Source organism: Prionailurus bengalensis, chromosome C2, assembly GCF_016509475.1.
Source record: "Prionailurus bengalensis isolate Pbe53 chromosome C2, Fcat_Pben_1.1_paternal_pri, whole genome shotgun sequence".
NCBI classification, from domain to species: Eukaryota; Metazoa; Chordata; class Mammalia; order Carnivora; family Felidae; genus Prionailurus; species Prionailurus bengalensis.
Window position 1 is genome coordinate 1,684,688 of NC_057350.1, and position 239,855 is coordinate 1,924,542.

A 239,855-nucleotide genomic window follows, 5' to 3' on the forward strand; every position below is an offset into this window, starting at 1 on the left:
CCCAGGTCTCGCAGGCCGATGCCCCTGCCCGGGTCGCCCACAGGACGTGTCCCTGGTCAGTAGCAGCAGCATCTCCTGGGTGGAAAGAGGTGTCCCAGTCCTGCCTGGGGTCCAAATCTGAACTCGCCTCCCCCCACCCCAGGGGAACACTGAGGAGTTTGGGGCACATGGCCCTGCAGCAGGGTCAGGGCCGTCAGGTCAGCACCGTGACTGCCCCTCAGCCCCAGCCAACGTCACCCACCAGTCAGGACCCTTGTCCGAGCAGGGCCAGAACCGCAGGGTCCTCCGACAGCTTCTGGCCCACACGCAGGAAGACAGCAGTGCCCTGACATCTAAAGCGGGAGCCTTGTAGCTGGGCGGTCCCCTAAGCAGCCCCCTGCTGGGGTCCTCCCCAGGCAGCCCTACTCTCTTCCAGAAAAGGGGATCCCACGTGCTCCCAGGGTTAGGCCTGCCCAATATGTGAGGCCCTAGCCCAGCCCTGTGTCCCAAGAGAAGCCCCCACCCAGGCCTGTGCTGTCAGGAAGGACAGCCACCTCCAGGTTCCAGCCAGGTCCAGGAAGGGACAGGGGTGTGGAGAGAGGGGCTTGAGAGGACTGGACAGCTGGCCAACCACTCCTCCGGGCACTTACAACCATCCAGGGACGAGGTCTGACTGGTCCCGGCCTCCACTCCCCCCTTTCAATAGAAGTCCTCAAGTGTCCCAGGCCCGTCCCACCACCGCAGCCCAGGCCTTGGGACAGGTGAGGCAAGTGTCCCCAGGGCACAGGAGCTCCGCTCAGTGCCCAGCCCGGGTCACGGCACTTAGGAGGGCTCAGCCTCTGGCTGGTGCTGCCCTGCAGTGGCCTCGTGGGTCTAGGGGCACAGGGGGACCTGGATCTTTGGGGACAGAGGGCAGACTGTAGCAAATTCTAGAACCTCAAGACAACCAACCCCTCCCAAACATATCCCTCCCCTGCACACCCCTCCCCTTCCCTACACGCCTCTCCCCAAGGCACTCACACAGGAGGAAGACTCCCCCCTCCTGTCACCCTCGAGCAGAGGGGCCACCAAGCTAGTGGGCCCGGCACCTGTATCTTGACAGAGTGTCAGGAGGGTGTCAGCTCCCGCCAGCTGAATTCACATCCCCTCCTCACTCACACTTGCCACCGTCCCCTCCCCAAGTGTTCCCACTGCTTGGAAGGCAGCCAGCCCCTCCCCTGGAGACCTCCGGTGGCCCCAGGGACCCCACGGAGCTTACAGCGGACCGTGCCCGTCCCCAGCAGACTAAGCTTCCTGTGTGCCGGTGTGTGGAACTGCCCACAGACTCGGGCAGAAGGGCTGGCGGGGTGAATGAGAGCTGGGGGTGAACCCCGCCAGGTGGCAGGCCAGAGGACACAGGGCTCATCAGTATGTTGGGTGGCACTTGGGTCAGCAGGCCAGGGCCCGGGAGGCGTCTGCAGAAGGCAGTGGAAAGGCTGTTCACGCAGGAGCCCAGAGCCCGAGAGCTGACCAGGGCAGATTCTCTAATCAAACACCGTTATGTAATTAGAGTCCGCTCCCAACCTAGGAGACCGGAGGTGGGACCAGAGGTGGGACCAGAGGTGGGAATAATTACCGCTGCGTAAGAAACCCAGACACCAGAGCAGGGAGCAGGGCGCTGTCCCTCCCAGGGCACCCGAGCCCTGCGCTTGGGAACTGAACCCGAACTGAGGGCAGAGGTCAGAGGCAGGGGCGGGGTCCCGGGGTGGCAGGAGCTCTGCATTCTGAGGACATCTGCCTCAGCAGGACAAGCAGCAGATACCCCAGCTCCAGCCGCAGCCCCAACCACAGCGTCACTGCCCTCTCTGGGCCTCAGTTTCCCTCTGCAGAGGAGGTCCCGGGTCAGGGCTCAGCTCGCCTGTGACCAGAGGAACAAGAAGGGACAAGGCCTGGCAAGAGGCCCTGCAGACTCTTGGCCCAGGAGCAACCAGAAGACACATCTGAATTCAAAGACGCCAGTAATCTCTGATGTTCTCCCAAGGACCCGGCAAATGACATTTCCCGATCTCAGCAGAGCCTTGAGAAACACAAGCCAACGTCAGGAACACGTGTCTAATTACCACTTTACCCTACGTTATTTTAGTGCTTTAGGAGAAAATGCAGTTGATGGAGTCTGACTTCAAAACAAGGACGCTGTTCACGTAGGCCGAGGGCCTGCGGTCCAGAAGCAGGAGACTCGCTGCCCCGGGGAACGCGACATCAGAGAAAGGGCCGGAAGGCTGGCGTCTTGCTATCTCCACAAGCCAGCCAGCTCTCCCGATAGCCTGGAGACACGCGGCGACGGCAGCACCCTGGAAAGCCCGGGTCACGGGGTGGCGGCCACCAACCCACTGGGGCCAAGCAGGGGCTGAGCCCCCACATCGCGGCACAGTGACATCAGCCCAGGCGGCCGTCACGGGTGCCATGGCTGCGCCAAGAACGTTCCACAAGCAGTTTGCTAAACACCTGACTTCCAGGCAACACAGGACCCTGACAGGCACGGCTGCCGGCGCCTGACTCACCACCCCGGCAGAGGCTGCCAGCACCGACGCCCTTCCGTGCCCAAGACAAAGGCCCCGAAGCACCACCGAGGCCTGCAACTGCACGCAAGCTGGCAGAGAGGCTTTGGGGCCGGCGTCAGGCTCATGCGTCACCGTCTGCCCAGGACCAGACCCGGGCCCATCCTGGCAAGCTCCCTGTAGACAGGGCCCAGCAATCTGCAGTCCAGCGATCCATACCCGAGAATGACCCGAGTAGGAGCCGGCCCTGGCGGCCTGCCGGCTTGCGACGGTCTCACAGACCCTGGGGGCCACGCATTCACACCGACCCCTTCCTCCTCACCGCCCCCCGCCCCGGAGCAGGCCAGCAGGGTGGCAAAGAAGGCACAGTGAGGGACATGGAGGGGATGTGCTGCGGGCACTTGTGAGTCGGGGTCCCGAGGAACCCCCCCCCCCAGCTGGACACCACATGGAGACCCTGGGCTTAGTCACCTGGGCCCACACAGGCCCACCGCGTCCTGCCCCTCACACATCCACTCAGACATTCATTCATGCGATGTGCTGCCACCAGGCTGCGCAGCCCCGGGTGCCGCCGACCCAAGCGGTCAGAGCAAACGCTGCCCTGGAGTTTCGATCCCCGGGAAAGAAAGCACAGAGAACACGAGGGGGAAACACGGGGCAGGGCACATGCAGGAAGGGAGAACGCGGGGTGGCGTGGGTTGGCGTTGGCGTGGCGTGGAGGGGGACCCTCTCCACCACATAAGGAAGCCCAGTCCGCACACAGCTCCTGCTCAGAGCTCTGCTGTCCCCTCTCCTGTGTCAACACCCCGCCCCAGTCTCCCCACACCCAGCGCTCCCCCGCCCCACCTCACGAGTGGTGTTGGACTCTGGACGTGCACCCTCTATTCAGCTGGGGGTTCTGAGAACCCTGGTGCCCAGACCAGCCTCCTGGCCGAGTGCTCCTCCACAGATTCACGTCTTCCTGGGGCCTCAGAACGTAACTGTATTTGGAAATGGAATCTGTGCAATGAATTAATTAAGCTGAGATCATTCTGGAGGAGGGTGGGCCCCGACCCACGGGTGCATGTGAAGGCAGAGACAAGGAGAGTCCCTGGGCGGCCACCAGCCTAGAGACGCCAGAGTCACTGGCAAACCGCAGATACTGGAAAAGGCAAAGACGTCCCCCCACGTGGAGGTCTCTGGAGCAGCATGGCCCTGCCAGCACCAACGGGACTTCCAGCCTCCCAGGAGAGAATAGGCTTCTGGAGCTTGAAGTCACGTGTCTGGTAATCTGTTACCTAGGAAACAAATTCAGCGGGTGCCTCAGGCAAGAGTCCAGCCTGGCCCAGACTTGTGGGGAAAACACCCGGCTGTATGTGTTTGGGGAATGTTCGTTATTCGGCGATGGCAGCAGTTGGTAACTGATACACATGTCCACGAAAAGAATGGGACAGCAACTGTAGCTACAAGAAGGGAAGAGAAAGAGGGGGGTGTTTAATGGGGAAGGAAGATCCAGGTGGGTCATGGGAGTGCAAAAGGGGCTCTTGAAGATTTCTGGCTGGGGGCCAGGGGAGGTAACGGTCCCTTGGCCTCCTCACCAGGGAAAGCTTCAGAGGTGAGCCTGGGGACAGGGCAGGCAGGGCCCATCAGGGAAAAGGGACAGTCAGGGGCTTGGAGAGGAGCCCTTGGACTCAGAGGGACAAGGCCTACAACGGGCTCACTGCTCCAGCCTGGCACTGTGCTTCGGCGGCATGTTCTCTGTCCCCTCCCCCACTGGTTCTGGTGCTGTGCACCTGGACAATAGGCACGGGGGGTAGGGACACCGGCCGGCTCTGTGGGGCCCACGGTGCGCCTAGTTAAGGACACAGTCCCCAGCCAGCGCTCTGCGAGGGCCCTGAAGGCAGGTCCCAGAGCCGTCGGCCCACGCGCCTGAAGCGCACAGGGTTTTAAAATGCACAAACAGTACTGGTCTATTCCGTGTCTCCACCTAAACTCACCACCCAGTAACTCACGCCCATTGCAACACACCGCAGAGCGGTGGCTGGAAGCTTCCCGTCCCGCTCAGGCCAGGCGTCCGGCCACACCCGGGGGGCCACACCCAGGGGGGGGCGCCTGCAGGACTGGAGCTCCCGTTTCCAACCCCACGAGCCCCAGATCATCTGAGCAGCAGCCGTCACTGGGGTCCGGTAGTCTGCTCGGGAGGGGGGGTTGTCCCCACACGTTTGAGGTTTCTCAGCCCATTTCCTTGGGGTGAGTCCTGAGGTCGGCGGAAGGGGCAGCGTACGGACCTCACCTCCTCGCGGGGAGCCCACCCAGCCTCCCTCCGGCCTCTCCCTTACCCACAGCTCGTGCTCTCAGAGCGGCCGAGGGGGAGGGCCTGATAAGGGCACGAGGGGGCGAGCAGGCCCAGCCGTGGTCAGACGGGACTTGCTGCGGGACCAGGAAGGAGATTTTCTCCTCAGACAACACGTAAGATGAGCCTTGCGACCACTGTCACCAAACGCAGACAACACAGAAAGGCGTGATGGGGAAACGCCCAGGCATCCGCGCCGCCTCCCGGGCGGCCAGTGCCCCACTCTTTTTCCCAGCAGTGATTTTATTGCAGAAACGAGTTTGTCACAAATACCGCTTTGTAAACAGCTTGTCTCACTTATGGAGAACTGGTTTCTGTGCTGAGAACAAGACCGTACCGTCCCTTAGGGCCTGGCGGTCCTGGCGACATGGCCACGCTGACCTCTGGCTGAGGGGACTCGGCTGCCACCTGCAGCCTCTGTGGTCTTATCTGTCCCTTCTGTGTCCCGTCCCTGTGATGTGTCCACACCGTGTGCTCTTGTGCAGAGAAGGGGTCCAGGATCCGATTCCATTCAGCCATCCGTTCCTGGACAGGCTCGGCGGACACTGCTGAGGTGTCTGTGTGTCGTGAGCACGGCGGCCACGCCACTAGAGGTCAGGGACAGATCAGCCACAGGGCCCAGACTGGCCTGGCGCCCAGACGCAGAGGCAGCACGCCCAGGCTGTCGCCCGCCTGTGAGGGGCGCTGGTACCCAGGCCCCGTCCTGGGCCCAGAGCCGCCGCCGCGGGGGCCCAGGCCTCTGAGCCGCACATCCACGAGCTCGGGGCCTCTGGCCAGAAAAGCAGCCCCCTCCACATCCTCGAATCAAGGGTTTAAGTCTGATTTCCCACAGTCCGGCCTCCAAACCCCAGGCTTCTCACAATAAATACCCATCCTGCCCTCGGGTCAGCCGCCGCAGGGCGGGACCAGGCCTGTGCCCCGCGTCCAGGCTGACGGACAGCGGCGGCCCTGCTCCCCTTAACCACAAGAGCAGGTGGAGGGGAGCAACCTGGGCTCGGGGCCACGGCAGGGAGAGGGCCGGGGGAGCGGCACAGAGACAAAACGGGAGAAGCAGACAGGAGATGTTCCATCTGAGCCCCCGGGAACCAGGAGGGCGCCAAGTGCCCCCGAAGCACGGAACAACGTGGCCGCGTCTCGGGATCCTGACGCCTGCCGGGCGGTAGGTCGTGCCATCCCGGTCGGCCAGCCCAGAAAAGCCCAAGAGCAGCCTGGAAGGAAGCCCGCAGGCCCACTGCCCGAGGTCACGCCACAGCTCATCCTCACGGTGGGCACTGCCGCCGGGTTCAAGGCGATGACGGCAGGGGCGGGTCCTCGGGGCTCACGGCACGCCTCCGGACCGGGTCAGAGCTGGCCGCCGCCGTGCAGCTGCATCTGCTGGGCCAGCTGCTGCCCGATGGCCAGCAGGGGGCTGGCCCTGTAGGACGGACTGGCCAGCAGCTCCTGAAACCGGGCCCTTTCTTCCTCGCTGAAAGAACAGAGATCAGAGCGGGTCAGCGAACCCCCACACACCTCGGTGTGGGGTGCTAGGGACGGGCGTCGGCACCGCCTCCCGTCAGCCACCCCATACTCAGGCACCTCGGGCGGGGCTGGACACTGGAGCGGGCGGGCCAGGCCAGGGGTTACCCCGGGACAGAGCACCTGGGGCCTAAGGGTCACCACAGGGAGGTGGCGGGGGGGGGGGGGGGGGCGGCACTAGGAGGGACTGTATGTGCCCATGGGTCTGGGACACCGGCCCCTCCTCCAGGGAGTGGGCTCTGGGCCCCCATCCCAGCCTTCGTGGGGAGCTGCGACTCAAAGCAGCAGGAAGCTGACAAACGTGGGGAGGCAGAGCCTGCCCGCGGCCTGCACAGGCGGCCTTACATAAGAGGCGCCCTCCCCCTCCCCGCAGCTCTGCTGACTCCGCAGTCACGGAGGGGCGGGAGCTCCGCACCCGCCAGCCCAAGACCGGCCCTTCTCACAGAGGGTACCGTGGCGACAGAGGTGCGATGGGAGACGGGACGGCTTCCTCCGGGGGTGGGGTCCGGGGCCCCCCGAGTCCAGATGGTGGCTGCCGCTCTCCCCCCCCGCCGGTCTCTGAGCCCAGCCAGCCCCTCTCAGATGCGCCAGGGCCAGCTCGAGTCTGGTGGGCACCCCTGGGGGACGTCACCTCCGCACGGAAACTGAGGGGACCCGGTCCGAAACCTCAGGATGGCAGTTCCAGAAGCAGTCTGGGCAGGGGGGGATGTGTCGCAGCAGGGGCCGCCCGGCCTAGGGCAGGTGGGGGCAGGACAGGCAAGGCCAAACCTCAAGGTGCCTTCCTGGCTGTCGTCAGGGAGACCGCCCCCTCTGGACCGACTGCCCAAGCCAGGTGTCCGCTCCCAATGCCCGGGATGGCCGGGGGCCCTGGGCTCCAACGGGGACCCCCTAAGGGCTGGCAGCGCTGGTTCTGGTAGCTTCCGCTCCCTTTGCTGCCCACGGAAGGGGCTCCCAGCCCAGCTGGAAATGCTGCTGCACGCCAAGCGGTCCGTGGTGCCCGAGCGGACCCGGGCCGGACACCGGACACGCACGGGGGGCATGACGGGAGGAGAGGGGTGGAAGCGGCGGAGCCCCATTTGGGGGTGGGCCCTACTCACAGGAGCTGGAGCCTCTGCGCGGCACTCATGCGGCTCAACTCGGCGGGCCGGGGCCTCCTGCTCACCCTCACCCTGTTGGGGACACAGAGAAGCAGGTCAGCGCGGGGACCCTGGACCCCTTCTCCCCGTGGGACTCCCCACAAGACCCGGCGCAGCCCATCTCCCTGGGGAGCCGGTACCAAGAGACACGTCTACGTGGCGGGCGGCAAGAAGGGCGAGAAAACCAGAGCCCGGAGCCAACACCTAAATTTAGCCTCTAGACCAGAAGGCCTCATTCTTTATTCATGTTTTCTGATAAAATATGAATGAAAGACCTGTCTCCTGAGCCTAAGAGAGCACCTGCACCCGCCTCTCCTCTCACTCACGCTGACTCGAGTGCCCGCTCTCAGGCAGGGCCGCCAAGACGGCCACGTGCATCCCCAAGGGCCCGTCCCAGACTCCGAGTCTACGGCCAGGCTTTCCCGAGTCCCCCTCTGCCCCAGGCCACCTCGGCTCTGCTCCTCTGGCTGCTGACCCTGCATTCACCCGGGAGCAGACCCCTCGCAGAACGGGCTGGCATCCCAGGCCTTGGGCCACCCCCCCCCCCCCATCTGTAAATCCACTGATGCTTCCCACAGCCCTCCAGCTCTGCCAGCAGAGACACATCTGGGAGTCCCCTCGGTGCCCGTGGGCCAGGTGACCCCCCCTAGCAAGGTGGGAGGCCAAGATGGTCACCGAGCCTCAGGGCACGGCTAGGACCCCGGTAAGCAGCTCCCGGGGGGAGGCTCCCGTCCTGCGGACAAAGGCAGACAGGGTGAATCCCCAAGGCCATCGGGGTGAGCAGAGCCAACACCCCAGCACAAACCCAGCCAACCCCTCAGTCCTGTCCCCTGTGTCCAGACAGGTCCGGGCCTTGGTCTGCTTTGAAATGGCCAAGGCAGAGAGCTCGTAGAAGAGCAGATACTCACTCGTGGCCTCCGAGCTTGGTTCTGGCTGCAGACCGAGCACGGCAGATGGTGGCTGGACTGAGACCACCCCCCACCCCCGGCGGGAATGCTGTGCGGCTCAGAGCGCACAGCCTGGCTCGCTGCTCAGGTACCCGCACAGGTGACCCCAGCCTCACCAGCACTGGAGGCAGTGGCTCTGGACATCGGCTGACCCAGCACAAACCTTGGGAAAACCACTGTAGCCCTGAAGCCTCAGTTTCCCTGTCAAACAGGCAAATGCTTTCCTGGCAAACTCTGGGTAGCCAGGCCCGCAGTCCCAAGGCGGGTGACCCCCGGCACGTCCACCCTCACCGCTGTCACTCCCCTGTCACGGGTGAGCCCACAGGGCCCGCCCGGCCCCCAGGGGCCTCGGAAACCAAGTGTGTGGAAAAAACACCAAACGACGCCGGTGGGAACACGCAGACTCCTGTGTAAACCCACAGCCCGGCGAGCGAACCCGAGTCCACCCAGCGGGGGGGTGGGGGGGGGCGGCGGCCAGTGGAGCCATGCTGCCACCTCTAGCCAGCTCTCCAGCAGCAGCCACCAGCCGGGGCCGCTCTGGGGTAGCGGCGGCAGCAGCCTCAAGACGTAGCCAAGGCCACCCGGACCCGACGGAGTCCCGCGGATAGGCGGCCTCGCCCCTGTGCCCGCTGGCCCGGTGGCTCGGCTGCATGGGGCTCCCCACCTGGTTCGTCAGGATGGAAAAGACGACCTTCACCTGACACTCTCTTGCCCAGAGGACTGATTTCTAGAGAAGCTAACCTTCCCAAGGAGCAGCAGGACTGTCGACCGTCCGCGTGCTGGCTCGTGTCAGGAGTCCTCTGTGGCGCCCACGCGGATGGAGGCTGGGACATGGCTAGGGGCAGGCATGCTCCAAAAGCCCCGAGCCCCGGGCTCCCTGCCGCCATCGCCCCGGGAGGCCACATCACAGATGTGGAACAAGCTTGGAGTGGCCCAGGGCCTCGGTCAGGGTGTCCCAGTGGGTGCCTGGGGACCCCTGCGTTCAGGTCTGGGTGTCCAGGGTGCCAAGGCCATCCCCACACCACGTCCTGTCCGACCAGGACTCTGGGACTTGCCCAGAGGGTGGGGACAAGAGCAGTCACGGAGCCATCTGTGCCGTCCACACCCTCTGAAGTCACCCACCGGGGGTACCTAACCCCAGCAGCACGGCCTCCTCCCGGGCTCCGAGGAATCTGGCCACGGAAGGCCAGGAAGAGGCCCAGACACTTCCTGTGATGAATGCTGATGGGCTGGGCCTGCTCTTGGCGAGATGGGGCTGGGGGCTCCCGGCCAGGCACAACCAGGCGGGAGGGAGTACAGGGACCCAAGGCAAAGCTTGCGGCTGCGGGGGTGATGGCCACCCGACTCCTTGCCGGACCGAATGCTCTAGGTGCTTCCATCCCAGGAGGTGGCCTGGGAGCTTCCGGCTCTGCAGCCGAGCGGCCCTGAGCACACGGCCTGACGCCCCCCGCCCTCAAGCCTGTGAGCGGGGAGGGGACGGCAGAGGGACCAGCTTCTCTAGAGCACGCACAGCAGGGCGGCAGGAAGCGCTACCGGGACGTGTGCGTCTCGGACGGGGTACCAGAGGCAGGGGGCACGGTGCCAGGCTGCGTCTCTGGGGAGCGAAGCAGAGGGCACACGGGGAATAGAGCCCAGCAGCGGTACAGGAGGGACACCCCCACCCCATGCAGCAGCCCTCCCGGCAAAGCCGTTCTGAGGCCCAAACGGCCAGCAGGCGCCCCTCCTCGACGTGCTGGCCAAGGGAGGCCCCACCACCTGCTGACCTCGCGGCTGGGTCCGTGGAAGCAAGCGTTTCTGCATCAACAACCGGGCCAGGCCCCTCTGGGGCCTTTGCCTGCCTACCCCTCCCCTCCTCCATTTCTTCTCCCGCTCTGGCCCCCGGCCCGGCCTCGCAGCCTCAAGTTCCCGAGGCAGCCGCACACAGACGCTCACCCTGCAGAACGCGGCCGCCGGCCACCGGCCTCCAGCTCCAGCAGCTCAGGGAGGGCGTCCTTCAGGGGCTGCAGGTCCCCCACCACCACCGTGGCCCTCCGTCTCCGCTCTGCCTTGCGCTTCTGCTCGGCCAGCTTTATGGCTTCGATCTCTGGGGAAGAGGAGACGTGAGGTCAGTGAGAGAAGCAGAGAATGAAGGACGGGCAGCTTCGTTCCTGCCGGCACCCCGGGAGCCCGGGGGCAGGCCGGCACCCCATCACAGAGGCACAATTCCTAATGGCAGAATGACGAGACTGAGCTGCAGGCACGGAGGCCTTCTCCTGCTGAAAAGGGACACTAGCACGGTGGCCTGCGCCTTTTGGGGACAGGAGCAGGGATGTGCGGTCAGAAGTGGGCAAACGGACAAGGATTTAAACAGTGAATCACCTACGGCAGGGCCACATCTCCTGTGCTCTCCAAGTGCCTCCTGGGACCGGGAGGGAGGAAGTGCGTCCCCACGTAGGGGAGTTGATATTGTGGGGCCCCAGGAAGCCTCTGCACAGAAGTCGTTTCTAGAAACTGCAAGCACCCACCTACCAGGGACAAGCACTAAGGGAGGCTCCATCCACAGACACAGGAGCCGGCCCCCTCCGAGCCACGGCACCAGGGCAGCGCCTCGCACCCCAAAGTCCCTCGGCTGTCCGGGGCCAGCTCTGAAGAGCTCACCCCGCCTGCTCCAAAGTCAGAGACACGCAAGCTGCCCCCAACCAGGGTCCCAGAGAGCCCAGGGGGCCCCGGGGAGTGAGGCTACTCTCCCTGCCCCGAAGAGCTGGGCTCCGGGGGACAAGGATGGCCGCCCCTCAACGCTCCGGACCATCAGGATCACAAGGGGACAGGTCGGTACTTCCCATCCTGCCAGGGAGAGGATAAACAATTTACTGAGGTCCCATCAAACCAGGCGCCGCTTCTCCGGGAGGCAAACATCCTAGGACGGCTGCAAAGGCCAGGGCGGGCGTGCTGACAGACCGGCGCCGGGACCGAGGGCAGCAAAGCACAGGCCCGAGGCTCCGGGGAAGACACCCACACACGGCTGCACAGACGTTAGCAAATCCAAGTGGAAGTGCTTTAAATTAGTAACACATGTTAACTAGCTGGAGCGTGTCCGAGGCGCACAAGGGTGATTCGACGCAGGGACGTCTGCCAGGGGGTCTGCAGCGGTCTGCCTCAACAGAAAGGCCACCATCGCTATAAGAAATGCCAAAAGGAAGATGCAAGAATTTACTATCCTGGGGACACCTGGGCGGCTCAGTCGGTTAAGCGTCCAACTTCAGCTCAGGTCACGATCTCGCAGTGTGTGGGTTCAAGCCCCGCGTCGGGCTCTGCGCGGGCAGCTCGGAGCCTGGAGCCCGCTTCCGATTCTGTGTCTCCCTCTCTCTCTCTGCCCCTCCTCCGCTCACTCTCTCCCTTTTTCTCAAAAATAAACATTAAAAAGTTTTTTTAAATTAAACAAAAAAGAACTCACTATCCACTCACCGTAAAAGTTATAATAGAGCCATGAACGGAAGGACATTCTCTAATTTGGCAGGAGATTATCTACCAGAAACCTCGTATTCTCTGGCAAAGCATCAGAAGCCCCACACCAATCCGTCATGGGCAGTTCAGCACCTAGGGAGGGTGGGCGGCAGTGAGAACCCATAGGGCAGAGCTCGGCCGGCCCAATCAAGCCACCACAAAGCTGACAACAGACTCAAACTTCAACAGCATTTTTAACTGAACCTATGAAACTAATTCCAAATCTTACTTTTTTAAAAAAAAATTTTTTTAATGTTTATTTATTTTTGAGACAGACAGAGACAGAATGCAAGTGGGTTGGGGCAGAGAGAGAGGGAGACACAGAATCCAAAGCAGGCTCCAGGCCCCGAGCTGTCAGCACAGAGCCCGACAACGCGGGGCTCGAACTCACCAGCTGTGAGATCATGACCTGAGCTGAAGTCAGACGCCCAACCGACTGAGCCACTCAGGCGCCCCCTAGAATTTTTTTTTTTTTTTTTTTTTTAATTTTAAGAGAGACAGAGAGCAGGTGTGCACACTCACACAAACAGTTAAGGGGCAGAGAGAGAGAGACTGAAAATCCCAAGCAGGCTCAGCGTGGAGCCCAATGCAGGGCTTGATCTCAACCAGGAGATCATGACCTGAGCCAAAATCAGGAGTCGGATGCTCAACCAACTGAGCAACCCAGGCAACCCCAAATCTCATTTTTAAAAGAACTGAATGGTAAGAGTAGCCAAAACGTTTTTTAGAAGAACAAGCAACAAGACAGTGGGCCTCCTGGACACTGAAGCAAACTGTGAAGTGACAGAAATCCCAACAGTGTGGCGTCACCGGGCAGGTGTGAAGGCAGCCTTCCACCTGCTGTCCCAAAAACTAGGCAACAATGAAACACGACAAATAAGACAAACAGAAACGTGAAGCCAGAAAACACAGGCGCCAGGCACTGATGTGCACGCGTGCACGCACATACACACGCACGAACACACACACACCCCAGGTAAATACAAAAAGCTGTGCGACTTTAATCTTGCACCACCAGCCGGCGGTTACCCCCGTATGGAACTTGGCGGTGAATGCGGTCTTCGGCTTTGCCCGTGTTACCTCAACAGCTCTGTAACTTTTTCACATGGGGCTGAAACATTACCTTATCCTCAGATTTGGGTGCCCTTTCATTCCAGCCCGGGGGCTCAGGGAGTGAGAACAGTGAATTTAAGGGGGTGTCAGTTCCGTGCCAACCGGCTCAGCACAGGCGCTCCAGGCCGGCAGCTCTCGGCAGGGGTGACCTCGCCGCCGTCCCCACGGTCCCCGCCCAGCCGGCTCTCCCCTGCTTCTGCACTGAGCCCCAGGGTCGCTCCCGTCTCCCAGCCAGAGACGGGGCCGCACAGGGAGGGAGGCAGAGGTGCCCCCCTGGAGTGTCCTCCGAGGCCTGGACCCTGCCATGCCCTCTTCTGGCGTCGAAGCCACCCTTCTTCCTTCCAGGCAGGCGGGTCGGGGCCTCCCCTCCCCTCACGGGCTCCGCCATCTTTGTACCTAGGCTGGAGATAGCCCCCTTGGCGGACTTCTCTCCAAGTAAACCCTTGTGGGGGTGCTGGACCTGACAGACCACACGCTGATGCCTGTCCCCCAGGAACAATCTCACGGCCGGCCCACTCATAAGCAAAGACGGACAGGGAAAGGTCCATCCTACCAACTATGTGATCTAGAGCAGCAAGTTCTGAGTGTTTTGGGGGTAGGTAGGAGGCTCCTCCTGCCCCTACCGCTCCCCCCCGGCTGGCTCTGGAAGGTTCCCAGAGACTGTCACTCCTTTATCCTAAATGGTTTAATTTAAAACTAGCCTGATGGGGCACCTGCGTGGCTCAGTCGGTTGAGCATCTGACTCTTGGTTTTGGCTCAGATCACTCAGGGTCATGGGATGGAGCTCCGCACTGGGCTCCGCGCCGAGTGGAGCCTGCTTGAGATTCCCTCTCTCTCTGCCCCTCGCATGCACGCTCTCTCTCTCTAAGATAAAAATTTTTAAATCATTGGGGCGCCTGGGTGGCTCAGTCGGTTAAGCGTCCGACTCGGTTTTGGCTCAGGTCACGACCTCACTGTTTGGTGGGGTCGAGTAACGTGGAGCCTGCGTGGGATTCATTCTCTCTCTCTCTCTCTCTCTCTCTCTCTCTCTCTGCCCCTCCCCCACTGGCGCGGTCTGTCTCTCAAAGCAATAAACTTGTCAGGAGAATGAACAGGAAAGTCACAGTCTGGAAGAAAATCTGCAACACGTGTACATGACCCAGGGCTGGCCTCCCGGACGTAAGAACAATTCTTGGAGCTCAGGAACAGAAGGCAAAGAGCCTCACGAAACCACACACGACCGGACATGCCGTGCAAGCGGGCGCGGCGGGTGAAACGCCCGGTGGCGGTAAGAAGCGCCACCGCCACGAGGAGCGGCTGACACCCTGCCTGGCACTCGGACGCTGCCGCGCCCTGGCAGAGCCGTGGCGCAGGCAGAACGCGCCTCCGCAGCCGGTGGGAGCGTAAGTGTACAACCACCCTAGGAAACGTCTGGCAGCTGCTTATTAAACTAAACATACACCTGCCCTATGACCCCGTGTTCCATTCCCAACTACTCATCCCAGAGAAAGGAAAACATATTCCACAAAAAGACCTGTGAAGAACGTTCACAGCCTTTTTCACGGTAGCTAAAAAGAGAAAAAGACCAGGTGTCCGTCCGTAGGAAAGTGGGTAGCAAAGAGTACATCCAGATAAAGAAATCCTTCTCGGCGACAGAAGGGCACGGGCCATAGCTGCGCTCAGCAGAGAGGACTCTCAAAAACACCACGTGAAGCAAAGAAATCCAGACACGAAAAGAGTGCGTCCTACGAGATTCCACGTACGCGACGCCTAGAGCAGTAAAATCTAGTGAGACTCCAAAGAAATGAGACAGGGGTCACCTGCAGGGTAGTCGAGAATGCGGAGCGAGGGGCCTGCGTGGGAAGGCGCACGGGGACTCGCCGGTGACGGTGGCCTTCTGTGTCTCAAAGGGACTCTGGTTGCACACGTGTGCGCACTGGTCACAAATCGCTGCCTGGCACTTCACTGCACCCAATTTCACCTCAAAATAAAAATGAAAAACCATCAACAGACGTAGAACTATTTGGGAGAAAGTGTGCTGACGTCTGCCACTCAGGAATGTGCACAGAATGCGGGTGGTGGTGGACAGACGGACAGAAACGGACAGACAAGCAGACGTGGGAAAGAAGAAGTGTCCACGTAAAACCGAGGTGGTGGTTTCAGGTTTCCCCGTAACATTCCCCCTGCTCTTGCGTGACATTTTTCATGACAGAATACTAGGTAAGACCGAGTGGGGTGACGTGGGCACCACCACAGCCCGCCGTTCCTGAACAAAACTGTAAGACAAACGAGCTAAGTAACTCAAACTCAAAGAAAGAAAGAACAGCGTGTTAAAACAACAGAAACTGAGAATTCAGACCCAGAGAAAGTAGAAGTAACAAGCGAATACAGGAACTGACCCCCGGGACGGAAGAGATCGAAGGCGGGTGCAAACACAGGACCGCGAACAGGGGCTCTGATGACGAGGGGCCCGCAGCCCTTTGCTAGTGAGGGCAGAGATCGGATTAGAGAAGATGTTTTACGGGAAACTACAGGTGGCCAAGACTGACCCAAAAGCAGTGAGACAAAGACACCGACCAGCACGGGAAGAAAATTTTAAACATCAGCTCAACGCTGCAGCCCAGACACGTGCAGGGTCCCAGTGGCCACCGTCTATCAGTTTTCCAAATCTAGTACACAGAGGATATTCTGTACGTCTCCGTGCCAGGAACCGTGACAAAGAAAATCAATGAATGAATCACTTCCTTAAGGAACTTCCCCAAAGTGACCAAAAAGTAAAATAATTGTGGGAGAAACAGGCAAATTTCTCTAGGAAATTTAAGAAGTATATTTTCTTTAAAACCTTCAAGGAGGGGCGTCTGCGTGGCTCAGGCTGTTAAGCATCCAACTCTTGATTTCGGCTCAAGCGCTGATCCCAGGGTCAAGGGTCCAAGCCCCACTTCAGGGTCCGAGGTGACAGCACAGAGCCTGCTCCGCCCTGCTCTGCTTCTCTCTCTCTGCCCCTCCCCCGCGCACGTGTGTGTCCAGACACGTGCGCGCTCTCTCTCTCAAAATAAACAAAACATACTTCCAACGAAAACTAACTTTAACCACGAGAGAATACACAGGGTATCACAAATTATTTTCAAAAGTCAACAGAATCATACTCAAAAGGTCCGATAAGAAACAAACTGCAAAGCAATCCTCACAAGAAAACCTTCAGAAGAGCATCAGTGAGCACTCGGCATCACGAAAAATAACCCCGTCTTCCAAAAGGTGACCGGTGGGCAGAGAGGCACCGGGTGCGGCGAGGCGGCCGCTGGAGGCCCTCAGAGAGAAGGACCGCGCAGCCGCGGCCCGCAGAAAAGTCCGGAAGGTCACCACTGGCAGGAAGGTGACCTCACAGACACCCTGAGTGGCTCTGAGGTGACACACTCACGACACGCAGGATCGCTTGCGTGCTGACGAGCCGACGCCGCGAGGAGCCCAGAGCGGCAGGTGCGGGGAGGACGGGGACCGTCTGGGGGGTGGCGTCAAGCCGGGAGGCGAGGGAGGTACTTACTCTGCAGCCACCTCTCACGCCTCAGCTTCAGTTTCTCCTTCTTGGGCAAAATGGCCCGGGCGTCCGCACCTGGGGACAGAGCACAGGGGGTGAGTGGAGCGCGTGTCGGGAGGGAGCCCTGCAGCGGCGGGCCTCACCAGCGAACCCTCCCGCCCTGACTCCGGGACGGCCTCCAGGACGGGCCACCATGTGGCCGTGAGGCCCAGAGATGCCACACAGCTCACGAGCAGACACGCACTTTCTGGCCAGGCAGAAGCCTGTGCCCCCGAGCCGCACGGGCCCCACTGTCTGGAATTTCTCTGCACAGGCGCTGCTCAAAGCCAAGGGGTCTCGGGGGAGTCCAGTCTAGGCAAGAGGTGGTCCCACATCTCGTCACCAAATCCAGCCACCGCAGTGAGAAAAACCCGCTTCTCTTCACACGGCGCCGCCTCTGGGGGCCAGCCGTCCCCTCCCCTGCACTCGCTCCTGCTCCCCCAGCTCCGGGCCTGCCGGCTGTCCCACCGCATGAAGACTTCGCCCAGCCTGGCCTCCCCTCCCTCGTCCCCCAGGAGGGCCTGCACATCCCCTTTCTGTGGGCTACGCTGTGTCCCCCAAATTCACGTGTTCAAGTCTTAATCCCCAGGACCTCAGAATGCACCTGTATTTGAAGACACATCTTTAATGAGGCGACTGAGGGAGAAGGTAGGGTGACCCCAGTCTAACGTGCCTGGTGTCCTCCTAGGAGATCAGGACACAGACAAGCACGGGGACGATGACGAGAAGACTCGAGAAAGATGGCCGTCTGTGCGCCCAGGACAGGGGTCCCGGGGGGAGCCGGCCCTCCCAGCATCTCAACCTCCACACCGCCAAGGAGCAGATGCTCGGCGTCTGGGCGGCCTGGGTGCGGTGTCTGCTCCAGCCGTCGGAGCCACCCGCGCGGCCTCCTCCTCGGGAACAGCGTGAAGCGCCGCGTTGCCACCACCAGCCGGGCGGGAGGCCCGCCTGCCCACACCCCCCAGGAGCTGCGGAGCCAGCCCTGGAGTTGCCAGGCGCCGAGGCGGTGGCAGGACGGCCCACGAGGGAAGGGGGCAGAGCTGGGACACTCCTTCACTAATTGCCTGAAGAAACCTGCTGCCCTTTAGGGCACATCTCTGGCAGCAACCCTACGAACTGGCCCCGTTTCACAGGACAGAAAACCCAGGCTCAGAGGAACGCTCACAGAACTATGAGTGCGACCGGAAGGGAGCGTGACAGCTGAGCCCATCGGGCCAGCACCCTGGGGACCACAGTCCTGGAGGGTCCCGGAGACACAAGACTGGAATAAACCCTGAGCCACATGGGCACAGGTGAAGCTTCCCAGAGAGCTCAGAAATCACACACGGCCCGGGCTGCAGGACACGAGGCTTCCCGGGTCCGTCTTGCTGACCCCAGGGAGGCCCTCTCCTCCTCGGCAGGTGGACGGGATGGGGGCAAGACAGAGGAGCCCCTGCCCCCAAAGCTACATGCGGCGGGGGGGGGGGGGGGGCGGCGGGCGGGTGGTGGCAGAGCTGACGCCACTGGGGCCTGTGCCACGCTGACCAGACGTGGACTCCCAGCTAGACAAAGATGGCCAGCCCGTGTCGGCAGAAGCCACGTGTAGCCCCGAGGATGTGCCTGCTGGCGCGTCAGGCGGGGCTGGGACTCCCCTTCTCCAGGCCCTTCCTTCTCTAAGGGCAGGAAATGGGCGGGGCCGGGACTTCACCCGGGCCACAAGACCCCCCCCAGAGGAGGGACCTCTCACTGGGTACAGAGCCCCTCAGCCTCCGCATCCTCGAGTGAATGGTGGGGCGGAGAGCAGGTAACTCTCGGCACGATCCGTAGATTTATGACACAAAGCCCGAGAGATCGTTGTCGCCCTTTTGAAACTCTTCCGACCAGGGAGGGGAGGGCTGCCTGACCTGGGGGCAGCAGCAAAGCGCCACTGCCAGGCTCCGGGAGCAGAGAGGACGCGGTCTGCCGGCTCTCTGCCCCACGGCAGGGCTGCGGCGTGTGGGAACGTGGGCTGGAGGGCGCCGGGCCAGGCAACGCCCCACGCTGCAGCCAGGGTCTCTGCCTCGGGCCTGCTCTAAACACAGAGCGGCCTCCAGGCTGGCTCCACTGCCTTGGCCTCAACAGGCCTCCCCAGGGACAACGCGGCGGAGCCCGGGGCCTGTTCCACACGGGGCCGGTGCTGTGGGACGCGCACATCTCCCAATTTATCTCCACTCCCCGCAGATTTTCCTGCTATGACAGCAGATCCCTGATGCCACTGCCACAACAGTCCAGAAACAAGCTCCGTCTGGAGGAAGGAGGTGCACCTGTCAGACAGACTTGTCACCTCAGGAACGTGCACAAACCCTGTAGCCCGAGACTCCCGGGAGAATTTAATCCCGTCTCCAAGACTAAGACCCTGCACGCCGTGGCCTTGTGTTGAAACTCCCGGACGTGCTGGAGCTGACCTACTTTTCTCTTCACCGCCCTGACCCCTTACTCCCCTGGGGAGCAGAGGCCCTGTGACTTGTCAGTCACCCTCAGCAGCTCAGAATGGGGTGGGTGTGAGAGGGTGAACAGAGGGGCTGCACGGTGTGGATGCCCAGGACCAACGCTGCTCCAACCAGCAGCCCCCACCCGTGTTGCGCCCGGCACCGTACCCACCATGGGGTCCGGCCGCCAGGCGCGAGCCTGATGCGAGGCAGGGAGGGCATCTGTGCAGCCTCGTGCAGGCGTCAGGGGCCTCTGGGGGTGGGGGGTGAGAGGTCCACACGTCCCACCGCCACGTCAAGCCACAAACGGGGTAATGACGGTGCCCACTGTGGGGTCAGGGGGCATCTGTTTGGGGCAGGAGCCTGGGCAGCGGAGGCCAAGTGACCCGCACATCCCACAGGCGAAGGCAAGAGGGCGGCCTCCCGGGGAAGCATCTGACGGCGGGGCATGTAGGCAGCTCGCCCTCAAAGGCTCAGGGAGACACCTTCCCCACGCTCCTACAACTTGCTATAATTTGAAATAACTTGGAAGAAAAAACAAGTCTACGACCAGGGAGGACTGACTGACTCGTGGCCACGCTGCATCGGGGCCCCCACCCTGCTCCGCCCCGGGAGCCTCCGCCCGGCAGCCCGTCCCCACGCACCGGGGAAACGGGAACCAGACGCACGGGCCCTGTGAGATGGCCGAGCGCGTGGGCAGTGAGGTCCCACAGAAGCCACCCGGAAGCACTGGCAGAGGGCCCCACGCGCCCAGGAGGGACACAGGTGCTGCCACACTGGGCACGGGCGGCAGGCACCGGGACAGGCGCCACAAGCCCCGCTCACCTCAGTGTCCCCGCCGGGCCCCCCCACCCAGGGCACCCGGAGGGTTCCAGAAGCCCAAACCCCCAAGGACCGGGCAAAGTCCGCGTTCTGCACTGCGGCTACAGCCTGGAAAGAGACCGATAAGCGGGCGGGCGCAGGGGCCGGTGGGCCAGGCGGACGGGCCCCGAGGAGAAGCCGCGAAAGCACAGGCTTCAGAGAGAAGGTGGGATCTGGGGCGTCAGGGCTGCCTGCGCAGCCAGAGCCCGAGACCGGGCGAGGCAAGACGGCTGCCCAGGTGCACCTCGGGGTCCCTGGACGCGGTCGGAGCTGGAGCGGAGGCCACCTTGGAGGGTGTCTCTCGGGACTGTAGGAAGAGAGACAGGTCCTGGCAGGGGCGGGGGACCTGGCTCCGTGCCAGCCTTGTCAACGGAGACTCTCACACACACGCAGGGGAGGGACACTGCGGAGAACCAGGAGCGCTCCAGCTGCCCCCACTCCCACCCACCTCGGTCGCTTACGGCAAACCCCAGACACACCCTCTCCGGCACCGGCTCTGACCCCCGCGCCCAGGTCCCTGCGGTTGGTGTCTGCCCATCAGAGTGTCCCCGGGGCCTGAGCCAACAGCTGTGAAAGGGGACGCCCCTGAACGCTGGCACCACGGTCCGTGGGGGACACACCCCAGGAGAACGGGCTGAGATGGGTCAGAGGATGCCCAGGGGGACACAGAGGTGGCCTGTCCGGTCCACTAACCCCCGAAGCCCTCACCTCTCCCCAGTCCTAGCACCAAGCCCCTGCCACGGCCCCACACCGGGATCCCCTGGGCTCAACGCTGGACAGGCCGTCCTCACCCCTCTGGGTAAGGACACCTCTTCCAGGCGGACGGGAATCCCAGTCAGGCCAACGGTGGCCCCACGGCATTGCCGAACTGGGTTCCCCTTAAGGACACACTGACAAGGCCTCTGCCACAGGGGCCAGCGACCCGGGGCACCAGTTCACACCCCCTAGGAACTCCTGCTCCAGATAGAGCCCCAGAGAGCCCCCCGAGGTCTGCTCTGCTCTGGCTCACGGTTACCCCCACCTCACCTCTGTCAGCCTCACTCCTGTGCCGGCGGAGGTTAGAGGGTGAGGCCCTACGGCTGTGCCGTTTCACTGAGGGAGACGCTGAGGCCCAGGGGCAGGGCCTGCCCTGAACCACGCGAAGAGAGGCCAACGAGCACGTGCCGTACCAAGGCCAACAGGCCCGAGTGCGGCGTGGGCATGGGTGGCCCCGGTTCTGATCCTCGTGACGGATTAAGCAGACCAAACCTCCAGTCGCCTTCTCCGTGCAGAAGCTGTGTGTGACCCACGACGGCAGAAACACCAGCCTCGGGAAAATGGGGCTGGGTGCGATCACGCCGGCCTCTCTGGTGTCCAGTAGGGGGGTTAAAAGTACCGTATGCAAACCTGGGCCCCAGTCCCTTCCAGAGCCACGATCCTGGGTGTGCCCTGACCTCCAGAACCACCCCCGCCAGAGTCAATGCTACAGCTGCCTCTCCGAGGGGGAGGGGTGTCCAGCAGCATTTCTGACGCGTGACAAAGGGACAGCAACCGCACACTCTGGGGCACGTCGCCCCAGCCCGAGTGCCCACCCGAGCTCACTCTGGCAGGTGCCGGGAACACCAAGGCTTGGGAGGCCTGGCTGGCCCAGGGTGTCCCCGGGACCCAGTGAGCAGTTCACACCCATCCCAAGGCTCGGAGCAATTCTCCGGAACCTAAAAACCAACCCACCGGCCATGCTGAGCACACAGGAGGCCTCCTGGCCAGGGGGGTCGCCTCCCCAGCCTCAAGGCAGCAACCTCAGGTACAGACACCATGACTGCGGGAGTCCCGGAGAGAAAGCGCGGGCATAAACACAGGGACGGGCTGCTCTGACGGGAAAGGCTGACGGTAAGACGCACCCTCCTCTGGCGAGACACGGCTCCTCGGGGGAGCGACACAGCAGTCTCCTCGTCTGTAAGAGGGAACCCCCTCTGCGGCACACCGGCCTCGTGGGCGCCAAGTACAAAGTCAACAGAGCTCAGCGAGGAACCCGTGTGGCCGGCCCAGCCACGCCCACACGCCCGCACCCCAGTGGCCCGCCTCCGACACAGCCTGCGGAAGACGTGCGGGACGTGCGGAAGACGGGCCCCGGGCTCCTGCTGTTGAGTCCGGGGAGGACACGGTTGATGCGTTATCACAGGGCTTCTGCTCTCGTGGAATTGGGAGGAGAGTCAATACGTAATTAGTTTTCCTGTGAATGACATCAAGAAGCTATTCTCGCGGCGCCAATGAACGTGCGCAAACGCTCGGGCGCAGGCAGCTGCAGGTGTCAGAACCGCTTCCGAGGCAGGTCGGTGAGACTAACCCCGTGGACAAGGCCATCTCGGGACACCGACACTCCCACCACACCTAAGACACAGATTTGGGGGAAATAAAGTGGGAATCAGTCCCGTCCTTCCGTACATCAAAATAAGGTCCTAACTGACTAGATATATAAATAAAAAACAAAACCATAAAAGTACTGCAAAAAACACAGATGAGTACAAAACACAAAGAAAACACCGATTTGACTACGTACAAATTAAAAACTTCTGCAACAAGTTACGTGAACAAACTCAAAAAGCATGACTGACAGGGGACACCTGTACATAACAAAACAGGCCTCTTCCTTCCTATGTAAATAGCTCTCCTGAATCAATAACAAAAACAAACAGCCTAAAAAATAAGGTGCAGGAAAAGTCTGCTTATACGGAAACAAGGTCAATGGGACTTCCAAGGAAGCGCACGGTTTACAAACCTGCCCCCACTGCTCCCCCTTCACGTGAGCAGAGACTTAGGTCAGCACCAGCCGGCTCCAACCGGAGGCAGAGGCCCACTCAGGTGCCAAGCGGGAGCTCCCACGGGGCAGCGTCTTGAGAAAGCCATGAGGCGACGTCTATTGACGTTCATTGTTTTATAGGCTCCTTGTGTCCGATCCCCCGTCACCCCAGTCACCCCAGTCCGAGGCAGCACCAACACCTGGGGCCACACGCAGGGCCTTGGGATGCCGACCCGGGAGCAAAGGGGCCATCTAGCTCCCAAAACTGTTCACTGGTTTTTTAAATGTCTGTGCATCTGACTCGGCAATTCCACTGCTACATTTTTGTCTACAAAGACATTCACCGGCATCCACAAAGATGGGGGACCCGACATCCCCTCACATGACAACCCCAACAGCCTTGCAGAGGAACGAGGTCGCCTCGTGCTGACGGGCAACCATGCCCGGCACTCAGGGAAGTGAGGGGCCAGGGCCGGCCATGCGCGCACACGGGGTGGGAACAAAGCCTGCGGTGGGGACGGCTGAGGGGAGTCCCCGCACTGAGTCTCCACACTAGCGTGTGCCACGCTCCCAACCCACTAGGGAGGGCAGTGGCGTGACACCTACTCTAGGAAGGGACCCACTGGTGGGCGAGCGCCGTGGGCTCTCCCAGAGGGAGGGGACTGGCCCAGCACCAGGCGGCCAGAGATGCAGCCACGCAGGGAAGGCCCGTGCTCCGCACCACGGCAAGGCTGGGGCAGGTGGTCACCTATGGATGGTGCAGCTAGATTTCCTCCCCCTCCTTTCTCTCTCTTCTTCGTGACTTACACTGCACCCCCATAAGGAGACAGACTTTAAAAAAAAAAAAAAACAGCAAAGATACCAAAAAAAAATTTGGGGACAAATTGCTCTAATCAGAGACGACGTGTGGGGAGAAGAGTGGCAAGATTATTAACCAAAGAGGCCGCGTCAACATATTTACAAAAACACACCCACCAAGTTTTACTGCTAAAGCACCCTTTTTGTTAATGAAAAACCTCTCCAGTGATGAACTCCCAGAGGCCACAAACCGTTGTGTGCGTCAAAAGGGCAGATTCAACACCCTTAGGACCAACTTCTAACATGAAGACACACGATAACCTGGCTGTCCCTGCTTTCAGAACTGAAGACCGATGGGCAGCCGCTGGTTTCGGTTCTGCAGCCGCAAAGGGGGCCCCGCCAGCCCGCCGGGTGGGACCGGGACCCAGACGCAGAGGGGCTGGGGCTGTCTTGCCGTGCTCTCCTCGGGGCAGACTGTCCCACCCCCGGCATGACCAGAGTACCTCCTGGCTGCTCTCCCGCAACCCCTCACCTCTGCCAAGCTGGCCCATGTCCATCACGAACTCCAAGCCACTGGCAGGAGGAACCAGGTGGGGGAAACCCTCCAGATAACAAGGCGCCAGAGGGACAGTGAGCAGGACGGCTGGATTCCAAGTATGGAGGCAAACAGCTCACAGCCACGGGCCCCTTTCTCTCAGGGAAGGAGGCCTACAGACAGCACCCCTACAGTCCAACCTGCGCCAGGCGGTGCCTCCGCCCTGGGACGCTCAGGCCGAGGTCAGTCTCCCTCGGGCAGAGGCTGAAGAAAGGGGACATCGGGCGAGCTGCCCCGAGGGCCACCCAAGCAGCGTGCACACAACATGCTCTGGCCTCCCCTCCACGGTGTACCAGGCACCGGCATGATCCTGAAGTGGGGCAAGGACAGGCCCTGCTGGGGGCTCCCCGCCAGAGACCGCACGCGCCCTCCCTGACCGCGGCCACCACCGAGCCCGCACAGCGGTCGGGGGGAAAGTCACGGGCAGACAGACCAGCGCAGGTCACACTCAGGTTCAGCCGTCCCACGTTTATGTGACAGGGCCTCCCTCTGAGCGGTAGGGACGTGAGGACCCATCAACTGGGAAGAGGCCAGGAGGCCCCACCTCACAGATTTTGCCGAGCACCCTGCGGCGGGCCACGGAAAACCACAGACAGGGTGCAGGTGCCCAAAGGGAGGCGGCTGCCGGGCCCACGGGCACTGAGCCCCGATAGCGCAGGACCATGTGAAGGAATGGCCTCCTCGCAGCCACCAAGGACACGAGTGACAGCACACAGCCATGGCGGGGGCTGCTGTCGGGCCCCACGTGCAGCAGAAAGGCGCCGAGAACCTTAATAGCTCCCTGCCACCGCGTCCAGAGGGCCAGGGTTAGAAACAGCAGCCACGTGCTCAGCAGCATCTCCCAACCCGTCCTCTCCAGCCCCTGACACAGCTGTACCCCAGGGGGAGCGGCACCCTTCGTGACCCAATGACCCCCACACGGCCATACAACCCCACGCGCCCAATCGGGTCCAAAGACCACCGCTGGTGGACAGCACTGTAAAGACAGCGGCCCTCCTCGGAAGGAAGGTTCTGGAGTGGCGGGAGAGGAGTGAAGGCTCTCAGGAGCACCCAAGGACCTGCCTGCAACTGGGCCCAACTCTACTGACAAAGAGCCCCAGGACACAATTCCAGAAATCCCCACGCCCACGGCAGACAGCCCTGAGGGGCACCATCCCTCCACACAGGCTGGCCGCCTCTCTGCATGGCCAGGAAGGCCTCCCGCTTGTGTGCGGACAACCGGACAAAGGCATCCCGCCAACCTCACAGGGGGCACCCAGGACCATCCCCAGATGGACACTCCCCCAGGAAGCCTGCCCCGCGAGGTGGGGACCCTGTCCGGACAAAGAGCAGCGAGGCAAGCTCGGCCGAGGGGCCCGCTGGCCCCTTCCTGAAACGGGCCAGGCAACATCAGCTCTAACCAAGTCAGTCTGTGTGCATGGGGAGGTCACTCAGGGAGGTCACAAATGCAACACCCCACACGGGGACAGAGGGACAGCAGTCCCTGGCGGCAGATGTAGACTTGAGTCTTTCCTGTAACACACAATACTTTTCCGATCACGAAGCGCTACCTTTCACAAAAGCAGTTTCAGGGGGAAGCCAGCCCCTACCTTCCAACCCTCGGCCAGGGCTCGGCACGGACGCTCGGTGTGGACTCGGGGCGTCCGTTCACGCGTCGGCCCGGCTTCTGTGGAGCCAACGGCTCGGAGAACAGGACGAAGGAGCGCCATCCACAGCCCGGCCCCTCCTGCTCCCCTCAGATCCCAGAGCAGGCCCAGATCTGCTTTCTCCCCCCACCTCTCGTCGCCCCCGCCTCCGGTGCGTGGAGAGGTCCGCTGCAGCAAGACGCTGGCCCCCGAAACGGCTGCACCCCACCACCCGCCCCCACGTCTAAGAAGTCCTAAGAAGGTTCAATCCAACAAGCTACTTCGGTCTGATGAACACTCAGCCCGCCATGCTGCCAACGGGCGCCACTACCACAGGCTCCAGGAGAGAGGAGGCGGGGTCGCCAGGAGCCTCCTTGTCACCTGCGGGGGCCACGCTCTGCCATCAGAGCTCTGCAAGGATGAACTCACAGGGTCCCCCGGCAGCCCCTCTTGCAGACGAGGGAGCCAGTCACAGACGGCCTCCGGCCGCCAGCGAGAAAGCGGCAGGCAGGATGCGACCTGGCAGACTGGCTCCTGACCACCTGCCAAGACAGCAGAGGGAGTTTCTGAAGCACGTGCTGCCCGGGACAAACGCTCCGGCGCTACAGACGGCTCACTAGACGGAGAAAACCGCCAACTCCGACCGGAGGCCGTGCGGAAACGCTCCCGGGCAGGGCCGGCCGTGGGCCACAGCAGGCCAACCCCGCGGCACGCCCACCGCACGCCCACCCACGAGAACGCCAGGCTAAGAGGACAGCAATCCACAGCTCCCCGACTGGAAGAGCTCAGCCCCCAGATCCGCCAGGACGACAAAGAGCATCCGACACGGGCGGGTCCTCGCGCCAGCACTGCTCCTTCCACAGGAAGCAGCGACGAGTACAGAGCTATCGAGGGTCCCAGGCAAGTGCAGGCACCGCCCCTCACCAGTGCCGCGTGCAAGTGCCCCCGGGGCTTGCGGCTGACCCGGACTAGACCTGGGCCCTCAGCCAGCAGGCACAGCAAGGCCCTGCAGCGTGGCTCCTCGTGGCCTGGCTGTGGAGTGGGGTGTGGCCCCTCGGTCCTGGTCCTCTTTCCCTCGGACAGGCGGGACCTCGGACCTCAGTCCTGCAGGGTGGCTGCCCGGTTCACTGCAACGGTCCCCCTTCGTTGTGCTGGGGGTGGACACAGCTGCGCGCTGACTTACCTGAGTCTACCCCGAGCCAAGCCAGAGACCGCTCACGAGAGGGTGGAGGGGCTCCTTGCTCAGAGGGGCTGTGACCACCCTGGGGGCCCTGGACCCGGTGAGAGTCGTGACCGGCGGGGCCTATACCCTGCCGCGGCTCACACTGACCCGTGGAGCCCAGGCATGCCGGGGGTGTCCCACGTGGGCTGGGCAGCCCTGCTGGCATTTGGATCACCAGTGCTGGGCAACGTCGGGAGGAAGGGCTCGGGCTGAGGCTCTGAGAGAGGGACCCCAAGAGACGGCCTGGAGCTGGGCAGGGAGAACCCTGGCAGGAGGGACGCTCCAGCCTCCCAGGGTCTGGCCGGGGCCTGCCCGCTGCTCACTGAGCCCGTGCCTGGCGGGCTTCGGCGTTCAGCAGACGCTCACCACACTACGCCTACCCTGCTCTGGCCCAGCAGAGACACCTCCAAGCACCAGGCCCCCCACCTGCACGGATCTCAGCCCCCACGGTGCTCAGGGTGGGTGGGACGGGCACGGAGGCTCTCGCTGCTCGGCCTGACACAGCCGCGTTCCCCAAGCACAGGAGCTGGATGGGCGGAGGACGAGCTGCGGCCACCCTGGGGTGCTGCTGTGCCCCCCGCTCCTTGGCACCTCATCCCTCTCAGCACACACTGCGCACACAAGTACTCGCACGGCCAGGCCACGCCGCCCACGGGCATCGGCCACGTCCTCCCGTGGCTGGCCTCCCACGAAGAGCCCGTCCAGAGACGGGAAGAAGTTACCAGAAATGAAGCGGCCTTGGCTTGTCCCTAAGTGGGGAGGAAGGACAAAGTACACCCACACTCCTCCTCCCAAATCCCTGATGACAGAGGGAGCAGGAAGCAGGCCCCATGCCCCAAGGCCTCGCACCCGGGCCCTCTCAAGACCATCCGGGGAGGGCCCTTCCAGGCCACCTCCTTGACCTCGCCCTTCCCTGCTTCCTGTTGTTAAAAAGAACAGGCTGGAGGCAGACGGAGGCGAGAACAGCCGACAGGGGGCCCCTTCCTGCCCCACCACGTGAGACTGCGGGCCAGCCACCCTCCAGCAGCCAGCAGGCCCAGAGCAGAAGACCGTGCCTCCCAGTCGTCCGCCTGCTCCGTGCACAGACCTTCGGGCCCTGCAGGTCAGGACGCCCCTGAAGGCAGTGGGCGCACTCCCTGGGGTGGGTGCAGGCGCTCCCGCCCAGGGCCTACACCCCCAACAAGGCACCAAAGAAAGGCCTAGGCGACAGCAAAGGGGCTCACAGCCAGCAGCCTGCAGCCACCTCCAACGGGCGGACAGCATGCACCGCCTACTGAAGAGCTCCGGGGTGCCTCCACTGTGAGCTTCAAGACGGCACGAAGGCCACGGGGGAACCAGACACCCCCTCAGCCAAAGCAGTCCCCAGGCGGCCACCAGCAAGGCCCCGCGTTCCTGGCCTGGGCCCAGGCCCAGAGAGCAAGAACCCCCTCTCCTTGCACGTTTCACATTCAAGGTGGCGCGGGGAGAAGCGATGAAACTTTCTGGGTGGGTTTTGTCACACCCTCCCTCACACTAGAGAAGGAGGGAAAAGTCTTCGGAGGGGGAGCTTTACAAACTCCCTGAAGACGGCGCCTGGAAAGCCCTGGGAATCCGTGCTGGGAGCTCCTCGCCCCGCGGCAGGACCGGCCTCTCGGAATCGGGGCTTGGCCTGAAAAGAGACGCAGCTCTGCCGCCCTCTGGTGAACAGGCTTCACGCCTGCACCTGCTCCCAACTGAAAGCCAAGGTCACAGCACTGCAGCCACGGAGCCGGAAGATGAAGAGGACGGGCACGCGTGCTCCGTGTGGGCTTCCCCTGCTCCGGGGGTCCCCGCAGCCACGTCCCTCCACCGCAGCCCGGGGCCGGCCTGGTCCCAGCGCCACCTCCCTACCCTCTCCCGCCACAGCCTCGTCAGCCCCCAGAGTGCCTCCTGGCAGCCTGCGCGCCGGCCCAGCGTGTCCACCGTGCTCGGCAGTGATGCTGACATTCTCCCCTCCCACAGCCCTGGCCAGGCCCATCCTCCTCCAGGCCTGCCCCAGCCTGCCTGCCTCGCTGGGCTTGAGTCCCGGGGCCGGCACTGCCCGGCTCAGGCCCCGGACCGAGTACTGGGCCGACACCCTGGGTGCTTGTGTGAGAACACACTGCACCTGACTCCTGCGACTTTGCAGCACAGAGAACGACACAGCTAGAAACAGGAAGGGCACAGGGTGTCCCGTGCCAGGGAAGGACGCAGGAGCTGGACGCTCACCCCAGACCTGCCCTGGGCCCTCAAAGATGGATGCAGAGGAGCTTCGAAGCCACTTCACACCCAGACCCACGAGCCCACAGACCCCGACCCCCAGGGCAGAGCCGAGTTCCCCCGGGGATGGGGGATGGGAGGGGCTGTCTGCAGCAGGAACTAGGGGTGGCCTGTGGCTCTACACCACATCCTCCTGCCCCCACGGGGCGCCACAGGGGCCACAGGCCACCACACAGAGCCCAGGGGATCCCCCACAGGGAGCTCAGCACCCCTGCCTGGAATGGAAGGTGGGCCCAAGGAGGGACAGACTCGGCTCCCTGGCCAGCAGGGCTCCCAAAGGCTCTACGTACAAACAGGAAAGACGCCACCAGCAAAGCACCCACGGGGCCAAACAGGCCCCTTGTGTGTGAGCACAAGTCCGCACAAGGGGAGGAGGAGCATGGGTGTGCATGTGGGGCAAGGGGGGGCCACAGGCGTGCATGTGGTGGGGACGTACAACAGGCATCTGTCCGCGCCAGGGGACGGACCTACAAGCAGGCCAGGGCTCCTCCCCGAGCAGGCTCGGCCGCCTCCGGACCACACACCCATGCACGGGGTGGCCTCATGGCCAGAGGCAGACAGCAGTTCTATTTGTGACTCAGCTCAGGGTGAGGACTCATGGGAGAGACGCGTCCGCGCTAATCCAGGCCGACAGACACCCTCGGCCTCACGACCCAGCAGGTGACTGAGCCGCAGCTGAGTCCTCAGATGCCACCTTCCACAGGACCTGCACCTGCCCCGGGCCAGCAGCCCCAGCTCACACCAGGGGAGCCACACGGCCCATCGTCTCCCCGTGGGACCCAGGGCACCGGCCGGTGGGGAGGCGAGGTGACCCAGGCCAAGATGGAAGAGCCGCTGGCAAAGAGGGAGGCGCGGTGGGGAGAGGCTGGAACACTGCCACCTGTCACCAGAGGCGGCCGGACACCGCGGGCCAGCAGGGAGGAGCTGTGCCTTCTGCAGCGTCGAGCCGGGCACGGACTAAAACCAAGCAGGGTGTCCGGGCTGCTAACACCTCCCGCCTGCTAACCCACCTTCACCAAAACAGGCCAAACAGGACAAAAACAGTACTACGTGTCCCGTCTGCAGATAAGCAACCGAGGCCCAGAGCATACCCAGTGCCCCCGCGGAGAGCTGCCAGCTCTCCAGGCTCCGGAGCCCACGCTCGGAACCCTCAGCAGCCCCGCCCCCGGCTACCTGCCCATCTCAGGGTCCCCAGGACCCCTGCCTCCCCCTGAGGCCCTCACGGCTCTGCCCAACACACCCCATGCTCTGAGCTGCACACCCACAGTCCAGGGCCTCTCCTTCTGCAAATGTTTAATTTTCTGTATATTTTTAGGACATTTTGATATCCTAAAAAAACACCTTTCCGGCTGGGGGCTGGCCAATTCCCATCTTCAGCCTCCTAACCACACTGGCGCGTCTGCCCACGTGGCCCTGGGTGCTGTGTCCCCGTCTCCAGGACCTGAGAGTACAGCACAATCTTTCCTGAGCTGCTCTTGTCTCTTCTTGTGACCACAACTGGCTGCCCAGTTCATAAAGAAAACAAAGTACCTTCCTTCCTTCTCTCCTCCCCTCCTGCTGGCCACCTCCCTTATGGTTTTCAGGTCCCCATCACCCAGACTTCTAGCGTTCCCTTTGCTGAAAGTGACATCTTGCTCTTTCTGGGTGGCCATGCTCCCTGAGCAGCCAATGCCACCTACGGTGGTCCGGAATGTTCTAAAAAGCCCTCAGACTCAGTGCAAAGGCAAGAGGTAACCGAGTTCTGTCTGCCGAGCGGAAGACTTGCTTAGTGAGTGCAAGGTCCCAGATCTGCCGGCAGGTCAGCTAACACACCAAGGTGCTGCCGCGGCAGGGGCTCCCACGGAGGCCCCCACAGGACTGCAGTGGCTGCTAGGACCCAATCAGGAGATGGCAGGGACTTGGCCATACATAGCCAGTAACCGGGAGGACCAGTCTGGGATCCAGGATCTTCAAGAGGAGACCAGAAAAGATGGGAGGGGCTTCTGAGCTCCTATAAAGGCCAAGCGGGAGCCACTAGGCTACTGGCTGGAATGCACTGGAGAGTGATGAAAACCAGGTTCAACAGGGCTGGGTGGGGTCCCAGGGCCGCTGGTGCTGGCTGCGGATGCCCCTAAGGTGGGAACTCAGCCTCAGCCGGTCTCCCTGTGCAGGAGAGGCGGAGAGGGGAGGGAGGAGAGAAGGGGGGAGAGAGGGGAGCAGACCGTGCCCTGCAGGGAACCGGGCCAGCAGTGCCAGAGGGAGGCCCTGCCGTCACCCCACTCCCAGGTGGGGCCACATCATCTGAGCTCAGCAAAGGGAGAGTCCAGCCCCTACACTGTCACACCCCCCCCACCCTGCACCATCCGTGAAGGGGACAAGGTGCGCCGGCCCCTCAGACACGGGAGCGCTGCCTGGCCAGCACGGCTAACGGAGCCCCACGCGACTCCTAGGCAGACCGCGGGGCACACCTGCCCGGCAAATGCCATGCTCACCTGACAGACCAAGTGAACAGATGCTCCAAAATCCAGCAGCCAACGATGCGGATCATCAGGGTCCCATGCCGGTCTACACCTGCACTAACGCTCCGTCCCCACTACTCCCTCTGAACCTTCAGGGCACAGGCGTACAGACGGCTTCTCCCGCTCTCTGCCCTGGGTCTCCACCTGGGGCCGGCCCCTCACAGAGACCCCGCTACAGGCAGGCCGGGAGCAGGCGTAGGACTCGGGGTCCCCGTGCCCACAGACAGCCCGGCTGACCTCTCCCCTGCAGCGCCCACCTCTCAGGGAAGTAGGAATCTGTGTGCCCTGCGCTTCAGTGGACACGGCTCCCGCCGAGATGTCGGTCAGCCGCCACAGGAACAAAAGCCACACATTCCACGGCTACTTTTCGCCACGCCTCTGGGTGGAGGGGAGACGTCAAAGGGCCACGGCAAGTGGCAAGAGCCTGGCGCTCATCATCAGACAACAGATCTGTCCGGGCTCGGTCACTCCAGGCTGAGCCTCCGCTGCCTTGGGCTGCACACAGCCACAGCTATGCAGCCACAAACACGACACTCACTCACAAGGACCACCGGGTGGAGCAAACGAGAAGGTGAGAGCGTGGGCCAAGCAGCCCCGTCCCCCGCCTGGCCGCCCGCCCACTCGGCAGAGCGCTCGGCCTGTGCGGGGAGAGACCCAGTGCTCCAAGAGGCAGGCGGCATGCCGGCCGAGACCAATACGACCAAACAGGCAGGTCCCATCCCAGGGCAGAAGGCCAACAGCTTCACAACCACTGGGGGAGGTGGGACAGGCTGGAGGAGAGGCCACAGGGTGGCATGCGGGGGAAGACATCTGTCAGCTCTGGAAGAGTAACTTCAATTTAAAAAAAACTCCTGAAGACGGGGCACCTGGATGGCTCAGCCAGTTAAGCATCCGACGCCTGACCTTGGCTCGAATCATGATTTCACGGTTCCGGAGTTCGAGCTCCACGATGACAGTGTGGAGCCTGCGTGGGATCCTCTCTCTCTCCCTCTCTTTCTGCCCCTTCCCTGCTCGCGCTCTCTCTCTCAAAAGTAAACAAACATTAAAAAAAAATTTTAGGGGTGCCTGGGTGGCTCAGTCGGTTGAGCGTCCGACTTCAGCTGGGGTCATGATTTCGCAGCTAGTGAGTTCGAGTCCCACGTCGGGCTCTGTGATGACAGCTCAGAGCCTGGAGCATGTTTCGGATTCTGTGTCTCCCTCTCTCTCTGTCCCAACCCACTCGCATTCTGTCTCTGTCTCTCTCAAAAATAAACATTAAAAAAAATAAAAGTTTAAAAATAAAAAAAATAAAAAAACTTTTCATAAAAAATAATAAATATATAAATAAAAAACAAGCAACGTATAGGTTAACCTGAAATTTGCCCCAGCCCACACGTGAGCACATTAAACCCAGCCTGGCACGGTGCTACAAACACCCAGACCTTAGCCGCACATTCTCACCTCTCCTGATGGAAGCAACGCTCCTTGTGTCTGGGTCCAGCTTCTGCACCAAGGCACTGGGGTCTATCTTGGTCCCGGCAAAAACATCAGTGTTCACGAAAGCCCATTCCTAAGAAGGAAAGAAGACGTGAGACTTCCCTGTGGCTCCAGAATGCAAACGTAAGGCCGGACACAAAGCAGGGGGAGCCCTCGGGGGGCCTTCGGAAGAGCAAGGCTGGGCCAGCTCCTGCTCAGAGGGCCTAGGGGAGGTAACCCTTGCCCCCCCCCCCCCCCGCCGAAGCTGAGCCCGGGGGCCAGTGGGAGCTCAGACCCTGGGGACCTAAGGCAGCACGTCTTCCCGCCCCCCTCAAACCACCAAATGGGCTTGGCTCTTGGCGTGCAGACCGTCTCAGACTCGGGACTGGCAGCGACTAGAAACACGAGCTCCACGTTCAGAAGCACTGGGACAGGAAGCAGATTCCCTTCCGAACCTGCGCCACCTCATTCTTCCATAGCACTCTCCCCCATTTCCCCGCATAGCCACTGCTCCCCCTCAATCGTCTCCCCCCAGGTCAGCTTCCGACACAAGATCAGCCCCACACGGAGACTTCAAAACCCTCCCAGTCACTGCCAGTCACACTCTGCTGAGCCCACCTCCCAGGCCCACCTGACTCATTTCGGGTCCAGCTCCAGGACAGGGACCCCAGAGGGACTGGAGCGCTGACCCCCAGGGGAGCCACAGACCAAGACAGGACTGGGGTGAGGCAGAAACTGGCCCAAGGTGCGGGCTTGGCCTGCAGCCCGGAGCTCGCACAGAACACCTGCGAGAGCGGCCCAGACTCGCTCCTCGGGAGTTCTCAGGGTGGGAGGGAAAGTCAGTAAATAAGAGACAGAAAACTCACAGGGGCAACGCTGGAGCCCAGGAGCGGCCGGGAGCACCAAGCAGGGAAGGCCAGCGCGGCAGGGTCCTCCCGCCAAGGAGGAGCCACAGGAGACTAGGGGCAGGGTGCACACGGCCAATCCCCGCTTCTTTCTGCACAGCCATTCAGACCCCGTTCGCAGGGGTACTCCCCATCCAACTGCTTCAAGGTTTCGGAACTCCACACGCCAGGTGTCGATGCCGCGTTGTCAACCGTCTTCGGAGGACCACAGTGTCGTTACGTGGCCAGGAACTAGCAGCCCACCTACTCCGTGTCAGGGCTCGACAGCTACACCCTTCGTCCTACAGGTTCCATCTGTTGCTCCTTTCTTCTCGTCTGCCTGGTCTCAGCGTTTTCTTTCCTCACTCCTCTTACTTCTACGCTTGGAACGTACTTGTTTCACAGTCTCCATCTGATAATTCCATTTTCTGCCCTCACGGCGTCTAATTCTGATGCCGACTCTCACCCACGGTGGGCCGTTTCCCTTGAACTTTGGCTGCGTCCTGAGCTCAGGAGGATTTTGCCCCCCGTCAGAATCCCACCTGGCCTGGCCGGCACAGGGACTAAGAGCCAGGGCTATATGGAACCTCTGCCAGACGGGCAGCGAGAGGGGTGTGGCAGACTGTCTCCCAACAACCATTTAACTGAAGAAAACTAAAAATCTCATCAAGGACAGAAAGAATTTATTGGGGCGCCCGGGTGGCCCAGTGACTTAGGCATCCAGCTCTTGATTTTGGCTCAGGTCATGATCTCAGGGTCGTGGGATCGAGCCCCATGTCAGGCTCTGTGCTGAGCATGGAGTCTGCCTGTGATTCTCTCTCCCTCTCTCTACCCCGCCTCCCCCCATACCCCCCATCCTGCTCTCTCTCAAAATAAACAAACAACAAAAAAAAAAGAACAGAATCTACGGCTTAAGAGCTATGCCCTCTTATCCACCCCCACCTTACAGAAACTCCCTTGGGAGCTCTACTCCTGGCTCCCCAGCTCCCAGCTGCCAACGATCCCCCCACCTTGTGCCACAGGCACTAGTCCAAGAAGGTGAGCCAGACGGTGGGGATCCCTTCTCCCGCCCCGCCCCCACCTGTCGGACAGAAGCACCACCTGAGGCAGGGAAGGCTAAGAACAGTGAGAATTCTCACCCCTCATCCCAGCTTCTCTAGGCCACAGGTACTAACAAGCCAAGAAGATGACGAGGGACCACCCCCCGGCGCCCACTTGTAGAGAGGGGTGTCAACAGGGAGAAGCTGAGGCTGTCCCTGCCCCCCTCCTCATGTGGGCACAGAGGTCCTGCCAGAGGCGGGACTTTATCTGGAATGGACTGTGGGGACTCACAAGTCTAGGGCGTCGTTGAAAACACTGGAGATCCAGGCAGACGGTGGGGGTGCTCCGTAGCTCCAAAACACCAGCAGCAACAAGGTAAGCACACAGCAGAGCAAGCGGAAGTTTAGCAGAGGCCACATCAGAAAGAGAGGCAAGTGCCCTGTGGGTAACGCTCAACGCTGGAGGTCTAGGCTGCCCCTCAAGGGCAATCAGAACTGTATGGGGCACACGAGAAAGTGTTCCCCAAACCAAACACAACACGGGGCAGAGGCCGACCGGCACAGGGGCCTAGGCGCAGCCTCCGAGCAGACACTGGCTCGGCAACAAGCCGCTGTGGCCCAGGGGCAGCTCCCAGCGGCAGCAGCTGGAGGCTGCATGAAGAAGCTCAAGGCTGTGCGGGGCCAGGAGTATCACAGCGAGTCTCCAAGCTGCTAGTCCCTGCTGGGAAGCGGATCAAAAATGTAAACTCCCTGAACTGTGACCACAGCCCGGAGCCACACACGTACATCCAGTGGTAAGAAGCAAACACCTAATGGGACACGGGGGCTCAAGCACGATCTTGGACCAGTAAGTGGCTCAGACAAACCCACCTGGTCAGGCTAAAAGATACAAACAAAAGAGCATAAGCAGGGAGATGAGAGGCTGCACGCAGACCTCACATAGTTCAGAGCCAGGCCAATAAACAAGTGAAACGACCAGGCAACACCCCCTCCCCCCGCCCAGTGCTACCATATATCACTACGAAGATTAACAAAGGGAGTCAGGGGACCAGCAGGGGGAGCTGCAGCCCTACTCAAGGTCAACTTGCAGGCCCAATGGGAAGAGACAGACTTGACCTTAGACCTTGCAGGTGGATAGCCTCTCCTATCCCAGCCGGAGGAAGAAAGGCTTTCCGTACCCCCACCGCGCCCCCACCACAACTCAGCCAACAAGAAGCGGAAGGAAACAGAGAAAGAGAACAGAGCCCTACGAAAGGAAATACGAAAGAAGAGGCCTTACAGAAAAATGAAGAGAAACAGCCTCGCAGGAAAACGAATGGTCTTGGAGCACCATACTCATGCCTACGGGTGTCCCCGGTAAGTACCAGAGAGACAGAGAGGCAGAAAAATATCCAAAGAAATGATAGCTGAAAACTTGCTGAATTTGAGGAAAACACTAACTGATACGTGCAAGAAGCTCAAAGACTCCAAGTAGGATAAAGAAAGTCCACACAGAGTAAGGACAAAGAGAACTACACTGAGACGCGACAGAGTCATGTTCACAGGCAACGAGAACCACCGGAAAGGAGTAAGATGCACAAGGACCCCCGACCTACAGGGAACCCCAATACGACGGACAGCTGACCTCACACACAAGGGAGACCAGAACATGTGGGATCACATTTCAACGTGCGGAAAGACGAAAGTCGGCCAAGAATCTTACATCCAGCAAAACCATCTTTCAAAAATGAACGTAAAGTAAAGAGAATCCCGCATAAACTGAAGCCGAGACCATCTGTCGCTAGCGGACCTGCCTTCTGAGAAACGTTAAGGAAGTGTTTTGGGCTGAAAAGGAATGTTACCAGACAACAATCCAAAACAAAACAAGAAGCCTGTTACGGGTAAACATATAGCTAGTTACAAAAGATAACTGTAAGAACCTAAGGTCGGGTTGTAACACGTACAGACACAGCCTGCAGAACAGGAACAGCACAGCAAGGGGATGAGAGGGAGGGAGGAACACAGCATGAAGGTCCCACCTCTCTCTGCACCGAAGAGACAGAAACACCTATATCATAGCCCCACATCAATTGCTAAAGGACACGAAGTGACAAAGGTTCTCTTCGTGACCAAACTCTGCCTAACCTCCCCCAGTCCCCATGCAGTCTTGTCTGCCGCGCTCCGCGAGCCCCTCGGTTGACTTTTCACAATACCAAAAGCACGAGCGACAAAAGAAAAGAGGCTGGACCTTATAAAAAATGAAAACTTGTGCTTCCAAGGATATCAAAAAAGAAAATAAAAAAAGACACCACCTCACAGAACTAGAAAAAAAAAATATGCAAACCACGTATATCTGGTAGGTGTTTAGCATCCAGGATATAGAAAGAACTCTCACAACTCAACAACAAAACACACAATTTCAAAATGGGCAAAGGACTTGAACAGACATTTCTCCAAAAAAAGATCTACAAATAGACAACACGCTCATGAAAAGATGATCCACATTATTGGCCCTCAGGGAAATGCAAGTCAAAGCCATGAAATACCACCTCGCGTCCATCAGAATGGCCGTAATCAAAAACATGGCCAACGACAAGTATTGGTAAGGATTCAGAGAAAGTGAATCCCTCATGTTACTGAAGAGAATGTAAAACGGCCCAGCCACCGTGTTAAACACAAAGTTCCATACGACCCAGCAATTCCACTCCCAATGTCCACAGCAGTATCGTCCACGACGGCCCAAAATTAGAAACCACCTTTCCACCAACTTGGGAACGATGAAGATAACGTGGTGTGGCAGAGTAGCAACCATACAATGGAGTGTTTTCACCCATAAGAAAAATGAAACATAAACACACTGCTCTAGAAATAAGGATGAGCCTCAGAAAAAACTACGTGAAAGAAGCCAGACACACAAGGCCACGGCCGGTACTGCACCATATCCGGAAAGTCAGCGCGGTCAAACCTGCACACAACGGATGCCACCCGCAGCGGCCGCTCAGGAGTCCAGACTCAGCCAGGGCAGCGGCCACATTCTCCTCCCCGACACCGGCCCTGGGCGCCAGCATTTGCGTGTCAACCCCGCCCAGGAGCCCCGTGGACACCCACGCACACAAAACGGATTCTGGACACAAACAGCTAGCCGCAGGCAAACAGGAAGTGGACTCCTCGTGGCCTGAATGATTGATAGTAAGTAAGGGTTTCTAGGGGCGCCTGGGGGGCTCCGTCGGTCCAGCCTGAGACTTCGGCGCAGGTCTCGAGGTCACGGTTCCAGCTGGAGCCCCGCATGGGGCTCTGTGCTGACAATGCAGGGCCTGCTTGAGAGTCTCTCTCTGCCCCTCCCCCACTTGCGCTTTTTCTCTCTCTCTCTCAAAAATAAACTTAAATACACAAACATTAAAAAAATAAGTACAGGGTTTCTTTTTGGGGTGATGAAAATCTTCTGAAATGCGTAGGGACCACCGAACTACGTTGTGAACCTAACACTAAAGAACGCCCACTGAACGGGACACTTCACAGGAGCGAGTTTTGGGACCCGTGAATGACACGGTGTTATTCCAACACGGTGTTCGTAAGGGCCAGACCGCGTGTTAAAACGGCAGCTCCGTCCTCAGCAGCTGAGCGTCCCTGGTCGGAACGGAGGTCAGGGCCGTAGGGAAGAGCAAACCAGGCTGTTCGCGCTCGCATTCCGCTCCCTGGGGCCCCGCCAGCCCCCCACTTCCAGGCGGCGGGCTAAGCGCGTGCAAGCGCCCGCGGGCCCGCCCACGTTACAACACGTGGTCGGCCGGCCCACCACCACCGGCAGGAGGAAGCGCCGAGGCGAGCGGGCTAGAACCCGGACGAACCCCGAAAAACATCACTGAGCGAGGGAGGGGGCCGCGCAGGGCCGGGTGCCATGGGCGTGCCCGCCGCAGGGTCCCCTCGGACCTCGGTGCTCAGCCACACCGCCCCGGGGTCCGCGGAGGCCACTCACCTTCGCCCCGACTCCGCCGGCCGAAGCCTGCGCGGGGGCCGCCTCCCGGGCCGGGGGCGCCGGGCCGGGCGCCGCCGGCCCCGCGGGCCTCACCGCCGCCTGGTGCACCCGGGCCCGCAGCCCCCTCACTTTCCCCATGCTCCCGCGACACCCCCGGCCGGCCGGAAACCGTCTGCGCGCGCCGCACCGCCGGCCGGAAGCTGGTCCCGCGCGCCCCCGACCGGGCGGAAACCGGAGCCGGGAGGCGGAGATCCGCGCTCTCCCCGCCGGCGCCGCGCATGCGCCCGGGGCAGGTGTGGGCATTCGCGGGAATCCCGGCGGCCTCGCTAGCACCTGGGAGAATGACGGGTACCGCCGGGTCGGGGACCAAGCACGTTGAAAACACACCAGTGTGTTGGGGTGCCTGACTCAGTCTCTTCAGTGTGGGGCTCTTGCTTTCTGCTCAGGTCATGATCTCCCGGTTTGTGGGATCGAGCCCCAGGCTTTGTACTGACAGCTTCTTGGGATTCTCTCTCGCTCTCTCTGCCCACGCACTCTCTCAAAAATAAGGAAATAAACATTAAAAAAAAAAAATACATGAGCGTGTTTGCTACACAGCCCTTGTGCCCTCCAAAAGCACCGTGGGAGCAAAACGAGAGTCAGGACAGGGCGAGGGGAGGGAGGGGGGACTAAAGTCGGGAACTGAGAGGGAATATGGTTGAATCTAAGGGCACCCCAACAACCCTTGATTGAGCTAGTCCATTTGTCTTAATTAACTTTGATTAACTTAATTAAGTTAATAAACTCTAATTGAACATTTATTTCGTGTTCACCTTTTTCTACATGGTTTCATTTACTCCCCAGAACGATTCCTTGAGACTGGTGTGACTCGACCATTTAAATGCAAAGCGATGCCAGATCGCAGGCCGGGAAGCTCCGGGACCAGGACCTGAGTGAGTCCTGCCCTTCTGACAGGCGCCATCTGCTTTCTGAGCTCAGGGGCTCCCACGTATCCAACCCGGACGGTGCATTCAGGAAAACAACCTCTGGGTGGGTGTGACGCCCATCCTCAAGGAGCCCACTGTGCTGTTGGAGACACAAAGCCGACGAATCTAGAGCAAAGTATAGCACAGACCAGGCTATGGATGGGGCCACACAGGAGTCCAGACTCAGGCAGAGCAGCGGCCACACTCTGTCTCCCCCCCACTTCCCCCCCAACACTGAGAAGGTCCTGGGTGCTCACACTCACCACTCAACCCTGTCCAGGAGCCCGGTGGAAATCCACCCACACGAAATGGATTTCGGAGAGGATTCTGCTGTAGGCAAAGCCAGGTGCCATTTCTCAGGAAGGACACAGAGGTACTCACCCAGCGAGGGTTGGACACATGACCACATGGGCCGCTTAAGGCCAAGATGACAGGATCTGTGATTTACTCAAGGCCACATAACCAGCTGGAATTCATATCCACTTATATATTCCAGGCTTTACTGAGGATATGATACTCTAGAAAACGCAAAACCATGGCAAGTGGACACGTCCTACTTGGGTTGATAGCAGGTCCCGTTCAGGGTGGTCTCTGGCCACGCCATGCGGGAGCCAACCTATCCAGTTCCAGAACGTTCCAACAGTGAATGAGGCCATTTGTAGATGAAGAAGGCACCTCAGAGACATCAGACCAGAACACACAGGGGTGACTTCACAGCACGGACCCAGTCTGAAGCCACAGAGAAATGTGTCACTGGAAGAAACCCCAGAAGCCCTTCTCAGGCTTGGCGTTCCCCACTCTGTAAAAGCCATCCTGCTATTACCTGCCCGGTGGCCAGCGTGGATGTCTGACCAGCATCTGCCAGACCAGGCTGGTCTAAAGGAGAACCCAGCTTCCTTTAGCTAGAACCTCTTGCCCGGCTGTGAACAGCACTGGTTGTACTTCTGGATGCAGTGGGTGTCAGTCAGCCCCGCAGATGGCTTTCTAGAATGTGGAGAAGGTGGCACCCACAACCCAGTCCATACCCATCCAGCAGCACCTACGACTTCTTTCAGAGGGGGTCACGAGAGAAGCCTTGTTCTCTGGTGCCGTGCCACAGTGCAGGTCCACAGCTGTGCCATGACATAATACGAGAGTGCAGAGGTGATTACTGAGGTCATGCGAATGCAAAGATGAGCTCATTGATAAGAGTGCATCGGCCCACATGAAACTCAGCGGGCACCCGGAGGATCGTGCCGCTTGGCAGTCCGTGCAGGGAGGGAGGGAACGTTGCAGCAGGAGCTCCCTTCTAAGGGTTCCGGCATTGATGACCTAATCGCTAACCCACCGGTATCCTCTACATCCAACCCGCCTCCTCTCCTGAGCCGTTGGGAGGCAGGGAGGCCAAGGTTTGGCTCCCGGCTCCAGGGACACAGTCCCTTGTCTAACCCAGTGGTGATCTTAGCACCCGGCCAGCTCAAGGCCTGAGGGACAGCTTCAATTTTAGGGTTTGCTTTTTGCCTCTTCTGTGCAATGCAAGCTTTCTCGATAAAGGGAAAACAAAGTCCAACAAAATGAACCAGTTGGGAGTCTTTGAAAGTCCCGGGGCCCCTTCTCTCTCCATCTGTCCCATGGTCCCTCTGGATGCCCTCGTCCTATTCGAGCTTTCCACACCCTATCCTGCTATCCTGACATTGCCATCTGCAGCTGGATCTCTCCATCTCCACCTGAAAATGTAGTGAAACTCTCAAAACCGAATTCTTGCTTCTGATCCCAATCTGTCCCTGCCCCAGCAGTATGTCTGCCTTCCAACGAACGCTACCCACGCAGCTGCCCGAGCCAAAAAGCGAGGTGTCATCTTCTCTGGCTCCCCCTCTCCCTGCCACATTCAACCCAACAGCCCCCTTCTCTCTACCCCAAGTCCTCCACCCCCACCCCGGGGCTCCTGCCTCTAGCCCTGCTCTCCGTCTCTGCTTGCAGCACCCCTACCTCCCCAGAGGGGCCCCCAGGCCGCGACCTCCGCTCAAAGGCCACCCTGGCCGGCCCGCCCTCCCCGCCGCTCCGCCCTTCCCACGGCTCAGCCGCGTCTCCGCCCGCCCCCTCCCTGCGGGACCCGGAGTCTCTGCTTTCTCGCCGACTCATTCTTTCGTCGCCTGAGGGCGCTCGCGGGGCGTCGGGGTTTCCGGGCGGAGCTGGGCTGGCCGCCGGGCGCAGACGCGGGGCTGCGGGGACGCGCTTCCCCAGGACCCGCCCTTGGGCAGCGGCCTCAAGACCTCGGGGCGCCGGGGCCGGTGGGGGGGGCCCTCGGGAGGTGCAGGCGGCCCCGCCGCTCCTCGGTGTCCCCCGGGCCCTCGCGGAGGGACTTCCTGGCGAAGCAGCCGGTTTCCCAGACCCCCGGAAGCTGCGCTGAGAGCGGCCCCTTGCAGCTTGGCGCGCGCAGTCACGGCCCCGGGACGTGGACTCCTAACCCTGCCCTCGCCACGTGCCCAGGGTCAGGACGTCCTTCCTGGGGTGGTCACGGGGGTGGCCACCAGCCTCCCGGCGGCAGCGCCCGCCCCACGACCAGGTCCTCCAGCTCCTCTCCCCGTGCACTCGTCTCCCTTCAGCCCTGCCTGGCTCGATTGGGGAGGGGGGTGTCTCAGGATGCTGGGGCCTCGCTCAGGAAAGGAAGATCCGGGTCGCACGCACCCAGGGAGGTGGCCAGGCATCGGAGTGACTTAGGCAAGGTAGGCACTGATGTGGAGAACAAAGGCTAAAGAAGAAAATTAAACTTCCTTATAACTTCGAGCCATTGACAAGTACTTGGGACGGGCAGAGTGACCTCCCTCTGGGAGCTTAGATGCCTCTATGTTAATTCTTTGCTGGGGTAAAAGGCAACCTTAGTTTGACATTAGCCCAACCTCCAGGACCCTGTAAAAACCCCTTGGAAACTTCCTTTATCTCTAACACACACACACACACACACACACACACACACACACACACGCACACACCTGCCAAAGGTATAGGTTAGCCATCTTCCTCCAAGCATATGGCCCCTGGTGTACATCTGAAGGGTCTCCTGAGTAAGGTTTTACTAGACAGTAAATGACCTTTTCCTAACAGCAGCAAGCCCCTCAAGGTCCTGAAACCTTGCTTCCAAATCCGTAGAGACTACCCTGTCCCTGACCCCCTCCCACCTTGAAAGTATATGACCAGTTACCCCTCACAGCCCCAGTGCAGCTCTTCCTGCCCACGGGTCCTGTCCCCGTGCTTTAAAAAAACGACCTTTTTTTGCACCGAAGACACCTCAAGAATTCTTCCTTGACCCCAACATTTTCTTTTTTTTTTAATGTTTTATTTCTTTTTGAGAGACAGTGCGCATGAGTGGGGGAGGGGCAGAGAGAAGGGGACAGAGGATCTGAAGCGGGCTCTGCGCTGACAGCAGGGGGCCCAATGTGGGGCTTGAACTCACCACCCATGAGATCATGACCTGCGCCGAAGTCAGACACTCAACAACTGAGCCACCCAGGCGACCCCCCGACAGTTTCGCATCAGGAACGTCTGAGCCTGCTTACCCATCTCTACAATGGGGCTGCCAGCGTAGGGTTCTTGAGGAGACCGGCAGAGCCCCAGGAAGCACCTGTCCGCAGCGCACAGTGGCCCATAGAAGATAGGCGGCAAACGCGTCCTGGTTCTCAGCTCAGGTTGGGGCGTGGGGACTCTTGGTGTCCGGGGTGGGCTTGGCAGGGGCAAAACCCTGCGTCTGACCCCAGCCCTTCCTGCCCGACCTGGGTGCTTGGGGTGACGGGCTGAGAGGGCAGCTCCCTTTCCCCCTCCTCCATCTTCGGGACCCTTCCTAGCATCGGGGACTAGCATGGGACACCCTGCTACAGGGCGGGCGGCTGAGACGTACCCCGCTCTGCGCACGGTGGGCTGGATCTACCGGCTACAAATTGGAAGACTAAGGCAGGCTCCGAGTCCCGCCGTCCTCTGCCCGGCCTGGTTCCCCGAGAGGCCCTTCCTGGAGACCCAGGGGGCACGGCCGGAGGGTGGCTGTGTCAGGGCGATGGGGGTCACGTCGGCACTCGTGCACAGCTGCCCCTCGGTCGTACTGCCCGACAGAGGTGACTCGGTCCTGGCGACCCTGGCCCCAGGCGGGTGGGCACCTGACACGCTGGGCGGAGAGCAGAGAGCTGGGTTCCTGGTGGCCTCCCCCCGTGACCTTTGGCTTTGCTTCAGGGACCTCTGGAGTTAAAATGGCCGGTTTGAATCTCTGCGGGGCCCTTTGTCGTCTGAGCATCTCCATAACCAGACGAATTTCCGGGAGTGGGGCACTGGCGCCTCCTCTTGGCTCCTGGACGGCGCGGCAGGTCCCCGACCTGGGCGCCTGTGGGCGCGGCTTCCCGGGGTGGGAACCGCGCCCAGGAACGCCACAGGAAGCTCAAACAGGCTGGGGCCGTGGAGTTCCCGAATTTGGAAACTCTTTGGGCAAAAATGTGTCCGACTCACTGCGTGATGCCGGGTCGAGTGCAGGAAGTGGTGACGGAGGGGGCGGGAGGAAGAGGCCCAGGGAAGGCGCGATTTCCAGGCCTGCTCTGCTCTGCTCTGCCCCGAGGGGAAGCAGTGCCGCCCAGGCCCTCCGGGGGCGGCCCCAGGGCCCCGCGCCCCAAACCCTCCAGCTCGGGTCCTGGCTTCTCCTTGCACCCTCTCACCTTCCCCCTCCCCGGCCTAGGCGGCCGCTAGGTTCTCTGCCTTTGTTTCATGGTCTGAGTAACGTAATTTACACTTAATAGTCTTTTCTGGTTGTAAAATTAATACGTGGCTGTTGTAAACAATTTAGAAAATAGAGAAAACTATTTTAAACAGTTAAAATCCCTTTGATCCCCTTGCCCAGAGGTGCCTCCTGCCGCCTTTTCCGGCGGCTCTCTGGGTCTTGCCTTTTTTGACTTGGAATTTTCTTTTTTTTTATTTTTTTTTAACGTTTTATTTATTTTTTTTGAGACAGAGAGAGACAGAGCATGAATGGGGGAGGGTCAGAGAGAGGGAAACACAGACTCCGAAACAGGCTCCAGGCTCTGAGCTGTCAGCACAGAGCCCGACGCGGGGCTCGAACTCATGGACCGCGAGATCATGACCTGAGCCCAAGTCAGCCGCCCAACCGACTGAGCCACCCAGGCGCCCCTGACTTGGAATTTTCATTGTTGCTCAAGTGCGGAAAGGGTTAGGTCTCTCTGGTGCCATGCAGCACACAGCCTAGGGGCTCCGCCCGGCCGGCCTGCAGCCCATGTGACCTTCAGCGGGCTATTCCCCTCGGGGATGGGGTCACACCTGGGTCAGGGCCAGTGTTCCCTCCCCCTGCTCCACCTCACTGCCACCCCACTCAGCCAGCTCCTGGGTGCCTTGCCAGAATGAGATCTCCCTCTCTCCTACTGTCTGTCATTCATCAGCCCCCAGTGGGCTGGGCACCTGGCCCTGACACCTGCCCTGCCCCCATCTTTCCAGGCTCTTCTGAGAGCTTCAGGTACTTCATCTCAGCGTCCTGAGAGGCGGAACCTTCACCCCCACTGTACAGATAGAAAAGACACCTTTCAGGAACTGGGCGACGGCCATGCAGCCACCAGCCCCGCGGGGACCCGGGACCGCAGCCCAGGCTTCCCAGAGCCCAGACATGTGGGCCACCACTGCTCCCCTGCCCGGCGGCCTCCAGAAGCAAGACTGACCCGGGGGCCCCACGAGGGAGAGGTGCCGCTATTCCCTTGAGGGACAGAACAGGAAGGAGGAAGAAGACTGCTCCCCGGCCTGCAAGGTCTCCCCAGGTGAAGAAGGGTGAGATCTTTCCGGACAGGTCCTTCTGGGCTCTCGACTGGGGCCCACAACCAAAGGGGAGGGACGGGAAGCAGGTGGACAGAAATGGAGCACTTCATTGGAGTGCTCCCAATGGAGACTGGGAAAGAGGCTCCCGGCCCCAGCCGGATGCCCGCAAGGGTGATGTGGACCCAGGTGGGGCAGGCACACGATGGATCACCACCTCTGGGGTGTGGGGGGAGTTGGGGAGCCACTTGAGATGCCTCATTCTCCCCTGTGGAAGAGGAGGAAACTGGAAACCGGTGGGAGAGGCCAGGGGAGAAGCTTTCTTCGGAGAGAAAAAAGGCCCCTAGGGTTCACTTCAGCTTCAGGTGCTCCCGGTTCTGTCCCCCACCCCCAGCTCTGATGTTCTCGTCAGCCTCCTCCCCAGCACCAAGTGCCTTCTGGGTGCAGGGCTGGTGGGGGCCTGAGTCTCAGAGTCCGGTCTGGGCTATGTCCTCTGCTGATGATCAGACCACCACAGTGTGTGTTAGTGGGACACGCAGGCCCCACCCCAGGCCAGGATCTGGATCCAGCAGGCTGGGTGTGGACCAGTGGGTCTGCATTCCTGACAGGCACCCAGCTGAGCACCTAGGCCTGGATTTCCAGGTCCTGGGTGTAGTCCCTCCTCTCCCACCCACTGTTCTCTGTCCCCAGAGAGTCACTGGTCTAGAGCAGGGTTCTGCCTGTTTTTGGGTGCAGCTAAGCTCGTTTACATACAGATGGTCTGTGGCTGCTCGGATGCCACAGGGGTCGAGCTTCTGCTGCAGCCGTGCGACCAGCAAAGCCAAAGTCATGCAGGACCTGCTCCTCAGTCACCTTCTCGGGGCCAGGCGCTGTTCTGTGTCCTCACTGGCCTGGAACTCACCCAGGGATGTAAGGCCAGTGATCACCGTCCCCACTGGCCAGCAAGGGGCCTAGGGCCAGAAGGGGCCACTTGTCACCCAGCCACACAGCTAGGCAGCCACCGGGTCCTTGTCCCTCACCTCTACACGACTGACACTACACATTTGTGGGGGAGACGGCATTCGGGTTGGACCCTTTAGGATGGGAAATGCAGGGGCAGGTAGGGAGGGCTTCAGAACTGACCATTCAGGAGAGATAACCAGGTGAGTTCAGGGATGAGACAGGTCATTACATTTGGCTAACGCATGAAGTCCTGGTGGCGGAGGGAAATGGAAGCTTTCTGGTGTGCCGTGCCCGGGTGGCTCAGTCAGTTGAGCCTTCGTGGTTCATGAGTTCAAGCCCCGCGTTGAGTTCTGCACTGACAGTGCGGAGCCTGCTTGGGATTCTCTCTCTCTCTCTCTCTCTCTCTCTCTCTCTCTCTCTCCCCCCAAAATAAATAAATTAGCTTTTAGAAAAAAATAAAAGAAAGTGAGCCTGCTAGAAACCTTCCCAGGGAGTCTGGCTGGAAAGAGGTGTGAGAAAGTTTCTCACATGTTCCTCCAAAATCTCAGCCTGCCCTGAAAGTCACCTTCTGGGGCAGGGCAGGGACAGGTGCTGCCATGCCCAGTGGCCCTGGAGGCCTCGGTGGCCATGCCTTCCTCTGTATTCTTCCTTCGTGCTCTCAACATTCAGGGAAGGCAGGTTCTCATTTGCACTGCATTTCCAGGAGGAAATGGAGGAAAGAATTTAAATCTTCTCTATTACATGCAAAGAAACCAATGCAGAAAAAGCAAATTGTTTCCCCCCAGGTTCAAAAGTTAAAAGGTAGAAGCAGAAAATTCAACAAGAAAAAATTTCAGATATAGACACTCCCCTCAAAAAAAAACCACCAAAAACCAAAACAAAAAAAACAAAAAACAAAAAAAACCCTGCTATAATTGTATTGGAAGCTCCATATCGCTGGGAACTTGTCTCTGTCATCTTTTTATGATTTGCTACTTTACATTTATCGGGCACCTGCTGTGTTTGCCTGGCCCTTTGTGGGATGCTTTCACATGTCTTCATTTGTCCTCACAATGAAGGGAAGGGGTAAGGGAAACTGAGACCCAGAGAAGGAAAGGGATTGAGTGTCGAGAGACTACTACCACTCCCAGTGGCTTGTCTGTTGGACCCCAAGTGAAAACTGCTCTCTTAGCTCAGCATCCATGCCCGCAAACTAGGCCCCTGGGGCAAGAGGAGCTTAGAAGGCAATCATGAAAACTGAGTCAATTAACATAGGGTCAGAAGGTGCAAAGTTGCTTTGACAAAGGCAGCACAGACTTTCGGTGGGCACACGCTACTAAAGATGTCCACAACTGGCTATACTTGGCATTGGTAGAAACCATAAACTGAACAGGAAATGGCAATTTGATAAACATCATAAGGAGAGGAATGACCCTGTGACCTGGGTTAGGGTTTGGTGGCCCCTTTGACCTACTAGAGCCCCATAGGTCAGCCTGGTATTTATAGTGAAAGGAGAAATTAGATTCTAGGGGCCTGGGAAGGCATTATGGCTTGTTGTAGTGATGAGGATGTTAGCTCCTCACACCCCTGCCCATCCCTCACATCTCTGTAGAACAATAAACAGTTTCATTTTTCATCCAGGCTCAGTACTTTTATTATTCTAACCACGTAAATGTGTACTGCTGAGCCAAGTGGACATTCTGTAATTACATCTTCTTTATGCAACTTTCTGGTTTTCCCCCAGAGTTGATCATTGCTTAACTTTTTCTGGCTCAATTTCCTTTGAATATAGAGCCAAACTCTTCTGCCCTCCAACAGGTTCTCGGCATCAAGCCTGTTGGTTAATCTTTCTGTTCTGATGAGTGTTGAGCAGCCCCCTCAAGCTGTCCTTCCTTTAGGTGAGTTAGGAAACCAGGAATGCTTCCCCATGGAGGGAAGCTTGACATGAAGGTAGTAGTTGGGTGGTAAGTGGGGATGAGGGTACCTAGGCCAGCATTCAGGACAGTAGGTGGCTAGAAATGACTCTAACCTCTCAAATACCTTCCCTACTTTCTATGCTCACCTGGCTGCCCCAGCACCTATGTGGCCTGGATTACAGTAAGCATCTCCATTGCCCTGGCAGAGTGACTTTTTGCCCGTTTGTAAGGATCTGTGGGAGATCCAGTGAGAGAACTATCTGGAGCACTTACAAGGGCAAACACTGTTTTCCGCTCTGTTCTGCCCACCCCCACTGGAGCGTGCTTGCCTCCAGCCTCTGCAGCTGTCTCTGCTGGCTCCTCCACCCCCTGCCTCCCCCACAAAAGGAGCAACAGCTGAATCAACATTGCAGAAGGAAGTTACTGGTGGGAAGAAATTAAAAAGAAAACAAAAGCAAGGATGGGGGAAAGGTCAGGAAAAGGCAAGAGCTGGGCCAGAAGGAAGTTGGCAAAGGAGTGCAAGATAGGGGGGTGTGAGCTGGGAAAGAGTCATCACAATCATGCTGTTGACCCGAGTGCCATCATGACACCCTCCGAGGGCCAAGCTTGCTTTCTGCCTTTTGAGTGCTGGGCGGTTCTTTCTCTGGTGCCTCCTCTGATGGGTGGGCCCCAGTTCTCACATCTTGCTCATCACACCCACACAGCATCGTAGGCTGTGGTGCCTGAGCCTCCAACCTTCTCCCAGCATCAGCTAAAATGCTGCAGCCCTGCCTGGGATTCACCATAAAAGGAGCCCGGAACCCTTTGCCTCACATTCTCCATCAACAAAACGTTTCTTAATCTTCAAACTCTCAAAAAGGAGCCCCCTCTGGTCCTCTTGGTGCTGTGTATCGTGGGGATGCTGCTGGGTGGGAAGTAGGGCTGGGGGTGCCCAGGCCAGTAAGAGGATGGAAACATCCTTCCTCTCATCTCTCCCTCCTTTCTACATCACTTGATTGTCCCCTGTCCCCAACCCCATGCCAGGACCACTTTGGCAGATCCCTACTCGTTCTGCCTTATACCACTGTGACGTGCTTGTCCCTGAACTGGACCGTGTCATTCTGGAGGGCACGGGCTGTGTGCTCAGTGTTAGGCCAGCCACCACGTCCTCAAAGAGCACCTGAGGAGATAAAGTTGACTTACTGGAAGGTTTGGTGAAAGTGACTGCAAATGGAATGTATTGGCTGACTTAGGGGAGAAGATTATTCCCAGAATTCTGTTGTCTCATCCCTGGCTTCAGCTTTCTCCGAAATACAAAGCCTCGTCTCCTCTCTTGTGCTCGTGCCCTGCAAAGGCCTCCAGGGTTTAGGTCATCAAGTCCTTGGTTTCACACTGTTATTCTTTTTTTTTTTTTTTTAATGTTTATTGCTGAAAGAGAGAGAGACAGAGGGCAAGTGGGGGAGGGGCAGAGAGAGGGAGACACAGAATCCAAAACAGGCTCCGGGCTGTCGGCACAGAGCCCGATGCGGGACTTGAACTCACGACCCGAGCTGAAGTCAGACGCTTAACCGACCGAGCCACCCGGGCGCCCCTTACACTGTGATTCCTGAATGGAGAAACTCCTTCACACGAACCCCAGGGCTCCCCGTCTGCCGCTTTCCTGCCGGAGTCGCTGGCACCAGGCCCTGCTCTCAAATGCACTGCGGTGCTGGAGACTGGACGCGCCATGGTTTATGTAGCCACTTCCCCGTCACCAGATGTAATTCAATTACATTTTATACTGATCGTGTCCCCATAAAGACACGAACACCTTGTAGTCCCGGTTGTGGCTGTCAGGAAAGGGTGCTTCTGAGACGAGCACGTTACATGTACGTTATACATGCAAATACGTCGTGCCATTGCCTCTCATTACCTCACCATCTTTCATCAGTCTTTGCAAATTTGCCCTTGTGGGAAACAGTATCTCGTTATCTTCGCAGTGCCCGCGGAGTCTCTGTTTTGCTGGCTTTCTGTACCTCCCCCTGGCTTTCTTCGCCTGGCGAAATGCTTGGGATTCGTTCATGTCGTTGCATTTCTTTTTTTTTTTTTTTTTTTTTAATTTGAAAGAGACAGAGAGAGCATGAATGGGGGAGAGGAGCAAAGAGAGAGGAAGAGAGAGAATCTTAAGCAGGCTCCACACCCAGTGCAGAGCCCAACGCAGGGCCCCATCTCACAATGCTGGGATCATGACCTGACCCAAAATCAAGGATTGGTTGCTCAGCCGACTGAGCCACCCAGGCGCCCCATGTCGTTGAATTTCTAACATGTGCATCGAATACCATAAATTTCCCTCGAGGCACTGCTGTACCTACATTCTGTGGATATGGTATGTGGTATTTCATTTGATTCCATTCAAAATATTTTCTAATTTTTTTTGAAAAAAAAAATTTTAACGTTTATTTATTATTGAGAGACAGAGAGAGACAGAGCATGACTGGGGGAGGGGCAGAGAGAGAGGGAGACACAGAATCCGAAGCAGGCTCCAGGCTCCGAGCTGTCAGCACAGAGCCCGACGTGGGGCTCGAACTCACAAACTGCGAGACCGTGACCTGAGCCGAAGTCGGATGCTTAACCGACTGAGCCACCCGGGTGCCCCAAAATATTTTCTAATTTACCTTGAGGCTTCCATTTCACCCACAGATTACTCAGGAGTCTGTTGTTTCTGGGCACCTGGGTGGCTCAGTCGGTAAGCATCCGACTCTTGATTTCAGCTCAGGTCATGATCACAGGGTCATGGGATTGACCCCATGTTGGGCTCCATGCTGAGCGTGGAACCTGCTTGGGATTCTCTCTCTCTCCCTTTGCCCCTCTCCCCAACTTGTGTTCTCTCTCTTAAAAAGAAAAGAAAAAGAAGTGTGTTATTTCTTTGGAGATTTTTCTAAATCTTTCTCTTGCTTATTTTCTGGTTTAATTCCAGTACAGCTAGAGAACATACTGGGCACGATTTCACTTCTCTTCAATGTGTTCACATCTATCTTATGGCCCAGGAGACAGTTCTCCTGGGTGAATATGACACACATACATCCGGGGCTGCTGGCTGGAATGTCTTCGGTCCTGGCTGATGGTGTTCTCAGATCTGTGTGCTCGCTGCACTTATCTGCCTTTTTTTTTTTTTTTTGTAGGCTTCACACCCATCATGGAGCCCAATGCAGGGCTTGAACTCGCAACCCTAAGATCAAGACCTGAGCTGAGGTCAAATGCTGGATGCTTCACTGACTGAGCCACCCAGGCGCCCCTGTCTGCTTTTTATAACTGAACGCCGAGAGGGGCATTGAAAGCTCCAGCTGTAAGTGGGCGTTCACCCCTTTCCTCTCAGCTCTCTAACGTTTCTTTGTGTATTGTGAGCCCTGGTGTTAGGTGTGTGCCTGTTTACGATCCTTACATCTCACTGGGTTGACCCTTTATCGTTAAGTAAAGCCCCACCGCACAACTGGTGGTTTTCACTGCTGTGACGTCTACTTTGCTTGACAGGCACATCGTCCTTCCCGTTTTCTTCCGATTCGCATTTCCATGGTACAGCTCCCCCTCCCTTCTTCTCTCCCCACCCACATCATCACACTCAGAGTGCGTTTCTTACAGCCGGCAGAGCTGGGACGTGTTTCAGAAACCCTATCTGCTGCTGTTGGCCTTGCCATCATTATATTTAGGCCATTTACGCTTAATGTAATTATTGGAATGGTTGGATTTGGATCTATTGTTTACATTTTTGTTTTCTGTTTGTTCTCTTTGTTTTCCACTTTCCTTTCCTTCTCCTGCTTTCTTTTGGATCGTAGGAGTGTTTCTAGCTTTGCATTTTAATTTATCAGCTGGCTTCCTGACTAAGTGTTCCACTGGCTGCTCTAGAACGTATAATATGTGCCTTATACACTGCATTATCTACTCAAAAATTAGTATTTTACCACATCTGGGGGAATGTGATAGAACTTAAAAACCATGTGGATTCCTTTACTGCCCTCCTTTTGCTGATGTGTCACATATTTTGTATCTTACATGCATGGAACCCTCACGAGACAATGTTATACAGCTGGCCACTGAATAACACAAATGTGAATGGTGTGAGTCCATCTACGTGCAGATTTTAAGAATAAATACAGTATAGCACTGTAAATGCATTTCCTCTTCCTGATGATTTTCTTAATAACATTTTCTTTTCTCTGGCTTACTTTATTGTAAGAATACAGTATATGAAACATATAACCTACAAATATGTGTTAATCGACTTGATCGACTTAAGTCAAAAGTCATACATGGATTTTTACTTTTGGGGTGGCAGTCAGCACCCCAAACCCCTGCATTTTTCAGGAGTCAACTGTAATTTTTTTCTTTCTTTCTTTCTTTCTTTCTTTCTTTCTTTCTTTCTTTCTTTCTTTCTTTCTTTCTTTCTTTCTTTTTTTAGAGAGAGAGGGAGACCCAGAATCCAAAGCAGGCACCAGGCTCTGAGCTATCAGCACAGAGCCTGACGTGAACCTCGAACCCATGAACTGCGAGTCAGATGCTCAACCAACTGAGCCACCCAGGCGCCCCGAGGAGTCAACTGTAATTTTTATCAACATATTTTAAAGACCTTAAGAAGAGAAAAGTAGCCTCCAAATACAAAAATTGTATTTACGCAGGTATTTCCCATTTCTGTTGCTCTGCCTTTATTCCTAAATGTCCACATTTCTGGTATCATTTCCCTCTGAAGTCTTAAGATTGCTTTTAGAGCTTACCTGCGGGGGACTAATTTTCTTGCTTTGCCTCTGTATGACAATGTCCTTACCTCTCCCTCTTTCGTGGGGAATGTGCTGCCGTGGAATCCAAGGCTAACAGCCCTCTCCTTTGAGCTCTGTGCCACTGTCTTCTGCCTCTGTGGTTTCTGGTGAGAAATTTACGGCTACTCAATACTTGTTCCCCTGCGTGTAATGTGTCATTTTTCTCTGCATGATTTTGAGAGTTTTCTCTTTATCTTTGGTTTTCCGCAGTTTGAGTGTGATGTGTTTAGGCTTGGTTTTCTTTGAGTTTATCCTGTTTGAGGTTTACTGGACTTCTTGAATCTGTAAACTTATATTTTTCAGCAAATTTGGGAGGTTTTCAGCCATTATTTCCTCAAATGCTCTTTCTGTCAACCTTTCACTCCTGTCCCTCTGGGACCCCAACAATGCAGATGTTGGAACTCTCGATGGCATCCTGCAGGCATCCGGTCTCTGTCTTTGCCGATCTCTTTTTTCCTCTTTGTCATTCATACTGGTCTTCAAGTTCACTCTCCTTCTGTCTGGTACCATTTTCCTAGCAAGCTCATTCGGTGAATTTTTTATATCTGTTATTGTGTTTCTAAACGTAAATACCCATTTTACTCTTTTTCGTAGTTTTTAAATCTCTGCTGAAAAATTTTCACCTTTGTTTTTGTTTCCAGAGTGCTTTCCTTACTTAATGGAGCATATTTATGGCAGTTGACTTCAATGCTTTATTTGATCATTTCAACATGGTGGTCATCTCAGAGTTGGCATTGTTTACTGTCTTTTACCTTACAAGTTCTTGCAGTTTTCTTTGGTATTATAGTTGTTTGAGTACTTTCGGATTGTATTTTACACATTTTCAATACTGCTTAATTCTGGATCCTATGACAATCTTCTCCAACATTGCTCATTTTGCTTTTGCTGGCAGGTCAGCTTGATTAGGGCAGAGCACAAATTCAGACCCACTTCCTGTGGGCTCTGCTTCCCGCATGAGTTTAGTTCTCAGGCTTTGTAGTGCTATTTGGACCCATCTCACACTTGCATGCCCCTGGGTCCAGTCTTCGACCTTGGGAGTGGTCTGCACCATGACTCAATTCTCAAAGCCTTTCCACACATGTCCAACCGAGGGGTGAGTCTGGAACTTGATACAAAGCTTTATGGGATCTCTTTCTTGACCTCCTTCTTATCGCCCATGTGCTCTGGCCTCCAGAGGCCTCCTTCCCTGCTCCTCTGGCCGTCAAGCAGGAGTTGTGACCCTCACCCCCTGCCGCGTATGTCCTGTGCCTGCATCCCTCTGGGCCACAGTGAGGACAGCAGTAGCTTCTGCTGTTATAGCTGATGCTCCCACCTTCCTGGGAGCCCAGGTTTGGGGCAGGAGTTTGCCTCTGGGGCGAGACCGAGATGAAGAAAATGAAGCAGGACATCTTCCCCTCCTCTCTGCACCCATCAAGGCACTGCTCTCCCAGTCCAGGGGCCAGAGAGGAGGGCTTCTCTTGGCCACGCGCACCGTGTTGTTCTGGGGTGAGGAACACCTTGAGCTAAGCCAGGGGTCCTGGGCGGGGGGCAGGACATTCCCCTCCTATCAGCCTTTCATCAGGTTTTGATTTCTCACCCCAATCTGTTGGAAAATTGCTCTATTTTACCCTGTGTGATAGCGTTAGCTGCGATGAGTGGTCGAGACGGGGTGGAGCGTGCCTGCTTTGTCTCAGCCGGGGCTGGAAGCCGCTGGTGGCTCTTTTCCCCTAAATATTCTCCATTTTGTTTTATTTCCTACAGCTTCATTAGGGTAGAATTTACATACCAATATTCACTAATCGTAAGTGTATACTGTGATGATTTTAGCAACTTTACAGGGTTGTGAAATCATCACCACAGCTCAATTTTAGCACATTTCCATTACCCCACAGGCTCCTCTAGCTCATGGGTAACCACTCCCTGTCAGTTCCTTTTTAGGAAAATGAAATATCTCAAGACTACAGAAAAGCGTGAAGACCGGCATCACCAACACCCACGTACCCACCATCTGAGTCTGTCAGATCTTAACATTTGGCCTTACTTTGCCCAGTAGTTTTTCTTCTCGAATATATAAAACTGGGGCACCTGGGTGGCTGAGTCGGTGAAGCGTCTGACTTTGGCTTGGGTCATGATCTTGCGGTCTGTGGGTTCGAGCCCCGCATTGGGCTCCGTGCTGCCAGGTCGGAGCCTGGAGCCTGTTTCTGATTCTGTCTGTCTGTCTCTCTCTCTTTCTCTCTGCCCCTCCCCCCACTTGCACTCCGTCTCTCTTTCTCTCTCAAAAATAAATAAACATTAAACAATTAAAAGCAAAAAAAAAAAAAACTATATAAAACTGAAAGCCTCCGCACTCCGTTCCAGGACCACTGCGCCCTGGGCCCTCAGAGGGGCTGGTGAGCAGGTGTATTGCATCCCACCACACACATCCTTCTGCAACTCGTGCGTTAAAGAACCTCAGTGTCAAGGTTTTGAATGGCGTCCTGTGGATACATACAGCTCCAGATTAATAGTTACCTCGCTGCTTATTCTCTCCCTGCGTGAGCCCGCCACAGCGTGCTGCCGATTCCACACCAGATTTGCCTCCAGTTTCTCAGGGGGCGGCGTTTTCCATCGATGCTGTCCTCTGGTTAGCATCTTCTTATACTGTGTCCCTGAACTTGGCCCCTGTGACTTCTGTGCTTTAGAACATGTTGAGATTTGGGGCGCCTGGGTGGCTCGTCGGTTAAGCATCCAACTCTTGGTTTCAGTTCAGGTCATGATCTCAAGGTTCATGGGTTCGAGCCCCACCTCTGGCTCTGCGCTGCTGGTGTGGAGCCCGCTTGGGCTTCTCTCCTTCTCTGCCTCTCTCTCTGCCCCTCCCCTGCTATCTCTCTCTCTCTCTCAAAATTAAAAAGAAAATGTTGAGATTTCCTTTGTGGCTTAATACACGATGTGTTTGTCAATTAGGGAGAAGGGCTTCCATTCCCCAAATCCTCCGTAGGCCTGACTTGCATTTCTGTTTCACGTGTGCATTTCTGAGACAGGTGTGTTCAAGATGTTCGCTGCGTCTGCTCATGTATCTGTCAGTTTCGTTCTATGTATTTCGCAGCTATTTTGTTCAGCACAGGAAGACCGGTGACTGCTTTCTGCGTGCACTACAAACTCCGTGCCCCCATCGTTCCTTAAGCACTAAATGCTTTTGGCCTTGAGTTGTATCTTTTGAGACCATTAAAAAAGATTTTTTTTGACACTTTTTTAGTTTTGAGAGACAGAGAGAGACAGAACGTGAGCAGAGGAGGGGCAGAGAGAGAGGGAGACACAGAATCGGAAGCAGTTCCAGGGCTCAAAGTCACCGAGCGTGAGATCACGACCTGAGCCGAAGTTGGACACGCAGACTGAGCCTCCCCAGTGCCCCTTAAGAAGGCTTTTGGATGGCTCTCAGATATGACATGAAATATTTCTTATCAAACTGTCCACTGACGAGTGTGAGAAGCGGCAGTGGCCCCCCGATCTCCCGTTCCGGTCCCGTAGGATTTTTGTTTCAGATCGTCGATACTTTCACCGCTGTTTATAAAACCAATAGTTACGTAGGCTTCATCATTTCTGCGAATTTCCTTGCTCACTTCTGTGGGCTCACCACGTACCCCTGCCGGGTTTATTCGACGGAGAGCGTCTTCTGCGCAGAGCGTAGGGAGCTAGGTGTCGGAGTCCTGGCTCATCTGAACGTGCCTGGTTTCGTTTCTTTGGGGACCTAATCCGTTCGTGTCTCCTCTCCTCCCCGCCGTCCCCCCTCCCAGCCCCCCACCTCGTGGCATTTTCTTGCCCTCTGTTCTGTCCTTCGAGGGCATCAGAAGCCTCCTAGGGCACGCAGCGGCCTCTCGCCCGGCCAGTCGGGACCCGGAGCCCCTGTCGCTGGCACGTGCCCCTCTCTGTCCACGGGCCGCCGCTCCTGGGCTCTGGGGCTCCGATGGGTGTGGGCATCGGCACCGCGTGTCTCCGTCTTCCAGCCTCCGTGCCGACGCTGGTCCTGCACTGCCCACCGGCTCACTCTCACCCCGTCATTCTGCTCCTCGGTCCCTGTCCTGCTTTTTATTTCCACGACCGAGGTCTGGGTCCCCGGCACCTCTCCCTCTCGCCTCTCCTGTGAGTGCAGTCTGCGGGCCGGGCCCCTGCCCCCGGGTGCGAGTCCGAGGTCCTCCGTCCCTGCAGGGCACGGCCACGGCCTCGCCCAGGGGCGGACCCTCGGGGCCACCACACTGGTCCGCGGCGTGTTCCCCCCTCTCGCTGCCCCTCGCCGGTGGTGCGTGCGCAGGGCAGGGCGAGTGGGCTTGGGCCGACTTCCTGGGACACCCCCACAGGGAGCCCGTGCAGAGCTCGAGGGCTGGGGTCTGATGGGCCACCTGTGGTGCAATCAGCCACTTGCAACTACTTCCTCCAAAGCAGTGGGAACAGGAAGCACTGTGCCCTCACCGCCGTCGGGGCTCGCGGGCTGTCTTCGCCGCGTGACAGCCCAGCCCGGTAAAGAGCGGAGCCCCCTCCCTGCCCAGCCGGGACACCCCACCGAGATCGCCAGGGCATCAGCGAGGTGAGGGGACGGGGGACAGGGGTCGCTTTCCTAAAGGGGGACCGGTTGGGCCCCGCGGCTCTTCCCCGGGGAGCGGCCCAGCCCTGCGGGGAGGCCCTGGTCCCCGCCACCCACCCTGGGCTCGTCCACTCCAGCCAGGGGGAGTGCTGTGCCCCCCGTGGTCAGAGCCACAGAGAGGCGGGGACGGCTGTAACTGGGGACAGGACCCAGGCGGGAGGACAGGGCACAGCTCCGGGCCTCGGTCGCTGGGTCTAGGGGCTCTCGACAAACCACACGCACTTCCTGAGCCCCCGACACGGGGGCTGCGAGGCCGTGGAGCGTGGAGGAGGCTGGGGGGCAGGCGAGACCCGCCCTGGAGGGGCCTCCGCTCGCCTCCCTTTGCCTGCCCGAGACCCTCCTCTCCACGCCTCTGAGGCTGGCTGTGGTGGTCTCTCCTCCTGTGGCGTGTGCGGTGAGTGTGGGCGAGAGCGGGGTGCCTGTGGAAGGGTGAGAGGGTGCACACGTGTGTGCGTGTGTGAGAGCATTGTGTGAGCAAATGTGTTTATATAAGTATTTGAGTGTGAGGCGTGTATGTGTTGCACGTGAGGTATGTGAGAGTGTGTTGTGTGTCAGGTGTGTGGAGGTGTGGGGGATGTGGGTGTGCGTTGTGTGTATACTTGTGTGTGAGTGCATATGTGTACGGGCATGTGTAGGTATGTGGGTGTGTGCAGGTGTGCGTTGTGTGTGTACTTGTGTGTGAGTGTGCGTGTGTGTATGAGGGTGTGTATGGGTGTGGGGGTGCCTGTAGGTGTGCGTTGTGTGTACTTGTGTGTGAGTGTGCGTGTGTGTCTGGGCATGTGTAGGTGTGCATGGTGTGTACTTATGTGTGAGTGTGCAATGTGTATAGGGGTGTGTAGGTGGTGGGTGGGTGTGTAGGTGTGCATTACGTGTGTACTTGTGTGTGTGTGCACGTGTATGAGTGTGGGGTGCCTGTAGGTGTGCATTGTGTGTGTGCTTGTGTGTGAGTGTGCATGTGTATATGGGCGTGTGTGGGTGTATAGGTGTGCATTGTGTGTGTGCTTGCGCGTGAGTGTGCATGTGTGTATGAGTGTGTAGGTGTGTGTGGACGTGGGGGTGCGTGGGGGTGTGCACCGTGTGTGTGCTTGTAAGCGTGCATGTGTGTAGGTGTGCATGGGTGTGGGGGGGTGTAGGTGTGTGTAGGTGTGCATGTGGTACGTGTGCATTTTCCTGCTGAGGGGTCCACCGCTTCTCTCGGACCGTCAGAGGTCTACGAGCTCGGGCCGAATGCTGTGAAGGTGTCGTGTGACAGCTGAGTCTTGGGGGACAGACATAGGTGTGTGACTAAACCTCCCACAGCCAGGCTCCTGGGGGCCTTTCCGGAGGCCTCCTGGGAGTGGGGGGCCTGGAGCCGCGTCTGGACCCCGGGGTCCCCCTGGATCCCGGCCGACACCGCCCTTCGGTCCCCTGGTCTCACCTCGTCCTGGCTCCCGTCCTCTTCCCCCAACCCAGGGCTGGGGTCCTGCTCTGCCATCCCCGGCTGGGCTCCCCTCCTTGGGGGGCACCTGGGACCCCGAGTGGGCGAGGAGGAGGGGCAGCCAGGGGCGGGGTGGGAGGCGGGGGGACCCCAGGTTCTGGTGGCAGCAGCCGAGCCCACACCTCAGTGCTACATCCCAGGCAGGCACAGGGTCTCCCTCTGTGGGCACCTGATGTCCAGGTGACTGAGGGTTGTGCTGACTCCAGTGGCCCATGTGGGGTTTCTGTGAGGTTAGGGATCAGCTCCACCGGGGAGAGGACCGGGTGGGAGGGCTGGGGGGGGACGGCTCAGGATGCGAGGCGGTAGAGTAAAGCATTTCCCGAAGGCTCAGCCTCTGGCCTCTGTAGAAACCTGGGTGGGGCTCCCTGCCCTACAGTCGTGGCCGTGGCCGTGGCGGTGGCCGTGGCCGGCCTGCCCTGTGCGGCAGCAGGAGGCCCAGGGCAAATTACGGTCATCACCTGGGGGTTTCACGAGAGACGGGAACACTGACCACGGGCCTTGCGGACTGTTCCGAGGATGCCGCCTGCTCTCCGGGGATGGGAGGGACCTGTGTGCACCCCGGAGGAGGCCCCCCACCCGTGACAAGGGCCACCGGTGGTTCAGACTCCAACTGACTCCACGATCGAATGTATAATTCAAACCCCACTTCCCGGGGGGGGGGGGGTCAGGGAGCCAGCAGAGCCCGGCTTCTGCGTGAGCCCCCGGCCCGGGTCCCCGGCGCGGCACAGACGGACAGAAACGTGGCCCGTTGGGATATACCCACTTTTTCTCTTTTCCACGAACCTTGAGTTGCCCTGAGCAGGCGCTTGTCCACTTTCGCCGCTGTGCGGGGCCCACAGGGTGGCCTTCACGGGCCGCTGTCCAGCTGCACAGGTGGACAGGAAGCCCGGCTCCTTGGGTTGGCTACTTGGCTGCTGGCCGGCCGCACGTTGTCAAATGTTTGTCAGCCGGCTGTGACGACTGCCCACCACCTTTCTTGGGACATTTGCCTCTTTATCACCGACTTTTTAAGTTTATTTATCTTGAGAGAGAGAGGGAGAGAGAGAAAATCCCACGTGGGCTCCACATGGTCAGTTCAGAACCCGACGCGGGGCCTGATCTCATGAACCGTGAGATCCTGACCCGTTTTGAGTCTGTCTTCTTGGTATTTCCTTCCTTAGTTTTATGCTCAGAAGGTTTCCTGACTCAGAGATACACTCTTCTGGTTCGGTTACCATTTTATGTCCCCAAATTCCACGGAGTTTACACAGCCTCTGGTGTGAAGGAGGCCCCTTCCTGGGGAACCCCCACTTCTGCTCATCCCCTTTGAAGGCTGGGGTGCAACCCACTCCCTGTCTCTGACTCAGCCCCGGGCCACGGGCCAGGGTCGCCCCGCCCCCCAGCAGCACCGCTGCCATCTTGACCCTTCTTCCCCAAGCTGCTTGGCGATCATCATTCCGAGGTCGTTGCCTTCTCCCAGGAAGCAGGTCCGACCTGTCGATTTTCGCTTTTTTGTTCGCTTTTCCCATTCATGACTTCTGCCCTCGTCTGTGTATTTCCTGCCTCCCTTACCAAAGCTTTCCTGCTCTTTCCCCCACCTCTGCGTTTCCGTCCCCGTACGTGCACCTGTCCTCACCTGCAACCAAAGCACATCGGGCAACTGTTTTCACGTCCCATCCTGCACAGAGGTGGAATTGCACAGAGGATGTTGTCTGCAAATATCATTTTGACTTCCTCCCTGACCTGAGAGGTGTTTAGCACATTGTTTTAAAATTTCTTTTTTTAATGTCTTTTTATTTATTTATTTTCGATGTTTATTTATTTTTGAGAGAGAGAGAGAGAGAGAGAGCAAGAGCAGGGGAGGGGCAGAGAGAGAGGGAGACACAGAATCTGAAGCAGGCTCCAGGCTCCGAGCTGTCCGCACAGAGCTTGATGCGGGGCTCGAACCCACGAACCGTGAGATCGCGTCCTGAGCCGGAGTCGGACGCTCAACCGACAGCCATCCAGGTGCCCAAAGTTTTATTTATTTAAGTAATCTCTGCAGCCAGCGTGGGGCTGGAACTCACGACCCTGAGGTCAAGAGTCGCATGCTCTCCTGACTGAGCCAGCCAGGCGCCCCTGAACTCTTTAGAATGTCTAGTTGACACGCGGGAGGGTGTCTCGTCTCCTTCCACAGGCTGAGAAACTGGCCCCTGCAATGTGTGCCGCCAGACTCCGCGGGGTGAGGTGGGCAACGGTCAACGCGCCTCGCGGGCGCTTCTGTAGGGCTGGGGGTCCAGGGAGCATACGGGCCCTGCGTCCTCTGGCCTCACTGCCCTTTCTGTGCCCTGGGTCTGTCCGGAGCCTCCGTGCTCAGCAGGTGGTGGCTCCAGCCGCCCCCGCGGAAGCCAGCTTCTGTCCATTCTGTGTTTTTATAGAACGCAGAAGCGACTCCATATCCATACTCTGCCTTTTGGTTTAAAAGGGCTGGTGCCTGTTTCAGATCCCTGGTAGACATGGGCTTTTTCACCATGAAACAGCTTTGAGTCCACAGGCTCTGGGGGTGAGTACCGCGTGAGGGCGGGGGGGGGGGGGCTGCCTCCCATCTTTGAACTTCCTCGCCAGAGCCTTCCCCCTCGCCCGCCCTCCATCATCTGATTCGGGCCCGTAAACCCAGGTCAGTGGATTTTGTGACCCCACGGGCCTGAGCCATTCTGATGGCCAGTGAGCCCTGGGGACCTGGAGTGGCCTAACGTGAGGGTTTGCACTTTTGCAAAACCTCCATCTTTTGATGTGATGTGGGCCGGGAGGGAACGGTCAAGAAAGAATTCTTAAGACGTTTTCTGTGCAAGAAGGTGGTTTTATTAAAGCACGGGCACAGGGGCGCCTGGGTGGCGCAGTCGGTTAAGCGTCCGACTTCAGCCAGGTCACGATCTCGCGGTCCATGAGTTCGAGCCCCGCGTCGGGCTCTGGGCTGACGGCTCGGAGCCTGGAGCCTGTTTCCGATTCTGTGTCTCCCTCTCTCTCTGCTCCTCCCCCGTTCATGCTCTGTCTCTCTCTGTCCCAAAAATAAATAAACGTTGAAAAAAGAAAAAAAAAAAAGCACAGGCACAGGACCGTGGGCAGAAAGAGGGGTACTGGGGGCGTCAGGAACAATCAGTTATATACTTTTAAGTTGGGTGGGTAGAGATAGAGGAAGTTTCCGAAGGGATTTTCTTCTTCATTTTTTAAGTGCTTATTTATTCTTGAGAGAGAAACAGGGTGCCAGTAGGAGACGGGCAGGGAGGGAGGGAGGCGCAGCATCCGAAGCAGGCTCCAGGCTCCGGGCTCCAGGCTCCAGGCTGTCAGCACAGAGCCCGACAGGGGGCTCGAACCCACGGACCGTGAGACCACGACCCGAGCCGAAGTCCGACGCTCAACCGACCGAGCCACACAGGCACCCCCACACTTTTTTTGCCTCGTTTTCCGCCTCCTCTTTGACGGGAAACCTGATCTGACAGCAGCTTACTGTCCTGAGTCAGACACCGTGCACTCCCTCGGCATGCTGCCCGAAGTTTTTTTCTTTCTGATGTTTCCGCTTTTTCTTGTCTTTTACCAAATATGGGTTATGTTTGTGTGTGAGAGATTGGGGAGGAATGTATCGTGTTGTTCTTCTGATGCTCCCTGCCCTCTCACCTGGCGGTTAAGGGCTTTACTCTTGCCAAAGGAGACCCTGGTCAGCGGCGTCCACTGGGTGCCTCGGGGCCCGGGTCTCTGGGTCTGGGGGGGGGGGGCCGACCCTGCCCGTGACTCGGGAGTCACCACTTCCTGCAGTTTGGACCCAGGCTGTGCCAGCAGCCTCCTCGAGGGCAGAGTCCTCACAGCCGTGGAGGGCCTGGGGTAGCTCAAGCTGCCTAGACTTCGGGTTTTGCACCGGAGGGGCCGCGCTCGGGTCCGGGTCCAGGGAGGTGAGGCCTGGGGGCTGCTGGAGCAGGGTGCCCGCGCCTCAGGACTCCTGGCTGGGCCCTGGAGCCTGGCGTCCCCCTCCTTGCCCTGCTCAGCCGGGGCCTCCCACTCGCCCTCCAGCTCCCCAGCCAGGGTCCTTACGAGTCGGGTGCCCGTGGGTGCCGGGTGCTGGGGTGCACTGGAGTGCTCTCCAAGCCTGCCCCCACCCAGAGCTGCGGTCTCACAGGAAGCCGAGGCAGTGTGCCAGGGCGGCCATCGGGGCTCGGGCACCCACACCCTGTGCTGTAGCGGGAGCCGGGCTGCAGGACTGCGCTCAGAGGGGGCCCGGTCTGTGTGGCTCCAGGATGCTGGTCTCAGGCGAGGCCTGGCCTCCGAGGGCCAGTCCTGCCTGCCGGGCAGGTGCACCGCAGCCCCGCCCCCTGAAGCCCAGGGAGGAGGGGGCTCCACCCGCCGCCACCGGCCCCCACCTGCCCGAGGCTGAGAGGAGGGCTGGCTGCAGTCCAGAGCCACCCTGTGTCGGGGCACCCCGCCCCCACCCCACCAGGCTGGGGGACACGCGGGTCCTCCGTGGCCGCCCCCATCTCCTGCAGGCCAGGATCGCGTGGAGAGAGGGCAGCCACGGCCCCCACCCGGCTTCCTGTGGTCAATGTCAGGACCTCACCGCCTGTGGGCCGTCTTACCGTAATCAAGGCTCCCTCCCTCTCTGTGGGAGGAGGGTGTCGGGAAAACGGGAACCCAGGTTTACATCCTGCCGCTGCTCGGCTCTCCGTTTCCCATGAGAGGACCCCAGGAGCTCTCGTGCTGGTTGTTGTGAATGTTTGGGGTCCAGTCTGTGGCCACAGGGGAGCACGTGCCCCTTCCCCGGGGCTGTGGCACAGGCTTGCCCTGCGGGAGCGCAGACATGGTTGGGCACTTGGGGAGGGCCTCCACCCTCCGCTTGGAGCCGCCTCTTTAGGGGGCCGCTGCCCACAGGCCGAATGTGCCTGCGGCGGTGGCCAGGTCAGCCCCAGGCTGGTCTGCACCGGCGGTCAGCTGTGGAATTTTGGAGGGGCCAGATGGAAACTGGGACCGGCCTCGCCTGAGCCCCACGCACCCACAGTGGGAGACAAGGGGCTTTCTTTCGTGAACGGGCTTGGCCGGAGTGAACTGAAAACTGCCGCCCGGGCCCATGTGGCCACTGCTATGACCCAGGAAGCCACAGTGCCACGTGGCTTCTGCAATTTGACCCTGAACAGGAAGGATGGAGTGTTCTGTTTTGACATTTCTGGGTCCTGATCATAATATTGGTGGGGACCAGGAGCAGGGGCACCTCCAAAAAGATGGGAACTTGAGACTGGACAGGGCTAATACGCACAGGAACCCGCCACGGGAGCAGGGGAGCCCCGGCTGGTTCTCCTTCACCCGGAGCCTCTGGGTGCAGAGACACGGGTTACAGGGGTGCAAACGGGGGCCCACCTACAGGCCGCATCTGAGCCCAGCAGGCAAGGCAGGGACCATGGGCCCTGGGTCAGGGCCTCTGCTGGCCCCGAGGTCGCCCTCCTGGCCGGCCACCACCAGGCAGTGTCAGGGGGCAGGGAGCCCCAGGGCCTCAGAGGCCTGCCCTCGGGAGACGAGCTGGCCTTCACGTGACGTTCTGGGGGGGAGTATTGATCTTTTAATGTTTATTCATTTTTGCGAGACAGAGCGTGAGCCGGGGAGGGGCAGAGAGAGAAGGAGACACAGAAACCGAGGCAGACTCTAGGCACTGAACCGTCAGCACAGAGCCCGACGCGGGGCTCGAACTCACTCACAGACTGTGAGATCATGACGTGAGCCGAAGTCGGACGCCCGACCAACTGAGCCATCCAGGCGGCCCTGGATATTTGCTTCTGGTAGAATGCGACCCCCTTCCTGCCTGCTACCTCCTGATTCCTGGCTCCCCTACACCTTGTTTGCCTTCTTGGTCTGATGGAAAGACCACAGCCAGCTGAGGATTTCTGAGACCTGGGGGCATCGGTGCTTTGGGCCCAGCCGGGATCCGGCGGCCCCCAACCCGGGGCGCCTTCAGGGGAGGGTGGCATCCTGGCGAGGGAGCTGTTGCCCAGCGGGCGGTGGGTTAGAAGGCACCGGGTCCGCCTTGAGGAACCAGAACGAGAACCTGAACACCCGTCCTCAGCCTCGCCCCAACGACCTTGCATCTGGGAACGTCAGGACCAGGCAGTGTCGGGGTCCCGTCCACGCCGAACGTCAGGTGCTGGGTGTTTAAGGACAGCAGGTGTGCGTCAGGAAACACGGAATGCTGGCGGCCTAGGGCTGTGGCCTCGGACAAGGCAGCAGTGGGCTCCGTAGCACCCACTTCCCCTCCCGCAGGGGCGTCTGAGCAGGGCAGCTGGCTAGGCTGGCTCCCGGCAGGTGCTCCCATCATACTGGTTCTGCAGCTGCCAGGAGGCCCCGGGCCAGCCCAGGCTCTGCTCTGAGATCGGCACTCAGTTCACTGAGGACTCGGGCACACGATGGCCGCAGCCCCCATCCACGGGTGCAGCCTCACACATGCAGTGTGCAGAGTGTGTGTGTATGTGTGATGTGTGCAGCGGGGGGGGGGGGGGGGGGGTCCCGGGTGTGCGCCTGCGTGCACCCATGTCCCTGGAGGGAGGCCCACTCCCTGCTCCTCCCTGGAGGCTGGTGGGCTCAGCAGTGAGCCCCACGCCACTCAGGCCTCCTTTCCTGCTGCCAGCACAGCCCACCTCAGGCACTCAGCAGGCGCGGCCCGCGTCAGCCTCTCCCGGGGGCTGGCCACCCCGGGGCAGCAGGCACAGGGCCCTCGGGTGCCGCGTCTGTGGGCCAGCCAGCCGGAGAGTCTGGAGAGTCTGGGGTCCGAGGCCCCGTCACTGAGACCCCTTCCCTCCCCAGGACATGCTGCCCCAGCACTTCCCACTCCTCACCCTGGTGGGTCTGCTCGCCCTCTGGTCCGGTGAGTTCCGCACAGGCAGGGCCATGCGGTCCGTGCTGGGGGAGGGGGGGGGGAGAAAGGGCTCCCCCCCCCCCCGCATCCTCCAGGGCCCAGTTCCAGCCTTGGAGGGGCGGCGCCCCTGAGAACAAGTCCCAGGAACGGGCCTCAGTCTCCCCGCACTCCCCCTCCCGTGAAGCCTGGTTTCCTCCCACCCCTCCTGGTGCTCCGGCTGCCCCTCCTCCCCCACCCACCCCCTGACCCGCACCCATCTCTGCCGCCCCGAGTGCCCGTGGCTCCGTGTGGGGTTGGCCAGCGCAGGCCGCCACCGCTCACAGAGCCACCTCATCTTGCCCCCAGCCCTCGGCCAGAAGTGTACCAAGTTCAAGGTCAGCAACTGCCGGGACTGCGTGGAGTCGGGCCCCGGCTGTGCCTGGTGCCAGAAGCTGGTAAGAGCCGCCTGAGGCTGCGCCCGCCGAGGGCCCCCACGCCTGGCCTGCCCTTCCCGCCTTCCCACCCCCCCACCGGGCGCCCTCTCTCTGCCTCTGGAGCTGCTGGCATCCAGGGGTGCCCACCCCTCTGTTTCCTGGGGGACATGGAGGGGGGGCAGGCACAGCCCAGGGGCACGGGACTGTCAGAGGGACGGGCAGACTTGGCCCCACCCCGGGGCAGCCCCAGGGGAGGCGGACCCCTGCTCTGTGCCCCCTGCCCGGCCACGAGCCCTGACCACAGACCACAGACCACGAGGAGATACACAGGGAAGTGGACACAGCTTTCAGGGGAGAAGTTGTGGGCGGTTCTGTGTCAGGACCTTAACTCCTCCTCTGTGTTTTTTCGTTTTTATGTTTTACCCATAACAAGACCTCCAGGGCACAGTCCCTAAATTGACAGTTCCTGTCCCAGGCCCACCCTCCTCCTAGAGAGAACCTCTCCCTTGAGGGACCCTCAGCTGCTGACCACATCCTCCTCCCCTGGGACGCCCCCAGCTCCTGACCATGCCCTCCCGCCCTGGGGGACCCTTAATTCTTCATACTTCAAGGGTCCTTAACCACGATGCACCCCCCTAGAGAACCACAAAACACTTTTCCAAGGCTCCACACTGCCCGTGGCACCTCATCACCCCTGCACACTCTACACAGTTTGCCAGTTGTTCCAATAATGCCTTCGATGGCATCTCCCTCTGTCTGTGTGGTGACCCAGGGTCACACTCTGCACGTAGGTGTTCTGTCCCCCTAGTCGCCTCCAATCCAGGGCCCCCCTCGCTCTGTGTCATCACGTCATTGACATTTCTCCGGAGTTCAGGGGAGCAGGTGTGTGCAAGCCCTCAGCGTGGGCTTGCCCGGCCTCCCCTCCGATCGGGCCCAGAGCGTGCATTTTGGCCGGAGCCCTGCCCGGGACTCGTGCTGTAACCGCGTCCCAACACTGGTGATGCCAGTGTGGACCGCCCAGCCGAGGGGGCGACTGCCTGGCGTCTCTGCCATCATGTCATTATTCACTCCTTGCGGTTAGTAAGTAATTGTGGGGAGATGCGCCGAGGCCAGGAAACATTCCGCTCCCCGTCAGGCTTACACCAGCTCAGGTTGGCACCCGTAGGTGATTCGGGCACGAATCACTTATCACTTGGAGGGCTGCCAGGTGGTGGCATCCACTTCACGGACTCCCGCAACGGCTCCTACAGTCTCTTCTCTCTCATCAGTGTGGACCCCATAGATTTTTATTTTATTCAATAGCTTTACAATCTATCGCCGTCATTCTGAGGCTCAAATGGTTTCACATTTGGCCACTGGGACCCTCCCCCTCCCCCCCCCCCCCCCCCCCCCCCGCCTTGGCCTGTGCCCTCATCACTTTTTTTGAGCGCTTTCTTACTCCAGAACAACCAGACGCTCCAGGCCCCGCCGCACTCTCCTGGCCCCAAGGGTGGGATCGGACATTGCTCTGAAGGTTCTGGTTCCCTTTCTCGAGAAGCCTGCCTCCGGCTAGCTGCAGTACATGTCCTCCTTTTCTCAACCCTTCGAGGCGGGGGCAGCGGCTTCAGAGTTGCCAGCCCGCACCCCGGGCACCAGCAGCCTACAGAGAAGTGGGGTGTGGTGGGGTCTCTCTGCTCGGATGCGGCACGGCCACAGCCCGGGGGTGAAACCTCTGCCAGCCAGTTGGATTTCTCCCTTCCCTTTCGTGGGCTCGTTCCGTTCCTTGGGGATACAGCTGGCCTCGCTTCCTTCCACGGGGACCACGTTTGGGACTCTGTTCCTGTGGATTTCGCTTTATGTCTCGAGTACTTCACACACCGACAGAGCTCCAAAGGGACAGACGGGCAGCCCAGGAAGCGCCAGCCCTCGTGGCCCCTCGGTGGCCCTGGCTGTACCGGGCCGGCCTCCCGCGTGGCCGCCTTACCCTTCCTGAGCCTCCTTCTGTGAAAGGAGCAAAGAGCCGCACACGTGTCTTTAGCGTGTCCTCCTTGGTGCCACCGAACGCGGGCCCTTCTCCTGCCCCGTGCTGTCAGAACCCAGGGGTCTTCGTGGGGTCATGAGGACACTGCCCTGGACCCAGGGCTCCCCGGGTGCCACGTGCCTTTTCTCAGGGCAGAGCCTCCGATGAAGGCTGCTGAAGGGCGTGGACACCCCTGGCCGGGTGCTCCCGGCTCTGGGGCTGCTGAGGGACCCCGCCATGGGCCAGCCTGGGGCTGGAGACATCGGTCCTTCCGTCATCTCTGCTGCCGGAGGCAGTGGAGGGCAGACGGCTGGTTCCCAGACCGGGGGGATGTAGGAGCCCCACGGAGAGGCCACTGGGAGGCAGGTGTCTTCCCGGCTGCCCAGCCTCCCGCCCACCCCACCCCCACAAGGACACCTGTCTTGAATCCCAGGTGGGAATAAGGCAGGTCAGCCTCCTCCAGTGACCCCGAGGGCCAGTCTCATGCAGCACCCACAGTGTGGCCCCCACATTTTCTCCACCCTCCTCCTGACTCCTAACCCCCGGTCCCACCCCCAGAACTTCACCGGGCTGGGGGAGCCAGACTCCGTTCGCTGCGACACCCGGGAGCAGCTGCTATTGAAGGGATGTGCAGCTGACGACATCATAGACCCCAGGAGCCTGGCCGAGACCCACGACGACCAGGAGGGCGTCCAGAAGCAGCTGTCCCCACAGAAAGTGACACTCTACCTGAGACCAGGTAGGCGTGGCCTCGGCCACAGACGAGTAACATGTGTGTCGGTTGCTCTGGGTGCCAGGGCCGACCGATGGCACAAGTGTCCATGTGCCAGGTCGGACAGCAAGGTGGGCAGGAATCCAAGGACGGTTGGAAACCCCAAGGATGGAGTCTGAGCACCCCCGTGGCCCCATTCCCTCTGCCTGCAGGAGGGCGCCCCCACACCCACCACCTGTGGCTATGTGCCTCTGCTCTGCGTCCTTTCCAAAAGGGAGAAGCAACCATCTGGGAAACACTCTTCTGTCCCACTCTCAGAACGCCAGGTGCTCTTGGCAGAGCAAAGGCTCTGATAAGTCCTGTAGCCAAGGAACTCGAATGACTGTTTAAATCAGTGTTGCTCAAACTGACTTGACCGCAGAACCCTGTCAGTGCCCTTTGGGAAGGTGGCTGTGGTGGAAAGAGCAGGACCATGCAGTGGACAGGCCAGGGCAGGACGGGGTGGAGTCTGTCCCTCAGCCTCACCTCTGTGATGGCAGTCCTGCAGGGAGCTGGGGGCTGGAAGCGGGACAGAGAGACAACTCAGTCACGCCGTCCCTGATCTCTGGTGATTTATTGAGCATCTGCTATGTGACGGGGCGCCCTAGGTCTGGGACAAATAAGCCAGCAATCACATGAGAACGTGTTGTGACTCAGACAGGGGCCAGAGGGGACGTAATCGGGAAGGGGGCCTGCACCGGGATGGCTGGGTTTGCCCCACGCTGGGGGCGCAGAGCGTGGCTTGCAGGGACAGCCAGGTGGACGTGCATCTCGACAGCGCCTGATGAACGAGCACTCAGCGGTGTGCGTGTGTCCGAATGCTCCATCTAGCTGGGCGCCCTGTGACTCGTCCACGGGCCACGGAGAAGGGGGCAAAGTGAACATTTCGGGACCTGTGGGGGGCAGGTCAGTGCCCCTGAGATGCCTTCTCTCTGCCCCGTCCCTGCCGACAGGTCAGGCGGCTGCCTTCAACGTGACCTTCCGGCGGGCCAAGGGCTACCCCATCGACCTGTACTACCTGATGGACCTCTCCTACTCCATGCTGGACGACCTCATCAACGTCAAGAAGCTGGGGGGTGATCTGCTCCGGGCTCTCAACGAAATCACCGAGTCGGGCCGCATCGGTGAGGCTCCCCCCCTCAGTCCTGGCCGGCCCTCGCTGCCCCGGGCCTCTGCCAGGCAGGGCACTGGGGGGGCTTGCCAGGGCCCCACGCAGCCCCCCCCCCCGGGGGCCACCCCCCGGGCGCTGTCAACGCCGTCCGGCCCTCCACCTCCTCTCCTTCCTTCTCCTTTGTTTTCTGATATGTTCAAAAAACAAAACCCCTACCATTAAAAAAACGAAAAGTCAGCAGAGTAGGCCGGCCGCACAGCAGTCATGCCGGCAAAGACAGAAGCCGGCAAACCGGCAGCGTCCTGACCTGCACCGACTCACTTGCCCCGTGCGAGTCTCGGGCACACACGTGCGTCAGGCAAAGGAGAAGCCTGACTCCCCCGTCTGCCTCCTCCCGAGCCGCGTGCAGGGACGCACGGGCACACCCTCCATCCGTGCACATGCGTGCACGTGCTCACACTCGTACACGATCACACTCGTGCACACGTGCCGTGCTGCGCAGCAGGAACATAGAGGCTCCAGGGCGGGCTTCCTGCCCACCCCACTCGTCCCGCCCACCCCTCAGGCTTCGGGTCCTTCGTGGACAAGACGGTGCTCCCCTTCGTGAACACGCACCCCGAGAAGCTGAAGAACCCGTGCCCCAACAAAGAGAAGGAGTGCCAGGCGCCGTTCGCCTTCAGGCACGTGCTGAAGCTCACCAACAACTCCCACCAGTTCCAGACCGAGGTGGGGAAGCAGCTCATTTCCGGAAACCTGGACGCCCCCGAGGGCGGTCTGGACGCCATGATGCAGGTCGCCGCTTGCCCGGTGAGGCCCCGCCCAGCCCGGGTCCCCACACCCCTCCCAGGGGAGGCCCCTTCCAGCCCGGGTCCCCAGACCAACCCCAAAGGGAGGCCCCGCCCAGCCCCGGTCCCCAGACCCACCAAGGTGAGGCCCCGCCCAGCCCCGTTCCCAGACTCCACCCAAGGGGAGGCCCCGCCCAGATCCCCAGACCCCACCCAAAGGGAGGCCCCGCCCAGACCGGGTCCCCAGACCTCCCAGGGGGAGGCCCCGCCCAGCCCTGGTTCCCAGACTCCACCCAAGGGGAAGCCCCGCCCCGGTCCCCAGACCCCACCCAAGGGGAGGCCCCGACCAGCCTTGCTCCCCAGAACGCCCCCAAACCCAGGGAGAGGGAGCATCCCCTGCCAGGCGTCCCCAGGCATGTGCGCTAAGTGGCCGTGTCTGCCGCCCCTGGCCCCAGCAGGCCTCCCCCTGCCCCCTGCTGACCCCGGCCTTCCCGCCTGCTGGTCATGATGTAAATGCACGACTCGACTCGGAGGATTCCAATCTCCCAGTGTCTCCTGCTGCACCCCAGAAGCACATTTCCATTTCCGCGTGCTGTCCTGTGGACGACACGGGCCGCTAACGTCCCCGGGCTTGCCCTGTCCCTTTGCGTGTCCTCAGGTTCTGTCATCTTTTGTGTCTGCCACGTTTTTACATGGTAGTAAACATTTCCGTGAGTGTTTTCTTTCCTTCTGTGGGGTATTTCCCAGTCCCTGGTCTGAACCGCCACCGCATCCTGTGCGTGGGCGCGGCCATCGGGAGGTTGTCCCGCAGACACCTCAGGAGCAGGCCACGGTGCTAGAATCCGGCCTGGACACGGGGACCCCGAGCCCCGCAGCCGGTCCCGGCGGAGGTGCTGTGTGAGAGGGGCCGCCTGGCTCCAGCCCCCACGCTGCGCTCTGCCCACTGGGGAAACCGAGGACGCTAACTCTGCTGTGTTCTCAGGAGGAAATCGGCTGGCGCAATGTCACTCGGCTGCTGGTGTTCGCCACGGACGACGGCTTCCACTTTGCGGGTGACGGGAAGCTGGGCGCCATCCTGACCCCCAATGACGGCCGCTGTCACCTGGAGGACAATATGTACAAAAGGAGCAATGAATTTGTACGTGGCCTTCTGGTCCTGGGAGGGAGTGGGCAGCATGGGGGGGGGGGTTGGGAGGGAAGGCCCACCTGGGCTCCGCCCCAGGGGAGCAGGGAGGCAGCGCTAGGGGTCCAGGGGGCTGGCGCAAGGGGGCCACACCTCAGGCGGGGACAGCTCCTCGTGGGGCACGCCGCCCCTCAGCACGGAGAAGCTGGGCATCCTCTGGTCTGGAAAGGTCAGCACCTGTCACGGGAACTTGCCCTCACCTGCAGTGGATCGAACTGCGCCATGGAATCGTCCGGGGGTGGGAGGCTGGGCCTCTGGGCCCCAGGTGGGAGCTGCCGGATGGCCTGGTGGTGTGTCCCTGACCCCCGGGACCGGCTGACCAGGCGTCTGTCTCCCCACCAGGACTACCCGTCGGTGGGCCAGCTGGCTCACAAACTGGCTGAAAGTAACATCCAGCCCATCTTCGCCGTGACCAAGAGAATGGTGAAAACCTATGAGGTCGGTGGCATCGGGTCCTGAGCAGCAGGGCGGGCACGGGCATGTCAGTGGTGCTGGCACCCTGCGTCTCTACGGGCTGAGCTGCGCTTGGGCGGGCGACAGGCGACGGCAGGCGGGGGTGCCCACTCTGGGCTCTGTGCGGTTGGAGGAAGGAAGAAGGATGTTCTCTGTTGGTGAAATCCAGTCACCATGTTTCCATTTTTGCTACAACATAGAAAGTCTTTCTGCAGATCAGAGGCTTCCTTCTTGTTTTATGTCCCAATACTCTTGAGCGTGAGCGGTTCACGCGTTTATCAGGCACATATGGGCAAGTGCAGGACCTCAGGCCGGCGGGATTTCACCAGGAAGCACCCCCGAATACTCTGCAGAGCCCTGGGCCCCCCGCCAGAGCTGCCCCGCCACTCAGAAGCCAACTCTCTCGCACACTGACACTTCCTTCTCTGCTTTGGGAACCCTGGGTCTGTCCTGATTTCACGGAATTACTGTTCTTGTTCCATTCTTCTAGAACATGGGGAACTTTCTGTTCCTGGGGCAGTTTCTCTTCCGTCCTTCCTGCCCTCGGTCCGGCACCGTGTTTGTTTTGCATGTGCACACAGCCGGCTTGAGCCGGGTTGGCCTCCTCTCAGCTCTGCGGGGCTGGGAGAGCACCTGCCAGCCCCTCCCCCTCCGTGGGAGGCGTGGGGCGCTGGGGAGGGGGCGGCGCAGAGTCAGCAGCTCCTGCTGTCAGTTCTCCAGACTCCAAAGGAGGACAGGACCCTGCAGGGGACACAGAGGAGGGGGACGGGCAGGTGTCTAGGAGCCGTCCTGGGGCAGGCGGGCAGTGGAAGCCTGCCCGACCACAGGGACAGTGGCTCAGCGCAGGGCCGATGGCCGGGGGCTTCGTAACAGAAGATTGCCCACGTGTGCTGGCTGCGTGAGCATGGGCACGTCGGGACCTGGAGGCCGTCCTGCCAGACGCAGCAGGTCCCAGTAATTTGCTTTTGGGGCAGGACAGTGTGGTGATGGAGTAGAAGCTGAAGCAGGAGATTTGAATCCCAAACCCACTAGCACGAACAGTGCCCTGGCAGATCTGAGCCTGTTTCCTGACCCCGACTCATGGGGCTCTGGGTGAGGGACATCGAGGTGACCCAGAGCCTGTGAGGAGAGCATTTGTGGCACTGTCCTTGGTACACCCGCACCAGAGTGGAGGCAGGTCAGAGGACAGGAGCCCGGCTTCCCGGAGTCACGGTGGGGTCCCGCCCCGGGGGTGAAGGGGAGAGGGCAGCAGAGGCCAGAGGGCGTTGGTGGCCAGGCTGTGACAGTTCTTGTGGGCTCCGTGGAGGTGACTGGGGTCTCTCCGGGGAGTTACGGGAGGGCGTTGGGTCAGAGAAGTGACTCAACCATCAGTTCTGTGAGTGAGCCATGACGCAATCTTCCGGGACAGGTAGCGTGAGGAGAAGGAGGGGACACAGAGCTGTCCGGGCGGTCCAGGTGCGCCACGCTGCCCACCTGCAGGTGCCACGGGACCAGCTGACCCGGGTCCTACTGGAGCCGATTATTATAGTCCTGCTTAACAGTCTTTTTTTTTTTTTTTAATGTTTAAGTTCATTTATGTATTTTGAGAGAGAGAGAGAGAGCATGAGTAGGGAAGGGGCAGCGAGGGAGAGGATCCCAAGCAGGCTCCACGCTGTCAGTGCAGAGCCTAAAAAGGGGCCCGAACTCACGAACCGCGAGATCATGACCTGAGCCGAAGTCGGACACGTAACCGACTGTGCCACCCAGGCGCCCCCACACAGTCGTCATTAAAATTAAATTATATCAACACATTAAAATGCTCAGAACCGATCCCTTCCTGGTGGTTTTGGCACGTCCTACGACTCTGTGCCCTTGGTTGTTTGCACTTGATACAGCCGCATGGTGGGGACACTCTCACGGCGGCGAGGCGCGCTCTTCCCAGCTCTGTGTTCAGTGACGTCACGAGCTTGAACTCGGCCGAGGAGGCGTGTTTACAGCGAGGAAATCGGCAAGTGCTCAGCTTCTGAGCCACTGACCACACGCTGTCTTAACTGAACGCGATAAGATATCTGGTGGGGGACTCTCTGGGCCATTTTATGAGCAAGAAGGAAACTGGGGTGTTACGGAACCATGGGCTTCCGTGGCCCCAGGGCTGCCGCTGTGACCGTGTGGTCTGTTTACCTAACAGAAACTCACCGAGGTCATCCCCAAGTCAGCGGTGGGGGAGCTGTCAGAGGATTCCAGCAACGTGGTGCAGCTCATTAAGAACGCCTACAATGTGAGTCCCCCTGGCACTCAGCCGGGGTCCCTGGGGCTGTCGCAGGCACCCCGCCCTCCCTGCTGCAGGTCAGCAGAAGGGTGGGCCCGACAGAAGTGCCCTGCCCCCTGGGGCCACCGTCAGGCCTCCTGGGCAACGGGCAACGGGCAAGAGCCTGGCTCTTCCCGAAGGGCAGCCATGCCCTCCCTGGGGATGGAGCGGCTCGTCCCATGCCCGAACCTCGCCTCCCGGGTACGGAGCCCCCTTGTAGGCCAAAGTTCCTGGTGGCGAGAGCACCCGATGAGGGTGTCGAGTTACAGCCCTGTCGAGGGGGTTCTGTGTGCTCCATGGACCCTTGCAGAGCCCCCAACCCCCCCCAGAGCAGGACCTCTTGAGCACCAGCCGCTGCCCAGTGTTTCTGTCTACACACCGATGGCACGGTCACCTGTCCCCGCTCACTCACTCTGACTCTGTTCCTCTCTCTCCCTCTCTGTCTCCCACTCCCTTAAATGGGTTTTCCAGCTCCTACCCTGTGCCAGGCACTGGGCACTCAGTGGTGGGCGGGACTGTCAAGTCCCCGTTCTCATGGCTGCGTCTGTCCCCATCTGTGCCCTCCTGGCCTCTCGCGGGGGCCATGGCGTTGGTAACCTCCTTCGCACCTGCACGGGGCACAGGACCTAGCGCCTCCCCAGCTCTCAGCGGGCATGTGGGGGGAGGAGGGAGGGGCGAGAAATGGAGAGGCCTCAGAGCCATTGGCCAGGAAGGGCCCTGGGACCGCGGGAGGAAGCTCCCTAATCTGTAGCCGTTTTTTGCCGGCAGAAACTCTCCTCCAGGGTCTTTCTGGACCACAACACTGTCCCCAACACCCTGAAAGTCACCTATGACTCCTTCTGCAGTAATGGAGTATCACAGGTGGACCAGCCCAGAGGGGACTGTGACGGAGTCCAGATCAACGTCCCGGTGAGGCCCCATTCCGACTGTCGGGAAGGTTCTCTCCCAGGGACAGCTAGGAGTGCACCCAGGCACACAGGGCAAGCACAGGGACAAGCAGGGGGTATCACCCTCAGCACACTGCTCAACACAGGGCTCCCGGGTGCAGGAGGACAGAGGGGATGGCAGCGCCCCCTGGGGCAAGATGCTGGGCAGTGCGTCCAGCAAGGAGCAAAGTTCCTTTCCACACACCTCAAGTCTGGTCCGGTTTCCTGATTTGTGTGTGTGTGTGTGTGTGTGTGTGTGTGTGTGTGTGTGCGTGTGTGTGCTGTGTGTATATGTGTGTGGTGTGTGTATGTATGTGCACTGTGTGCTGTGTGTTTTCCAAAGATACTAAAGCATGGGCAACACAGATGATTAAAGACATTGATATTTAAGTTATTTCCATAATATTTTGAATTTATTATGACCATGAGAATTAAATTTTCCCTTTTTCTGGCTGTGAACTAATATTCAGCAAAATACTGCTTTTATTGCAGTTTTAAATGTGACATTAGAATTCCTTCAGATATGTTACTCGCTAAATGTCGCACATAAATTTTTGCTGAAGTATCTCCCCTCACACTGGGTGGACCCACACAGGGATTTATTCAATCTTATGATTGGTGATTGCTTCTTATATATTTTTCCTGATATTTCTGCTCTACCTTCGTGGCCCCGGTGGCAATTCATTTAAGTTGGTCTGGGCCGTGCCTTGCTTTTGACAAGCCGGTGCCCCCCTGAGCTCTGTGCTGGCTGCCCGCGCAGGGAGGGTGGTGGGGCTTTGTGCTGTCACACCCGGTTCCTGCCGGGCCTGTATTCGGGGTCAGAGCACAAGTCCATACCCAGGATCTAGGGCCTCCTGTGGGATTCTGGCATCCTGGCATACCAGACAGAAGGAGAAAATATACGTCCTTTTAAGTCATGTAATCTCCTTATTAACACGTGTGTGATAAAAAAATTCTAGAGAGCCCCCGCCCCCCGCCCCAGCCCGAGTCCAAGCGGGAAGGGATGGGGGAGTCAGGGCAGGCTGGGCGGGGCTAGGGTGAGGGGATGGGCGGGGCTAGGGTGAAGGGCTGCGAGGAGGAGCTCGGGTTAAGGGATGGGCGCGGGGCGGGGGGGGGGGGGGGGGGTGGAGTCAGGGCAGGCTGGGCGGGGCTCGGGTGAAGGAATGGGCGGGGCTAGGGTGAAGGGATGCCAGGAGGAGCTCGGGCTAAGGGATGGGCGCGGGGATCGGGACGGGCTGGCGGGGCTCTGGTGGGCCTGCTGCCCCCACGTTCTGGCACCGCGGACGCCGGCTCTCCCGACGCCCTCTCTCTTTTCTCATGTCAAGTCCCAAGTCTTGGAGAATCGCAAGGTGTCTCGTGTTCTTCTCTCTTCCGTCCTCTGGCTCCGGGGCCCCTGCAAGGGCCCCTACAAGGGCTGGTACTCTCCAGGCCTGGGACCAAGCACACACCCCTTGCCTACTCGGGCCTGGCCCCGGGACAAACCCCTACGTCCAGGCGAGGGCGAGGACACGGGAGCGGGGTGGGAGCCTGCTGTCCCGGCCTTGCCTGAGCCCTGCTCTTCTCCACCGCAGATCACCTTCCAGGTGAAGGTCACGGCCACAGAGTGCATCCATGAGCAGTCCTTTGTCATCCGGGCCCTGGGCTTCACGGACACGGTGACCGTTCACGTCCTTCCCCAGTGCGAGTGCCAGTGCAGGGACATGAGCCAGAACCGCGGCCTCTGTGGTGGCAGGGGCTCCATGGAGTGCGGCATCTGCAGGTGAAGTGGTGCGGGCAGGTGCGGGGCAGGTGTGGCCCAGGGCCGCAGCTCTGGGAGAAGGGGGCCTGACCCGGGGCCCCTCCCGCCGCAGGTGCGACGCCGGCTACATCGGGAAGAACTGTGAATGCCAGACGCAGGGCCGGAGCAGTCAGGAGCTGGAGGGCAGCTGCCGGAGGGACAACAACTCCCTCATCTGCTCGGGGCTGGGGGACTGCCTGTGCGGGCAGTGCGTGTGCCACCAGAGCGACATCCCCAACAAGAGTATCTTCGGGCGCTTCTGCGAGTGCGACAACGTCAACTGCGAGCGCTATGATGGCCTGGTCTGCGGGGGCAAGGGTGAGCAGGGGTGAGGGGGGGCGGGGACGCGGACGGAGGGACGGGTGGACCCGGGGAGAGCCAGGTGAGCGGGGCCGAGAATGGGAGGGGGGGAAGGGGGAGGGGCGGGCCCGGGTGAGCGGGGGGCGTGGACGGGAGGACCCAGTGAGCCCCATGCAGCCGCCTGGGGCGAAGCAGGTACGGACAAACAGGTGGGCGGATGGACGGGTGCGGGCCGGATGGGCGGGGCCGAGTCTCGGCTGCTGTCCTGCAGAGCGGGGCACCTGTTCCTGCGGCAAGTGCTCCTGCAACCCGGGCTTCGAGGGCTCCGCGTGCCAGTGTGACAGGTCCACCCGGGGCTGCCTGAACCCCGACGGCTTTGAGTGCAACGGGCGCGGCCGCTGTGTCTGCAACGTGTGTGAGTGTGACACCGGCTACCAGCCGCCCCTGTGCCTGGAGTGCCTGGGCTGCCCGTCGCCCTGCGGCCGCTACTTGTGAGTGCCCCGCCCCGCCCCGCCTGCACCCATGCTGCTCTCCGGCTCCCGGGTCCCCGCAGCTCTGCCCCCGGACTCCTCCGGGAGCCCCTTCCTCCTCCCCGAAGCCTTCGCCCGTGTCCCCCCACCCGGGGGCCCTCCTGGCGCCTGAGTCCTCGTGCACCTGCGCTCAGCCCCACGCTCCTCTCCTCCGCAGGTTGTGCGCCCAGTGCCTGAAATTTGACCCGAGCCACTCGGGGAGTAACTGTACCTCGGTGTGCGGGAACGTGGGCCCGCTGAACAAGCCCCCGGAAAAGGGGCGCACGTGCAAGGAGCGAGACGTGGACGGCTGCTGGATCACCTACACGCTGCGGCAGCGGGTTGGCAGGGACAGCTATGACATTTACGTGGATGACAGCCGAGGTGAGACTTCCGGGGTGGCCACAATGTCTCCCCACTTAGAAGGCCGGCCTGGGGGGGGGGGGGTTGGCGAGTGTCCACAGCTGTGGTCCTCCTGGACCGGCCCCTCCCTGCCTCACCGGTGACACCTGAGAGGCGGTGCTCCGAGCCAGGGGACGGTTCTCAGGCCGGTTACCTCCTACTTGACAGCTGACTGGGGCTTGGAGCCGTGGGTCCCGAGAACTGGGCGAGGGACAGCTGTGTGATGACCCCTGCGGGCTTTTGGAGATCCCCGCGCTGAGATCTCAGCCCTGGAAGGGGCCAGCTTTCTAAATGCTGCCCGCAGTCTGTCGCTGCAGCCCAGGGCCGTCCCTGGCCCAGTAATGGCTAAGGACACGAGGACGCCAATCCTGTTCTTGTGGGGTCTCACCTTCCAAGGGGATGGAGACACGCTGGGCCAACACCTGAAATGCCAGTACCCGAGACAGCGCAGGACTGTGGTCAGGGTCAAGAGGTGCAAAGACGGGAGGGGGGCGGTGCCCCAGAGGTCAGAGGTCAGAAGGTCTCTGGGAAGAGGACTCTTGCAGCTGAGACCTCAGGATGAGGGCAGCCACACAAAGCAAAGTGAAGGCTGGGGGACCAGAGGCCCTTGGCTCTGGGTCTTTACGGGCCCCGGTGAGTCCCAGGAGGCATTTGGGTCTCTCTCCAAACATACCAAGAGGCTGTGGGCAGTTTTCAGAAGAGTGAGGGACAACTCTGAGCTGCATTTTCAGACGCAGACCCACAAAGGGCCTCTGCGTGACGCCGGCACCGAGGCGCTGACAAGGATAGGGGTGGAGGTGGCGGGGGCGTGGGGACAGAGCCTGCGCTTGAGTGGAGCATGGGGACGGGGTCGGGAGCAGCGGATGGTGTGTGGGGGTCGGGTCAGGTTTTAGGGGGCACATTGGGTGACGGTGACAAAGCACGTGTGGGTGTTGGGACTTAGGGACACCGATGCCCCTTGGGGTACGTTCTGGGGTGGCCCCCAGGGGCATTCAGGGCACACAGACGCTCAGCACCCCTCTCCTTTCCTGCTCAGAGAGGTTGAGGGGACAGACAGAGGCCGGGGGGCCAAGGCGCTCAGGCGAATGCAGCAGGTGTGGGCAAGCCATCCGCCAGTGCCCAGGTGGGACTGAGACCCGCACCCAGCTCCCCTCCCCGCGGTGGGAACCCCAGAGGGGCAGGTGGGGCTCAGGCCCTCTGTGTGGCCCGGAGCTCACAGCCTGAGTCTGGGGCTGCGGGTTCCGGCCTGCCAGGGTGGACACCTCTCGCCAGGTTTCTTTGATGGGCAGATTTGGGTCACGTGGTGTTGTGCACCCTTGGCCAAGTTGTTTAACCTCTGTAGGACGCCGAGGCCCGCTAGAAAGGTCAGGATGATGGAGCACATGAAAACACGGGCACCCAGGGTCAGGCAAATAAGGGCCCTGTTCCCCGGGTCAGGGGCTGAGGCCTGACACACTGCAGCCCAGAGCCCTGGAGGAGGAGGGTGGGGGCCCCAGGACGCCGCCATTGGTTTCCTCAGGAATGCTTTCACTAGGCGAGTCCTCATCCCTAACCTCTGCTACCGGGTGTGTCGGGGGCCTCAGGCACCGCACCTGCCTGAGTACTGACTCAGTCTCAGTAGGTTCTGGTGACGGGGCCACCGGCTGTCCATGGTGGCAGCTGGTTCAGGAGGCTGGTGTCCTGTCCAGGCTGCCCTGGCTACTGGCGTCCTGGCCCCACTTTCTTCCCGTGTAAACGAGGGGCCTTTAAGTTTCGTCCGGAACCGCAGGGCCTGGTCTGTGCCCTGCCCTGCCCCTTCCCTGGCCGGGGCCTGGGGCTGCGGTTCACTCCCCCACCTGTTGCCTTGATGGTGAGCCCAGGGGTGGGAAAGCTGTGTCCCCCTAAGCACTGGACCGTGTCCTGGGGCAGGGCACACGTGGGGCCTGAGACACTCATGAGCGTGTACTTCTCCCTTGCCTCAGAGTGTGCGACGGGCCCCCAAGTTGCCCCCATCGTGGGGGGCATCGTGGCGGGGGTCGTACTCATCGGCATCCTCCTGCTGGGCATCTGGAAGGTTCTGACCCACGTGAGTGACCTCAGGGAGTACAGGCGATTTGAGAAGGAGAAGCTCAAGTCCCAGTGGAACAATGTGAGTGGCTGTCCTGGGGGTCAGGCCCCCCCCCGCCCCTGTGACGTCTGCCCACCTGTCCCCGAAGCTCATCCTTAGAGCTGGGACTGTGGGAAGGCCACCCCCACTCCTGGCTCCTCCTTCCCCTGCACTGACGAGTCGCGTCGCTTTTCCCGCCAGGACAACCCCCTTTTCAAGAGCGCCACCACGACAGTCATGAACCCAAAGTTTGCTGAGAGTTAAGAGCACTTGGTGAAGACAATGGTGTCTGAACCGACCAGATGGGACCACCCCCGAATCACATCTCCTCCTTCGGGTCCTCCACGGACACAGCTTACGATGCTTGAACATTTCACCCATTAACCAAAAATCCACTGTTTTTTTCTGCTCTCAGAACAATAGATATGGCCAGGTGACAACAGGGACCCATCAGAAGGAACAACCTCCCCCTTCTGATGTGTCTGACCTTTTCGGTAGAGACTGGAAGAAGGAATTGCTTGGGTCTTTCAAGGTTAGATACGTTTTCCCGCATAAAAGAGTGGTGGGCTCATTAAAGGCAGCACAAAACTTATTTATACTTGAACTTCTCAGGGTATAAGGTTCCATCCCATTGAGTATACTGTTTTTCAGTCACGTGTGTAGAAACAATTAATAAAACTTCAGAAGAGACTATCTGTGGGCTCTGTGCACACTTGGAGGATACGAGTCGACTGTGGGTCGTGCTGTGGCCGTCTGTTCTCTTTCCTCCTTCCTCACCTGCTGGCCTGTGTCCATGGCCTTCTCTGCCCCTGTCCCTGCCCCACCTCCTAAGCCTTCAGGGGCCGTGTGGGGAGCTGGGAGATGAGCGTCTCACACCCCCCCCCCCCCGCAGCTGTCTGCACCTGCTCCTGGGGGCGGGGCAGCGGAAGGCAAGCCGAGAGGAGCGTTTGTGTCTCGCGGGCTGGGCAGGGCTGACCTGGAAGTCCTGCCCGCCCAGCGCCACACGACCGAGTGAAACGGCCCGGTGTCGCGGGATCACTGTGCGTGTCGGTACCCAGCGGTGGTGCCCTGGACGCGCGAGTTCCCACCAGTCGGCACAGGTCGGCAGGCTGGGTGTGGGCCAGGGTCGGAGCAGCGTAGGACACAGAGCTTAGAGCAAGGTTTAAAGACGTGAAGCCGAGCCCCTCGCACGCTGACCTTCGGCTGCTGGTGGTTCCTTCTGCCCCTCCCCCTCTCCCGCCAGGGCGTGGACGCCACACCGGGCCGCTCCAGCATCTCCTGCCCGTTTGTGCCTCCGGGCCTCATGCCAGCCCCGGCGACAGCCGTCTTCCTCCTCCGGGGCGCACGCCTCCCCTTCCCCAGGCCGCGCCTGACGGCCCACCCCATCCAGGTCCCCTAGAAATCGGCCAGAATCGCGTGTCCCACTCCAGACCGGCCCTATTCACACGGCGCGTTTGAAACAGAATAGCAAAGGGGCGCCACATCCTTCCGGGCCTAGGAAAAAAGAGCCAGGCTTTATTCTGCTCCTCCGAAGTGTTAAAAATCCAGTTGAGCAAAATGGAATTGTGGTCACCCCCGGGCTCCCCGCCCTATGAATGTTGGTGGCCCTGCCTGCCCAGTCGCTGTGACCTCAGCGGCGCCCCTGTGTGAGTCGAGCCCATCTCACACGTGGCCTGCCTGCCCGAGGTCCTTCCTCTCAAGCCCGGTCACCTCCGAGGGACGTCGGGCATCTTTCTACCAAACTGCTCTCCTTCCTCGGGCCCCTTCCCTGTGCACCGTGTCTACACACACTGGGTGACAATCTCCCTTCCCCTTCTTACAGCCAGGGCTGGAATTCTCTCCTGGTGCCCTGTGTCCCCTCCATCCCCAGACCTCCGGTCGGGGTTCCCACTCACTCTAAAGGTACACACCTGTCTATGGGCAAAATTGTCGAGAACTAACTCCCAGGGGTGCCCGGGTGGCTCAGTCAGTTAAGCATCTGACTTTGGCTCAGGTCGTGATCTCGTGGCTTTCGAGTTCGAGACCTGCATCGGGCTCTCTGCTGTCAGCACAGAACCCCCTTCAGATCCTCTGTCCCGCCCGTCTCTGCCCTTCCCCTGCTTGTGCTCACTCTCAAAACTAAATAAACTTTTTTTCTTTTAAAGAAAGAGCTTCCAGGGGCGCGTGGGTGGCGCAGTCAGTTGAGGTCCGACTTTGGCTCAGGTCATGATCTCGTGGTTCGTGAGTTTGAGCCCCGCGTCAGGCTCTGTGCTGACAGCTCAGAGCCTGGAGCCTCTTCGGATTCTGTCTCTCTCTTTCTCTCTCCCCCTCCCCTGCTCATGCTCTGCCTCTCTCTGTCTCTCCAAAACAAATAAATGTTAAAAAAAAAACTAAAAAAAAAAAAGAGCTTCCAGTTTTGGGACTGTTCTCTTTCACCTTCCTATTTATAGACGGCTTTGAGACTCAAGACCAAAACCATACATCATTTATCTAAGCAACTTGATGTCTGTTTCTAGAATATGCATGCACTTCAATGAGCTGACATCTAGGGGTTTTGTTTTATCCCTTTTCAGTGGAAGGGATACCGTGAGAGTGTACCGTGGGTGTGTTTCGGCCGTTTCTCCTTCACCAGATCAGTCTTGGCATCCACGCGACCTGTCTCAAAACTAGGACGCTGCTAACCCCACAGGTCAGGTAGGGCCTAGCTCTCCCCCAACCACCTTCCGGGGGCGGCTCAGAGCAGGGAGTGAGCCCGGCTTCCAGCTTTTGGGGGTCTGTGTGGTAAACAGTGCAGAACTGTGCAAAGCAAGTACACGAGCCCAGATCCAGAGTTTGGGGCTCCCGGACACGGGCCGGTGGCTGATCCAGAATTCGGGGCCCCTGGACACAAGTCGGTGGCTGGTCCAGAGCAGCAAGTGGCAAACACTGGGTGAGAAGAGAGGGAAGGTGTCAGAATGACCTGGGTACAAGCCCACGGCTTCTCTAAGGGCCTGATTTATGGGGGGGGGGGGGGGCAGTTTAGATTTCTTTCTCAGTCAGCACGACTGGAGGGAAAGTCTGTTGGGACCCAGAGCCTGATCTACAGCCCGCCGCCCCTGCACCGGGTGCCTGCTCTGGGAATGACTCCGCTAGAGGAAGACCATCTCGTCCTTGACGCACCGATCGACTTTCCTGCTCCCCGCGTTCCTTTGTGACAAAACCCGTGACTCCTGCCTACACGCTGCTCTACGATCTCCCGAGCCCTCACAGGATGTCAAAAAGGATACAAATGTGGGGGCGCCTGGGGGGCTCCATCGGTTAAGCCTCCAACTCTTGATTTCGGCCCAGATCGCGATCCCACAGTTTGTGAGATCGAGCCCCACATCAGGCTCTGTGCTGACGGTGAACAGCCTGCTTGGGATTCTCTCTCTCTCTCTCTCTCTGTCTCTCTCCCTCTCCCTCTCTGCCCTACCCTCCCTCAGGTGTTCTCGCTCTCTCAGGATAAACATTTTAAAAAAGCATATAATTCTGGTAAAAACTGTTCATTCTCCGGAGCACTTCCTTCCCTGTGAAGACCGTGTTTCCCGGACAGCTGTCCTGACCTGGGCTCAAAGAAAACTTTCTTTCTTTTAGAGATTCTCAAGTTTTGTTCACTTTTGTTGACACCAAGTATCCCGGTGGGCCTGGGATGTCCCGGCCTTAACCCTGAAAGTCCTCCCTCCCAGGTAATCATGCAGTCCAGGCAAACCTGGACGGTCGGCCACCTCTGACATGGGTGTTTCTTCCACACCATCGAGCGAGTGACTCAGTTCTCTGAGGACACTGCATGTCCCACAAATCGAACTTGATTCTGATACCAGATACCTGGACGTGGCACCAGATACCACAGGTGAGGGGCTCAGTCCCACGGAACTGTTTCCCGGCCTTCAGATGCAATGCCAGGTTGTCACCTGTGCTTCAGGTAATTGGCTACAGATCAGAGATCCATTTAATTTGCTGGGGTGGTTCACAGAACTCACAACAGCTTCCCCTCTGGGTTACCGGCTTATTGCAAAGGATGTGAATGAACAGCCAGATGGAGAGACGTGTACCAGGAACGGGGGAGGGGTGTGGGGCTTCTGCATCCTGGGGGCCACTCTCCCCACACCTCCACACGGTCCCGGACCCAGAAGTTCCCCAAACCCCAGTCCTTTGGGGTTTTTATGGAGGCTTCATTACACAGGCATGAGTAACTTGTTGGCCACTGGTGACTATCCAACCTCCAGCCCCTCCCCGCTCCTCTCTCCTCCATCAGTGGGGTGGGATTGAAAATTCCAGCCTCTGCTCACAAGGTTGGTCCCCAGGCTTTGGTGCTTTCCAAAAGTCCCCTCTTTAACAGAAACTCAGATGCACTTGAAAGGATTGTTATAAGTAACAAAAGATACCTTCATCACTCTTGCTATCCAGGAAATTCCAAGGGTTTTAGGAGCTCTGTGCCAGGAACATTAAGACCAAATGTCAATTTTTGATCCTATCCTATATCCCCACGACCCTAGCACCCCCCACCCTGCCACAGACCTGCACCCGTGGGGGGCACCTGGCTTTGGGTTCCTGACTTCTATTGTAAATGCTGACTGTGTGAGGGCCTCTTGCTGTATATGACCTGGGACCCTTTACTTGGGCAGGTGGGGGAACTAGAAAGGTCCATGCTGGCAGCACTGGCAGCTCAGGGGGCTCAGCCTGGCCTGCACCTGCGGAGCGTGAAACGTCAGTGTCCCTCTCAGGCTCGGGCTTCATTGCTGGCGGGGGAGACCGCCTGCAGCACGGCCTGTAAGTGCGCCCCGGCCGTGTCAGTGCGCAGCGGGCCGGGTGGAGACTCGGTGACCCAGAGCCCCGCTTCTCAAAGGCTGTTTCCTCACCGCAGGCCCAACTTCACCTGCGCATTTGTTAGAGACGCAGACTCTCGGCCTGGCTGTAGACCTGCTGAGTCAGGGACTCTGCGGTGAGCTTAACAGTCTGGCTTTGTCATGTTCTGCATGTGCTTCTGATGCATGATTGAGAAGCGCTGGGCGAAACCGGAGGACGAGTCTAATCATGGACATAACGGTGGGGTGTGTGGGCGAGGAATACAGGTGTGTGCAGCGGGGAGGCCCCCTCGGGAGGGGTCGGCCCTGCTTGGGCGCCTTCTCTGGCTGGGCCGGCTGAAGCCAGGCCTGAGTTGATACCCCGAGGCAGTTTCTGGAAACACGGACTGTAGAATTGGTTGCCCTCAGGCCCTGTCCTGGTTGTGACCTATTCCCGATAGTTTTCCAACGATCCTCTTGAGAACTTCGCACCTTGTGCCCGTGGGATGGAGAGGAGTTGGAGGGGACTCGGTTTGAAGCCCCGCCTCCAAGTCTAGCCCTGCCTCTGGCTGGCTGCGTGGCCTTGAAAAAGTTGTTTCCTGTCTTGTCAAATTATGGGTGGAGGGTCACTAGAGCCCCCGCTGCCCGCTTCTGAGGACTCTGAGAGGCTGACACAGAAAAACACTTTAAGAATCGAGACCGCTCACAGGGGATGGCTGACCAGAGTGTTCCGGGTCTCACGCCTCAGTCCAGGCCCCACACGGCAGGAACCAGGACCAGCTCCAAAACCCAAGCAGGTAAGAGCCCCTTGTAGTTCTCTCTGGAGTCGCCGTGCGTCCAGGTAACATCCCTTGATCCAGCCATGGAAAATGGGCTCTGTCCATCCCTCCCTCCGCCCCAGAGGTCCTCGGAGCCCCCGCCTACCCAAGAGCTCCTAAGATCCCTCCAAGGCCATCCAAAGTCCCAGGCCCTCAAGTGCTCCCTGTGTCCTCAGCTGATCACAGAGATCTAATGTGTTACCTGCTTCAGGTAGTAGCTTTGCTCTTTTTTTACAGGGCCTTTTGGAAGTAATTCCTTAACTTACTAAGAGGAATGTACTCTTTTTTTTAATGTTTATTAATTTTTGAGAGAGAGAGAGAGAGAGAGAGAGAGAGAGAATGTGCATGTGCACCAGCACCAGCTGGGGAGAGGCAGAGAGAGAGGGAGAAAGGGAATCCCAAGCAGGCTCTGCACTGTCAGCACGGAGCCCAACACACAGCTCAGTCTTAGGAACCATGAGATCTTGACCTGAGCCAAAACCAGGAGTCAAATGTCCAACCCACCAAGCTACCTAGGTGCCCCAAGAGGAATGTACTCTTGATGACAAATAAAATCAGATGGTAGGCACACTGACCACAAATAAAAACAACTCTGGTGAAAATGCCCAGCAAGCCACTTCCATATGCACAACTCCAGGGTGGGGACCCTGGAAATGTGGCATCACCACGGCTCTGGATTCCACCCAATGACCAGTCTGGTGTTGGAGGACAGCCTTTCCCATCGTGCAGGATTTGACCATCACTTCCCCTAAATTGATGCCGTTGTGACTGTGCGGTCTGATTCTTTGGCTATCTTTCTTGGAAAAATCATACGCTCTTTTTAAAAATTTTTTTTAAGTTTATTTATTTGTTTTGAGAGCGCGTGCACACGAGCCAGGGAGGGGCAGAGAGAAGGCGAGACAGAATCCCAAGCAGGCTCCACGCCATCAGCACAGAGCCCGATGTGGGGCTGGAATCCATGAGCTGTGAGATCATGACCTGAGCTGAGATCAAGAGTCGCAGACTCAACCGACTGTGCCACCCGGGCGCCCCAGTCATACGCTTTTAATCGCACGTGGCCAAGAGGAGTCATTCCGTTTCTCTGAAAAGTTATCGCGGGTGTGCTCCTGATGCTGCTTGAGTCTCTCCTGGAAGCTTAAAGGTCTTTGACAACTGAATGCAATTGAAGTAACGCTGCCACTTCCTCCCCGCTTTCAAAACAGGAAATGGACTCTAGATGCCAAGTATTTTTTGAACATCCATGTTGTTGAAATGTTGCAGAACACAGTTGGGTTTTAAAATGCTACTGCTGGGTATTAAAAAAAAAAATGCTATTGCTGGGGCGCCTGGGTCGTTCAGTTGTTGGTTGAGCACTCAACGCTTGATCTCAGCTCAGCTCTTGATCTCAGGGTCATGAGCTCAAGCCCCACGTTGGGCTCCACGCTGGGTGGGACGCCTCCTTAAAAAACATGCCAGTGCTGATGGCGCCGTTTCAAATGCAGCAGTGTCCACGGAGTCTTGGTTTACAAACGTCCAATGTCCTTCGACCATCATTAAATTGTTTGTTGTGTGTTTGCGTTGTTAGGACGAAAACGTGTTGGGTTTTTGGGGCCATATATCTAAACCCAGGTAGGTGTTTATTCCATTTCCAGTGGAAATGGAGCTTTTAAACGTCTGTTTACCTAAACAGCAGATCCCACGTGGAGATATTTGGAGGTATTTGCAGTAGGAGAAGTGGGTCATTTACTACAGTTAAGGGGCCTTTGCTGCCTTACCCGTACAGGAATCCTTGTCACTTCATGAAAAGTCTGAACAAATTAAAACATTAAACGCTGGCATCGACACGATGTCACGGGCCCGTGGTCTTCATCCTTTCATCCTCTGCGTGGCAGACCAAGACCAGCACCATGGGCACCCAGGCTAACTTGGGTCTGCCCTGAAGTGGAAGATGGGAAGAGCTAACGCTGAGGCTGTGGGTCCCCCCCGTGTGTGATCTTGTGATCTCATGATGGTCAGTACTGCTGTGAGCTCATAGAGACTGAGTACCTGGGTGGGTGGGTGGGGGGGGTCATAGAGGTAGAACCTGGCCAGGTTCATTGCTAGCCCTTGATGCACCCCTTTCTTCTAGCCCTGACACCTTGGCCAGTTATCCACCCCCTCTGGGTGCTTTTCCATGACGGAATGACGGGACAGAGATGATGGGGTGCTGCCTTCGGTCCTTGCACACAGAAGGAGGCACAAATACACAATTACCAACTACTCTTTTGATTGAGAACAGTGCTTGCACCCCGGCCCTGGAGGTTAAGGGCAAGCTAAACTCTAAGGGCTGTGGGCCCCCCATTCCGGGGGGGGAGGCATGGAAGCTTCCAGGCCACACGTTGGTCTTGATCCTCACGTTAGACTGCGGAGCTCGCCGGAGTTGCCGCCGAGGCAGGTGTGGGGCAGCAGTGCCACATGCCTGAGAACAGCGTGGGGGCCGGGAACAGCAGGCTGGCGGGTGGCCCACCGTGGGCCCCGCCCCGAGCCCCCCCCCCCCCCCCGGGGCCTGGGGGAGCCGGCGGTGCGTGGCCAGCTTCCCCGGACACCAGCCACGTCCTCCTCCACTTTGGTCACGGAAACAGTCTGCAGAGCGAGCGGCCTCCTGCAGTACGCATCCCTCCTCGAGCAGGCTCCCGAGAAGGCACCACGAGGGCCAAGGCTCTGTCGGGGTGTGGAGACGGGAGCGCGGGCCCAGATGCGTCTCCGCGACCACACCGGGCGAAGCCCGAGGCTTCTCTCAGGTGACAGCTTCACTGCGAGCTGTTCTCCGTGAGCACAGGTCCCGTCCAGTGCAGCCCGGGCGCGGGGACCAGCCTGGCACCGACGGCGGCACTACCGGGCCCCGAGGCCACCGCACCGGACTTCCGCACGGCTTTAGGGTCCAGCCCACCGCGCCCCCGACGCCCCTGAACGCCCCTTGAGGCCGCGCACGCGCACTGAACCACAGCGAGCCCGGCCCAGACTGCCGCCTTTCAGCCGCGCACGCGCACGCGCACGGAGTCCCGCCCCCGCCGCTCCGGAAGGCGGGGAACACAAGCCGCGGGGGGCAGGCCGGAGGGCTGGGGGCGGGGCGAACAGGGAATCGCGGCTGCGCACTCGCCCCTGCCGCTCGCCCCGCCCACTTCCGGCGTGCTGCTCTTTCAGGGGGGGACTGACTAGCCCGTCCGCGGAGGTGGAGCGCGTAAGGCTGACGTCTGACGGACCGACGACCGACGAAAGGGGCCGCAGCCACCATGGCGTTCGGCGGCACTCGCGGGCTCGTGCCCCGCTGGGAGCTGCCTGTTGGCGTGGCCGCGCTGCTCCTGCTGCTCTTTTCGGTGACCGCCGCTCAGGAGCCGTCCGTAGCGGGTGAGGGGCTCGGGGCGGCTGAGAGTTTCTGGGCGGGGCTGGGAGGTGGAGAGGGCGGGGGGGGGGTGCTTCCCGGGGCGGGGGAGGAGGTGGAGGGGGCGCTGCGTCCCCGGGCGGGGCGGAGAAGAAGTGGAGGGGGCGGGGGTCCCGGGGCTGAGGAGGAAGTGGAGGTGGAGGGGGCCCCGTGGCGGGGAGGTGGAGGGGTGGGGGGTCCTGCGGCGTGGCGGGGAGGTGGAGGGGGCGGGGAGTCCCGGGGCAGGGCGGGGGAAGAAGTGGAGGGGGCGGGGTCCATGGGCGAGGCTGGGGAGGCGGGGGAGGGGGCACGGGGTCCCGGGGTCCCAGGGTCCCGGGACAGGGAGGTGGAGGGGGCCCGGGGTCTCTGCCGTGCCCAGTCGCTGCCCCAGGCTGCTGCGGCCTTCCCGTTGGTCTAGCTGCAGCGGGGGCGCCGGGAGGGGGGCAGACCGGCCTTTTGTCTTGGTTCGGTCGCGGGGCGGTGTCAGCGGGACCCGCAGGATCATCCTGAGTACTTCGCCCTCCCTCTTAGTCTCACTCGACCCTCTCTGACCGAGCTGGCGGTTAGTTTCTGAGTCAGGAAGTGGAGCTTAACCTGCTGGAGCCCCAGCGCTGGTCGGTAGCCGGTGTCCAGGGGCCAGGCCCCTTGAGGCGTGGGTGCCGGGCACTGGTGTGGCGCCTGGGGCCCCACTCCCCTCGGGAAGGAGTACTCGAGTTACTGCATGGCTCAGTGGAGTCAGGAGAGCTGTAGTACCGGCCGCTTTGAAGGGGCTGACTCTGCTTCTGCACTCAACAGACCTGGGGTGGGGGTCCTTCCTTGGTTTATCTCCTGTTCTTATCAGCCGCCCTGCCAGGTGCTGGGACAGCGGTGGTGACCAAGAAACCCTGAGTGCTGGGTGGGTGGGTCGGAGGCTGCTAGGGAAGGAAATGTATGGCCTAGGGCCAAGCTGAGGTCTCAGAAGATTCCAGAAATGGAGTAGTGCCGGAGGCTGTCCTCCTGCCGGCCAGTGGAGGGGGGCCGGTCCTCCGACTCAGCCTCCCGGCCTGGTGGCAGGTCAGGGAAACATTTAAGCTGGGGTGTGTCTGAAGTGTTGCGCTGGCTGCTGTGTGGGGGGTACCCGTGTGATCACTGGTGGTGGTGGTGGGGTCACCGGTAGGCCTCTGGACCTGTTTCCAGGGCTCCACAAGCAGGACTGACTTGGGGCCAGTATTATCCCGGCTTGTTGAGTTTTGCCGTGATTCCAGTACAGGACTCGTTTTCTTCTGATGTACTTCCAAATGTGTGTGTGCCTGTGACACTTGGGACGTAGCTCTCTGGACGTTCGTAAGGAGGCAGTGGAAACGCGGTGCACAGAGCTCTTCTGGTCGGGATTGGGTTCCAAGCGCAGACGTGGAGTGGGTACCTGTTACCGCACCGGAATGGATAAGCTGCCGGAGATGGGTCTTTCTCAGGGGCTGGCGGGTGTGTGTCCGCGTAATTGGAGGGGGCGGGTCAGGGGTGCCCCGAAGTGACGAGTTTGACCACTCTGCTTTTTAACTGCCCTGGCGTGCTGGGATGAGTGGCGGTGTCCTTTGGTGACTTTCATTGGTTTTTTAATTAGGGAATTAGATCAGAACGGTTGCCACGTGGCACTGCACTTACTGTCGGTTCAGCCGCCCCTCCGCCCTTGAGCTCACGGTGGTTACTCGTCCCGTGGACTCGCCCCGGGTCCTCCGGTCCTCGGGTCCTCGGGGGAAGGTGGCGGACTGTTGTTTCTCCTGCAGCAACTCCTTCACGCGGGAGGAGCGGTGTGCCGGGAGGGTTTCCCACTCAGGTACCCTCGGGTCTCGTTTGCCTTTCCTCGGACGGGGGCACTGTTGGGGCGCTGAGGTCCCCCCTTCCCCAGAGCACGCGCTGCTTACCGCCCGTCGCCCTGTAGGGTGTGACTGTGGCGTTCACATCACTGGTCCCCCTGCGAGGCTATCAGGGCGCTACGGAGAAACAGCCGGCAGGGGGTCTGCAGCTGTGGGGAAGGATGTGTCGTGAGGGGTGGGCTCGCGTGGCTGTGGAGGCTGGGAGGTCCCGGGACCTGTGTCTGCAAGTCGGAGCCCCGGGGAGGCTGCCCGGGTTCCTCCATGTAGGAGGGCCCGGGAACCGGGAGCCCCGGTGTCTGAGGGCAGGAGAAAGTGGTCGTCCCAGCTTCGGCAGAAAGAGTAAATTCACGGTGGCTCTGCTTTTGTTCTGTGGGGGCCCCTCTGTGGGCTGGGTGCTGCCCACTGGCCACGGTGAGGCCGGTCTTCACTATTGAGCCAGCCGATTCGAATGCCGATCTCCTCTGAAACAGCCGCCCAGACACACCCAGAAATGTCTGCCAGCCGTCTGGGCACCTGAGCCCCGTCAAGGTGACACGTAAGTCAACCACGACAGGCGTGCAGATTCAACGAATGCGTCACAGCGGTCCCACGCTGACGGTTCCTAACGTCCCACTGTGTGTTTGGCGGCATGGAGACGTTAGGGACCCAGGATGCTCTGAAGGTCTTTAGAGCGAAACTCCTAAATTTACAGAACCCTCCGTGGCCCTGTGGAGCCCACCTCGTGTGGGGGGTGAGACTCCATCCCCGCGACTCCTCCGTACCTCGGAGCCGCTTGAAAGATACAGAGGAGCTCAGCCGTGGCCTGTGCAGGTCGGGAGTGGGAGCCCGCCCCGACTGCTCCTAGCGAACGGCACAGGACTGGGGGGGACGCGCTTCCTCACCCGCCTGTCTCTCGCCGAGAACCACGGCGTTTGAAACCAGTCGTAAGGGCCTTCCAGTGTGTATACAGGTGGTGCATGTCATTTGTATGTTCAGACGGTGCCCAACTGACAAGGGTTCGGCTTAGGATTTTCGACCGTAAGCGGTGCCAAAGGATGTGCGTTCAGTAAACACGGTGCCTGGAGTTTCCCCACGCCGTGTCACCCCGGGGCTGGGCGGCCACGCGGTCCCCGCACACCGACGACCGTTCTGGGCCCACACGGTCTACCTGTCACTTCGGTATGGTATTCGGTCAACTACTCGAGACGTCCACCCTCCTTGTAAAACAGGCTGTGGGCCAGGCGGCTGTGCCCGTCCGCAGGCCAACGGAAGTGTTGTAGGGTTTCGAGAGAGACCAGGGAATTACACGGAGTTTTGATAGGATATTTCCCCCTTTGAATGGGTTTCTGGGGACGAAACCCCATCATAAGTTGAGGAAGACGTGTACCATGCCGCTCAGCTCTTCTCTGTTGGGACAGGAAGGTGACCAGGACTTTCGTCTAAATGACTTTTCCACCCCTGATTCTCAAGTGACACGGATGGCGTAGGTGCTCTCTGTCGCCGTGCAGAGGGGGCACAGTGTCCGATGAGGGGATTGTTGTGCCGGGGGCCGGCCAGGTGCCGCCCTCCTGCCTGTGTGTGACGCGGGCTCTGTAAATGCGTACTTGCTCCTCCGTAAATGCGTACTTGCTCGTTTTTTTATGTTTACAGGACAGATCTCGTCACACCCCTGCTAGTGTGTGCCTTGGTGGCCTCACCCGGAACTTTAGGGAAGTACGTGAAACCGGGCCATGGGTTAGCGTATCCTGACAGAAAGACCTTTTTATCAGAGTGAGTGACGCCCGAAGGTTTCTAATCGTTGGTAAACAGACTCTCAGTGGGGGACTTGTGGAACGGGCGTGTTCACACACAGCGCTGGACTCCGGAAGCAGGAGGCCGTGGTGCTGGTCTGCGGCCATCAGGACGTGGTCTGTGTCCCGTGACCGAGAAGTTCAACCCCCGCCGTCCACGGCGGCAGCAAGTGGGGTATTTTCCTTGCCAGCCATGCAAGACGGTGAGGTGTTTTGTAAGGGAGAGAACAGAACAACCTTTTCCCGGTGCCGGCTCTTTTCGGGAAGACTGTCCAGTGTAGGTGTCTCTGCTTGTGTTGAACGTCTGCCCGGTTGGTGGTCGTGGCGGGGCCAGGCGGAGGGCTGGTCTCCGTTGACTCCTACGGGTCTGTGGTCTCAACACCGTGGGATGGGTGAGGTTTACGGTGTGTATCTCGGGGTGTAGTTGACATGAGTCCAGCTCTCAAAAAGACGTTACAAACGAAAACAGAAAAAAAATTCCCGTGAAAAAGTTCCCGTACCCGACCCCCCTGCTCCCTGTGGCCACTCGATTAAGATTGACGAGAGGTATGTCTTTTCTCATAAAATTTTTCGACAAGGACTTGGGCGCCTGGGTGGCTCGGTCCGTTGAGCGTCCTACTTGATTTCTGCTCGGGTCGTGATCCCAGGGTCGTGAGTTGGGGAGCCCCGCATGGGGCTCCCCGCCGAGCACGGAGCCTGCGTGGAATTCTCTCTCTCCCTCTCTGCCCCTCCCCTGCACGCGTGCTTTGCTCTCGCTAAAGGAAAGAAAAAAGGACTTGAGTGGGCGTGACAGGCAGTCGTGCAGATTTTCACGGTGGCTCCCTGCCTGCCTGTTTAGAAAAGATCGAAGCTGCCGAAACCTTGAAGGAATAAATCGCACAGCAAACTCCGCATGCCTTTCTGTTATCAGCATTTCCATGCTTGCCTTGTGCTCGCTCCGAGTCTGCTTGTTCTCCCCCCTCCAGACCGCCCGAGGGTCCGTCAGGGTCCGTCGTCCTGCGGCCCTGCCCCTTCCCCCCTCGCCCCTCATTCTCTGCGGCGGGCCTCCTGTGCGTCATGGGACTATGAGGGTCAAAATCAGACAGTTGGCATCGACAGGACTCGTGAGTACTTGGAGATGTAACGTAGGGCGTGTGTGTACCCGGTGTACCCGTCATCCCGGTAGTGTCATTCCGTCCCCTGCCCGCGTCCAGGACCGTGCGGGGCTTCTGGCCAGCATGTCTCCCCACCCACCCAGCACCGCTCCCCAGTCTGTTCCCAGAAAACGACTCTGTAGAAGGAGCCCCAGTTGGCCTTGCCTGGTGTCCTCTACTTGGATTCCAGCGCCTTTGACAGACTCCAGCACACGTGGCCGTGTGCTTCCCCCTGCACCCCCGGGGGCGCCTGCTGCCACTGTGTCCCGTCGTCCTGTCATCGTACTGCCGATACTCTGGGCGCTTGTAAGGTGCACTTTGTCTTCATAAGCGATGAAACTGGGGAGGCGCTCTGAGACCGCAAGTGTCTTGTCACCTCACAAGCGCGCGCGGTGGTCTTGGCGTCCAGGTTTCCCCGATGATGGCAGAACCGCAGGCGTTCAAACCCCTGCTTCTGCTTCTGCTAGTTGGCCTTCTCCGTACTTACTCCACGTCCGGGTGAAATCCTGGAGTGTTCAAGAGGCTGGAGTCCGTGGCTGTCAATCCCTTTGATTTTAAATTGTCCCTGTTTGGCAAGGAGGACTCCCGCCCCCCCCCCCCCCCCCCCCCCCACCGGTCTTCAAGCCGGCCTTTGGGTCCTTGAGTTATTTTGTTATCCGCTCCTAAGTTGGTGCCACTTTGTGATGCCGCAGTCTGTCCGGGGCTGATTCTGTCCTCTCTGTGCCCCACTTCTGGGATCAGCTGCTTCTCCGAGGAGCCCTGGCCCCCTTCCTGGGGAACTGTGTCTAGACACTGAGGCCCCCCCCGCTGCCTGGCCCTTTGGCGGACGGACAGAGGGAGTGCTTGGATGTGGCGGCCGAGTCCCCGGCCCTGGCACAGCCGGCCCGCCTCCCGGCTCCAGGGCACGGGGCTTCTGAGACAGGCGGTGCTGTTCCTTTCCCTGTCCTGGCGCCTCTGCGACCCCGCCTCTGAGTGGTGCTGGCAGAGATCGAGGTGTTCTGTGACTTGTCTGTTTCTTTACCTCCGTGGAGCTAAGTTATGTCTGTTCTTTTTCTTTTTTAATGTTTAAATTATTTTGTATTTGATAGCACACGAGAGAGACGAGGAGAGACAGAGAGAGAGAGAGAATCCCAAGCAGGTTCCACACGCAGCACGCCCAACGTGAGGCTCGATCCCGCGGCCCTGGGATCGTGACCTGAGCAAAAATCGCGAGTCAGGTGCTCGGTCGATTGAGCCACCCGGGCGCCCTGAGTCTGTCGTTCTGAGGACAGTAGTTGGAAGTCAGCTTTAGGGTAAAGCCAGTGGCGTGCCAGCGGAAAGACGGCCGTGGGATGGCCCGTGACAAGCGGGCTTTCGTTTTAAACAAAGTGGGATCGTGCTTAGCACGTGGAAGGTAGAAGGGTTAGGCTTCACGCGCCTGAGAGTTAGTCCCGCTTCACGGACGTCATGAGCACGCGTGGGACTGAAACGGGAGCTCCTCCCCTGGGCGGACGGGGTCATGCGTCACAAGCGCGTTCACACGTGCGGGAGAGTGGGAAGACCCGACGGCGAGCGCTCCCTCGCACGCCCGCCACGTGGGTGTCGGCTGTTCACGTCTGGCTGGGTCTCCTCCGTCGTGGGGCCCGTCCCGGACCCTCCGGTAAGCTCGGCGAAGTCCGCGGCAGACATCCTGCGCTCGTCCCGGTACCTCCCCGCGCGCGTCGTGACCCGGAGCTTCACGTTTGTCTTTTCCTTTGGAGACAAATCTTCCGTGCGGTGAAACACGGGAGTCTTACGTGTGCCGTTGGGTAAGTGACGCCCACGTGACCCCCGTCACGCTCCAGCACGTGCCCATCTCTCCGGAGGGTTCAGGCCGCCGCCGTCCCTTTCCCGGTGCAGATGAGTTCGCCGGCTTCAGAACCGCACGCCCGTGGAATCCGGCGGGTGGTCGTCCGTGTCCGGTGTCCGTCGGTCCACGTGACGTGGCGCACTCCTCGTGGCCGAGCGCCGTTCCGTCGCCACCGGTGTGCCCACCTTCTGTACGCGCGCATCTGGCTGTCGTCGGCTTCCCTGGCACCGTAAAGTGGGCACGTGTTCCCAGCGTCTTGAGCGAAGCGCTTGGGTGCGTGGCTGAGGTTGAGCCACCTCGCCTCCCGCCGCCGCGGCCGACAGTCCCCTGGGGCTCTGCCTCCGCGGACTTGGCCCCGTCAGCCCCTCTAATCTCAGTTTCCCCGGCGCCTGCAAAGTGGTCGCTCCTTACGACTGTGGGGTGCGGTTCTGGCGGCTCACGGGGTGGCACAGACCCCTCTTCGGAGTAAGCGTGTGCGCTCAGCTGTGGGTGCGGAAGACGGCAGCTGCTTGAGAGGGTTTGGACGTCGTCCCCCCCCCCCCCCCCCCCCCCCCCGGCTGCGAGTTAGTTCCGGGGCTGTTGGCTGGGTGGGGTGTGACCCCTCCCTGCCGTGAAGAGCGGCTGGAGCCGGCAGATTCAGGAGGGGGGGGCTTCTCCCTCAGGCCTGGGCGGGACTGGCGGGGGCCGAGGCCTGGCTTTAGTCCCACGGGCCTGGCATTGCCGTGGCCTTTGGTTCCAGAGACTGTGCCGATGAGCCAGCGGGCCTGGGCCAGTTGGGTGCGTGCTATGCACCCACTTCCGCTCCTCTTCCCCGAAGGTACGGCCGTTGTGCCCCGAGGCCCCTTTCTCCGCACGACCCCTTGCAGATGGGACCCTGGGGCTGCGTGTGCACGCTCCCTGGTGGCCGGCCTGCAGCCAGGCTGGAAACTCCCGCTGCTGCACCTGGGAGGCTGGCTGCTCGTCTCCGTGGTTCAGAGCGCAGGCTGCGTGCCTCCCTGGCCGCCTGGGCCGGTGTTTCCAGTGAGCGGTTCTCAGTAACCTGTTTGTCCTTTCCCCGCAGCTTGTTCTCAGAACACAAACAGGACCTGTGAGGAGTGCCTGAAAAACGTCTCTGTAAGTAGACACCCCCACTCTCCACGACGGGGTGGGGGGGGGGTCTTGTGGGTGTTAAAGGTTCTGCCGTCTGGGGTTTGTGGAGATAGTTTCTGTAATGGGTGTCGAATGCCATTTTAGTCTTTCTCAGGAGTAGTGAACCTTCTCGTGAGAACTGCAGATATCACCTGAGCGTCATTAACATACATGCTTACCTTGTGACCAGGTGCCTGGGCTTATAAACTGGGTTGGGCCCCACGGCTGGGAACACGTGTGAGTGGGCAGGAGGCCTCATTGAGGCTGGTGGGCTTGGGGGGGGGGCGGTGTTCAGAAGCAGGATGGGGGAGTGGAGGGCAAGGGGAACGGAGAAGGGTGGGCACTGGGCTGGGCGTCATTTAGCGTCTAATCTGCAACTGTGAACCCGTGGCCCGTGCTTTCGTGTCGATGCCACTAGAGCATAGAGGCCTGTTGGGAATGGGGACTGTGACTCTGTTTTGCACATGGAACCCCAAGATGGGGCCGGGAGCGTCCTGCGAGTTCCCAGAGGCCCCGCCTGCCGTGGTGCTCAGCCAGGGCTGGGGAGTCTGCTTCCCCAACCGGCCTGCCCACAGGAATGAGGGCCGTCCACGCATCGTGGGCCCCCCAGTCCTCGCAGTGTGTCCCGCATTCTCCATCAGTTGTCCTGGGTTGGGGTGGATGCTCCTCTCTGGGCTTTTCACCTGGGAACGGGGAAGGGTGAGGGCAAGGAGAGATGTGGGCCCTCGGCCCGGAGGGCCTGGTGTCCTGGGCTCAGACTGACCAGCTCACCAGAATTACCGGGAAGACTGGGAGCCAGGATGCTCCCGTGCTGACCCTGTGTGACCTCGAGCAGGAGGGCAGCCGCCCTGTAGCAGGCCCGGTGCTCTTGGCGGTCTCCTCCAGGTGGACCATCCTGGGATCTGACACACAGGCACGTGTGCGGCTGGCCATCGGGGACCAGCAGAAAGGCACGCCGGAGAAAGTTCGCCACCGTGTGGGGCCCGTCAGTGTCCCTCTGCCCCATCCCGTGTGGCTCCCCGAGCAGTCCCTGGGCTTTGACGCCTTTGTCTGGGACCGTAGGGGAAGCTCCCTCCAGTCGGGTTTTACGAGGATAGTTTAGAGCCACGCAGCCTGTCCTCCCTTTCCTGGCAGCGGGGAACCCTGCGAGGCAGGTCAGGACAGACGGCCCGGGTGGTTTCTGCCCTAGGATGCTGGTCACGCTTTTATTTTATTTTTTTTTATTTTTAATTTTTTTAATTTTTTTTTTTAACGTTTGTTTATTTTTGGGACAGAGAGAGACAGAGCATGAACGGGGGAGGGGCAGAGAGAGAGGGAGACACAGAATCGGAAACAGGCTCCAGGCTCTGAGCCATCAGCCCAGAGCCCGACGAGGGGCTTGAACTCACGGACCGCGAGATCGTGACCTGGCTGAAGTCGGACGCTTAACCGACTGCGCCACCCAGGCGCCCCATGGTCACGCTTTTAGAAGAGAACTTGCTGACCACCTGGCAGCGTGTCGGGTCATAGGGTCTGAGTGGACCCTTGTGTTTGCTGGTTAAAGACTGAAGGCTGTTGCTACTGCAGCCTCAGACCTTACTGTTGGTAACCCTGAACTTGCTCACCTGTCTGCGTGTTTTCCTGGTGGCGTGGCTTTTTAGCGGCAGATGTCACTGTCGAAGGCCTCCCGGCTGCAAAGGAGCCTGGTGTCCTGCCTCGCTCTGGCTTCAGGAGTACGCACTTCACGGCATCGTCCGGTCCAGCCCGCCCTTCTGTGGGAGGACGTTGTGGGGGCACACGCACCCCCATCTTAGCAGGCGGGCGGGCAGTAAGTCTCAAGGTGTGGGCCCGCTCTGGACGCAGACGGGTCCGGTCAGAAATGCAGGGTGCAGGGGCTGCGGGAGGCCTGCCCACACGGGTCCTCGGGCGCACGCGGGTTTCTGGAAGGACAGGTAGGGGCCTGGGAGGCCAGAGGGGAGGCTGAGGGCACACTGTGTGCGTGCCCTGTCAGTGCCACCTGGATGGCTCACCGCGGGCATGTCACTGCAGTAATCTCAGGTCCTGGGAGGGACGCTTTGAGCCTTAGTTGCGTTGTCTTTAACGGCCGGTGCGGTCGGAGAGACCACAGGTAGGATCTTTGTACGGCGATTGCCAAGGTTGCAAAAGTCCACCAGCAAACGTGTAATGAGTGTGGTCCCGCCTGTCCTCCTGCAGACGATCCGAGACGGTGTGTCGGGAAGGGAAGGAAGTAGGGGGGTGGGGCAGGTAGGCCCTGTGGAGGAGGTTGAGGGGCGTGTGTTTGGAGAAGAAGGTTCCGGGCACAGGGAGGAGGCCGTGCAAAGACCCCGGGCGGGAAGCCACCTGGCGGCTTCCAGGACTGCACGGAGGCCGAGAGGCTGGGTGGGGTGCCTGAAGGAAGAGGGTTTGAGTAACATCGGCCCTGGTGGGCAAGGCGGGGTGGAGCTGCTGTGGCGGGGTGAGGACCACGGCCTTCCGGTCCGCCACTGAGGGGGAGCAGACGGTGTGGCTGGGCTTGTATCCTGGACCGTCTGGTTCTTTGGTGTTTGCGCTGCGTTTCTGGGGTTTGGCAAACATTCGTCTCTTTCAGTGCCTTTGGTGCAACACCAATAAGGCGTGCTTGGACTACCCCGTGACCAGGATCCTGCCGCCCAGCTCCCTTTGTACGCTGAGCTCTGCACGCTGGGGCGTTTGCTGGGGTAAGTGTTCGTGTTCATGGAACTCTTGCAGAGTCAGTACTGTCGGGGGGAGTCTGGGTGTGCTCAGTTAGCATAAGCTGCCAGAACACGTGCTCCCTGCAGGAAGTCAGGAAGCCAGTGAGAATGCGTGCTTTCTGGGAGGGCAGCCAGGGGTCCCCGGGGTGCCGGAGGCCCGCTTGCGAGGCGGAGGGAAGAGGGTCAGCTTGGGGACTGTGTCTTGCTGGCGTCTGTGTGCCTGGAGTCCTGCTAGGTCAGCACGGTCAGGTTCCTACGTTTCTCTGTCCCTTTCTGCCTGCGAGTGGCGGATTCTGTAGGCGCTCTCTCGTGGGGGACGTTAACCCTTTTTGAGACCCCACAGAGACCAGTCCTGGACCAGGGAGCCCTTGGCATTTTGAGCACGAACTGTTGAGGTGCTTTTATTTCTATTTTCTTTAGAAGGTGATTTGTTTAACGTTTATGCGTTTATTTAAAAAAACCTTTTTAACGTTTATTTTTTGAGAGCACACGCATGCGCACATATGAGTTGAGGAGGGGTGGAAAGAGAGGGAGACAGAGAATCTGAAGCAGGCTCCAGGCTCCCGAGCAATCAGCACGGAGCCCGACGCGGGGCTCGAACTCATGGACTGCGAGATCATGACCTGAGCTGAAATCAACCGTTGACGCTTAACTGACTGAGCCACCCGGGTGCCCCCAAGGTGTTTTAAAGTTGAAGCATAACTTCTAATGATGCGCACACATGTTAAGTCTCCCTTCCTGTTCTCGTGTAACGTAAACACATACGTGTACGCACACACACGTACGTTCAGTGAATTTTCACACGAGCCCACAGATGATCTGCACTCAGCAAAGCGTGTAGACCATTCCCAGCGCTCACAGCCTGTCCCTGTTGGGACCGTGGGCAGCCAGTGCACTGACCTGCCACCCCAGGGAGTGCTGCCCGCCCCGCCCTTCACTTAAAGTAAGCGTGCTGGTGTGTCCGACTCCCCGTTCGGGGGCATGTCTGAGACTCGTGCACCACGCGTACCGGCTGCCTGTCTCGCTGCCGCTTGGCGCCCTGTGCCCACTCGGCTGCCGGGGACGCCCGGGGTCCCCATGCTGCTGCAGACGTGCTCGGCCCCCCACTCACTCCCGCTGGGCACATGCTGAGCGGCGGGATGGCGGACTCATCGCCTTTCAAGAAGGGCTCCTTCAGGCGACCGGGGCTCCTGCTTGTCCCACATCCCTGCCAGGGCCTGGGGTAATCTGTCACCTTCATTTTCGTCCGTCTGGCGGGTTTGAAGTGGCATCTCGTTGTGGCTTTGATTTGCTCTTCCCGCATGACCGATGATATTGAACACCTTTCAGGTGGGGGCATTTTTGATCACTGGCCTGTGAAATGAAATTCCCACCTTAGGGCTGTGGGGCTGGCCGTACCCCTCACTCGGGACAGACAGAGCCACAGCGGGCCACAGCAGTTTGCGGTTCGTGGTGACTCAGCCTGGGGGAGGGGGACAGGAACTAGCCAGGGGTGGTGGGGGGCAGGCTCTGCCGCGCCCCTGGTTCCCGAGAGAGCACGTGCTTGGTTTAATTGACCCCGAGGGCCAGGGGGGCACGGGAGCCTGCTACTTACCCATCGGGGATAAGTGGGAACCGCCGTGGGTCCCCGCGTGCACTGCAGAGGAGTGGGTAGGGTTATTTGGCCGAGGACCTTCTCTGTGGGAATGGAGTGGGGGTGGGGTGGGGCTCGTGCCATCTGGGGAGACTGGGGGCCCCCACACGTCAGGGAGCACCAGATCTAGACCTTGTGCTGTGGGTGCTTTACAGTTCTTTCACCCACGTCTCGGCAGACTTCTTCTGGGGTTTTACCTGTGATGACTTTAAATCTGTGTCCGTTTGGGGGAAAATAAGATCTTTGCCATGTTAAACCGTCGTGCAGAAGCAGGGTTGGTGTTCATGCACGGAGGCCGTCTTTCTGTCCTCGAGTAGCACGCCACAGCCTTGCCGCGTAGGCCTGTGGGGACAGGGGCCCTTGGTACTTTCCTCCGTCATGACCAGATGTCTGTTTTTATTTTGTAACTGGTTTTAGCTGCTCGTCAGAAATGCTGTCTTGGAGGTGGGGGGGAGGGGGTAGATATATTTCAGAGCCAGCTGTCTTACTGATCAGATTGGCTCTTAAAGTTCATTATTTTGAAGTTCTCTGGTCAGAAGATGATGCCATCTGCCAGCAAAGGTCTTTTTTTTTTACACCTGTTCTTGCTAATTTTTGTGATGCCGGCACTTCCAGAACAGGTCAAAGGAGGGAAGAAAACACACGATCTAAAGCCCAGAAGGCATTTCAGATGTAACACCTGTTTCTGTTTAAAGTAGTTGAACAGAGACGCCCGGGTGGCCCCATCGGTCAAGCCTGTGACTCTTGGTTTCTGCTCAAGGCACGATCTCGCAGCTCGTGGGTTCGAGCCCTGTGTCCGGCTCTCTGCTGGTGGTATGGAACCTCCTTGGGATTCTGTCTCCCCTGCTCTCTGCCCCTCCCCTGCTCACGCTTTCTGTCTCAAAAGTAAATAAACATAAAAAAGAAAAGAACGTAGTTGAACAAAGCACAGAGAGTGTGTGAGGCCAGCGGCCGGCCTGCATTGAACGTGAGGGTCTGTGCGGGCCTGAGTGGGGTCTGAAGGGCGCCGGGCACTGGGGGTCGGCCTCCCTCTCCCACCTGGCAAGCCCCACCCAGCCACCAACGGGAAACCGGGAAACGGGGGAGACTCGAGGGGACCAGCTCTGTGTGGCGGCCAGACTTTCTAACTTCAGTGCCGGGAACGCGCCACCATCCACGGGGGGAGTTCGCTCTTGAAGCCTCTTCCAGGGCTGACTTAAGTGGATGAGTGAAAACTCGAGTTCTCTGGTTTGAATTAAGTAGAAAAATAGGGACTGGTTTGGGTTTGTAAATCCTTAAAAGAAGTTGAAAGAATCGAGAACCTTGTTTTAACTACTTGTTTGCCTCGGAAGTTGGGTCTTGACAGGAAATGACAAAATCCTCGAGCAGCCTGTCCTCAAGCCCCAGGTGGGGCAGGGGCTGGGCCCGCGGGGCTCACAGGGTCTCCCCGGGGGCAGTCAGGGCACTTGACCCTTGAACAACGTACACGTGAGGGGCACTGACCACCCCCCCCCCCCCCCCCCCCCGCCCACACACACACGTCCTCGAAAATCCGCGCACAACTTTCGATTCCCTGAAAACGTAATGCATCATCTGTTGACGGAAGCCTTATGATCACGCAGGCAGCCGACGAGCACCTGTGTTGTGTGTTGTGTTCTTCCGCACTGTGTCCTTGCAGCAACGTGGGGGAGGTGTTCGTAAGGAGATCTCAGGGAGAGGAGGTGCGCTTGAGTTCTGCCCCGTAGGTCTCGAAGATGCACGTGTTAGGAGACCCACGCAGTGTGAACCGTGTTCAAGGGCCAGCCGTGTAGGGCCGCGGACTTGGATGTAAATAATCAGCTGAGCTGCACGGGGCTCCCCTTCCGTCTGGAGGAGTCCCTCGGGGCGGGCCCGCTTTGTTACCGTCTGTCAGGCTCGAAGCGTCTTCGGACCCTGTGGCCTGGGTCTGTGTGGTTGGCCGGTAAACTGTTCTTAAGTCGCACGAACATGCCGAGAGACCTAGGAGGGGCCCCTGCGCGGGCTGCGGCCTGCCTGTGGGGGAGGGGGTGGTCCCGCTCCCGTCCTGACCCCCGGCTCCCTCCCGCTGGGATTTGCAGTGAACTTCGAGGCGCTGATCATCACCCTGTCGGTGGTGGGGGGGGCCGTGCTGCTGGCCTTGGCCGCGTGCTGCTGCGCCTGCTGCTGCCGCAGGAAGAGGAGCCGGAAGCCCGATAAGGAAGAGGAGAAGGCCGCGCGGGAGCGCGAGGAGCGCAGGGTCCGGCAGGAGGAGAGGTGAGGTCCCCGTTGGCTCGGGAACTGGCCCGCGCGGCCCTGGGAAACGACCCCCGCCGTGGGGTGCGCCCCTATGGGTGGTGGGACAGGGCGAGGGAGGCGGGTCTCCTGTCCCTGCCCGTGGAACGCGATGGTGGCCCGGAGAGGCGCTGCCGCGTCAGGTCAGCTGCCGGCGGGGGCTGAGGCCCGGCGGGTTTCTGCGCTGTCCCCGCAACGTCGTGTGCCCCTAAGTAAAAACTAACGTTTGCGTGTTCCCAACCTTCCTCAGAATCTGACGTCAGGTTTTTCTCTACGTGAAAAATATTTTTAAAAAATACAGTCTTGGATATTTGAATTTCTTTTGTTGAAACTCAGAATCAAAGGACGTGATGCTGAAACAGCCTCACGCTGCCTGGCCTGGCGGCCGGGCTTGTCCCCACCCTGGTCCCCGGTCTCTTCCCGGGAAAAGAGGACAGACCCCCACTCTCTCTGCTGAAGGTACATCATTTAACATCGTGTTATATTTTGGTGCTAAGTGAGATTTCTTTGTCTTTTTAGGAGAGCAGAAATGAAATCCAGACATGACGAAATCAGAAAAAAATATGGTAAGGATCGACTGACTGCATCTTTTGTTTGGCTGGGAGTGGGTTCCGGGCCGTGAGATGTGACTGCAGGGTCTGGGCTGAGGCTTCCGGGAGGAGCCGTTGGTTCTAGACTGCGCGGTCCGGAAGGCGATAACTCCAGGGAATGTCTGGAAAGGTGAAGCCGTAGGGTGTTTACTCTCAGCCGGATTCCTGAGCGCCATTGGCTGATGAGGGGGCGGAACTTGGCCGGTCGTGTGGCCTCCCCTGCGCCTGGTGCTCCTGGTGCTCCCGCTGCTCCCGCACCTGACTGCGGGCCGCGCGCCTTTTAAAGGAGTTAGCCAGAGGTCTCCATGCCACCAAGTGATTCATCTGGTTTTGGTTTTTGTTTGGAGGGATTTTGGGGGGATACTAATGTTTTAGTCCGCGAGAACATTAAATCTGCTCCCGGGTTGAGTTGGTTCTCTGCTGATTCCCACATCCGCGGCCATGCTGTTGTTTGGGGCTGTTGGGATTGCTAGAAGTGGCCGCACTGCGCTCTCGCCGATGACTGCTGTGGGGCCTCCAGCTCTGGGCCGCAGTGCTTTCGTGGACCTCATGGCCTGAGCAGTATTTGCTGTGTGTCGGGTGCACCTGGCAGCTGGGCTCTGGGCTGAATCTGATTAGGAAAATTGCAAAATCTTTTCTTTCCTTTTTTTTTTTTTTTTTTTTTAATTGGAAAGTTTGTTTTGAGAGAGAGAGAAAATCCCAGGCAGGTTCTGCACTGTCCGGAGAGTCCAATGTGGGGCTCGATCCCACAGCCCTGAGATCACGACCTGAGCTGAAATCAACAGTTGGATGCTGAACCGTCCAAGCCACTGTGGCCCTCAAAATCTTTTCTAACTAACGCCCTCATTTTGGAGTTCTGTGTCTGTACAGGGAACACCCTGTTCTCGTGGTGTTTTCAGGTCCTGTGCACTAAAGCAGTGGGTCCTGGAGCCTCGGCTCCCTCTGGTGGGCTGCTGGCCGTGCGGTTGACTCGGCACCCCCACCCAGCACCGGCTGGCCCCTCCGTCCACGCAGGCCTCCTCTGACTGTCACGCCCTTGTGCGTGTCACCTCAGGCTCGGGTCGACCCTGCCAGCCGCCAGGTGTGGGTTCTGGGGCCCGAGGCTGCCCTGACCGCCTCTCCCCCTGCCGTTGGGTCTCCTTGGTTGCAGGTGAGATGTTCAGCAGCTGCTAGAGCCTTCCCTCGTGTGCTCCCGCCCCTCGGCTTCCTCTGCCAGCTGGCCCATCAGGTCCCCGGTGCCCACAGCACTCACCCGGTGTCAGGTCCCCAGCCTAGGTGAGGGCGGACTCCCGCGTGGGTGACGTCGTGTCAGTGGTCGTGTCGGCACGGTGCCGTCTGTCCCCGGTGCCTCTTCCAGGCGCACGTTCGTGCCCGGTGAACGCCAGCTGTCCTTGGCACGGGCACCTTGCTTCACGATACTGAAGTGTTGAAAGGAGCTTGTTGGCACCTGACAGACGTTACCGTGAACGGCGAGAGAGACGTGTCTGCGTGCACTCACACACAGACTCCACCACGGTGCCTTTATCGCCAAGCACAAGTAGCATCTGAAGCCTGACCCCTCTGCAGTGTCCCACTTGCCCCGTGTGTGCGAGGCCAGGTGGCGCCTCGGGCCGGGGCTCCTGGCGCGGGGCGTTCTCCGTGACCTTCACCGAGGCCCTTCACGCCTCCGTTTTGGTGGTGCGCCAGGCCCTGAACTGCCCTGAGGAAGCCAGCTTGTGCCTGTTGACATAAAGCCCACCTGATGGACTGGACTTTGCAAAGACCCAGCCGCGTGGAAGAATTCCCGGGGGGCCGCCAGGGGGGAGACGGGCCAGGCACGCGCACTTGCACGGGGGAAACCCTTCTCTTGGTTTCAGGAGGCGTCTGGTTTCCTAATCACAACACAGTCTCCCCCCTTTAAACCAGAAGTAGAGCTGGGAGCTGTTCCGTTCGTCCTGCTCCAGCACGACTGTGTTCGGCATCTGGCACACGGGCTCCCTTTACCAGAACCGCCGTGGGCTTCCTCCCAAGGCCGAGGCGGCGGTCCTTCTCAGACGGGCCACCCTCCCGCCTCCGCACTGGCTGCCCTCCCGCCCCGTGCCCCCCCCCCCCGTAGCACATACACTTGGTGCAGCGGCTCCAGAGAAGTGTGGGCGATACAGGTTTTTAAAGAGAGGGAGAGGCTGTGTGTTCAGAACTGCAAAGAGAAGACTCCTAGGCCTGAGCGTTTAGCACCAGAGATTTATTTTTACAACTGCGTTATATTAGCCACGTCAGAGCACTTGGTGGTGGTGAAGTGGACAGTCACCTCATTGTTTCGTAGCCTTAATTCTAAGGACATTTAGGGTGCTTTGTTAATTTCTGTATACTAGCCAATTGCTGTGGGGAGAAATAATGGCTGTTTCTTAATTCCTCTTAGAGAGAATTAGCCAATAAGTTTTTATTTCTTTAGGTTTGCTTTTCTTAGGATGACTGCTTCTGGTAAATTTTATTTCAATTTTAAAGTCACCTGTGGTTTGACTTTCAAAAAGGTTAAGTGTAGGGGCGCCCGGGTGGCTCAGTCGGTTAAACATCTGGCTCTTGATCTCAGGTCATGATCTCACGGTTTGTGGGATCGAGCCCCTCCTTGGGATTCTCTCTCTCTCGCAAAATAGATAAATAAGTAGAAATAGTTACAAAAAAAAAAAGGTGATGCGTGGTGCTTGAACCTGCTCGGAACACCCTTTTTCTTAGAGCCACAGTGTTCACGAAACACTGAATTGTGTTGTGTCCTTGGACTTCGTTTCCTGCCGTGTGAGCACATTTATAACCAGGTCTGTTTTGTTCCAGGTCTGTTTAAAGAGGAAAACCCGTATGCCAGGTTTGAGAACAACTGAGCCACGTGCCCAGCAGTCCCCGCACGGCTCCAGGGAGCACGGCGCCGCCGCCCTGCAGACCCGCGGGCTTCTGTTCCCTCTTCTGTATCTGTATTTAGTCACTGCAGACACGAAGCTTTTCAGGGGGGTCGGTCGGTTGTGTTGTTTCTTCCAGGAGGCAAAGCCCACATCCTGCTACCCTTTTCCGCTGGTGAAGCCAACCGCGGACGGGGCAGCCGGCCTCCGTCCCGCCTTCTGTCCTCGCGTCCCTGTGCCCGACGGCGCGCTGTGCGCGCACGGCGGGGGAGGAAGGGCCCCTGTCACCCCGCCGCCCTCCATCACCTGGCCGGCGGCTGTGCGCCCTGCGTGGCAGCCCCCCGGGGAGCCGGGCGCCCAGACGCAGTCTGCCGGGCCGTGCCTTCTGACCCCAGCCGCTCTGAGCAGCGTCCGGGAGAACTTAGATTCACCTTAAATCTGTGTTTTGTTCCGTTCCGTTTCATTCCGTTTCAAATAAGTCTTGGATTTCATTCCTCCACCAAAGGTGTTTCACCAAGAAATTTTTCTGTCAAAATTCAGACTGCTTACTGGACAATTTTTAAATTTTAATTTGTATTTTTACCGGAACACCAAGATTTTTTTCCAGTGAAAACTTGAATAACAGATGAAGCATTAGAGCCCCCTGCAGGGGCAGCAGCAGGTGCTCTGGGCCGTGGGCCTGGAGGGGCCATCACTGCCCCACTCCCTTTTCAGCCCTGGTGACGGCCAGCGCCGGGTCCTGTGTGTAGCCACACCAGGCTCTCCCTAGTCAGGCTGTCAGCAACATGGTCACACAGGGACCACGGGGTCCCCAGGCTGTCCCCGAGGAGGAAGGGACCATGCCCCGTGGGCCCCTCTGCGGGGCTCTGCCCACTGGGGGGTCGGGCAGGGTGTCCAGGGCCGGCCAGAGGGATTTCCACGTGCTACACGGAGACACTGCTGACTGTCCTGCTTGTCACACGACCCCTAGCTTGGAACCGCACTCTTCTGGCTGGGACGCTGTCCGTGGCCTCCGGGTACACCCTGCGGTGCCTTCCGTTGGCCCCAGGCCTTTCAGAGCAAGATCTGTGGCTTCAGTAAATGACCACATCCTTCCTATCGGGGATGCAGACTGTGGAGCAGCTGTGTGAACTGCCTCTCTTCGCTCTGAAAATAGTCCCGGTGGCCACCGCCACATTGCTTTGGATTAGGAAGACGTTTAGCTTCGGGGAGGTGGGTCAACAGGTGCAAAGACAAATGATGTGTTCCGCTTTCGCACTCGTGACTGTGCCGTCGGGGACTGCTCTCCAACGTGTCACGGGAAGTTCTCAATACAGGTCAGTGGGATCCAACACCCCACACCACTCGACACCCCCCCCCCCCCCAGCCACGTCGGCCTGTGCCGTGAGGTGACCGCGCTGTCCTGCAATGTCCATAAGCTGAGACACTAACTGTACAAACTCTTGACTATCTCTTTCTGACTTCTTGGGCATTTGATAGCAATTTGAAGTATTACGAAACATTCCTAAGTATTTTATAGCAGCCTGCAGATTTTGACTTTCTACTTTTATTCATAAGAAAAACTCTGTAGCAGACTCCAGCAGCCTTTGTGTTAATACAGTAATGTATGTGAGGTCACGCTGTGTCGTGAACGGTGTGGGGCTGTGCCCTGTTCATACAGCGCATTTAGTCCCTTCGGGGTACCGAGGCCACACCAGTGCGTCTGGGAGGCTGTCCTGGTCCCCGCATTTTATAAGTAGTCCTAAGAGCACCACGTGTTGTAACCTCAAGGAGACCGTCAAGTTCAGAGTGCCTTAATCTTAACCAGTTTCCAATAAGTGGTTTAATACACGCTTTGTTGAATCCACTGTGTCCTTGTGTCTCATTTCTCTGTGGCGTTAGCATGATCACCTGGAGGGCGGCAGGTAGACTACAGAGAGATTCTGGCCCGCCCCGGGATCTGTGAGCAATCCCGGCTTCGGTGCCATGGCCCAGGGGGTGGCCGTGCTGTGTCCCCGGGTTGTCCTCCCCCTCCCCTGCCGGCCACCCCCAGCTGTCTGCTGTCCACGAGGCAGGTTTTCTGCCCCGCCCCACCAGCACCTTCCTTCTGCTCTGCTGGAATCAGATGCAAAGAACTCTGGGAGAAAGCAGTTCTGGCTTTGAGCTTCGTGTACTTGGCTCGGCTTTCGATAGAATCCCTCCCTCCTTCCCTTCCCTGGGGTGGGGGTTCCTCACTGCCCGGCTACTGGGGAGCACCCACCCCCCTTCTGAGTTGCTGCTGGGCTGGCTGAGCCTCTGGGACTTCCTCTGTGCTGCGAAGTCAATGTTGTGCAGGTGACGTGTCCACCAGGGCCATGGTCCCTGTGGGAAGTGTGAGCCCACCCATGTTGCTGTGCCGCAGCCACGCTCAGCCACAGGGCAACTCCAGGCTCTTCTGGGAAGTCTAGAACGGGGGAGTGTGAGGTCTAGATGTAGTCCTGGAGTGTCCCCGTGCCTGGCACGTCCCTAGGTGTCCAGTCTGCTTGGGAAACTCACTGGTCTTGCACTCGTCAAAAACATTTGAGGAGGCGCTTGGGTGGCTCAGTCGGTTTAGCATCTGACTTCGGCTCAGGTCGTGATCTCACATTTCGTGAGTTCGAGCCACTCATCGGGCTCTGTGCTGACAGCTCAGAGCCTGGAGCCTGCTTCGGACTCTGCGTCTGTCTCTTTCTGCCGCTTCCCCACTCGTGCTCTTTCTTTCTCTCTCTCTCAAAAATAAACGTTAATTTTTTTTTAATAAATAAACACCACGATTGGATGGGTGATCGGTGGCCACGTCCCACCAACTGGCTCTCGGTGTCCTTCCAGAGCCAGTCTGCGTCACGGGGCTCCTGGTCTGCTCCGTCAGCACGTGGATCCGGGCACGTGGCCGCCACCTCCCCAGGGGCCTCGGAGCGCCTCGTCCCACCGTCTGCTTGGCAGGTGCTGGCTGTTTCCGTTCCTGTCTGTCCGTGCTGCTTTGTGTGAGCTGTGGGTCAGTTTCCAGGAGCAGAATTCCGGATCACGGCGTCCGTGATGCTTCCGAAAGTGTTGGCAGGGTCTGCCCATTACCCTCCAGACAGAGGACAGCCCCCTCGAGGAACCTGTGCCGTTTCGCAGGCTGGAGGTAAGCGGCCCCGTGTGACTTTGCCCAGTCCTCACCTGAAAGTAGGTTACTTTGAGCAGTTGTCAGGCTGCGTGCCTGTGCGTGTGGTGCGGTCGGGGACGGACAGGCTGAGCCCAGGCCACGCTGGGGTGCTGGCGTCGACGTGGCGGCTGGGTCGGGTCCGCTGCTACAGGAGGTCTGGGGCTCCCTGCCCCCTCCGCCCATCCGCACCCCCCTTTCTGCCACACTGCCGCCCCAGTGCCCTCCTGACTGCCCTGCTGTGCAGGCCACTGACCCCGGCGACCGCGTCCCGGTCAGGCCGTGGCTGATTCAGTGGCAGTTCTTGGCGTCTGCCCCACCGGGACCAGCAGGCGCCGGCGAGGCCCGGGACTCGTAGACAAACTCACGGTGGCCGGCACTTAGCAGATACCTGCATGTCTCACGGTCATCGCTGCCACCGGAGAGCCGTCTCTGGCCACGTGTTCGCTTCAAGGAGCCAAGGGATCTGGCGGCAGCCATAACTTTGGGGCTTACGGGGCCCCTGGTACAAAGGTGTCTGGCCGAGCCTGCTGGGGGCAGGGGGCACTGACTCCCCGCGTGGGTTGCTGGGAGCGGGTGAGGGCACAGTCTTGCCATGCCCCTCATCCCCAGTCCCACGCACTCTGCTGGGGACCCAGCCCCCAAAATGGTCTTGGAGTCCAGAGGACCTGCCCAAGTGTAAAACGGCTCGAGCTGCGTGGACTCGTGGCCCCAGCTGCTACGTTGGGTGGATGGCAGTGCGTCTGGTGCCTCCAAGTCCGGAGACGTGTCCCCGCTGGCAGGGCTCTCCCTGTGCCTCCGGCCCCGGTGGGCAGGAGCAGGGCAGCCAGCCTGACGGGGACGTGACACCGTCACCTCTCCTCGATGCCACTGCCGGGAGTCGGTCAGTGCGCAGGGCCTGGGCGTGCCCCTCCCCTCCCTGGGGCCACATCTGGCACGTCCGGGGTCAGGAGCTGCGATCCCCCGAGCGATTCCATCCCGCCATCTCTGCCGCTTCTCCTGGGAGCCGAGAGGAGGCTCCAGTGTGGATCCCTCCCGCGCGCAGAGCAGATGCCGACCCCACGGAGGAGCCTGGGGGCGCCAGCGCGGCCTCGCATACTTGATGGGTTTTCTGCTCGCAGAGCTAAAGGATGATGCTTAATTTGGTTTCGGACCAGCTGTCTCCTTTTAAGCCCTCAAACCTAAGAATAATCCCTCCCTATGGGTAAGTGACTAAACGCAGTCCGTATGACATTCTTTTTTGTTTATTTGTTTTATTTATTTTTGAGAAAGCACGAGCAGGGTGGGGCAGAGATGGGGGGACAGAGGATCTGAAGTGGGCTCTGCGCGGACAGCAGTGAGCCCGATGTGGGGCTGGAACTCAGGAACCGCGAGATGGTGACCCGAGCCGAAGTCGCGCACACGGCCGACCGAGCCCCCCAGGCGTCCCTGCCCTTGTAACATCAAGTCCTTTCACAGATTCTCGCTCCCCGGAAGTGTGAGGAGTTTTCTCGGAGAGTGCACACCGGGATGGGGTTTTGCAGGCATTTGGGGTGAGGTTGGGATGCTGGCCAGGCTGGACGCATCACAATAATTGACTTTTTCTAAGAGGACGTTGTTTCCCGGCTGCCTCGCGTGCTCAGGATCGGCGAGCGCTGTCCCTGCCGCAGCTGCTGGCCGCTTGGCTGACCGCCTTCATGTTTCCTTTGGTCAGAGCCCTCTCTGGGGTCTCCAGTCTCCGGCCTCCTCCCCTCTCTTGGAACTTGATCTTATGCTTTCGAGGTTTTATAGGTATCCGTTCCTCTCATTCTGCTCACAAGTGACCCACGATTGGCGGAGTTAAGTCACTGAGTATCTCAGACAGGGCAGAGCACTGGAAATTTCTGTATCCCTAATAACAGCTTTGCCATTTTTCTTGTTTTCAGCATTTTTACAAAATCATGAGGGTCACCTCTGGCTACTCAGAGGGTCTCAGACCCTCACGTGTAGAGGGCAAGGGGGGGTGGGGGAGGGGTGCTGCCAGCCGGGATCCCAGTGGCAACTGGGACACAGGACAAAATCTGAAGATCAGTTAACTCAGCATAAAGCAGAGTTGACTCGGTCAGGGTAAAGGGTACTCCACTCGGCTTAAAAAATTATTAACCAGGCATAAGGTACGGCTAACTTGGTGTGAACAATAGTTAACCCAGTATAAAGAACTGTTCACGAGGCATAAAGAGTAGTAGCATAGTTGACCTAGAATAAAGAATTGTTAATTTGGTATAAAGAATAGAGGAGTTACCGCAGCGTGAGGGATGCCGTGTGCGCCACGGACTGCTGCGCGGCACCAGCGGGGGAGCTTGCCCCTCAGGGCTGGCACCTTACCCCTTGATGATGGGATCTTAGGAACCCAGAGTTCAGGGTGGGAGTGTAAGGTTGGGTGACTTCCTCAGGAGACCTGTGCCCGTCCCCAAGGAGGTTCCCACGGTGCTGCTCTCCCGGTTGACTGCCTCCCGGACACAGGCCCAGGGAGGAGGGGCAGGCAGGGGAGGGGACCCAGCCCTCGAGAAGCCTGCATGCTCAGCCCTGGGCTGGGATGGGGCAGCTCTGAACTCCAGGGGCCCAGGTGACATCCTGAGGACAAGCTGTTTCAGAGGGCCCGAGGGGAGCCTTGTCCTGGGCTCAGAAGATGCAGTGCCCTTGGGTCAGGATCAGAGCGGGGCAGGCCAGGCACTGTGGTGGGGGCGGCTGGTGGCTGGTGCCCTCCTTCCCCTGGACAGTCTCTCCCAGGCCAGCAGTGACCCCGACTCCGCATTCCTCCTCTTCTGCGCCACTGCCTGACCCCATGTCCCGTGGCCTCTCACCACAGCCGGCCCAAGCCAGACCCTGTCCCCCACCCCGCCCCACGGTGTGCAGAGCACTGTGGAGTCCGTCTCTGGTCTAGCCTGCACCTCCTCCTCTGCTGCTACTCTTGCCCTGCGGCCTCTCATCCACCCTGGCCTGAAGGGCACCTTCAGGCTGCAAACCTGACGGGGGGACCACTCAAACCTCCCACAGCTCCCTCCACACTGAGAATAAGACTCGAGGTCTTAGGGTGGCCGAGAAAGACTCCTGGGTCTCCCCGTCTGCATCTCCCCACTCCTCCAGACACCGACGCCCTTGGTGCCTGGAACATACCAAGCTCATTCCGTCTCAGCCTCTGCTCCCTGGAGCACCTAAAGCACCTTCCCAGGCATCCTGGCAGCTCCCACCCACATTCCCTCCCTCCATTCCGTACACTTTCTCTGGACGCCTACCTGAAGAACTGTCCTGTGCTACATATGATCTGTCCCCCGACTCAGGTCTACTCTTTTGTCCTTTTGGCCACCTAATGTAGCAGGGTTTAACTAGAGCAGTGGGACCAGTAGGATATCTGTCTGTCTACGCACCCATCCATCCATCCATCCATCCATCCACCCACCCACACACCCATCCACCATCCACCCACTATCTACCTATCTACCCCCTGCTACTTCTCATCCATTCATTCATCAATCCACCCACCCACCCATACATCCACCAATCTAGTCCACTCATCTACCCATCCACTCATCCATCCATCCTCCCACACATCCATCCATCCACCCACTCATCCATCCATCTGTCCACTCATTCATCCCTCCATCCACTCACCCATCCACCCACCCACTCATTCATCCACCCATCCACCCACTCATCCATCCACGCATCCATCCATCCCTCCATCTACTCATCCATCCATCCATCCATCTATTCATCCATCCATCCACCCACTCATCCACCCATCCACTCATCCATCCCTCCACCCACTCATCCATCCATCCCTCCATCCACTCATCCATCCATCCATCCATCTATTCATCCATCCATCCACCCACTCATCCATCCATCCACTCATTCATCCCTCCACCTACTCATCCATCCATCCACCCACTCATTCACCCCTCCACCCACTCATCCATCCATCCCTCCATCCACTCATCCATCCCTCCACCCACTCATCCATCCATCCTTCCATCCACTCCATCCATCCACCCACTCACCCATCCATCCATCCACTCATCCATCCACCCACCTACCCATTATCTACCTTTCTACCCCCTACTACCTCCCATCCATTCATTCATCAACCAATCCATCCACCAACCCAGTCCACTCATCTACCCATCCACTCACCCATCCACCCACCCACTCGTTTGTCCATCCATCCATCCATCCATCCATCCATCCATCCATCCCTCCATTCATCCATCCCTCCACCCACTCATCCATCCATCCTTCCGTCCACTCATCCATCCATCCACCCACTCACCCATCCATCCATCCACCCACCCACTCATTCATCCATCCATCCATCCATCCATCCATCCATCCATCCACCCACTCATCCATCCACTCATTCATCCCTCCACCCACTCATCCATCCACCCCTCCATCCACTCACCCATCCATCCATCCACCCACCCACCCACCTACCCACTATCTACCTATCTACCCCCTACTACCTCCCATCCATTCATTCATCAACCCATCCATCCACCAACCCAGTCCACTCATCCACCCATCCACTCACCCATCCATCCACCCACTCACTATTCACCCACCCATGCATCCATCAACCCACCTTCACCCATCCATCCATTCATTTCACAAATGCTTTTGTCATGAAGGAATTTTGGATTCTTATGTAGTCAAACATCAGACTTTTCCTTTATGGCTTTTGGGTGGCTCTATTTGGCCTTTCTTCATTCCAAAATTATGAAGCTACATTGCCTATGTTTTTTCGAGAGACTTTTTAATTTGGATTCTACATCTAAGTTTTTCATCTCTCTGGAATTTTCATTGGTGTAGGTGTACAGTATGAATCCAATCGTATGTTTTTCCAAGTGGCTCCCCAGTGTCTCAGCATAACTCAGTCTGGGTCTGGAAAGAAGCCCCTCTTGGACTTGCTTCCTCTGGGGATGTGCACCCTCCTTCAGGCGCGTCAAAAACCCCAGGAGAGGGGAGAGGGATGTGTACTACTGCAGGTGTGGGGGCCGGGCATGGACATGAGCGTTCCTCCGTTGTGGGGCCTGCCACCATCTGCCCACAGAGCCTGGCGGGAGAGAACAGCTCTGCCTGTGACCTTCACCCCCGAGTCACCCCGATGGAATCTGCTCGGGTTAGTCCCAAGTCCCCAGTGCAGCCGGGGCCCATGGGACGGTGCTTGTGTTGGGCACTGCATGGACACATCTCCAGAACCTTCTAGGCCTGGTCAGGAACAGAGACAAAGAGTCTGGCTGGGGAATGCCAGGCGTCCAGGCAAGTTGGGACATACTGGGAGGGAGCAGGCCAGGGCAAGAAGGCAAGGGTTGTTCCAGAAGAGGCCTGTCAGAGGATGGCCACCTGCGTCTTCTCTAGGTATGACCACAGTCATCTGTGAGGCTTCCTGGAGGACCGTGGTGGCTGCCCTCTCTCCCGGCCCCTTTCAAAGGTGATAGAGCAGAGAAGACGAGGTCTGGAGGGCGGCTGGGTCAGAGGCTGCGACCAGGTGACCTGGGTGTGGGTGTCCAGGTGGGTGGCCGTCCTGAGGCGCTTACCCTGGCACATCATGGCCGGCTGGGCATTGAGAGACAGCGGGCGGCACTCAAGGGTAGACACTTGGGGCCCCGTGGCCCAGCTGATGGTTTGAGGACTGGCCACTCCAGTGAGAATCGTTGGGCTCTGGGCAAATGACCTGACCACTTGGCTGTTGAGTCCCAGCTCTCTGGAACGACGCCAGCACCGGCTGGATGCCCACACGACGTCACCTGCTTGCGGCTTCTGGCCCAGTCTCTCCAGGGAGGTCTGTGAGTGATGTGGGCTGCGGCCAGTACACCTGCCTGTCCTTTTCCCCAAGGCCACCCCAGCATGGCTTCTCTGAGGGTGTCACAGTGGCCAGGAGCTGCGGTACAGCCGGACCCAGAGGTGCAGCCAGACCGGCAGGTAGCGCTGGCCGTGCCCCAGGCCCAGGGCAGCCCCTCCCTTGCTGTCCCGTGGGCCACGCCACACGGCCGGGTGGGCTTTGTTATCCCCGCGTGTTAGCACCACATCAAACACCCAGTCCCTCAGTTTGCTTTGGCGAGGCTGGTTGGGAGAGGAAAGGGCTCCCCCGTGAAATCTCAGAGCAGCGGGAGGGGGTCCTCTTGGGGGTCTGTGGTCCCGCACTCCACGCCAGGACCGTGTTTCCTTTGGGTGAGCTGCAGAGTGACACGGGGACAGAACGGTTAGGGTTCCTTTTCAGCACACTGAGCGTGCTGCCCCAGGCCTCTGACAGCTAGAAGGACGTGACCCCTGCCTGGTGGGGGTGACGCTGGTGCCCCTGGGCCTGGAGGGCAGAGCATCCGACCAGTGGGAGGTTCGAGCCTCAAGGGCTAAGGGAATCTGCCTTGCTGGGTCTGGACGTGCTCGGGACCTGCTGTCCCATTCTTCCTGGCCCCGAGGCATGTGTGCTTGGTGACCGGCCGATCAGGTAATACACGATCCATGACGGGCAGTTGAGGCAGGGACCCCTGTGACAGATCAGGCAAGGAGCCGCTTTCCAAGTAGAGAATCGTCCACGGAGGGCGCAGCCTTCCTCCCAAGGACTAGACAGGGGCTGCGTGTGGTTCTTCTCTTGGGGCCCGCCAGAAGGCTCACAGGCTTCCTGTACCACGGGCTCTGCTGGGTCACCAGGCCCTGGGCGGGCAGCCCCAGCCTCTCCGTGCTTCAGGTGCTCCAGGCCCCACTCGGTAGTGGTGGCCTTAAGGACGATCCCACACGTGGGTCTGAGCAGCACATCCACACGTGGACCACGTCACCTCTAAAACCCTAAAAGGCCCAGGTGTGCAGCACGCCCTTCACGGGGCCCAGCACGTCGTGCGGTGACCGTCCTCTCTGGAGGGACAGTCTGATGTGTTCCCCGCAGCCCCCTCCCCAGGAAGGCCCCCAGGCGGCATGACCCCGAGCGGGGCGGGGTTCAGCCCCCACCCTGGGGCACACAGGTACTAAGCTTCCAGCCTTCTCCCTATCCCCATCGGGCCTAATGAGCTTAGTGTGAGGTCACGGTCACCTCGGCCTGAGGACAGTGACAAAGTGGACCCGCCCTGAGGTCAAAGTGAAGGCATTCTGCTCCGCAGCCGCGCGAAGGCAAAGGCAGGATCTGGAGACACGGAAGCAGCCTGTGTCGGGCCAGCGGGTACAGCCCAGGGGCCGGGAACTCTGCGCCCTGGCTGCATCACCTCCACATAAGGGTTTGGTTCCTGCAGCCTGCCTGGCTTCAGCGGGTTGGGGGAGCACCGGCCTGCTTTGGCCACCACGACAAAGTGCCACAGCGGGGCGATTTGGACAGCGGGCGCTCATCTCTCATGGTGCCGGACGCAGGACGCCCCCGATGCAGGTGTGGGCAGGCCGGGTTCCTCCCGAGGCCGGTACACGGCCGTCTTCTCCCGTGTCCTCACACGGCCCCTCCTCTGTGCCCACATCCCTCCCATCTCTGTGTCCCAATGTCCTCTCGTTAGAAGAGCCCAGCCACCTGGGGTTAGGGCCCACCCCACGGGCTCTTTTAACCTAACCACCTCGTTAAGGGCCCCGTCTCCAAATAAGGCCACATTCCCAGGTGCTGGTGTGAGGGCTTCCGCATTCAAGTTCCGGGGGTCACGCTTGAGCTCCTAGTGTCGGGGAACACCGGGTCTCCCAAGCCTTGGATGGTGCCTCCCGGCGCCGCCCGCTCCCGGCAGCAGGTTCGCCAGGTCGTTAGTGGGGCGGGTGTGCAGGTCCCCGGGCCTCACTCTGCCCGCCTCCAGCCACAGATGTCCTTCCTGCAGCCCGTGGGGACACGGTCTGCGGCCCCTGGCTCCCACCTGGCCCAATGTGAGCTGGATTCGGGGCAAGACCCTTTCTCCTCTGCCTCCGTAAGCCCGCTCCAAGAAGCGGGCCTCCGTGGCCGAATGGGGCCTCTTCAGAGCCTGTATGGAATACCCCGGAAGGTCCAGGAACTCCCTCTGCTCCAGGACGCAGCAACCCTTGAAAATGGCCACAGGCGCCTCTGGAGAAGGTTTCAGGGCCAGTTCATGGTCTACACCTGTGTCCAAATTGCAGGGCCCTTCCTTACCAGCCCCAGGGACTGGGGGAGAGGTCAGGAGGCCCCATTATGGCGGCTAGAATTGTCCTACTGTAGCTTAGCTGTGTGCTGATGTCCTTCCTAGGCTCCCTGTGATCACTTAGCCCGCACGATCCCCGTGGCTCAAAGAATTCTGATTCCCTCTCCCCCTGGGTGACTTGCGGTGTGCTCTTTGCTCCCTCTCTGCGTCCAGCGTTAGGTGCTGACATCGGTACCTGGCACATGGGGTCACCTTCACCTGTGCACTTCTTAGCCGCTCGGTGCACAGTGTCCTCACTGTGGCTCGGGAGAGGTGGGCAGGGTGCACGTGATAGACCCGCTCCAGCTCTCAGCCCCGGGGCCTCAGGCTTTTCCTCCACACCTACACTGGTGATCCTCCATTGTCTCTGCACCTTAGGAATCATGCTTGTTTAGAGAGGAGCAGAGAGAGAGAGAGAGAATCTTTTTCTTAAGTTTGAGAGAGAGCGAGCGAGCAGGTGAGCGCACACACGTGAGCAGGGGAGGGGCAGAGAGAGGGGGAGAGAGAATCCCAATCCACTCACAGCGCGGAGCCTGATGCAGGGCTTAGTCCCACAAACCCGGAGATGGTGACCCGAGCTGCAATCAAGAGTTGGATGCTTAACTGAGCCCCTCAGGCGCCCTGAGACATTTTTAAGCCCATCGATGCCATGGGTGCAAGAGGGTAGCTTCCGAAATGCGCCTGGTGACTCAGGCACCGCCGAAGCAGGAGGGAGGGCGGCGTGGCCCAAGATCTAGCAGATTGTCCTCACCAGGGGGCTGGAAGAGAACGCAGAATGTCAGCCCCTCCCCCTCCGGCCGCACCGGCACCTGGGGCTTGACCAGATTGCTGACGATTCGTCCGGGCAGCTTTGCCTGTCCAGCTCCCAAACGCGAGCAGCACCGGAATCACCCGGCGGGCTTGTGAAGACAGGTTGCCGGGCCCCGCCAGTTTCTGATCCAGCAGGTCTGGAAGGGGCCCAAGAAAGTGTATTTGTAACACGCTCCCAGGTGACGTGGATGCCGCTGGTCCAGGGACCAAATTTTGAGAACCACCGCTCTACAGAACGCAGAGGACGTTTGTCATTTCAAGCTAACCGACCACGGTAAAGTTCAAGATTCTGTGAGCGGGGGCGCCTGGTCAGTGAGCGACCGATTTCGGCTCAGGTCATGATCTCACGGTTCATGGGATTGAGCCCCACGTCAGGCTCTGTGCTGACAGCACAGAGCCTGCTTGGGATTCTCTCTCTCCCTCTCTGAGGGAGAGGGGGACAGAAGATCTGCACTGACAGCAGAGACCCATGCAGGGCTTGAACTCACAAACCACAAGATCATGACCCGAGTGGAAAGCGGACGCTCGCCGACTGAGCCACCCAGGCGCCCCTTCTTTTTTTAAACGTTCACTTATTTATGTTGGGAGAGAGAAGAGAGAGAGAGAAAGAGAGCACAAGTGAGGGAGGGGCAGAGAGAGGGAGGGAGGGAAAGAATCCTAAGCAGGCTGCACACTCAGTGTGGAGCTGACACACGGCTGCATCTTGCGAACCGTGAGCTCCTGATCTGAGCCGTAACCAAGAGTCAGACACTTACGCGACTGAGCCACCCAGGCGCCCCAGGATGTTTTCTTTATGTTTGGTTTTTGCCAGCTTGGACAGGGCTCCCAGTGTGCCTGGTACACGTATAAATCCCAGGTGAGTTTTCTGAATCTGGATCTGTGCCATGATGTCTTAATTTTTAGAAAACCTGAGCCACTATTATTTTTTAAAGTTTCTTTAGAGAGAAACAGAGGGTGTGAGTGAAGGAGGGGCAGAGAAGGGGACAGAGCACCCGAAGTGGGCTCTGAGCCCAACAGCAGAGGTTCGGGACAGAGCCCGACAGCAGAGAGCCTGATGCGGGGCTCGAACTCCCGAAGTGTGCCATCATGACCTGAGCCAAGTCAGATGCTCAACTGACTGAGCCACCCAGGCGCCCCCAGCCCTTATTTCTACAAATATTTCTTCTGCCCCTTTTCTCTTCTTCTGTTACTCCAGTGACACACATTAGACCGTGTGAAATGACTCATTCCAGGGCTTCTGTTTGCTGCGTTCTCTTGGGTTCTCAGGGGTTCCCACCTGTTTCCCTCTGTTTAGTTCGGGTGATTTCCACGCACTTATCTGGAAGTTCACGGCATCTGTGTTGACTGCGTTCGTGAGCTGCTCTGTTTCCAGCATTTCCGTTGGACTCCCTCACAGCCTCTATCTTTGTGCTGGCATTCCCCACCTTTTCCTTCACGTCACTTACCTTTTGTGCCAGAGCCTTCACACAAATCCTGTTGGACAATCCTAGCTTCTAGGTCGTATCTGGATCTGGTTCTGCTGATTGCCGTGTCTTGATTGTGGGTGTTCTCCTTTGTGTGTGCGTCTTGTAGAACACCGATATTGCCCGCCGGACAACAGAGACTGAGGTTACTGGTATTTCTATCTGCAAATGGGCATCCCTCCTCTGTTCGGCTGCCTCCGTAGGGGGTGAGTGAAGCAGGTGGGAGTCGAGTGAGTCTGGGCTCGGTGGCCGTTACGATTTCTTTAGTGTTCACCGACCTCAGATTTCTTTGGCATCCCCTGTGCTGCAGGATGAACTCAAGCTTGCTTCTTGGTGCTGTCCTGGCACAGGGTGTGTGTATGCGGTGGGCAATGGGGAGACTCTATTGCCGAGGTCCGGCCCCATGTCCTTGGATCTTGGCTGGGACTTCTGTGGGGACCCCGTTTCCTTTCCAGGGACAGGAGACCTCCAGAGGGCCGAGCCCAGGATGTATTCTGACAATGTGGATAATGAAGGGACACCTTCAAAGACTTTAAGCTCAGATTTCTAGACCTAGAAAAATATCTTCCCAAACTGAAGGAGAGACGTGAGGTGCAGGCAGAGTGGGCGGCCGTCCAAGGACTCTGAGAGTCCCCGAGAGCAGGCAGATCAGAGGGGCCCGGACTCAAAGACGGGGAAGCTGCAATCCCAGCTCGCCGATAGTTTAAGGAAAGCTATGGTTTTATAGGTTTTCCAGCTTCTCGTTTTCAGACTGGGATAATTATTGTTCCAGCTTTCTGCGTCCTCAGCGGAACCCTCCCCCTGTATGATTTCTTACAACTTAATGACCTTCTCTTAGAGACCTAATATGTAATTAATCGTGCTGGTCAGATTCTCTACGCACTCGGTTTCTGCTATGTAGCGTGCATTCCACAAACCTCAGGAAAGCGGTCACAAGACAGCCTCCTGCACCCACCCCACCAGCGCCCCCAGGGGCTGGGCCTCCACTCACCAGACTCGGAAGGCAGTGATGGGGACTGGTAAGGGGAGAAGGGGGACGCAGCTAGGGGTGAAACCTGGCTCCACCAGGAGATAAGTGGCCATAGGAGAAGGCCTTCCACATGCCTCTGTCCATCCTCTGTCCCGATGAAGGGCGCAGGCTCTGGGGTACGTGGGGGCTTGCTGAATGAACGCCTGCAAGCGGTCTCTAGCGGTGGCGCAGAGAGGCGGCTCAGCCTTGGGTCTCCTTCCTTCCCCTGCGGCTCCTCTCAACTGGACGCGTGGCTCCTCACCTTATCCAGGAGTGGGGCTGCCTTGTGAGGCAACACTCACTCACCAGGTCCCCTGTGGTCACCAGAGATGGTTCACCAGACTGGCCTTTGCTTCCTTTTCCTCTGAAAAACCGTGCTGCACTAGCGAAACGAGTGGGCGTGCCTGGGCCTGGCCGGCTGAGCGCAAGCAGGCCAAGGACCAGGTCGATGGACGAGGGCACCGAGGAGGCGGAGAGGCCCTTCTCAGGCGCTAAGACAACGTGTCCATCCTGGTCCCTGACCCCTGCCTGTGGGCGTTCCCCTGGGCGCCCCCGCGCTCCCGTGTGTGCCCTCTGAGCCCCTCGGTGCCTTGTGCTCGCCCCTCCCTTTCCTGTGCGCCCGGGGCCCCTGCGTGTCCTGGGCGTCCCTCTTCCCTGTGCGCCCCCGGAGCCTCCCCCCCAGCCCCCCGGTCTTGCGCTCGCCCTCCCCTTCCTGTGCGCCCCAGGGCCCCTCAGTATCCTGGGCGCGCCCGCCTTTCCCGTGCGCCCCCGGGCCCCTCGGTGCCCCGTGCGGTCCCGCTGTCGGAACGGCCGGATGGCGCGGGGCCGCTCCGTGACGCATTTCCAACCACCAGGAACCTCGGCCCGGCCGAGCGCGCGCCCGACGCCGCGGGGCACGCGCCTCGTGCACGCGCGCCTCCACGTGACCCCCGCGCCGGCCAACCGGCACGCAGGGATTTGGGGGGCAAAGCGCGGCCCCGCGAGCAGTTGCGGCGGGAGAGCGGCGGGCCGAGAGCGTGACTCGCCCGCTCCGGCGCTGCCTGCTTCCCCGCCGCCGCCTCCCGCCGCCGCGCGCAGCCATGTCCGAGGAAAAGCCCAAGGTAAGGGCCGGCGGGCGCGGGGCCGGGGCCCCTGGGTCGGCCCCGCGCTCGCGCCGTCCCCGCCGCCCCCCGCCCCGGTCCGCGCCCGGCACCCTCCGCGCCACCTCGGGATGGAGGGGGAAGGGGAGGCGGTGTCTGCGGGGTTTCCCCGCGCCCTGGGCCTCCTGCCCCTCCCCCCGCACGCCGCGCCGCTCCCCTCCCCCTCCTACCCGGCTCCGCCCCGCCCAGGCCCCGCCCAGGCCCCGCCCTGCTGCTGCTCCGCCCCATCCAGGCTCCGCCCCGGCCCCGCCCCGAGGCGCTCCTCGCCCCACCCAGGGTCCGCCCTGACGGTCCGGGTCCCGCCCCTCGGCTCGTGGGCGCCTTGCCGTTTCCGGAACCTCGCTCGCGCGGACCTTGGACACAGCGGCGGGGGGCGCGGCCCCTGACCGGACCCTCCCAGCCGGGACCCCTGAGCCACCTCCGGATTCACCCCCCCTCTTCTCCCATCCGCGACCCTATCCGGGACCTACCCCTAGCCTTGACCTTTGCCCCACTACCCGTTTCTCTCCGGGGCCGTGCTTTCCCAGGACCTTTCTCGCTGAGACCTTTCCCGGCTGCTGCCCTTTCGGCCCCCCGCGGTCCGCGCCTCCGCCCTGCGGGGTCTGGACGATCCCCCTTATGTCTTCGTAGGGCGCGGAGAGGGCGCACGCTGGGTACCCGCGGCGAGCCCGCCCCAGCCGCGTCCTGCTGCGCCCTCCAGTGTGTGCCCTCCCTTATTCATCGACGTCCTCGGAGTGTGTGCCCGCCCACCTCTCCATCACCTCCTCCGGTGTGCGCTCGGCCCTCCCCGTCGCGTTCTCTACTGTGCACCTCCCCCTTACCTACCGCGTCGGGGTCGCTGACCTGTCTTCTTCCCCATCACACCCTCTGACGTGTGCTCGCCCCTTCCCGTCGCGCCCTCTGGCTCCCTGGTGTTGGCCCCTCACTTCGGTGCGTTGGCAGTCAGTTCTTAGGGGGATCCGACGTTATGTTACCTGCTCTTATTGTGTGTGTGTGTGTATTTTTTGTCTGCATTGTTGGGGTCTATTTTTTTTTTTGCCCAAGTGGAAGATCAGCTGAGCTGAATGCTTTGCATATAGGTGGCCTCCGACATCAGCCTGTTTGGTACTGGAGATGGCACCCCCTCTGCACAGAGACCGGAGCCCAGCCTCCGTACACACAGGAGGCAGAGCTGGGGTTGGGTGGACCCTCCCAGAGCCCCCCGTCAGGCCTTGGTGGAAGCTTGCACCATCCTCGCTGTGACTTGAGAAGAGGTCACACTCCCGCACAGCCTCCTCTTTCCAGATGTGGTCGGAGCCTTTGCTTTTTACCAGCTCAGCCTTTATACCGGTTTCCCATCTTGGGCGGATTGTCTTCAGTGAGGCAAATATAAACGCCTTTACGGTTCTCTGGGGCTTCCTCTGACTGACGCGTAAATACGTGCGGCACTCGGTGTCTTTGCTGTACTTAAACTTTACTGTTAGGTGGTCGCCTTCTATGTTCCAGTTCAGTTGAGTGAACTTGGTTTAGCTACTACTTTAAAGAAAAGATGTTTACTTATTTATTTTGAGAGAGAGCATGCAGGGGAGGGGCAGAGAGAGAGGGAGAGAGAGAACCCCAAGCCGGCTCCGCACTGTCAGCACAGAGCCGGACATGGGGCTCAAACCCGTGAACCATGAGATCGTGACCTGAGCCGAAATCAAGAGTCGGATGCTCAGCTGACTGAGTCCGCCAGGTGCCCCTGTTTTCACTGCTTCTGAACTGAGGCGGGGCTGTGCCCTGTGAGCCTGGAGAGGGCAGGAGGCACGCTCCCAAGCCATCATGGTGCTGGGATAAAACCTTGTGGGTCAGTTGGGAAAACAGCCCCCTCTGGTTGAGGCAGAGGGTTGACCTTAGTGATTTGAGGTCATTGTTTCTTTTCTTTCACTCCTGTTTACTAGGAACTCGCTAGGGGTCCGGGACAGGCCATTGGTTTAGTGTTCCTTCACTAGCAGGGAGAGGGGCTGGTCACCTTCCCTGCCCCCACAGCCCCCGAGGGAGCTGGTGCCCCCAGCACCCTCCCTGAGCCCCTCCTGCCATGTTCCTCCACCTGGACTTGTAGCCACCGCCTGGCTTGTTTGCGTCCTGGGCGCTGTGTCTGTTTGTTTTGATACGTCGGTATCTTTTCGTTAAAAAAGCAAATGCGTTCTCTATCCACATGCAGAAGAATGAAGTTGGACTCTTACCTCACACCATGCACAAAAAAGCAACTTGAAATAGATCGAGAACCCAAATGTAAGACCTGAAACAAAACTCTCAGGAGAAGACCTAGGACAAAAGCTTCCTGACTTTGGACTTGGCAACGACTTCTGGATGTGACAGCACAGGCACAGCAACAGAAGAAAAAAATAGGCAAATCGCACTATTTGAAAATTAAAAATTGTGTGCATCAAGAGACACCATCCGTAGAGTCCGAAGCACCCCACAGAGTGGGAGAAAATATTTGCGAATCATCTGATAATGGGTTAATATCCAGAATATGTAGATCACCCTTAAAAACAGAGCCAAAAAAGAACCTTATTCAAAAATGGACCAAACTCTTGAATAGACATTCCCCCAAAGAAGATCCGCAAATGGCCAAGAAGCACATGACGTATGCTCAGCGTTGCTAACAGGGAAACGCAAATCAAAACCCCAGTGAGACACGCCTCACACCCGCGGGGTGGCCGCTATAAGAAAACAGAAACACGCGTCACTGGTGAGACCGTGCGGCTGTTGGGACGCTTGTGCCCTGATGGTGGGAATGTAAATCGGGGTGGTCACTGGAGAAGCACTACGGGTGTTTCTAAAAAAATTAAAAATAGAATTACCGCATGCCCCTGCGATCCCACTTCGGGGCGTGGGCCCCAAAACCCTGAAAGCAGGGACTCCGAGTCTTCCTTGTTCACCCACGTTCACCGCAGCGTCCTTTGTAATAGCTACAATGTGGAAGCAACCCAAGGGTCCTCAGTTCCACAGGACGAAAAGGGTTCAGGAGATGGATGCGGTGAAGGTTGAAGGGCATCAGGAGTGTATTTCATACCAACCTAAAGTGGTTAAGCAGTAGATTTTATGTGACGTGTATTCTAACACAAGACAAATGGAAAAAAAAAACCCTCTCTCTAAGCGGGTATGAGTGCGGCACCCCGGACTGGATCCCAGACCAGGAAAGGACCTTAGTGGGGACATTGGGAAAATGCCAGGAAAGCTTGGCGTCCCGTTCCTAGAGACGCACGCCAGTGCTGGCTTCTCAGGGGCCAGATGGGTGTGGCGTGTGGGGTGCTGAGGTGAGGGGGAGCCGGCGAGGGGGGTGTGCGGCTGGAGCCCAGTTCTGCACCTTTTCTGTAAATTCCAAAATAAAAGCTTTATTTGAAAAAAAAAAAAAAAAAGCACTCAACAAATGCATCCTTCGTCTCTGGGGAGAGGGGGATGCTCACGGGAGCGCCCCAGCTCCCACCTTGGACACCCCGCTTGCGCTGCCCGCTTGCCCACAGTGGAGTCCATATTCTGGAGAAGGAGGCCACCAGCCGGTCCACCTGTGTCCTGGGGCTGCTGCTCTCCCGGAGCCCTCCGTGTCCCCAGCAACCCGCGTGCCTGGGCACCGAGGGAGGGATAGGAACGGCCGTGGCGGCAGAGGCAGTACAGATGAGCCCTGCCCCCGGCCCGCAGCCCTCGTGGGTCGGATCCGCCCCACAGGACGTGCCGGAGAAAGGCGGGGGTGTGTGACAGTTGACATTAAACTTTATTTCTGAAAGGGCTCAGGCCAGCTTCGTCATTTTGTTCAAAATAAACGACTCCTGTCTTCCCCGGCAGTACCAGATAAGTGAGGTGGCCCTGTGCCCACAGCACCTGCCGTGGCCGCCCTCCATGGCTCTGGGCAGTGGCTCGGGGACCCAGGCACCCCCAAGAGCCTGCTGCTCAGGGTTCTCCTTAATCGTGACCCTTCGTTGTCTTGTCTTCCCAGTCTGTATAAGTCTGTACAACCTGTGAGTATGTGGTTTAAGAGTAATCTTATAACAAAGATGGAATTTTTTTTCTAGACTTACTAAGATTTTTTCCTTTGAATTTAGAATCTGAAAATTTTTTAGATTTGCACTGTTTCCTCTCAGATGCTTAACAAATACAAAAGTGAATTGTGTGTAAAAATGAAACAGTAATAGGAGTGATTCTAGATCGTGGATCTTTAAGAGTTCAGTTTCATTTATTTGTTAAAAAACTTTTTTTTAACATTTACTTATTATTTTTTTTTTCAACGTTTATTTATTTTTGGGACAGAGAGAGACAGAGCATGAACGGGGGAGGGGCAGAGAGAGAGAGGGAGACACAGAATCGGAACCAGGCTCCAGGCTCTGAGCCATCAGCCCAGAGCCCGACGCGGGGCTCGAACTCCCGGACCGCGAGATCGTGACCTGGCTGAAGTCGGACGGTTAACCGACTGCGCCACCCAGGCGCCCCTAACATTTACTTATTTTTGAGAGACGGAGCGTGAGCAGGGGAGGGGCAGAGCGACAGGGGGCGACACCTGAAGCAGGCTCCAGGCTCCGAGCTGTCAGCACAGAGCCTGACTCAGGGCTCGAGCTCACAATCCGCGAGATCGTGACCTGAGCTGAAGTCGGACGATTAACCGACTGAGCCACCCAGGCGCCCCTAGAATTCTGTTCTTTTTAAAGACTTACACCCCAGCAGTTACCCCCAGACTCGCGGGTGAAAACGGCGGCTATTTGGAGATGTGGTCCTGAGACCCGGTTTTGCGTGTCTTTGCAGGAGGGGGTGAAGACCGAGAACGACCACATCAACCTGAAAGTGGCCGGGCAGGATGGCTCCGTCGTCCAGTTCAAAATCAAGAGACACACGCCGCTGAGCAAGCTGATGAAGGCGTACTGCGAGAGGCAGGTGCGTGCAGCCCTGCCGGGGGCCAGGCCGTGTATGTGTGTGCAGTGCGTGTGTCCTGTGTGTGCGCGCGGGTGTGTGCAGTGCGTGTGCATCGCGTGTGCGTGCCCTGCGTGTGTGCATGCGCGTGGTCTTGCTCGGCGGCAGTTATCCGGTGCCCCTGTCGGTCACCGCCATCGGCTCTTCCTCGTGCGCACCTGTCACACCGCCTGTCCTTCCTCCGGAGTCTGGCGGGTCCTCCTGATGCAGCTGGGGTCACGTTCAGCTGCAGAGCAGTGAGTGCGCGCGCGGTTCTCCGGCAGCCAGAACACGTGTGTGTGCACGCCGCCCTCGTCACTGTGGTTTGCAGAAAGTGCTTGATTCCCTCCCTTTGCTCGGCCGTGTGCGCAGTGGAGCGATTGGCCGGCACCCGCCCCCCCCACCCCCCCCACCCCGCGGTGGCAGGCCGGCCGCTGTAGCTGTCCTCCGGGTCAGCAGCGTCTCTATAGACTTGGGGCTCACACAACGCTTGTGCTTCCCGCCGCCGTGTCCCGTGTCCTCGTTCTCGCTCGGGGACTGCCTTCGCCCCGGGGCTCTGCGCCACCCGAGGACCTACGTGGCGGCATCGCTGTGGCATCGCCGTGGCGGGTGGCCCGCCCGGCCTCTGCTCCCTTTGGTGGGAGGCGGTCTTGCTCCGCATGCTTTGCAAATGCTGGTGGTTGGTTGGTTCCCGTCTTGGCTCTGATGATGCCTTGGGCTTGTTCTAAAAAACACTATAAAAATCCTACGTGCCGTCCTCTTTTTCTCCCTTCTTTTCAGACTTGCTCCTCGGAGGCGGTCACTCCCAGCCCCTTCAACTGTTTCTTTCGCTCTTTCTTGGTAAATGGGTTTCTGTTTCTGTTTCTTCATGTTTTTGGCCTTAGAGATTATTTTCCCCCAAGAAGGGTGGAAAGTCCTAGCTCTCTGACCCTGCTGTCTGTCCACGTCCCTGCCCCTGTCCTTCCAGTAGATTGCCCTGGAATGTGCCGGGTTCTGCCGAGGCCCAGGAGGTGCTGCCCCGGAGCCCGGCTCCTGTCCACGTCGGGTTTCTGTTGGTCAGGTGGTGGTCGTGTGTGATTTTCTGGGTGTCCGTCAGTAACGTGTCAGCCACGGTCTCCACAAGTGCCGTACCTCCACAGTACCTGGCCTCGGGCACTGCGGGTGCATCTTTGGCGTCCGGCCGCCCTCCTGCCCCTTCCTGCCCGGGCCACACCGGTGGCACAGCTGTCATCGTGGAGCCCCCCTGGAATCCATCTGGAGGCTTCTTTTGCCTGCATCCTGTGTGTCTTCTGGATGAATCTTCATCCCGTCTCCCAGCATCTTACTCGAAAGGGTTAGCAAGGGCGGCGTCTTTGAGACTCTGTTCTGAAAATGATTTGCTTTTCATGAACCTTCACACTTCACTATTTGGCTGCACGTAGATTTCTAGGTTGAATTTCTAGAAAAGTCATTTTTTTTGGAGTTATCACATCGAGTTCTTCTAATGTTGGTGCAGCGAGTTTGGGGACATTCTGATCCTCTGTCCTTTGAATGCACTTTGCTTTTCTCTGAGAGCTTTTGGGACCTTCTTCTCCTGTCCAGACACCTCGCCCTCATGTGCTTTGAGAGCATGATCGTCCCCTTCACTCTCTTGGTACTTTCTACTTTGTCTTTTCTAAACTAATTTCTACACCCAACGTGGGGCTTGAACTCACGACCCTGAGATCAGGGGTCACATGCTCCACCGCGCCACCGACTGAGCCAGCCAGGCGCCCCTCCGGTACTTTCCATGTAGAAACTTTTCAGTTCAGGAAACACGACTTACGTTGGTTCTTCCGTGACTGGCCTCTCCCGTCCTGTCCCCCGTGTTCGGAACGCCCACGCATGTTGGAGTCACCTCTTCTGGAGCTGTCCCTCGAGATCATTGCTGCCCACCTGGCACTGACCGGGCTTTAGCGTTCCTGACGGTTTTCTTTCCAGAAGATCCTCTCAACTTTCTGCTCCCACCTTATGCGGACAGACCTGCTTCTGTCATGACATCTAATTTCCAAATGGTCTTCATTCCTCCCTGTTCTCTGAGGGTTTCTTTCCCCAGTAGTCGGTATTGCTCGTTTTCTGTGTCCCAGAGGATTTCTAGTGTGTGTGACCTCTGGCCCCTCCCTTCCCCTGGGTCTGGTGCTTTCCTTCCTTGCTGGCTGCATGTCTCACGTGCCTGAGCCTGTCTTCACACGGCCCCCCAGGTCCTGGTGAACTGCTCATATTTAAGAATGCAGCCCAGACAGCTGCTGACCCACTCGCCACCACGGGGTGACCTGCCAGGACTGGTGGTTTTGTGGGGGGGCTCCCAGGCGTCGCAACCTGTGAGGCAGCAGATCTCCCAGAAGGGCCCCCCCCCCCCGGGCTCCTGCCTGTGCCCTGGGGGTGCAGCCGGATGGGCGAAATGGGGCTGCCGTCACTCGTCCCTCCTATCCTGAGTCCAGGGCTCGGCGTTAACCTCTCCAGGAAGTAGACCTTTTGCCCTTGGGAGGTGCCAGCTGCTTGGGGCTTGGGGGGCCCCGATATGGGGGTCCAATAGGAACTTTGAGGCAGTCATCCAAAATCAGCTGCGTGCTACATCTCTGCCTCCGGGTGCCCGTGTGCAGGTCCCTAGGCCTCCAGGGGCTCCCTGTCTTGCCCCCACCGCCACCCTGACCTTGGGGTCTCGTGTCCACAGCCCCGCAGCCCCCAGCCAGCAGCCATGTCGTCTGCCTGCTGGCCCGTCTCCTCTCCTGTTTTCTTTGTCCTTCGTTGTTTTATGTCTTCCCAGGACGTTCAGGGGGAGCAGAGATGCATGTTTTCATGCTGCCTGTTGTGTTCAAGCGAAGTCAGAATTGCTTTTTAAGAGGAGGTGCTTTTTCTCCTCGACCATGTTTGCCGTGCCCTGGGGATGCAAAAGTCTGCCTGTGCTGCTCCCTGGACAGAAACGCTCTGCCGCAGCCCCCTCGGGCCCGGGGGTCAGGACTGCTTCCCACCCGCACGCGGCCCTTGACCACAGGCCTCGTCCTTACCTGACGGCTTCTCTTGGAGGAGTTTAAAAAAACATTTTGTTTTAAACGTTTATTCGTTTTTGAGAGACAGAGAGCATGAGCAGGGGAGGGGCAGAACAGAGAGAGAGGGAGACACAGAATCCGAAGCAGGCTCCAGGCTCCGAGCTGTGAGCACAGAGCCCGACGCGGGGCTCGAACCCACGAGCTTCGAGATCATGACCTGAGCCGAAGTCGGGGGCTCAGCTGACAGAGCCCCCCCAGGCGCCCCTCTCCAACAGTGAAGGATTGTGCTGGCTCCTCGGGGGAAATGAGGGGGTGGGTGGGGCCGGGCACTTGCAGCAGCTGGAGAGTGTCAGAGCAGTGGTTTCTGGAATCATCCCTGCTGGGGCATCACGTGAAAGAGATTGTAGGCCCACTGGCAAGCTTTTATAATCAAGTGGATCAAAAACCTCTATGTTCAGAATTCAGGTGTTTTGAGATAAATGTCTTATTTTTTGGAATTAATGTGTTATCTGGAAATATCTAATGATAATTGGTTTTTCTTTTCAGGGCTTGTCAATGAGACAGATTAGATTCAGGTTTGACGGGCAGCCGATTAATGAAACAGACACCCCTGCGCAGGTACGAAAGCTCCGTGTGTGTGCGCTTTCTGGCTCCTTCCCGCTGCGCTCGACCCGCTCCTGTTGGGAAGGGCTTGAAAGCTGCTGATGGGTGCTCATGCAGAATACTCTTCATTTCTTAATGGTTTTAATTATTAGGTTATTTAACTTTTTTGGTAACGTACATTTCTGAGGGAGAGCGAGAGAGAGACCGAGTGTGAGTGGGGGAGGGGCAGAGAGAGGGAGACACAGAATCCGAAGCAGGCTCCAGGCTTCGAGCTGTCAGCACAGAGCCCTACCTGGGGCTCGAACCTACAAACCGTGAGATCATGACCTCAGCTGAAGTCGGATGCTTAACTGAGCCACCCAGGCGCCCCTAGGTTATTTCATTTTTAAATTCTGAATGTTCTGAAGTTTTTGAAATGAGAAACGTGCACTTGGTCACATAGCATCCTCCACACCGGGGCATGGGGCAGGAGGACCGGGTGCTGAGCGGCTGCGTCTGGGTCATGGACGAGGGTCACGCAGACCCTCCTGGCACCTCTCCCGGATGTGGTTTCCACCCACCCCCCGTCTGGACGCTGAACTTGCAGCTCAGTTACTGTCCTGATTCTCGTGCCCTTTCCATATTTATGCACGCGGGGCATGGGTGCCGAGGACAGGCACAGCCGTCATTATCAGCCACACGGTTTCTCCTCTGCGTAGCCCCCACACCCCCGTCCCGTCACGGTGCATCATGCTGCGGTGAGGAGGGCTTCGGCCTTGAGGTCGGCAGGACAGCCTTGGGCTCGAGAGCCACTGACCCTCACGGAGTCCCCACCTTCTGAGTCTGTAAAGTGGCGAGGGTGCCCGTTTTCTCCCCTTTGCGGAGTTGTGGGAATCGTGGGACTGGTTCGCGTGCGGGGACCGCGCAGCGAGAGGCTGTGTCTCTGCCCGCCCCCGGGTGTCACGCGGCTGGCACTGGGGTCAGGGCCGGAGGCGCTCCCCGCCGGCCCCAGCGCGCCTTCTCTGTGTTTCTGGGAAACGTTACTGCTTCCAGCCAAACAGCCTGTTTCAATTGGCAGAGGCTTCCTTGTGTTCAGAGAAGGGCGGACGAGGCGAGGTGGTCGTGTGCCCTCTGTGGGGGAAAGCAGCAGCAGGCGGGAAACGTTTGTGGCTTCCCTGCCCTGGTCTAGAGGGAGAGGGAAGGGGCAGAGTGGGGCAGCCAGCGGTGCTCCCACGTGTGTGCGGTTTAGATTCAGCCTGCTTTGGAGCTCACGGGCATGACCCCGCTGCGCCTGTCATGAGGTATGTGGTCCTGCTGGTCCCCAGGACTCCGCACCGCTCATTAGAGGCGTCTGATGGGAAAATGATTTTGCGTCATGTTCAGTAAAAGTTGTGTTTATTTCATTTTTTGTCAGAGAGGGGAGAGAGAATCTTAAGCAGGCTCCACGCTCTTGGCACGGAGCCTGACACGGGGCTCGGTCCCGTGACCCTGGGATCACGACCTGAGCTGAAACCAAGAGTCGGACGTTCAACTGACTGAGCTGCCCAGGCGCCCCTCAGTAAAAATTTTAGACACTTGTTTATGTTTAAATGAGACTCAGTTTTTCTTTCTTTCAAAGGTTTTATTTATTTTTTTAAGTAACCTGGGCACCCAACATGGGGCTCGAACTTACAGCTGAGATAGAGTCTCCTGCTGTATGGACTGAGCCAGCCAGGTGCCCCAGAGTCTGACTTTTTCCATCAGCGTCCTTAGCTTTGCATGTTCTTTTGTAAGTTCCGTCAGGGGAGGCTTGGGGGTGGACAGGGCTTCTTGGAGATCCCAAACCAGCATCTTTTCCCTGCACGGTACACACGAGGACGGGTTTGGGGACGGCGTCCTCCAGGGTGAGGAAGACAGGTTCGTTCTGTGACAGTGAGGAAAGTAACCGCTGTCGCTCTCTCCCCGTGCCCGTCACGCCGCCCCCCGCCAGCTGGAGATGGAGGACGAGGACACCATCGACGTGTTCCAGCAGCAGACGGGAGGCTCGCGGGACAGCCGCTGTCGCTAAGGGCGCCACCTCTACAAGGACCGTCCCCACCGTGTCTTCGGCCTTGCGTCTGCTGTTGAATAGTGAACAAGTGGCCATGCCAGTCACAAAGGAGTCTGCAGAGACCCGAGGACAGTCACCAAAATTACTTTCCTCTCTGACATTTTGCGAGGGCAATTCAGAACTCTGTCTGCAGGGGGCCACCGCTGACACCCGGCCAGTCACACTTGTCTTTGTGTAAGATGAGTTGCGAGGTTTCTTTTGGTTTGTTTTTGCTTTCATTTTCGTCCCCCCCCCCCCGCCCCGCCCCAGAACATTGGCCCAAACTGTGGTCTGCAGGTTCAGTTTTCGTCTAGATGGGGATTTTACCCCAGGTATTGAGCGCCCCCCCCCCCCCGCCCCCGCATATTCCAGCTGAGAACTCCCAGCACCACAGTGGGGATGCTTCCGTTGGACAGGTTTTGGGGGCAATTTGGCGATGGAGACAAACTTTCACTATTTCGTATAGGCACAGGTTTTTAAAATGCTAAGTGTTGCATTTTAGAATATGGTAAAGTTGAAGGGAAAATACTGGAATGTGTTTTTGAAAGGTAAAATGAAGGATAACCAGGTCCTTCAGTAACAGGAGCTGGGTGCCCCGCTCCTCGAGTGGCCCTGTGGTCGGGGTCTGGGGTCCAGGAGCCATTGGCACCCACGGCCTGGTGCCCGGTGCCACGGCACGGGCAAAGGTCAACGCAGCAAAAACCCTTCTCCCCTGAATAGAGACGAAAGTAACCCCCACATTTCTCACTTGGTAATAGTGCCGTGGCCTCAGATTTCTCCTCGCATTTGCTTCGGACGAATAATTATGGTCTATATATTAAAAAGCAAGATTCAGTATTGCACTTAACGTTTTTGTGTAAAAGACCTGCTTCCAAGTGTGTTACCAGTGAAGCCCATGGAAGGTTGACCCCGCGTTGCCCTCCTGGACTTGGGCTGTGCTGCTTCGCAAACAGCTACGGGGTTTACGCTTTAGTACGTGATTGCAGTTCTGTGAGATGTTTTGGGATCTGTACCAATTAAGCCCTGATAGTTTTCCTCCTGTCGTTCTGTATGGACCCACTGCTGCCTTGTTCTAGTCCCGGAGTGTGACCATGACCGTCCTCTCTTGCTTGCCTGAAATCTTGCTGAAGATGTTCGCATTTCCTTTGTGTTTTGCTGTTTGGGCATGGGTGGGACGTCTGCTGGCTCTGTTGTGTTTATTCCCCAATTTGTACATTATTTGTTGTCCTTTGCTACTGTAAACAGTAAATATAGTTTGGTATTCTGTCTCTCGGCTTGTCTTCAATACTGCGTTTGGCCATTGGGGCCTAGGTCACAATTCCGTATCTGTACGGACCGTGCAGCGAGGCATGTACGCTTGAAGGCCGGTTATCCAAAAGTAAGTATTCACCTGATGGCTGCCAACCGCATCCTTGCAGCTAAACCCACGCCGGTCCCGGCATTCTCCTGCCGAGGGGGGCACCCCCTCACTCCTCATGAGCTCTCCCAGTCTGCAGCTGAACCAGCGGCATGACACTTTTCCTCTCTGGGGTGTCGTGTGTAAAGACAGGGTAGATTTTGGGGGCAGGTGAATAGGGACGTTGGTCTGGGCTTCTCAAGTTTTTGGTGTTCGAATACAAGGCTACTTTCCCTTGTGCGGTGAACAGCCTACTTACCTACGATATTTTGTATACCCTTACTCTAAAATGTGCGTACTTGGGAGGTTTGTTTGCATTGTTTAATTTCATTCAATTCAGTAAATACTGCCATGCCCAGGTACCGAAGTTGCATCCGTGAACAAATCAGACAGAAACTCCTTGTCCTCATGGAACATGTAAACTCTCTATTTACAGGAGACAGATAACAACAATAAATAAATTTTATATTATGCTAATGGATTATATAGGGCATTATATGGCAAATTCTACAGAATAATAGGTAGGATGTAAATGTGGAGATGAAAACTTGTTTTTTAAAAGGTGTACATGTCTTTGCATGGGAGAGCCATAAAGGAGTAAATGTGTTTACTTTCTTTGAAGCCAGGCAGTGGGGTTCTAAGAAACATAGGTAGATTGCCAAATCACAGTGGGTCATCTGGGAATAGAACCACCATGACATGAAAAAAAGGGCTGTTTATCCCCATGTTACACAATGGTGCAGAAGCCTGAGAAGCAAGGAGCTGGAAGGGGTGACTGGAGAAAGCCACTCCTAGCCTATCCCAGCTAGGGCGCCGCTGCCTCAGGGCCACGCTGGTTGGCAGGTTGGCAGGTGGGCAGGTGGGCAGGGCAGGAGTTGCTACTTTTCCCTCTCGGGCCTTCCTGGAGCTCCTCTCTTCGCGGAGGGGTTCCTGTGGGGCCACGCTGATGCAGAAGAAAACCACCCTGGCGCCAGTCGTCTTCCAACCTAAGGCCTGTCTGAAGGAAGTCAGGGGGGCATCAAATGCCTTCTTCGTGGATCTTCTTGCTTTCACTGCATTGGGCCTGAAAGTCACTCTGAAACGGTCCTGTGCCACAGATGTATTTTTTTTTAAGTTTATTTTGCGAGAGAGGGAGAGTGCGAGCAGGGGAGGAGCAGAGTATCCTAAGCAGGATCTGCGCTATCAGCGCAGATTCTGGATGCCGAGGTGGAGTTTGAACTCATGCACCATGAGATCGTGATCTGAGCCGAACTCGAGTCCCACTCTTAACCAACTGAGCCACCCCGGCGCCCCCCACAATGTGTACTTTAACGGATGGGTAGGATCTTCAATTTTTATCTCCGTTCTCTTTAAAGAATATACACCTGGAATGAAATCTGCTCAGGCAGCAGTCTACCTGCCCTGCCCTCGGTTCCCACCGAGTGATGGAGGCAGGATGGAGGCTGCCACCCTCCGTCTCCATACTTTGTCCCCGTCCTGTCCCCCAGGCGCCACCCTCCGTCTCCATGGACGTCCTGTCCCCGTGCTGTCCCCGGCCACGTCCCCCAGGCTGCCGTCCTCCGTCTCCATGGACGTCCTGTCCCCGTGCTGTCCCCGGCCACGTCCCCCAGGCTCCACCCTCCATTTTCATGGACGTCCTGTCCCCGTGCTGTCCCCCGCCACGTCCCCCAGGCTGCCGTCCTCCGTCTCCATGGACGTCCTGTCCCCGTGCTGTCCCCGTCTTGTCCCCCAGGCTCCACCCTCCATTTTCATGGACGTCCTGTCCCCGTGCTGTCCCCCGCCACGTCCCCCAGGCTGCCGTCCTCCGTCTCCATGGACGTCCTGTCCCCGTGCTGTCCCTCGTCAAGTCCCCCAGGCCGCCGTCCTCCGTCTACCCCTCCCTCATTCCAGTTCTCCATCTCCATCCCTGGTCCCGATCCTTTAATCAGACCTTCCTGGGGCACCACCGGTAGGATGTAACCCGCTCTGGGCGCCCGCGGCTCCGGGATCTCCCGGAAGACCCAGGCCCTCCAGGAATCTGGATTGCCGGGAGCGACGTTAACCCACAGAGGGGCCGAGGCCCTGGCGTTGCGTAGGAACCTTGGAACCCTGCGATCAGACCGTCCCGGCCGCCGCGCCTGCGCCGCTCCCCGTGGCGGCGGCGCCACCGCGCACGCGCACGCCGCGTCCCGGAAGGGTTTCCGGGTCCCGGCGTCGACCCGGAAGCAGCCCTGCGGTGGGCGGGAGAGGCCGGCGCTTGGGAGGGGAGGTCGCGCAGCACAGCTGTTGCCGGGACGATGGCGGGGACGGCGCTCAAGAGGCTGATGGCCGAGTACAAACGTGAGTGCGGGGTCCGCGCCTCCAGTCTGGGGACCCGCTCCTCTCCGCCCCCCCCGTCCGTCCGCCCCGGGTCCCGCGCGTCCCTCGAGCCCGCGCCCCCCCTCTGCCGACCCCGGGCCCTGCGCCCCCCTCCTCCCGTCCCCGGGCTCCCACCCGGCGGTAGAGTCCCTGCTCGGGGAGGCCCAGGGCGCGCACGGCCGTGTGTGGCGGCCTGAGTTGGTGGAGATGTGGGAGCCGTGGACGCCGAAAGCACTGAGTCATGCCCGCTTGTTCCCGCGGAGGCGCGGGGACGGGAGTTTGGTCCTGGGAAACCGCGAGCCCTAACAGTCTGCAGTCCCCTTCCTCCGCTGCGCCCACTGCCTGCTCTTGACTTCATACGCGAACTCGTAAAGGGAACGCTTGAAAAAGGACAGTCAGCATCACTACTCCACGAGTTTAGAAATGCGTAAACAGTTCCACGCAGCCTTTGTTTTTGTCTTTGGCTCCTGTAGTAATTTAGAGGACTCCCTCATTCCAGCCTTGCAGCAAAACCGGAATTGCCTACTGAGAAGCTGAAACCAAAAGCGTATCGAGAAAAAGCGCATTGTGATGCATTTGGGGTGAAAGGTCAGATTTGGCTTTCTCTTGAATAACGGAACAGTTTTTGAGTAGTGCCACCTGTCACGCTCCCTAGGTGGTGCCCAGAGAGCCTCCTTGGTGCTTTCCTCGCCAGGGAAAGGTTCTAATGTTTGGGGAAAGCAAAGGGAGAAACGAAAGACGAAGAACATTCCGCGTTCTGCCTTTTTACAGCCCTGTTGGGAGAGTTGCCAGGAGAGGTCATGGGTGAAACGGATGTGTGGCAGGTGTCGTGAGCTGCTGGTGGAGACAGGGTGGTCGCCCGCTTGTGGGTAAGAGAGGGTCTCTGCAGCCGCAGTCCCGGTTCAGCTGCTGCTTATTAGCTCTCCGGCCCAGGCCTTGACCTCTGCACTTTGGTCCTCTGGGAAGGTTAATGCTTTTCAGGATACTTGATAGATGACTCTGATTTTGGTAGCTGGTATTGTTAGGGTGACATTGAGAGTACTTTATTTATTTATTTATTTATTTATTTTCAACGTTTATTTTATTTTTGGGACAGAGAGAGACAGAGCATGAACGGGGGAGGGGCAGAGAGAGAGGGAGACACAGAATCGGAAACAGGCTCCAGGCTCCGAGCCATCAGCCCAGAGCCTGACGCGGGGCTCGAACTCACGGACCACGAGATCGTGACCTGGCTGAAGTCGGACGCTTCACCGACTGCGCCACCCAGGAGCCCCGGGAGTACTTTACAAGAAAGTTGGAAGTAAACCGAAATAATGACTGTGATAAAAATAATTGGTAAAAATGCACGGAGCTCAGTCCCGTAACCGGGTTGGTGGCCCTGCACGCGGAGGGTCCGTGTTCGGCGGGAGCACACCAGGGTGATTCACGTGTGGGTTCATTAAAGAAATGTTTAAACAGTGCTCGCTGCCAGTGTCCCCTACAGTGGGAGTGTCTTTGAGAGACTTGGGGGCAGAGTATGAACGGAGGGTTGGGTGGGAGTGGGGCACTGTTGCCTGTGTCCTCACGGGAGACCTGGCCGGGGGTCATAATGTGTGGGAACACCTGTCATTCCTGCCTTCCCCGTCCGTGCTTCGGTGTCTGTCTTAGGCTGTTTAGCCCTGTTTCTAGACTTCGAGAAAAGGTTATTTTCTTGTGTCTTTAGGGAAGGAATCTGTTAAGCCTGCAAGGGGAATTAAGTTCAGGCTGCTGCTTCAGTCCAGTCTCTGCATTGTTGAACTTGTATTTCCTGAGGATACTGGCGGTAGCAAAGGTTACTCTTCCCTTTACTGTACTTGCAGGAACTTCATCCGTTATTTCAACCATGTTGTCATTTTGCACTAATAAAACACAAATAACCCTTGACTTCCAAAGCCGTATCACAGAAGGGTATCGTATGCATTTTTATGTGTTGATGTGACTTCTCGGAGTCCGTGGGAAGGCAGAGCCCTGAGGAGGTCTCCTGAGCTTGCCGGCCCCTGGTGATCCTGTCGGACGCTAGTCTGGGCGCTGCTGTGAAGGCCCCCCCGCAGGCGTCGCAGGTGACTAGCCGTCGTGCAGGTAGGGAGATCATCCTGGGCTACTGGGGTACAACCCGTTAACCACACGAGGCCCCAGAACAGAAGAGGCGGGAGAGGAGAGGCAGGAGGGGGCGTCTGAGACGTGCAGAGCACGAGAAGGACTCCACCTGCCGTGGCTGGCCCTGGAGTGGCCAGGAACGGAGGGGCGTGGGTGGCCCGAGAACGTGAGACCCGTCGCTGGCCGACAGCAGTGAGGACCGGGAGCCTCCGTCCCACGGCTGCGGGGAACTGGATTCTGCCGCCAACCTGAGTGGATCTGGGCAGTGCCCTGCCTTGACCGCTGCCCTGTGAGAGTGGAACCACCTGCCCCTTCTGACACACGGAAACCGTGAGGCCATCGGTGGGTGTCGCTTTAAGCCGTTGGGTTTGTGGCGATTTGTCCCATCAGCGATAGAAGATGAATACGGTATGTTACTGAGGGGCTTCTGTGGTTGCTGTATCTTGGAAGCATCGTAAATTCCATTTAGTGATTCTCATCTTGTGTGAATTAGCATCCGGTTTGTCTTACCATATCGTAAGGTGACTCATTCATTGTAAAGGTGGACTTTACAGGAACGACCTTTCTGTGAAATGGGCTTTCAGTGGATTGGGATAGGGTTCAGGCATACTTTATCGTATTTGGGAATAGTCACAGGCCTGCAGAAATTTCGAGGGGGCGGAACCTTAGATATGATTCTGTACAGCCCCTGGTTTTCCAAATTGTGTAGGCAGTTGAGTAACAGAGGCAAAACGATTGGCCTAGCTCCTTACAGCCGGGAAAAAGGAGAACCAGAAAAAGAACCCAGATATTTTAAACGGGTGTCTTTGCTTGACGTTCTGTCGTCACCCATCACCCAGCCTTCCCGAGAAGGTTCAAAAACAGACAGGTATTGGGTTCTGGGGGTTTCCTTAAGAAGGCTAAGTGGCCAACAGAAGTCTGCTCTGTCGCTGTTCCGGAGGCCTGGCGTCCCGACTCAGTGTTGGCCGGGCCACGCTCTGCAAGCTCTAGGGAGGAGTCCCTCTTGGCCTCCTGGAGCTTCCGGTAGTTGCCGGCAGTTTTGGCTGTTCCTTGGCTTGTGGCAGCGGAACTCACATCTCTGCCCGTCGTCCCTCTTCTGGAGGTGCCCGTCATAGCTTTAGGACCCACCCCTATCCCATGTGACCCATTTTAACTGCAGTCCATCTGCAAAGCCCCCATTTCCAAACAGAGTCACATTTGGAGATTCTGGGGGACATTATTCAGCCTAGTTCAGTGTTGAATAAGAACCTCAAACTTGCTCGTGTAAAACTGACCTGCTCCTCCTGCACCATTGCTGCTCCCACAGTCCCCGTGTCTCTGTTGGTGGCAGTCGTGTTCTTCCAAGTTTTTGGGCTCAAACCTTAGATTCACCCTTGATGATTCACTTTTTTTTTTTTTTTTAAGTGTATTTGTTTTGAGAGAGAGCGAGAGCACAAACTAGGGAAGAGGCAGGGAGAGAGAGGGAGAGAGAGGGTCTCAAGCAGGCTCTACAGCACAGACCCCTCCATCTCAGGAACCGTGACACCACAACGTGAGCTGAAATTGAGAGCTGGACGCTTAACCGACTGAGCCACCCAGGCGCCCCTGTGTTTAACTTTTTTAAAAAATTTTTTTAAATGTTTGTTTATTTCTGAGACAGAGAGAGAGCATGAGTGGGGGAGGGGCAGAGAGAGACAGAGAGAGAGAGAGAGAGAGAGAGAGAGAGAGAGAGAGAGACAGAATGCGAGGCAGGCTCCAGGCTCTGAGCTGTCAGTACAGAGCCTGATGCAGGGCTCGAACTCATGGACTGTGAGATCATGACCTGAACTGAAGTCGGACGCTCAGCGGACTGAGCCACCCAGGCACCCCTGTGTTTAACTTTTAAAGGAGCAGCCAAGCTATTTTCTGACTGGTTGTGCCACTTTACATTTCTGCTAGCAGTGTATTAAGGAGTTCCACTGATTCTCCTTCCCTGTCCACACTTCGTATGCTGGGTGTTTACATATTTAGCTGTTCTAGAGTGGTATGGTATCTCATTGTAGTTTCTATTTTAAAACATCTTAATTCTGCCATTTTCTGTCCTTGTTTTTCAAATTCAGTTTTTACCTTAAGTTTATTTACACTAAAAAACAAACCATCACAGTTCACTCCTTTCTCCCACCCTCCCACTGCCTTGCCTCTGGCAACCATCAGCCTGTTCTTTGTATCCGTGAGCTTATTTTTTTTAACGTGTATATATTTTAGGTATGTATAATACATATATTTTGATATATATATATTTTCTTATCGTATATAACCGATTTTTTTCGGTTTTCCAGTACACATATAAAAGTATGTTTACACTGTACTGTAATCCGTTAAATGTGCAATAGCATTACGTCTGAAAAGAACCAATGTACCTAGCTGTGTTTGCCCCATCGCATATCAGCTGCTTTGTTGTAAGTTGATTTGACCGTATATGTGTGGGTTTATTTCTGGGCTGTTTTATTTCTGTAATCCATGTGTCTGTTTCTAGGCCATTTCCACACTGTTTCAACTACTACAGCATTGTATTATAGTTTGAAATCAATGAGCCTGATTCTCCAGCTTTGTTCTTTCTCACATTTGGCTACCCTGGGTATTTAATGGTTCCATGCAAATTTTCGGAGTGTTCAATTTTTGAAAAATGTCATTGGAATTTTGATACGGATCGTATTGAATCTATATATTGCTTTGTGTAGTATGGACTTTTTAATAGTATTAATTCTTCCGTTCCATGAGCATGGAGTATCTTTCCATTTGTGTCTTCAGTCTTTCATTAATGTCTTGTCATTTTCAACAAACAGGTCAGTCACACTCCTTGGTTAAATATATTCCTAGGTGTTCTATCTTTTTAATGCAATTATAAAAAGGATTTTTTTTTAAAAATTTACTATCTCTTTCTGATAGTTCACTATTAGTGTATAGAAATGCAACAGATTTTGGGGCACCTGGGTGGCTCACTCGGTTAAGCATCAGACTTCGGCTCAGGTCATGATCTCGCGGTCTGTGAGTTTGAGCCCCGCGTTGGGCTCTGTGCTGACAACTCGGAGCCTGGAACCCGTTTCAGATTCTGTGTCTCCCTCTTTCTCTCTCCTCCCCCACTCATGCTCTGTCTCTCTCTTCTCAAAAATAAATAAACGTTAAAAAAAAATTTTTAGAGATGCACCAGATTTTTACATATTGGTTTTGTACCGCTCAACTTTATTGAATTTATTTTAATGATTTTCTGATGCCGTCTTTAGGGTTTTTTAATGGATAATATCTTGTCGGCCTCAGATAGTGACAGTTTTGCTTCTTTTCTTTCCAATTCGGATACTTTTTATTTCTTTTTTTTTTTTTTTTTGCCTAAGTGTTCAGGCAAGGGTTTCAAATACAATGTGGAATAACAGTGGTGAGGATGGGTTTTCTTGTCTTGTTCCTGGTCTTAGAGGAAAGCCTTTCAGCGTTTCACTATCGAGTATGGTGTTGGCTGTTGGTTTTTCATCTATGGCCTTTATTATGTTGAAGTATGTTCTGTCTGTACTTACTTTGTGGAGAGTTTTTATCATACGTGGACATTGAATTTTGTCAAATGCCTTTCTGCATCGATTGAGATGATCATATGGTTTTTATCCTTCATTTTGTTAATGTGGTGGATTACATTGATTTGCAGATACTGAACTGTTCTTGAATTCCTGGAATAAATCCCACTTAACTGTTCTTGAATTCCTGGAATAAATCCCCCTTGACCGTGGTGTAGGATCCATTTAATATATTGTTAAATTCAGTTGCTAATATTTTGCTGAGGATTTTCACATCTGTGTTTACCAGGGATATTGGCCTGTGACTTTCTTGTGGCCGTCTTGTGGTTTTGGTATTGTGGTGATCCTAGTTTCATAAAATGTTCCCTTCCTCCCCTCCCGTTTTCTTTCTTTCTTCTTTTCCTTTCCTTTCTTTTCTCTCTCTCTTTTTTGGAAGAGTTTGAAAAGAACTGGTATTAGTTAATTCTGTTTTGAACATTTGGTAGAATTCACCAGTGAAGCCATCTGGTCTTGGACTTTTGTTTCTTGGGAGGTTTCCGATTATTGATTCAATCTCCTTACTAGTAATCAGTTCAGATTTTCTATTTCATCATGATTCACTCTTGGTAGGTTATGTGTTTGTTTATCCATTTCTTCTAGGTTGTCCAATTTGTTGGCACACAATGGTCCACGGTAGTTTCTTACGGTCCTTTGTGTTTCTGTGGTGTCAGTTGTAACATCTCTTTTGTCGTTTCTTTCTTTCTTTCCTTTTTTTTAAAGTATGCTCCATGCTAGGCATGGCGCCCAATGCAGGGCTTGAACTCATGACCCTGAGATCAAGACCTGAGCGGGTGTCAAGAGTTGGCCACGTAACTGACTGAGCCATCCAGGCACCCCATCATTTCTGATGTTTCTCTTCTTGTATCTGTCTTGGCGAGTCTGGCTAAACGTTTAGCACCATTATCTTTTCAGAGAACAGCCTTTAGCTTCACTGATCGTTTCTATTGTCTTTTTAGTCTGTTTCATTTCTTTCTGCTCTCACGTCTGTTATCTCTTTCCTTCTACTAACTCTGGGCTTTGTTTTTTCTTTTTTCTAGTTTCTTGAGTTGTAAAATAAGGTTTAGTTGAGATTTTTCCTGCTTCTGGACAGAGGCATTTATCACTATGAACCTCTCCCAGAACTGCTTTTGCTGCATCTACAAATTTTGGTACGTTACATTTCCTTTCTTGGGGGGGGATCATAAGGTATTTTTTTATTTCTCTTGATGTCTTCTTTGACTTATTGGTTATTCAGTAGCATGTTGTTTAATCTCCACGTATTTGTGAATATTCCAGTTTTCTTCATGTAAGTAATTTCTAGTTTCATACCGTTATCAGAAAAGATGCTTTATATGATTTCAGTCCTTTTAAATTTGTTAAGACTTATTTTGTGTCCTAACAGGTGATTTGTCTTGGAGAACATTCCACTTGCACTTGTGAAGAATGTGTATTCTGCTTTTGTATGGAATGTTCTGGTTCATCTGGTCTACTGTGTCATTTAAGGCCAGTGCTTTCTTATATTTTTGTATGTAAGTGGGATATTAATGTCCTCTACGGTTGAGTTGCTGTTTCTCCCTTTAGGTCTGTTAACATTTGCTTTGCGTATTTAGGCGCTCCTGTGTTGGGTGTGTAAATATTTACAAATGTATCTTACTGTTGGAAAGGCTCCTTTAGCATTGTGTAATGCCTTTCTTTTGTCTCTTTGTTTGAAGTCTGTTTTCTCTGATATAAGTATAGCTGCTCCAGATTCCTTTTGGTTTCCATTTGCATGGAACAGCTTTTTTTCTTTTCTTTCTTTCTTTTTTTCAATCCCTTCACTTTCAGTGTGTGTCCTTAAATTTGAAGTGAGTTTCTTATAGGCAACATACAGATGGGTCCTATATTTTAATCTGTTCAGCACTCTGTCTTTTGATTGGAGAACTGAGTGCATTTACACTTAAAGTAATTACTGACAGGCACGTGCCTGTTGCCATTTTTGTTGTTTTCTGACTGTTTTTGTAGTTTCTCTCTGTTCCTTTCTTCTTTTCTCTTTGTGGTGTGATGACTTTGGTGGTATGCTTATGTTCCTTTTCTTTATTTTTTGTGTATTTGCTACAGGTTTTTGCTTTGTGGCTACCACGTGGCTTACATATGACAAACAACTTCTGTACAGTCTATTTGCAGTTGATAATAAGTTTGATCCCATTCTAAAGCCCAATACTGTTATTCTCCCTTCACCCCATATTTGATGTTTTTGATTCACACTTTACATTAAAAAAATTTTTTTTAATGTTTTATTTATTTTTGACAGAGAGAGAGAGAGACAGAGCATGAGTGGGGGAGGGGCAGAGAGAGAGGGAGACACAGAATCTGAAGCAGGCTCCAGGCTCTGAGCTGTCAGCACAGAGCCCAACGTGGGGCTGAAACTCGAGCTGTGAGATCATGACCTGAGCCGAGGTCAGACCATTAACCGACTGAGCCACCCAGGCGCCCTGACACTTTACATTTTTTTAATGTGTGTGTCCTTTAACTAGTTTTTGTACTTATAGTTATTTTTACTACTTACTTTTTTTTAACCTTCATGCTAACTTTGTAAGTGATTAACCCAGTACTTTTACTATATACTTACCTTTCCAGTGAGATTTATTCTTGCACATGTGTTCTCGTGAACACCCTTTCTTTTCAGCTTAAAGAATTCCCTGTAACAAGGCCGGGTTAGTGGTGATGAACCCCTTTAGCTTTTGTTTCTCTGGAGAGCCCTTTACCTCTCCTTCACTTCTGAGTCGTAACTTTGCCGGGGAGAGCATTCTTGGTTGGAGATTTTCCTTTCAGTGCTTTGAATGTATCGTGCCCCTGCCTCTGGCCTGAAAAGTTTCTGCCGAAAAGTCTGCCGATAGACTTAGCATCACGTACGTGTACATAACAAGTGGTTTTCATCTTGCTGCTTTTAAGATTCTCTCCTGGCTTTTACTTTTTGGTAGGTAATTATAAGGTGTCTTCATGTGGGTCTCTCTGGGTTCTTCTTCCTTGAAACTCTCTGGGCTTCTTGGATCTAGATGCCTGTTTCCTTCCCCAGATTAGGGAAGTTTTCAGCCATTACTTCTTCAAGGAGATTTCTGACCCTTTCTCTCTCCTCCTCTGGAAGCCCCATGATCCAAATATTAGTCTACTTGATGTCTTATGAGCTCCTAACTGTCTTCACTTTTTGTCATTCTTTTTGCTGCTCTCATTGACTGAGTTCCACTGACCGCGAGTGGCTGATCCTTTCTTCTGCTTCATCTGGTCTGTATTTCAGTTCAGCCGTTCTGTTGTTCACTCTGCGATTTCTCTTTGGTACCTTCTTGTATTTCCCATCTCTTTGTTGAGGTTTGGTGTCCATCGGTTTTTCTCCTGTTTGGTGAGCGTCTTCGTGACCATCGCTTTGAACTCCTTATCGGTAAACTGTCTCCGTTTCACTGAGATGCTTTTTCCTGAGGTTTTATCTTGTTCTTTCCTGGGTACATATTCCTGTTTGTCCATTTCGCTGGACTCTCCGAGTTGGTCCCTGTACCAACTGGGAACACCCGCCTCTCCCAGTCTGGAAGGAGCGGCCTCGTGTAGGAGATGAACCTCGTCATTCAGTCCCGTCCCAGCTTTCGGTTGTCACTCAAACCTTCGTGCTGTCCCAGCACCCGTTGTGTCTTTGATACCTCCCGCAGTGGAGGGTGTGCCAAGACTTGTCATCGTCCCAGAGCGGAGGGTCTCAGCACGCAGATTCAGGGTGACTGGAAGCCAGGCCCACCGGCAGCAGCTTCTTAAGGTGTGCAAATACGTACAGTCCTGTGGGGCCTTAAGCATAAGCCCCACTGGTCACCAGAGCTAGGCACTCTGCAGGTGTCCCCAGTATGGCTGTCACAAAAATCGGGACTCCGGATGAGTGTGTAAGTTCTTTTCTGGGCGATGCCAGTGAGCTGAGCTGGTGCAGGGCAGAGGGAGAGTGCCAAGGAGGTGCCATAGCCGTATTTTCGTAGAGAGCAGCTCTGTGGACCGTGGAATGTGTGCCAGACCTGAAGACTACCTCTCAGCTCCAGGACACGCAGAGAGGCCTCCTTCACGGAAGGATGGGGGAGTGTGCCTCAGCCTGCCCTCTGTGCAGTGCCCTGGGGATGGCAGCCTGCCAAAAACCGTTTCTCCGACTGTGGTAGACCCATCAGACCCAGGGATGCAAGGTCCCCTGGCCACCAGCACCAGACGATCAAGGGCCATCTCCCCCCGGTGGCAGCTGTAAAAAGCAGGGTGCCGGCTGTGTGTAAAACTCCCTTCTGGGAGACATCACACTCTGGATTTCGGCAGAAGGTGAACGCGAAGACAGCGGCTGCCCGCTGAGGTCTCTGGAAGGGATCAGGTTGGTCCCAAGATGCACACCTAATCAGAAGCACACGCCGCAGGCTGCAGTCCTCATGGTCAGCTGATAGCCCTCCTGCACAGAAAGACCGGCCTCTTGCTTTCCCCGGGGGTGGTAGCTGTTTAAGAACTGCTTCTCTATTAGTTAGAGTCCTGTGGGACCCACAGCACGAGTCCGGTGGCCGCCAGAGCCAGGCGATGTAGAGATGTCCCCTGGAAGCCGTCGCAAAATTTGGGGCACCAGATCGGTTTGAGCTCCTCCCTGTGTGACTCTGATTGTTACAGGTTCATGAGACCAGCAGCTCCGGTTTCCCTGGCCTCCAGAGCCAAGCGATCAAGAGGTGTCCCCTAGGTGACAGCCACGGAAATCAGGGCACTAGATATGCGTAAAGGCTGCCTTCAGGTGGTTGCTGGTGCCCGGGAGCACAGCGGAGGGAGAGGCAAAGATGACCCCCCAGTCTCTGTCCACAGAAACAGTGTTCCGCCAGCCTCCTGATGAGTGTGAAAAATCAGACGCCTGCGCCCCGGTGGCCACTCAGATGCCAGCAGGTGCACCTCTGTGAGTCTGGGCGTGGTCCACGGGCTGCCTCAGAGCTGGGCCCTGGGGAGGGCCCGTCCCCGCCCCAAGCCCTTGAAGGGAGGTTTCTCACATGGCTCCCGTCTTGGGGGTCTTGGGATGCGAGTCCCATAGGATTTCAAAGCTAGATGATTTAGAGGCTCGTTTATGCAAGCGTCCGTCTTAAAAGTTGGGGTGCTGCTGTTCAAACCCTTTACTCCTCAAGAAGCAGCTGTGGGTTTTGCGTTTCCTCCTGGTTGTGAGATACTGTGCGGGGGGTCATGATGAGATTGCGTCCCAGCTTCTGTTGGCCACCTCAGTGTGGTTTTCTTCTCATTTGCTTGATGTGCAGTTACGACCCAGCCAGCCTTAGTGTGTTTTGGGGAGCAGATTGTTCCGTTTGTAGCTGTAGACTCCATGTTCGTGGGAGGAGGGGCGCCGAGGGTCTCCCTGCATCGCCATGTTCTCCTTGTGGCTTTGATTTGCGTCTCCCTTGTGACCGATGACATTGAGTGTCGTTTTGTGTGTTTATGTGCCATCGTAAGTGTCTTGAGTCTTTTGCTGATTTTTAATCACGTGTATTGTTTTCTTATTAAGTTGTAGGAGTTCTTCATATACTGTAGCTACAAGTCTTTTGTTGGATATTTTGTAAATATTTTCCCTTAAACCATGGCTTGCCTTGTTTTAAAAATTGTGGAAGAAAAACGTGATTGTATCTTACCAGTTTTCTTTTTAAGTTTATTTACTTAGTTTGAGAGAGACAGAGACAGCGCGAGGGGGGGAAGGGCAGAGAGAGAGGGACAGGGACAGGGACAGGGAGAGAATCCCAAGCAGGCTCCGCACTGTCAGTCCAGAGCCTGTGGCGGCTACTGTTTAAGCCACTATTAAAAATATGTTTTTAACGAATTAATATTCTCAAGGGGTCAGTGGCATCGTTTTTGCACATTTCTCCGATACTAGGATTTTGTTTTTCTTTTTGAAGCTGTTTTTGTCAGTAGACACCAAACTGTCTGTGCAGGTGTGTATTTTGGAAATAAAACGAGTGTCGCAGAAACGTCCCCCGTGTTACTGTAACTTCCCTGACCACTAGGTGCCGCTGTCGCGTAAGGATGCGGCTGGGACTGCAGCCCGCCGGCTGCCCCTCCCCGGCAGGCCCTGGAAGGAGGGCGCGGGAGGGAGGCTCCAGGGGTGGGTCCACAGGTGAAGAATGAAGCAGCCCTTTTTGGAGTGAGCCCCCCCGCCAGATCCCTGGAGGATGAGTCCCCCACCCCCAGCAGTTTATCACTCCTCTGTTTTAATTTGTCCGATGTTATGCGAAGGTGATTGGCCTGGATTTCAGATGACTGGGTGTGTAGCTCCTGGTGAGCTGGGTTCTGGGCTTCCCTCTCCCGGTCGGCTGTCACGCAGACGCCCGAAGGGGGACTGAGACGGTCAGAGTGTGTATTACTGCGCCCGAGGGGCTCAGCCTTCCTGGCACTCGACCTCAGTTGCACTTGACTCCTGCCTCCTCGCAGTGCTGGCTGCCTCGCCGTTTGTCCCGCGGCACTGGCCTCGCGTTGGGGCCCTCGCTGCCCCTTCCTCTTCCTCCCGCGTGCCGGGCTCTGGTGCCCTTGGCAACAGACGGGGCTCTCCCTGTGCCCGTTCTTGTTTCCTGCTCAGGGTTTCTTAGCAGGTGTTAACTGGTGCTTCGAATGAAATAGTTGTCCTCGTGTGCACTTTCTTTATGGCCCCTTCCCCCTAAATGGCAGTAGCATTCCCCAGTCACTGTGGACACCCGACGGCGGCACCCGAATTTCCCAGTGTCCCCTGGGAAAACTCCAGCAACTGCCACCAGGTCCCCGCGGCTCCACCTGTCCCTGTGCACACAGCCCCCAAGTTTCTCCTGCTGGTGTCCACTCTCCCTTGAGCTTCAGACTCGTCTGAGATCTCTCCGCTGGTCTGTTTTCTAGTCTCCACCTTAATGTGTTTAAATGAGAATTCTTGCTTTCCCCTCAGACCTGCTCCTTCCCCTTCCGTCCCGGTAATAGTGCTGTTCGCGTAGTTGTTTGGGCCGGGGACCTGGGACCAGTCCTCACATGTCACACCCATTTCGTCCCTGTCTGCGGGACAGACCCCCAGAGTCGCTACTCTGACTCAAGCTGTCACCTTCCCTGCCTGGACGGTCACAGTAATGGCTTAAAACTGTTTATTAGCCTGAAATACAGCCGGCCTAGGGTTCAGGTTCAGCTCGGTGAGCTTCTCAGAGAAAGCATCACCACCCAGATGAGCAGGAAGGCTACCAGCCCGCCAGAACCCCACTGTGCGGGGCCCCCACTCCACCAGAGCAGCTCTGTCTTCATGGGGTAGTCACTGCTTTGCTCTGTGTTTCCACCGAAGCATGCATTCTTAAACATTGTCGTTTAGAGTGCCTGTTTTTTAATGGATGTAATCCTTCTATAAATGTAGTTACATGTTGTCTATTCTCTTTTTTTTCTTTTTAAAAATTTATTCATTTATTGTTGACAGTGTGAGAGCAGGGGAGGAGCAGAGAGAGAGAGAGAGAGAGAGAGAGAGAGAGAGGGAGAACGAGAGAGAACTTTAAGCAGGCTCCGTGCTGTCAGCACAGAGCCCGCTGCGGGGCTTGATCTCAAGAGCTGTGAGATCATGACCTGAGCTGAAACCAGGAGTTGGGCACTTAACTGACTCAGCCACCCAAGCACCCTGTGTTGTGTATATATATCTGGCTGTGTATGCATACGTATAGTGTATTATGTGTCGTGTGTGGTACGGGCCTGGTTTCTTTTGCATGACTGTGTCGCGTGTAGCTGTGTGTCATTTATTTTCACTTTTGTTCCATTGTATGAATCACCACAGTTTCTTGACCTCTTCTATTGCTAGATATTTGGGTGTTTTCATTTTTTTTGGCTGTTACGAGTGATGCTGCTGTAAATATACAGCAAAGACACAATGGAATATTTCTCAGCCATAAAAATGAAATCCTGTCATTTGTGACAACATGGATGGACCTTGGGAGCATTACGCTAAGTGGGATAAGACAGAGAAAGACCGATACCAAATGATCTCAACGCATGTGTGGAATCTTAAAAACAACTCACAGAAGGAGAGTACAGGTCGGTGTAGCCATGGGGGGTTAGCAGGTGGACGACATGGGTGAAGGGGTCAGAATACAGACTTCCAGTTATAAACTAAGTCCAGGGGATGTCACGTACGGCCTGGCGGTGAGAGTTAACAGTGCCATGTTGTGTATTTGAAAGTCGCTAAGGGGCTAGATGTTAAAAGGTCTCATCAAAAGAGAAATTTGCGATTGTGTGTGGATGGCTGTTAACTTGCCGGACTTTGCTCGTTGCAGAATATATACGAATATCGGCCCCCTGTGTTGCACACCTGAGACTAGTATGACAGTGTAAGTCAATTCTGTCTCAGTTGGAAAGAAAGGAGCCCCCCTCCGGCATCACCTTCACCCTGAGGCCTTTCTTGCCTCAGGTGGGCGTGTGTCTTTGTATCACTTTACCACCTCCCTCACTGCATTCTTCAGTATGTCTTTTCATGTGTGTTTCCTCACCTACTGGCTGTCTTCCTTCACTGGAACGGAAGGGAAGCCCGTGGAAGGAGGGGCCTTGTCTCTCCTTCACCACTGCGTCTGCGCTGGCCGGAGGAGTGGGGCCTGGCAGCCGCGTGGGTAGCGGCTGGCCCCTTCTAGTCCAGCTGGCCGAGGGGAGTGTGGACACCACTGCCCCGGGGCTTCGTGCAGCCCCTCAAAGCTTCAGATAGGACCAGAGGGCAAATGTAAGTAAATACCATTTGGATGAGCGATTCCGCGATTAGAATTGTAACTGGGCACTTTTCAGGACATCAAATTACGTGGCAAAACAGAGACGTGACACGCTTCCAGGCCAGCGGTTAGAGCAATATTTTGATGACACCGGTGAAGTATTTAGTTAGAGTGTCCTGTGTTTGCAAGGTGTAGATTCACCGTGGCCCTTCTCTCGGCCTCTCTCGCTTAAGCTGTTACCCACGGGGGGAAGTGTGGTCTCTGTCTCTTTAGGGAGAGTGTGAGCTGTTACAGCGTCAGACCCTTACTTCCATCCAGTGACATTTCGTCCCCGTCTTCCTCCGGAGACTGATCCATAGGGCGGTGGCAGGGGGCTAGAGGCTGCTGCGCATGTGGCCAGGTGGTTGGTACCTGGGTCTGCAGCACTTGTGGTCAGGTGGCAGGTTAACTCCCGGTGCACACGTGCGCGCGTTTCTGTGTGCTTGTCCTCCGGAGGGGGTCGCGGGCTCCCGGCGACTCCCGGCGGCCTCCTTTCCCACCTGGTGGTCCCAGTTTACATTCGTGCCCGCAGGGTGTGTCTGTGGCTCCTCGGCTGGGGGGAGGCGGCCTTCTGTCCCATCTGGACGCTCGGGCTCCTGGGCTGCTCCGCTGGGGGCACTGTCATCCCGTTGTGGCCTTAGTTTCCCCACAGTTAATGAGTTGAGCACCTTGTGACATGTTCCTTCATTTTGTGACGTGTCTTCAAGTCTTGTGCTTGATTTTCTTTTGGGTGGTTTATATATTTTTATTGATTCTGAGAAGTTTCAATGCTAGCTCTTTGCTGGTTATGTCTGTAGCAAATACCGTCCTCTCTGGGGCTTCCCTTTTCGTTCTCTTAAAGGTCTCTTGATAGCAGAGGCTCTTAGTTTCAGCGTTCTTTTTAAAAAAAATTTTTTTTTCAACGTTTACTTATTTTTGGGACAGAGAGAGACAGAGCATGAACGGGGGAGGGGCAGAGAGAGAGGGAGACACAGAATCGGAAACAGGCTCCAGGCTCTGAGCCCTCAGCCCAGAGCCCGACGCGGGGCTCGAACTCACGGACCGCGAGATCGTGACCTGGCTGAAGTCGGATGCTTAACCGACTGCGCCACCCAGGCGCCCCTTTTTTTTTTTTTTTTAATTTTTTTTTTTCAACGTTTATTTATTTTTGGGACAGAGAGAGACAGAGCATGAACGGGGGAGGGGCAGAGAGAGAGGGGGACACAGAATCGGAAACAGAGTTTCAGCGTTCTTAATTTCACCCATCTTTTCCTTTGATGGTTGGTGCTCTTTGGCTTTACCTCTGTAGTTGGTCTAAATTATTTATTGTTTTATATTTCATAAAACAACTGAAATTAATTTTGGGGGGAGTCAGCTTTATTGAGATAAAATTTGCACACAATTAAGTGTGCTACTTAAAATATATTTTTTTTAATGTTTATTTTTGAGAGAGAGAGCGAGAGAGAGCGAGACAGACAGAATGGGAGTGGGGGAGGGGCAGAGAGAGAGGGAGACACAGAATCCGAACAGGATCCAGGCTCTGAGCCGTCAGCACAGAGCCCGACGTGGGGCTCGAACCCACGGACTCTGAGATCATGACCTGAGCCGCAGTCGGACGCTCAACTGACTGAGCCACCCAGGCGCCCCTCAACTTAACTCTTTTTCAAGAAGTCTGGGCTGTTCTCAGTTGTTTGCATGTTTGTGTATCTTTTAGAGTTATCTTGTTTGCATTCAGGCAAGAAGACCTGTTGGGATGTTGGCTGAGGCTGCACGGAATCTGTAGGTGCAGTTGGAGGAGGATTGAGAACTGTAATTTTGAGGCTTCCATCCATGAACTTGCTCGAGTCTCTGCTTGGGAAGGCCTTCAGAGCCGTGGCGGTTCTCGCATGCTACAGGTCTGCACAGCTTTTAAAAACTTACCTGTGTGTGTTTCCTAGTAGAGTTGACGTCTTTTTAAGATTGTTCTAGTTTGCTCATACATAGAAACACATTCAGTCACATGTCTGGACCTCGTAGTCAGCAGTGTTGGCAAACTCACTTCTTCTAGTGATTCTTTTGGACTTAGGGCGTATGTGACGTGGCATCTGTGAGTAACGATGGTTTTACTTCCACTTTTCGGAACCTTACGGCTTGTAGTTATTTGGCACGGGTTTGGCAATTTTATGGCCCTTCAGAGAACCAGTTTTTGGTTTTGTCTGTCTGTTTCTTGCCACATCAGCGATGTCTTGGGCGCCTGGGCCCGACAGGAAGTGCATCTCTGGCCCGATTCCCTACTCCCGGGTGGCCACCCTTCTTGCCCAGGACTGTTCTTCTCTCGTCACTCGTCCGCGTCTGTGTGCGGGTTTGGGTTCACTCTGGAGCCTTCCACATAGAAGACGAGGAGGCCAGGACTTGGGACGGCGTTTCTCGGTGGCGGGGCTGGGCCTCAGTCTCTCGGCGACCACTGGTCTTCGGCAGTTGCCGAAGTGCCGCCTGCTTGCTTCTTCCTACTTTCGTTCTCGGTGCTCGGGCCTGACGCTCCGTGGGGTGCCACGTCGGGGGCTCACAGATTGAGTAGAGTGGCGCCGGGGACCGACAGCTGTGCCGTGTGTGCTCCGAGTCCTGGTTCACGAGCGCCGGTCGGTCCCTCGTTGCTCACGCTCAGAAGGGCCCGTGCCGCCGCTCACAGCGCCAGGAAGCACCATCCGGTCGGAAAACTGGACGCTGTGCTTGACGTGTGAAGTTGAATCGAAACAACCGGCAGGGGTATTTTTGAAAGATAATTGACCCCTTCGGTTTCTTCATTTGTCAGACCAAAGGGTTTATAGCTCCAAAAATTCTACGTTTTGCTGCCGTAAAGAGCCGCGTACATAGTCGTTGTCGGAAACGTAATGGGAATAGGTGTTCACTTTGGACAAACGGGGTTTTAACCTGTTAACGTATGTACTCCACAGTTGTCGTTTGGTTAGAATGCCAGCCTGATGCTCATTCTGTTTCATAATGCTTTTGCTTTTTCATTTTGTAGAACTGACGCTGAATCCTCCGGAAGGAATTGTGGCGGGTAAGGCACTAAAGTTAGCTTCTTTGTAATTTACTTCTAATTGCCAAAGTGGCCTTCTAAGTTAATTGTGGAAAATTTTTTTTGTTTTTTGCAGGTCCCATGAACGAAGAGAATTTCTTTGAGTGGGAGGCGCTGATCATGTAAGTTAGTTATATGTGCTGTTAGTTTCCAAGACGTTATTGGACATCAGACCCCGGAATCCAGCTAGCAGCAGGGCTGTGCTCAGAAGTCTCCGTTTGAAGAAAAGGCTTCACACACCTGTTAAATTGAGCTCTTTTTTAATCTGCTGGTCTGAGTAGAAAACAGAGACGTATATCCCGAGAAATGAAAATATTTCCTGAGAGTCAATAAAAAAGTTTTGTCATACTTTATATTTGCAGAGTTTTAAAATAATAAGTTTTGAATGTTGAGTGGCAGTGCTGGGTTAGCCTCAAACGGTATCGGTGGCTTTGACTTCGGGAAGTCCCTAGGAGCCCACGGGGTTTTTTTTGTTTGTTTTTTTTTAAACATGTATTCATTTTTTGAGAGAGCGAGAGAGAGACAGAGCACCAGCTGGGGAGGAGCAGAGAGACAGAGACAGAGACAGAATCCGAAGCAGGCTCCAGGTCCGAGCTATCAGCACAGAGCCCGACGCGGGGCTCGAACCCACGAATTGTGAGATCATAACCTGAGCTGAAGTCAGATGCTTAGCTGAGCCACGCAGGTGCCCCAAAGCCTGCGGCTTTGAAGGGGGAAAGGCCCCTGGGGTGGGGAGGGGAAGGTCCCTTGGGTGCAGGTGAGCCTCCAGCCCTGCCCCCCGTGCACCTGCGCTTTCCTCTTCCTCCTGCTCTGTCTCCATTCAGCCCCTCCTCTGCTGCTGCTTTCTTCCTGTGCGTTGCATGGCCTTCCATTGTCCCTGACCCCAAGACGTGGCTTTGTTCTAAGGAGAGCAGTGTGACTCCTGGCCCTGTTCTAGAAAGATCCTGACCGGATCTCGTGATCTTTCACCTGGTGATGTTGCTTAGAGCCGCAAATGGACCCCCTCTTCTAGCGTGTTCCAGGGCCCTGTGAGCCAGGCCCTTCGATTGCGTTCTGTCCACTTCAGATGTACATTTTTGACCATTCTTAGACTTACTGTATTTTCAAATAAATGTGGTTAAGTAAAAGTTAGGAAGTTGGGATTTATCCTCAGTCTCTCAGGTTTCTCTTCGGTACAGTGAGACCTCTCAGGTGGCCAGCACGTGTCGAGGCTGGGTTCTGGGGGGCTGAGACGTGCTCTCAGGGGAGGGACAGGGGCTGTGGCCGCACACGCCCTCGCTCTGTCTGCGCGTGCCCGTTGCGTCCGCCACGCGAGTTCTTACTGCTTCCCGTGTTCGAGAACCACATTGCTGGCAAGTGTTGTCTGTGGAGGTGAGATGATATGGAAATGGATGAGAAAAGGAGGCTTTTCTGATAAGCAAGATATTTAAAAATCATCAGTAAACATTGTCCAGAGGAAATACAGCAACGCCTAACATTCCCTGATAATTTGTAATACCCTGATCGCTTGGGCCTGTGGTACCCAGTTTTTCCTGTGTTTAAATGTTTCTGGCACGGGGACGTCTTTACAGCCTATCTGGGTACGTAAAAGGGTGTTGTAGCTTTTGTCCCCTAAAGCAATTCTAAACGGGACGGGGCGTCTCCTGGTCGGCAGCGTCCCGCGTCTAATGGGACATGGCATTATCTGCTGTGTCGGCTGTAGGTCCTTTGATTTTTAAGGAGACAGGAGATTACATCATAGGAACGTGATTTGTCACCGCCATTTTTCACGTACCGTGTCATGTGTGTCGTCTCTGTGCTAACGTGGACACAGGTGCACGGGTTCCTGTCAGTGGGCCCCCCGTCTTACACGACACTGGCCTCTGCACATCAGCAGACTCCTTTAGAAGCCCTTCAAGGGACACGTCAGGCCCTCGGAATGGTTTCTGAAAAGGTGTTTGTTAAAACCTGTTAGCATAACCGTTACTAACTTTAGATCAACACTGTAAAACGAATATTTTGAAAACCCATGTTAGCAGTTAGATGCAAAGGCAGCAAAAGCAAAAAGTAAGCAAGTAGGATTGTGTCAAACGAGGAAGCTTCTGCTCGGCAAAGGAAACCACCAACAGAAGGAAGAGGGAGCCTATTTGCAAATCACCTGTCTGATTAGGGCTAATACGCAAACTATAGAAGCGCCTCGTACACCTCAAAAGCAAAAAGAGAAACGGTCTGATTAAACGGTGGGCAGAGGATCTGAACAGACATTTTTCTAAGCAAGGCCTCCGGACGGCCGACGGGTCCATGGAAAGATGCTCAACGCCACTCATCACCAGGGGAAAGCAAACCAAAACCTCAGCGAGATTCCGCCTCACGCCGGTCAGAATAGAAGGGCCGTCACCAAAAAGACAAGAAATCCGAAGTGTCGGTGAGGGTGTGGAGGAGGAGGAGCCCTCGTGCGCTGCTGATGGGAACGCACACCGGGCCGGCCGCCGCGGAGGACCGAACGGGGGTTCCTCAGAAAGTGAAAACGAGAGCCGCCCTTCCGCCCGGCAGTTCCGCTTCTGGGGCTTCATCCAAGAGAAGGAAACCACCATTCGAAAGGACGTCTGTACCCCCGTGTGTACCGCAGCGTTACGCGCGACACCCGAGACGCGGAAGCGGCCTGAGTTGGTGTCCATCGGTGGATGAATGGACGGAGGAGATTGGGGTGCGTGAGATGGGCAGAGGCGGACAGAAGGTACCGCGTCCCGGCTACAGGCGTGTCCCGGACGTGCTGCCGTCACCGACCTCGTGGTGCGTGTTGGAGAGTCTCCAAGACGGTAACTCTTGCGAGTTGCCGCAAGAAAGAGATGGGTGGCTTTGTGTGGCGACGGATGTTCCCTGGCCTCACTGGGGTGACCGCGTTGCAGCGTCTGCGGATCTGGAGTCCTCGCGCCCCACGCCTGGAACAGAACGCTCCCTGTCAGGCCTCGGTTTAAAAGGAGGTGATGAAGCTTTCTCAGCTGGAGCGCTTCTGTGTTCGAATGGGGCTTTTGCCTTCGTGTGGGATTCCCCTGCTCCAGGGTCTGCTGAGCCTGTGGGTCTTGGTCCCGTTCCAGACCCTTTTACAAACAAGAGGCCGTTTACAAATGTACTTAAAACATCTATTAAGGAATTAACTGTCCTCCCGGCGACTGGTCTCACCCTGCTTTTTGGCAGACAGCTGGCTGGATTCCACTCCTCAGTGATAGCTCTGCTCTGCTTTCTTTTTATTCTTTGATTGTCTGCAGTTTCTTTGTGCGCCGGCGTTTCTAAACCCGTACCTGCCCCGTTTTCTGGGAGGCAGGGTGCCTCCGGCTTTGCCGCCCTGCTCCTCTGCCGGGCCTCCGTCTCTTGCCAGTTGTGCGGTGGGGAAAACCGCTTTTCAGGGGCTCGGGCCACAAGCACGGGGTGCCCGTTCTATTAGGGTTCCCGTCTGAGGACGCGGGTGCATCCTGGGTGACCCCAGATCTCCCCCCGAGAGAACGGGAGGGACGGAGGGTGTAGGATGGGAGCGGGAGAGCTAAACGGTGAAGTTGCCCCCGCCGCTTCTTTGATTGAAAGTAAAAGGCAACCCCGATGGCTTTTGGCTGAGCCGAACGGCCAAGAAGGGGGCTGGGGCTGCTGTCCTCAGATGAACAGACGTGGGGGACACTGCTCGTAATACGTGTCGCGAGCGGTCTGACCCGGCAGCCCCAGCCTTGGGGGTCTCTTCCGCAGACGGTGTTCTGAAGATCTCTGCGTGAGGTTCATTTCTGCATGCACTGCAGTAATTAGAAAATGGAAACAACATTGGCCAACATAGTTTATGAAACATCCGCACTGCCCAGCGTCGGATGCCGTGTAACACCGACAAGGTTCGGGCAGAATCTCCATGCTGGCCCAGAAAGGCATCCATCGTGTGTCATTGGGTGGACAGAGCAGATTAGGGAACAGCGGGCCTAGACCAGTGCCGTCCGTGGGGATGACTTCCTGCCCCCGGGACACTCAGTGGCATCTGGAGATAGTTGTGGTTGTCACAGCTGGGGGACTAGGGGAGTCCACTGCCAGTGTCTGGGGGGAGCCGCGGAGCACCTCGCCGCGCAGACAGCACAGGCCCGTCGGGCCCAAGATGCCGGTGCTGAGGTCAAGAAACAAGTTTTGCCCGTATTAGGTGTACAAGTTGAAGATTCTGGTAATTTTATAGTTTTGAGGCCACTCCCACAACAGTTTTACAGCATTTCCTGAAAGGTCTTCGTGCCCCCGGTCAGTCCCCATTCCCACCCTGAGCCGTAGGCAGCCTCTCTTCTTTTTGACCCTCGAGATTGGCCGTCCCGGACCTCTCCTGCAGATGGAATTATAAAGCAGCCAGTCTTGTGTGTCCGGCTTCTTTCACCCTCCTGTGCATTTGCGATTCTGTCCCCTTGCTGGGGGTGTCACGCCTTCGTCTTTGCCACTGACCCCAGCCTCTGGGGGGATGGGCCGCACCTTCTTCCCCACCCGCCAGGCGAGGGGCCTTTGGCCGCTGTGACCAGTGCTGCTGCGGTCCCTCGCGTACCGCGTGGACCCCGTTGTCGCTCTCTGAGCATCGCTGGGTCCACGGGAGTGGGGGTGCTGTGACACAGAGGAAGCTGATGTTTTAATGTCTCCAGAAACTGCCAGGCCGTCTTCCAGAGTAGGTCAGAGTTTTACGTTGCCACCAGCACGGATGAGGACTCCCTCACCCACACCTGCCGTGTGGCTGTAGCTGCCCTGGGCGTGAGGCCACACCTCACCCTGGACTTGACCTGTGTTTTCTAAGGACTGATGGTATTGAGCATCTCTTCATGGGCTTATTAGCCATTCATGTATCTTTGGTGAACTTGAGAAGTTTTGCCAATTTTTAATTGGCTTGTTTTCTTTTTCTTAATTTAATTTTATCATTATAAAAATATTTATTTTTGAGAGAGAGAACAAGCAGGGGCAGAGAGAGAGGGAGACAGAATCTGAAGCAGGCTCTGAGCTGTCAGTGCAGATCCTCATGTGGGGCTCGAACCCACAAACCGTGAGATCATGTGGATTGCCGTCTTTTTGAGTCCTAAGAGTTCTTTATATATTTTGGATGCAAGGCCTTTATCAGACCCATGATTTTCACGTTTTCTTCCAGTCTGCAGTTTTCCTGGTCGTCGTCTTAATGGAGCTTCTTGAAACTCAAAGGTTTTAATTTTGATGAGGTGCAACCTCAGTGTTTTTGTCTTGTGGGTCGTGCTTTTGGTGTTGCATTACCCAAGGTTAAAAGGGTTTCCGTTTTGTATTTGTGGTTCTTCTATTGACCTTTTAAATTTTGATCCATCTTGGGCTGATTTTTTTTTCAATATATGAAATTTATTGTCAAATTGGTTTCCATACAACACCCAGTGCTCATCCCAGAAGGTGCCGTCCTCACTACCCATCACCCACCCTCCCCTCCCTCCCACCCCCCATCAACCCTCAGTTTGTTTTCAGTTTTTAAGAGTCTCTTATGCTTTGGCTCTCTCCTACTCTAACCTCTTTTTTTTTCCTTCCCCTCCCCCATGGGTTTCTGTTAAGTTTCTCAGGATCCACATAAGAGTGAAAACATATGGTATCTGTCTTTCTCTGTATGGCTTATTTCACTTAGCATTACACTCTCCAGTTCCATCCATGTTGCTACAAAGGGCCATATTTCATTCTTTCTCATTGCCACGTAGTACTCCATTGTGTATGTAAACCACAGTTTCTTTATCCATTCATCAGTTGATGGACATTTAGGCTCTTTCCATAATTTGGCTATTGTTGAGAGTGCTGCTATAAACATTGGGGTACAAGTGCCCCTATGCATCAGTACTCCTGTATCCCTTGGGTAAATTCCTAGCAGTGCTATTGCTGGGTCATAGGGTAGGTCTATTTTTAATTTTTTGAGGAACCTCCACACTGTTTTCCAGAGTGGCTGCACCAGTTTGCATTCCCACCAACAGTGCAAGAGGGTTCCCGTTTCTCCGCATCCTCTCCAGCATCTATAGTCTCCTGATTTGTTCATTTTGGCCACTCTGACTGGCGTGAGGTGTGGTATCTGAGTGTGGTTTTGATTTGTATTTCCCTGAGGAGGAGCAACGTTGAGCATCTTTTCATGTGCCTGTTGGCCATCCGGATGTCTTCTTTAGAGAAGTGTCTATTCATGCTTTCTGCCCATTTCTTCACTGGGTTATTTGTTTTTCGGGTGTGGAGTTTGGTGAGCTCTTTATAGATTTTGGATACTAGTCCTTTGTCCGATATGTCATTTGCAAATATCTTTTCCCATTCCGTTGGTTGCCTTTTAGTTTTGTTGGTTGTTTCCTTTGCTGTGCAGAAGCTTTTTATCTTCATAAGGTCCCAGTAGTTCATTTTTGCTTTTAATTCCCTTGCCTTTGGGGATGTGTCAAGTAAGAGATTGCTACGGCTGAGGTCAGAGAGGTCTTTTCCTGCTTTCTCCTCTAGGGTTTTGATGGTTTCCTGTCTCACATTCAGGTCCTTTATCCATTTTGAGTTTATTTTTGTGAATGGTGTGAGAAAGTGGTCTAGTTTCAACCTTCTGCATGTTGCTGTCCAGTTCTCCCAGCACCATTTGTTAAAGAGACTGTCTTTTTTCCATTGGATGTTCTTTCCTGCTTTGTCAAAGATGAGTTGGCCATACGTTTGTGGGTCTAGTTCTGGGGTTTCTATTCTATTCCACTGGTTTATGTGTCTGTTTTTGTGCCAATACCATGCTGTCTTGACGATTACAGCTTTGGAGTAGAGGCTAAAGTCTGGGATTGTGATGCCTCCTGCTTTGGTCTTCTTCTTCAAAATTACTTTGGCTATTCGGGGCCTTTTGTGGTTCCATATGAATTTTAGGATTGCTTGTTCTAGTTTCGAGAAGAATGCTGGTGCAATTTTGATTGGGATTGCATTGAATGTGTAGATAGCTTTGGGTAGTATTGACATTTTGACAATATTTTTATTCTTCCAATCCATGAGCACGGAATGTTTTTCCATTTCTTTATATCTTCTTCAATTTCCTTCATAAGCTTTCTATAGTTTTCAGCATACAGATCTTTTACATCTTTGGTTAGATTGATTCCTAGGTATTTTATGCTTCTTGGTGCAATTGTGAATGGGATCAGTTTCTTTATTTGTCTTTCTGTTGCTTCACTGTTAGTGTATAAGAATGCAACTGATTTCTGTACATTGATTTTGTATCCTGCAACTTTGCTGAATTCATGTATCAGTTCTAGCAGACTTTTGGTGGAGTCTCGGATTTTCCATGTATAATATCATGTCATCTGCAAAAAGTGAAAGCTTGACTTCATCTTTGCCAATTTTGATGCCTTTGATTTCCTTTTGTTGTCTGATTGCTGATGCTAGAACTTCCCACACTATGTTAAACAACAGCGGTGAGAGTGGACATCCCTGTCGTGTTCCTGATCTCAGGGAAAAAACTCTGTTTTTCCTCATTGAGGCTGATGTTAGCTGTGGGCTTTTCATAAATGGCTTTTATGATCTTTAAGTATGTTCCTTCGATCCCGACTTTCTCGAGGGTTTTTATTAAGAAAGGTTGCTGAATTTCGTCAAATGCCTTTTCTGCATCGATTGACAGGATCATATGGTTCTTATCTTTTCTTTTATTAATGTGATGTATCACGTTGATTGATTTGCAAATGTTGAACTAGCCCTGCATCCCAGGAATGAATCCCACTTGATCATGGTGAATAATTCTCTTTATATGCTGTAGAATTCGATTTGCTAGTATCTTATTGAGAATTTTTGCATCCATATTCATCAGGGTATTGGCCTGTAGTTCTCTTTTTTTAATGGGTCTCTGTCTGGTTTAGGAATCTAAGTAATACTGGCTTCATAGAATGAGTCTGGAAGTTTTCCTTCCCTTTCTATTTTTTGGAATAGCTTGAGAAGGATAGGTATTAACTCTGCTTTAAACGTCTGGTAGAACTCCCCTGGCAAGCCATCTGGTCCTGGACTCTTATTTGTTGGGAGATTTTTGATAACTGATTCAATTTCTTCGCTGGTTATGGGTCTGTTCAAGCTTTCTATTTCCTCCTGATTGAGTTTTGGAAGCGTGTGGGTGTTTAGGAATTTGTCCATTTCTTCCAGGTTGTCCAGTTTGTTGGCATATAATTTTTCATAGTATTCCCTGATAATTGCTTGTATCTCTGAGGGATTGGTTGTAATGATTCCATTTTCATTCATGATTTTATCTATTTGTGTCATCTCCCTTTTCTTTTTGAGAAGCCTGGCTAGAGGTTTATCAATTTTGTTTACTTTTTCAAAAAACCAACTCTTGGTTTCATTGATCTGCTCTATAGTTTTTTTAGATTCTATATTGTTTATTTCTGCTCTGATCTTTATTATTTCTCTTCTTCTGCTGGGTTTAGGCTGTCTTTGCTGTTCTGCTTCTATTTCCTTTAGGTGTGCTGTTAGATTTTGTATTTGGGATTTGTCTTGTTTCTTGAGATAGGCCTGGATTGCAACGTATTTTCCTCTCAGGACTGCCTTCGCTGCATCCCAAAGCGTTTGGATTGTTGTATTTTCATTTTTGTTTGTTTCCATATATTTTTTAATTTCTTCTCTAATTGCCTGGTTGGCCCACTCATTCTTTAGTAGGGTGTTCTTTAACCTCCATGCTTTTGGAGGTTTTCCAGAGTTTTTCCTGTGGTTGATTTCAAGCTTCATCGCATTGTGGTCTGAAAGTATGCATGGTATGATTTCAATTCTTGTATACTTATGAAGGGCTGTTTTGTGACCCAGTATGTGATCTGTCTTGGAGAATGTTCCATGGGCACTCGAGCAGAAAGTATATTCTGTTGCTTTGGGATGCAGAGTTCTAAATATATCTGTCAAGTCCATCTGATCCAATGTATCATTCAGGGCCCTTGTTTCTGTATTGACCGTGTGTCTAGATGATCTATCCATTTCTGTAAGTGGAGTGTTAAAGTCCCCTGCAATTACCACATTCTTATCAATAAGGTTGCTTATGTTTATGAGTAATTGTTTTATATATTTGGGGGCTCCCGTATTCGGCGCATAGACATTTATAATTGTTAGCTCTTCCTGATGGATAGACCCTGTAATTATTATATGATGCCCTTCTTCATCTCTTGTTACACATCTTGGGCTGATTTTGGATATGGCGTCAGGTAGGAGTCCAAAGTCATTCATTTGCGTTCGGCTCTCCGATTGCCTTGATGCCGTTTGTTGAAAAGGAAACCCTTTCTGCATTGAATTGCCACGGCGCCTAGGTCAAACATGACCGTAAATGGAGGGGTGTATGTTTCGGCTCTGAGTTCTGTTCCCTTGAGCTGGGCCCATCCTTGGACCGTTACCGCGCAGTCTCTGTTCTTGTAGCTTCCCGGTAAGTTTGGGGATTGGAAAGTGCAAGTCCTCTGATTTTGTTCTTCTTTTACAAGATTGTTTTGCCTGTTCCCGGGTCCCTTGCAATTCCATCTGAATTTGAAGATCGGCTTCTCAATTTCTGCAGGGAAGCCAGCTGGCATTTTGATAGGGATTGTGTGGATGAGGACTTTGACAGTCTTGAGCGTTCTCATCCGGGCATGTGGCATGTCTCTCCATTTAGTGAGGTCTTTGAGAATTCCTCTCAGCAGTGCAATGATACATTTTTAATTTGAAAAACCCAACTTTGTGGATGAAGGTATGTGGGTTTATGCACATGGAGACAGGCTTGGAGAACCCACACTTACCTGTGTCTGCCTTGGGGAGGCGACTCCGGAGGGAGCGGAGTTTTCTATACTTCACGTATTTGACTGTTTTCCAAAATATGTTTCTCTAGTTAAAGTCCGTTCATGTTGTAAAAGTTGTGTGTCAAAATTGACTATGAGGGGCGCCTGGGTGGTGCAGTCGGTTGAGCGTCTGACTTCAGCCAGGTCACGATCTCGCGGTCCGTGAGTTCGAGCCCCGCATCAGGCTCTGGGCTGATGGCTCAGAGCCTGGAGCCTGTTTCGGATTCTGTGTCTCCCTCTCTCTCTGCCCCTCCCCCGTTCATGCTCTGTCTCTCTCTGTCCCAAAAATAAATAAACGTTGAAAAAAAAAAATCTTTAAAAAAAAAAATTGACTATGAAATTCTTGTAATGATGGACTTATTTAGTGTGCTTTTAATATAGTTCAAGCATATCTGATTGCAAGTTTTCAGAGACGTCCATGTCGCAAAACAGAACAAAATACACCAAACCCAGGGTATGACTGCAGCCTCCTTCTGGACAGATTGAATCCGAGAAGACTATATGGGAGAGAACCCGAGTTTGCTACTGCCATGGTTTCCCAAGGCGGAGGCCACCTGTCCTGTCCCCGTCCTTCCTGCGCTTCTCACCGTTGGTTTTGTACCTGGGAATTAGTGGGCAGCACAGAGCACAAGAAAAAAAAAAAAACAAAAACGCAACAAACCCGCCATCTGGGTCGATCCCAGAGACCCCCCTGGGTGCCTGCTTCTGGGCGGCCGAGCCCACCTGCTCCTTTCCCCGGGGCGCTCCCTGCAGGTTGCGCTCCCTAGGGCACCTGCTGTCTGTCCTGCTGGCGGCCCGCGACCGGGTCCCTCCCTGCTCACTTTGCCGCGGCGAGGGGCCTTTCTGTGGCTGGCGCTCCTCCCGCACTTGCCTGGCTTGAAGCCCAGTGGCCGGAACTACAGGCCAGGAGCTTGGCCTTCAAGAGCGCCCCGCACGGGTCTGTGGCCAGCCTCCTGCCCGGGTGAGCGGGGGGCGCCGACTGCGGAGCGTGAGGGCAGGAGGGACATGGTGCCCCTCCTGGCCCGCCTGCTGGGTGCCCTGTGCACGTTCAGCAGCCTGAGGGCCACAGGGACCCATCCCTTGCCAGTGGAGGGTGTCTCTGAAGCAGTATACCTTTTCCTCTTAGGCCTCAGGTGGTCGTGACTTTGGGGAATAATCGTCCCGTAGTAATCCAGTTCAAGTCCAAGTGCTAACGAGTGGTTTACAGTCTCCATTACTTAGAGCCTTGTCATACGTGTGTCGTATGTATTGTCCTTGTGCCGTGACGGACTTGGAAAGGAGAACGGGCAGCTTCTTCAGCACCTGCCACAGCCGAGTGACGTGCAGGCCGCCGTCCTAGAACACGCCCTGTGGGCACACGGCTCTCTCACACCCGGACACACCTGGGTTGCACTTCAGCGTGCTGGTCTCCCTGTGCCTTCAGCGTGCTGCCCGCAGCATGTGTTGTTATCCGGACACGCTTTGAAGTGGAAAGTAAGGAACGACGGTTTTCGTTTTAATTTAGTGTCCGAGACTAAAGGAGCATCTCTCCGATTTTCACGGACTCTGCAAGTAACAGCGTTTTCGACGGTGCGTGATCGCTGGTGCCACGTGGCCCTGGGCGCGGGGCGGGTCAGGCAGTTGCCCCCTCGGTACTTGCTGGGTATGTGATTCACCCAGGCCAGCAAATCAGAGCGAGCTGTCGGACGTGCGGTGTCCTTTCCGGAGCAGAGCGCATGCGTCACGCTCTGCTCTGATTCTGGTCTCAGAAAGTGAAAGTACTTCCTTCAGGAACGGCGTAGCCATTATTTTAATTGGTGGACAGCAGTTGGCAGCCTTTGAAGAGTTCCGTTTGCTTTAGATAAATCTGTTTCCTTTCGTCTTGTACTTTCCTTTTTCTCACCTGAGGATTTGTGAGACGAGGCCTTCGGCGAGAGAGAGGGGGGCCGTCTGGAGCGGGGGCGCCAGGATTTGTCCAGAGAGCGCACCGGCTCTGTCTGGGTGTCGTTTCGGGAGTCAGCCCGGTGGCGTTTTCCGGAGTCGGCAGGCACGCCCCTGCACACGCGGGCCCCCTGCCTGCTTGGCCCAGGCAGTGGGGCGGCCTGGAGGAGGAAGCCCTGGTTTCGAACCAGTAGCCGACCGGGGACATTTGAAAACCGCTTTGATGCTGGAGATGTGGGAGTGCTTCAGGAAGTGTTTGGTCGCGCTCCTGAGGCCACGGATGACCCAGTGGGCTCTTTTAATGTTGAAGAAAGCCCTATCGTGAGAAACGCAGCCCCGAGCGAATTCTGTTCGGTTCATTCCAAAACGCCACCCAGACGTCGTTCCCTCTTCTGACTCGGACGTGCCAGAAGTACCGAGGCACGTGGGCAGGTGTTCCCGACGAGGACGGGGTTCCTTTCTAGGGGAGCGTCCGCCCAGCCTCCCGGGTTAGCCGTTCAAACTGCCTTCTACCCCGGACCTCAGCTCTGCCATCCGCTCGTCGAGCCTCCCAGCTTTGCCTCCTGGGCGGGGGGGCGTGAGCGCCGCGCTTCCGGGCACCTTCCGTCGGGGGCCTGGGGACGATGAAAGGGGGTGCTCATCGGCTGCCTGGGGCTCCTCTACCAGAAGACGCGCGTGGTGGTCTCCTCGGTCTGTGCCAGGCCCGTGTGCAGAGGAAGGGACCTCCAGGGCGTCTGTTCAGGGCGCGCGGGGCGGCCTGGGACCACCTCGTCCGGCAGCCAGGCGGTGGCGGTGCTGGCTCTCCGTGCCGCCTGCAGGCCCTGCCCTGGACGGACACCATCCCGGCACCGGAGCCGGCCCGGCCCCACGCTCGACCCTCTTCACGTGGCTTCGCCTGTCCTGCTTGACGCCAGGGCTCTGGGCGCTCTCGTGACCCCCTCCCCCCGTTTCACTACGGTTTCTCCAAAAAGTAGCAAGGACGCAGTTTTCAGAATCATGGTCGGTCTCTTAAGTTGAAAAAAATGGACTCCAAAAAACACTTTTTACCGTGTTCTTTTTTTTTTAAGTTTTACTTATTTTGAGATAGAGCATGTGTGTGCATGCCGTTGGGTGAAGAGCAGAGAGAGAGAGAGAGAGAGAGAGAGAGAGAGAGAGAGAATGCCAAGCAGGCTCTGCACTCACAGTGCAGAGCCTGATGTGGGGCTTGAACTCACAAACCGTGAGATCGTGTCCTGAGCTGAGATCAGACACTTCACCCACTGCACCACCCAGTTGCCCCCCTCCCCCCTTTAACAGGTCAAACCTTGTTCTTGTTTTGACTGTTTTGCCGCAGCCCGGCCCTCCTTCCCCTGGGACGCAATCCTGGCATCCACTGCGGTGGTGCCAGCGGAAGCTCTGAGTGTCCTCACCAAATGGTGGAGAAGCGCCCTGTGCGGCTTCTTCGGGGATTCTTTGTCTTTTCCCGTCAATCGTGGAGAGAAATATCGTTCACGATATTTGCAAGTTTATTTTACTGAATCAAAATAGTATTATTGACTTAAAATTTGTGCTTTGAAAAAACGATTTTAAAAAAATGAAGGTTGTCTTGGAACAAGTGTATGTCAGTTATCGTCTCCCGCGCCACGTCTCGCATTCATCTTGAAAGGCAGCGTGTCTGCCGTGTCGCGCCTCCTGCAGCGACCAGGGCCCGGTCTCCACGCCGTGTTGGCGTCGTAGAGCTCGTATTACAGGTCGTGGCTTAGACAGGCACTCAGTCGGGCCCAGCAGCTCACGCGCGGCCGGCTGTCGCCACACATGTTCGGTGTCTTATTTTCGAGGCTTAGGTAACCTGTCAGCCGCCCTAACGCGTGTTCCCTAGGGGCGGTTTGTAAGGGGGAGTCTTTCTGTCTTGAGCTGGGGCTCTGCCTCTCCGCTGCCCTGTCGTGCACACGGGCCAGGAAATAGTGTTAATTTACACCTACGGCTTTAAAATCTGACGGGGCTTAGAAGTGGTTTATTCCATTTCTGCCATTTTCCACGTGACGAGGCCGTAAAGCCAGGCAGACAGGCGTGCCGGTGACCGTGTGGCGCGGGCCGCGTGACAGGCACCCAGTGCAGGCCCGCGGGGCAGGGCTGGCCGTGCGCGTGCACACGCCTGGCTGTGCGCGTGGGCCTGTCGGGGATCACCTGTGTGCTTTTCATCTGGTCCTTGAAGGTTACAGAAACCCCGCTTCTAAGGCACACTTGAGGGCGCCTGGGGGGCTCAGTCGGTTAAGCGTCCGACTCTTGGTTTTGGCTCAGGTCATGATCTCACCGTCGTGGGTTCGAGCCCCACGTCGGGCTCTGTGCTGACGGCATAGAGCCTGCTTGGGATTCTCTCTCTCTCTCTGCTCCTCCCCCGCTCATGTGCTCTGTTTCTGTCTCAAATAAATAAACTTAAAAAAAATAAGAACAGTAAAAATAGCCTTCGAAGTAAAAAAAAACTCTTAACCCCTACCATTTAATATGATGGTCTTTCTCTAACGGGCATAATCCATATCCTTGCTTGAAGGTGAAATGACGGCGAACATACAGGAAGTTTACAAGGTCCTTGGGTTTTGCAGCTTTGCCCGGAGCCCTCCCCTCCGATCCCGGCTCTAGAGAGGCTCTGTCTGCTGCCCCGCCCTTCCCTTCGTGAGCGCAGAACCTGTGCCTGCAGCGTGGTCTCTGTGCTGGTACCTGGGACTCCAGCCAGGTTGGGGCGGGACAGTGAGCGTCATTTTCCACTCAGGAAAACATATCGGCGGGGCGCCTGGGTGGCTCAGTCGGTTGAGCGTCCGACTTCGGCTCAGGTCATGGTCTCGTGGTCTGCGAGTTCGAGCCCCACGGGGGGCTCTTTGCTGACGGCTCGGAGCCTGGAGCCTGCTTCGGATTCTGTGTCTCCCTCTCTGTCTCTGCCCCTCCCCTGCTCACACTCTGTTTCTCTCTGTCTCAAAAATAAATAAAGATTAAAAAAAAAAAAAAAGTATTGGTTCATCACTGTCATGTATTTATCCATTCATTTACTTGTTTTTAACGTAGAGGAAGAAACTTTCAATATAATTTATTGTCAAGTTGACTGACCTACCGTGTATCCAGTGTGCTCTTGGTTTTGGGAGTAGACACCCGTGGTTCGTCGCTCACTTGCTCATCGCTGTTACTTACCCTTTCCACGCGTGTTTGTGAAACACTAGGAACTTCCTCAGCTGGCCGCTGCAGTGAGACACTGAGAAAACTACTTGCACTTGTGTTTCTGTCTTCTAGGGGCCCAGAAGACACCTGTTTTGAGTTTGGTGTATTTCCTGCCATCCTGAGTTTCCCACTGGATTACCCATTAAGTCCCCCAAAGATGAGATTTACCTGCGAGATGTTTCATCCCAACAGTAAGTGCTCTGGGGAGTGGCTTTGATGGCACCGGGCGAGGCACGGGGTTGTGTGCGTGTGACAGGTGCCCTCAGCGATGGTGCCACATGGAAGATGCTGTGTATGTTTTGAACTTCCGTCACTTAGTCATGGTGGGATTGACATCAACCGAAAAGCAGGGTAAGGGAGATAAAACAAAATGGTGGACCTAACACTGGGTGCCATTTGACCCGCCCGCTCCTTCCGGTGGGCCGATGAGAGCACGTGAGCGCGGGCGTGCGCAGAGCGCTTTGCGGGCCTCCAGCACGGTGTGGTGTTCGACGGTGGGGGCTGGTCAGAGCAGACTAGGTTTGCAACAACAGATGCCTGGTTAGTCCGTATGTTAGAGCGCTATAGAGAGATTTTAGATGCTCTAGAATAATATTTAATGATATGGAATGGTATCTGGTCTATACCGAACGAGAAAAGCAGGTCACTAATCAGGCTTATTACAGTTTACTTGGTTTTTTTTTTTTTTAATTTTTTTTTAACGTTCATTTATTTTTGAGACAGAGGGAGACGGAGCATGAGCAGGGGAGGGGCAGAGAGAGAGGGAGACACAGAATCCAAGTCAGGTTCCAGGCTCTGAGCTGTCAGCACAGAGCCCGATGCAGGGCTTGAACTCACGGATGGTGAGATCGTGACCTGAGCCGAAGTCGGACGCTTAACCGACTGAGCCACCCGGGCGCCCCTACAGTTTACTTTTTTGAAAAAAAATTCACATGTAGATATGTGTAACTGGAAGTGTAACACGAAAATGTTGAAAGTGATTCTCTTTCCAAAATGGGATCTCTTTTTTATTTGTTTTTGGTTAATCTTTTTTCTAAAATAAACGCATATTTTAAGAAGAGGGGAAAATACGGTCACTAAAGAAATTCATTGGACTTAAGTTGGAAAAGTATCTAGTAGCAGGAATTGGAATTCTTCAATAGCTGTGGTTTTTATTCCTGAAGAATTAGTAAGAAAATATGTTGTATTTTAATTGATCATATTCGGATAATATTCCTCTTTGTAAGTGATTAATTTTACTAAAAATCGTGATCTTAATAGTTGAGAAGAAAAGTAAGTAAGATACACCGTTTTGTAGAAATATTTTATTTGAAACGAATTCCTTTTCCTATGCTTCTCTGCACATAAGATAGCTGACGGCTAATTGAACTCATGAGAGCATTTCTAGAACTTTCTGAGCCTTTGACACCTCTCAGCTTACAAAGGAGTCCACTTTGCACGGTCTCCTCTGGCCCGCACCTGCCTGGGCACCTCCTCTTGGGAGAGCTCTGCCCAGATCCCGCCCCCCTCAGTGAAGGGTCTCAGGATTGCCCGTCTGGGGAGGCGCTTCCTGCCGCTCCTTTGAAACTTCTCACTACACTGATGATACATGTGGGTCATCAGTTCCCTCCTCAGAGAGATCGTTTCCAAGTGCTCTCTCATGTTAATGCAATTCTGCGTGCCTGGTAGGTACCCAGGACTACCCCTTCCTTTGCGAAGGCTGGCCACGACGTGGCAGGGCTTTGAGGCCGGGTGACGCGTGCACGTGGGCATCCGTCACGCTGCTGTTGACTTTGGCGTGTGTTCAGGGTGTTCTGTGATGCAGAAGTAAAAATACGTGACAGTAGATGGAGTCGACTGAAGAAGTCCGCAATTTCAAATCGATTAACCAGAAAACGGAACTATAAAGAGGATTGTGGGCAATTAAAAAGTAATACGATTGGGGCGCCTGGGTGGTGCAGTCGGTTAAGCGTCCGACTTCAGCCAGGTCACGATCTCGCGGTCTGTGAGTTCGAGCCCCGCATCAGGCTCTGGGCTGATGGCTCAGGGCCTGGAGCCTGTTTCCGATTCTGTGTCTCCCTCTCTCTCTGCCCCTCCCCCGTTCATGCTCTGTCTCTCTCTGTCCCAAAAATAGATAAACGTTGAAAAAAAAAAAAAAGTAATACGATTATATCGAAGATACGCACACTCTAGAACCGTGCTGGTGACACGGTGTTAGAGGCAGATGTGGCTGTGAGCTGACAGTTTGATATTGTGCTGAGGGGTTGTCACGTTCAGGTAATTCAAGTAGTTTTAAACTTTGGCTGTCCTCTAAGTGGATGGGTGTTATTTCTATCTTGTGAAAATCATTTTTGAGAACTATTTAGGTTTGCCAATGACATGAATATTGACCAGTCCCTAAATGCTTTGAAAGAATAATTGAGTACATCTACTGAGACTTGCTGGGATACAGGGGTGAACGGATAATAAAAGGTGGGGGCCTTGACCATCACGAGCTGCCAGTCTGAGGGCAGAGGTGAACACGGTTGGACGAGTCCTACAGGTAAATAGGAAGTCACACCAGGAGGCCAGGGAGGGGCCCCGGGCTGGTGGTGGTCAGGCTCACGTCTGCAGGAAGAGCCGTGGGAGTTAACCCAGTGACGTGTGAGAGGCGGAAGTGTGTCTGACTCGTGCAAAGGCCCCGTGCAAGGAGTGAAGGGGCCAAACCGGTTCAGGCCCTTTGGCCAGGAAGAAGGATTCTGATACTTGTGCGGGAGGAGTGGAGATCCGCTGAGGGAATCAGAGTGAGGGAGGGAGTCGTGTGGCCAGTGTGGTCTTGGAAGGGTCACTGGCTGTGGTGTAGAGGACAGACCGCAGGGCTGGGACACAGATGAGGCGGCCTGGGGAAAGAGAGGCCAGCGGTGCGGAGCCGAGCACAGGCGAGACGAGGGAGGGATTGCAGGGGGGGCCCGGTGAGAGAGGAGGCGGCAGGGCCGCCGCCGCCTCCGTGTTTCTGGGTTTGTGCTGTCACCGTGTGTTGTGACACACTGTCACCGTTCGGTGCCACCACCTGGAGGAGGTCCGCTGAGATTGGACACCTCACGGCAGGGATGCCGTCCGGAGCCTTGGGCGCCCAGGCCCCGGGCGTGGGCACCACCGCTGGGCCCCCTGACGCCCCCAACAGCTGCGCACGCGCTCTCCGTCCGAGACGCACCGACCGTAGGCAGCTGGGAGCAGAGTGCCGGGACGGGGATGGATGGACGCGCGAGGAAGGAGGTGCCACAGGAGGCACCGCTCCGACCCACCCGGGTGTCTCAGTGGTCACGGGGTTGTGAGCTCACGAGCAAAGGGGAATTACTAAAATTCGTCCTCAGCTGTCTGTTGTTCGTGTCGTTATAACCGGAAGGCCTTGCAGTTTGACAGTTGAGTGCCCGACTGGACTCCCCGTGTCTGCGTATGCGCTGTGCCCGCCCTGTGTGCCGGAGGAGTGACAGTGCCCGCGGCACCCTCGGCGGGACTGGAGACAACCGCGAGCCGGAGACGCGGTTCCTCCCCAGACCGTGGGCGTCTGGTTCATGGCGCTGTGCGCTGGGGCGGGTTAGGTCGGACACAGCTGACCTCCAGAGGCGCAGACGGCCGTCCGTCTCTCTGTTGGAGCGAGTTCCCTGGAGAAGTCGGGACACCTTCCTCCTTGGATGGCACAGCCTTCATCCTGGCTCTGTGGACGTAGGTCTTCGCGACCTCGCTCAGGGCTTTCGGGGCGGAGTTAGGAAAGTCGCTCTGGAACCAGCTCTGGAGGTTACGTGCGTTCGTTTGGTGAAATGTCTCACGGCCAGATAATCCTCCCTTTCGTCCTTGGGGATCGAGTGGGGCCTCGTGGCCGTGAGCGTGGCGCCCGGGGCCCGGCTCTGCTCCAGCCGTGCCCACGGCTTGCCGTCCGCGTCCACCTCGCCCGCTCTCCGCCGTGGGGCTCACCCGGTGTGTTTTGACCCCACAGTCTACCCCGACGGCAGAGTCTGTATCTCCATCCTCCACGCGCCGGGCGACGACCCCATGGGCTACGAGAGCAGCGCAGAGCGGTGGAGCCCCGTGCAGAGCGTGGAGAAGATCCTGCTGTCGGTGGTGAGCATGCTGGCAGGTAAGGCCCGCGGCCACACGGCACGGCGGCTGCCACGGTCTCCCGTGCGCTTCGCTCCCGCGTGCGGTGTATGGACGGGTGCGGTTTTCTGCCTCCTAGCCGAATTCTTTGTACCTGCTCGTCCGCATGTCGCATGCCTGTCGTTCTTACGGGTCTCAAAGATGCCTTCCTGTTGTGTGTATCGTGTGTTGACCGGAACTAACCGCACCCCGATCCGCGGGCACCGCGCTCACGCGCTGGTGTTTACCGGGGGGGCCTGCTGTGTCGCAGACGCCGGGCCCTGGGGGGTCCAGCTCGGTGCACCCTGGGCCCCACCTTAGGGCCTGCTTTCTGATGGGACTTTGCAGGCCCAGCAGTGGTTGCCAGTCACCGACAGCTCCTCAGATGCAGGGACTGTGGGGCCAGCTCCCGCGACGGGACTGGGCGGGAGGAGTTGCGAGCACGTGGGAGGTGACCGGGGAAGGGGGGCAGCTGAGCCTCGAGGGGGCCCTGCCGGGACCGCTTACGGCTCGAGCTCAGCGGGGGCAGGGGCCAGGGCGCCCTGTGGAAGTGTGTGCTCACCTGGGGCCCAGGCCTCTGTGCGGGTGTTAGACCGCCAGCCGTGCCTTAGAACGACCGTCCCTGCAGCCGGGTGCCCGTTGGGCGGGTATCCCCGTGGCCCGGGCGAGAGGACGAGGGCTTCGAGCAGCTGCAGGGCCAAGAGCCAGGGTGCGTCTGGGAGACGCGGGCTCACGGGCGTGCAGGGTGACGCCTGTGTTTCTGACCTGAGTGCCTGGGTAGAGGAATGCTGTTTCTGGGGACAGGAATCTGGGGGGGGAGGGTGGCAGGAATGGGAGGAGAGTCCGGGATGTAGGTGTCCATCCTTGGTGGCCGTTCCCCCTCGGGAGCCGCTCGGCCAAGGCCAGGAGTGGGAGCGAGGGTGCGGGGTCACGTCTGGGGAAGACAGTGGGTGGTGAGCAGGACAAGGGGGTTGAGGTACAGAGGGTGGGCGGGCGGGCGGGAGGAGAGGAGTCCTCAAAGAAACGTAGGGAGGAACGACGCGGAAAACCGGGAAGAAGGGGAACGGAGGCGAGTTGGGGGACGGCCGACAGTGCCGTGGGTGGCCCGGAGGAGGAGCCGGCGGGGTCCTCGGTGGGCCCCTTGGGTCACCGCGAAGTCGCGGACGTCAGTTTGAAGGTGGAGGCGCCTCGGCCTCTGTTCACACGCCTAGTGAACGACCGGGCGAGAGGCGACGTTGTCTCCGGCCGTCCGCGGTAAGTTGCGCCCTCGCAGACGTCGTTTCTTTGGAGGTTCTGGTGTGTTCCTCACACGCTTCTCTCACAGCACGTGTCCTCTGTCCTGACCTCCCTCTTCTCCAGCTCTGTCCCCACAGCCAGCGCGGCCACGGCCTGCTCCGCTCGGCGCCCTCCGGCCTGCTTCAGGAGACCGAGGCCCCCCCCCCGTCCACCGCGGGCCGTGCGGGCCCTGGGGTTTCCGCGTCGCAGATGCGGGGCGGGGAGCGGGCCCGGCCAGGGGTCCCCTGAGCGCACGCCTTCCTTGGGGCCTGCGGGACCGCCGGTCCTCTGCCCCCGCCTCTCCCGTTGCCCACCTGGTAGCACCGAGTCTGAGACCACGCGTGGTCATTTGCGGTCTGTAGGCCCACTAGATGGTGCCCTCTGAGGGCCCGTGTCACCATGTTCTCCGCACGCCTGGTGCCCTGCACGAGGCCTTGCGCACAGGACCCGGTGGGGAAAGGCTTGCTGTGTAAAGGGAGGAAGAAAGTCATTGTGGGTGGAGGAACGGAGGCGGCGTGCCCGCAGAGGGAAGCCAGGCCGGGGCGCGAGGGAACCTCCCGGTCGTGCTGGCGGCCGCGCCGGCCTCTGGGCTGCCTTTTCTGCCTTTTCTGATTCAGCACTTCACGGCATTCCAGTCCCCCACCCCACAGGCCCCGCTGCCTCTTCGTGTGCGTCCTGATTTGTCTGGAGCGCCTGCCGGGCTCAGGCATCCCCCTCGGTCGGACGTCGGCCTCGCAGGGTCCTTTGGCGGGAGCCGGGTGGGCGGCGGTGGGGAGGAGTGGGCCACGCGGAGCACCGACCGTGAGGCCGGAGGGGCGGGCGGCGGGTCGTCCGGAGCTCACTGCGCAGTGGGGACCCAGTGTTCCCAGAGTAGGACTGAGAACGCAGGCTGGCTCTCCGAGACCCTCGGGAGGCAGGGGTCACCAGGGCGGGTCTTCATGCGGTGTCCCTGACCTCACGCCGCCTCCGGCCTCCCTGTCTCGCGGGTGAGGAGGCTCCCGTCCGTCTTTCGGAGAGCTGATCTCCTTCCCTGGCGGTTCGCAGACACCAGCACCTGTCCTTCGCGTCTGGGACACGGTTCCAGAAGGATTGCAGGTGTTCCCGAGTGAAGCGGGAGACCTCGCCGGGCCCTTGCCCTCTGGTGCCCTTTCACACGGAGCGCCTGTCCGTCTCTTTCAGAGCCCAACGACGAGAGTGGCGCCAACGTGGATGCTTCCAAGATGTGGCGGGACGACCGGGAGCAGTTCTGCAGGGTCGCCCGGCAGCTGGCGCAGAAGTCCCTGGGGCTGTGAGGCCCCGGCCCACACATGGACACGCGCAGTGACAGTGACACCCTGTGCTGGTACCCAAAAAGGCGAGCTTGCAGAAGCACAGCGTCTGGTTTTCCCCTGCCTTTCCCGCTCCAAACAGGCTTCTCTTCTGAAATGGTCATTTATGTAGGATGATGACGCTGGGCGCAGTCTTCCCCGTATTCGCGTGGGTGGTCGGAGCCCTCGCCACTGGCCCTCCCAGCCGGGGCCCCGCACGCCCCGCCGGTAGTGGCTTCCCTTCCGTCTGCCGGGCAGGGGGCGGCCAGAACCAGTTGTCCTTCTGAAGAAGCAGCAGAGGGTGGGCGGGACAGCTCTGGCCTTGCTCCCCGCGTGCCCCAGGGGGACGGCTGTCGGCGTCCCTGCTTTCTAGTGCTTCGGGGGTGTTGTCCTTGTCATCTGGTTACAGCTTTTTGTCTGTCGCGCATTACAAACTATCACACTTAGAAATGCTTTCAGGAAATAAATACTTTTTAAAAATGTGGATTAATGAAAAACGGGGTGTGTACGAGAGAGGTGTACTGCTGGTCGTAAGGACTGACCGCTTCTTCCTGGTCCCGTTTAGCGAAGAGGTACACCGATGGCCGGGTTTACTGGCGCATCACAGGGCGGGAGCACGCGAGACTGGACGTTTTGGTCAGTGTCTTCTGGACGCACAGGGGTCTGTCTTTTCCACATAAACACGGGGAGGTTCTGACGTTCTGTACGTCGTGGCCGCAGCAGGAACGTTGATTATTGAGACAGTTCTTTTCACTTGGGGCTGGAAGGGAATGTGCACCCCTAGTGAGCGCAGAGGCGTGCCTTATCCCAACCTTGACCGGGGCCGGGCCGGGGTCGGGGGTGGGGGTGGGGGCGGGGCACTCAGTGTGGGGTGTGATGTCCCTGCCCTGGCACCAGGGGCTCCGTTCTAAGCAATAACAGATCTGTTGCAGAATCAAGTATTTGGCCTGTCAGACAGGTTACGTCTAAATAGGAATTTCTATTTTTGCAGTGGGGGACAGTCTACAGGACATACCGTGGGTTTTACTTCTCATCCTTCTCTCCTCAGTCACGTGTCCAGCGGGCGGGAGTCCGTCTCACTGACACCTGACACAGGGTTGCTTGGTGGTCACGAGACTGGTAGACGGGGCTCCGTCCATGCTGGCTCTGTAAGGAGAGCAGATTCTTTCTTTCTCAGAAGGGAACCACTTCAGATTTGGAATTCAGTACGAGAACTTGTATTTGGAAGGGGATCAGGAAGGGAGAGGGGTTGTACCTGAATAGTATTTGCGGGCGTATTAAATGAGACGCGGCCCTCTCCATGGAGAGGGAAGGACTGGTCCGTGGACACGGCTGGTGTGCGGGCGCTGTGGCCACGGGGTTTCCATGAAATCTGGAGAAGGGAGAGAGGCTATCTCTTTGCAAGCAAAGTATTTTTATTCACTTGTATTTATTAAATGGAAACAAAGAGAATCTCATGTCCTTACTTTGTGGTGGAGTTTAATTACTATGTTAAAAATAAAGTTATATATTTTCCCCCTATTCCGTACCGTATTTTTCCTTGTGGACTTTTATGTAACGCTACAGGATTTTGTGTAATCCTAGAAAACCGAAACTGGTTGTGTCCCGGGTCGGTGCCAGAGGCCTCGTAGTGAGGCGTGGCCGCAGCTGGAGCCCTTCGGGGCGCCCCTTTATCCTGGGGACCCGTGCCCTTCTTCCTCTCCTCCCCCTGCCGTGCTCCTTTGCGGGAGTTCTGGGTTCCTTAAGGGGCCCGGGTGTGCGGTTGGCGGCGGGGGCACGGGGGTGTGCGTGGGGGTGTGCAGGGACATGGGGGTGCGTGGGACACAGGGGTGTGCACTGGGGGCACGTGGGGGTGCACGGGGGAGTTGGGGCACATGGGGGGTGTGCGGGGACACGCTGTCCCCAGCCTCTCCCTGGAGCCTGGTGCTTCCTGCCACTGGGCGGTGAGGAGAAGCCGGGGTGACGTTGAGACCACACGAGTTCTGCAGACATCAGAAGGCAGGCGACTCTGGCCCGAGCCTGCGGTGACCGTTGCTGTCGAACTGGCCCTCGAATCTGGTTACTTACCTGGTGAGTGGAGGGCACAGAGGCCTGTTGGGAGGCTGGTCACTGGCCGGCTTCTGCTCTGGTGCTGACCTCCCAGCTGCCTCACCGGCGGCCAGAAGCCCTGCTGTGTCCTCCACTGGGTGTGGAGTCCTGCCAACCCTCAGCTCGGAGAGGGAGTCCCGTGGCGGTCGCCCGCAGCGCCCCGTGCGACCCAGCCAGCCTCGTCTCCTGGACCCCAGGTGGGTGCCGGGCCCTCACCTCCACCTCCTCCCGCCCGCCAGCCCCCGCTGCCTCTGGCGAAGCTACTCGGAGTTTCTGCGGCCCCTCTCCCTCTGGTTCCTGCTTTTCCTGCTTCCGGGGGGGGGGCCCGGGAGCCCTCACTGACCTGTCCCCGCCCCCCCCCCCCCGGGCCTCCTCGCCTGAACCAGGAGATACTGATGTCTGGGGCTGGCGTGGGGGGCGGGGTCAACACCGGGACTCCGCGGAAGCGTGTGCATGTGGCAGGTGGCCGTGCTGGACGTGGGACACGTGTGGCAAGGCTCTTGTGCCCTCACCTTCCCTTTCGCCTGGACTGTGTCATCTCACACTGGGACACTGTAAGCGAAAGGAACCGGTGTTTAAACCACGAAGGGCGCGAAACGCACGGATTCCCAGTGGAGTCGGGTCTCCTGGCACGGTGAGGGGGGCTGGGCCTGGGGACCCTCGTGGGCAGCAGCCCCGCGTGCCCCCCCCCCGCCCAGTGGATACACAGGTCATGGAACCCCTGCCTTAGCCGCACACGAGGGGGCCTCTGTAGTTCTGGCTTCTCCCCTGGAGTCCCAGGGCATTGGGTCCTGCTCAGAAGGGGCTCAGTGCTTGGGGCTGGGAGAGGCCGGGCCACGGCCTGGCGAGGGCGGGGGTCTCAGTTGGTGGGAGATGGCGGGACCGTGCTGTCTCTCTTGAGGCGGCTGCTGCTGCCGTAGCCGCCGACCTGTGTGCTGGCCACGGGAGGTGCTGAGCCCCTGTGTCGCGCCGGCCCCGCCGTGGGCAGGCAGTTCGAGCAGCTGTGGGGCCGCCTGCCTTGTCAAGGCCGGGAGCCGGGCCAGCGGGTCTCAGAGGGGCTGGGCCCTGCCGGCTGGGGGTCGTGGCCCTGAAAGCTGCCAGGGTGACGGCGCAGGCTCGCCCGCGCGGGGCAGAGGGGAACGGTCTCCCACGCTCCAGCGGCGGGTGCTCGGGGCCTGCCCCTCCGGCCCCTGTGGTGAGCTGTGTGTGCCCGCCGTGGTCCCCGGACTCCTGCTTGCCGCAGGCAGGCAGTGCTGACAGGTTCCTTCCGTGGCGTGCGTGTGCACGGGTTCACCTTTCTGGCAGCGGACCTGCTGTTGGAACCCATTGCGCTGGAAACCAGAGACCGAGGGCCCGTCCCCTGCTGACGGCTCTTGAAACCCTGGGTAATGTGCGAACGGACTGGAGCACAGCCCACTCGGGGACTCTCCCGGGTTTCTCCCTTGGACCAGTTCCCGCCCGCTGGGCCCTGGGCACCTCCTCCCCGAGCGTACCCCCGTCTCCATCAAGACCTCCATCAAGACTCGTTCCTGCACACGTGCTCTCCCACCGCTCCTGCACGGCAAGCAGCCCCTGGAGCTGTGGGGGCTGGTTCCCAGCCATTTCCCAGGAAGCACGGTCCCCGGAGGGATGGCAGAGGCCGCGCCTGCCCGGGGGGTCCCGCCGGGTGTCCGCGCATCTGGGACCCCAGAGCAGCAGAACCCAGCGCCCGATGCCGGACCGTGGTGCTGTTCTGTTTCCTGCCGCGGCGGCAGCTGGGACGCAGCTGTGGCAAGAACACCACCCCTGCGACCGGCGGGGCTGGGTCATGACGACTCGTGCCCTTAGTCTTTCCTCATCACGAGCCTGCCTGCAGAGGCCGCGGGGCTGGGTGCGATGCTGTGGCCCCGGGGGCCTGGGGAGCTGTGTTCCTGGCTCCAGCAAGGGGGCAGGGGTGGTCATGTCTCTGCGTTGGGCCGGCCCCCCCACCTGTGGCACGGGTCCTGACCGTCTGTCGGCACCCGGCGGGCTCAGCAGAACCACTAGAGGTGGGCTCTGTCCGGGTCGACGTGCCGCGCCCTGGGAGCAGGACGGGGCGTCACAGCCAGCGGCCTCCCGGCCAGAGACCCTGCAGTCAGCCCACCTTCCCGGGGCTTCTGGCGAGAGACTGGCAGGCACAACCCCCATTCGGTGTGATCGGGGAGCCTGGCCCCCGGCACCCGCTGGACACGGCCCGCGGACGTGGCTGGCTGTCACAACGGGCAGGTGTGTGTGCCGCGGATTCCAGCGGCAGAGGTAGGGGTGCGGCTCAACCGCCTCAGGCACGGCCCCTCCCTCCCTCCCTCCCTCCCCCTGCTGTGGAACAGATGAGGGAGGGGCAGTGGGCCATGAGGGGGGCGGGGCGGGCAGAGACAGGGCTGTGCTTGACAGGTGGGCCCCGGGCCCAGGGGGCTTCGCATGCACACATGCACCGAGCACACACACGCACACCCCCTCACACGTGCACACACACAGCTGCACGCTCACACACGTGCAGACCTGGTTGTGTAGCTACGTGCATCTGGCGTTGGGTCACAGCAGACACGCAGCAGGACCCTGTCCCAGTGCTGCAGGGAGCGTGGCCACCGCGTTCTTTACGCTGCTGCCCCTCAGGGAGCGGCCGGGGCTGCCCGGGGCTGAGGGGACACGTGCAGAGGGGGCTGTAGGCAATCTAAGTGGCCCCATAAAGCACAACCCTTGCTGCCTCACCCCACCCTCCCAGGAGCCACAGGGAGCCGCCTCGCTCACCCCCGGGCGAGTCCCGGGTACCCCCGCTCCTGGTCGTTCCTGGGGTGCGGCTGAGACGTGGCTCTGTGACGCGTGCCGTCCTGCCAGCCTCCCCCGCCTGCGTCCCGCAGCCCCTCGTCCTCCCGGTTAACTTAACCTACCAGTGGGTTGGCTACACCTGTGGGTGTTCTGTGTGCAAGCCGTCCTCCTGTTTCTGGGGCCGTCCAGCTTGCTTGGGGTGCGTCCTCCCTGGAGCACGCGGCCCACGTGGGCCGGCTCGTGTCCTGTCGCGTGGCTGTGTCCGTCCGCGCCGGTGAGTGGGGACTCGGCTCTTCCCGGCTTGTCGTGTCTTAGTTTTGGCATCGGAGTGGCACAGGCCTCGGGGAGGGACCGTTCATTCTTTGCTCCTGCAGGACAACCCGTTCCTGGAGAGTTTATAGGATTCAGGTGTGAACCCTCTCGGCTCTGCTCTCTTTGGGGAAAACTCCTTAACATTTAAAGCATCTATAGCCTTATAGTTGAAGTGGATTTCTTATAGATAGCGTAAATTTGGGTCTTTTAAACTCTTTTGTTTTGGGACACCTGGGGGGCTCGGTTGAGCGTCCGACTTCAGCTCAGGTCATGATCTCATGGTTCGTGGGTTCAAGCCCTGCGTCGGGCTCTGTGCTGACAGCTCAGAGCTTGGAGCCTGCTTCCGATTCTGTGTCTCCCTCTCTCTCTGACCCTCCCCTGCTCACGCTCTGTCTCTTCCTCTCTCTCTCTCGAAAATAAACATTAAAAAGTACTAAAAATCTTTCATTTTTTTCTTTGAATTTTTAAGACGTATTTTTTAAGTAAAATCCATACCCAACGTGGGTCTCGAACTCACAGCCCTGAGATCAGGAGTCACAGGCTCCACCGACTGAGCCAGCGGGGCACCAGTTTTCATTATTTTTTTGCAATCTGACAATCTCCATCTTGTAACTAGTGTAATTATGTTTAACGTAATTATTGAGATGTTTGGGTTTGGTCTACTGTTTCATTCTTTGCTTTCTGTTTGTTACTTTGTTCTGGCTTTCTTATTCTCTTTTGGATTACTTGAATAATTGTTAGTATTCCATTTAGCTTATTTGTTTTTTAAATGTAACTTATTTGTGTTAGTAAATAAATAAATAGTGTTTTATTGGGTGTTGTATTAATCTTGTAGTGGTTGCTGGAGGGATTAGAGAAATTTTTCACAGTCCACATAGAGTCTCTATTTTACCAGTTTAAGTAGAACCTAGAACCCTTCCAGCCACACAGGACCCGTTCCTGCCTTTGGATTTGTCACATCTGTGCCCACCGGGCCACCCCAGAGGATGCGCTGGCTTTCCCTTTCTGTGATTATTTTAAAGAATCTGAGGGAGGAAGGATCATATTACACCCACTGAGATATTTGTGATTTGTTTTCTTCATGTGTGTCCGAAGGCCAACACTCCAGCGGTGCTGGAGTCACCGAGCCGGGGTCCCTGTCCTGGGATCCCTGTGTTGGGGTCACCGTGCCGGGGTCCCTGTGCTGGGATCTCTATGCTAGGGTCTCTGTGCCAAGGTCCCTGGGCTGGGATCCTTGTGCTGGGGTCATCGTGCCGGGGTCCCTGTGCCGGGGTCGCTGTGCTGGGCCCCCCGTGCTGGGCCTGCCGAGCGCCTTCAGCATGGGAGCAAGCTGCCAGCGCAGATTCTCTGTGCTTCGTCGACTGGGACGGGGCTCGTTTGCCTTTCTTCCTGAAGGTGTCTCCCTCCGGGACTGGGGCTGCCCGCCTTCATACCGCGGTGCTGCAGCCCGCTGCCCGCACTCAGCTGGTTTCGGATGAGAGATGCCCGCGGACTCCGGCGGCCGCCCCCTCGGTGTAATCACCCTGCCCGCCGACCGCTTGCAGGCCGCCTTCCTTGCTTTGGTTTTCAGGAGTTGGATGAGGTTTCTGGTCGTGGCTTTCGGTGACTTTGTCCTCTTGAGGTTCCGCTGGGCTGTGTCAGTACATAGGCTTCTGTGTTTGCCAAGTCTGGGGAGTGTTCAGCCATGGTTTCTTCAACGGTTGTTTCTGCACAGATCTTTTCTGTCCGCCTGGGACCCCTGTGCGTGGACGCCAGGCCTGTCGCCTGGAAGCCTCTTCTCCTCTTTCAGGACGGATGCTTCATCCCGACGGTCTTGAGTCCGCCGACGCTCCTCTGTGCGGTCTCCACTCAGCCGTCGAGTCCTCAGGGTAAAATCTTTGTTTCACGTGTTGTGTTCTCTTTTGCTCTAGCATTAGGGGTGTGTGTGTGTGTGTGTGTGTGTGTGTGTGTGTGGCGAGAACATCTCTCTCGGCCCCGCTCAGCGTGTCCCCTTGAGTGGCCGGAACGTGGAGCATTACGTGTCCTGCTGGCGGGCAGGTTTCAGTCATATGAGGATGTTCTGAGCGTCGTGTTTGCTGACTCTGGTTCGGTCAGGGTGTCTGGGGATCTGCTGCTCCAAGGTGGGGAGTCGGCCCCGCAGGTGCGCCCTGGTCCCCCCTGCCTCTGGGCACTGGCTCCGGGGCCAGCCCGGGTCCCACGGCCTTGGCCGTGTTGAGGGCAGAAGGGGCCTGGGGGGGGGCTGGCATCCCATATTAGGGCTCGCAAGATTTTCTGTGCTTCAGGCCCGCTCTGTGCGTGGCGTCGGGGTGAGGGGGCAGGGCCTGGTCCAGCAGACCCCCTGCTCCGGCGCCCTCTCTGCCGTCCCCACACCCTCCATGGGCCCCCCCACGCCCTTCTGGCACAATCCGAAGTTCCGGGCGGCCAGCTTGCTGGAGCGGCCGTCAGGCCAGGGAGTGGAGGGGGCGAGGGAAACAGCAGCTCCCTCACAAGCGTGGGCAGCCGCAGCCCTTTCTCCTAGTCCCCGTGGCCAGAGATGTGGGTGTTCTCCTGGGTTCTGGGCTGCTGGGGCTGCGGGGGGGGGGGGGGGGCGCCCCGGGGCAGGGTGGGGTGGGACGAGGAGGGAGAGGAGAGGAGAGGGTTCCCCTCGTTCCTTGGCCCGTGGCCGACTTTGCCTGGACCTCTGCCTGGAAAGAGGGTCTGTCCTGGGGGATTTGCTGACCTGCCCACCCCGCCCCGCAGTCCTGCTGGGCCGTACCTGGGGCCGGGGGAGCGGGAGGGAGCCGGGCCCGTGAGTGAGTGGGTCCCGGCTGAGCCCGACTCCGTCCTGGTCCGCCCACCCTGCTGTGCTTTGTGGGTCCAGGGCCGCTTCTCCCGTTCTGTCTGTGTGAGGTTGGGGTCGTCATCGGGGGAGAGGCCGTGGCGGCTCCGTGCGGGCGCCTCCCGTGTGCACCCTCCCGGCCTGCGGCTTCTGAGCGGCGCCCTCGCTCCACCAGTCAGCCTTGCTGCGGGACCCGCGCTGTGCCCGCCAGTTGTCAGCACCTCCTCAGGGTCTCCCCGTGCCCCCCTCTCTCCTGGTGCCTTCATTAAGTTCTCCATCAAACTGGGGAGGTTTTGTTCACGATCTCAGTATTTCTCTGTCCCGTTCGTATTCCCTTCTCCTTCGGGCACACCGGCCACACGAGGGATGGGACGTTCGGGATCGTCTGGGTCCCCAGGCTGCTTACTTGTCACCGGCCTGGTTTCCTCTTCCTCTGTTGGCTCATTTGTGTTCACCTGGGTGCTGGTCAGGCCCACCCCGTGAGTTCTTCATTTCGGGTGTTCCGGACCTGAGAAGTGGAATTTACGTTGATTTAGCTTCTCCTTCTCTGCCGAGATTGCTCGCCTTTGTATTCATGCTTCTCCTTTCCGTTGGTTATCTGGCCGTCCTCAACACCTGCTTCCGGTCTTCCTGCACCTGTGCCGTCTGGGGGTGCTTCTCGCCCACCCCTCCGTCGCCGGGACGCTCCCTCCACACGCGTGCCCTGAACTTGCTGCTGAGACGGTGCCGGCCCGGGGATCTCCTCCCCTGACGGGCGCTGACGCTCCGTCACGCGTGTCCCGTTGGCCGGAACTCGTCCTCAGCCGAGGACCTGGGGCCCCGTCGCCCTGCAGCTCGTTCTCCAGTGCCCTCCGCACTCACTCTGCCCCGACCCCTGCCTGCCGCGCTCAGCCTGGAGTCCAGCTCCCTGGGAAGGGACCCGGGCACCCGCAGCCTCACGCTCCCGTCTCTGGGGCTCACGGCCTCCAGCCCTCGTCCGCTGTGCCCGGGGCCCCCGTGCCCGGTGCCCGCCCCGTGTGCCGGCGGTTTGGGGCACAGGCACTGGCCCGGGACCGGTCGCCGTCACAACCATGGTGGGAACCCCGGGGACGGTCGTCTTGGCTTGTCGTGGCTGATGCGTGTTGTCTTCATAGTTGGACAGACACGAAGATCCAGGCCTTGGTGGAGCTGCTGCCTGCCCTGTGCTGGTGCATCTCTGCCCGGGTTCCAGGCTGCTGGGCCGGCTCACGCACCTCCTCGCAGACTGGGTCTGGGAAGGGGGTACCGAAGTAAATGCAGCTTTGTTTTCTTACTTGTTTTTAAATTTAAAATCTTTATTTTGAGAGAGAGGGCATGTGAGTGGGGGAGAGGGGCAGAGGACGAGAGAGAGAGAGAGAGAGAGCGAGAACCCCAACAGGCTCTTCACTCCGTGTGGAGCCCGACCAGGGGCTTGATCCCATGACCCTGGGGTTATGACCTGAGCCGAAATCAAGAGGCAGATGCTCAGCTGTCTGAGCCCCCCCCCCCCACCTCCCCAGCGCCTTAAATACGGTTTTGATTGCAGTTTTTCACCCTTTAGAGATCACTTTTTTTGTTAAATGTTTATTTTGAGAGAGAGACAGAGACAGAGCACAAGTGGGGGAGGGGCAGAGAGAGAGGGAGACACAGAATCCGAAGCGGGTTCCAGGCCCCGAGCTGTCAGCACAGAGCCCGACACGGGGCTCGAACCCACAGACGGAGAGGTCATGACCTGAGCCAAAGTCGGATGCTCAACTGACTGAGCCACCCAGGTGCCCCTGAGATCACTTTTAAAGTATATTTCACACAAATTTTTGGCTTAGACTGTCGTCTGTATGAACTCACGCTGTTCTGGGGCCTCACACAGACATATTCAAAGAGGCAAAGAGGACCCGAGCCCCAACATGGCAAGGCCACTGAGCACCTGTGCCTGGCCCGCTGGACCATGGGGGCGTGGTTAGTGGACCGCACAAAGGGGTTGTCTGCCATCTGGGCCAGGCCCCCCGGGAGGGTGCGGTGCCTGGGGAGCGGCACGGGGTTTCCAGCCACTCTGCCGGCATGGCTGGGGGAGGGGATAGATTGGAGTGCAGAGGGCATGCAGGCCCTGGCTGTGTGTGCCCCTCAGAGCTGCTCTGCAGGGAGCTGGGCTGAGCCAGTGTGGGGGGGGGGGGGGGGAGGGGTGGTGCTGAAGCCTCCTCACAGGGGCCAGGTGAGGGGCTGGGGTGCAGAAGGGGTTGGGAGACTGCGCTGGCCGTGCAGGGTCGGTGTGCCCTGTCCCAGCGTTCCCAGATCCACCTTCTGGAAAGTTCCCTCGTGCTGTTGAGTGGAAGGGTGGGTGGGAGGAGGAGACTGGAGAGAGGGAGCTGGGAGAGCACCTGGGCAGGGGCGAGGGGGCCCAGGGGCCAGCTGGTGCCACGGGAGAGGCCACCCCAGGTGTCCGTGTCCAGGCTGGACAAGCAGGCAAGCTCCCCGTGCACAGATTCACGTCTGAGCGTCCGAAAGGCCCGCGCGGAGGCCGCCACTTTGCACGCTGGACGAGAGACGCACGACGGAGGCCGCCTCCGGCTGGCCGGCCGCCCCTGTCCCCGCCACCACCGCGCCCGGCTTGGTGTCCAGTCCCCCAGATAGGGCCTGACCGCCTTCAGGTGTTTCCACGTACCCTCGAGAGAATGATTACAAAGTAATTAACCTAAATTTAGCCTGCTCGTTGTAATAAATCAGCCACATGAATCATGTGCAGCATGCCAGCCTGCACACGCTCGGCTTCCAGGGGAATGTCACCGCAGGGGAGGGGCCCTGCCGCCTCCATCGGGGGAGGCGGACCCCTGCGCACACCTGCCTGCATCTCGGCAGTCCGCGGGCGGCACAGGGGTCACACCCGAGGCTCCTGCTCGGAGCTCCCACACGACAGGGGGTCTGCCTTGGGCACGGGCCGGCCCCCCGCCCGGCCAGTGTGGCCCAAGGAGCCTGCATTCCAGGAAGGGGATCCTCTGGTGTAGAACCCGGTGGGGGGGTGAGGGTGTCTCAGGGCCCAGCCTCGGTGGCCACTCGTGCTGCCGTTGGGTGTCCCCAGACTGCGTGTGACTCGGTGGGGCGTCCACAGCGGGAGCTGCTTCTGTCAGCCAGGGTGGCCTGGTGCTGTGCGGAGGCACCCCCAAACCTCAGGGCTTTGTGCTGGTGCAGGGGTCCCACAGGACCACGTGGACCGGCCGGTGGAGCCCCTTGCTCCACGTGGCCCTCCAGGGAGACAGCAGAGGGCTCAGAGGCAGCGCACAAGGGGGCTACCGCAGGGGCACGTGGGGAGACCAAAACGCTGGGCTAACAAACTATGAAATAAGTTCCTGTCCCCCATCTTTTTTTTTTTTAAATTTTTTTTAATGTTTATTTATTTTTGAGACAGAGAGAGAGCATGAGCAGGGAAGGGGCAGAGAGAGAGGGAGACCCAGAATCAGAAGCAGGCTCCAGGCTCTGAGCTGTCAGCACAGAGCCCGACGCGGGGCTCAAACTCAGGGACCGTGAGCTCATGACCTGAGCCGAAGTCAGAGGCTTAACCAACTGAGCCACCCAGGCGCCCCCCCAACCCCATCTTGACGTAGATACTCCCGGGCCTGACAGCAAAAACACACGGAGTTTAACTGTTACCGTGCGGGTCTGGTTTTCTGTGTATAGACAAACGTTATTTATGTGTTATATATTTATCCCATAAAATTTATATGCCTTACCCTTATTTCAACACAATCTTTAATTATATTATTTAAGAATTTCATTAAATATCTATCAACAGTGTTGGTCTAAAATATCTTGGGGCTCCTGGGCGGCTCAGTCGGATGAGTGTCCCCCTTTGGCTCAGGTCACGATCTCGCAGTTTGTGAGTTCGAGCGCCGCGTCGGGCTCTGTGCTGACAGCGTGGAGCCTGCTTCAGGTCCTCTGTCCCCTTCTCTTTGCTCCTCCCCACCTTTGTTCTCTCTCTTTCTCTCTCTCTCTCTCTCAAAACAAATAAAAAATTAAAATATGTTTAAAAACTATAATTATGCCCAAAGTATACCAAATGTGAATATGTTTCCATGTACTATGTAAATTAAAGTTAGATATAAAAATTAAAAAGTATTTTCCAGTGTTTTCAAAGTTATTTTCTGCTAACGCATTTAAATGTATATCCTGAGATTAAAAATGCAAATTACAATTTTTAAAACACAGATTACATGAATGAATATAAAACGTAAATAAAAATTATTAAGTGTAACCTTTTGATACTCTTAAGTTTTTGAAAATGACTTGGAGGTGCTTTAAAGAGACCACGTGTGATCTGAATGTTCTGCGTGAGGGTGTCACCGGCTGTCGTGCAAGCCCGTCTCGGGGGTTTCAGGATGTGAGTGCCCCCAGGGTGACCTGAGGTCCGCCCCTGAGGACCCTCGAGGCCACGGGCTAGAATGCTAAGTGGAGCCCAGATACGGTGGCCCCCCGCCGATTCGTCACCTACACACAACTCCGCAGGACCCTCCATCAAGCGGCTCCGACGAGACCTGTGGCCCCGGGACCTGGGCGGTAGCCGTGTGGAGAATGCCCCACGGGCCTCAGGGCGGGCGCGGCAGCCGGTCCCCGTGATGGGTCCCCGTCCTGCCCTGCAGTAGGCGTGTTGTTTGTGACCTGCAGTGTGACGTGTGGCTTCTGGGATGGGGGTCACTTTGAGCACGGCCTGCGGCCAGGAGCGGTCGCACTGGAGCTTGGTGCCAGGGCGTAGCCTCCCTGGGCCTGGAAGGCTTGGGGACCAGTGGTGCCCACACGGGTCTTAGACCGGGGCTCACCTCTCAGGGCCCCCCTCGCCTGGCTGTGACACCCCTACTCGCGGGGTGTGGGCGCATCTGCAATCGGGGTGTCTTCCGGCTCGGAGTCCGCCAGCCAGGATTTTGCTCAGCTGTACTTAAAAACCAAACGGGGGCGCCTGGGGGGCTCAGTCGGTTGGGCGTCCGACTTCGGCTCAGGTCATGATCTCACGGTCCATGGGTTCAAGCCCCGCGTCGGGCTCTGGGCTGACAGCTCAGAGCCTAGAGCCTGTTTTGGATTCTGTGTCTCCCTCTCTCTCTGCCCCTCCCCTGCTCATGCTCTGCCACTCTCTCTCTCTGAAAAATAAAATAAACATTTAGGGGCGCCTGGGTGGCTCAGTCGGTTAAGCGTCCGACTTCAGCTCAGGTCACCATCTCGCGGTCCGGGAGTTCGAGCCCCGCGTCCGGCTCTGGGCTGATGGCTCAGAGCCTGGAGCCTGCTTCCGATTCTGTGTCTCCCTCTCTCTCTGACCCTCCCCCGTTCATGCTCTGTCTCTCTCTGTCTCAAAAATAAATAAACGTTAAAAAAATAAAAAAAAACAACCAACCCTATCGTTGCCTTTTAAATTTTGCAAACGCACGTGAGAAACGTGGCTCTTCGGACCACTCCCATGTCCCCTCCCCCTGCCCAGGAGGTCAGAGGTGCATGTGGAAGAGGCCTGGGCCGCCCTCCCTGGGGGCCGTCAGGAAGTGAAGAGTGGTTTCCTACCCACTTTTCGAACACAGCAAGCCCGGCGGGTTACAGGGTGAGTCCGGCGGTTCTGTGTCCCAGGTCTATGTCCGTGGGCCTCTGCCCCGACGGCCGTCGTCTCTGCAGGTCCTGGTTCGCGAGGCCTGGTACGCGGTGTCCCGAGTGCTCCCCGGAGGCCTGTTCCTCCAGCCCGTGCTCGCCTTCGCTTCTGTGGGTGCGGGCACACCACTGGCTCTGTTCCGCCTCAGACAAGCCTCGGTGCCCCTGCCGGCCCGTTTTGGCTTGGACAGGTTTGGTTCTGATCACCCAGAGGATGCGTGTGTGGCACACCCGCTCTGCTGGCCGCTCCCCCAGGCTTCCCTGGCTCTGCTCAGCGCAGGGGCCGCTTTCCCAGGCGCCCCCCGCAGTTGGGGCTGTGGCCATGAAGAGGCGTCGCCCTTGGGGCATCCCAGCTCGCCGGGCGTGGGATCTAGGGGACATCCCGTCGCGGGGGCCCTGGGACCCGCCTTCTGTCTGGTGGGCTCTGCCAGGCCTGGAGCCCAGAAGCCCTCAGGAGCCAGCGGGGTTTCGCCTCCTCTCCCCGACGGCCTGGGGCTCCCGCCCAGGGGTCGGCCTCAGACGCACAGAGGAGGCCGATTGGTTTTGCAGCCGCCCTGCCCTCCTGGACATCGGGCCTTCTCAGACTCCCCCCCCCTTCCCCCACCGCCGCCCCGGGTCCAGCCTGGCTCCAGTGGCCACCTGCTCCCCGGGCACCTGCCCTCCAGCTGCCCTCCTCCAGCTCTTCTGCCCCAAGCCTGCGAGCCAGGAGCAGCCCCTGCCGCCTCGGAGCCTGCCACCTCTCACACGCGCCCTGTGCACTCAGACCACTCCACTCCCTCCCTACCTCGCCCTCCCTCTGCTGGACCGTGACCGTGGCCTCTAGAAAAAAAAAAAAGTGAAAAAAGTTTAAAATGCTTAATGCAAAATCAGTTTGTGTTCGTTTTGGAAACCCAGTTTGAGCGACTGGGAAAGGTGAAGGTTAGCACAGAGCGGGAGCTGCAGTAGGCCCACCCCCCGTCCAGGCTCTCGCCTCCTGGCCTGCCCTGCGCTGGTCCCTGCACTCACACTTCGGTTCAGGCAAGAGCACGGTCCCCCTCCAGGGGAGCCCCGTCTGCAGCAAGTGGGGGCACTGCCCTCAGGGCGCTGCACCTGCGCCCTTCCAAGAGCGCCCTCCCGCCCCAGAGACACCACCGCCGCTCTGCCAGGCCTCCCTGTGGAGCCCGGCCTCTGCTCCCACAAAATCCGGGGGGAAATGGCACCTTTGTTCGCAGTCCTGATCATACCTAGGGTGAATGGGCCATGCCGCGGGCAGCTTGGAGGCTGAGGCCCCTGAGACCTCGTCTAGACGCCCTGGTGGGAAATGGGTCTTGAGGCCCTGGGGAGACGATCGTGGGTGCCTGGGCCTTGGCTGGCATCCAGGACCTCCCTACTCGTCCAGGGGCTTGCATACTCCGGCCATTGGCCATCTAGAACTTTCCCACACTTCTGAGCTGCAGTAGGAATGCCCACCCCTCTTCTCCGTCACTCCAGTCCTGCTCATCTAAACGTGAAGTTTGAGGGGCGCCTGGGGGGCTATTGGTTAAAGCGCCTGACTCTTGGTTTCGGCTCAGGTCACGATCTCACGGTTCATGAGGTCAAGCCCCGCGTCAGGCTCTGCACTGGCAGCATGGAGCCTGCTTGGGATTCTCTCTCTCTCCACTCCCCCCCCCCGCCCGCGCCCCCCCCCGCCCCGCTCTCTGCCCCTCCCCCACTCATGTGCACATGTGCATGCTCGCTCTCTCTCTCTCTCACAAAAAGCTTTGAAAAAACAGTAAAGTTTAAAAATTAAAAACGTAACTTGTATTTTGGTTGGGGAATCTCAAAGAAACGACAGGAAAGTCAACATGGTAGTTCTAATCCATTGCAAAATACTGAAAACCATCCTGCCTCTTCCTCGGGAGCCTGGCTGATTTTCAGGACGCAGCGCACCCCAGGGCCTTTGCTCTTTCCCCGCTGAGCCTGTCTTCTCTGCACACCCAGTGGTCGCTCCCTCGCCTCCTTCCCTCCAGTGTCGTTGCGACTGTCTGACCTCACCACCCCTAGATCGGACCCTCCCCAGCGGCCCCCATTTGTCTTGTTTGTCTGACTCAGCTACGTGAACAGGGGGCACGTGTCTTAGCTCAGGCTGCGTACGGAGCTCACAGACCGGCGGCAGCAAGGCCGAGATCAGGACGCGGCATGGTCGGCTTCTGGTGAGGCCTCCGTCCCGGGCTCGCCGGCGGCCGCCTGCTCTCTGTGTCCTCACGCGGCACGGAGAGAAGCAGACCCAGAATCTCTTCCTTCCTGTAAGGACACTAGTCCCATCACGGGGCCCCCTCCTTCATGACTGCATCTAAACCCACGTGCTGGGTGTGGGGCTTCGGGGGACACGAGCATTCGGGCCCCATGGTGCCTCACCCGCCTTGACACAGGTGCCCGGCTTGGAGCCGCTGCTGTGTGCGTGTTCGTGGAGGGAGTGGTGCCCTCGGGTGACGGCATCTCGGGGTCCCCGCTTTCTGAGCCAGCTGCCTCACGAGGGAGGAAGTCGTCCAGGGCACCAGCGGCGTGCGGGCGGGAGCTCAGCCCCCGGGACCCGTGCTCCCAGCTGTGCGTTTCTGGGGCTTGTGGATGAGTGCGCCTCTCCGTTTTTCCTCCTGGACTCTACAGAAGCCGCCGCACGGCGCCCTCTGTCTCTTTCTGCCTGGTGCCTTCCGTCCCTTCTTCGTCCGCACGCCTTTCTGGATGTTTTTCTTCTCATCTATTTCCTACTCTGCTACTTGTCTTTTCAGCTGTGATTTAAGCTCACTGTCAGACCCATCCGTTAAGTCCTTGTCCTGTGACCGAGTGAGGGGGAAACTGAGGCAGGCAGGGCAACGGCTCCGAAAGATGTCCACGCCCCAGCCGAGCCCTGTTGAACGTGCCGCCTCCCCCATCTTCACGTCTCACATGGGTGCCATTCACTTAGGGGTCTCAAGCTGGGAGGTGACCCTGGATTATCCAGGTGGGTCCCATGCATCACCGGGTCCTCATAAGAGCAGGCGGAGGGTCCGCGTCAGAGGAGACGTGACGGGGGCCAGGGAGCTGCTATGAGGGATGTGGCGCCTCTAGAAGCCTCTAGAAGGAGACGGAAGTCTCCTGGGGCTCCTTGGCTTTAGCCCCGGCATCTCCTCCAGAGCCCAGAGCTCGAGTCCTGTGACGGCTCGTGTGCTTCTGTGGGAAGCTAAGAGAGTCCCTGTGTTTTGGGTCGTGTGGCTCCCATGTGGCTCCCGTGTGGGGGTTTCGAACATGCACATTTCACGTTCCACGGTTTCTGCTTTCTGGCAGGACCTCCGAGCCAGTCCCAGCCTTCACGTCTACCCACTGCTCCCACGGCGGCGTCTCTGAGGGCCCGTCTCCGCTTTTTGTTGATTTGGCCGGTTTTGTTCACATGGCGGTGTGGCCTTGCGTGTCTATTCCCTTCGTCTGTTGGGCACTTTGTTTTAAGATGTGTTTGGAATAAGAGTTTGAGGCCCGGGACGTTACCCTGCGGGCAGGGTTTTGGACGGCCGTGCTGGGCCCCTGCGGACAGTAGCTCTGGGGGTGCTGAGCTCTGGGCCGAGGCCAGATGGGGGGGTGCTCCCCTGGGGCCCCTTGTGGGGCGGTCCTGCCTGCCGTCGTCAGAGCCGGGGCTCCCAGCCGCCCCCCCCCCCCCCCCAGAGCACAGCAGCTCCGAGCCCTGGCCTCTCTCTCTCTCGTTTGGTGCCCTCCACGGGTCTCGGCCTCGTGCTGCCCTGTACTTGTTGGCTCTGTGGTCGCGTCAGCGAGGCGTTCGTCCCGTTTTCCTAGCCGTGAGCCACCCCCGGCGTGCGGAGAGAGCAGGCCACCTGGCTGTGGTGCGGAGGCGGACGCGTCCCCTCCCTGCAGCCCCGCGTCTGGTCCCCGGCCCGCCGCGTCCCGCCTCGCCTCCCTCACACCCTTGGCAGCCTTGGGCTTGCGTGCTGTGTCGAGGTCGCCCGGAGGAGCCGGCCTGTCGGGGGCGCCGGGTGACCAGAGAAGACTTGATGGAGGCTCACCCGACGGCCGTCATTCCGAGGTCAGGCCACGGCGTTCGCGGGGCGGCCCGGGGCCGGTCAGGAACTTGGCCGGGGGACCGGCGGACCTGGGTCTGGTTCTGGCCCCACCGCCAAAAGGCTGCGTGCGCGACAGACGGAACTCGTTATTGCTGTTTCTCTTGTCTGCCACGCTGCCCCCGCGGCGCACAGAGCGGGACCCCCTGAGTCCTCGGGGGCCCGGTGCGTGGACAGTCGACTTCCCACTAAGCTGCTCCCTCGTGCTGCCCACCCCGCCGCGGGAGCAGCCCGCCGCCGGGGACGCCGGGACGGGCCCGGGCCTCTGAGCGGCGCTGGGGTGACGTGTGAGCCCCGGGGCTCCTCTCTCCTCCTGTGGGGGAGACGCGAGCCCGGACCAGTCGTGAGCTGCCTCATTAGCGACGGCACACGGCGGTGTCGCTCCCGGTGCTTTACCCTCGGAGCCAGAGCCGCACTCGGAACGTGTCCAGCCTCCTCCCATTCAGCCACCTGGAGATGCGATCATCCACCGTCTGCCTAGATCCTATCTTCCTGCCCCCAGCTTGCGTTCCCTGCGGCGGGAGGTGACTCAGATGCAGCCTCGGAATCTAGCGGGGCCGCTGTCCCTGCTGGCTAGACGGCCACGCACACGCACGTGCACGCACACACACACACTCGCACACACGCATGGGCGCGGGCATGCGCCCCCATGCGCGCACACATCACATACACACAGCCGTGAGCGGCGGCTTCCCTGGGCGTGGCTGGGCGGGGACAGGCCACCCCATTGCATTGGCTGTCACTCTGTAGGCAGTGGGCCCACGGGAGGTTTAGGGGTGGGGTGGGGCGGGGCGGGGGGTCAGCTGGGAGCTGTGGGGGTGGAGGCGGTGGGCGCATCCGAGAGGCTTTGAGGGCAGAAGCGACAGGGTTTGCCCAGGGGTCAGGAGCGGAAGACAGGGCAGGGGCCCGCTGTCTGAAGCCGTGGTCGGTGCTGGGGCCGTGCGGTCCGCAAGGGGCCATGCTTCCCCAGGGCCTCCCCCAGTTCCCTCGTGGGGGTTGCCTGTCTCCACAGCGTGCGGTCGGGCAGGACACCGGAGTGTGGTGTGCGAGCCTGGAGCCGAGGGTCCTGGGGACAGTCTGCCCCGAGCACGTTCCCGTCTTGGGATGGACGTCCCGCGGCTCTGTGACCCTGAGCCTTCCACCCACCTCGGTCTCCCCACAGGAGACCCCAGAGCGCCCACCCCACACGGTTGTAAACGCACATGTCCCGAGTTCAAAGGACAGCGGGTGAGAGGCGCAGGTCCCCTTCAGCGAAACTGCCCGGAAAGTGTTCAGAGTTGCTGCTGGAGGGGCCTGGGCTCTGCCTGGACGTTCCTCGTTCAGTGCTTACCCCAGTCGGCCCTGCGGAGTTCTGGAGAACTCCATGGGAACGCTGCCTGCCACGCGCTGCTCCCTCGGGGACGTTCCCTGCCCCACGCGTCCGGCCCTGGGAAGAACGTCACCGGCACGGGCAGGTGGACTCCAGGGAACAGTGGCCAGGCCATCCGTCATACGCGGTGCCCTCGCCGCAGCTCGGCTTGCCCCGCGTTTGCTTCTGGACGCGGCTCCGTCCAGCCAGGCCGAGGGGTGACGCTGCTCCGGAGCTCAGCCGCTCTGGTGAGGCCAGATGAAATGCATGTGACAGTAACCGTTTTACTGGGCGCCTGGCTCAGTCGCCAAGCATCTGACTTCAGCTCGGGTTGTGATCTCACGGATCGGATCGCGACTTTGAGTCCTGCTCCGGGTGACCCCGCTTCTCCCTCCGCTTCCCCTCCCCCTCCCCCCACTCCCCCGCCCAGGAGTCTCTCTGCCACTTGCTCACTTGCGCCCTTTCTCTCGCTCAAAAAAATTAACCGTCTTATTGTGAACGGCTCAGCGGCATTCAGTACATTCACACTTTTGTGCAGCCGTGGCTTCTATCAGTTCCAGAACATTTCCGTCACCCAGAGGAAGCCCCGAGCCCGCTAGCGGTCCCCGCATCCCCTCCCCAACCCTGGCACCCCCCAGTCCACCTTCCCCCCGCCCCCCCCCCCCCACGGCTTCGCCTGTCCTGGGTGTTTCATGGGAGCCAAGCCCCACGCTCTCTGCTCTTTGGGGTCTGGCTTCTCTCGCTGCTGTGGCTTTGACCCCGGGACGGCCTGGTTGTCCCGAACGTGGGTTTGTGAACAATTAAGCGTTTTGTGGGAAATGTGGGTGCAGTGTGGCCCCCGGGCAGGGGCTGCATGTTGGGGAAATGGTTCTTGACCTTATTTTGTGACGTCTGCTCCCTGACGTCATGTGGAGCACGGCGTTGTCCTGTCCGTGCACTGCGGGCCTGTGGGTCTGGGGGCTCTGACTCTGTGTGGAAGTTTCCACATCCTCCTTCCCCTCTGCATCACCCCGGCTCCCGGGACCCTCCTCACCACGGGCTCCCCTTCCTAAGCCCCCCTCACCGCTGAGTTTCCTTTCAACCCTCCGCGGTTCCCAGCCCTCACCCAGCACCAGAACCACCCAGAGGGCCTCCAGGGTCTGGCGGGGACTGAGAATTTGCCTTCTAAGGAGCTCCCAGCCGATGCCCATGTGGCGCAAGGAGGCCCACATGCTGGCAGGAGCCGCGGGGACCGGCCCCAGTGATCTGACGTGGTCCCACCAGGGCGGGGACTTCCCGTGGCCCCGCAGAGAGCAGCCTTGTCTAATGTGAGAGACCCAGAGACGAGCAGACGCCGGGGGGCTGGTGTCCCAAAGACGTGCTCGTGTGTGTTTACTCCTGCACGGACGGGAGGCTGTGGGGAGGGGCAGCGGGGGTGGGGATGGGAGGCCTCTCGCTGCCTGGAACAGGGATGACGCCAGGTGCACTTCGCACGCATGGGTCTCCTGGCTCTGAGATGGACGGGTGGCCAGTGGTTGGGCGAGGGGCGGGCACAGCGAGCCCGTTCTCCCCAGCGCCCCCGTTCTCACACTGTACTCTCGCTTGATGGTTCCCAGGGATGAGTCTGTCCCTTGAAGCTCCAGGACACTTGAGGACGTTGCTCCAAGGCTTCATCTCTTGTCCAGCTGTGCTGTCCCCATCTCCTCTGCTGCTCTCTCCCTGGGGTCACTGCTGCCTTCTCTGCAGGACTGTGTATGGCCTTGGCCCCTCACCTGTGCCCTGCTAGCTGCTGCCTGCTGGCCTCGGGCCCCACGCCAACCAGGGGGGTCAGGTCCAGCCTCCTGGCCCCAGGACAGGAGAAATCTCAGCTGCAGGATGGGTCCTCCTTCTTTCTTGTGGGCCGAGTGGGTCTTCCAGATGACGGGCTGGCCTTTGTGGAGGGACATTGGGCAGCTGCACTCAGGGGTCTCTGCAGGAGGGCCACTGGTGCCTCACCTGGTGCCTGTCAGGCTCAAGGCAGTGCATGCACACGGCCTGAAGTTGCACAACACTGAGTTGTCCCTACCAGTGTCTGCCAGCTGCCCGCTTTGTGCATTCACCGGGTGGCTGGTTGGGACGTCCACTGCCCCTGTTCCTCTTGAGGACCTGTCTGGGCTCCTGTGCCATGGACAACTTGCAGATGTACCTCTCTTCTCTTAGCGTCTGTAGTGTGTCCCTCACATGGACGTCCCAACCTTTCTCGAGACCCTTGATTGACAGTCACCTTGTTTCTATCTTCTGCTCTCGGACACAACACCACCATCACAGCCTTGTTCGTGCATCGCTGTGCAGATGTGAGAGTAAATATGTGACCGTGTCCTAAACGGGATTTGCTGGGTCAGAAGGGATTGCTGCTGTAAATACTGAGAGACTAGCCGTGGGCCTCGCTCCCGCCAGATAAAAGAGCACCAGCGCCCCCTGGTGGAAACAACAGTATCGCTTGGGACCGCCCCCCCCCCCTTCCCCACAGTTGGTGGTGAGCTCTTAAGGCCTCTACTGGACTTTCTGGTGAGAGGCGGTTTTTTTGGTGAGCATGTCTGGATGGGACACTCCTGCATGTTCTCCACCTAGACTTTATGTCCCCTCCTCTCTCCACCCGCACACACCTTCTCATCCTTCGAGGCCTGGCTCATGTGCCTTCTCTTCCAGAAAGCCTCCAACCTTGTGCACAGACTCTGTTCCAGCGTGCCGTTCGGCAGAAGGGGGCTGCCTCTGCTTCTCAGGTCGGGGAGCCATGCAGGACTGGGGGTCATTTATTTCCCACATCCTTCTAGAAACTCTTCCTTTATTGTTCAAAATGCTTTATCTGGAATATGACCCCTTTTAAACTTATTTCTCCCCAGATCACTCTTTTTTTTTTTTCAATATATGAAGTTTATTGTCAAATTGGTTTCCATACAACACCCAGTGCTCATCCCAGAAGGTGCCCTCCTCACTACCCATCACCCACCCTCCCCTCCCTCCCACCCCCCATCAACCCTCAATTTGTTCTCAGTTTTTAAGAGTCTCTTATGCTTTGGCTCTCTCCCACTCTAACCTCTTTTTTTTTTTTCCTTCCCCTCCTCCATGGGTTTCTGTTAAGTTTCTCAGGATCCACATAAGAGTGAAAACATATGGTATCTGTCTTTCTCTGTTGGGCTTATTTCACTTAGCATAACACTCTCCAGTTCCATCCACGTTGCTACAAAGGGCCATATTTCATTCTTTCTCATTGCCACGTAGTACTTCATTGTGTATATAAACCACGATTTTTTTATCCATTCATCAGTTGATGGACACTTAGGCTCTTTCCACAACTTGGCTATTGTTGAGAGTGCTGCTATAAACATTGGGGTACAAGTGCCCCTATGCATCAGTACTCCTGTATCCCTTGGGTAAATTCCTAGCAGTGCTATTGCTGGGTCATAGGGTAGGTCTATTTTTCATTTCCCCAGATCACTCTTGACACAGTTTTTGACCAAAGTGAGAAAGATACAGAGGCCATGTAGTGTCACCGTGTTGTCCGCAGTCGGGCTGAGCAGAGGTGTGCAGGGGAGGGCCCTCTCTTGGTTGCCTCCCACACCCCTGCATTCTGCCTGCTTGGCCTTCAGAGGGTGTCTGTCTTATGTGGCCTCTGCTTCTGTCATCCCAAATCCTCCTCACGGGCTTCTGTCCCTGCCCCCAAGTCTCAGATCGTGCCCTGAGCTCTGCTCAAAGCCCCCCTGGCTCCCTGTTGCCCTGGACTAAGACCTCACCCCTTTCCCTGGCCCACAAGGATGAAGGCCCTGCAGACTCCTGCCCCCCTGCCCCTCTCCCCCTGCCCCTCCCCCTCTCCCCCAGCCCCTCCCCCTCTGCCACTCCTCTGCCCCCGCCCCTCACCTCCTTCTCTTATTTTGCCCCTGCCCCTCCCCCTCTGCCCCTCTCCCAGCCCCTCCTCCTTTCATCCTGCCCTTCTTCCTCTCCCTGGCCCCTCCCCTCCCCCTTCCCCCTCCACTGGCCCCTCCCCATTTCTCCCCCTTTCCAGCTGTTTTCTGGAAACTCGAGCCTTGTTCCTCTTGTTTCACGGACTCCTCTGTCAAGTCACTTCTCTAACCCAGCCCATCCATCGCTCTCTGCTCCCCAAGTGCAGCCCTCCCCTCCCCTTCCCTCTGGGACACTGGTTTCCATCACCCAGCGGGACAGGGACCCTGTCCTGGGGCTGTGCAGGTGGGGCAGCCCAGAGAAGGCTTGCGGGCAGAGGGGTGACATACACCCAGGTGCGGGTTCCTGCAGGCCACCTGTGCATGCAGTGGCCCTGACCTTGCCGGCTCCTCCCCCTGGGCCTCCAGAGGTACGGCCTCCTGCGTGTTCCTCGTGTTTGCTCCTTGTGCAGGCACTTGGTGGGTGGTGAGGCGAGGGGTTTGCTCTTCACGGAGGGCCAGCGTCTCTGGGATGGTACCCAGGGGCAGCCCTGCAGGGAGGGCCATGTGCCCAGGGCCTCACGGTGGCTCCAGAGGATAGAGTTGGGATGTTGGTGGGCCCAGGGACCCAGGGGCGTGGAAACGGGGTGACACACAGCTTCAAGGTGACGCTTTCCTAGAGAGCCTAGGAGACTCAGGGATGAGGCCCCCCGCTCCCTTGGAGAAGCCCCTGGCTCTCTGCCTAAGCTGCCTAGGCTGGACCTCATGACCTCTCAGGTCAGCCTGTAAAAGCACCCATGGTTCTTGGTGGTCACCTACTGCGGTCGGATGGTGTACCCCAAAGAGATGCGTCGGAGTCCTGAGCTCTGTACCTGTGACTGTGACCTTAGCTAGAACCTGGGTCACTGCAGGTGTGATTAGTTAAGAAGATTTCACACTGGGGCGGGGTGGGCCCTAATCCAATGGCTCGGGTGGAGGCCGAGTGATGACCCAGAAACAGGGAGAAGCCACATGATGATGGAGGCAGAGCAGGGTGACGTGACACAAGCCAGGGGGCCCTGGGGCCACCAGAGCTAGACGAGGCAGGACGGATCCTCCCGGAGCCTTCAGAAGGGGCCCCGCCCCTGCAATGCCTTGATCCCTGGACTTCCCGACTCCGGAATGTGAGAAAATAAATCCATGTTGTTCTAAAACTGCCCCATTGTGTGCATGTAGTGGCCCCACGAAGGAAGTTATACACCTGTCATCCCGAGCCACCCAGGCCCACCTGGCCATCACGTGGACAGAGCTGGCACCTCTCTCCCCTGGGGTGCCTGCCTGTGGTATGCCCGATGACCCGTGGGGGACAGAGACCCTGAGAATTCCGAGGGCACGTGACACGCCCAACAGAGAGAGCCTGTCACCCTTCCCCTCTCGGCAGGCGAGCTGCAAGTTTGGAGCTCAGCCAACGGCAGCAGTGGGGGTGTCTCAAGAGAGTCCCCGCTGTCTGCTGTGGGCCGGAGCCAGAGAACGCAACGTCTTTTTCTTGCCTCTCGATGTTAAGTTGCCGTCAGAAGGCAGGGCCTCTGTTGGGTAAAGGTGTCCGGGGAGCACGGGGTGGGGGGCGCCCAGAGTGGGTGCTGGCTGGGCAGGCTGGCCGGGTGGGCTGCAGGCGGCTGGACAAGGGAGCCCTGGCACCCCTGGCAGTCCCCAGAAGCAGGCCCCGGCCCGTCACTCGTTCTCCGGCTCAGAGCGCCTAGTGCCTCTTCACCTGCCGCGTGTGCTTACAGCTCCGGCCCCACAGCTCCCGGGCCGCCCGTCCCAGCGCTGCTGGGTCTGAGGGCAGCAGAGGGAGGTCCCGTGAGCGGCAACGTCCTGGCTTCCGTTAGAGTGAGGGGCTCGGAGAGGGTCAGCACTGCCCGGCCCCACGGAGCAGGAGTGGGCCGGGCACCCCGGGGGCAGCTCCCCTCCTGTTACTGAGCTGTATTGACGAGGCTGGCCGCCTGAGAAGGCAGACTCTTGTCCCAAAGCCGTCTCCGAGCTTTGCGCCTGGCCCAGGGGTCAGGCCGGCCCAGGGGGCGCCACGGCTGTGATTCCTCATCACCCGCAGACTCCATGGTGCCGGCCCTGGAGTTATCTCAGTGCTCGGGGGTGTGCGGGGTTCCCGTTCTCATGTCGTGAAGCGCAGGAAGGCTCTGTTCTCGCTACAAAGGGGAACCAGGTCCTCAGATGTGCAAAGAGAGGTCCGTAGAGCCATCTGTGTGCCCTGAAAAAGAAGACGTTTTGCTAGAAGATTGCCGGGCTCATCAGAAAGCTGAAGCCTGGCACAGGAATGGACAGGCACCTCAGTGGACGGAACAGAGGACGCAGAGATGGGCCCACACACGTATGGGCAGCTAATCTTAGAACAGGAAAGAGTATCCGATGGAAAACAGACAGTCTCTTCAGCAAGTGGTGCTGGGAAAACTGGACAGTGACACGCAGAAGAATGAACCTGGACCACTTTCTTACACCAGACACAAAAATAAACTCAAAATGGATGAAAGACCTCAATGTAAGACAGGAAGCCATCACAATCCTCGAGGAGAAAGCAGGCAAAAACCTCTTTGATCTTGGCCACAGCAACTTCTTACTCAACACGTTTCTCCAGGAACAAAAGCAAAAATGAACTATTGGGACCTCATCAAAATAAAAAGCTTCTGCACAGTGAAGGAAACAATCAGCAAGACTAAAAGGCAACCGATAGAATGGGAGAAGATACTTGCAAACGACATATCAGATAAAGGGTTAGTATCCAAAATCTATAAAGAACTTATCAAACTCAACACTCAAAAAACAAATAATCCAGTGAAGACATGGGCAAAAGACATGAAGAGACACTTCTCCAAAGAAGACATCCAGATGGCCAACTGACACATGAAAAAATGCTCAGCATCACTCATCATCCGGGAAATACAAATCAAAACCACAATGAGATACCACCTCCCAGCTGTCAGAATGACCAACATTAACAACTCAAACAACAGACATTGGCGAGGATGTGGAGAAAGAGGGTCTCTTTTGCATTGTTGGTGGGAATGCAAGCTGGTGCAGCCGCTCTGGGAAACAAAACGGAGGTGCCTCAAAAAACTAAAAACAGAACTACCCTACAACCCAGCAATTGCACTACTAGGCATTTACCCAAGCGATATAGGTGTGCTGTTTCAAAGGGACACATGCACCCCCATGTTTATAGCAGCACTATCAACAATAGCCAAAGTATGGAAAGAGCCCAAATGTCCATCGATCGATGGATGAATGGATAAAGAAGATGTGTTGTGTGTGTGTGTGTGTGTATATATATATATATACACACACACACACACACAATGAAGTGGATGGAACTGGAGGGTATTATGCTAAATGAAATTAGTCAGAGAAAGACAAAAATCATATGACTTCACCCATATGAGGACTTTAAGATCCAAAAGAAATGAACATAAGGGAAGGGAAGCAAAAATAAGATAAAAACAGGGAGGGGGACAAAACAGAAGAGACTCTTAAACATGGAGAACAAACAGGGTTCCTGGAGGGGTTGTGGGAGGGGGGATGGGCTAGATGGGGAAGGGCCATTAGGGAATCTACTCCTGAAATCGCTGTTGCACTAGATGCTAACTAACTTGGAGGTAAATTAAAAAAAGAAAAAAGCCAAGCAGCTTCAGCAGGCGTGGTGGCCTCTGTGGCCTGGGAACGTTCCTCGGGGCCGTGGTCAGCAGATGTCAAAGAGAGTAAGTTCTGTGACAGGTCAGGGGCCTCAGGTCAGCGAGGCGTGTGTCAGCGTGAAGCAAGTTCACCCTAACGACAGGCCGGAGCACTAACGCGCTCCATGTCCCCTCGGGGAAGGGGCACGGCGGCGCCTCCTTCGGTGAGGGTGGGCCAGGGCGGCTGTGCCGGCAGAGGGGCCCATACGGTCAGCTGCAGCACCAGCTCCGAAGAGAGGGCGGAAGAGACGTGTGTGTGTCCACGTGTAGCTGCCTCGTATGTTGTGTGTGTGTGTGTGTGCGAGAGCATGTGTGGTGTGGGGGGGTATGTGGTGCATGTGTGTGCATTTGTGTGTGGGTGTGGTGTGTGTGTGCGTATGCATGCGTGTGCAGGTGTGTGTGCACATGCATGAATGCACGTGTGCGTGGTGTGCACGTTTGTGCGTGTGTGTGAATGTGCATTGCGTGTGCAGGTGTGTGCACATGCATGAGTGCACGCGTGTGTGGTGTGTGCGTGTGTGCGCGTGCGTGAATGTGCGTGTGCAGGTGTGTGTGCACATGCATGAATGCACGCGTGCGTGGTGTGCACGTGTGCGCGCGTGTGTGTGAATGTGCATTGCGTGTGCAGGTGTGTGCACATGCATGAGTGCACGCGTGCGTGGTGTGCACGTGTGTGCGCGTGTGTGAATGTGCGTGTGCAGGTGTGTGTGCACATGCATGAATGCACGCGTGCGTGGTGTGCACGTGTGTGCGTGTGTGTGAATGTGCATTGTGTGTGCAGGTGTGTGCACATGCATGAGTGCATGCGTGTGGTGTGTGCGCGTGTGTGAATGTGCGTGTGCAGGTGTGTGTGCACATGCACGCATGCGTGGTGTGCACGTGTGTGCGCGTGTGTGAATGTGCGTGTGCAGGTGTGTGTGCACATGCATGAATGCACGCGTGCGTGGTGTGCACGTGTGCGCGTGTGTGAATGTGCGTGTGCAGGTGTGTGTGCACATGCATGAATGCACGCGTGCGTGGTGTGCACGTGTGTGCGTGTGTGTGAATGTGCAGTGCGTGTGCAGGTGTGTGCACATGCATGAATGCACGCGTGTGTGGTGTGCACGTGTGCGCGCGTGTGTGTGAATGTGCATTGCGTGTGCAGGTGTGTGCACATGCATGAATGCACGCGTGTGTGGTGTGCACGTGTGCGTGTGTGAATGTGCATTGCGTGTGCAGGTGTGTGCACATGCATGAGTGCACGCGTGTGTGGTGTGCACGTGTGCGCGCGTGTGTGTGAATGTGCATTGCGTGTGCAGGTGTGTGCACATGCATGAGTGCACGCGTGTGTGGTGTGCACGTGTGCGCGCGTGTGTGTGAATGTGCATTGCGTGTGCAGGTGTGTGCACATGCATGAATGCACGCGTGTGTGGTGTGCACGTGTGCGCGCGTGTGTGTGAATGTGCATTGCGTGTGCAGGTGTGTGCACATGCATGAATGCACACTTGCGTGGTGTGCACGTGTGCGCGCGTGTGTGTGAATGTGCATTGCGTGTGCAGGTGTGTGCACATGCATGAATGCACACGTGTGTGGTGTGCACGTGTGCGCGCGTGTGTGTGAATGTGCATTGCGTGTGCAGGTGTGTGCACATGCATGAGTGCACGCGTGTGTGGTGTGTGCGTGTGTGTGTGTGAATGTGCTACGTTCCTGCTGCAGCATATACCAAGGTGCCAGGTGATTCTCCCTGACCGTAGGGTTATGGATACTTTTTATTTCCTCCTTTTTGTCACCACGTGATACGAAGTTTCAACAATGACCCCATTTTTCCTTGTGTAACAAAACTACAGTCATTTTTAAAAGCAAATATGTGTCTAAGTGATGTAACTTGTTTGCTGGGGATAATGGCCCGTCAGGCCTGTCCGCGGAGAATAATGCTGAAGCGTGCGGTGGCCCTTCTGTCACTGTTGTTTTCACAGAGCACACAACACACGAGCCCGTTCCCGTCAGCACGAGGGGCGTTGTCTGGCGAGGTCGGGCCCGGGCCGCGGACGTGCGGATTCCCGAATTCTGCCTGAAGAAATGCAGGTGTGCGAGTCCCGTGCGACCAGTGCCGCGACGCGCTCGGACGCCAGCCAGCGCCCCGCCAGGTGTGAGGCCGAGGCCGGCGCGGGGCCGGCGCGCCCACTCGCCCAGCCCGCGTGCCAGCCCGGTCCCCACGCGGAGGGGCGCGCCGGCCCCGCGTGTGCTTCCTGGGTCTACTTGGATTTTCAGTAAATGGCACCTTGTGTCTCGTAGGAGGGGCTGTGTCCCCCGGAGTCTTACGTTGGGGTCCTGACCCCCAGGACCCAGGGGGTGTTTGGAGTCGCCGCCTCGGAGAGGCGACTGAGGCCCAGGGGAGGCGTGGCTGGGCCTGACCCCCAGGGCTGGCATCCTCCTAGGAGAGGAGGTGAGGACCCAGACTCGGGGAGAAGCCGTTTTCCTCGTGGCTCACACCCCTGCACCGTTAGCTCATGGCCTCCCGCCCCCTTCCTGGGCCCGGCCCCGCTCCTCCTCCTGTCCTCAAGCGTGTGCCCCCCAGACGGCGGGCTGCCCGCGAGCCTGTCCCGGCATCAGCGCATCCCCACCTGGGGGCGGGTGGGCGCTCACACACTGCGGGGTGTGCCCATCACCGCGCCTCTTGCGGGCCCCCCCCCCACCCCCCACCCCCGGCCCTCCCTCAGCCCCCAGCTCGGTGCCACCTGCCCGCGGTGGCTGCGGCCCAGCTCCTCGCCTGGCACCGTGCAGACGCTCCATCGAGACGTATAGAGCGCGTGACGGACGCCAGTTTCAGGCTATTGGCAACCTTGCTGGAAAGCTTGGTACCTGAGGGGCCCCCGGGTCTTGGGACAGGAGCGCCTGGTCCCGGAGGACCGCAGTCAGGCCTCACCACACAGCCCGGCAGGCGTGTCCACACACTCGGCACCTCCTTGGGACAGAGAGGGGCTCCCAGTCCTGAGACGCAGCAGGAGGAGAGGAGGGGCGTGGAGGGGGCACAGGCACAGGGCTCGGGCAGGAGAGGTGCCAGCTGGAGACAGAGGAGAGGGCTGAGCTGGAGCGGCTCCCCCAGCGGGGTCAGGACACTGGTGGCATTTCTGGGCCGCAGACGGACAGCAGGGTTGCCCTGGAGAAGTCCCTGAGCGCAGGGAAGAGGTGGCCGGCTGGGGAGGCGGGCGGACCACGCCTGGGTGGCTGTGTTGAGCACGGCCTGGGCAGGGGGCGCAGCCTCGTCCACAGGACCAGGGGGCCGTGCAGGATGGCAGGTGTGTGGCCGTGTGGGGGAGGCAGCAGACGCCCACCTCCTGTCGGACGGGGGACCAGAAGGGACAGTTCTGCGAGCCGCCTAGGAGAGCACAGGGGCCTCTGCTCACTGGGCCTCACAGGCCAGCAGCAGGCGGGGGTCCGGGAGAGGCAGGCGCCTGGCATGGTGTTGGTGACTGCACGAGGCTCCGGTCCCGGCAGCAGAGAGACTCGCCTGGGGCCACGGGCAAGGAGGGGGACGTTGCCGTAGAAAATCTGGGCTCAGGACTAAGAAAATTATGCCCGAACTAATTATAGAGCCCCGCCGTCACCGCCGGCCACAAAACAGTTTTCCATTGGACGCCTGGGTGCCTCAGTGACAGCATTCACACACCCTGAGTCCTTGCAAACGTGGTTTTACAGATGTCTTAAGAGAACAAGGACAGGACCCCAACACGGAGGCCAAAGTGGCCATTGGGAATCCCACACTTCCTTCTCTCTGGGGGTGGGTCCTTCTGGGGGCTTCCCTCCCCAGCAACCAAGGTCCCCTGCTCTGCAGGCACCCACGGGCATACCCAGCCCCGGACGGGTGCTGTGCAGACTGGGCCCCGTCCACGAGGGTCCCCTGGTCCCACACGTGTGGGCGCTCGGGCCGCTCAGGGCGGGCACGCACGCGGGCCGTGGGTCTCCGCAAAGCCGGGCCTCCGGGTTGCGTCCCTGCGTCTGCAAAGGGAGGGCGGCCCGCGGGGTCTCCGGTGCAGGGTGAGGCCCTCGCCTCTCTCTGCCCGACTCCGGGTGATTCACATCAAACAGTGGGCGCCTTTGTTCCCGCCGGCTCTGCGTGCGCGGGGCTCCCGGTGCTAATTATAGCCCTGCCCGCGCCCGCCCGCGCGCCTTTGAAGCGGCCGCCGCTGCCCGCCGGCCTCGCACCCCGTAATTGCAGCTTAGCTTCCCTCCGGGCCGAGGCTGGTTGCTAAGTTTCCCTGGGTCTTTTCAGCAGGTTGTTGGGGAAATTACAACGCAGTCTGAGGAGAAGGTAAAACCTATGCTTTTATCGGGGTTAGATTAACGTAGGTTAATCTGCAAAGAATTTTAAGAACATGCTTTGCCCGGAGGTGGCACCTGGTGCCGTGGGCAAGCTGGAGATGACAGGCTCGGTGAGGGGAGGAGGCCGGGGCTGTGCGGTGGCCCCGGAGCAAACGTGCCCCCTGCCTCCTGCCCCTGGAGAGCGGAGCCCGAGGCGGAGCCTCGCCGGCCGGCCCCTCTTGCGCCCCCTCTCTTTATAACCAGTTAATAAAACTAACTTGAGTGATGACAACGGATACGAGTGCTTTTGGTATTTGAAACAAGCCCAAAGCGACTTGGTGGGGAGGGAGGGAAACGTTTCCTCCTCCTTTTTTTTTAAATGCTTATTTCTGAGACAGAGAGAGACAGAGCATGAGCGGGGGAGGGGCAGAGAGAGCGAGGGAGACAAAATCCGAAGCAGGCTCCGGGCTGTCGGCACAGAGCCCGACGCGGGGCTCGAACTCACAAACCGGGAGATCGTGACCTGAGCCGAAGTCGGTCGCTCAACCGACCGAGCCACCCAGGCGCCCCGGGAAACGTTTCCTTCTTGCCCCCCTCTGTTCGGTTCTCCGTAGGAAACAAAGCAGGTGGGGCCCCTTGGAGCGGGCCATGCCAGCAGTAAATGTGCCCCTGGACGTCCTCACAGGGTTTGGTGTTCACGAGGTCAGAAAGCCGACGTGCCCCGGGACGGCCCGCGTTTGCTCTCCAAACAGCGCGTCGAGACCCACAGTGAGCAACCCTGGCCGAGCCCAGCGCCTTCGGAGGGAAACTCCAGGGCCCTCCTGGCACCACAAATACGGCAGTTTCCTGAGCCCGTGGACACCCAGCTTCGTCTGGGTGGGGCCCAGGCCGAGAGTCTCATGGGACGTTATTACAGGGCAGGATTGTGTAGAAAACAGTAAATAAATGCCTAAGGCATGTCGCAACCTACTCGGGGAGCGGAGGGGCCCAAGGAGACAGATCCTCCCTGAATCCACAGAAAGGGAGCACGGCCAAAGTCCCGGGAGCGGTGCTGGCACTTCGAGTTTAATTGAAGAGAACCTTTCCCGCTAAAGCGAAGTTCCGTGGAACCCTGGGTTACAAGAATAATAAAAGCAGAACTCCTGTTTGCAGAGATCAGCATCCAGAGCCTCGCTTCCCCAGCACAACTTCCCGCTCTCCTTCCTCCCCCCTCCCCAACTTCCTGCCCCCTCCTCCCCCCCTCCCTCCTCCAGCTGGGTTTCCTGCCCCTCCCCTTCCTCCTCTTCCTCCCCCCCCTCAGCTTCCTGTCCCCGTCCTCCTCCTCCAGTTCCATTTCCTGCTCCCTTCCTCCTCCTCTTCCTCCTCCAGCTCCACTGCCCGCCCCCCTTCTTCCTCCTTCCCTTCCAGCTCTACTTCCTGCCCTCCCCCTCCTCCCCCCCTCAACTTCCTGCCCCCTCCTCCTCCTCTTCCTCCTCCAGCTCCACTGCCTGCCCCCCTTCTTCCTCCTTCCCTTCCAGCTCTACTTCCTGCCCCCCCCTCCTCCCCCCTCTCAACTTCCTGCCCCCTCCTCCTCCTCTTCCTCCTCCAGCTGTACTCCCTGTCTGCCTTCTTCCTCCTCCTCCTCCAGCTCCGTTTCCTGCCCCTCCTTCTCCTACTCCCCTTCCTGTCCTCCTCCCCAGTTCCTGAACCCCCCCCTTCCTCCCCCCACTCCCCTCTGCACTTCCTGCCTCTCCCCACCCTGGTGTGCCTGGAAGGTAATTTCAGAGGCACCGTCCTCACTTTAGAAGGGAGTTGTCCGGAGGAGGCACATACACACTCACAGAGACAGACAGAGGCTCAGGCGTCGGCTCACGTGATTGTGGGGCCCGCAGGTCCCCAGCATCTGAGATCTGCAGATCCCGCAGGCAGGCGGACCCCCCGGGGGGAGCTGGTGTCGCAGATGGAGTCTGAAGACAAAGTTCTGGCAGAATTCCTTCCTTGAAGGAACCTCGGTCTTTCCCGTAAGGCCTTTCACAGATGGGGCGAGGCCCTCGCGTGTTTCGGCGGATAGTAGATGGTAATCTCACAGAAGAGCAGGCCTCCAGCAGCACCCGGATTCTCCTGACTGCGGTCCCGACAAGTTGACGCACAGAATTAACCGTCACGCTGGCAGATTTCAGAGCATTGTTCATTTCCCGGATGAAGGCACTCTTTCCAGGGGTGCTTCCGGTGGGCTCTCCGAGCAGGGAGGCCTGAGCCCCGGCCGACGGGCACCCCGCGGACTCGGTTGGGGTCGCGGTGAGGCTTTGGAGGACTGCCCCCACCGTCTCCTTTCTGTGACTCTCTGGCCACCTCCCCGAGGGGAGGGCCCTCCGGCCGGCTGTCCCGGTACTTTCCTGGCCAGGCGGCAACCCGTGTGGCCGTGGCCATCAAGCACCCACCCGGGTGTTGGTGTGGAGCGAGGGAGGGCCCCTGCTGAGAGGGCCCCCGAGGAGCTTTGAGGGATACCCTGGGCTTCGCACGTCCCTACTGTCCCTCCCGACTGGATGGCTCCACGGGCCAGAGCAGAGACAGGAGGGAGAGCTGCCTGGAGGAGGAGGCAGGGGAGTTTGTTGTGGATGGGGTCCTGGGGCCCGCGTGTGCTCCCCACCAGCCTCGTGTGGCTCACGCCAGAGTGAAATCACTCAGTACCTCAAGAGCTTTGTGTCTGGGCCCTGAAGGGCAGCGCTTTGGCCCCAGTTGCAAACTCATGGGTCCTCCTGCCACAGTTTTGTGGGTTCTGACACGAGACTCCCGGGTCAGGGACAAAGGACCGTCCCTCCAGGGTCTCAAGCCCCATTTCTACAGGGGACAAGAAGAGGGCCGGTGATGCGGCTACCCAAGTAGCAAAACCCGCTCAACAGACTTCTAGAAATGTAAGCACTTGTGGTGGAGAGGACCGTTAAATACCAACCGGGGAGAGGCATGCTGAGAGCACACAGTGGCCACAGACACGGACGTGCCGACGAGCTCAGGTGTGTGTCGGGGGGACAGGTGGAGTCACGGGGACCGATGGGGCAGAGCTCACGAGCCAGCACACACACCACAGGAGAACCAGCTTCTTTACACGTCATGTTGGTAAAACCGTCTGCCAAATAGCGGGGAGAAGCGTTCTCATATGCTTGAAAATGTATAAGTGAATTAAAGCCCCAAACTGGAAGGAAGTCTTATAAATCTAATAAAACGTCAGGTCCGTGAAAAAAAAGAAAGAAAGAGAAAACGAAAGGCCTGGTGAAACAGTGTTAATGAGATTCTGTTGTACGTGCAGAATAAAGTTTGGGTGTTCAAAAGACCAGCGAGTTGCATGACTTCGTGGCAAACCTTCAGAGAGAGGTACAGAGTGCCGAAATACACAACGTGGAGACGAGAAAGAAATACACTTGCAGCTACAGAAGAGATTGATTTTAAGAGAATATTATGTTAATTCTCTGCCAGTAAATACGAAAACTTGGAGGAAGTGGGTGATTTCCCGGTAAGATGTCAGTCATCAGGGCACCCAGCGGTCTCAGTCGGAAGAGCATGTGACTCGTGATCTCAGGGTCGTGAGTTTGAGCCCCACCCACGTTAGGTGTAGAGATTACCTGAAAAAAAAAAAAAAACAGAAGCCATCAATATTAAGCTACGAAGGAGAAGGAAAACAGAACAAAGAGAAGAAATGGAAGTCTGTTTGAAACATTTACCATCAAAAGAGGCTCGTCTGGAGCTTAAATACTTATTGGAGTTAACTATCCTTATTGGATTAACGGTGTTTTTCTTGGATGCGGTGATCTTCTTGTGGAAGTGTGGGAACGTGTCTTTATTTTAGGAAACACACGCAGAGATGGCTGGAGTGAAGGTCATGTTAACAATTTATGTCCAAACGGCCCAGCAGAAGAAACGTTTGCACAGGCGCCTACAGATGTCTCACAGAAGCCCACGGGATAAGCTGTCACCAGCAGGTGCATTAAGGCAAAACAAATGTTTGGTTAAATTTTCTGTAGAGTTGAAAAGGTTTTTTAAAATTTTTTAAAAAGATGTTCATTTATTTTTGAGAGAGAGACAGAGTGCAAGCAGGGGAGGAGAAGAGATAGAGGGGGACACGGAATCCGAAGCAGGCTCCAGGCTCTGAGCTGTCAGCACAGAGCCTCATGTGGGGCTCGAACCCACGAGCTGCGAGATCATGACCTGAGCTGAAGTCGGACCCTTAACCGACTGAACCGCGCAGGAACCCCGAAAAGTTTTTTTTTAATGTTTTTTTTTTTCAATGTTGCGAGAAGGCTCGGATGTTCTTATAAGCGGAGCCCAGTGTGTCTGCAGAAAACAAATTGTTAGGATAGTTGAAGTGTTCTTGAGCCTGGGAACGAACGGAAAGGACTTGAGCTCATTTCATAAAGCCAGCATCACCTTGACATCACCCCACACTCAGGGGAGTGAGCTCACTAATAGATTACACGTTACTGAATGCCAGGATACGAGGCTGAGCCCAGACGGGCATAGTCTGGGCGCCCGGAGTTTCCACCCTGGGCAGGAAGACAGATGTCATTCAAAGGATCACCTGAACTGCGATCTAACGGGCCCTGAAGGAGACGCGGAGGAGGTGTGCTGAGAGGCCCTAACAAGGAGGCTTTCCCCAGGGGAGTTAATTAGGAGAGAGGAGGGTGCTGGGGAGAGGGCCCGGCCTGGGAGCAGCCCCGGTGGAAGGAGGGACATGCTGGATGTGGGCCCGAGAGAGGCGTGCTGGAGCCTGGAGGGAGGGTGTGTGTGCGCGTGGGGGGGTGACACTGCAGCTGGGTGTGGGGCAGGGTCGAACCCAATGCCTTCTTGGCCACAAGGCCCACGTTGTCTTTATTCCAGGAGAAACTGGGAGCGGCTGAAGGGGGGCCGGTCTGGCCAGGTTTGGGTTCTGCAGAGACCGCTCCAATCAGGAGGAGGCCCAGAGGGGTGCAGGAGACAGTCGGGCAGGGACAGTGCAGAAGGGAGGCGGCCGGGGCCAGGAAGGCGGTAGGGTGCAGGGGGCAGGGATGATTGGGGGTAAACTCAAAGGGACTTCCGAGGGAGGTGCCAAGGACGAGCTCTGGGTTTCTGGCCTGTCGCCCTGGGTGGGGCCTTTTCTGAGTGGGGGGGTGGGGTGGATAATGCGTTTGCGGCACCCAGGAGCGTGTCGGGTGGGTGGCCTGGTGCTCGGCGCCCTCGGCGGGGGCCACGACACACGTTTTTCAGCCTTCTACATCCAGGGGAAGACGGGCCTGAGGGGCTGCCTGGAGGGAGAGTGAGACGATCGTGAGCAGGAGAGCAGCCTCCTGGACGAAATGTTGGTCTGAGTCCCACCGCGCAGTACCAGGAAAATGCACATGACCCCCGTGCTTTACAGCAGGGGAGTAAGGATGGCTCAGCACCGGGAACAGAGCACCGTAGTGAATTCCACCGACAAGGTGAACATCCCATCGACCGACGTGCACAAGCCTTTGAGAAGAGACAGTGGTCATTCCTACTCTAAGTAAAAGCGAAGACAAGCTTTTCAGGGTGGTGATGCTCCCAGCTGTTCCCACGGAAATCAGGGGTGAGAAACCCACTGTCCTCACTGTTGCCAACATTGCTCTGAAGGCTCCAGTCCCTTCTACGAGGACACAAATTGGTACACACATCAAGACAGAAGAGCCAAAAGTATTCTTTTTTAAAGTTTATTTATTTTTGAGAGAGAGACCAAGCATGAACTGGGGAGGGGCAGAGAGAGACACACATACACAGAATCCCAAGTGGGCTCCAGGCTCCGAGCTGTCAGCACAGAGCCCGACACGGGGCTCGAACCCATGAACTGTGAGATCATGACCTGAGCCAAAGTCGGATGCTTAACCGACTGAGCCACCCAGGCGCCCCAAGCCAAAAGTATTCTTTTTTTTTTTTTTCAACGTTTATTTATTTTTTGGGGACAGAGAGAGACAGAGCATGAACAGGGGAGGGGCAGAGAGAGAGGGAGACACAGAATCAGAAACAGGCTCCAGGCTCTGAGCCATCAGCCCAGAGCCCGACGCGGGACTCGAACTCACGGACCGCGAGATCGTGACCTGGCTGAAGTCGGACGCTTAACCGACTGAGCCACCCAGGCGCCCCAAGCCAAAAGTATTCTTATTGGCAATGTTTGTTTATCTAGAAAAACGGGAGATTCCAAAATCACTTAGTGAATCTGAGGTTGAGAGATACAAGATAGTTTTCTTTCTTATACCACCAATAACTAATTCAAGTTACTACCAATAACTAATAACCTGTGGAAATAGGGGGGTTGTGTTCATAAAGGCATCAGTAAGTGTATGGACGTTTACGGGGATAATTTTACCGAACACGTGTTGGGCCTCGGCAGTCACACTTTTTTGATGAACTTAATTCAAGGTTGAAATAAACAGAGAGATATCCATGTTTCTGAGTGGGGAAGACTTCATATCATAGAAATGTCCATTATTCTGAAATTAATCAATAAACTCGTTGCCATTCCAATAGGTATCCCTATAACATTTTTGCTCGTTTGATTTTGGTTTTGGAGATGGAAATGAGAACCAATAATTTTTGAAGTTCACATGAAAGAGAAAATATGAAAGAGAAAAAGAGAACAGTTAGTATGTTTTTGAAGTGAGAAAACTAGTGAGTTTGCCCTTGATCTGTAGGTATGAACACTTACTCCAAACATTCACCCAAATGACGTGCTGGTAAAGGAAACAGACAAAGAGATTAGTAGAACAGAGACTGATGGAATAGTTCAAGTATGCGTGAGGCCTAATCCATCATAAATGTGACATTTTAAGGTGGGGGGGAGAGGTGAGGTATTTAATAAATGGTGCGTGCATAACAGCTTTCTGGAAACACAGCAACTCGCTGCATTCCAGATATCCAAGATCACACCCCAGATGGCATGGAGAGCCAGATATAAACAGACGATATAACAGCAGAGAAAGTTAAGAGTTGTATTTGAAGACGCATAAGGAAAATGCTGCTGACTAGATAATAAATTTAAATGCCTGGCAGAAGACAAAAACGTCACAAAATTATTTAAACTAAGGATCAAAAAAGAGGCGATCGGGGGAGAAATATTTGCGGACAAAGAATGAATTAAAAGCGCTGCTGTCCAAAGGGGTCATCACACGACGAGGCAAACTCTCATTCTCTGATTCAATAACAGGCCCTCTCCCATGAGATCACTCTCGGAACGGAATTCTAGCCTGCGTTTCTGGAGACGGTGGGCCAGTGGCCGACAGGCGAGCGCTGGGTGCTGGGCGGGGGCCAGCTTGCCAGGTGCTCCCGAGTCTGTCTGGACTGCGGTGAGCCAGGCGCTCTCTTCAAACATCCTTAGAACCGTGTTCATTACGAGTCAAATTGTGGCATACGTTCTGGAGGAATTTTCGAGTCTGTATTGAAAGCCCCTGTGGTTCAATAGTCCCCCCCCCCCCCAGGTGACAGGCTGGTCTCCCCCACAGGTGACAGGTTAGATGACAGGTTAGGTGACAGGCTAGTCTCCCCCACAAGTGACAGGTTAGTCTCCCCCATAGGTGACAGACTAGTCTCCCCCACAGGTGACAGGTTAGGTGACAGGCTAATCTCCCCATAGGTGACAGGCTAGTCTCCCCCACGGTGACAGGCTAGTCTCCCCCACGGGTGACAGGCTAGTCTCCCCCACGGGTGACAGGTTAGTCTCCCCCACGGGTGACAGGCTGGTCTCCCCATAGGTGACAGGTTAGTCTCCCCCGCAGGTGACAGGCTAGTCTAATAGAACCAGCTGGGTGATCGGCTGATATCGATGTTTTACTTCTCTAACCTGGAGTTTTTGTTTCACGTTGCTCCCTATTGTGAGTCCTCGTCTTCCTGGAGAAAGCCCAGTTCCCTACTGGGACATGTGGCCCAGCCCCTGGAGAGAGGCAGACACGCTGCGGCCACGCTGGGATGCTCCAGGGCTATTGCTGCCGCTTGAGGAGGCCCGTGTCCCCAGCCGAGCGAATGAGGCCCTCCTCTGTCACCACAGTGGACAAGGGGCGTGAGGGTGTGCCCAGAGTTAAGGAGATGTCCCGGGGACCTCCCGAGGCAGTCAGCAGACCGGTAGGTAGAGCGGCCTTCCGGCCAGTTCCAGGCTGGCGGGGCCCGCGTCTCCATAGCGATCAGGGACCTACCCGGCCTCCCCCAGGTGAAAACCCGACTCTGGGAGGCTCGGACACGTCCCCAGCAATCGCGGAGCGGCCCTGGTCTGTGATGTGGTGGCGGGGACCTCTCTCTCACACACGGGTTGTACGTCAGCGTGGCTTCTGGGCCGGTGGTGAGGCGTTTCTGAGGCGAGGGAGCCCTTTCTGGCCCTGGCGGGCTTGGGGTCAGAGGGAGGGGAGGGAGGGACGTGGGCCCCGGGCCTGTGCGTCTCCTGCTTGCTGAGCGTCTCAGTGCCCGTGTGCAGCTGCGGCCTGACGTAAACGACACCCGGCACCTGATGTCTAGGCTCCCACCATGAGGGTCTCACCGGGCGCGTTTAGGCGGCTTGTCCGGGGTGACCTGGGAACCGGTCCGGAGGAGGAAGTTCTGAGCTTTGTTTTCTGCGTTCAGGCACGTGTTTTTGCAGTTGTAAATGTGAACAGGATTTCCACTAACGAGCCCTTGTGTGTCGAGGGAGTGTTGCTAGTGTTAGTGGGTCAAAGGTAATAGAAAGAGACTTCCCCGGAAGCCTCAAGGTAGCAGCTTGTTAAAGAATGATACATACATGATCATTTACCAACCAGCCAGAGACTCGGGGTCAGAGGTCGGTGTCAGGTGGGAGGGGTCAGCAGGAGTCACAGTGATGCTGCCTGGGTCTGTGTCCCCTGTCCTCCTGACCCGTGACCACCCAGGGCCACCGAGACCCACAAAGTTCTCATCAACTGGGAAAGAAGAGAGGGCGACTGTTGGGTTCAAACCGCTGTCCTTCCTCCCGCGGTGAGTTCCTCTCTCGCTTCTGGGGGGGCGCCTGCACCGGTGGGGTCAGGAAGGCTGCGTCCCTGCGCTGTGTGCCGCGGGCCTGGGCTGGCGGGGGACCCGGAGCAGGGGTGCGGGAGGCCACCCCGGGGCCCACTGAGGCTGCTGTACGTAGTCATGTGCCTAACGAGCTTTTCCAGGCTTTCCTCCTGTGACCTCAGTCACAGGGTGGCGGCCGTCTGTTAACATCTGTTGGAGATGTCTGTCTAGAGACAGAGACAGAGGGGCAGATGTCTGTCTAGAGACAGAGGCGGGGGAGATGTCTGTCTGTCTCTGACTGTCTAGAGCCAGAGACGCTGGGGGAACAAAATCTCTCCAGTCACATGGTTAGTTTCATGCAGAGAGGCTTCAACATCCTCTTTCCCTCCCGTCCTCTGTCTCTCTCTCTCTGTCTCTCTCCCCTCCCCCCTGCCGGCCCCCCTCCCCCCAGCAAGCCCTACCCCAGGGGCTGGGCCCCGTCCGTCGCAAGCACCTGTGTCCCCCGCAGCCTCTGCCCAGACCCGGGGGCGGGGCTTCCCTGGAGGGAGTGTGGTGTTTGCAGCCACGGCAGAGTCATTCTGCGGCGAGGAAAAAGGTCACCGGCGGCCTACGAAAGGGTCCTGCGGATCCCGGGAAAGGGCCCAGGACGCAGTGTGTCCGCACACAGGCCATCGCCCCCCGCCGGCCCTGGGTGCTCTGGAGAGGGGCGGGCCGGGCAGGGCGTCATAAACAACAATAATCGCGCTTAGGAGCTGTCCTGCCTGGAGCAGCCTTTCCCGTCTGCTACCCTGCCCGCTGCGGTTTGGAGAGGTCAGACCCAAGTGACCCTCGGCCTCGGTGAAGGGCAGCTCCCGCCGCCGTGAGCTGGGCCTCGGCGCTCCCCGCCCCCGGGCCGTCTTCCCGTGTCTTCTCATTAGCTGTTCCCGCGGACTGGCTTCCCTCCGGAGGGGAATTCCTGAAACCCACACACCCTCGGGAGGGCTGGGCACCAGATAAAAGCCGTCCTCAAAGCCCGGCCCCTCCTGGGACCCGGTGGCTGTGCTCGCCGCGAAGCTTGTCCTCCTAAGGCAGGGGTCTGCACCCACGGAAAACAGGTTCTCGGAGTTTTTCTGGTCTGCTCCCAGCTCTCCACCGGCACATCTATTTCTGTCTTTCCTTCGGGAGAAAGGTGCTTTGCCAATGACTAACCGCAGTTGTGCTGAGATGCTATCACCTGTCACCTGCACGGCAGGACCCGAGCCCATGCGGAAATGAGATAGGCCCGCGCCACCTGCCTCCTCGGGGCCGCCTCTGTCCTGTCTCAGGACTCGGGCATGGGGCCATCACAGTGACTGCCCCAGGGCCCCCTGCTGCCATCCTGAAAGGGCCCACCCGGGTGTCTGACGAGCAGCTCCCTCCCTGCGGGCCGAGGGCGGAGCCCCTGGATGGAGCTTGGGACCTATACTCCTCATGTCTGTCCTGCTGATGCTGTGTGTCCCGCTCCTGGCCCTGGCGACCCCGGGCCGAGGCACCCGGCGATGGGAACCCTGCACAGGTAAGGGGGGTATTGAGCTGGGGGCCGGGAGGGGGGCAGCTGCGCGGGTCAGGGCCACTTCCCATCCCCCGGTCAAGGTCACTGCGAGCCGGGTTGGCTTTGGGGGCACCGGCAGGTAGAGGGGGACGGGCAGAAGCAGAGATGAAAGGGGTGGGGGGGCCGGCACAGTAGAAAGCTGCTGACAGGGTGGGGACTCGGTTCAAAGCCTTAACCAGCCTCCATCCAAGGGCTTCACAAGTATTTTCCTGTGCATCCTGGGGAAAGGCCTTGCACCTGCTTCAGGAATGAGCCAGCCCCCCCCTCCGCCCGCCCCCCTCAGGCCGCAAGCTCAGAGAGCCCCAGGTCTGCGCTTAGTAAAGCACAGCCCCAGACACCCACGCCAGCTCTGGGGAGAGTGCCACCGGCTGGCTCCTGGCGGGGGCGCGGTTCTGCTCCCCCTCGTTCGGAAAGGTTGACTAGCTAACGGCCATGACATCACTCTGTCTTTCTGGAGTCGCTACCAAGAGATTTTACTTATCAGAGCTAACATTAAACACAAAGTAGCCGGAGGAGGAGGCCCAGCAGCTGGAGACCCGCCGCAGGTGGGTGAGTGGGGTCCGCGGCGCGGGGCTGGGCGGGGGGCAGGTGCCAGGGGATTGGCAGGGCGCTTCCAGCTTCATGTGCAAATTACTCAGCCGGGGTCCCTTCCATGTGAGGGCTCTTTGCTCTGATGGCCCCTGGTTCCAGTGACAGGACCGGCAGATGACTGATGCTGACCCAAGTTTGGAATGCTGACCCACAGGGTGGACGGGTGCCCCGTGAAGGGGAGCAGCCAAAGCCCTGGGGCGGGGGCAGGACTGAAGCCCCCCTTCCCCCCGCCCTGCACTCTGGGCTCCTGTCCCCAGCGACTGCCTTGGGACTTGTGGTTTGCGAGCAGTGCAGGACTTGAAGGTCACCTGTTGCAGGCAAAACCCCCTGCACGGAGGCCACCGCGCGGTCCCGGGGGGCCCCAGAAGGACCCCCAGGCAGCACTGCTGTAGCCGCTGTCCTGAGTGCGGCAGTCTCCTCGGTGGGGAATGAATCACTGACGTGTACCTTCACGTTCCCTTCAGCCCTGGGAACAGAGTCAGCCTGCATAGTAATAATAAAGGTTATTTATAAAGCCCGCCCCCTGTGCCCTAAAGGCTTGTTGCAGATAGTTAAAAGGTGACCCAGTTATAAACACCGGGACTCAGGAGGAAAGATAAAAGTCGGGTGCGTTTGGAGTGCTCCCAAGGCACTCGTGCTCGGCGGTTCGGGACTTCAAATGGTTAAAACAATCACTTTGATTCCTCTCTGTTTTGGAAGGCACCTGAGTTTACACCGCAGGGTTGTGTGAGTGTGCGGGGTGGGGGGGTGGAGTGCATTTCGCCCGCCTGGGGGCCTTGTTCCTGGTCTGTGCCACTGTGTGCACGCCAGGTGCCAGGAGCCTTGGCCGCCGCAGCCCTGGGCTGTCATGTCCTGCCCCGAGTCTGGGAGCACAGATGATACCAGCCTGGGGTGGTGACTGTGGGTGCCGTGCTGTCTGCGAGGGCCTTAGTGCCCCTGGGCGTCCCATCCCACTCTGTGGAGGGTGCCGTGGTGGGGAGATGGGGCGGCTTTGGCTCCCAGTGCTGCCGTCGTCTGCCTCTGCTGCGAGGCTGTTGGGGGACTATGGGCTGGATTTGGGGGTACCCTCACCCCAGCGGGGCAGTAAAGGTACCCTTACACCTGCACTTTGGGAAGAGGTAACTCAGTGCTGGCGATGGCAGGGCGGCCAGAGGGGCCCAGGAGTCGGCAGAACTGGGAAGTGGAATCTGGAGGACTCTGAGTTCGCCGTTGGGGAGGTGTGGGCAGGACGGTCCAGGAGGCTGGGGGCGTGGGGGGAGGGCCTCGTCTGGACGGCAAGCGGGCCACTTCTGTGCGGCTTTTGTGGGAACGAGATGGCAGGGCCGTGTGCCGGACTGCCAGGGCGGGCACGGGGTCCGGGCGGGAAAGCTGGCAGGGTCGCGTGGGTGCTCACGTTGGTGGAGGGGGGGGCTCACCACTCCCAGACACCTTACGGATAGGTGTTTTAGTGATAGGGCAGTTAGGTCACGTGTCTGCCCAGGAGACCACCTGCCGAGGGGCGGGGCCTGGGGCCTGGCCTTTCTGCACAGGTGTGGGTGCAGGTGCGTCTGAGGTTGGGGCAAGTCTCAGAAAGCCTTGGCCAAGCGGGACAGAGGGGCCGGTGGGCAGGCCGCATGCATGAGGCCACCAGGGGGCAGGTGGGAGGTGCAGGCTGGGGAAACCTGTGTGGTGGCCCTCAGACAGGTTTCAGGGCTCAGGGGCGCAGGGTGTGCACGTGGTGTTGGCGTGGCCTCCCGGGGGGTGAGTGTGGCCAGCAGGATTCCAGGGCGACATGCCTCTTATAAGCCGTTGGCCTCCCTGGCTCCAGGAGCCAGCCCGCGTCTCCTGACCCCTGACCCCCCGGCCGCTCCGCCAAGCGGGGCCAGCTGCTTTGGGACCAAAAGAGGTTCGGGTCCCTAAGGTCCTTCCTGGGTCCTGTAGGACATCCGTGGTTCTGGGCTGCGTGGCGTGCATGGTGCCGGGAAAGTGGCTGGGGCCGTCCTGGGGTAGACGCCTTGATGGGCTGTGCTGTGGACAGTGGGGTGGGGGGGACACTGGGGAGAAGTCCCTGGCATCCGTCACACCCAGCTCACGTCCACGGGGACGGGAGGCCGAGGTGGAGGGACGCAGCTGGACCCTCCCGGGCTGGCCCGCTGGGGGGCTCCAAGGGGCTGGGTACGGAGAAGGGGTGGGGGGGCACAATTGTCAGCTGCTGCCGGACGTCAGGGTCACGGTGTCTCCCCTTCCATTTCTTCCCCTCCTGCCGCCCCCAGAGCATCCGGGGGTGGGCTCCTCGCCAGGGCTCGGCCTTGGCGTCACTCGGAACGTAGTCTGAGTGAATCCCTTCACTCACCCCTTCTTACCCCTCCTTCCCTCCTTCATTCACTCCATACCCAGGCAAGGGCGGTGCTGTGCCCACCCCTGGGGACACTAGAATCACAGAGCCACCAGCAGCTGTGACATCCTCCAGAGTGGGAGGGGCCCGGGGGGGGGGCTCAAGAAGGAAACTTGAGGGTGGCAGTGGGGGACCCAGGGTGCCAGGGACCCCAGGCTGCCAGTTGCAGGAGCAGGTGGGGTGGTCAGACCTGGGCTCTGGGTGCCTGCGGGGGCCCTTCATCCCTAGAGCTAGAGAAAGTACTCACGAAATGACAACAGATCCGCATTTTATTTTATTTTTTTATTTTATTTTTTTATTTTATTTATTTATTTTTTTTTTTAAATTTTTTTCTTAACATTTATTTTTGAGACAGAGAGACAGAGCATGAACGGGGGAGGGTCAGAGAGAGAGGGAGACACAGAATCCAAAACAGGCTCCAGGCTCTGAGCTGTCAGCACAGAGCCCGATGTGGGGCCCGAAGTCACGGACCGCGAGATCATGACCTGAGCCAAAGTCGGCCGCTTAACCGACTGAGCCACCCAGGCGCCCCTTATTTTATTTTTTTAAAACGTTTCTTTATTTTGAGACAGAGACAGAGAGAGAGTGCGAGCATGAGCAGGGGAGGGGCAGAGGGAGGGCGAGAGAGTCCCAAGTGGTTTCCCCGTTGTCAGCGCAGGGCCTGCCTCCAGTCTGGAACTCACAAACCCGTGAGATCGTGACCTGAGCCGAGCTCGGAAGTTGGGTGCTTACCCGACAGCCCCCAGACCTGCATTTTAAAAGCTACCTGGCAGTAAGGAGGCCGGGGAGCTGGCCCAGCGGGCAGCACCTGGCCTCTTGCGCGTTTGGGGGGCAGGAGGCCTGGATGGCTCTCTCGGCCACCAACTTTGTCCTCGCACTTGTTCAGCCAGAAGCTTGCAGGAGAGTGGTGCTTTCCAGCCTGAGTTCTGGGGAATCCTGGCCCCCGGGAGAGGCCCTCAAATCGGTTCCTGGAGACCCTGTGTGGGCACGACGCCCCCTCCTGGCGGCTCACGGAGCATCCTCCCGCAGGAAGAAGAGGCTTCTGTACGTCTTTGTCCAGGGGGGGGCTTCCCACTGGGGCTGGGGGCCTCCCGGTGGAGCGCAAGCAGCCAGAGCCCCAGGTCTCATCTGAGTGCCACGCCCCCAGGAGACCCCTCCACACCCCTCACCTTTGTCTCCCCAAAATCACACCTCAGAGAGAACCACCCCACTCACTCCCCAGTGCAGAGGAGGTGAGATGCCAGCCAGGGCCCCGCACTGCCACCAGGGGAGGCTGACTCTGTCACCCTGACGTCGTCCTCTTTAAAAATTCTCACCCATCAGGCCAGGGCACTTTTTGTTTGCACGAAAGTTAGGAAGCAAAGAATATTAATTAAAAAAAAATTTTTTTAGTGTTTATTTTTGAGAGAGAGAGAGAGAGAGAGAGAGAGAGAGAGAGAGAGAGAAAGAGACAGCACGAGCAGGGGAGGGGCAGAGAGAGAGGGAGACACAGAATCCCAAGCAGGCTCCAGGCTCCAAGCTGTCAGCACAGAGCCCGACGCGGGGCTCGAACTCACGGACCTTGAGGAAGTGACCCTGTCTGGGACTGAGGCCTGCTATGGGGAGCCCTGGGAAACGTGGGGGCCCCGTCCAGACAGCCTCGAGGGAAGTGCCCTGGAAGGCAGCACCCCTGGGCCTCAGATGTCAGGGTGTTGGAACTCAAAGTGGCTTAGCCTCTGGGGTCTTCCTCTTGACCTCTGTCACACCGGGCAGGGTCTGCAGCTGGGGACGGCATGGCACATTGGCATGTGCAGGCAGAGGCGGGGGGATGTTTGAATAAAACACTGAAGTTCAAGGGCAGATGGAGAGAGAGAGACTCAGAAGGCAATGCCCCCTTTAGCTGTCTCCCTGGAAGGCCCGGCCCCGCCTGCCTCCCGGCCCAGAAACCACCTTGGGCCCTGCATCCTGGTGCTGGACTGACCGGGGAGAGCGAGGCCTGGGGCAATGGGGCCTTCTTGCCAAGGGGCCCGCTGTCCGGGTGGCTGTGGCCACCCGAGGCCCGAACATTCCGTCCAGCCACCCGGAGCCGCCTGGAGGTGCAGTTGGTCACCACCAGGGTGGGCCTCAGAACTCACTGCCATTGGAAGTGTTCCCAAGATGTGGCTCGTCAGCAGGATTGCTAAAGCCAGGGTTCCGTTAGCCCGGAGGCTGGGAGAGAGGGCCAGTGGAGGCCAGGACTGCAGGTTTATTCGCTCAGCTCCAGATGTGTGCTTGGGAGGAGGCAGACAGCTTCTAGGGCCAGGAGCCCCAGTAAGACTACAGAGCTGGGGGCCGTGGCTGCTAGAAACAGCTTGGGGGCCTTTCAGTAACGGGAGGGCTGGCTCTGGTTCATCTGGTCATGATGTGAGGCTGCGCACCGGCTCGGCCCTGGTTATTAGGGTCCGAAGATGGTGAACATTCACGCTGACCTGTGTGCCCAAGATTGCGCTGGGTTAGATCGTGAAAGAGGCAGGGAAGAGCCGGGGGTCCCCAGAGTGCTCAGCTGGCCCTGGGGGGACGTGCTCATCAGAATGGTGGCCTCAGCAGGCAGGGCGGGGGCACACGGGGCGGCAGAGCAGGGACACGCTGGAGGCCGGGCGGCAGCAGGAGGAGGCAGGGGCGCAGCAGGCGGGGCGGGGGCACACGGGGCGGCAGAGCAGGGACACGCAGGAGGAGGGTCTGCAGCAGGGGCTAGGCTGGCAGCAGGAGGAGGCTGAGCAGGGGGAGTCCTCGCAGCAGACAGGGGTGCAGCAGATGGGCTTGCAGCACACAGGGGTGCAGCAGACGGGCTTGCAGCACACAGGGGTGCAGCAGTCTTCCTGGCAGGGGGAGGAGGTGCAGCAGGAAGGCTGGCAGCATGAAGAGGTTGTGCAGGGGGAGTCCTGGCAGCAGACAGGGGTGCAGCAGACGGGCTTGCAGCACACAGAAGTGCAGCACACGGGCTTGCACACGGGGCGGCAGAGCAGGGACACGCAGGAGGAGGGTCTGCAGCAGGGGCTGGGTTGGCAGCAGGACGGGGCTGAGCAGGGGGAGTCCTCGCAGCAGACAGGGGTGCAGCAGACGGGTTTGCAGCAGACAGGGGTGCAGCAGACAGGCTTGCAGCAGACAGGGGTGCAGCACACAGGCTTGCAGCACACAGGGGTGCAGCAGTCTCCCTGGCAGGGGGAGGAGGTGCAGCAGGACGGCTGGCAGCATGAAGAGGTTGTGCAGGGGGAGTCCTGGCAGCAGACAGGGGTGCAGCAGGCGGGCCTGCACACGGGGCGGCAGAGCAGGGACACGCAGGAGGAGGGTCTGCAGCAGGGGCTGGGCTGGCAGCAGGAGGGGGTGAGCAGGGGGAGTCCTCGCAGCAGACAGGGGTGCAGCAGACGGGCTTGCAGCACGCAGGGGTGCAGCAGTCTCCCTGGCAGGGGGAGGAGGGGCCGCACAGGAGGGTCAGGCAGGGGGCCGGGGCGCAGCACGGGGGCTCGCAGCAGCTCTCTGGGCAGTCGTCCACCTGCCAGGAGGAGTCGGGGCAGGAGTCCGAGGCCCCGGGCAGGCAGACGCGGCTGCCATAGCTCAGGTCGCTGGAGCAGACGGACAGGGTGGACGCGGCCATGGCGGGGGTGGTGGGGCTGGAGCAGGGAGTGGGTGTGGGTGTGGGTGTGTGAGTGTGTGTGTGAGTGCGGGTGTGCGTGCCAGCTGTTCGGGCTCACTTTTATAGCCCTCTGTGTTGTGTGTTTCGCCAGCAGAGGCTCAGGACATTTCCCCTTCCTTGTTGGTGTTTAGAGCTAGTTTTCAGGGACCCCTCATTACGGCTTGTTTATTTTCCCGGAAGATGCCACCCAGCTCGTAAAAGTCCCCCTGTGTGTTGGGTCCTGAGCGAGTCTGCTGAGTGGGCGTGGGGCCATCCGGCCAGGCTGGAGCTGAGGCAGGTGGATGTGGTGTGTGGGGGGGATGGGCTCTCAGCCAGTGGACAGTCGTCTTAGGGACGTGGTAACAGGGGAGGTGACTCGGATTCTGGCCTCAGGAATAGCTCCTGATGTGGGTGCCCGTCTCTGGGGCACGTGGTCCCCATTCTCTTGCATTTGTCACCAAGTGCAAAGAGATGAAGGGAGGGTAGAAATGCCTGAGAGGGCTCTGGCCGTGGTGCGGGCTGTCTCTGCCTGACCACTGCCTGGGTGGAAGGCTGTGGCCTGGGGACGAACGGGCTGTGTGCTGTGGGGTCAAGTTCGTGGGCAGGGGGAGGGGTGGGCCTGTGCCTGGCCAGGCAGCCGCCATAATTCTCCGGGCCTGTCTCCTTTCCAACCTCTGGGCTCCCAGGGCCCCTGTGGCTCTGGCCACAAGGTGGGCGTGGTGGGGCAGGGCATGTGGCGCCCCTCGCCTCCCCCCGCTGGGCTGTGGACCGGTTTCGCACCCCCCCCCCCCCGCTTGCTTGCCGAGCAGCTGGTTGCATTTCCTTCTGCCCCTTCTTCCCCCTCCCTCCCCGTGCCATTGTATCTTTCCTGGGGCTGAGCCTGGAGTCCCCTCTGTGGGCCCCCGGGACGCCCCTGCGGGATATTCAGGGTCCCGGAAACAGTCACCGAAAGCTCTTGTGCCAGGCACAGCCAGGGGCCGGGGCAGCAGGGGGTGTGGGCGTGGGGGGTGGGGGTGGGCGAGCAGATGTAGATCAGCCCTGGGCCAGGGCCTCTGCCGGAGGAGGGGGAGGGGAGACACAGGCAGGTGGGTAACCGGAGGCAGGGTGCCTGTGGGGGCTCAGGGAGCCAGCGGGGCCGGCACGCGGAGGTTCTGTGATATCTCAGTCACTGTGCAGGGGTGTGGTGGCCGTGCGAGGGGTCTGGGGTGGTGGGAGGGCAGCCGGCTCTCAGAGGCCATGCACACGCGACTGGGTTAGCGTATCTGCCAGGTTTGGGGGTGGCTGGACCAGACTCCTTAGAAGGCTGAGGGTTTATTTTATTTTTTAAATTATTACTGCTGTTTTACATTGTCTCGGCGACATTTCAAACCAGAATCCTTAGAAACGATGAAAGCTACGTTCATCACACAAACTTGACCGTGCGCGTGTGTATTTGCTTCCTGGGATTGGGTGTAACAAACCACCACACTCCCGATGCTTTAAAACAACAGAAATTTATTCTCTCAGTTCTGGGGACCAGAGTTCTGAAAGCAGGTCTCTCAAGCGGAGATTGGGGTGTGGGCAGGGCTCCTGCCCCTCGGGAGGCTCTGGAGGAGGGTCTCTCCTGCCCTTTCCAGCTTGGTGACTCCCCCTGGCTTGTGGCCACAGCGTCCCGAGCTCTGCCTCCCGTCACATCGCCTCCTCCTTGTCTGCCTCTCTGGTGTAAGGACCCCAGACGGCCCCTGGATGTCTAGGGCCCACGTGGCTGGCCCGGGTCACCTGCCCACCGTGGGATTCTGCATTTAGTCAGCCATCCACAGGTACCCTTCGAAGTCCTTTTTTCCATGCAAGGGCACAGGTGCCGTTTGGGGTTCTGGTGAAGCTGTCTTTGGGTGCGTTATGTGACCTATCGCCGTGTCCCTGCAAACATACCTGCACTGCCCACTGCCCACCACTGCTGGGGCTTGAACCACATCAGCTGGGCCCTCTGGGGGCCTCTGTCCCCTCTGTGGCAAGATGGGCTCATAGGGTTATCTGAGGATGGTGTGATTTAGACACGGCAGGTGCCTGGAGCTTACTAAATGCTTCACACAAGTCGGCCGCTCTCACTGGGGTTTTATCAGCCATGTGGCGGCATCATGCTTAACAATGCGACCTGAGTATCCACTAAGCTTAGAAAAGTCATGATGCAATCAGCTAGAAGGTTCTCAGCGGCTGTCAGGCACGTGAGTATGCCCGGAAGGTGCACAGCAGGGCCCGAGGTTTCAGGTCCCGGAGGGCGGTCACCGTCTGGCCCTGTGGTAAGGTTCAAAGCGCGGATTTCTGGGACATAGGTCCTGGCGAACTGACGGCCTTGTCCTGCACCCGCTGGGGCTTCCCTTTACAGGAGACCACGTGCAGGCCCGCACTCCCTAGATGCTTTGGATCGAAAGGGGGGCTCCAGGAGGTCCGTGCTGGCTCTTCGCGCTCAGACTTAGCAGTTCCGCAGGCACAGAGCTGCAGGGCGAGGACAGGACCACACGGGGACGGGCGAACGCTCTGCCATGTGACCTCAGTGCCGGCGCTCCCCGGCCTGCCCTGGCCATCGGGCAGGCTCCTCTCGCAGTCGTTGAGTTCCCATCATCTTTCTGCAAGGGCGGCATCTCCTACCGGACCTTCTGTAGAGGGATGTGCACGAGCCGCGGGGGGCCTCCAAGCAGCGGGCCTGTCATCTTCTGGCCTGGCCCCGTTGCAGCTCTCGGTCCCCGTCTTATCTGCCCGGTGTTGTTTAGCAAACGAGGGACCCCTGTTGCCAGAACCAGGGAAATGGAGGCAGGCACAGACCCTGAAGGCCTCTCCCTGGAAGAACCACCAGCCGGGCAGGGGGTGGGGGTGGGGATGGGAGGGCCACGGCAGGAGCCCCATTCCCCTGGAGGGGGGGCCAGTTCAGCTCAGATGAGCCTAAGCTCAACTTCTGCAGGTCCTGGGGGTGCACATGTGGCCTGGAGCCCAGGAGAAGCCGGACGTGTCCGGGGAGAGAGCCAAGGTGCAGGGGGAGGGAGGTCAGGGTGGGGCCCTGAAAAAGTCAAGAGCTGTGTCCTAGAGGCCGGAGCCAGCTCTGCAGGGACAGATGCATAGGAGAGGGAGCAGGAGTGACACTAACGGGAGCACGGGGGCCTTTGGGGGCTGTGCCAGGCTGGGTCAGGGGCTGGGGTGTGGGAGGGTGGGGGGAAGGGTGTCTCGGTGGAGGGTGTGCAGAAGGAGGTCACTGAGAGCCGAGGCTCTGCTCTGAAGGGGACAGACACAGGCTGCTCTGGGCCGGGAGTGGGTGGGCGCTGTGCTCTAATCATCACTACAGAGGGAAAGGCGTTCGGCCCTGTGTGTGTGGTCTGAGGACGCAGCTCCGGAGACAGGAGGGTGTTAGGTGCTGGAGAAGGAAGGAGGGGCAGGAGGGCTCTGGCGGCCAAGGGGGTGCTTGCTGGACCCCTGCACCCCCCCTTCGTCCCCAGGGTATGCCAAACCCTGCGTCCTGCCGGGCTCCCTGCAGAGGGGAGAGATGCCAGGGTTGCTGTGCCCGGGATGGCTGCCACTGAGTCCCTGAGGGTCTGCCCGCCAGGGCCACGGCCACGGCCACCACGCCTGTGACTGGCCCAGATCTTGCGGGACGGGAGCCCCATGCCAGGCCAGTGAGAGGCGGGGCCCTGAGGAAGGGCTGGTGTGGCCGAGGACCACAGGGCAGCCAGTCCTCACTTCTGCGGGGACCGGCTGGGTGTTCAACTAGGATTGGCCCCAAGAGAACCAGGTGACATGGGGTTAATGCAAGCACGTTTATTAGGTTTTCCCAAGCAGCTTCCGAGGAGGGGACACCATTGTGGCCTGTGCTTAGGACGTGGTCGCAAGTCATGACCATTGGGACCCCGGGAGGAGTGTGGCAGGGGGGTGGAAAGAGTCATCCTGAGTTGGGTGGGAACCCCCTCCCACCCAGGCCTGAGAGGAGGGGGTGCTGTCTATACTTGGCAGGGGCCTAAGAGACAGACCCCAAAGCAGCTGGGAGGCTGGTAGGTGGGAGCGCTGGGGGTCCCCACAGTGACGGCTGGCCACGTCACTGGCAGCAGGACTTCTGGGCCGAGGCAGGGCAGGAGCAGGCAGGGCGGGGGCACATGGGGCGGCAGAGCAGGGATACACTGGAGGAGGGTCTGCAGCAGGGGCTGGGCTGGCAGCAGGAGGGGGGTGAGCAGGGGGAGTCCTCGCAGCAGACAGGGGTGCAGCACACGGGCTTGCAGCATGCAGGGGTGCAGCAGACGGGCTTGCAGCAGACAGGGGTGCAGCAGACAGGCTTGCAGCACACAGGGGTGCAGCACACGGGCTTGCAGCAGACAGGGGTGCAGCAGGCGGGCGTGCACACGGGACGGCAGAGCAGGGACACGCAGGAGGAGGGTCTGCAGCAGGGGCTGGGCTGGCAGCAGGAGGAGGCTGAGCAGGGGGAGTCCTCGCAGCAGACAGGGGTGCAGCACACGGGCTTGCAGCATGCAGGGGTGCAGCAGACGGGCTTGCAGCAGACAGGGGTGCAGCACACGGGCTTGCAGCACGCAGGGGTGCAGCAGTCTCCCTGGCAGGGGGAGGAGGGGCCGCACAGGAGGGTCAGGCAGGGGGCCGGGGCGCAGCACGGGGGCTCGCAGCAGCTCTCTGGGCAGTCGTCCACCTGCCAGGAAGAGTCGGGGCAGGAGTCCGAGGCCCGGGGCAGGCAGACGCGGCTGCCATAGCTCAGGTCGCTGGAGCAGACGGACAGGGTGGACGCGGCCATGGCGGGGGCGGTGGGGCTGGAGGAGGGAGTGGGTGGGGGTGGGGGTGTGGTGGGTGCTCGGGGTGTTTGGGGCTTATATACACCTCGGGGCTGTGTGCTGTTCATCACGAGGCCTGAAAAGCCTGTCCGCTTGTTGCTGGAGCACGTCCCTGAGGAAGCTGGTCACGGGCCCGCGGCGGTTAGCTTAGCCCATTAATGACGCGGGAGGGTCAGTCACCCCTGATGCCCGCCCTCCGCTCCCAGCATCCCTCTGCGGCTCCTTACTGTCACTTCCCGTGCCTCTCAGCACTCAGAGAAATCATGGGCCTATTTTTTCATGTTGTCTTTATTTGGGGAAATAATTCTGTTCCGAATCCATCAACCAACGGATAGCTTGGGAGCTGTTTTTATTTTTGGTGTATGTGCAAACACGCGTGTGTAATAGCTCTTCTGTGCCTGCAGCTATTCGGAACAAGTTCGTGTACATTTTTTTAAATGTTTATATTTGAGAGAGACAGGGCACAATTGGGGGAGGGGCAGAGAGAGAGAGGGAGACACAGAATCCGAAGCGGGTTCCAGGCTCGGAGCTGTCAGCACAGAGCCCGACGCGGGGCTCGAGCTCACAAACCGTGAGATCACGACCCGAGCGGAAGTCGGCCGCTTCACCGACGGAGCCACGAAGGCGCCCTGGAAGCCTGTGCATGTTAAGTCCGTGACCCTGAACCTTGTGAAGTAGGAACTGTTGCTCCCATTTTACAGATGGGGAAACCGAGGCACGAGTGAACACCAACACCCATACAAAGTGAGCAGAAGGGCCCGGATCAGAAGCGGGGGGCCCGTGTTCTCAGGCCAAGACTCCTGCTGCCCCAGAGGGCAGAGAGCAGGCTGGCTTCTGGGAGATGCGAGGGCACAGGATGAAGGCACATTTAGAAATGGCAGCGAGAGGGGCGCCTGGGTGGCGCAGTCGGTGAAGCGTCCGACTTCAGCCAGGTCACGATCTCGCGGTCCGTGAGTTCGAGCCCCGCGTCGGGCTCTGGGCTGATGGCTCAGAGCCTGGAGCCTGTTTCCGATTCTGTGTCTCCCTGTCTCTCTGCCCCTCCCCCGTTCATGCTCTGTCTCTCTCTGTCCCAAAAATAAATAAACGTTGAAAAAAAAAAAAAAAAGAAAGAAATGGCAACGAGAGGTGTCCGGGAAGGTGTGCGGTGTGTGCCGGCCGGCGGGCAGCACCTGGTAAGGCGGTGCTTCTAGAACCTGGGAGAACGTGTGCTCAGTGGCCGCAGGATCGTGTGCACAGACTGTGGGGCGAGGTTGCGGGAGGCAGGTGGTCGGTAAGAGTGGGACCTTGCCCGGCTGAGAGCAGGGAGCGTGGGACAGGGCGAGTGTCCCACGCGGGCTGAGGCACTGGCCTGCAGGAGCCCGGCAGGTGGCGCTGGTGAGCCATCACCTGGCGCAGGCGGGGATGGGGACTGGGGGACGGAGCCATCGCAGGTGACCCTGAGGGAGTCCGAACCTAGTTGGGGCGCGGCCAGGGGAGGCCCTGCGCACGGCCTGACTGGGACTGCCAGCTTGGTGATCGCCCCCCGACTGTCCACACTCGCAGCGGGAGGGACCACTGCCCTCTGTGCGGGGAGGCCGGCCTGCAGTGGCTGCTTGGGCTCTGAGCGGGAGCCTGGTGTCATCAGGAGAGCAGGGATGCAAGGGTGGGGGGGTGGGGTAGAGCCCCTGAGCTCCCAGAAGCCTCAGGAGTGGAGGGAGAGCAGGTGGGTCCCCAGGGTTTGGGGGGCCCCTTCTGGAGGTGATGCGGGGCATTTCTGGGGAGCGTGGGGGCTCCGGGGAAGCAGGCTAGAGGGCTGTGGTGGGTGTGGCTGGTGCCGGCCAGACGGGCCGCCCTTCCTGAGCCGAGGCAGGTGCAGGCGCCGGGGTCTCTGCTCCCTCGGGCACGGACGGGCCACACGCGGCCAGACGCCAGTGCCCCGCAGGGAAGACAGACTTGATTGAGGATGACGCGGCGGGGCCGAACTTGGGCATGGAGCTGAACGGGGTGCCCCGCGCAGGCAGCAGGGTGGTTGGCCAGAGGGGAGCAAACGCTGACGTGCAGAGGGTCTTGGCTGGGGCGGGGGGCATCCGGGTTTGGGACTGGCAGTGTGGGGTGGGGCCCCTGCCTCCCAAAGAGACGGGCAGGCCCACCTTTCCTGATGACGCTTCAAAGGGATGGCACCCTGCTTTCCGCGAAGCTGCGCTTGTGCCAGGCGCGCCTCCGGGGGCTGGGGTCTGTAGCTGCTTTGCGGGGACGCCTCTCGAGCGGGGGGCTGGGGCTGGGGCTGGGGTCGGGGGCGGCCAGGCTTTCCGGGCACGTGCTTCTCCAAATGCTCGTGCGCTGAGAGTGAAGGCAGTGCCCGCCTCGCTCACGGCCGCCCACCCCTCTGACGCCTGCCCGGACGCACACTCGGTCCCCTGGGACGCTGGCGCTGCTCACGTTCGTGGCCGCCCAACAGGCGAGTGCTCTGTGGGCCAGCGGGGAGCCGTCCCCCCCTTGTGGCGGGAGCAGATGCCACAAGGTTATCTCGAGTCTCCCAGACCCGGTGCTGCGCCCACTGGCGGGGGCTCTGCCCGTGTTCCCTCCGCTCACCGCCTCCCTGAGACGGCCACCTGCGGCCTCCTGTGCGCGGGTGCAATTATGAGCACGCAGGGGACCACTGGGTGGCTCAGTCGGGTGGGTGTTTGACTCTGGATTTTGGCTCAGGTCGTGACCTAACTGTTCGCGAGTTCGAGCCCTGTGTCAGGCTCTGTGCTGACGGCAAGGAACCTGCTTGGGGTTTTCTCTCTCTCTCTTTGACCCTCCCCCACGTGTGCTCTCTCTCAAAATAAATTAAAAAAGACTAAAATTATGAGCATGCAGTGGTTGTTATATGTTATTATTGCAGCTACCGTTACAAGTATGACAAAGCCATATTCTTCTGTTTGACTTTCTTTAAAAAAGTTTTTTAATTGTAGTAAAACAAATAACAGAAAATCTGCCATTGTACCCATTTTCAAATGTACAGTGTCGGGGCACTAAGTGCATTCGCGATTGTGCAGCCGTCTCCACCGTCCAGCTTCAGGACTTTTGCCATCATCCCGAACTGAAACTCTGTCCCCATGGGACACTGCCTCCCGTCCCGCAGTCCCCCCAGCACCCCCCTCCCCCCCATCCTACTGTTTCTGAGACTGGCTGCTCTGGTACGTCATACGAGCGGGGTCAGACCATCGCTGTCCTTTTGTGGCTGGCTGACTTCACACAGCATCATGTCCCCAAGGCTCATTCATGTCGCAGCGGGTGTCAGAACGTCTTTCATGTCGTGAATGAAGAGTATTCCACTCTGTGGACGGACCACATTTTGCTTAGCCATCCGTCAGTGGACCCCTGGGTCGTTTTTACCTTCTTGCTGTTGTGAACCATGCTGCAAAGAACATCTGACTGCCTTCTTTACTTTTTGGGGGTATATTCTTAGGAGTGGAGTTTCTGGGGGCGTGTGGTAAGTGCCAGAATGTTTCCAGGCTGGTGCACGACTTGATAGTCCCAGTGATGATGTTTGAGGGCTCTAATTTCTCCACATCCTTACCAACACTGGCTTCTTTCTTTCTTTCTTTCTTTCTTTTCTTTCTTTCTTTCTTTCTTTCTTTCTTTAATTTTAGCCATCCTAGTGCATATGAAGTAGTGTTTCATTGTGGTTGTGATTTGCATTTCCCTGATGACCAATAATGTGGGGCATCTTTTTGTGTGCATGTTGGCCCTCTGTACAGCTTTGTTGGAGAAATGTCCATTCAAGTTCTTTTCCCATTTAAAAAAAAGTGTATTTATTTTGAGAGAGGCAGAGAGAGTGTGAGTGGGAAAGGGGCAGGGAGAGGGAAAGAGAATCCCAAGTAGACTCTGCGTGCCATCAGCGTGGAGCCTGACACGGGGCTCGAACCCATGAGCTGTGAAACCAGGACCTGAGCCGAAATCAATTTGGACGCTTAACTGATTGAGCTACCCAGGTGCTCCTCTCTGCCCATTTTTAAATTGGGTTACTTATCTTTTTGTTGCTGAGTTGTATGGGTTCTTTATGTTTTCTGGTTATAAACTCTTATCAGACATACGATTTGCAAATATTTTCTCCCATTCTGTAGATTGTCCTGTCACTTTCTTGATGGTGTCTTTTGAATCACTAGAGTTTTTAATTTTGATGATGTCCAATTAATTTTTTTCTTTTGATCTTCATGCCTTTGGTGTCATAGCTAAGAACCTGTTGTGAAATCCAAGGTCACGAAGTGATTCCCCTAAGTTTTCCTCTGATACAGTTTGGTTTTAGTGCTTACATTTAGGATGTTTATGACTTTTAGTTAATTTTTGTATATGGGGTGAGGTAGGGGTCCAACTACATTATTTTGCGTGTAGAAATCTGGCTTTTCTGGCACCATTTGTTGAAAAGATGATTTCTTTCTCCACTGAACAGTCTTGAAATCCTTGTCAAAAATCAGTTGGCCATAAATATTTGGGTTTATCTCTGGACTCTCAGCTTTACTCCGTCAGTGTGTATGTCTGTCCTATATGCCAGATACCACACTGACTCAATCACTGTACCCTCGTAGTAAGTTTTGAAATCAGGAATTGTGAATCCTTCAATGTTCTTCATCGTTTTCGAGTTTATTCTATTCTAGACTCTTACCAGTTCCATATGATTTTGAAGCTCAGCCTTTTCATTTCTAGAGAAAGAGGCTTTGGGATTTTGATAAGGATCACACTGGGGAGTACTGTCACCTTCACGTTAAGCGTTCCCATCCATGAACATGGGATGTCCTTGCTCTTATCCTCGTCTCCTTCAGTTCTTCCAGCAGTGTTTTAGAGCGATCGGTGTACAGGTCTTTCACCCCCTTGGCTAAATTTATTGCTAGGTGTTTTATTCTTTTGGATATGATTTTCACTGCCTGAAAAAGTGTTGAAAAGCAGATGACCACGTACACACAAAATACAGCCACTTAGTTTTAGAAAAACACTCCTGCTTATTTAATACATCTATTGCCAAAAATGTGTTGTCGTGTTTACTACTCACTTAAGCATCGTTTACGTAGTTTTCTACTCATCTGTTTACTTATAGCACACCCGTGTTTGGAAGCACAGGTTGGATTGTCGCCAGGACTTTGTGAGCACTGCTCCTGAAGTTTGCTAAAGCGTGCGGTGCTGTTGATGGCAAGTCTGATGCCAGTCTGATTTTTACTTTTCCGCGGGTGACTTTTTTTGGCTTGTTTTGTTCTCCGGAGATGCTTTTGGGAACCACTTATTACCCATCCCATTCTGCAGTTCCAACAGGATGTGTCTGGGTTTTCCCCATTCCTTTTCTTGGTGTTGCTTAGTCCTTTAACCTGGGGACTGTGTTTTCCACTGTGGGAAGTGCTCCTCCCCGGGGATGCATTTCCTTATCCTCCCTGTGTCCTGACTGCCTCTCCTCCCGGAATCCCACACACCAGAGGCTGCAGCCCCCAGATGGGTCCCCAGGCTGGTTTCTTTCCTCTCATACTTCCTACCTCTTTGATGTTTTGTTCTAAGTCCGAGAGACTTCTCAGCCTCACCTGCAAGGCCCTTTGTTTATTTCAAATACCAAGAATAGACCTTTTTTGGGTACGTTTTCTAACCGTTCCTTTTCAAAGCCTCTCCCCCCTTGCTCTATGGCTGTGACATCTTCTTGAATGTCTTTGAGTGTATTTAAGATTTGTTAAAAGGTGATTTCTGCTTCATGAGCTGTCTGCCTGCTCTGGGGTGTGTTTTCTGTTTGCTACCCCAGGCTGGCCTTCTCACACCACTGGCTTTGCTCATACGCTGGGGTGAGTGTGGGAGTGGTCATGGCGGCCGGGCTCCCCTTCCGCTGCGTGTCTGTGCTGGGTTAGAGAAACCTCACCCGTGTAGGGAAGTTGACATGGTGCTCCGGGATCGGGGGTGGGGCCCTGCCAGGTGGCGGGCTTACCTGGGAATAAGAAAGTTGGGAGCCCAGAAGCCAGGATGAGACTTATGTACATGGGGTGTCAACAGCCCCCCAGGAGCCTTAGCCTTTCCCGGGTGAGGTGTTAAATTGTCCTAGAGATACACATTGGTGGCGTTCTGGGGAGGTGCAGAGCCTCTGGGCACTCTGGAGGTGCAGAGCTTCTGGGCACTCTGCCTCCGATGGCCCCGGGTGCCCCCTCCCCTGTGGACACACCTTCCTCCACCGGGCCTGCCCATGGGGACCAGATGCTGTCGTGCTCCAGGGCCCAGGGCTTCCCACCTGCTCCACCCTGCCTGGAGGTCGGCACATCTCTGCTTCCCGTTGGCTTTGTTGCGTCCCTCACCCGTTGTAGGCTGACTTCTCCCCATGGCGGGTCTTGGGAGGGTTGAGATGGGGACAGTAGGCCCAGCCCGCCATCTTGAATGGAAGCATCAGCTCTCTTGGAGTGCTGGCTTTCCCACAGCCCCCGTGGCACTCTGGTTTAGCTGACCCACAGTCCTCCTTATTTCGTTTGAATGCTGGGTCCCCAAATTCTCTTTGCACCCCAGTTCACGTGGAATATTAGGCTGCCACGGCATGAAAGCTCTTGGTTAAATTTCCCATCCAAAGCAGGAATCCCATTTGTGCCTTCTGTTTTCTTTTTCTTTTTTTTCTTTTTTTTTATTTTATTAAAAAAAACTTTTTTTTTTTCAACGTTTATTTATTTTTGGGACAGAGAGAGACAGAGCATGAATGGGGGAGGGGCAGAGAGAGAGGGAGACACAGAATCCGAAACAGGCTCCAGGCTCCGAGCCATCAGCCCAGAGCCCGACGCGGGGCTCGAACTCACGGACCGCGAGATCGTGACCCGGCTGAAGTCGGACGCTTAACCGACTGCGCCACCCAGGCGCCCCTAAAGGGAAATTTTATTTTGAACTAGTTAGCTCAACTATTATTTTCAACTATTTTTATTTTTACTTTATTGTGAAAAAAATCTCAGACATACAGAAAAACTGAAAGAATCACTCAGCGTGTAGCCACATATCCCGTCCTACAGTCAACAACTAACATTGTGCCTCACTTCCTTTCCCAGATTCTTACCCACAGATCGTCCCTCTACATTGCCAAGTCAGTCGCAAACAACAGTACGCTTCACTCAAACACTCAGGAAGCATCCCATTAGTAGGAGTTTCTGTGCTTTTGTGTGTGAAGTACCGTACCTCTTACGTGTGTCATTTGATGGCTTTTGACAAATGCGTGCATCCGAGTAAACCCTCTTGGGACCCACCACGGGACTGTGCACCCAACCTTATCGGGGCTCTGGACACAGCCTGTGCCCAACCCTTTTGGCCCCGGCCCTAACCGTCCTCCCCAAATGTCCTCTTCCACCTGGTCAGTTTACCCGAACCCCCCAGAAGCAGCCCGTGTTCTGGCCGTTAAACATGTAACGTAGTTCAGCTTGTCGTAGAGTCTCACTTAGATACAGTCGTGTGGCGGGCGCTCTCTGCCCGACTCTGCTCACCAACACCGTGTTGCTGAGACTAAACAGTGCGGTCCTCTAACTGCTGATTCGTGTGACTGTCGTGGTGTTTATCCATCCCTGTTGATGGGCGTGTGGGTTGATTGCAGTTCTGTCTGTTATTGAGAGAGTGGAAGAAACAGAACTCGTCTTCACGGCTTCGGTGCCCGGAAGCCAGGACGGTCCCCAGGTGCCTGTTATTTTGCAGGGCAGCTCTGGCTTTTAGGGAACTTTTTGTTCTTTGAGCTGAAATCTGTGTCCCTGTCACCTTGGCTCTTTGGTGCAACCTCTTTTGCAGTATACGTTTTTTTAACGTTTGGTTTTGAGACAGAGAAAGAGCGTGAGCAGGGGAGGGGCAGAGAGAGAGGGAGACACAGAATCCGAAGCAGGCTCCAGGCTCCGAGCTGTCAGCACAGAGCCCGACGCGGGGCTCGAACCCATGATCCGTGAGGTCGTGACCTGAGCTGAAGTCGGAGGTTCAACAGACTGAGCCCCAGCCCCCGCCCCCAGGCGCCCCTGGTGTCTTTTTTTAAAACCAGGTTTTGGAAGCTTGTCCATCGTGTGTTCAGCGCATTGTTGTGCTTCGATTTCATCCCTCCTCCCCAGGGTGACCTTACCTGTGTGTTAGACTGCCAGATACCGGCTCACAGGCTCTTCTCATTCTTTCCTCACTCTCGCTTCTCCTGCAGGTTAGATAATTTCCCTCGACGTGGATTCACTTTCACACGCTGTTACTTCCGTCGCCGGTCCGCCGTCGGGGCCTCCCAGCGGATATTTCATTTCCAAGTGCTGTGCCTCTTGGTTCGAATTCCCGGTTTTTAAAGCAGTTTCCATTTACCTGCTAACATTCCGTGTCCATTCACTCACAAAAGTAATATTTTCCTTTTATTCTTCGAACATCTGTTCCTTGGATTCTTGAAACATCTACAGTCACTGCTCCACAGTCATTGCCCAGCCACTGTCCGGGCCATCTCGGGTTTCACGACTATTGATTGATTTTGTTTCCTTAACTGGTGGATTGCATTTTCTCTGCCTCTTGTGGCCAGTGGTTTTGTTGTTGTATATTGCAATTAATTATGGTGAAACATTTAGAAGGCCTGCATTCTCTTTTCCTGCCTATTCACTTTGGTTCTGGGTGATCGCCAGTTATTAATTGATCATGTTGAACTTGAGCGGGTTTTACGCCTGCTCAGGGTGGATCTGCGGGAAGCCCAGGGGGATTACTAAGCTCCTTGTCTTGGTGGGGGTCGAATTCCAACCGTCTTCTCTGGAAATGTTGCCACCGGTTGGCTTTGTTGGGGCAGGCCCAGAGTAGGGCTTCCCGTGGGTCTGGTCGCTGCTCCGGACGCCTGACTGTGTGGGGTCCTAGCAGCATGTGGGGGCTCCCCCTCCGTCCTGCTGTACACGCTCAATGTTAAGCCTCCGGTGGTGTTGCCCCGAGCACAGACAGCCCTGCCACCTTGGACACATTTACAGCAGCGTCTCACGCAGACTCACGCACGTTCCCTCCCTCCTGATGCCCCACTCCTGGGATTCTAGCTGCTTCTGCTGCCCGAGCGCGGGGGGCCTTCCTCCTCGGCAAGCGGGCCGTCGTGTTCTGCAAAAACCCCAGCCCACTGAACGGCCTTCGGGATGCCGGCCTGGGCAGAGCCGGGCGAAGGCCGAGCGTCTCTCGTGTGCACTCTTCCTCTCAGCAGCCGGTCTGTGCCGGTCGGACCGGCCGCGGCCCGAAGACGGAAGGCTCGTGGCTGTTCTTGGGTCGTGTCGTTGAGGGAGCGCTAGACTACCAGCGCTCCGCGGGTTTCCCCGGTATCGTTCCGTTCTCCAGACTCAACACTTGTCTGTTCTGGGAGGTTCCTGGTCCACACAGCAAAGGCTGTGGCTTGAGGAGCCCTGCAGGTGTCATTCCTGTCTGCCTCGGTGTGGGCCCCACGGAGACAGGCAGCTACCAGGCTCTCTTACCCACCTATCGCTGCTAGAACGGTTGGAGGATGTGGCTAGGTGTGTGGCTGCTGAGACAGAACCAGGCAGACTCCTGTCAGGGACAGCCTGTCCTGGAAAACCGTAGATGACACCCCCCGCCCAAAAGAGGTCACGGTTTTACGCTGAGATTGCCCCGTCCAGGCAGACCCCTGCCGGTGCTCTCTGCAGGCGGGCGGGCCCCAGAGTCTGCAAGCAGAAAGGAGTGGGGGGGGGTGGGGGGGTGGGGGGAGGGGGAGTGGGAACACTGACGGACGTCTGTCCTCACGGAGGAGACCTCGGAGTGGGGAGCGGTGTCTCCCTAACAAACAGGGAGGCCCACGAGTGTTTGTCTGGGCCCGGATGTGTGTGCCTCTGTGGGGGTGCCTGCACCTCCCTGAGCTGCGTGTCCATCTTTGGGGCCGTGCGCCAGAAAATTCTCGTAAACCGGTCCTGAGTCTTGTGATGCAGCAGCCTCCTGCAGAAGCGTTTTCAGAAACGCCATCAAGTTCTCGGGGTGTTCTCACTGTCGGCAGGGCGGGGGGCATGCAGGTGGCAGGAGAGACCTCGGATTCTTTGTAGGAAAGGCATGGAGGTCATCCAAAGGCGCTCTCTGGAGTTCACAGGCCAGAGCCCCGAGGAGGGTGGGGAGTGCTCCTCCAG

At 57.8% G+C, this 239,855-nt stretch overlaps 7 protein-coding genes across 11 annotated transcripts; 4 read left to right on the forward strand and 3 right to left on the reverse strand.

The window, feature by feature from the left end:
• Positions 1–5,017: 5,017 nt before the first annotated feature.
• On the reverse strand, positions 5,018–39,214 carry SLX9 (SLX9 ribosome biogenesis factor). The gene is made up of 6 exons (XM_043593425.1): positions 39,029–39,214; positions 33,138–33,246; positions 16,563–16,631; positions 10,379–10,529; positions 7,461–7,532; positions 5,018–6,313 (listed from the first exon to the last, which is right to left on the reverse strand). The coding sequence occupies exons 1-6, from the start codon at positions 39,164–39,166 to the stop codon at positions 6,190–6,192; spliced, it is 663 nt and encodes a 220-aa protein (XP_043449360.1). The 5' UTR covers positions 39,167–39,214; the 3' UTR covers positions 5,018–6,189.
• An 18,545-nt stretch (positions 39,215–57,759) lies between these two features.
• Positions 57,760–81,964, forward strand: ITGB2 (integrin subunit beta 2). The gene is made up of 16 exons (XM_043593426.1): positions 57,760–57,911; positions 66,238–66,298; positions 66,635–66,723; positions 69,260–69,440; positions 70,406–70,576; positions 71,129–71,370; positions 72,331–72,486; positions 72,874–72,969; positions 75,152–75,241; positions 76,040–76,180; positions 77,769–77,956; positions 78,048–78,292; positions 78,546–78,765; positions 78,962–79,167; positions 81,147–81,313; positions 81,473–81,964. Exons 2-16 carry the CDS (start codon positions 66,241–66,243, stop codon positions 81,533–81,535), a joined length of 2,313 nt encoding a protein of 770 aa, XP_043449361.1. The 5' UTR covers positions 57,760–57,911; positions 66,238–66,240; the 3' UTR covers positions 81,536–81,964.
• A 7,507-nt stretch (positions 81,965–89,471) lies between these two features.
• On the forward strand, positions 89,472–109,874 carry LOC122491084 (PTTG1 interacting protein). The gene is made up of 7 exons (XM_043593427.1): positions 89,472–89,629; positions 90,033–90,236; positions 97,893–97,945; positions 100,548–100,656; positions 104,380–104,554; positions 105,092–105,138; positions 107,971–109,874. The coding sequence occupies exons 2-7, from the start codon at positions 90,122–90,124 to the stop codon at positions 108,015–108,017; spliced, it is 546 nt and encodes a 181-aa protein (XP_043449362.1). The 5' UTR covers positions 89,472–89,629; positions 90,033–90,121; the 3' UTR covers positions 108,018–109,874.
• A 13,581-nt stretch (positions 109,875–123,455) lies between these two features.
• Positions 123,456–135,540, forward strand: SUMO3 (small ubiquitin like modifier 3). 2 transcript variants are annotated; one of them, XM_043593432.1, is made up of 4 exons: positions 123,456–123,670; positions 128,471–128,599; positions 132,169–132,240; positions 134,174–135,540. In XM_043593432.1, the coding sequence occupies exons 1-4, from the start codon at positions 123,650–123,652 to the stop codon at positions 134,249–134,251; spliced, it is 300 nt and encodes a 99-aa protein (XP_043449367.1). In that variant the 5' UTR covers positions 123,456–123,649; the 3' UTR covers positions 134,252–135,540. The 2 variants fall into 2 exon arrangements, with proteins under 2 accessions (XP_043449367.1, XP_043449368.1); XM_043593433.1 differs by lacking the exon at positions 132,169–132,240 and having other exon boundaries at positions 123,534–123,670.
• A 2,307-nt stretch (positions 135,541–137,847) lies between these two features.
• Positions 137,848–178,475, forward strand: UBE2G2 (ubiquitin conjugating enzyme E2 G2). Of its 4 annotated transcripts, XM_043593429.1 has the most exons (7): positions 137,902–137,987; positions 138,269–138,593; positions 155,372–155,407; positions 155,502–155,547; positions 170,350–170,468; positions 174,233–174,373; positions 176,827–178,475. In XM_043593429.1, exons 4-7 carry the CDS (start codon positions 155,507–155,509, stop codon positions 176,937–176,939), a joined length of 414 nt encoding a protein of 137 aa, XP_043449364.1. In that variant the 5' UTR covers positions 137,902–137,987; positions 138,269–138,593; positions 155,372–155,407; positions 155,502–155,506; the 3' UTR covers positions 176,940–178,475. The 4 variants fall into 4 exon arrangements, with proteins under 4 accessions (XP_043449363.1, XP_043449366.1, XP_043449364.1 ...); XM_043593428.1 differs by lacking the exon at positions 138,269–138,593 and having other exon boundaries at positions 137,848–137,987; XM_043593430.1 differs by lacking the exons at positions 137,902–137,987; positions 138,269–138,593 and adding an exon at positions 138,762–138,874.
• Positions 178,476–223,242: 44,767 nt separating this feature from the next.
• Positions 223,243–225,712, reverse strand: LOC122491090 (keratin-associated protein 10-12-like). The gene is given in 2 exon segments (XM_043593438.1): positions 223,243–224,705; positions 224,708–225,712. Coding segments are annotated over 2 exon segments (1,053 nt in total). The 5' UTR covers positions 224,978–225,712; the 3' UTR covers positions 223,243–223,922.
• A 3,058-nt stretch (positions 225,713–228,770) lies between these two features.
• Positions 228,771–229,831, reverse strand: LOC122491093 (keratin-associated protein 10-7-like). The gene has a single exon (XM_043593443.1). It carries the CDS (start codon positions 229,755–229,757, stop codon positions 229,056–229,058), a length of 702 nt encoding a protein of 233 aa, XP_043449378.1. The 5' UTR covers positions 229,758–229,831; the 3' UTR covers positions 228,771–229,055.
• Positions 229,832–239,855: the final 10,024 nt, after the last annotated feature.

Bases quoted from the DNA above. Each gene is read 5' to 3' on its own strand.
- SLX9 (XM_043593425.1), bottom strand. From the start codon at position 39,166: ATGGGGAAAGTGAGGGGGCTGCGGGCCCGGGTGCACCAGGCGGCGGTG. The intron at 33,247-39,028 runs GTGAGTGGCCTC...TTTCCTTCTTAG, and splicing joins CCGGCGGAGTCGGGGCGAAG to GAATGGGCTTTCGTGAACAC. The intron at 7,533-10,378 runs GTGAGCGTCTGT...TGTCCCCAACAG, and splicing joins CGGCGGCCGCGTTCTGCAGG to GGTGAGGGTGAGCAGGAGGC.
- SUMO3 (XM_043593432.1), top strand. From the start codon at position 123,650: ATGTCCGAGGAAAAGCCCAAG. The intron at 123,671-128,470 runs GTAAGGGCCGGC...GTGTCTTTGCAG, and splicing joins TGTCCGAGGAAAAGCCCAAG to GAGGGGGTGAAGACCGAGAA. The intron at 132,241-134,173 runs GTACGAAAGCTC...GCCCCCCGCCAG, and splicing joins AAACAGACACCCCTGCGCAG to CTGGAGATGGAGGACGAGGA.
- ITGB2 (XM_043593426.1), top strand. From the start codon at position 66,241: ATGCTGCCCCAGCACTTCCCACTCCTCACCCTGGTGGGTCTGCTCGCC. The intron at 77,957-78,047 runs GTGAAGTGGTGC...CTCCCGCCGCAG, and splicing joins ATGGAGTGCGGCATCTGCAG to GTGCGACGCCGGCTACATCG. The intron at 78,293-78,545 runs GTGAGCAGGGGT...GCTGTCCTGCAG, and splicing joins CCTGGTCTGCGGGGGCAAGG to AGCGGGGCACCTGTTCCTGC.
- UBE2G2 (XM_043593428.1), top strand. From the start codon at position 137,945: ATGGCGGGGACGGCGCTCAAGAGGCTGATGGCCGAGTACAAAC. The intron at 155,408-155,501 runs GTAAGGCACTAA...TGTTTTTTGCAG, and splicing joins TCCGGAAGGAATTGTGGCGG to GTCCCATGAACGAAGAGAAT. The intron at 174,374-176,826 runs GTAAGGCCCGCG...CGTCTCTTTCAG, and splicing joins GGTGGTGAGCATGCTGGCAG to AGCCCAACGACGAGAGTGGC.
- LOC122491093 (XM_043593443.1), bottom strand. From the start codon at position 229,757: ATGGCCGCGTCCACCCTGTCCGTCTGCTCCAGCGACCTGAGCTATGGC.
- LOC122491084 (XM_043593427.1), top strand. From the start codon at position 90,122: ATGGCGTTCGGCGGCACTCGCGGGCTCGTGCCCCGCTGGGAGCTGCCT. The intron at 90,237-97,892 runs GTGAGGGGCTCG...CTTTCCCCGCAG, and splicing joins TCAGGAGCCGTCCGTAGCGG to CTTGTTCTCAGAACACAAAC. The intron at 105,139-107,970 runs GTAAGGATCGAC...GTTTTGTTCCAG, and splicing joins CGAAATCAGAAAAAAATATG to GTCTGTTTAAAGAGGAAAAC.